At 37.5% G+C, this 288358-nt stretch overlaps 3 protein-coding genes and 1 pseudogene across 21 annotated transcripts in view; 1 reads left to right on the top strand and 3 right to left on the bottom strand.

The window, feature by feature from the left end:
* Positions 1 to 17765, bottom strand: part of COL24A1 (collagen type XXIV alpha 1 chain) — a 413859-nt gene extending 396094 nt beyond the window's left edge. For 2 of the 5 annotated variants that reach the window (XM_019414025.2, XM_019414026.2), the window contains exons 1-3: positions 17642 to 17765; positions 17033 to 17163; positions 7369 to 7433 (exon numbers count right to left, since the gene is read on the bottom strand). In XM_019414025.2, the coding sequence (XP_019269570.2) occupies positions 7369 to 7433; positions 17033 to 17088 (121 nt within the window). In that variant the 5' untranslated portion in view covers positions 17089 to 17163; positions 17642 to 17765. Of the gene's footprint in view, positions 1 to 7368; positions 7434 to 17032; positions 17164 to 17413; positions 17565 to 17641 lie in introns of those variants that run through there. The other 3 variants (XM_019414023.2, XM_019414024.2, XM_019414028.2) reach the window with 3 other exon arrangements.
* A 34504-nt stretch (positions 17766 to 52269) lies between these two features.
* ODF2L (outer dense fiber of sperm tails 2 like) lies at positions 52270 to 222252 on the bottom strand. Of its 12 annotated transcripts, XR_008418805.1 has the most exons (21): positions 222025 to 222252; positions 213988 to 214120; positions 213215 to 213340; positions 211487 to 211546; positions 211291 to 211362; positions 210431 to 210547; positions 206676 to 206861; positions 204085 to 204194; positions 202785 to 202920; positions 197810 to 197920; positions 195649 to 195753; positions 193203 to 193361; positions 191675 to 191760; positions 191430 to 191592; positions 162391 to 162545; positions 156840 to 156934; positions 155888 to 156065; positions 155625 to 155742; positions 61774 to 61832; positions 53313 to 53377; positions 52270 to 53226 (listed from the first exon to the last, which is right to left on the bottom strand). XR_008418805.1 is itself a non-coding variant. In XM_019414033.2 (18 exons), exons 3-18 carry the CDS (start codon positions 216324 to 216326, stop codon positions 185869 to 185871), a joined length of 1962 nt encoding a protein of 653 aa, XP_019269578.1. In that variant the 5' UTR covers positions 216327 to 216346; positions 220180 to 220280; positions 222025 to 222137; the 3' UTR covers positions 185782 to 185868. The 12 variants fall into 12 exon arrangements, 8 of the variants coding, with proteins under 8 accessions (XP_019269578.1, XP_019269577.1, XP_053748970.1 ...); XR_008418804.1 differs by lacking the exon at positions 156840 to 156934; XR_008418808.1 differs by lacking the exons at positions 52270 to 53226; positions 53313 to 53377; positions 61774 to 61832 and adding an exon at positions 123202 to 124000.
* On the bottom strand, positions 173549 to 176772 carry LOC128774260 (60S ribosomal protein L17-like; annotated as a pseudogene).
* A 27103-nt stretch (positions 222253 to 249355) lies between the features above and the next one.
* On the top strand, positions 249356 to 286243 carry CLCA2 (chloride channel accessory 2). 4 transcript variants are annotated; one of them, XM_019414040.2, is made up of 15 exons: positions 249356 to 249707; positions 250583 to 250720; positions 253664 to 253814; positions 256785 to 256893; positions 258008 to 258167; positions 260298 to 260525; positions 263273 to 263503; positions 264299 to 264476; positions 265342 to 265448; positions 267469 to 267693; positions 270485 to 270755; positions 274083 to 274253; positions 278033 to 278266; positions 282284 to 282362; positions 285705 to 285781. In XM_019414040.2, exons 1-15 carry the CDS (start codon positions 249522 to 249524, stop codon positions 285706 to 285708), a joined length of 2472 nt encoding a protein of 823 aa, XP_019269585.2. In that variant the 5' UTR covers positions 249356 to 249521; the 3' UTR covers positions 285709 to 285781. The 4 variants fall into 4 exon arrangements, with proteins under 4 accessions (XP_019269585.2, XP_019269583.2, XP_019269582.2 ...); XM_019414037.2 differs by lacking the exon at positions 282284 to 282362 and having other exon boundaries at positions 249362 to 249707; positions 285705 to 286243; XM_019414039.2 differs by lacking the exons at positions 250583 to 250720; positions 282284 to 282362 and adding an exon at positions 250429 to 250555 and having other exon boundaries at positions 249602 to 249707; positions 285705 to 286243.
* The last annotated feature ends 2115 nt before the right edge of the window (positions 286244 to 288358 follow it).

Genomic DNA, 288358 nt, shown 5'->3' with positions numbered 1-288358 from the left:
TTGACCCCGGGCAGCTTCTGTCCACCCCAGATCCTGTAGCACTTGTTTCGTACAAGGGCTAAAGGTGAAATATTTCAGGGTATGCTCTTCATCTTTAGGAAGTGGGGTTATGCTGGCACTTAGATGCTTTTGTCAGCATATTTTGAGTTTGCAAATATTATCAGTCCCCTAGTTTTGCTGAAAATGGAGTTTTCAGGGTTATTATTTCATTAATTTTTTTATGATATCTAGAAATGGAAGTAAGAAGATAATTTCTCATGGTTTCAAGTTTATACACTTCAAGTATATACCTATTTCACAGATGAAGAATCTGAGGCCCAGAAAGATTAAATAACCTGGTCAACATCACACAGCTGATAAATAGTAGAAATAGATATGAGTCCAGTCAGTGTAGCTTCAAAGTCTCTAATCTTTGCCTCATCACACTGCCTTACAGGCAATGTGTTCTCCACATCACCTCATATTTCCTTTGGCAAGCCTCAGGAATTAATCATTATTCCCACAGAATCTCACAGTGGGGAATATTCTGTAAGTGGCCACCAGAGTTGGTATCTGAGTGCATTTCTAAATGCTAATCCAGTTTTTCACTTTCAAATCTTAGTGTGAATATGTTTAACAAATGCTTTGAGCAGATATTGATGGGAGAACAGAGGACTCTTAAGGATAAAAGGCACAGATGAGAGGGGGTGGGGAGAATAGGAGAAAGACTTCTGTCAGAGAACAGACTCTTCATTGTTAATTTAGGTCTGGCCCTTGATATCACCAAATTGCAATTTGGAGGTTAAATTTAGGTAATTGGTACCAGTGAATATAGCAAAACAAATAAACAAAAAACGTACTTGTCTATAATAAATTACTTGTTTCATGAGTGGCCCTAACCGCATAATCAATCCAGTTTGTGTCATACAGGAAATCAGTTACTTTTTAAAGAATATTGATTACCAACCAGGCACTTTATTAAGTGCTTTGCATTTTTTTCATTAAGAATTTTTTTTAATTTTAATTTATTTTTTTTTATTTGAGTACAGTTGGCACACAACGTTCCATTAGTCTCCAGTGTTCAGCATAATGATTCAACAAGTCTGCATGTTATGCTGTGCTCACCATATGTGTAGGTACCATCTGTCACCATGCAATGCTGTTACAATACCATTATATTCCTTATGCTGTGCCTTTCATCCCCATGACTTCTTTTCCATAACGGGAAGCCTGTACCTGCCACTCCCCTTCATCCGTTTTACCCATCCCCCCACCCCCCTTCCCTCTGGCAACTATCAATTTGTTCTCTATATTTATCAGTCTGATTCTGAGTTTAGTTTGTTTATTCATTTGTTTTTTGTTTTTAGATTCCACATGAGTGAAATCATATGGTATTTGTCTTTCTCAGTCTGAATTATTTCACTTGTGCTTTGCATTTTTTTAAGGAATAAAAATAACAGCAGCATTTATTAATTCTACATACCAAGCACTGGTCTCACAACTTTATTAAGCCACATAATTCTCACAATAGCCCTACGAGGTAGGTACTATTGTTAACTCTGACAGTTATAAAAACTAGGTCACAGAGAATTTAAATAACTTTCCCAAGGTCACTCAAGTAGGATATAGAGGCAGAATTTGAAAGCAGACAGTCCTCTGGACCCAAATTCTCAGCATGGCAACTTTAAAGAATGCATATGTCCTCTAACAGCAGAACTGATTCTCAAACAGAGAATAAATCATGGTGTCACCAAGACAACACTTTACTCTTTTTACTGTAAACACCAAGCCTAATGACTTCATCCAAAACATGATTTCAATAACCACACATGCTGACTCACAAACTTCTCTTCTGGACTTGCATATCCAATTGCCTACTGAATTTATGCAATAGAGATTAGATGTCCTGCAAGCACTTCTAACTCAACATATTTTCCCCCAAATCTGTTCCTCTTACTTTAGTGCCTCTCTCACTGAAGAGCCCCACTATCAAACCACTAGCCAGAGTAATATTTTTATAGTGTGAATTATATCATGCCACTCTCCTGAACAAAATCCTCCAATGGCTTCCCGTTGCAGTAAAAATACAATCCAAACCCTTTCCATGGTGTTATGAAACCTATGCCATCCACTCCCTTCTTACCTTTCTTGATCTCCTCTCTTTTCATTTCATCCCACCTTACTTAGTAACAGCCACACTGGTCTTTTCTTATTCCTTAAAACCACTAACCTCATTTTGAATTCGTGGTATTTGTACTTATTATTCTTTGTGTTTAGAATGCTCCAAACCTTTAGTTCATTCAGATCTAGGCTCAGATGTGACCTCTTCAAAGAGGTCTTCCCTGACAATAATATCTAAAAGATAAAATAGTCATCCATCTGGCCCCAGTGATTCTCCAATATCTTACTTACTATGCTTTATTTTTTCTTCACAGCACTAAAAATTTAGGGAGACATAATTAACAAATATATTATATATATATATATATATATGTATATATATATATATATATATATATATATATATATATATAAAATCATATATATCACATTTCATATGCATATACATTATATACCACACTATATATGTATACATGGTCCATGAGGGTAGTACTTCATCTTGTTTTACTGTTATATTCCAACATATAGAATAATGACTAAAACAAAGTGGGTCCAAAGTATTGTTTGAAAGAATGAATGAATCAATCAACCATCTAATGCAGAAACCTGGCAACACCACTGATACTTCCTTTCCACCCATTCTCCATAGCTATTTAGTCATCAAGTCCAATACAAGCCTTAGTTAAGCTCTCTTTACTCTTAGATTATCATATTAGGCTCCTAATAGATTTCTCTGCCTCTTGTAAGACACCCTTATCCAATCTGTCATCCACACTGCTGCCAGAAAAACCTTTCTAAAATACAGAACAAAATGAACATTTAGTTCATGACACTGCTTCCTATAACACCTCGGTGGTTCTCACAGCTTTTAGTACAAAACTCAAATTTCTTATTTCAACCCTCAGACTCTTAGTGATCTAATCCCTGCCTGCATTTCTAGTCTCGCATCTCATGCCTTCCTAACAAGCTTTCTTTTTTTTAATTTCTGCTACATGTCAAAGGTGATCAAACCTAAAAGATCAAAACAGGAAAGTTTAGAATGTAGGAAAAAAGGATCACTCTCAGCAAGATAGTATACTAGAAATAAAAGGGAATCATTAAACAAGGAATGAAGTATCCATGGTCTTTCAGCCTTGTGGATATCCTGTTTAAAAAAACCTTTTTACCATTCTCCATCTCCTCAATCTTTCATTAAAGGATTATGGCTTCATTTTTTTTTAATGTTTGTTTAGTTTTGAGAGAGCAGGGGAGGGGCAGAGAGAGAGGGAAACACAGAATCTGAAACAGGCTCTAGGCTTTAAGCTGGAAGCTCAGAGCCCAATGCAGGGCTTGAACTCATGAACTGCGAGATCATGACCTGAGCCAAAGTCTGATGCTTAACCGACTGAGCCATCCAGGCACACCCCTTCTTTTGTTAATGTTTTAGGACTTCATTTTAAAATAAGTTTCTCACTGGTATTCATATGAAATGGTGAGTCTGTGACACAGTTGATGAGGCTGAGTAGATTGGCACATTTAAGAATATCCTTATAACTGTGAGTGGTATGGTGGTTTTATTGCAAACTGTCAAGTTATACAAGTGAATCATTGGGACCCCCATCTTGATTTCACTTTTTCAAGTCCTCCCACCCTTTCCACTATGGCACCCAAAGCCTATAGGCTACTTGTGTAGTAAAAAATTTAACCTTGCCCAAAGAACAGGCATGTTTGTTCTTCGCTCCTGGGAGGTACTCTCTTAAGCTCTTGAATATCTTGCCTGATAAAAATATTTTTGTTTATCTGAGGGTTGTGGACCACATAAGATAGTCCCATAATGTGATTTATAGTAAGAGATTTGGTCATGTGGCTCAAGAGGGCCTGGAGACTGAGGTCAGCTACATGGTCAGTCCACCACGTCTACATGACGGTGCCCCAATAAAGACTCTGGACATAAGGGCTCAGGTGAGCAATATCCTGGTTGGCAATATCCTGGGCAGATTGTCACATGTCATTGCTGGGAAAGTTGACACTGACTCCACTGAGAGAAGACAAACTGGAAGCTCCATATGCAGGACTTTCCTAGACCCTAACTCAAGTGTCACTTCCCTGGGTTGATTTTAATCTATATCCCTGGTGCAATAAACCATAACAGTGAGTATAACAGATTTCACTCGGTTCTATGAGTCTTCTAGAGCATTATTGAGACTGAAAGTCATCTTGAGGACCCTTAAACTTGATGTTGGTCCAATGCCCCCTCACATATTTTTCCTTTGATGATATCTGCTCACTCCATGGCATTCTTCAATCTCAATTTTTTTTAACCTCTCTTAAGTTTCTTGCCATATCAAGATGAATGTGTGTGTTTTTTTAAATCCCATTCTTTCAGACCCTTGCTAAGTATATCCCTGCATGCTAAATTTACTCTTTAAATTACCTCCTTTTTAAGCTTTCAGTATAATTTTGGTTTGTTGTTGTTTTGTTATATATTAATGACAAATACATCCTACTCAATTCTCTAATAAAATAAATAGAAAGAAAACACTAACACAAGAGAATTCCCAGAAAATTAAAGATGTTTCTACATTGAAAGGGCCTACTGAATGCCCAGCACATTAAGTTGAAAAAAGACCTGTACCAAGGCACATTATTGCAAAATTTCAAAACATCAAGGATAAACAGATGATCTGAAATATTTAAGAAAGAAAATAAAACAGTCACCTATAAAGAATTAGTATAAAAGATTTCTTGAACTGCAAGGCAGAAGGCAATGTCTTTAAAACAGAGAAAACTATTTACAGCCCAAAATTATGTACCCACCCAGATTACCCTCATGCTCATGTGTGAAATAAACACATTTTTGGAAATGTAATGTACACATTTTCAGGAGGCCACTGGATGATACACTACATTCAACTAAGGAAATGGATGATGAAAACGAAACACGAGTTCTAGGACACTGGATTTAACACAGATGCGAGGCATTAACTCTACAGGAAGCTTAGAGAATTACCAATCCACAGAAGAACAGGAGAATTTTAGCTCCTAGAAGGAATCATCCCCCACCCAAATCAAATGGTTGGAATATTTGGTATTTTTTTGGAAAATCTTTTTCAAAGAAGGTTTAAAATTCTTTTGGAGTATCTGAGAAGAATTAGTGATAGTGACAACTCCTGATTAAATGTTACATTATTGTGTCATGCCAATTTAACAAAAAATCTACTTTAGGAAAAAAGTACTTCTAAGTTTCTGATAACACACTACTGTTTTCATTTCATTTCATTTTTTCTTTAACTCAGAAGTATCCAATTTTTGGATGTTAAAGAGGTTTTAACAAGATTTTTCTTTTTATTAAGAACTCACAATAAAATGTTATGGTTATAGAGAGACTAAAAATTGTGAAGTACACCCTGAAATAAAGGAGCATTATTTTGTATTCTATAAATGAAATCTTAAGGTTGAAAGATATTTCTTTCATTGGTTCCGAATTTTTTAAAAAAATCTATTCAAAAATATTGTTTTCCTTATATCTTTCTTTGCCTCAGTTTTTAATATCTTGATAATGCTACCTTTTGTAAAGTATTAAACTCATGACTCCAGCAGATGGCAATTATGAAGCAAGAAGATGTGTAGTGAAAAAAGAGTTTTTTGTTGTTGTCAGAGATAGCCTAGATTCAAGTACTACTGCATGAGCCTGAGCAAGCCCCTTCTTTGAGCCTTAGTTTCTTTATCTATAATCTCTATCCTGCAGGTTCATTATGAAGATTAGAATAATGTATATAAGTGCCGGCAAAATATATACGTAACTAATAATGGCAATTTTCTTTCTTTCTGATCTTCTCTGTGGTCCTGGAGGCTTACTTGTAAAGAATTTGTAGACTTCACAATCAAAATACTTGAGTTCAAATCTTAGTTCTTCCATTTATTATCCTGTAACCCTTGGAGTCGTTACTTATTCTTCTTAACCTTATTTCCAGCAATTCTATCACAGGCATAATTACAAAAAACCCTGTGATGGGATAGTGGCGAATATATATTCTACAAGCATGGGATTGGTACATGATAAGTTCTCAGAAGGTTTAAGTAATAACAATGAACCAGAAGATATAGTTTCTCTCCTCTTCATGGTTAATTAAAGCAAAATAAAGTAACAGAAATGACTTGGTAAGAATAGCATTTCATGAAGTTATATGTGACATGTGACCTATTTTAACCATTTCCCCATAAAATAGAATTAGAAAATGCCTTCCAAGATACATTTTAATTCCTCTACATGCTACTTGGCCGAGAATACTTACCTACTTATCACTTTGGTCAATCAGATACAGCAGTGCCCCTTCCTTTGTGCAACCTCTTGCTACCTATACATATTTCCCTTTCTTGTCTCTTTCTTACTGATATTTAGTTGATTGAACAAATTGCCAAGTGGCTTGTTGAATTGGTCACTGAATTGAAATCTTGGTTTTGTAAGAATAAATAATTTGGCAGCCCTGCTAATGTAAGACAGAGGAGTAAAAAAAAAAAAAATAATAATAATGGGGACATGGTGATGTCTGTAGTATGTCTGTAGATCCAGCATAGTTTCATAGTTTTTCTCTTTGACTTTGGCGTTTTAGTTTTTAACCTTTGACAAGACACTTGTTTTTACATTTTGAGGCCAGAGACACTATCTTACTTAAATTTCAATCGCTGGCAATTAAGATATTATGTGTCAAATACAAGATACTTTTTAAAATGTTGCTTAATAAATAAATTAGAGTATACACAGATTCCTGAAACTCTATCACCATACTACCAGAACAACTAGCTAGCAAGCAAAAAGAAAACATTGAATTATTTTCTAAGCCTCTCCATTTAAATCATATCCCAAACCCACTGGTATGCAAATTTTATTTTGTTTCTTAATGATGTAAATCTAGATGGAACATTTAGTATATGCTTGTGTTGTTTCAAGAAGTGCAAAGGTAATTCAGTCACAGCTTACCACCCCCAAGAACTCCCACTTAAAATGAAGTCACAAGCAAAGCCTTTTCACTGTACACAACTTCCCTTTTATAGAGAGTTTGCTTAAAAATGTAAGCAATTTCACAGACGGAAGATCTGAGTAATTTCTTAAAGGTCATATTTCCCCCCAAAATTGGTTTCTTCACCCTTACATTCTCATTGTACTGGGTAGAATTTTTTATTGTTGCATGTTGAATTTAAGGTTACGACGATTTTACAGTCATATACTTTGCTGTTTGGAAGCAGAATTTTTATATAAGCAAATACGTAGCAAAGTAGCTTTCTTACCTTGTTCTTGTGCATGAACAGCACTGTCTGCCACACATAGCACAATAAAATGAAGAAGCAGTTTCCTAAAAACAAAGGGGGTGGATTTGAGAGGATATTTACAACCTATAAATCATATAAAATCCAAAATGAACTGTAGTGCATGATTAAGAAGTAAGCTATTATTTTAATTAACACAGTATTTTAATAGTCATATTGGTTAAGAGCAAGGGCTCCAAATTTAATTCCACCTTTGCCACTTACTGTATGACTCAGGAGTACTTTCTATTGCCTTGGTGTTTCTTCATCTGTTAGATCTATCTCATAAGGTTTTTGTAAATTAAAAATTTTCATGTAAAGCACACAAAACAGTACCTGGCACACAGGAAGCACTCCATAAATGTGAACAAGTATAAATAATATTATCAATTATTATTATCACATATTATGTCAAATTATCATACATGCAATTTTATACAAAGTAATATGTTTACACAAAGCCACATAACTTATAGTCACTTAACCACAGTGTTTACAAATTGATGGAAACAGTAATTTATTTTTGAGAATGAGAGAAAGAGCAGAGGATGAGTAGAGGTGGGGCAGAGGGAGGGAAAGAGAGAGGGGGGAGGGAGGGAAAGAGGGAAAGAGGAAGAGAGAAAGAGAAAGAGAAAGAGAAAGAGAGAGAGAAAGAGAGAGAGAGTGATCTCTCTCATCTACTCATCTCACTCAAGTAGGCTCCACACCCAGTGCAGAGCTGGAAGCAGGGATAGATCTCATGACCATGAGATCAAGACCAGAGCTAAAATCAAGAGCTGCATGCTCAATCCACTGAGCCACCCATGTGCCCCAACAGTGATATGTTTAAATAAATGTTTATATGTAAAATCCTTTTGGTTATCATATTGAAGCCATTTGAATGTCACTTGCACTAAATTCATGATACTCCATTCAGTTCTGAAAACAGCAATGGCCTGTAGATGTCAACATCAAACATTCTGATTTGCAGTAATTTTGAGCATTGTACTCAATCACCGCAGATCAAAATGTTCATTCATATTGATAGCTAAGAAAAAATATTTTGTGATTTTTTTTTTAGTATAACCAAACTTTTGATAGATTTTGTTAAGGGGTCTTCATAATTGGCTATATCCACCACCCAAGTGAAATTCATAGAGATAAATTCAAAAAGGAATGATAAGCTTGCTGAAAACAGTATTTTATTACCCGATTCTGTTTTCTATTCTAAACCAGGGACTCCTCAAATGACATTTATGCAAAATGTAGTTCTGTAAGGAGTGATTACAAAGCCATCTGAAAATCACTTTTTCTTAAAAGTTCCTGGTATACTAAGAGCAGTTGGTACATTTCCTACTTATTACCAATAATAAATGTTTTTATCTTTATCAACTCATATAAGGAGCATGTTAACATAACAAAGATAATCTTTTACAAAGTGGGCCAACAATATATAATTGTACTATTCTCTTTGGTATAATGGAACTATCATTTGTATTAAAATGGTCTTAACCATATCTTAGTGAAAAATGTACAGTCTACGGTCATGCTCAGTACAGAGCACAGCTTTGATAAGACAGTTTTGATAGAATACTTAAAACTGTCGCCAACTCTATAAACTAATTAACTGAATAATTACAGAAATCTCAACTGATATGGGCAAATGGCTGAACCATAACATTTTAATGAAGCATATAATAGACTCTTATGTATGGTGTCATCCATGTAAAACAATGCTTAGTTTGCTAAAAGAACCCCCTGAGGAACTTGTGAAAAATGTAAATTCTGGGCTTGTCTCAGAGATTATGAATCATAAATTTGGAGTGAATCCTCAGTTTGGATACATTTTTAAGTAGGAGATTCTAATATAGATTGTGCGTATACCAAACTCTGAGAAAAAAAAGAATTTAGAACATTTTCTATTTATAGTTACATTGTACTTAAAACACAACTATTATTTTGTTAAAATCACATATATCTAATTTTATGACACAACATTAGGTTATCCAACCCTTGTGTTTTGTTTTATCCTTTTCTCCTGTTCTAGATCAGTGGTTTCAAACTTTGCTATGCATCAGAATCACCTGAAGGGCTTGTTAAAGATTGCTGGGCTCCACCCAGAGAGCTTCTGACTCACTAGGTCTGGGGTGGGGGGTGAGAATTTGCATTTATAAAGAGTTCCTAGGCAATGCTGGTGCTGTATGTCTGGGGTTTACACTCTGAGGACCACTGTTCTGGAACAGATGATGTTCAAGAGATGATGAAAAGCCTGTTTGGGATCTGTTTTTTATCTTCACCGCACAGTGGAATCAGCTGGGGAGTTTTAAAAACTACTAATACTCGGGTCCTGCCCTCCCTACCTCCTGTCCCACAGATTCTGATTTTAATTTGTGTGTGGTACAGAGATTTTTAAACACTCCCCACCTGGTTCTACTGTGCAAACAAGTTGAGGACCTCTGTGTGAGATAAAAATGCTATCTCTAGGTTCTCCAGGATAGATCCCAGTGTGATCTAGACTTTGAGTAGAAAGAAGCTCTTTCCCTTTCAAATTTATATTTCAACAAAATAACTGACAGGATATATATCAGTGAGACTAAAAAGTAAGGATTAAAATCACCGAAGGAGAGTACATCAGAATTATGCTGTCTTAGCAGAAAATGGAATGTGAAAGGAAACACTCAGGTGCATCAGCTGTACTTCCCAAGGTAATCTGGCTCACTTAGAGTTTAGAAACAACCCAACGGGCACTTTTTCGTTCAGAGCAAGCTAACTAATGAAGAGTACAGCAACCGGCACTATTCATTTAGCAATTCAGCCAACTCATAGACTTCCCCAATGACCTCAGGGGAGAAAAATGAAAAATAAAGTTCTTTCTAGACATGCTAACAAGTCCATTCCTGGTGTAAGGCAGGAAAACCTGAACACATCAAACATCCCTTAGCCAGGTGATCTTAGGGGATTATGACAAATCAGTTGAGCCATACATTATGTAAGTGTACCTATGTATTAAAACTGATGACTAATAGAGAGGTAGAGATTGATGACTGAAATAGAGATTTTCTTTCTCTCTTTCTAAGTATGCCCCAAACTAACAGCCAACTAAGGAAGAACATATGGATATCCATATCCATAGCAATATGGATTCCATTATGCCTAACCACCACCCCCCACCCTCCCCTGAAGCTCCAGCCATATCGCATTATACTGTATTCCCTGGAGAGACCTTGTAAGTGTCTGAAATGCCCTCTCAGTCTTCACCTGTCAGAATCCTAAATATCATCAAAGCCTAATTTGAATAACATCTGCTCCGTGAAGTTTCCATCATCCCTAAAGAGGGCTGGATTCTGTACTCTTAATGCTATAATTGTAAATTTATTATATCCCATATATATTGTACCTTTTAGGATTAATTAGTAAGTAAATATCTGAACAAGCAACAAGTTTTCACCTTTTATCTATTTGTTACATGAAATTGACAATTAGTAAACATTTTTAAAAAGGAAAGGAGAAACAGTAACATCTCCCAATGAATGAGGAATTCAATTCTTCCCTATGGACCTAATTCTTTTAACACTTGAGAAAAGGAAAGTAAAATAAGGGTACTTTTAGTTGGTTGTCCAAAGAGAGAAAGAAGAGAAAAAAGAACTTAAAAATATCTGTTATGATAGGTTAAGTGGAAAGGCTTCCTCTTCTCCTTTTTTTCATTTTAACTGTTTTTCTCATCTTTGAAGTGGGAACACAGAGAAGACATCAAGCTTAATTGACACACTCAGTTAAAGAGCCAAACTCCATCACTGTATGAAATGGATGTCTAATAAATCCAAGCTTTCTGGAAAATGGTTGGGTTGGGCTTGTTTATTTCTTTGATTTTGCCCTCCTCCCCCATGATATCACACTTACTATACATTCGCTTAATTAAGAAAAAATACACATTTCCACATGAGCCGATAATAGAGTTCTCAGGGGCATCAGCTGTACTTTGTGCTTGTCCCATTGTACTATGCATGCATTTAGTGCTAAGTCTTGCTGGAGTCCTTGAATAAGTTAAAAATTAAACCCGTATTAAGCTGGAGAGAAAACCACATGGTTAATAAGAAAATAAAACTACACTGGAGTCAAAATACTAAACCTGCTTCTATTTGTAACTTACGCTGTGACCTTGGGTGGGTCATTTCAATTTCCCGAGTCTTGGCAACTTCTCTATTATGTGATGGTATAATATAAATTTCATATTTTACATTCCAAATATAAAACCTCAAAATCTCTGTGTGTGGTGGGCTCCTGTTAGTATACTAGCATTAGATGACAAAGATCAAATTATTTAGCAAGATATTCCATAAATCACCATATATAATAGACATGATATTTAACAAGTCTGGAAACGTCTTCCTACAGTTCCATGCAATACTCTCTTAATTATGTAACCTAAAATAGTCTACTAAGTTTGCTCATTTGTTCACATATTTACTTCAACAAAAACTCTAGTTGTTATATTAAATATGAATACTTTTCAAATATTTGAAGCATGTCTGTTTTTGTTCACTTTTCTGTATGTCTGGACTGTAAGTCACTAATATAAACTAACCAGAACATATACTCAGGCATTACACAAAAACAGACGGGATCTAAAAGAAGTCAACAATATGGTAACAGTCAATAAAAGTTCAGAAAATATAACCCATGATCTTAATATCTGAGGATTTCTAACAAAATATGAAATACTCTGTGTGTCTGGTCTGCTAGCCACATTTTCAGTGTGACAGAAGCCACAATCAAAACATAACCAGACATGTGAGAGGTAAAGGCCTGGAGGGGATCAGACAGGAAATAGATATCCAAAGACCATACTCAGAATATTTAAGGAACTAATATCCATCCCCGGCATCTTCCCTAAATAATTCTTAGAGCTATTCAACTTTCTCCTTTTCTGAAGGGTTTTAGTTACTTTAGGGGAATCCCAGGCATCTTTTTGTTTAGGCTGCCCATGAGACTCTCAGGTATTATGTCTTCAGGCTACTAAAGCTCATTCCTACATAGATTCAAGTTAGAATAGTAGGAAGGACTTGTGAAATCTCAGGAATAGGGAATTTGTTTTGTGAGTTGGTGATTTTAATTTAAACCAGTTGGAAAAGGCAAAATAATCTGAAAACGACTCACATGTGATATACATAGATAATTTCAACAATTTCCATTACACTACATTTACAAGTCAAAAACTTTGTTATGCGAACTTTACTTGTTGCAAAGATCCAGAAATAGTAAAATTTCTGTCCTTTATTCCTCAAATACCTGAAAATCATTTCTCATCCCAGCAGTGGGGATAAAGCTGGGTGATTCAGGGAGTAGTCACTAGCTTACATACAATGACTTTCTCAATCAGTTCAACTCAGTAGGTACTTGTATAACTAATGCAGTGTGAAGCATTAGAACTTTTGGTTAATTTCCAAGTGTAGAGGGAATTTATGAAGTACGGGGAAGATAAATGCCTAAGCACTTCAAGGGATCACAATGTCTAGGGTCCAATCAGTAGCAGGGAAGAAAAATACCTCAATTAGTCCGTCCTTGTAATACCAAAGAGATTGTTAAAATGATTGCTACCTAGCCTTAGTGAAGTTCCTGACACACAGCACTGTTAAATAAAGATTGTTAAATGAATGAGTCAATCTTCAGTTAGTAAGACTATCAGGTGGTCTTGAGTTTCAATAAACATACAACTTCTCTAGTGTCTTCTACATGCACACTGATTCCAAGACCAAGGAGTGAGGTCATCCTAACCTCCATATGTTTAGCTAAGAAAGTAACCTGGTTTAAAGGCCTGTCACAATCTGGTCTCTGGTCTCCAGATTCAGCTCTGGTCATTCCTTCTCAAGTATGTGTGCTTCAACCAACTTCATTTCTCCCAGGCCCTCAGATGAACTGTGCTGTCTCACCGTTCAGCCTTTTAATGTTCTGTCTGGAAAGTTCCATGCCTTTTCCAGTTAGGTCTCTGTGTGGATTTCATTTCCTTTGGTGAGCCTTTCTTTCCAGGATTACCCTTCCATATACACCCCACCTTCCCAGGACTGCTAGGTGTCCTCCTGCCTATACCTTTATCTCATTTTGTTATACTTGGTTGTTCATTTTCTTTTTCCAATACCAGATTGGGCACGTAGGGAGGACAGCAATTGTGTTTCTGTCTTGCTCCACCACTGTATCCCTTCTGCTTAGAACAATGCTGGGCACATAGCTGGAGCTCAGAAAACATTTGTTGAATATATGAGTGCATGATTGAGTGAATGAATGACAGAATAATGTTAGCCCTTTACGAGAATGAAAAGGAAATGGTCTTCACTTCTCATTCAGAGTTACAAGTTCTAAAATAAGTCACAGTTGCAAAGCATGGCAAGGAAAGTAGCACAGCTATTTTCACTCCCAGGATAAAACTTATTTTTCTCCTGTCACTTCACAGATTACCAAGCAGAATGTCTAAGCAACACTCAAAATTACTTTCCATAATTTACAATACCTGTCCTTGAGACATCAGTTTTATTTTAAACATCTACTTGATAGCAAAGATAACTTAGAAACTTTAAAGAATAGAATTTCATGCCAACTAGGAAATAGATGTTTATATTCAAAACTCCTCCCCGCCCCCCACCTTGGTTATGGAAACCCTGTGATTACAATAGTATCTAACCCTGACTTTTGGTTTTAATCTCCCTTTATTACTTCCACAAATTCACATTAAGCAACTCACCTAAAAGCAGGACCATGCGGGGCAGCTGGGTGGCTCAGTTGGTTAAGTGTCCAACTTGGGCTCAGGTCATGATCTCACAATTTGTGGGTTTGAGCCCCACATGGGGCTCTGTGCTGATAGCTCAGAGCCTGGAGCCTGCTTCAGATTCTGTGTCTCCCTCTCTCTACCCATCCCCCACTCATGCACTTGTGCCTGAGATCACTCTCTCTCTCTCTCTCAAAAATACATAAACATTAAAAAAAAAAAAAAGCAGCCCCATGAAACAAAGGATCCAGTTTTAAAACTGTAAATGTTTTTGGATGACTAATCAGAATTGTGATTTTTAAAAAACTGCTCCTGCTCTTACAAAAACTTCACCACAAGAGGATGGTGGAAAATTAAAACCTCAAGGATTTCATTAGAAACTCTAAGGTTTAATTCAGTGGCTTGACATTATCATCAGCTAATCAGCTGCTTCTGCCAAGTCCCCTCCCCTACAGGGTTGGTAGCAGTTTTTGTTTTTTCAAATTGAAGAACGCATAATTCTTTAAGGAAGTTGGATTTTTTTTTTTTTTTTTTTTTTGGAGAAACAGTTTTCTCAGATCAATCAGTAACTACCTTTTCCCTACTTGGCATGTGTATAGTTGGAGGTATAAGGGGCTGCAATCTGATGTAACTTTGAATTACTTCTTTTTTTTTTTTAATTTTTTAAATGTTTTTATTTATTTTTGAAGGAGAGATAGAGACAGAGCATGTGTGGGGGAGGAACAGAGAGAGAGGGAGACACAGAATTCAAGCAGGCTCCAGGCTCTAATCTGTCAGCACAGAGCCGGATGCGGGGCTCAAACTCATGCCACTGTGAGATCATGACCTGAGCCGGAGTCGGATGCTCAACCGACTGAGCCACCCAGGCGCCCCTCTTTGAATTACTTCTTAATTGTCTGCAGCCCACCCTCACTGACAACTGTAGTGGAATAAGCTGGATGTCAAGGAAGCTGCAAGGTACCCCCTGGCAGAGAGGCCTTCTAGCCCCGTGTGTTCTCCCACAATCCTCTATCAACCAACCCAGCGTCTCTCTGACAGGGTTCTTTTCCCATTCCACGTAGTCTAATTTTTCCTCAGTTCCTTGGTGTAATCCATTCTGTTTCATTTCTCTGCCTCCCTCCCCCCAATCATCTGGACCCAATTTACAAACCCCAAACTGCCCAAAAATTTATGCAGGGCCTTTTCTGGGAGCGTCTGGAAGGGAAGCGTAAACCAGACAAGACAGAGGCCAGGAGAAGATCTGCTTTAATCCTCGAGATGGAGCAAAGCTACCAACCCCGCGGATGGCTGGGCAGCGACGCAGGTCTTACTCAGTGTCCAAGGGAAAGCCCTCCGGTTGGGAGCTGGCCGGGAGCGCAAGAAGGGCACAGGGATGAACGCGGAGGCGTCGGCCGGACAGGAGGTGGAGGGCCTCACCCAGCTTCTCCCGTTGGAGCCTCCCCTCGGGGACCTGAAGCTCATTCCACCATTCCACCCGCCCGTATCAGCAGGAAGATGCGAGTGGTCCCGCAGGATCCGCGGCGCCTGGAGCCTGGCTTTCCAAGCGGGTCCATGCTGAGGGGCTCTTCAGAAATGTGGCGGGAAACCTGCCTGGGAAGCTGGTGCGACCCACGTGAGCCGCCCTGGGGAAGGTGACCAGCATTGCCTGACCTCTTCTGGGACCGGGACCTCCCTGGTCGCGGGCACCTGGGCCCACGCCCAGCGTTGCGAGCCTTCCTCCCCACTGATTCGTCCGGCTGCGGGAGCGTGGGAAGGTGCGTCCTCGGTAGCACGGAAGCCCAGCCGCCCAGGCTCCAAGGGGTCAGAGGAGAGTGAGGGCGAGCCCCAGCCACGCACGGCTGCACGCGGCTGGGAAGCACATGTGCACACAAACACTGCCACAAGGCGGTCTTTCTCCGCGCCCCGCCTCCCTCCGCCTGCCCTCAGCGGGCACGGTCAGTTCTGCCCCCTGCCCACCTCCCACCTACTCTCCCAAGGGGCAGCTTGGGGGAGGGAACGACCACAGCCACTTTGGTCCCGCCCGCCCCGGGGCCAGAAACAAACTTGCATAACCCACTGACCTCTTCCCGGGGAAGCAGGGTAGCCAGCCCAGGCACGCACCCCCCTCCACTCTCTGATCCCAGTGAGGGAGTAGGAGCAGGTACCAGCGCCCAAAGAGGAGGTGGGGTGCCAGTCGGGGCCTGCGCTAACCCTCCGCGGGAGGAGCAGCCCCGCCCCCGCGTCCAGCCCCTTCCCCAGTGACAGGCCGGTGGAGCAGGACGCAGCCTCGGCCCCAGATGGGCAGCACGTGTGTTGGCTTCCTAACAACAAGAGGAGATTGCCTCTGAGTGCAGTCGCGCCCTGATGCCCGAGGTTTTGCCGGTACCCTCTCCCCAGCTCCGGCCCCCCTGCCCCATGTCTGTTCCCCGTGGTCCAGGCTGCGGCCACAGAGCCCAGAGGACCGCCAGCACCCCATCAATCCCCAGGCTGAACGCCGGAACAAGCACCGCGAGAAAGCAGAACCTCAGCCAGGGCCCTGAGAAAGAAGGAAGGAGGGCGCGAGGGCGGCGGGAGCTGGAGCCCCGGCGGGCTTCCGAGCTCAGCTCGGGAGTCTCGGGAGTCGCGGGAGCCGCGGGAGCCGCGGGAGCCTCTGCCGCCGGAACCGGGACGCGCGCCAGCGAGCTTTTCCTTACCAGCCGCAGGACCTCTTTAGCATAAACTGAGAGATCCGCTGGCAGGAGGCTTCCTTTCAAACACGGCGTTTTACAAATTGAGGAGACAAGGGGAGGATGCCACGGCTGCTCGCCGGCTCCCAACTTTAAAAAGTGCCAAGGAGCGGGAGCACAGATCTCCGACCCGCCCAGTGGGTCCAGGGATTGGGGAGAGGGGTGAGTCTAGCCCTTGCATCCTGGCGATTGGGCTACTTACGTTTTTGCCGTGTGGGAGACCTTTCCACGCCTTGTCCTGTGGGCTCCTAAATGCATTTGTATGCATTTGTCCCTGCAGCGAAGCACTAACGGAAAACAGAAGGCAACTCCGAACTGCTAAGGGTGCAGGTACTGGCCATGAAAAAGGAAAAAAATAAAAACAAAAAACTCACATGTAAACGATGCTCCAAAAACCTCAACAACAACAACAACAACAACAACAACAACAACAACCAGGGAGGAGGGAAATAGGAAGGGGGGGGGGGCAGAAATAGCACGCAAAGGGTAGATCTACGCGAGCTAGGCTTTCTAGTTCCCTAGCTCGGTAACGGACAAGCCCGGGGGGGAGCGCTCCTCTGGGAGGGCGGGCGAGAGGCGAGACCTCACTGGCAGGCGGCGGGGCGCCGGCAGCAGCTGGAGATCGGCCGCGAGTGCAGCCCTCGAGTTCACTTGCGGTTCAAAGGCGACTCTGTGACTCCAGTGGAGCCCTCAGCTTTGGGCCTGGGAGGAGAGAAGGGTTGGGGGAGGGAAGGAGATGAAGGGGGTGAAGGGTGGGGGAAGTCCTTGGAAACAACCCGCGCTGGAACATTTGTCAGACAAGCTCACACACCCACTTCGGAGATCTAGTCGGTGCGAGGGGGCTGGCAGCAACTGCAGGCGCTCAGCTTTGACTGCCGCCGGCTGCTTCCCCTGGAAGAAGAGGAGCGCAGCAAATCCGGCCGGTGTTAAATTTCACCGCTCACTGACTTGCAATGACATCACCAAACACAGTGCACACCTCCCCCTCCGCCCCGCAACCTACCCCCGACCCGAGCCCGGCTCCCGCGCCCGGTCCGCAAGCCCCTGGGCCCGCAGCCGCCCCGGCCACGCCCCGACGCTCCAGCTTCCCACGCCACCCTCCCTCGTCGTCCCCGAAACTTGTAGGTGACTAGTATCCTTCCTTCGTCCTTTTTTTCCGGCAGTCCCCAGTTTGATGTTTTCCGCTTGCATGTCTCCCATCCCCAATTTTTCATCTCCGTCCTCTTCACACACACTGTCTGGAATTATACTCAGCGGGACCCTTCATTCTCCTCCGACTTTCTTGTGTTTTTGCAGTGATGCTTGTGGCCTAAGCCATATTATAAACGGACTGTGACGGTCTCCTTTCTATCTTTCCTCCCCTTCACTCTTGACTTTCAGTCTGCCCCCTGTACTACAATTTCTGCTTTCTGCCCTCCTCCAGCTTATGAGCATGGATTAATGATATGTGTTTATGCATCTAGAACAGGCTAAGAGACTACAGTCTTTCCAATTTGAATACCTTCTCCAATTTTTGTAACACATTTTTTTTTAACATAAGCTTCGATCCCCTCACAGCCCTTTCACAGCCTGAGAGAGAAGTCTACCTTCCAAATTTTGGGGGGGAAATTAACTTTCTGATTTTATCATTTTATTAATAAGACTGGAAATTACAGGAGGCCAGGGATCTATTATCTTACTCATCACTGTATTTTCAGCACCTAAAATACTACTTAGCATGTCTGTTTAATGAGTGACTGCTGTATACCATTGAATATCATTTCTCCAACAAGTTTTCCTTGTCTATTCTGGGTGCCGTCCACAGCTAATGATCCCTCCACATGCTGAAAACCATCCCACACTACACACATATTATAAAAGTTAAAGAGAGCATATTGATGAATGGAAATGATTGATGCAACCCTTGCAATTTTAGGAATTTTCTTTCCAGGAAAAATTTGGGGAGTTTTTGTTTGTTTGTTTGTTTTTGTCCAGGAATACAGAATTTAATTCATCTTTCTTTCCCTCAATTTTTCAACTTTTTATTTTGAAATAATTTTAGCTTTACATAAAAGTTACAAAAATAGTACAGAGAGTTCCTATATACCCTTCACCTAACTTCCTCTAATACTGATAACGTACATGCAGCAGTACAATGATCAAAACCAGGAAATTACCATTGATACAATGCCTTTAACTAATCTAGAGCTCTTATTCGAATTCTGTCAGTTTTCTAAGATCACCTTTGTCTGGCCTAGTATCTAATTTAGGAGCCTATACTGAATGTAGTTAATTAATAAACAAAGAGATTAATTAAAACTGTTATATCTCCTTAGTCTCCTCCCATTTGTGGAAGTTCCTGTCTTGTTTTTCATGACTTGGACATTTTGAGGAGCACTGGTCAGTCATTTGGTGGAAGATCTCTCAATTTGGATTTGTGTGATATATTCTCATGATTAGATTCAGGTTATGTATTTTCGGCATAAATGCTATCTGAGTGATGTTGTCTCTTTCTCAGGGCATCATATTGGGTATATATAATGTTGATATATCTTATTACTAGTAATGCTAACTTTGATCACTTAGTTAAGGTGCGACCTGCCAGGTCTAACCACCGTAAAATCCCTCCCACCCCTTGATTTCTGTAACAAATAGCCACAGCTTTCTGGAATCCTTCTAGAAATCCAGGGCTGAGGGATGATAGTCATTCTTAAATAGCCTTAAACTACATTTTTTCTATTTTTGGATTGCTAGTCAACTAAAGAATGGTAATTTGGTTTGGTGGAAAGAATAGATAAGAATTAAGCAGTAATTCACCTAATCTCTCCATTTTCCCATCAATCATTAAGGATTAAAAACATTTTTTTTCCGTTCATAATGTTGAGTGCGGATATTTGAATGCCGTGTGAGTGTTATTAAAATGTATCTCAGGTTCTTTGACTACAAGAAGAGAACAGTTGCTAGAGCTCTTATCAAGATGCCAAAGGGTACATACACATAGCTTCAAATAGAGTACATTTGTTTGTGGGAGCAGAGGCATTTGCCTAGTAAAAAATAAACAATGTAAAGCTTAAATGCTATAGATTTTTTAGGATGGTAGAGATTCGTATAGATCAAATTTATCAAGACAGATTAACCAAAGACCCTGGGACTTAGCTGGGCCTTGAAAAGTGAAGATGATTTTTATAGCTTGAACAGAGAAAGATAATGTGTTTGGAAATGGAGAACAGGGGACTCAGAAAAATGGGCAAGAGGAGGATATCTTAATTATATTCAGAGGAAAAGAAACAGATTCATCAGTTTGGATTAGAAGTTTGTGCATCATGGGGAGCCTGGGTGGCTCAGTGGGTTAAGCGTCCAACTTCAGCTGAGGTCATGATCTTGCAATTCGTGGGTTCGAGCCCCGTGTCGGGCTCTGTGCTGACAGCTCGGAGTCTGGAGCCTGCTTCAGATTCTGTGTCTCCCTCTCTCTCTGTCACTCTCCTGCTCATGCTCTCTCTCTCTCTCAAAAATAAATATTTAAAAAATTTTTTTAAAAAAAGTTTGTGCATCAGAAGGGAGATTGAGAGAAAAATATGGAAGTCTCTGAATGCCAGAATAAGGGTTCATTCAGTCATTCAATATACCTACTATGTGCCAGGAACTCTTCTAGGCACTGAGTTACACTGGTGAAAAAAATGTGTGAAAATTATTCCCTTCATGGAGTTTATATTCTACCATTTAATATTTGGTCTATGAGCAATAGGAAACTAATTAAAGAACTTCAAACTGATGAAAGATCATCTTCCAAATTACCATTTTAAGAAGACTGATCAGTACCAGATGTCAAGATTGAAAAGAGAGAAGGTTGGAGGATAAGTTAGATGTAAGTGTTGAAATATGCTAGTATCTTGAACTGTGGGAGAAATGATAGAAAAGCTAAATAAGAGAATCATTATTAAAAGAAATTAGGAAGGCCTGATAACTAGTTACATTGGGAAGGGAGAAAATAGAGATGAAATTTCAAGTCTGAATGACCAAAACATTATGCCATTGGCCAATAGTCAGAGAAGACAACTAATTCAGTTTGAGACATATTTAGCTTGACATCTGGGTAGGAAATTCTACTGGAACCATCCAAAGGTCTGTTGGAGTTGAAAGCTAGAGTTCAGGAGAGAGGCCAAAGCTACCGTTTTAGATATCTTCATTATCTGCAAGTGGTATTTGAGATTTTAACAGTGGAGTCTGTTTTCAAAGAAGTGAATATCAAAATGGAGAATAGAGAATCAAGGATATAAACTTAGGTTACAGAAAGTGGGGAGAAACAATGCAGAATTAAAAGACACAGAACCAAAAGTATGCAACATTATTAACTAATAGTACAGGAGTTCAAAAAATAATAATATAGTAAATACTTCATAATATTTACTATGCATGAGTATTATTTTAAGTACTTTTTAATCTTTTTAATATTTATTTATTTTTGAGAGAGAGAAACAGAGTGAGTGGGGGAGGGGCAGAGAGAGAGGGAGACACAGAATCTGAAGCAGGCTCCAGGCTCTGAGCTGTCAGCACAGAGCCCGACGTGGAGCTCGAACTCATGAACCATGAAATCATGACCTAAGCTGAAGTCAGTCGCTTAACTGACTGAACCACCAGGCACCCTTGTTTTAAGTATATTTTTAAAATATATTAACTCATCCTCTTAATGAATCCTATTAAGTAGACACTTTTTATTATCCTCATTATACAGAGGAGGAAATTAAGGCAGAAAAAGATTACAGTTGAGTCTTGATCAACTCAAGGGGTTAGTGTGAGGAAGGAAAGGAAGGAAAGAAGGAAGGAAGGGAGGGAGCAAGGGAAGGAAGGAAGGAAGGAAGGAAGGAAGGAAGGAAGGAAGGAAAGAAGGAAGGAAAAAAGGAAGGAAGGAAGGAAGGAAGGAAGGAAGGAAGGAAGGAAGGAAGGAAGGAAGGGAGGGAGGAAGGGAGGAAGGGAGGGAGGGAAGATGGAAGGAAGGGGAGAATTATTGACAGCATCAACTTTATCAAGAGTCAGTCTGCGTGGGTTTAAATCTTGATCACCAGTTTTTTGATCAGGCAAATTAACTATAATTGACCCTTTAAGAACATGGATTTGAACAGTGTGGGTCCTCCTATATATGGATTTTGTTCAGTAAAATACTATAAATGTATTTTGTCTTCTTAGGATTTTCTTAACATTTTCTTTCCTCCAGCTTAATTTATTGTAAGAATATTGCACATGAGTTGCTTTCTACAATTATGGATTCCTGAGTCTTATGCTTAGAGATTCTGATTGAGCATGTCTGAGGTAGGACTCAAGAATCCGCATTTTAAACAAGTAATTGTTAAAAGTACTATAAGTAATTGTGATACAGATTAACTAGTGATCATATGTTAACATGTCAATCCATTCTTGACTTAGTTATTGAACACAATGCTTATTGACTGCCTGTGCAATCTCTTAATGAGTAAGTACTCTCATTCATATGTACCTGGGAGGAATCACTGTGACTTAATTAAAATTCCATGCTTAAATATTTACTGAATTAATGAATAACTAAATAAAGAGTGTCATGCCTACTATGTATTAGGCAATGTCATAAGACGGGGTTATGAAGAGATGTGGCATAATTACTACTCTTAAGGAGCTTATAACCTGCTAGAGACAGAATCTAGTAAGAAAAATCAACTGGTATAAATGATTATAAGAAAAACCAACTAGTGATATAGGGCAGTTGGGGCACAAAGGAGATAATACTCAATTCTATTAAGAGTGAGTGGAAGCACTTGAAGCTTGGGTCTTTAAAAATGAGTAGGTGAAGGGGCGCCTTGGTGGCTCAGTCGACTGAGCGGCTGGCTTCGGCTCAGGTCATGATCTCAGAGTTTGTAGGTTTGAGCCCCGCATCGGGCTCTGTGTTGACAGGTCTGAGCCTGGAGCCTGCTTCGAACCCTGTGTCTCCCTCTCTCTCTGCCCCTGCCCCTGCCCCGTTTGTGCTCTGTCTCTCTCTCTCCTTCAAAAATGAATAAAAACATTAAAAAATTTTTAAAAATGAGTAGGTGTTATGGGGCACCTGGGTGGCTCAGTGGGTTGAGTGTCTGATTTCAGCTCAGGTCATGATCCCACAGTTTGTGAGTTCAAGCCCCACATCGGGCTCGCTGCTGTCAGCCTGTCAGTGCAGAGCCCACTTTGGATCCTCTGTCCTCCGCTACCCGCCTCTCCCCTGTTTGCACTCTCTCAAAACTAAATAAACATTAAAAATAATAAGAAGAAGAATGAGTAGGTGTTTGCCAAGTAGACAAGAAAATTTAAGCCAGTCTGGGTGAAGGTGATGGCACAGGAAATAGCATGGAGGTATTAAAGGTCCTAGCACCATTATTAGTGACCTGTGATTGGAATGGCTATAATATAGAGATGAGTATGGAAAGATCATGGAGTGCCTTCATTGACATCTGAGAGATATGTGTTTAAACATTACTCATTTTAAAATATGGGCCCTGGAAATTAAGATTTCATTTTGTGTTTAGTACATGATGCACCTAAGTTAGAGAAACAGAATTTGTCAAAGTGAAAAGGGATACTTATTCTGGCTACAATAATTAGGTGGGGGTCCCAGGCCAATAGTTGGAAGGATTCTTTAACTGGAGGCTTTGAGAAGATGACAAAAATGTTCATATAAAGGACTTATTCACTTTGGGAAGAGAACAAATACATTTGTCAAATAGCTAATGAAGGCATGTTTCTATACAATATATTACAAATGATAAAATATTGAGTACCTCATCACTGGAGAAATTGATGAAAATTCTTAGCTTGGATGTTGAGGACATTTTTCTAGGTCTGAACCAATGTGAATTTCTCATCTTTTATTACTCAAACTTTTTTTTATCTTTGCTGTCGCTATTTCCTTCCCAAGTCTGTTTATGCTGGGATCTTTCTTCCTTTCTTCTTTCCTTTCTTCTCAGTCTCATGAATTATTTCAAATGTACATCTAAAATGATGTTCCTTTTTTAGTTTGCTGGTCCAGGAGCTGGTGAGCACTACATAATGTGTTCTTCCATGTAGGTGCCCGTGTTCTTTGAGACGCTTTGGGCTATGTGGTGCTGGAAGTGTGTTTTATTCTGACTTTTAGTGGGAGGTGCAGCAAGTTTCTTGAGACTAGATCTGAAAACCAGACAGAAACACAGACAGTCTTGATACAGTTTGCATAATACAGAGTCCACCATTCCAGTCTGACCCAACTACATTCCCTTTGAGCAGGATCAGTTCCCTTAATTCACACAAGCTATAGCCTAGCTTACCTGTTCAAATAAAACCCGGAAGTACCAAGAACGAAGATGCACCCATTGACTACTAATTACTTATCTCTGACATCCCAGCTGCCTGTTTCTCATTCCTTCTGTGTAAAGTCTCACTGTTCTAGCCAGTTAGCACAGATTCTTTATCGTTCATTTGTGCAGTAAACTAAATGGAAGCTACCTATTTATTTGAAGGCAACTCGCTTTTCTCTGGCAAGGAAACTTAATCAGTTTTAGGGTCTTAACCAATGGACTAGGATAGTCTGAGTCCAAATATCAGACAAGATAAAAAAAAAAAAAGGGACACATATGTACAGTAGATTGTCCCTCTGATATTTTATCTTGGTCTGCCATTCAAACGTGTGTGTGTGTGTGTGTGCGTGTGTGTGTGTGTGGTGTATAAAGTTTGCACAAAATTAAAATATAGCTTCAGGGATGTTCGTTACAATGGGCATCATGCCAATGAAGCAAAGTGTTACAGTGACACCATTCATACCACTGAAGTTCATGATTGTTAGCATTTCCATTTTTTAATATATTCTGAATGTTTGTTTATTCATTTTGAAAGGGGGAGTACAAGCAGGGGAGGGACAGAGAGAGAGGGAGAGAGAGAATCCCAAGCAGGTTCCCAATGTCAGCACAGAGTCCGATGTGGGGCTTGAACTCACAAACCACAAGATCATGACCTGAGCCCAAATCAAGAGTTGGAAGCTTAATGGAATGAGCCACCAGGTGCCCTATGCCAGCATTTCTGTTTTAAACCCCTTCTGAATGAATTCCAAAAGCTACAGTATTACTAGAGAGCCTGTGAATTTTCAAATGTATATTTAAACTTAGGTTAAAACTAGTACTTTGGAGTGTGCCTTTGAAACCTTAAAGATTTCTCCCCTGACTCTCTCTTCCCATTAAAAATTACTTGCTGTAAACAATGTGCTCCTGATACCAGATACAGTAGCAATGTAGAGACAGGAAACAGACTGATTGAAAGAGAATTCTCTATAGAGATACATATTTTTCTAAACTTTTTAGTGTATCTCCACCCAAATTCCTTTACAGAATTGTTATAATGGAGCTATTTTATGGGAATAATAAGTATTTCAGGAGTGAGAGGAATTTCTACTCAGATTTACTTTTCCTGACTCTCCTCTGGCAATTCCCCTCAGTTTTCATAGTACAAAATTCTAGTCTAAAACTTGTGGAAAAAAAGTTTAATGTTAACATCTTTTATAATTAGAGTATGATATTTTTCTAGATGTACACAAATAAAATAGTTTTTAAAAAAATAGCTTGCAGCTATGTTAACAGGTAATTGTGGTGCATAGAATCATAATAGCATACTAAACATCATCTCGTAATATTAAAAAAAAATTTATCAAGAAATATATCATGGGAGGTGTCTGGCTGGCTCAGTCAGTAGAGCATGTGACTCTTATCTCAGGGTCGTGAGTTCAAGCCTCATGTTGAACATAGAGCCTGCTTAAAAAAAAGAAAAAGAAAAATGCCATTGAAAGGGTACATCACATGTGAATAGAAAATTTGGAGAAGAATAAAACACAATACCAAATGGGAGATGTCACAATATTAGTACCTTTACGCCTCTCTGTTCTTCACTCCCCTCCCTCTACCCCCACTGTCACCCCAGTCACATCTTCTAACATTTTAGAAAACATTTTATAAGAAGGTTTAGGTTGAAACAATTTTGTTTTCAAGTATATGAAGAATTACTATTTATACTCAATGGCTTTGTGAAAGATGATGCTCGGGGTTATAATATTTCTTTCTCCGCCGAAAATAAATCCTTTGGTTTTTAGCTTCAAACACTTCTACATTTGTCCAGCGTGTCCATGGCTATATCTATGAGACTCATCTAGACCTTTGGCTGGAAAGAGCTCTCCCATTTCTAATCTCTCTGCATGCCACAGTTGTTTCCCAGCAGCCCCGAAAAAAAGAAGAGTGTATGATTAATACCAGGACTCAATATAACTACTCTTGATTCTGTTGGCCCTCATCCAATGGAGAAAATGAATCCAAATGATTACTTGGGACCCTCTTGTACTGTAAAATAAGAATTCCAATATAGTCACACTTTTATTTATACCAAGGTCTCAAAGATTTCAGATTGGCAAGAATTCCAACATGAAGTTTTCTAAATTTGCCCTTTGAATTGCACATTCTAAAATTATTTTTTCTGACAAAATTCTTAGGCTTTAATATTTACTATGATATAGTACATGCCTCCCATTTTGTTCCAGCAAACACTAGAGCTTATACTAACCATATGAACTAATCACATAATTTTCCTTCTATTTTGTTTAGTGTTTGTACACAAATGTTAAATCAAAATTCTTTCCCTGTGCACATGTTGAGAGAGAGACAGAGAGACAGAGACAGAAAGAGACAGACAAGACTCAAGAACCGATTTCTTTCTCTTTAAGTCTATCTATTTAGCTCATATTTCCACATTTCAATTTAGGAAGTAAATTGACTAGGTTTTACTTGGATAACAGATTAATCATTTCTCTCCTCAAAGGAAATTTTAGTCATGTTTAAAGACTCTATAACAGTTCTAACAGTTCTTTAAATGAATAGTTTTGTTAATATTGAATAAAACTTAAAGAAATGCAAAACCACTTTGCTGTTTAGACTGTCTCAAAATTAGGGATTTAAGATAGTATCTGCCCACAATAATCACTGATCATTTTCTTCTCAGAGGAAGCATTTAGTTTAGTTTTTTTTTTCATTTACCCATCCATATAGCCACTATCCCCAAAGTGTGTTTTAACAAAATATTTGTAGCCTAGGACAAGAACAATGTATTTTGGAATATATATTCAAGGGGAAACTATTTAGAATTCCATTAGCGCCAGCCCAAAAGTATGGGGCATTACTTTGGTTAAAGAAATACTAAATGTGGATAAAAAATATTTAGGAAATATAAGAAATGGAAAGAATTAGAATGTGCCTTCAAGGGTAACCAGACTAATTCTAGGAGAGATGGATGTTCTTCCTAAAAATCTTTGGTTTAAATAAAATGCAAGAGAAATAGTGTTGGACTACATTAGCTAAGATGAATTTTTTCCCCTGGATCAGCATTTTATAAAAGAAGGAATATGAAAGGAAGGATTTTTAAATTCATGGATCAGATTGCATAAAGGATTGTTTCCATTATATGAAAGTTAAGTAGCTTTTGAATGTCATGAATGAATATCTGCTTTGTGTAGAATCCTTCTTTTAAATGCGCTGTGATATTAAGCACATTTATGTAAATAATGGGTGATGGTTTTAATATTATATAAACATCACCTTTGTTACGTGATACCTCTAAAAGATTCTGCTGACCCTGTTACTTTTGGCTTGAGAAATCAGTGAAATCATATAGGTTTTTAAGGAAATCCACAGGAATGTATAAAATTCCCCTCACTCTGGATGAGAAAATCAATGCTCTTCTTATGTACGTACATTTCTATAGGCAGGTCTGTAGCCTACAGCTGGAATAAGTCCATGTACATTTGTATGCGATAGGGTAGAGTAGACGTAACCCAGTATGGGATCAAATCCTAGCTTTGCCCCTTAAAAACCATGGGATCTAAGGTAGATTATTTAATTTCTCTCCTTTTCAGTTTCCCTGTTTGCAAAGTAAGGGTAATACTACTATTCATGTTCATGAGGGTGCTGTGAAAATTAAATGAAATAATCCATGTAAGGTGCCAAACAATCTCTGACACATAGCACATGCTCAATAAATGTTACGGCCTCCCAACCACCCTCTAAGGTCTGCAGTCTTGGTATTGTTTATCCCCACTTTACAAATCATAAAACAGACTTGAAGACAAAGCTGAAGTCACAGAGCTAATGAGTAGCAGAGTCACATTAGGGATACAGGTTTTTCTGATGATAATGAAAATGATAATAATAACAGAGGTAACACTTTCTGATGATAAGGATAATAACAGTAGTAACATTATTATTATTTTTACTATTGTTAATGACTTTCGTGCTGGTTGATTGATTGGCATTTTACTTCTTATTTGCGACTCCTACAAAGCTTTCATTATAGACAAGAAGTATCCTCTCACAGAGGGATAAGGTTGTCTTTCCTAGCTGCATGGTACAAGCCCAGCACGACCAGAAACAGTCCTGTTTCACTTGGAAACAAAACAAAACAAATGCTGAAATTACTTCAGCTATCAGTTCAAACTGGGATGCATCTGCCTCCAACCCTCTACAAATGGTAATGATTACTGTTGTTTTCTTTAAATTTTTTAAGTGTTTATTTATTTTTGAGAGAGAGACAGAATGTGAGTGGGTTAGGGGCAGAGACAGAGGGAGACACAGAATCCCAAGCAGGCTCCAAGCTCTGAGCTGTCAGCCCAGAGCCCAACGCGGGGCCCGAACTCACGAGCTGTGAGATCATGACCTGAGCCTAAGTCAGACGCTCAGCTGACTGAGCCACCAGGCGCCCCGCGGTTACTGGTTTTAATGTTGATGATTCGCCACCACTCAAGACCTACATTTATATCCCATAAAAGAGTGTGTATTCACAGCTAGTTTACATGTGACATAAACATCCCTATGAAGCCTAGAGTGTTTGCTTTAGACTCTTAGCCAGTTTGCTCACCAGATATTAGCAGGCCAGAGCCCATGTCAGTGCCACAAAAGATATGTTTCACTAACACAGACAGCTTAATACTGGCTAGTGAATCTAGTATAATCAGGAGAAGAAAATCCTTTTTTCCCCTTATTGGCTTCAATATCTCTGAAAACCTAGGAAATCTGTGGCCATGTGTGTATAGGGTAGAATATATATTTCCTTATAAGTGAATCAATGTTGATCCTAGATAAGGTTCCAAAGGGGTTAACTGAAAAAACTGCTCAGACGTATGTGTGTACGTGCGTTGCACACACACAAGCTGTGACCATGTGAAGCCAGTATGAATTCACAAACAACAAGATCTGACAGACTAATCTAATTTCCTTTTTGGATAGATTGGCAAAACTGAGGGATCAAAGGAATGCATATCAATACAGTGTATCTGAATCTTGGCAAGACATTTGACTAGATTTTTATGATACTCTTATGGAGAAAAAAAGAGAAATATGTTTTAGATGATAACAAGCCAAATAATATATAATTACTCAAGGGATGCTAATTAATAAATAGATATGAACTGGCATAAATATCTTCCAGTATATCATAAAGTTCTGATGTAAGCTCTTCCCAAGTTGAAGTTTTCAGTTCTTAAATAAGGACATTGAGGACATTTGAGGATACTGATCAAATATGGAAACCATTTATCACTGGGATTTGAGTGGGGTGACCAACTTTTCCCAATTTGCCTCAGACTTTCCTACTTTGAGCACTGAATGTCCCAAATCCTAGGAAACCCCTTAGTCCCAGGCAAACCAGTGTGATGGTTAGTCACCCTAGATTTGAGCAGTGACTATGAGTTAGAAATGACCAGGCAGCAAATGACCAGTTCTGTCTGATTCATGACAGAACCCTAGTATGTTTGAGGAGCGATAAGTGGTTCAGGGTTGGAAGCAAATACTGGTACACAAGAACAGATAACTAGGAATAAGCTTCTACAGGATTTTTTAAAATTGTGGGGAAATATGCATAAAATTGACAATCTTAAAAAAATTTTTTTAATGCTTATTTATTTTTCAGAGAGAGAGAGAGAGCACGGAAGCAGGGAGGAATAGAGGGAGAGGGTAAGGCATAGCATCCGAAGCAGGCTCCAGGCTCTGAGTATCAGCACAGAGCCTGATGTGGGGCTCGAACCCCACGAACCGCGAGATCATGACCTGAGCCAAAGTTGGACTCTTAACCAACTGAGCCACCCAGGTACCTCCATAAAATTGACCATTTTAACCATGTGTAAGTGCATAGTGGCTTTAAGGTCAGAATTTTGTTCCTTCTTAAGGCTAACTTATGTGTGTGCGTATATATATATATTTTTTGTTTATCCATTCATCCCATTCATTCATTGAGGGACATTTGGGTTGCTTCTACCTTTTGACTTGTGAAAAATGCCACTATAAACATGGGTATACAAATATGTTTGAGTCTCTATTTCAATTATTTTGGGTACATGCCTAGAAGTGGAATTGCTGGATCATATGATAATTCCATTTTTAATTTTTGGAGGAACCTCCATACTGTTTTCCATAGCAGTGACACTATTTTACATTTCCATCAGGAGTGCACAAGAGCCCCAGTTTCTCCACATCCCTGCCAAAAACATCCTTTCTGTTTCTTTATTTTTTCATATAGTAGCCATCTTAATGGATGTGAAATGGTACCTTATTGTGGTTTTTCATTTCCTTAATAATTAATGATGTTGGTCATCTTTTCATGTGTTTATTTGCTATTTGTATATTTTCTTTGGAGAAATGTCTATTCGAGTCTTTGCCCATTTTAAAAATTGGGTTGTTTGTTGAGTTTTAATTCTTTATATGTTATAAATAGCCATCCTATGGGGTGTGTCCACAGACTTTTAATGCCATCAAATACATTGAGGAATATCCTCTCACAAGATGAAATTATTTAAGAATTTTGAACAGACAGTATGAAGAGATTTAAATTTAGGCGGTTTAGTCTGGAGAAGAATGATGAAAGGGGAGGAAAGCCTGAAGCAGGGTGACAATACAGAAGCTCTTCTCGTTATCAGTCAAGCAATAGTGAAGACCTTTGGTAGTAGAGTTGAGGAGGAAGAGATATACAAGAGATTTTAACAGGGCAATATCAAAAGGGCTGGATGACTGATGAGTGGGAGAAATCTAAAATGATTTCCCAGTTTGTTACTTAGGAGATCAGGTGGATGGTAGCATCATTCACCAAGCTCAGGAGTCGAAGGAAAGGTAAAGTCAGTTTTAGATAAATTGAATATGAGGTGCCTGTGAGGCAGCTACATGGATATGCCTCATTGGAACTCAGCTCACAATCTGGGCTTGAGATAGACTTGTCACTGTGTAGGTGAACCCGGAAACCATATATTGTCCAAGGACAGTGTGTAAAGTAAGAAAAGCATATTGATTTCTGAGAAACACCAAAATTTATGGGCTGAGCAGAGCAAGAGAAGCCCACAGAGAAGAGCAAAAATAAATATCCATGAAGGTGAAATTTATATGGATACAACTTCAGTTCAGTGTAAGGATGTTCTAAAAGTTAGAGTTGCCCCCCAAATGGGGGAAAATCTTTTTGGTGAAAGTGAGTTCCCAACTACTAAGACTACTACTTGCCGGGATGTCACAGGAAGGATTCAGTCCCTGGTGAGGATTTGGTTTTCGCGTTAAGAATATACTTTTTAATGACTAGAAAAACATACTCTTTCATCAGAAAACAACGAATTAACAAAACCCTGAGAGATCTTTACTTGTTTAAGACTTGAAGTTCCCAGGACTGATTGAAAAAGAAGAAATACATGAGACTTTCTCAGTCTTCCAAATCAAGAGCTAGGCATATCCCACTCAGAAACTGCTACAAATATTCTTGGAATATAAGCCAAAATAATAACTGTGATTCTCTTATAAATAATGCTTGCTGAAAGACTCAGACATACTGGCCAAAACACTTTGGTTCCAGTAAGAGAGCTTGCCAGCTCTTCGGAAGACATCTCCCCCTGTGTCAAAAGAAGGCTCTGTGTGTGTTACAGTTTTATTTACAGTTTTTAATTATGAATATTGGAACATAATAAATAAAGGAAATATGAATAAGAAATAAACCAGAATTATGCTTGTTCTCTGTCCCAAATCACGCAGTTTACAAAATCCCTGGGAAATGGAAAGCAACAGAGTAAAACCTCTCCAAAGAGCCGCTTGATAAATATTCCATCTTCTGGCTGGAAGGAAAGAGCAGCAACCTTTGCTTCTGAGTCCTTCATTTCGTCCTGTAACTTACAACGAGGCCCACCTGCCTCGACATGCTGACTGACAGCACAGCTGCATTCTGTCAGGCAAGGTCTGCTCCCAGAACCCACCAGACCTGGATGAAGTTCAGATCACCAGTTAATGCAAACTCATTACTGGTCTCCGAGGAATGGTAACTGACTTTCCAAACAAATACGAACAGTCTGGGAATTATCTCTATAGTCTACACATAGGCAAAGCTATTTGGAAATGAAGGCAATAAGTCCTTTTTGTGTCAAAGCCTGAATTATTCATTTTTTTTTGTCAGCCCTGGCATTCCCACCTCTAAGAAAGTGAGATTTCTATAAAAACTGCACCATTCTAATATCCTTTCAGTGTCAGTGATGATTTGAACCCTGCCTCAATCATTTATTAGCTATGTAACCTCAGCTTTCTTGCCTCGGTTTCCTTATCTGTCAAATGAGTTATAATACATTAAGAGCTTATGGGGGCGCCTGAGTGGCTCAGTTGGTTAAGTGTCCAACTTCGGTAATGTCATGAACTCATGGTTTGTAGGTGTGAGCACCACATCGGGCTCTGTGCTGACAGCTCAGAGCCTGGAGCCTACTTCGGATTCCGTGCCTCCCTCTCTCTCTGACACTCCCCCACTTGTGCTCTCTCTCTCTCTCTCTCAAAAATGAATAAACATTATGGGCGCCTGGGTGGCTCAGTCGATTAAGCATCCGACTTTGGCTCAGGTCATGATCTCATGGTCCATGAGTTCGAGCCCTGCATCGGACTCTGTGCAGACAGCTCAGAGCCTGGAGCATGCTTTGGATTCTGTGTCTCCCTCTCTGCCCCTTCCCTGCTCATGCTGTGTCTCTCCTTCTCTCTCAAAAATAAATAAACATTTTTAAAAATTAAAAAAAAAATGAATAAACATTAAAACAAAAATTTTAAAAAGAGTTTATAACAGCATGGATACATAGTACTCAATACTCATGCAGGATATGCAGGGTTTCTGTACCCATCGATTTAGAGGACTCATCAAATCAACTGATGTTCCTCCTGAACGAGCAAGGGAGGAGGGCCAAGGATGGTTAGAAAATTAACCTTTGGTTCAAAGTCAATATAGATTGCTTCACTCGCTGAGCTATTGGTTTAAATCACCTTTTCACACCTATTCTTCAGGGTCTAGGGTCTCCAATCTCTTCCTGATGAGAAGTTATTTCTCGTATAATGACATCCTCCAAATCTTCAGCATTCTGACCTGTGTGGGGTCATTAGAGTTCTAGGTGAGAAGAGGTTTGGAGGCAGGAAAAAAACAATTGCTAAGAGCTGATATCATCTAGCTCATCGATTGAGTTTTTGAACTAAGGTACCTTTCTATTTTAAGCTATCACCATTATCACCAAATCACAGAACTTTACAGCCGGAAGGGACCTATGATTATTATTATCAGATCCAATCGTGTGTGTGTGTGTGTGTGTGTGTGTGTGTGAGAGAGAGAGAGAGAGAGAGAGAGAGAGAGAGAGAGAGAGAGAGAGAGACAGGCAGAAATGCTAAGTCATTTGCTCAATATTTTTTAACAAATTAGTGGTAAAGAACTAAAATTCACCCCTCCTGGTTCAGTTCCTTCATTCATACTTTTATCCAACAACTATTTCTTAGATTATACTGATGTGCAAGATATTGAGAGTAAGGAGGTAAACAGTCTCCCTCAAGCATCTTATAGTCTAGAGGAGATTTATACCAAGTAGATGGGTACTATGTTTTAATGGTAAAATATTAAGTGGTTGTTGGGTGGAAAGATACTAGAAGGGCATGTTAAAATCTCCTGAAAACAACTCATCATCATTGAGTAGGACTTACTTTGGGTAACATTGTCTAAGGCTTTAGGGATATAAATATACAACGGCACAACTATTACCTTCCAAAGGCTGTAAAGCTTATCACAAATATAGTAAAAACCATCATATTGCATGTTATATGAGTGCTGCAGACAGTACAGTACCAAGGGGTTTAAAAAGATGGAGAGCTTGCCAAGGGATGGGGCCACTGGGGGAGATGAAAATGACACTAGGCTTTGAAGGAAATAACATTGTGTGCTCAAAATTTATCCCAAGAAAGCAGAATTGCGATTCTTCCTTATGTCAAATCTGATTCCGTCCCTCAGTATGATGGGTGTTCCCATGACAGTCTTTTTCAGAACTTAGAAGGAAGAACTTAAATGTGATGGCCTTAGAGCCTCCCTTCCTCTGCCATATGTCTTATTTTCTCTATGCTTACTATTATCCTCTCATGGATTTTTTTTAAATATTCAAATGCATTTTAGAGATTATTCACCTATTCTCTTCTCAGTATCCCACTTTAGCTGTTCCCCAACAAAGCCTTTTCCTAATCCATCCTCTTAAGACATATTTCACAATAGGTTTTTTTTTTATGTTAAATTTTGACATTTTCCAAATATAGCTCAATATGTGACTTTTAAGTAAAAAGTTTTCCAAACAACAAAATTGTCACAATGTTACTATTAAATGTCTTTTAACCATACAAGTGTGAATTCGTGTGCGTGAATTTTAAAATAAGTATTAAAGTCTACCAAATGAATGATAAGAAAATAGATTAATATCAAACGCCTGGGCATTATTAACTAAACTTGGATAAACTGGGGAATTTTCAAATCAAATACAAAATCATCAGCCCAAAATGATTAGGAGAAAAATGATTAGGAAAAAAATATGTATGTTGCATTTCCTAGGAATCTTCAAATGTTTGTTTAAGAATAGCCAAAGCAGGGGCGCCTGGGTGGCTCAGTTGGTTAAACGTCCGACTTCAGCTCAGGTCACGATCTTGCGGTCCGTGAGTTCGAGCCCCGCATAGGGCTCTGGGCTGATGGCTCAGAGCCTGGAGCCTGCTTCAGATTCTGTGACTCCCTCTTTCTCTGCCCCTCCCCCATTGATGCTCTGTCTCTCACTGTCTCAAAAATAAATAAAACGTTTAAAAAAAAATTTTAAAAAAAAGAATAGCCAAAGCAGGGGTGCCCTGGTGATTCAGTTGGTTGAGTGACCAACTTTGGCTCAAGTCATGATCTCACAATTTGTGAGTTCGAGCCCCACATCTGGCTCTGTGCTGACAGCTCAGAGACTGGAGCCTGCTTCGGATTCTGTGTCTCTCTCTCCTCTTCGTGCTTTGTCTCTCTCTCTCAAAAATAAATAAACATAAAAAAAAATTAAGAATAGCCAAAACAATTGCATTAAAGATAAGGTACCTAGACAACACTTTGAAATCATATTTCTAAAAATGTATAAATTTCCCAAGTTCCCTACCTTATTTAAAGAATAAGTTATTTTCCCAGGAAGGAAGCTTCACTTTAAAAACAACCACTCCAGTATTTTCCTTGCAAAGAAATAAGTCAGATAATTCCAACACATGGAATTTTACTTGGGGAAAATGCAGAAATACAGGGAAACTTTAGTAACTCTTTGGTACTAACTACCACTATGAAATTCCTAGAAGTTTTCTTCTTGATGAAAGATGATGAGATAATAATCAATGTCTACTAAGAAACAAAATAAACAAAAAAACCTGGAAACCAGCAGCAAGTGGTTATATGAGATCCGTATGATATTCTAGAAAGAATCTGGACTGGGATCAAGATGCCTGGATTTGCCACTTACAAAGCAGAAGAGAGTGACAAATGTATATACTTGTGAAACCATCAGCCCAAACAAGACATGGCATGTTTCCTTCACCCTAGAAAGTTCTCTAGTTCTCAAATGCCATCAATCTCCTCCCCCATCCCTGCCCCAGACAGCTACTGATGTTATTTCTACCACTATAAATTAGTTTTACCTTTTCTAGAACTTCATGTAAATGGAACCATATTATATATATTCTCCTGTCTGACTTTTCCTGTCCAGTTGTTTTCAAGACTCATCTATGTTGTCATGTGTGTTAGTTTTCCTTTCTGCTGCAGAGTATATCTCATCGTATAAATGTACAATTTATTTATCCATTCCCTTATTGGTGGACATTTGGGTTGTTTCCAGCTTGGGATCATTTTAAATAAAACTGCTATGGGGGCACCTAGGTGGTTCAGTTGGTTAGGCGTACAAGTTAAGCTCAGGTTATAATCTCACATTTTGTTTGCTTGAGCCCCACATCAGGCTCTGCACCGATAGTATGGAGCCTGCTTGGGATTCTCTCTCTCTCTCCCTCTCTCTCTCTGCCTCTTCCCTCTCTTATGCTTTCTTTCTCAAAATAAATAAATAAACTTAAAAAAAAACTTCCATGGATAATCTATCATCATACTATTTGTTTTCCATTTGTCTCTTCAGAGTATTTGTTCCTCTGTTTCTTCTTTCCTGCCTTTATTTGGTTAACCAAATATATTTTTAGTTTTCATCTTATTTTCTCTATTGGCTTCTTTACTGTAACTTTTGTTTTTAATTTTTAAGTGGTTGCTCTAGCACTAATGATATGCATATTGAATTGATCAAAGGCTATTTATAGTCCAATATTTTACCACTTACTCCTTATACCAGACTCTTCACACTTCCTATATGCTACTCCCATGTTACAAATGCAATAATTTACAAGAATATAACCCCATTCACCTGCCCTACCTTTGTGTTGTCATATCTGTTACTCCTTCAGAGCTGTCAACCTCACTTTACAATGTTGTTATTTTCCATTTAAATGATAAATGACTTTTATATTTACCTATTTACTTATTTCCAGCACTCTCCATTCCTTGCTATAGATTGGAGTTCCATAAAGCATTACTTCCCTTTAGCCTGAAGAATATCCTTTACCATTTCTTATAATGCAAGTCTTTATTAGAAGAACTTTTGGAAACTGTTTCTGGAATTCTTCTAAAATTGAATTGATAGTTTTTTTTTTCTTTCAGCAATTTAAGGAAATTATTCCACTGTCTTCTGATAAGTTAGCTATTCATTTTATCATTACTATATTGTAATTAATATGTCTCTTTCCCTTCTGCCTTCCAGATTTTCTCTCTCTTGGGTTTTCACCAATTTAATGTTTTTTTTCTTTATTTATTACTGCTTATTTCTCAGATATAAATCAATATTTTTAATCAAATTTAGGAAATTGTAGTCATTATGTCTTCAAATATATTTTATTCTCTATACTCAGTCTCTTCACTTTGGGGACTCTGCTACATGTATGTTAATCTATTTGATATTGTTCCATGGGCCCTGAGGCACTGTTAATTTTTCAATTTTTCTCTCTGTTCTTCAGATTAGAAAATGCCTGATTCATTGATTCTTCTGCCATCTACACTTTGCTGTTAAGTTCATCTGGTGAATTTTTTATTTTAGTTAGAATTTTCCACTGTAGAATTTCCATTTCTTCTTTAAGTTTTTGTACTCTGCTGAGATGCTCTGTTTCCCCATCAAGATCACACATTCCTTTACTTACTTGAACACATTTTTTTCTTCGATTTTTTTAAACATATTTATAATGGTTACTTTAAAGCCTTTATTGCTAAAACTAATATGTGGGAACTCTTGAAATTGGTTAATATTTACTGCTTTTTTCTTGACTATGAGATTTGTTTGCATGGCTAATAATTTTTGTTTGTATATAAAACTGTGTAGATAATTCCATGCAGAGACACTGGATTTTGTTCCCTCATTTTGAAGAGGGTTGATTTTTGTTCTAGAAGTAGTTTAACTGCTGATCAGCTTGAACTTGGGTAACTGTGGTCTTACACTTTTCTAGCTTGGTTCTGTGGGAATTCCAATGTGTTTCCCCCATTCCTTTTACTAGGTTATGTTTATCTCTGGGGGTTGGGGAAGAGGTTGGAAGTTTGAATTTTGTTACAGTGGATCTAAAGTAGGTTTTATTCTATAGTGTGGTTCTTCCTCATAAAGTATTACCTTACTAATATTTCAGCTGAAGGGCTGGAATGTTGATGAGATACTAACTCAGTCTCTCTATTCTGACTGGGCTGGAGTTCTAATGTTTTCCCGCACTGCCTGGACTCCAGCTTTCTGTAGCAGGGTCAAGAAATTGTCCCCAGACAGAGGGCAACGGTGAGGCTCATCACATGAGCTTTCCTCCTCTCAGGGATTACTTTTCTGCTGCCTGTGATCAAATGCCTGCAAACAGTTGCTTTGTACATTCTACTTAGCTTATAATTATTTATGGAAGGAGGATAGTTCCATGCCAGTAGCAGAAGCCCTTCCCACATATAAAATGACTTTGCTTTCTTGTTTGAATGACTAGGTGGTGATGGCCCCATTAAATGCCATAGAAAATCTGGGATCAGGAGCAAGTTTAGGATGAATGGTGGTGACTTAGGTTTTGTTCCGTTGCATAGAAAGTGTGAGAGAGGCTGGTAGAGATAGAGTTCATTCATTAATACTTATACTTAAAGTTGATCACCATTTATGCATACACAAACTATTCTTTCCTATTATGTTACCTTTAAATATCTTCTTTAAACTTTAAGAAATAAAAATAACATTGATTTGGACTCTTCCTTGAGTGACTTTAAACTAGAACCAACGTCATAGTAAAGAAAAGGCTTGTTTCCAAAGTAACTTGTCAAAAACTTGAAGGTTTTTTTTAAGGTGGAAAGAGCATCTATTTAATCTTACTGATAAAACTATGCCTCTCTTTTTCTTCCATGTTGCATGAGTATTACCATTCAGCTCTTGTAGACTAGATATAACTCGATGCCACACACATGTGTTCTGAAGTAAAACTCCTCCAATGTACCAACCACAAATATGAAACAAAGGTGCTGACACAACTGGAAGAACATGAGCAATAGTGATGAATATATTTGGGTGTTCCTGTGGGCTAAGGCAGGAATGAAAGTAAAAAACACTCTCATACAACTCTGAGCCATCACTATTCCACTAGACATTTCAGTTTTACCAGTTGTAGTAATAAGGGCGATTGGGGATTAGACTGTAAAATTCTCTTGGCAGTCATTCAAGGGCAGCCACTGTTGAGTAGAATTTATACCACATCCATTTTTGCATAACTGTGCAGGTCAGCTTCCCACTTGCATCCAGTCTATGGCCTTCCTCATACATGCTCAACAGCTAAGGGGACTGCAACCTCGAACCAAAGGTCCACAGGGATTTGTATCCTCTGTCTTCCCTTCTAAACATGATAAATGCTGGGTCTCATCACAGGGAACATTTGGATGCTGCAAATTTATCAATTTTACTCCCCTTCTCCCTCCTCCCCCTCCCCTCTATGGCCTGTTTCTCACTATCTCAGGTTCTGCTCTTGGTGGTATATGGATGTGTATGAATTTGAACTAATTTTGGTTGCATGAAGACAAACAGAAAGTGTTACAGTTTGCTTTGAGTGTTATGGCAGAAGTCAAAATAATCCGTAATGATTTAGTATCCATTAGCTAGTTTGGTGATCATTCGAGGACAGGCTGTATTTTATTTACTTTGTTTAAATTCTTGGTGCCTAACTCAGTGCCTAACCCATGGAAAGTGTGCTTGACAAATCTTTGCTCTTGAATGAATGACAGGAAAAGACACCTGTTGCAGTTACTTTGGCATAGGACACTTTACAGAAAGGTAGTATATTGGTATTTCGTCATCTTCAGTCCAAACTGCCCTCAGGTGCTTTCCTGACATAGTGGAATAAATTGTTTTTCACCAAAAAACAAAACAAAACAAAAAAATAGATGCTGATCAACTTTGACATCTGAATCCTAGTCTCATTAATTACTGCTTAGCTGTGTGGCAATAGACAAGCTACTTTAACATCTCTGGGCCTCAGTTTTCCCATCTGTAAGATGCAGGTAATAATTGTACTGACTTCATAGCATTCTTGTAAAGATTAAAAAATAAATAGCATTATACATATATTGGTCACAATAAGATCTTAATATATGGTTATTATTATAATTGTTGTTATGAAATACTTTTAAGGAGATAAATTAATAAGAATGCTATAAATAAATGCCAACTAGTAGGTTCATAAATGCTAACCAGAAGTAACAAATACACATACTTTGGTAATCAACCAAAATATGACTACAGACCAAGTAGAAAATAATAAATTAGTTCTTGTACAAGCAAAGATTATTAAATACTTGTAGCCTATTCTCATGCCTGAAGTAATGTACAGGTATATTTATTTACCCAATAACTATAGTTGTCTGAATTGTGTGCCTCCAAAAGTTATGTTGAAGCCCTAGTTCCCAGAACCTGTGAATGTGATCTTCTTTGGAAATGGGGGTCTTTGCAGATATAATTGAGTTACAACCAAGCATATTAGAGGGGGCCCTAAATCCAATGACTGGTGCCTGTATATGAGAAAGGAGAGGGCTATCAGATACAGAGACACAGATACACAGGGAAGAAGGTCATGTGAAGACGCTGGCAGGGAACAGAGTGATGAAGCCATGAGCCAAGGAACACCGGCAACCACTAGAAGCCAGGAAGGGGCACTGAAGGATTCTTTCCTAGTCCTTCACAGAGAGCATGGTCCTGTTGACAACTTGATTGGGGACTTTAAGGCTGCAGAACTGTGAGAGAATAAATTTCTGTTGTTTAAAGCCACAAAGTTGTTGGTACTTTGTTATGGCAGCCCTAGGAAATCAATACAATAACTTACGGCAGAGCGGGGGCGGGGGGCAATTTTTTTCTCCATTTTTAGATTTCATTGTGAAACAAAGCTTTAAAAATATCTTTAGTTGAATTTTGTTTAAAATATATGGTTTGTAGGCAGGAACTTCACACTTCATTTTCCTTTTTAAATTTTTTGGAGGGGAATGATATAAACTATGGAAAGACAACCGCAGGAAGAGGTATTTTAAACATGGGGATATGTTTAAGTAATGTTACTGATCTTTAAGGAGTGTTAGTTACATTCTAATAATGTGGAAGTTCTTTATAATGTTTTCCAGGAGACGGGGTTTTGAACTCTATGTGCAGGAAACCATTACTTTGGGGGAAAATATTGCTTTATGGGTCTCCGGCTGGGATTTTTAAGTGTTATGTATGAGAAAACATTGAAACTGGGGGAAGAGAAAGATGTTATAACAAAGTGATCTTTATTATGTTTCAAAATACCAAATTCTGAGGAGTGTTAATAAGCATCTTTCAAATTCATCCTTAGTCAATTGCTTTTGTTCACATTTCTGGAGTTGATTTTACTTGTGTTAAAAAAAAAATCTCCTTTGGAAGTAAAATCAAAATTTAAACACAAAGCCTTTCAACCAAAACCACACAATACTTTCTGAGAAATCACAGTTCTAGTTAGATTAGAGAACACACCACAGCTATCTAAATTATCAACAAACAATTGAGGTCATTAAGTACTAGTGGGTATCCAGGATTTGGGCAGTGGGCAGCATGGGTGAGAAGAAAGAGCTTTGAAGTTACACAGAGTCCAGATAGTTGTAGGACAATGGTCATTTCAGTTATACTTATCTTACCTTTTAGTTTTCACACCTATATAATGGAATGATTCTTTTTTAAAAAATTTTTAAATGTTTATTTATTTTTGAGAAAGAGAGAGACAGAGCATGAATGGAGGAGGGGCAGAGACAGAGGGTGACAAAGAATCTGAAGCAGGCTCCAGGCTCTGAGCAGTCAGCACAGAGCCCGTTGCAGGGCTTGAACTCATGAACTGCAAGATCATGACCTGAGAGGAAGTAGTACGCTCATTCCCACTGAGCCACCCAGGCGCTCCTATAATGGAATAATTCTTATACACCATTGGTTCTTGAAGGATTAACTGAACTAATATACACAAAATGGATACAATAATTTCTAGCACTTACAGAAGAAGCTCAAATATATTTTCTCCTTCTTCTCCACTGAATCTTTAACATACCTTTGAGATGACCTCGCTGTCTTTACATCCGGGAATTGAAGAGAGGCTGGATGAAATGCCAACACTATTTTCATAGACCCAAGTGATAGTGCAATGACTAGAAAATTCCAGCATCTGCCTTGGCAGCATGGAACCTGTTAGATTTCCCCTGGAAAGAGCAAAAGCTTTCCATCATACCGGGCTATGCATGGAATTGCTCGTTCAGGTGTAATCACATTCTGTCTCAGAGCCTGATTTCTGCTTACTTCGCAATTCCAGTATGGCACAAGGAAAAGAATATACTGAATTGGGAGCAATGAGAAATAGGTTGGGGTACATATCTCTAATCTATTTAGTCCCTAATTCCTACAACTGTAAATTCAGCAGGTCAGAATAGATTTATCTCCAAGATTGTTTGGGGGATATATTAGCTAAGGTATATTTTGGACTCAGATGGCCATTGGTTTGAATCTTGGCTCAACTACTTAATTGTTCAATTTTTGCCAAGTCATTTAACCTCTTGGAGCCTTAGCTGCCCCTACTGTAAAATAGCCAATAATACATAACTGAAAGGATTGTTGTAAGGATTCAATGAGAAAAGTATTATAAGCACCTGGCACAAAGCAGATACTCAATAAACAGTAGCTCCCTTTTACCAGAGGAGTATTTCTCAAATATAGCATGAATCAGCATCACCCGGAAGGATGTGGAAAAAAAAAAAGAGGTAAAGCCTCCAGAATTTCTGAGTCAGTCCATCTGGAGTAGGAGTAGGAGCCCCAAACTTTGCATTTCTAGTGACTTCCCAGGTGATGCTCCTGATCAGGTGTTGAAAAACAATGCTCTGCATCAGGAGTTGGCAAAGTACAACCCTTGGGTTCAATTTGGCCCGTTGCTTCCTTTTGTAAATTAAGTTTTATTGGAACACATACATGCCCACTGGTTTACATATTGTCCCTAGCTGCTTTTCTCCTGTAACAGCAGAGTTGAGCACTTACAACGGAGACTGTATAGCCCACAAAGCCTAAAATATTTATTATCTGGCCCTTTACAGAAAAGTTAGCAGACCTGCTGTAGGCTATCATGTGGTATTCTTCCTAAGGAGTTTTAGGGCTCTGACAATTTGTTTACAATGTATTTCCTGTCAGGAGGCCTAGATATCTTCCCAAATATTAGAAAACATAATCTCTGTAAGCCTGAAGACTTATTTAACTGAATCCATGGAAATATAATTATATCCTTGCACAGTGTAGCTGCTAAGATGTTTCTTGGTTTTGAACCCAAACTTTGGATAAGTTATTTCACTTCTTATAGGTTAAATAGTAATATTAACAGTACTCATCACATAGGGTTATTATGAGGACTAAAGGGAGTTATACACTTGAAGTACTCAGAAAATTCCCTTACGTATAGAAAGCCATCAGTGTTAGGCATTACTATTATTATTATTAAGGGGAAAAGCACATTCAGAGTACTCTGTTCTCAGAACCACATTTTCCCTTTCCAGGTTCTTCAAGCTTTTTAACTGGTACGTGAAATCATAAAGTGTATTCATTGTATGTTTATAATAGCAATATAGCCACTTATTCTAGTTTAAAATATTTTATCACAAATATTGTTATCTCTAATAATTATCAAAAGCAAAGAGACAAAATTGCATTTTTATGGGGATGATTCATTAGAACTAATGACGAAATTAATAGGGCAGATTTAGACAAATCTGTTCTTTCCAGCACTCCTATGTGGAGCCTTAAAGTCTTTTCTGAAGTGGGAAGGAGATGAAAGGTCCTTTAAATTAAAAAAAAGTCCGGCATATCGTCCGAAGGAATCTTTGTGGTCAAGTTTAATTTTCTGTCCTGAGTTGTTTGTTCTGAGTCTGAGGCTTTCCAAAAAAGTCTTGGAAAATAAGTTCTCTTCGGGTTCTATCACAGGGCTGTTTTGTTTGTAGAACTTTGCCTTCTAATAATCTTTGAACTTGAAGCGCCGAGCACACAAATGATGAACTACAGACGCTTACTCGCGACATGAACACAGTATCAGTCAGCTCCACCCTCTTTTCCATCATCTTGACTGTCATCTGGCTCTTACTTAGCCACGAGTGTCTTTTAGCTCCTAACAGGGCAACAGTCTTAGAGTAGGGCAGATCTCTGTTAGGTTTGTACGTTTTGTTTTTTTTTTTTTAGAACTCGTAAGCCTGGGTCTCTATTTCCTCTTTGCCAAAATGGGATAATTGACTAATGTGGGTATTGCGAATATTAAATCTGAGAGCATACAGATACTTTGCATAACTCCTGATGCATGTGAGGACTCCGCAAATGTTACAATTTTGTCTCCCACCCCCATTACCCTTGCCATTTTTTTTGCAGTCAAATGCTCTTCCCCTGAGCTATACCCCGCCATTTTTTGAACTCTAATGAGACCTTGTAAAGTAATCTGTCTTTACTTAGTCCTTTAAAAATGGTTGCCTAAGAATCTCGGTCCTTTAAGCTGAACTGTAGCCCTCACTCAGGCGGGAAGAGCCATGTGTGAAAGAATTAAAAGCAGCTGGGCTAGATACAGGCTTTCCTTTTAAAAGGTGGTTCAGACAACACTGGACAGTACAATGGGGCCAGAGGAATCACTTAGGCCAGGATAAACTAGCTGCTGCTAGGGAGTAATGGATTGCTGTGGAAGAAGCCTTGTAGTGTTAATAAGACAATGAACACTAGGGTTAAAAAATAGTAGCTAAGTTCAAGTTGAAACAGATGGAGTTGAAAGCAATGAAAATGGCCTGAGGCAGTTATGGGTGCAAAAAAAGGTGAACACACATATATTTTAGGAAATTGGACTGCTAAATTAGTAAGGGTACAAACAAGAGTTTGAAAAGAAATGTCCTCTAACCATGGTATTGCATAGGTCGGACTATACAGCATAAAGACGGTATTATTTTGATTAAAAATATGAGTAGGTGGAGAGCTTTTCCCTACATCTGTAGGGCACTTCTCTACTCTGGAAGTAAGTCAGACCATCTTACCAATATTTCCCCAATTCCATATTTCCTGGTACAACCTTGGAATTGCTGGTGAAATCTCCATAGGCCTGCCCATCATTGCAATTAATCCAAAGTTGTGGAACAAAACTATGCAGCTTTCTCTTGAATCAAATCCCAACTCTGAATCTTTAACTTTGAAGATAAAGCTGCACAGTTCAACCTTCACTTCCCTCTACTTCTCTGCTTTCAACCCGATAAACTTTTTTTCCTATTCTCCAAGCAGTGACTCTCTATTTCTTAGCTCCTGGTTACAGAAGTTGGCTTCATCTGTCCATCTCAAACACATCCAGAGAGCAGTAGGAATCACTTGAGTTTCAGGATTCCTATTTATTATGGTAGATGATTGAAAGGCAACCTGCAGAAGTCTTTTTTTTTAAATTAAAGTATAATTGACAAACAATATTAGTTTCAGGTGTACATAATAGTGATTTGATATTTTTATACATTATGAAATGATCCCCATAAGTCTAGTTACCATCTGTCACCATATTGGTATAACAATATTAAGAACTTAATTATCATTGACTAGTCTTGAACTAGTATGTGTACTTTTGTAAATAACATCTATGGAAGTTTCTTGTAACATTAAGCAACCAGAACCTCATAAAGGTGGAGAACTGAATTAAAGATAAAGGGTTCAAATATATTTTATTTGCTACAGAATATGGCACTTACACAAATTCATCTGGTGTGCAGTTTAAATTTCCACCCTAATTCTAATTAATGAAGAATTCAAACTTCAAAGCAAGGAAAATTTGACTGGATTGGTTTGACCAAGGTTGATCTGACCGAAACTTTTTAAAATCCAATTATTCCTAATTTATTCCAGAATCTCTGTTCCCAAAAAGGGCTTATATTCAATTGGCTGTGAACAATAATCATAGCTTAGTATAAATAAGCTAGTTATTTATTGATTAGCTGTTATAGAAACATTTTAGAAACATAAACAATGACAACAACAAACAGTTTAGAATTTATCTAACATCCTCAGGAATCGAACTACGGTGTCAGGGGGCCCTGTTATGGGTTATGTGACACCACTGGATGAAAGAAGGGGGCGCTGAGAATCTACTGAACAGAACAGAGAGAGAGAAGTACCCCTTCCTCCACCACCAGTGCCTGCCTTGCACAGCTATTAATTTGTAAAACTCATTCAGTCTTTCAAGATTAAATTATGGACGTTTAATTTCTCCAAAGAACTGGCTCTGTGGCAGAGAATTTATCGAGAGGGTCAGACAATTACACAATGGTCTTAGGACAATGTGTAAAAAGCATGCTGATGATTACAATGATGTCTTTGTTTTATGCCTGAGCATCTTAATTTTATTTGGCCTTCTTGATGCTGGCGTTAGAACACACAAACAGCTGTTTTGCATCAATGCTCATTTGGTACATTCCACATAGTCCATCAATTCGAAGTGCAATCAATCAATTCCCCAATTTTTCAACAACCACAAGGCCAGATAAGATATGCTTTCTTAAGACAAAACGGTTTCAACTCTGAAACCAGCAGCATTTTACACTAGTCATGCACTTTCTTCCTCTTCCCCACGAATATATTATTTTCCTTTGCTCTTAGCACCCATGACTAATAATACCCTGCCTACTTTCAGGCTGTGTGCTGTCCTCATCTCAACTTTATTAGTTTATCCAAATCCATTTCTGTGAGTGACCATCACAGATGGCATCTTTTATAATTAGCACGTTGGTCATACAGATTTAGTATTGTTTAGTGGATGGGAGGATAAAATTTGCGTCCAATGGCCCAAGTCCTCTCTCTTCTATGCCCTTCACTCTGGGATCCCCACTCATCAAAAATTTGTTTCTATTATCAAACAAGCTGAAAAACATCTTCCATCATTTATATATGTGAGTGGATACATGGGAACAGGGGGGAAGAAATGTGACCATATAAATCCACAATATCAATATTCTCAAATGCATTTTATATCTCATCAACATGCAAAATGCATCAATTTGCAAAATGCATCTCCTAATGCAGAAAGGTAAAACATTGTGAGAAACTCTTAACAGTTTTTTTATAAACAAACCACCACCACCACCACCAACAACAAAACCCACTGCAGTTAGTGTATGGCTTACATAGTAAAAATACCTAATAAATATTTATCAGATACCATTTAAATTACAGTGAGCCAAATTCCCTTTAATACAAACTAAACTTAAGAAAAAGAAACTATTTTAGGTATTCATTTTCCTAATAGCAGTTAATATGGCATGGTTTGGGTAATTTCATCCTGCAACAGAAATTAATGGAATTCCAAATAAATGTATGATCTATGAATTTGGCAAGGAGGGAAGAATAAAGGTGACACTGACAAAGTTAGCATATATTAAAGTACAAAGAGAAACAACTGAGATGAAGCAATCTTCCAACACTGCAGAAATCATATGCAAGCTATATGTCAAATAAACTTAAGTGTGCCTCCTTGTGTCAGACTTGTAAGGTGGAAAATTCAGTACTGGAGAACTTAGAAAATGACCCAACTATGGCTAATGACCGCTGTTTAATGGGAGAATAATATTCATTAGCTATTACTCGTGATACTTGTGGACATGATATCTTTCTTCCATTACTCAGTTACTAGAAAAATGAGATAAATCTAAGCCAATTCCTCTGTAATAATGTGCATGGTGTTTCCCCAAATTTGTAACACCTGAAGATTCACTTTCACTGTGTTTTCTTGGAGTAACACTGCTGCTGACCGAGGTAATCTTAGAATCTTCCTCTGAATGAAAAACTCTAGTTCTACTAATTGGGCTCTGGTTTGGGCCCCTAAATGGCTCTATCTCCTGATCAAGTTCATGTGAACGGTCTCCATCAGTACCATACCAGATTGCTGTCTCGATGCCAGTCCTAATCTGATCATGGTGCCTAATGAGTTCTAGTCCCTCACCTGCATACCTGTACTTAAAAATGTTTATTGTTTTCAATTGCTCAGTCCAAACATGATTTTATTGTTCCTCTGATTGTTAGCATGTACAATCATGCTACTGAACTTAGTTACAGTCTGAACGTGGGGCAGCACGCCAATCCTGAGATAAGTTTCTGCAATCAAAATTACCTGTAATATCAACTGGAATGAAGAGAAAGCATGGAAGTAGAGGTTAACGTGTCATAAAAAGAACAGAAGAACCTAGGGGGAAAGTACATCTCCCCACTTATTTGTCTTAAGATGTGTTTCAAGGATCTTCTTGGACTAAGGATCAAGACCATTTCCTGGTTGCAAAGGCTCTATATTATTAAAGCAAAGGGCATGGATTTTCCACCCCAGGTTTTATTGGCAAATGCCCAGCTCTGATATTGTACATGTAGTATGTGTACGGGCAATTTGAAACAGACCTTGGAGTCTCCAATGCTATCAATGATTATACTTTTCTCTGAATGTAAGCATCAACTTTTAAACATGTTTTTTTTTTTTTTTTTCTACCATCCTACCCCCTGGACCATGTCAGATGATTGTCCCATCTGTTGGAATAAAAGTCCTTATTTGGCCTGGATTTGGACTTTATTTTTTCCCCACTTCAGTCTATCAGAGAACACCCTAACTAACCCATCAAACCACGAGAGCCCACCTATTTCTTCACAGAATGACCGAGCCTCCTCTGACCCCATTGGCCTACCTGGGCTCCCAGTCTAGGTCTTCCCTCAGGGTCTTGATTTCTTCCCTCTGGGTCTTGCTGCCTGACAAACTCTGCAAGACCTTGGGCTTCAAGTGCCAAGAATCCTGCTCCAGACTGAGTGGGCGTGCTGATTATCCTTCTAAGTGACAGATGCCCTCTTGGCTTCTGTGTCTGAGGAAACAATATACCACCTTCCAGTCGGACATACTAGCATCAGTGAAGTAAAAAAAGTTTGGACTAGGTAAGTTCTAAAATCTCTTTCAGATCTAAATTATGGATTTCACATTTCATAGATGAGAAAACTGAGACTTAGTGAGGTTGACTCTTCAATAAAAAGAGAAAAATACGAAGTTGCCTACTGATAAAGGTAGAGGGACCATCAGAGATGTGCTGGTAGAGGCTTAACAACCAGAGCTCAAGGGTGGGAAAGAAAAAAGTCCTGATTTATAGCATTTCTGTGGTGTAATTCTAGTGCTGATTTCTATGGTGTAATTACTCCCATGATGGTTGATTTCAAACTACCAACATGAGTCAACAAGCTACAAAATTACTTATAACTTAACAGTTAGCTCTTGAGATCTGGTACCAGTCAGTTCCAGTACATCCCCTGAAATGTTCTTATTTGATAGTGATAATGGAAGGACCACTTAGTTGCTTCTGTTTGCCCTGCATTTCTCTAATCTTTACAGGTAAGATCACTTAACCCCCAAGCTGAGGGCATAGCACCATTCCAGATTCTGACACTAATGCTGCCCCTAGACTCAGGGAACATAAGGCCCCCGAAGGCAGTAATTTGTTAAGCACTGACTTCTTCAGGTTCCTCACACCCCTGTTCCCTGCCTTGTTCTTTGGTTCTACTGTGAGGATATCCAGTCTCCTCAGGGACTGGCTGGGCTGCCAAAGAACCCACTCACCTCAAGACTTGGGTTTCCATAGACAGTAACTAAAATCCATCCCCAGACACATTCATGAGTTTATTTTACTCTACTTTAATATTTTATCTAGTTGTGTAGGTGAGAACTGAAACACTGAGAGCAGCAGCCACAGATAAATTGTGGAAAAGAGGCATCAAGGCGGTGTGAGAAATGCTCATAATGCATGAGCTTCCAGATCTATAGCCTGTTATTTCTAAAGACACCAGGCTCCTTTATTTTCTTTCGCTTTTGACTTGTAAAAGACCAAAAATTCACAAAAGCCTTTGCTGCTGAGTCAAAGAAACATCAGAATTATGTAACCCCCCCCACCCCAAACAAAAGACATTCCACTATGATATCATCAAAGATATACTGAATTCAAAACGTAGCCTCGGAAACTCTTCATGAATAGGTATCAGTTTGAAACCAGAAATTAAAAAAATATGGTCTCTGGTACAAAAATTAATGAACAGTATACACAGTCATGATCACAAATTGTAATTCACTGATCAACCTGTTAACAATTCAGAGAAAATCAGTCCAACGGCAGAGAAATAAACAAGAATGCATCTAACAAACTTTTAAACCTTTAAAATTATAGTTATGAAGACCAGGTAACCACATGAAGAATGTTTAAGATTTTTTAGGGTAAGAAGATAAAAAGTTGTCTATCATTAATAGTTTAACAATGTTTTAAAACATACATAGTAAAAAAGCCCTATGAGACACTCCTAAATTGTTACATTAAGGTGGGAATTATTTTTTTCCTTTTTTCTCACCTCCCAAAGTTTCTATAATGTGGTAATGTTATTCTTTTTTTTTTTTTTTAATTTTTTTTTCAACGTTTTTTTATTTATTTTTGGGACAGAGAGAGACAGAGCATGAACGGGGGAGGGGCAGAGAGAGAGGGAGACACAGAATCGGAAACAGGCTCCAGGCTCCGAGCCATCAGCCCAGAGCCTGACGCGGGGCTCGAACTCACGGACCGCGAGATCGTGACCTGGCTGAAGTCGGACGCTTAACTGACTGCGCCACCCAGGCGCCCCTGTGGTAATGTTATTCTTATACTAAAAGAATATCTAAGCTAAAAACAAACAAATAATAAATTCAAATGCTACCTGGATCCCTAACCAAGATCTTGACCACTCTTAACACGAGAACCCGCTTGCCCCAAATAAGACCCTTGCTGTGCATGTGCAAGACTCAAGGCAGCTGTCATCACAACTCTCAGACCAGAAATACCATCTCAAATACCAAAAGACTTGGGGCAAAGTGAGGACAACTGAGGCTCATGCTGTTTTCTCAGCTCCCCCAGGAAAAGGCCAGGCATCCTTCCTTGCCACATTGTTACTGCTATAGAATGTCTCACCTCAGCTACAATCTACTACTGATCATCCCTTCCTTTTACCAGGTTTCTAGATCCTTTACTCCATTGCTGACTCACTTCCTTATGTCTTCAACCTCTGTGAACCCTTGGATGGAGAGAAAAACTTGGCTTCCGTGTTTCTCTCAATTGCATCCAAAACTACTGATCCTCCCCACTCTGCTAAAATCTTATCCTTCTTGAGGCTCCTGTTATTCCATTGTCCCACTTCTATCCTTCTGTGGTAATGTTGTTTACTGTCTCTTGGTTACTTCCTGTCTTTCACTGAAGACTTTGGCATGTTGCTCACCATCCCCCTCTTTACCCCCACAAACAAAATGCAAGTCTGGATTAATCCTATATCTGCATTCTCTACTCTTATACTGGAGTGGCTAAAAACTGCTGAAAAGCAAATAACTCTGCTACAAATTTGTGATTTCTCAGCGGTGCTTCCTCAATCCTATCTCATTCATCTTTGTCACAGATGGAAAGAAAGGTCTTTGGTCAACAAAGTAGCAAGGTGCATGGAGTCTGTGCCACTATCAATTGTCTCGTAGTTCCAAATCCACCCTTCAAATATATACTCTGTGATAATGGATGGAATTGCTTTAAGCATTTCTCTGTTAAGTGAGCATGATGTTAAGCTTTCTTGGTAGAGCACGCTGGAGGGACACTGCAGGAGGAAGGGGCTCTCTTGAGGTTTCTGGCTGTAGAGCGGTGGATGAGCAGTGTGGGTGTGAGGACATCTGGTGGTATTTGGCCCTAGGTACTCACCCAGCAGGCACTGGCCCTCAGGGACATTGCAGCCCCAGCACAGCCCAATGATCATCTTCCTACTGCCCCCTCTATACAGATATCCTGTACAGGCTATACAGGAGGCTCCTGTTGGTATTGGCTCTCTGATTGTTTGCACTCAACCCCCTCCTTAGGTGTGACGCCCATTGTCCTCCCCATGCTGTGCTCCTCCCAACCTCACATTCCCCCCCACAGGGACATCAGGCCTCTACCTGGGCTGCAGGAGGCCTGGTGTCCCACTGCTACTGAACACCCATGCACTGGCCACCAGCTGTGGCTCACCAGCCATCACTGCATGCCAGAGGGTTCATTCCTGTTTCTCCTGTGACTGCAGATCAGCTCTGGCCAGCAAATCAGCAAATTTCTCTGCCATTCACTAGGTTCAAATACATATTTCTCCAATGAGATTTGAACCATGGCCTTGGGGAGAGGGCTGCCTTCCAAGTTTGTCCATCTCCTTCTGTCCTAGGATTCCATAAAGAGTAATCTTATACCCTAAAGTTACTCTCTTATTATAGTTTAATAATTCCTTGTATTAAACTTCCCCAGTTTAAATCTCGTGTGGTCTCAGTCTTATGATTGTATCCAGACTGCTAGAATCTAATAATCTCTCTCATTACCTACTCAGAAAAGATGAAAACAGTCAGTGCAAGATTTATCTTCACTTGCTGCTTCCACTTGAAGTCCTATCCAGTCTTCTTTTTTTTCTGAATTTCTTAAATGTTTATTTTTGAGACGGGGGGAAGGGAAAAGAAAGAGGGAGACACAGAATCAGAAGCAGGCTCCAGGCTCTGAGCTGTCAGCACAGAACCTGACGTGGGGCTTGAACCCACGAACCGTGAGATCATGACCTGAGCTGAAGTTGGATGCTTAACTGACTGAGCCACCCAGACTCTGGCTTCTACCCCATTTACTGAAAATATTCATTTCAGGATGACCAATGATCTTATTGTTAATGTCAATGGATGGCATTTTGAACCTCATCTTTTTTGACTTCTCTGCTCCATCTAATACTGACTGGTTGCTTTTATTTTGTGACACAACATTCTCCTGCTTCTCCTTCTAACTTCTTTGATAATTTATTCTCATCTCCTTCCGAGGAACTTCTCTCTGCCTCTTTCTTCAAATTATGATGTTTTTCCAGGATTCTGCCCCTGGTCTTCTCCATGTAATTCCATGTGACTCCTTCCATTCCCATGGCTTCAACTGTTGTTTACATAGGACGCATCCCAGATCTGTACACTTTGTTCAGATCTCTGTCCTGAGCACTATCTTTCCTGTATATATTTTCACCATGACTCATAGACAACTCAAACTCAGTGCGTCCAAACAGAAATGAACAGCTTCTCTGCCAGATCTATTAATCTATTGATCCCATTCATCTGTGAATAACTCCACCAGTCACCTTGTTCAAGGTAGGCACCTGGCTGTTGTTTCACATTGTCTTTCCCTTTCTCATTTTCAAAAGCCATCAGTCACAAAGTCCCATTGATCTCCCTCCTGAATAGCTCTTGAATCTTCCAATTTCTTTCAGTGCCATGACCCATGCCTTACTAAAAGGGTATAATCTAAGTGAATAGGAAACATATTCAAGGAAGAAGTGGACAACATGAGAGGGTGCATTGCAGAGGGTGGTTACAGCTTGTACAAGAGCATGGAGACATGAAGCAGTATGATCTGAGTTCATGTTGTTCTTTGCCATACCTGCAATATGGTAAAAAACATGTTTCTGTGAAGGCATTTTGCACATGTGGTTAACATATACAACTAGCTGACTTTAAGTGGATTACCTTTGGTTGTATAGGTGGGCCTTCTTCAATCAGTTGAGGGCCTGAAGAGCACAAACTGAGGTTTCCTGGAGAAAAAGAAATTCTTCCTCAAGACTACAACAGTAACTCATGCCTGAGTTTCCAACCTGCTGGCCTACCCTACAAATCTCAGGCTTGCGAGCCCCAATAACTGCATGAGCCAATTCCTTAAAAAAATATATGTACATGCATATATATCTTTATTTACTTATATTTATATATTATAAATATCATACATACATACACACATGCACATCTATCTCCTATTTCTTCTGTTTCTCTTGTGAACCCTGATACATCTGTAAAATTCCTTCACTTGGCCTACTTAAATACTTGATGGCCAAGACCACAGATGGGTTTATCTCAGAGTTTCAGACTCTGCAATTTCCCTACATTCAGCTAAATCACAAGATATGAAAACCAAAAATCATGTTTTTCATATTCCATGTATGAAGTCATGTGGCATTGTGATAAGAACTGTACTTTTTAGCAGTTAGAAATATACTTTGTTGGAATTTTTGGCTATGAGAGAAGACAAAAAAACAAAATATGTCAGGAGAAAACCAGTTTGATTATCAGTAAATTAACCGGCCTGACAGCTTTAGCAAAGATTAGTAATTAATTACTCCTTTGGATAGAAAAAGAAAAAACTAACTAGTTCAACACATAGATGCAAAGAAGTCAAGAACTAAATTCCATTTTTAGCTACTGTCTTAATAACTTCTCTGGTTTTTTGTTGTTTAAACAAAGAAGCTGTGGGAGCAAGGAGGCAGTGAGAAGTACCTTGTTGGCACATTTCACTTAATTTCTGGTGTTGAGAACTAGTACAACGAAAAGGTCAAGTTAGCATCTGCAGCAGGCAGGAGAACCCATTTGTAGTGTCCAAAGTATCTAGTGATCTGGAGGGGACATTCATTTTATTTTTCCCGTGACAATTGTTTATTATAAAGGTGAACCCTGATTATCATTATGGACAGTAGTGGGGATCAGCTACCAGCAGGGTACTTGATAAGATGTCTTTCTTTGATTTCTGAAGTGACATTCTTGAATCAAATTTCCCTCCAGAGATTATCTGAATGAGTTCAGTGATTATTAACATTTTTGCAAATGCAGTGAAGTCTCTTTTTATAACAACTCCCCATCCCGAGATGTTATGTCATATCTATACTGAGGAAGCATCCCCAAGTATGTGCTCTTTACTCAAGAAAAAATTTAGCAGAACCAATGATCCCTGCAAATGATGCTTTGACTCATGCTAACCTCACAGTGCCTGAAAAGAGCTCAGAAGATTCTCTTCTTTGTTCATTTGTCAAACAAATATTTTAGAGACTTTTTTTTTCTCTTCACTTTCAGGATAGAGATAAGGAAAAGAAGCACAGGGATTGTTTTAAAAGATCTATTGTCTTGAGTAGAGACATGTCAGTTCTAAATTAAACAAGTGGATTAAAAAAACTTCAAGAGTCTAATGTTGTATGACTTGGATTTTTAGCTTCATAACAGCTCCTTGCACTTAGAATGGGCATTAAAATAATTATAGAATGCATAACCTGAAATGTAGCCCAATTATCAACTGAACCGCATTGGGAAATCACAAAGTAAGCTCAAGAACACCATAATAATATAACAGTGGAGAACTGAAAATTTGGGGGTGGGATTTAAAGACATTAATAACACTGTCTCAAAAAGCGCCATACAAATTCAGGGTGTTTTTTTTTTTTAAGTTTTCAAGTAAGATTTGACTTGACCTTTTTCTTCAAGATCGAAATTTGCCAACTAACCCAGTTTGTAGGTCCCCTGTTAGTCTTTATGACAAATTTTAGTGGTGTATGATTATAAAAGTCAGAATCTACACAAAAGCCAGGAATTTGTCTTGTTTCTATTGTGGAAAGTTCCATTTCTGAGTCTCATCTTAACATTACCACCACAACACCACAATGTTAATGTTACAGACATTCTGGAAAGGCACAAGGGGCTAGGAAAATAAGTTGTCAATCACTGCCTTAGCACTCAAACATTTTTTTTAAGCTGAAAGAATAAGTAAGAATTAATGAAATTTGGATGGTGGTGGGAATTCTAAAGTGTTTTTGGTAGGGGCATTAGGTCATTACCCTAACCTAAAATTCAGTTATCATAAAGGTTATGGTGCTACATATAAAGAATAGGCTTATGTCAAGTCTCCAGTCATGGGATCGGATTCTCCTCCAGACAAAGCCATAAATAATGTTGCGTCAGTTTTTACAATTGTGGAAAATAAGTACTACGTGAGAAAAAACAAAAATAATGAAAAAGACTTAGTTATATTTTAAATATAAAAAATATTTTCATTTAATAGAATAACATATATTAATTAAGTCCCTAAGAAGAGCATCTTGACATATTGAAGATAGCATATGGATACATGATAAGCACTTGAATGTTTGCTAAAAAATACTAAAGAAGCATGTGACTGTTCTTATGTAATGGAGAAAACTTTCTCAGATTCCCTCATTATTCAGCAGTTGTTGGTGGCACTTAGCACAAAAATTGATATTTCAGTTCAGTTCCAACTGAAGTAACTGTCCAGTATTGGAGTCTCAGTCATACATTGGTTTTGCATTAGTTACGCAGTAATGGGGGATTGTTTGGCAATACTGTTGACTCTGGACCTTCAAATCATTTATACAGAGGCACTCTATTCATTCCTGAATTTACAATGCCACAGATGAATTTGCAACAGAGAGACCCTCCCTCTCTTTTTATGTAAGAAATGAGGAAACTGCAGGAGCAGGATTTGCAACTTAGTAGCGGCTGAAGCCTTGCCAAAAGCCTGTCTCAGGGGTAGCGGCTGTGAGGACTAATCATCACTCCCACTTGGGAAGTGGTGGGGGAGGTGGCTAAGAGTCTCAGCTTGGCCGACATCCCAGGAGGAGGAAGCATACTGGAAGCCGAAGGAGTGTCACTGGTGAAAATGAGAAAACCTGGCATGTAGCTGTGGCTGTCAGCTCCCCCAAAGTTGGGATCTTCTCAAGTGTCACCAAAGGAGAACCAAAGGCAAGGTCTGTGAACAACCACAGATATAATAAGAGGCTGGGAAACAAGACTCAGTCAAAAGGTTTAGAGAACTGGGATAATTTATTCTAAAGAAGGGAAGCTGAAAAAGATGTATCGTGGGCTACTTACGACTCAGTAGGAAGAAATAATTCTACAGTTGACTGAGTCATTATGCAACAAGCCAAGCATTTTCACATACTTGACTGCCATTTTATCTTAGTAGTAACCCAGTGAAAAATCATCTTATGGATGAGGAAACTGAGGCTCTCAAAAGTTAAGCAGTCTACTCAAATCACACAGCTGATATGGACAGAGCTGAGATTCTCTTCCAAGTCAGCCTGACTGCCACAGTGTTTCCCTACAGGGCAGTGACTTCTCTACAAAGTTTCCTATTCACAGATGGATTTGCTTACCAGCCAGAGATGAGGCTCTAACAGGGTAGGAGAATGGTCTGTATAAACATCTTAGGGCTCTAGTTGCCTTGTGTCTGATAATGGCAACACGAATTGCACCTCTCTCCCACACTGCCTACCCAATATGGTTGCACACTTGTTGCCAGACTATAGAAGGATTTTCTTTTCTTTTTTTTTTTTTTTTAATGTTTATTTATTTTTGAGAGAGGGAGAAAGAGCATGAGCAGGGGGAGGGGCAGAGAGAGAAGGAGACAGAATCCAAAGAAGGCTTCAGGCTCTGAGCTGTCAGCACAGAGCCTGACACGGGGCTCGAGCCCACAAACTGAGATCATGACCTGAGCCGAAGTCCAATGCTTAACTGACTGAGCCACCCAGACGTCCCCAGGACTTTCAGTTCAAATCTCTGAATGACTCCAAAGCATAATGGTAGTTTTATACACACCCATACACACATATATACACTCATGCCTCCCTCAAAGCATTTGGATTGAGGTCATATACTTCAATAAAACAGCCAGTGCTTTCTAGTAAAGAAGCCTAGGACTCTGACTTGGCCAATGTTGCCTAGAGAGTTAAAGACAATAAAGTAAGTCACTACTACAAAAGTGCTTCAGGCAGAGACTAATACCAATAACAGTCCCACTCACCACATCCTGGGGCCATGGGTAGGTGGCACCATTATAGCTGGTGTTATATTATATCTGACATTCCTAAAACAAGAGTAAGGCAAAGAGGAAACTGGAGTCACCTGGTCCAGTTGCTACATCATTCATGAGGAACCTGCCACCAAATAATCTTGGTTTAGACAAAAATAGAAGAGTTGGTATTTCCCAACTACTCCAAGATACTCCCACCAAGCTCCCATATAGTACTATGTGCTTCCCAAGTCCCAGAAGATGTCAAGACTCACTCCCATTTATTCTCATTTATTCAATTTCTTCAGGCCAAGTACACAGGTTCTACACTTAGTCATTCTACATTTCTGCTTCACCTCCCAACCTTATTCCTACATACCCTATTTTCCAGCCCCACCTTACTCCTTGCTGTTCTCTGAACACTCCGTGCATGATCACACCTGCAGACTGTTGCTCATACACTTTCCTGGGCATGGAATTTCCCTACTGCTTCAAATGGCAAATTCCTATTCATCCTTCAATAGCCCAGTTCAAAATAGTCACCTCTGTGAAAAACTTCCAAACCTTGTACTCAGTAGCAATTAATATGTAAACATAGTATGGCATTTATGATGATGTTATAATTTCCTTACTTCCAAACAAATCTTTATTACATACACTGATATGAGTAACTGTACTAGTTCCTCATCTCCGTGTTCTCTCCTTTTCTCTCTTGTTTGACATCAGGGTCACTTTCCTTTAGAAGGCACTTGCGAATCTGGAGCTCTAAGAGGGGCCATGTGGAGTCTGGAGGATGAGAAGCAGGAGGTTGATGTCTGGGGATTTGCTGTGGGTTTAAGGCAGAGAGAAGTAATGAAGACCTTGGGTTTCTTTTTTTTTTTTTTTTTTTAATTTTTTTAACGTTTATTTATTTTTTGAGACAGAGAGAGACAGAGCATGAACAGGGGAGGGGCAGAGAGAGAGGGAGACACAGAATCTGAAACAGGCTCCAGGCTCTGAGCTGTTAGCACAGAGCCCGATGCGCGGCTCGAACCCACGGACCGTGAGATCATGACCTGAGCCGAAGTCAGACGCTTAACCGACCAAGCCACCCAGGCGCCCCAGACCTTGGGTTTCTATTTAGATTATATTCCCCAGGTTACCAGACTTGGAAAAGAAGCAGCAGTTGAGTGCAGAAACCTTTCCCAGAAATGAATCCTATATTTGTTTGAACTGTCCTGAGAACTGAACTGGCACTTATAGGAGAGTGAAAAAAACTTCAACCTCTGTCATGGAGTCACATTTAATTAATATTTACTACATTGGCTTGAACTGAAGAAAACTCTGACATATGTCAAATTAAGTTCTTCATCCAGATCTGGTCTTAAATATAACTTTCTTACACAAACCCCAGAAGCTCCTTTACCTCTGGCCCCAACAGATTCTTGGGGTGAAGTCCCTGAAGGGTCCCTATTATATGAAAAAGATTAGGTTATTACTAACCATTATCCCCACGGCCCTGATTATTTTCTTTAACTGACTAGTTAACCAGCAGTGGGGGAATGATGCTTGGGGAATAGATTTGAAAATGCCTGAAAGTTCTGGGAAAGAAGACATCATAGAAAGGTGTTCTGAGAAACTCTAACGGGAAAATTCTGCAATGCACAGAGAAGTGTGAGAAAGGTATTAGGAGTCTGGAGGTGCCTAGGAAGAAGGCCAGACTAGAAAAGATAAAAACTGAACACTGAGAAATACCTAGATCAGCTTGGCTTGACTTGTCAGATTTTCTCTAGATGTGGCCTTGCTTACCATATGCCTATGCCCTCTAAACTGGTCACCAGTCAGAGAAGTGGGCATATGACTTTTAAAAGTCTGAGTGTGCCTACTCCCATTATGTCCTCCTTCCTAAAACTATTGGGAATCACGGCACCACAGGGAGTTAGGACTGCCTGCAACCTGAGCTGACAGCTAATCCAGTCCTTTTGGGAAAAGACAAGAAATCCAATGTCAAAGAATTTAAGAAATTACTCAAGGTCACATCGAAGCCCTAAATCTCATTCTAGGCTATCTATACACAATGCTGTCTCAATATTTTTACAAAACAAAGCTAAGAGGTTTATATAAAAAATTATTTTTCTATAAAGCACCACATTTATAAGGGCAATATTCTTCCTCTCAACTATATTTACAGGTTATAGCCACGCTTTTGCCCCAGACAAACCACCTCATCCTTAAATGCTCTAAGGAAGGTGTTTTGCTGGTTATCTCTACCAGTTCCATAATGGGCTAGTGAATACATTTTAGTGCATTCACATGCAGCATAATCTGGTGACCTGAGCTAAACTCTACAGTAGCTGCAACCTCTGAGTCTCAATTTCCTCTTTTGTAAAATGAGAGTAGTAATATTTACCTTGTGGAGGTTTGTGGCGGTTAAATGTAAGGCTCACAGAAAACTTTTAGTGTAGTGCCAGACATTAATTCTCATTAATGCTAATATTATTATTCACATGCTCTTTCTTTTGCTTACACTACTTAAAGTTTCCACACTATATTTGTTTTATATTAGATACTTAGTTTCCACCCCTTCTTGGTATGTCTTGCCTGGCTTGTTTGGATCTGTCATTCGTTTATAAGGGTCTAGGATGTGCCTGGCACTGCTCCTAATAATGAGGCTGCAATAAGAAGGCAGACGCAGATCTTTGCTTTAGAATCTTCTTTCATGTGACTGCTCACTGATGGAGGCTCTCTGATAACTCTACTCTGACAACATTCTGCTTTCAACATGACGGGTGTTACATCTACCTCATGTTCACATTTCAGTAAAAAAAAAAAAAAGGTATTTTGAATGCTATTATTTTGGAGTATTCACTATGTCTGATTTAACAAAATCAAAATAACACTAGCTTAAGCAAAACAGAATTTTGTTTGTTTTTTTTTTTCCCTCTCATGTGGAAGTCTAAGCTATTAGGTGGTTTGGCAGTGGGATGGGGTCATAATTCTGCTACTTGAGTTGTCTAGGGATCAAGGTTGCCTTTATTTTATTGCTTCCACATCCCCTAGGCTGTAGTCTTCATCTATTGGTCAAAGCTGGGTTTTATAACCACATCCACTACCAGAGAAAGTGGGGGACAAGCAGTGTCTTTTTAATGGCATGACTTAGGAATTGCATATATACCCTTCCTTCCCATCCTGTGAACCAGAACTCAATCATATGGTCATATAGCTGAAAAGGAGATTAGTCCCTAACTGGGAAACCACATGACCAGCTAAAACTCAAAGGGAAAGTGGATATTGAAGGTCAACTCTTGGTATCTTCTGCAAACAGAGAGGTGGCACTCTGGTGAAGGATACTAGCCAACCAGTGAGAACCTCAGAGATACAGGAGCCTCACTAGACCATGGATGAGAAGGACTCCACTGTTATATATGAACATGTTCCTGCATCATTCATACATGTGCTATTTGTATAAATGATATAATAGGGCATTTTCAGCTTTTATTAAAAGAAGAGTTACTTATGTTTGGAGGATATTTCAGCAAAACACATTGACCATTGTCAAACATTTATTTAGAACAATAACAAAAATTTATTTTGGCCACATGAAATCTAAAATGCACATTACTTCATTGCAAAACAAATGATTGCAACTTGTATTCTTATCAAAGGGCATTACTGATTAACTCCTAGATCCACTGGACCATGAGTAATTTCCACCAATCAGATTTCAGTCATGAATAGAATCCTTAGTTTACTTCATCTCTCAGAACAAAACCACAGTAATCAGCATTGTAGTATTTTATATGAGCAACATACATATTCACTGACACAAAGAAATTAGCTAATTATCAATTAATGAAAAACGTATGACCTTTACAAAATTATCTCCCAGCAGAGACAAAAGCCTAGAACAGTTGACTCTATATAAAAACAAAAATCAGGTGACTTTGGACAAACATGATATGGCCACATATAGAATTGGCTCTTAGGGCTTTGCTAGCTCCAGAGTTGCTTCTGTTTGGACACTACTATTTAGCTATCAATTTGAAGAGAAACTGTAGATGGCACAGAAATATTAAGTTTCCTATCATGGCAAACGAAGCCCCATAACATAATCAATAGTTAACATTTGTTGAACTCTTATTATTCTAAGCACTTTATATGGGCCATTTTATAGGCCATACCCTTGCCTGCAACACAATATTGCCTCTTAAACAACAAACGATCTCTGCTTACCTTTTTTATCTCATTCCTTGCCACTTCTAGCTCTGCAAAAGATCCAGCTATCCTGAGCCACTTGCATTCTCTGACACATGTTCTCTTTCCCCCCATTTCTCCTTGCTGAAATGCCCTTCTTCCAGCCTTCTCACCTGGTTAACTCCCACATACTTTTCAGATCTCTGCTCAGATAGTATCTCCAACTGGCAACAAGTCTTCCCTGCTATCACCTACGGCCAAAATAGAGAGACCACGATAAGTCTGTCTTTTATGCATTCCCATTCCCCTGTCCCTTTATTTATTTGCATATTCCCTGGGACAGAAAGCTCCTTGAATGCAAGAATGCTGTCATGATGGCCTATGTCCCATGTGCTAAGCATCATGGCTTATACATAGGAATGTACACAGGATGGAGCAGGAGACCTGACACTTAAAGGTGAGGTCTCCCCCCACTCCAGGGGATAGTTTCTATTTTCCTAAAAAGATTGTCACTAAAAGAATGTAAGTTTCACAAGAGCTGAGAAGTTTGTCAGATTTATTCACTGATGTACCTCTAGAGCCTACAATAGGGCCTGGTACCTTAGAAAAACCTCAATATATATTTGTTGAATGACACAACAAAACAAAACATCTACACTTGTTAATGATGTCATTTACTTTGAAAAATATTAGACTGAAAAGCTTTTTTATATTATTGTTTCTCTAAAGTTTCCCAATGCCCATCCTTTTATTAGATATATATTTCAATGTCAATTATTGATTTTATTTTTTACTGTGATTTATAAAGATGCATGCAAGCAGAGTTTGTAAAATACATATTATTTTATATTTTTGAAAAACTTCTTGAAACATATTCTAGGTTATCTATAATTCTGATTCAAAATAATACATGCAGGGGTGCCTGGGTCAGTTAAGTGTCCATCCTTGGCTCAGGTCATGATCTCATGGTTTGTGAGTTTGAGCCCCTGATCCAGGCTCTGTGCTGTCAGTGCTGAGCCTGCTTTGGATCCTCCGGCCCTGTCTTTCTCTGTCCCTCCCCACTCACGCACATATGCACATGTGCTCTCTGTTTCTCTCTCAAAAAATAAACACTAAACAAATAATAATAAAAATAAAATTAAAAATATATAATACATGCAGATAGGAAAAAGTGGGGCAATAAAAACCATCAATGATCATCTCACCAGAGTGATAACCACTTCTAACATTTTGGTGTCCTTCAAGACTTCACATTATTTTCATTTTCTCTCTCAGTTTGTACACATATGTGATATATGTGTGATATGTGTGATCTGTATATCAAACATACATGTACAGATTGAGAGAAAAAAATATATATTTACATATATGTACATATACATACACACATATTTGAACATATACACATATATATGGTTTTACGAATGTATAATACATGCTGCCTTATAATACTCTTATTCACTTAACAATTATTATAAACACATTTTTGTATCAGTAAACACTTTTCCACCTTGCGATTTAACCTACTTTATGGATTTATCCTCTACTAGACAATAAGCAACTCAATAAATCTGGTTCAATGGCTTATTCTGAGTGAGGATGAACATAGTAGCCCTCCATAAACACCCGTTGAATGGATGAGTGTTGTATCTAGATCTCTAAGCACACCCTTGGTGGTTCCCACTGGATACATTTTTTTCAGGTCTAAAGTCTCAGTGAGGGATTATTCACCTCTAAGTGGTCGCTAGCTACCTGAGCTACCTCAACCACAAAAAGAGGAGAATGGTGATAAGAAACAAGAGTCAGGAGCCACAGCTGGACCTCCTGAGGCACGAGAATTGGGAAGCCCCAGGTCTGTAATTCCACTGCTACCCTCGCCCACTCCTCTGCGTGCCCTGCTCTATTCTGGTCACTCCCTGTTAATCAGCTCTCTGCTCTGTGGACAAGCAGAGCTAACAGAACCAGACTTTCAGCTCACGTATTTCTGTTCAAGTAATGAACAGAGCACAAGTAGCGTCTCTGAGTCCCATCTTCACCCTCAAAAGATAGAGAATCTGGGTCAGCGGTCCACATTGTCTGTTGTTAACTGGGAGACAGAACGTGTAATAATGACTCATGTCAGCGGGAAGGGAAATGTCAAGAAGGAGGCTCCTGAGCCAGTGATGTTAGAGGTGATTCAATGTTAATTACATTGAGGTTAATTACCTGAGGTTAATTATCTGAGGTTAATTACCTCAGATGTATGTCTTGGAGAGCAGTAGAAATGAAAATGAAGAATAGATGTTACCAGAATAGAGGCATACAACAATTTTCCACAAACATTTCCAGCAATAACTTACCTGATGGCTCTATGTTTCTAAGGGCCTACCCTCTGCATCACCGTGAAACAGGTCAAATTTGTCATTTGTTCTGTTCCAGCTTCAATTTCAGAGTCCCCCTCCCTCTGCTAAGTTAGCCCCCTTTCTCCCTACTGAGCAGAAGCCCAAACTGTGTCCCCCTTCCGCTGGAAGCTTTTCTCAAACTTTCACAAAATAAGGTTCCATTCCCTCAAAACTATTTTCTCTCTCTGCAAATCTAATGAACAAGGTCTTTACTAAGTTAGCAACTGCAGTGACTTATTTATATATACCTCTTCTCGTTCCAAAAAGGATTAAGGGAAGCTTATGAGGATACTTAAAATAAAGCAAGATATCTTAAGTAAAAGTAGGAAAGAAAAACAATGGTAGGAACATAATATGAAGCCAGGAATAAGGTTAATTTTAAAAAGATTTCTTTCTACAACATAAAGGCCTATGAGTTTTCTACGAATATAATTTGGCTCAATGTTTAAGTAACAAGCACAAAAAGAGAAATCTAATTAGTTGCCCAATTCATAGTGTCCAAAAGGTAAAAAGAGACCAACTGCAAAGAACTAATTCTTGGAATTAAGACTAAAATAGAATTGCTCTTATGTCCCTATAAAGATGACACAGCCTAACATTATTTAAAAATGTCCTCACAAAGATAAGTTTATTCGGGCCTCAGTAGGGCTGATAATATCACACTCAGAGCTGAAGTAAGGGGTCAGCCTGCTAGGCATTTCCCAGGGTTGCTAGTTCACAAGAATCATTAAAATGTTATCTTCGATAAATCGGAAACCTAAGGCCAGTTGACTAAAATTTTCACACATGACTTTATATGTATCTGGTAAAACATAAATTGAACTTACCACATGGGATTCTGCTGAAGAAAATTGTGTCCTTGGATCAAAATGGGCACATCGCTAACTCAATTTAGTCTTTTGTGGTACCTATGAATAAGTTTTTTTGTGCAACTACAGCTAAGATCAGCCATGTCTCAGGCACCTGAAGCTGAAATTCTGAATATGCATAATTCATGGGCTTGATGCATTTACTGGGAAGGAATAATTTATTCACATTTTAAATAATTTAACATGTCTCCCAAGAAGTTGTCTAATTCCGAATATTGCAAGTAATAATTGCATGTAATAAACTCCTTATTTTATTTTATTTTATTTTATTTTATTTTATTTTATTTTATTTTATTATTTTTGAGACAGAGAGAGAGAGAGTGAGCATGAGCAGGGGAGGGGCAGAGGGAGAGAGAGAGAGAGAGAGAGAGAAATAGAGAGAGAATCTTAAGCTCCACTATGTGTGGAGCCTGACGTGGGACTCAATTTCACTACCACAAGATCATGATCTGAGCTGAAATCAAGAGTCAGATGCATAACCAACTAAGCCACCCAGACACCCCCATAAATTCATTATTTTACTTAATTTTTTTTTTTTGAGAGAGAGAGTGTGAGTCGGGGAGGGGCAGAGGGAGACAGAAAGAGAGAATCTTAAGCTCCACCCAGTGTGGAGCCCGACTTGGGGCTCGATCTCACAACCATGAGATCATGACCTGAGTTGAAATCAAGAGTCAGATGCTTAACCGACTGAGCCACTCAGGCACCCCCAATTAGCTCCTTATTTTAAACATGAAGGCATTTGTACTCTATTTCCATTATTAGAAACCATTTTTTCACCATCGCCACTAAGTAACTACTGAAAAAAATATTTTATTTTATTATTATTATTTTTAATGCTTATTTATTTTTGAGAGACAGAGTGTGAGCAGGGGAGGGGCAAAGAGAGAGGACGAGACACAGAATCCAAAGTGGGCTCCAGGCTCTGAGCTGTCAGCACAGGGCCCAGTGTGGGGCTCAAACTCACGAACCATGGGATCATGACCTGAGCTGAAGTCGGACACTTAACTGACTGATGCTCCCCTGGAACCCCTTGAAAAAATACTTTAAATAAAGATATTGGTTTGATGAGGTATCCCATTACTGTCTTGTCTAGGGCTTCCATCTGTCTCAGTCCAGACCTGATTACACCAATGCTCAATTCAATAAAAGCAGCCCTACATGAGTACTGATGACTTAATGTGCTGCTTCTACCAGAAGAAGCTAGTGGAGCAAAAAGAAAAGAGATTCCAACTCTGTGGGTAAGTGCCTCTGTACCCACTTATTTACTAGTGCTGAAATCTAGGTAGAATATAACTTGAGTATGATCAAATATTATCAACTAAATGGGAAGTTACTTTAGAAAGTTATTAACAGCTGGTTAGAGCTAATAAAAAAACGAAAAACAGAAATAAATCAGACAAAATAGATAAAACAGCAATGCAAAGAAAGCCTATAATACCAACAGTTTTTATTACTCCACATTTGGTTAAGTAATTGGGGTCAATATTTAATGCCTCACTCCATGAGGAAGAATCAGTCAACATTCATCAGCCCTTTATCCTTTGCAAACTTCACAAACACCTCATAAAGAAGGATGGTTATCATCTTAGAAAGAGTTATGACTTCTTTGAAGAAAGACTAGATGTTATACTTAAAAGTTCAAGGTGGTACAGTGAAAACTAACTGTCCACAGAAAGATTGGGAGTCCGGGAGACTAGCTTCATGGCCTCGCTAATAAAATTCTGCTGATAGGAAAATATGAACTATTTCTGAAAGAATATCTTTCCAAAATTTTTAAGAAAATTTAGCCAACTTGTTCTAGTTTGTACACAAAGGAGTACAAATAAATATATTTTAGAAAAGTAGCTGGGATCAAAATATCTGAGTAAATGTCTGCAAGAATTTTAGGGCCCCTCAAATCTTTAAAAAGTGCTACTGCTCTCCTGAGAAGTACTACCTACAATAACATGTCCTATGCTTTCATACACCAAAGGCTGAGAAGAAAAATAAAAACATATGTGGCTGGGATTTCTTTTTTTAAGAAAAGAAAACCATATTTAAGGTTTCCTGTCCAGATGCATCAGTCAGACACATCTTGCTTGTCTGCCTCTATAACATCCTAACATCCGGTCACAGTGCACAATTTTATGTGAACTGACAGATTCCTACCAGAGGAAAAGGGAACTCAAGCTTCTGAACTGTAAGTTAATTGATGCCACAGAAGTAGTTAGGATGGTATTTTCCCCCAGTTAACTCTTTTAATTTAACTTTATATCCATCACAGTTCTTGTTTGGATAAAAAAAAATAAATGTGTACCTTGGGTCCAAACTTGAAAGCTTATTTTTGGTCCTGTCAGAGTCATTTAAGCAATAAAGAAAATGTCTCTGTTCTTGTCTTCCCTTTCAAAATTGTCTTGATAGACTAATATCTAATACTCCCTCTATAGGGTGTTTTGTTTCTGGGTTATGAAGATTAATGGTAGGAAATAGCTCAGCTCCGTGTTTTAAATTTTAGGCTTTGGAGTCAGATAGACCTGAGTTGACCTCTATATATTGCTGTATGACCTTGGGCCAGCCGCTGAATACCACTAAGCTCTGGATTCCCAATTGTAAAATGGGATAATAATAGCATCTATCTCATAAGTAGTTGTAAAATTAAATGAGATAAAGCATATCTTCATACTTAAGCACTTCATACTTAAGTGGTGCTAAGAACATAGTAAATATTGACTATATGTTAGCTTAAAAATAAGAAGCCACCAAAAAATGGCATACCAGGTAACTTGGGACAATCTCCTAGTGATAATAACTAGTAGAATAGACAAAACATACTTTAAAAAATTGCTTGAATACACCAAAGAGCTAACAAGGTAGTAAGGAATTATGGGGGTAATATCTAGAAGAAATAGATTTAGATAGCATGGTATTAGAGCCCTTTTCTCCCTTGGGATTTCTTCCAATTCTGGAAAACATAGCTGAAAATCTGAGAAGCCAAGTAGACCTCTTATCAGCATCATGGAGTTAGGGGACAAAAACTGGAGTTCAAGGACTTCCAAAGGGAGAGGCTTTGCATTAGATAGTAGAAGTAAGGGTCAGCTTGAAACAGGTCCTGGTACCGATGAAAGTCTAGTTTCAAATCATCTCAATCACAAGTTTTTATTAAGGTGAATGGGCATTTATGGGGTCCCTAGTTGCCTACAACCATGTAAATATTCTCTGGGGGACAGAAAATCACCCTGAGCTTCACATTCTCTCTAGAATTTTTCATATACAATGTCTGGTGCTCAATCAAAAATAACTAGATCTCTTTCTTCTTAGATAACTCAGTTCATAATCCATTAGTAAAATAGGTGTTTTGAGGGTGATAGGGCACTAGTTCAACCAATTGGGTAATGGGGACTGAGCATGGTGATGAAGGCATCCAAGAAATGGAGGATGATAAAGATGATGGGAGACTGGTTACAGACATAAGAGGTTTATCCAATAAGGAAACATATTGAAGAAGATCAGAACCAGGTTTCTCCTGTCAGAGAAGGCAGTTACAAATAAGGAAGGAAAACTAGAATAAATCCTTTGGTACTAGATTAGAAGTGGGGTTTTGGTGTGAATTTGTGTGATTCAATATGTATAGATTGAACTAGGAATGAATATAAATATAAATGTGAATGTACCCACATCCACACACATTCCCTAGTTCTGTCCAATGGGAAGGCCTAAGAACAAGACACCCCAATAATATTGAGTACCCCTAGCATGAAGGTCTTGTTTTCTAAATTCCATTCTCTACTAAAAGAAATTAGAACTTCTTGGAAAAATGGTTAATTCCTGGTTTATTCAGAGAATGGATAAGCCAAGCCTGGAACATCTCGTTAGGTCATAAAATAAAGAAGTGTTCAAATAATGAAGGGACATGTCAAAAGAGACAGAAAGTGTATTAGTTTCCTATTGCTACATAAGAAATTACCACAGACTTAGAAGCTTAAAATAATACATGTTTATTATCTCATAGTTTCTGTGGGATAAATGTCTGGGGACCGTTTTAAATGAGTTCTCTCCCCAGAGCCTTAGAAGGCTACAATCAAGGTATCATCTGGCCTGTGTTTTCACCTGGATTTTTGACTGGGGAAAGATGCACTCACAAGCTCCTATAGTTTGTTAGAATTCATTTCTTTACACCTCAGTTTCTTGAGTGTGACATTATTCCTAGAGGCTTCCTGTCATTCCTTGATATTGGATCACTTACTTTTTCAAGTGAGAAAAAGCACGAGATGTGTCCACTAGGAGGTTAATATAAATTACCACCAAAACCTGACAGTGTATTACAAGAAAAAATTACAGGCCAATCCCCCTCATAACTTAGGAATAAAAATCCTAAGCAAAATGCTAGTAAACAGATCCAACAGTATATAAAAAGGATAATACGTCATGGTCAAGCTAGATTTACGCAACTGCAAAACTTCATTGACAGCATAGAGCCTCCTTGGGATCCTCTCTCTCTCTTTCTCTGCTCTTCCCCCACTTGTGCACATGCACATGCTCTCTCTCTGTCTCAAAATAAATAAATAAACTTAAAAAAAATAAAAGTAGGGGCACCTGGATGCCTCCGTTGGTTAAGCATTCAACTCTTGATTTCAGGTCAGGTCATGATCTCATGGTTCCTGAGATTAAGCCCCCCATCAGGCTCTGCACTGACAGCGTGGAGACTGCTTGCAATTCTCTCTCTCTCCCTCTCTCTCTCTCTCTCTGCTCCTCCCCTGCTCACACTCTCTGTCTCAAAATAAATAAGTAAACTTAAAAAAATACAAATAAATAAAAACCCTCAGATAAATTATTATAAATAATGAAGCTTAGCAATGTCATTGGATACAAAGTAAAAATATTTAAATTAATTGACTTTTACATTTCAGCAACAAATGGAAAATGGAAATTTTAAAATTTCTATGCACAATAGCAAACATAAAAAATCAAATACCCGGGAAGAAATCTAAGAAAAGTTGTGCATGACCTTTATATACACACATACACACGTGCACGTGCAGACCACACACACACACACACACACACACTACTGAAAATTTTTTTAAAAAGATCTAAATAAGTAGAGGAATTTACCATGTTCATGAATTAGAAGATTACCTACTTTAAAGATATTTAAAGACATTTTCCCATATGAAACTAATGGAATCAATACTATCTCTTACAAAATCTTAGGACTTTGTGTGTGTGTGTGTGTGTGTGTGTGTGTGTGTGTGTGCACGCGCGCGCCTGTGTGTGTATGTACAGTAGAAATAAGCAAGCTAATTCTAACATGTATATAGAGATGCAAATAACTAAGATTGGTTAAGACACTCTGGGAACATCACAAAGTGTGAAAAAAACTTATTCTTCCTGATATAAAGAGTTATTATAAAACTATAGCAATTTAGACAATGTAGTAATAGTAATAGCTCAAGGATAGAGAAACTACCAGTGGACAGGATAGAAAAAGGACAAACGGACCCACACATATATGGGCACTTGATTATGATGAAGCAGCACGAATGGAGCAGTGGTTAAACAATGATCTTATCAATAACATTTGTTGGGTCCATTGATATTAATATGAAAAATAGTGAAACTTAAGACCTTACACAATACAGTCAAAATATTCAATAGAATAATGGCAAGAGACTTGAACAGGCGCTTTACAAAAGAGGATATCCATATGGTTGATAAACAAATGAAAAAATACTCAATTTCATTATTCACCAGGAAAATGCAAATTAAAGCTATAATGAAATATCTCTACCCAGAAGAATCAGTAAAGTGTAAAAGATTGATACTACAAAGTTTGGGCATAATGTGGAACAATGGGAACACTTACCACCACTAGCGGAAGTAAAAATTGGTACGACCACTTAAAAAACTTACAACATTCTTTACTGAAGTTGAATGAATGCATACCTTATATACACCTGCAACTCTAGGTGTATACCAAACAGAAAGGCATGCACATGTATACCATGAAACATGTTTGTGAGTGTTCATTAGCAACACTCTTCATAATAACCAAAACTAAGAAACAACCCAAGTGTCCATCATTAGTAGAAAGAATAAATAAATTTGCTATATTCACACAGTAGAGTATGACATAGGAAGGGAAATGAACAAAATGCAAATACAGAAAACAGCATGGATGAATCTTATATCTTCAACTGAATGAAAAATCTTGTCACAAAATAGTATAGACTGTGTTTCCACTTACATAAAGTTTAAACACTATCATGCAAGTATTTGGGATAGTGGTTACCTTAGAGGAAGAAAGAAGGGCCAGTGGTTGGGAATGAGCACAAGATGGGTTTATGGGAAGCTGGATATACTGTTTCTTGAATGAAATGTTAATTACATGATTGTTTTGTGATCATCCTGAGGTCTACATTTACATTTTGCTCACTTCACTAGATGTAAACTAGAACATACTGTATTAGCTTCTAAACGTTTTCTTCGTTGGTTTCACGGGAGGGACCAAGTAAGACTCAGGAAGAATCTGGCTAATTAATGCTAATACCATTACCAATTAGTGCTTCTACCATTACTATGTTAACTTTTATATTTTTTGATGTGATGATATAGTTCTTTTCTTCCTAATTAGCACTGCCTAATTCTTCACATGCAAAACGTAATAGTGACCAAGAGAAATTAGAAAATTGACCCACGCAAATACAAATCTCCTGGAGAAAGGTAAGGGAAATGTAGCAGTAAAACTTGTGCTTTTATCATATTGATTGTTCCTGTTTGACTCTGGGGAATAGCACATCTTGTTGGAGCTGAGATAGTATTTACTTACCTTCTTCAGAGTGGAGTGGTAAGTGCTAACTCCTGAAAGGATGTAATATTTTAAAGGAAAGATGATAGATACTTAAAACCCAAATCTCTGTAGTATGATTTGCACACATTCACAATCCAATAGAAAATTTCTTCAAATTCTCTCTTTCAATTGTCGTTTTCCTTTATTTAAAGTGAACTCATGGGATGATGCCAACATCCTCAGGCTATCATGTACCACATTTCTTTTTTAGGCACTTCATTTCCCCAAACTTGCTTTTTTGTTGTAGTCAGGCAGATCTCCCAGGTGACGCTAGGGTTTAGCTCCACAAATTTCAGTTACGTAAGATGAATAAGTTCTAGAGATCTACTCTACAACATTGTGCCTATGGTTAACATTATTAAATCATGCACTTAAACATTTAAGAGGGTAGACCTCATATTAAATGTTCTTGCCACAAAAATATTTTTTTAATATTAAAAAACCATATATTGACCACTTACTGTATTCCAGGAATCCTGCTTTAGCCTCTCTGAAAAGGCCTGTGTCCCATTCATAGGCACAGATATTAGACTTTGTTCCATAGGAATTTCCTGATGACAACATTGCCAAAGCTTATTTTGGGATTTTGCTTCACTTTATGGTGAATTCTAGAGTGAATGTTTTCACTTAAGAATTCAAACAAATTGAAACAATGTTGTATTCTACATGTACGCATTTTGACTTTCATCTCTTACAAAGGGGGCTGGGGGAGAAAGGTCAATAGGAAACATGAGAAACTAAAGTGGAAAGAGCATGACTTTAGTTGGGAAAGTGTAATCGAAACCAAAATAATGAATACATCAAGTTACACAATGAAGCATCTGTCATTACACCACAGTGTATGTATAACAAGGCACCAAAGAAATAGCTGCCTAATTTAATGGGATTAGAGCTAATTGGACTAGATGCCTCTTCACATAAATAATCTCCTGTAGGGAATGAAAGTACTTCTGGAATTTTCTCCATTCTGTAAGTAATGGGTGTGAAAAGGAAATAGGAAAACAGATATGTTTGATCCCTTTGGAAAATATTTTAGCTTAATTAAAAGTGTATAGCTTTGTAAGTACCGAATAATGTATGCCAGTGATTAGGCCATTTTCATAATTTGATAAAGGCTTAGAATTTCTATAAATGATTGTCAAGTAAGCTTGTAAATATCCAGACATAATACAGCAAGTACACGTGATCACATTAAAGTTTGTGAATGTAAAGGCACACGAGGATTCCCAACAACACAGAGTAAATAGTAAAACCCCACCACAGATTGCTACAAGCCTGATGGCAGAAATGGCTTTTCCATTTCATTTCCTGATCTCACAATCCTGAGTTATATAACATGTTTAAAATGAATGAATTTGTCTCCTTGATGAGTTTCCCAGTCCTCAGTTTTAAAGAGGAAATGGAAAAGACTGTGGTTCCTGCACACACAAAAATGGTTATATGTGTTAGCTCACATGCCTCATTTTTATTCAATCCAAAATAAACTTTGACCCTCTGATACTGTAGGTGGCTCCTTGGGGAAGGGCTTCGGGAGCAAACCAGCACATAGCTGTGGCATGTAAACGAATGCTCCTGGCCAGGCCCTTTCAAAACCACAGTATCCCTACCCCTCCTGCACAGTGCAGGTCAAAAATAACTATCAGAAGAATCAAAATCTTTCCACTTTGTTTGGATCTCTTAATTAGGAAAAACCACGCAAAATAACTTATCCAGACTCCATCATAAACAATTAGCAACTGCCTTTTAAAAGGCCTATGGCCTTTTGACATTTCAGTTACACAATTCAAAATAATTTCAGAGGACAGTTAACTTGGATCCTCTTCCGTTTAGCTTTATCTTCCTTTAGGGTATACACATGTGACTTTTTTTTTTTAAGTGTATTTATTTATTCCGAGAGAGACAGAGACAGCGCAACTGAGGCAGGGAGAGTGGGGGAGAGAGAGAACCCCAAGCAGGCTCTGCCCTGCCAGCACAGAGCTTGACCTGGTGCTCAAACTCAAAAACCGTGAGATGATGACCTGAGCCAAAACCAAGAAATGGAGGCTTAACAGACTGAGCCACCCAGGAGCCGCACGCATGTGACTTGTTAAGCTACAGGTTCCTTGGAAGTCCACAAGCTGTGTTCACTGTCATTGCTGATGCTGTTGTTCAGCATCTCTGTTTAAGGTAGTGAGTCACTCACTCACAGTGCATGTCCTGGGAGAGAGATCCCGAAGCAGATGGAGGGTGAACTCCCTGCCTCAATCCCGACACTATCAAATCACAGGTCCCAGTTGAGGCAGATGGCAGCCTCTACCTCAGAATCCACTTATGTAGAAAGGTACTCAATTTCCAAATACCCAAACATGTAATTGCGCTGACACATCACTAGAGATGATTGCGACTTTAAAAGAAAATTAGCCTCATCGAGCAAAACTGTGGCTAATTTTAATTTTCTTACCTCCACTCTCCTTTCCTAAATGCTTCATGAGCAGTACCTTTCTGGGCAAATGTCTTTCCAAAGCAAAAAGGACCAAGGACAGGTCCTGGTTGAGAAACTCCGGGGTTGACTTTTAGTGTCCTCCAGAAGGCTCAGTCAGAGTTGCTTAAGATTTTATTTTCTTTAGTATAATTACACTTATAATGATGATAGCAATACTTAGAGCTACTATTTGTTGAATATTTACTATGTATGAAATAGGTATTAATATCATTCTTATTTCATAGGTGAACAAATGGAAGTTTACTAAATTCACCAACTTGCCCAAAGTGGATTCTTAACCACCGACTTATATCATCTCACATTTCCTTTTTTGCTTTTTTCTTTTAATTTTATTTCTTGCCTTGTTCTAAAAAGAGAGTTTGATGTAGAGATGTTATTTTCAGTGTCCAGTTGCAAGTTATTTATTAAAGTAGCATTTCCCCCTCTCTATCATAAACATTTATGAGAATATTGTTTTAGATTATTGCTATCAGCTTATTGGGCTTAAATAAATTGTAGCAAGAAAAACAGGAGAGAAAATTGTCAGAACCTTAGCTCTAGTCCTAGCTTTGTCACTTCTTTCCTTGCTGCCTGCCCTTGAGAGAGCCCTGTGACATATCTGAGCCTCAATTCTGTTATCAATAAAATGGGTAAGGCAATAGCATCTATCCTGATCACATTACAGAGGTTAGTTATTAGAATATTTACAAACTCTAAAGTGCCACACAGGTGTCAAATGGAGTTACCACTACCCATATGATCCTAGATGCTCCGCAATCCCAGGAGGTCTCGCTCCTGCCTCGCGAGGCTTAGCTGTTCATTTTGGAGGACTGAACATGGATCATATTCTCAGTTACATATGTTCAGGATTCAGTTTATCAAACAGCATGGGGACTGTGACTTTGCATGGTTGAACTGGCATATCTCGACTCAATGTCTGAAAGGCAATAAGCCCTGAGAATAAGGTTGATACTTTATTCAACTGAAATCCTTAGACCTAGCACACAGTAGGTGCTCAGTAACCATTAGTTAAATTAAACACACCAGACAAATGAAATCTGATCATAGATCCAGAGGTGGAAATTAACTTTCTTCCCAAATTCACAAGTGGAAAACCTGCCCATTCACTGCCATAGAATAGTTAAATTTGGCAGATTAACAGTGTTTTGAAGATTTGGGATTTTACTCCTGACCACTCTGTTGCTTTTCTCTCTAATTTGGGACAACTCCATGCCAGAACAAGTCTGATGTTTTAACTTAAGTGAATATCAAAAATAGAGAAAGCAACTGTGACAACATAGTTCCTAATGAATGTAACAGTGAGGCAGAAAAGAGAGCAGAGTAGCTTTAAGCTGTGGAAGAAAAAGAAAAAGTTACTGCCAGGAATGCTGGGAAACTGTCAAACCCACAGCTTCTATGAAAGCCAGAATTCTCCTTGTGAAAATAATGACAAGTGACATCCGAGCTGCCCTTTTACAGCTTACTATACAAAAGGCATCTGTGCCTCTAAGCACAAGGGCTGAAAATACAGGGCAGGCAGTACAGGAAGATGCAGGTTAGGAAGCCTGGAAGGCCAACACGGAGGCAGAGTCCAGAGGCTAAGAGGACTCTGCCGTATGGTTTATTATCATGATTCAGGGTGGGATTGTCTTGGTCCGCAGTTTCCTGAAGGGGTTCATCTCTACCTCACAGAAGGCACTCTGGGGTTTGAAAACTTCATTCCATTCCCTAAGTACCCTCTGAATGGACCAGGATGTGCTTCAGGTGAGGTGATCCTGGAACAGTCCCCCTAGTACCAGATCAGTCTTTATCCATCCCATGTTCTTCCACGCTGAGCTTGGGTTAGTCATGGAGTGGAGTGAAGTTGGGGTGAGCGAAGGAGAGGTGGAAGGACTGCTGATGTCTGATAAAGCATTTATTCCATGTTTGACATTTGGTTAGAGTCCAAAAAATCCTACCCAGGATACAGAGTTTAACAGACTCCAAATGTCATTATGCCCTCTCCGCCAAGGACATGCCCTGTATTCAAAATCTCTGGGACACAGGACAATGGAAACAAAAAGCAGAGAGGCAGAGAGAAAACAAACACCTATTCTCTCCCTGGAATGTAATGATTCTACAGCATGTTTCAAGCCGAGGAATAATTCTCTACTTAGAACAGCACACATGCCTCTACATGTATGAATGAAACAATATTCATATTTAGACCCATAGATATCACTCAGCCCAAAATCATTTCAATAAATTCATTTAGTTAATGCACAAATATCAACAAGAGGATGCTTTCTACTTTATAACTAAGAAAGGGTCTAAACTACCTTCTTTACCAATCTCTTCCACTCTACAGATAGATCCTATTATCCTCCCTCATTTTAAAGATGAAGGAACTGAGGCTCAGTGAGCTTAAGGAAAATGACTAGGGGATTTGAATTAGGAACTGTGGGATTTATGAGCACACTCCTCTGACAAGTCCACAGCACAGCCTTTGACGCCTGAGAAACTTGACTTACACATTTTACAAATATGGAAATTGAGACTTAGGAGTTGCCCAAGTTGACAACCAGAATTCAAGGGATCTGGATTCAAACATATGTCTTTCTGACTCCCGAATCTATGCTCTTGCCATTGCATTGCGTTGCTTGCCAAGCTTCAGGGAAGAAAGAAATCAGGGAAGAAATAAGGGCAGTTTTAACTTTGAAAGCTGCCTTAGAACAGCCAACATAATTGGAGTAGACATATGCAAATTAAGCTCTACTGTTATGTAAATATCCTCCTCTGCTGTCCCTAACAATTTCATACACAGCTGGCTATTTATTGCCCTTGAAGAAATCCAGGTTAAAAGCAGTGCTATAAATTGGATGTTTGTTTTTCAACTCATCAAATTTCAAATATTCACCAACAAGGAGGTGTGTGAGAGAGTTCTGGGAATAAACGCTCTTTCCTAAGAAAGATCTTAGTGGTCTTTTCTTCCAGACAGTCAGAAAAATAATATATCTGGCAGTTTCTCTCCCATCTCTCTTTCTAATAACCTCAGAGTCATAGTCAACTGGCTGGTATGTGAAGTGTGAATGGCTTCTATCACAGGGAGACGTGACCTTGGCAAACAAATTGGAAAGGCAGATAAAAAAAGATTACTTTCTCATTTCCACCGTTGGGCTCACTCAGAATAGTAGATTTTCATCCTGAAGCCTGAGTCCTTGGAAGTGGTAGAAAACATTAAGTCTGGGTCAATAACTCCCTATAAATATCAATACAGGCTTTCTTTCAGTCAAGAAAAGCTTTGCACTATCACCATTGGGTAGTATGTCTCCTTTGCAAATCATTAAACAGAGAGGGGTCAAATATGGGGAAAGGAGGAGGGAGCCCTGCAGAGAAAATGAGCTATGTTTCATGCAGACACATGTCTCTATCCCAGTGGAATGTTATTAATACAGAACTAGGTTCCATCACTAAGGAAATAGTTTCTTTCTTCTCATCTCTGGTTGCCCACATTAGGGTCATCATGGGTTGAATTGTGTCCCTCCAAAAAATATATGTTGAAGTCCTAACATATCTTTGAAGTACTTCAGAATGTGACCCTATTTGGAAATAGGGTCACTGCAGATGCAATTAGTTAAGATGAGGTCATTCTTTTGAGTCGGGTAGGCCCCTAATCCAATATGATTGATGTTCTTATAAGAGGATGGTCACAGGAATACAGGGAGAATGTCATGTGATGATAAAGCAAGATACTGGAATTATGCAGCTGCAAGCCAAAAAATGCAAAAGGTGCTGCCAAACTACCAGAAGCTAGGAGGAGGCAAGGAAGGATTCTCCCACAGGTTTCAGAAGGAACATGGACTTACCTACAACTTATGTAAGAATTCTACCCTCCAGAACTGATAGACTATACATTTCTGATGTCTTAAGCCACCCAGTTTATGGTACTTTGTTATGGTAGCCCTAGGAAACTAATACAAAGGTCTTTGGATTCAGTCAGAGGCAATGGATTCAGCCTGTCAGTATCATGGTTTCTCGAAGCTATAGCTCTCATTTTAATGACATATGCCCAATATAGATTACAGCCATGATGGAAGCCCTGAAGTGTCAGCACCATAAAAAGAGGAGGGTAATACAGAGCTGGTCATCCCTGGGCTTCAACCAGAAATCCCCTCCCTCCTTTCCCAAACCTCACCTCCCTCCAAGGACCCCAAGAAAACACATTTCCACATAAATTAATCCCACTGTTCATTTTACTAAATCCCTACATATACAGTTGAAATTTTAAAACTATCAGTTCTAGGCTACCTACCAGATGTCTTTACTCCTGTTTGTGACGTTTAACCTTTGAGCTATTGGTAATAAGCTCCACAAAGGGCTAGGCAGCCCCACCCTGACTTTTAAGATTGTTTTGCATGCATATGTTTGTGATCATAACAGACTAAAAATTTCAAGGAGGAAGAAGGAGGAGGATTTTATACTACAGAATAACTTAGAATAGTAAGTGCCACCAAGGCATTTCAGCACCTCACCTGTTACTAGTCACTCTGAGGTTCTGAAGCAACCTGAAAAAACCTCCAGCTGACAAATTGCAAGAGCCCAACACAAGATGTAAAAGTACATGGGGCTAGAGCAGGCCTCAGGTAGCATATATATGCTGTCCCTCTTTTTCTTATGTCAATGTCAATTCAAGTTGTAGGACCTACATTAAGAGCAGAATGCTGCCCCACCTTCTCTTAATCTCGTTAAGCTCTGAGATCCTGACTGCACATTTAGTTTAGTTTAGTTTAGTTGTTTAGTTTAGTTTTGACCATTTCAGCTGGCTTTGATTTGAGTTCACACTTTAGCAAATTCAAATGCTAAACCAGCTGGTTCCTCTAATCTGCATTTTTTCTAACTGCCAACCATGTTCTTGGACTTTGCTGACTCTTCTTAGCTCTAAAAGAAAAAAAAAAATCAGTCCAGCTACCTCCTTTCTTTCTCTAATTTTACTTTCACATAGGACACTTCACTTCTGACACTTCTGGTCACCAAATGTGTGCAGGTTTTTTCCCACACCGAGCCATTCTTCATGACATCAGATGGATTCCTATAATTTAACTCAATTCTAACCCTCTCTACGTGGAGACAGTGCCAGATCCCACAGATTAAGAGCCCAGTCCCACAAGACTGTACCCACCCCATCTCAGATGACAGTCCCCAGGTTACACACAACTTCCATCTGACCTGGCTACAAATTGGGGGTTCCCATGACCCCCTCCTCAGAATTGATTAATTTGCTAGAGGGGCTAATGGGACTCATGGAAATACTTACTTATGCCTTCTACCAGTTTATTCAAGGATGTGATAAAGGACAGAAATGACAGTTGGGTGAAGAGATGAATAGGGCTAGATCTGGGAGGATTTCAAGTGCAGGATCTTCCCTCCCCATGGACTAGGGTATGTTATTCTCCCCGATGGATGTGTTCATCCACCTGGAAACTCTCCAAACCCTCTATGGAGGCTTTATCACATAGGCCATCATTAACTCCATTTTAAGCCCTTCCCCCTTTTCAAGAGAAGGAGGATAGATCTGAAAGTTCCAAGCTTCAAATCATGGCCTGGTCTTTTGGTGACAAGCCCTGATTTCAGGAGCCTACCCAGAGTCACCTCATTAGAACTAAAGACACTCTTATCAACCAGGAAATGACAAGGATGTCAGACAAGGTCTGTGTCATGAACTGGGGTCAAAGACCAAATATTAGAACAAAAGATGCTCCTAGTGTTCTTATCACTTAGGAAATTACAAGGGTTTTAGGAGCTCTGCACCAGGAACTTCTAGTAGAAACCAAATACTTTCTAGTAGAAACCAACATATATTTTCTATTATTTCACATTAGCTAAAGCCACTTTTTTTGCAATGTCTCTCTGAGATCATTGGCCCACAGAAGTGAAATGTTTAACACTGACCTACACATTTTATGGCATCATTAAAAAGCCATCCTTCATACTCTGTTGACCTCAGTTCAGTTAGAGAAATACCCCAAGCTTAGACTTGTATAGAGAGATGAGACATTAAGTTACTTTTTATTTGGAGATATTTTTATGACTAGGCCATAGTCTGTTCAGTTTTTCCAAACCATTACACTTTGCCTTGTGTAGACTCCTCATTTGTCCTTAAAATGGAGCATTTCTTTGTGATAACTTTGTTTTAGAGTCTTCTCCCTTTATTTCTTGGTTAAAATACACATAAAATATTTAACCATTTTTTAAATGTATAGTTCAGTATATTATTTTTGTAATAGGCTTTATATTAATGTTTCTACTGTTTATTAGCCAACCCAACTGACTATGTGCCAGATAGTGTTCTAGATGATACAGATATAACAGTAAATAAGGCAGAGAAGTCCCTGGTGTTTGTGGAATATATAGGCCAAGGCAAACTGTTGCAAATTGTTAAATCTAAACACAACGTTAAACCATCATCCGTGGTTTTCAATCTTGGCTATACTTTAGAATCTCCTGGAAAGCTTTAAAACATCTTAATGCCAGGACTTCTGGTACCAGACATGATAGAGTAGCTTGAATTAAAGTGATCTTTCTACTGAAAATAACTTTAAAAGCTAAACAAAGTACACAACTGTGTGAAGTCATTGGAAAGAAACCAACTCTGGTAGGACTTGAGGGACTAATTCCTGAGAGAAGGGAAATACGGCTTCATATTCACATTGGCATTTTTTCTTGAAAGGCGAAATCCCAGAGAGGTAAGAACTGTAAAAAACCTTAAAGTGTTGTGCAATTCCCCCTTAAAGTATTGGATCATTGCTAAGCTGTGCATGTACAGGGCAAGGCTCCAAGACACTCAGCAAAAAGCAACAAATGAAGGCTATATTGCTGAGCAGACTTCAGTGTCCACGCAGTGCTAGGGAGATCCAGGTTGGAATCCCCCACCAAGGTGCTGAGTCCTAGATAAATACCTTGCAGTTTCATAAGCCAGAGAAGAACTACCCTTTAGGAAGAGGGGACACACTCAGGGATGAGGGCACAATTAAAATAGACCAGCCCCAACAAAGTCCAAAACCAGCCCTTAACAGGATCACTATGATCTTCTGACTGTATATATTGGCCAGAAGACGTATTAACTCTCTTCAGAGGAAATGACATCATTAAGAGACTGTAACTTTTAATGCAGTTTGCCTGCACTTAGTTTTAAAAACCAAATTAATAAAAATCAAAAGAAAATAAACCTATAGGTAATTCAGTTATTTTAAAGTACCCATCTAATACCTCTAATATCTATGATTAGTATGTTCAATACATAAAAAGATAGTGAAGAATTAAATGGAAATTCTAGGACTGAGATACTGTAACTGAAATTAAAATTTCAATACATAGATTCAACAGAGATTAGACACGGGTGAATAGAGAATTAATGAACTGAAAGATAGGGCAGTGTAAAATACCAAGATTAAAATTCAGAAGAACATCCTGATGCCCAATTATATCAGAATTTTAAGGAATGGGACCCAGGCATCAGTAATGCTCATATGGTTCCCTTACGAATCCTGCGCACAGCCTGTCAAGAATCTCTGTCCAAGAGAGTTTTAAACGGGGGGTGGGTGGGGGGGTGGTGATATGCTTTGGGCTTATGTTTTTAAATGACTATTGGAAAATAGTAAGGAAAATAAATCGAAGGAGATAATGTAGAAGCAGGGAGATCAAGTAGGGTGATCCAGCGCTTGATTGGGGTGGTCTAGACAAGAGATGATGCTGACCCTACAATGGCAAATCTCGTGGTACAAAATAAGATCCAAGACAAGCAAGGGTGAGATAATCTAGGACTTGCTGATAGATCAGTGGGAGGTGAGGATGAAAGAAGAGGGATTCTTGTATAGCTAAGTGATTCTCATCCAGGAGCAATTTTTTAGGAGACATATGGCAAGATCTGGAGACATGTTGATAAACCTCCTAAAAGGCACTGACACCTCTGAATATAAGGCATTTTCTGGCCCAAATGTCAACAAAGCTGCTGTTGAGAAAATTTTGTTTAACCTCTTAAAAAGGTAATCCTTGCCCCACAAACTAGCTTTCCCCTTTTTGTACAGGTGTTTTCAACTAAACTATAAAATTCTAGAGAACACAGACCATGTCTTTAACTTCTGTGTCTTCACTTATACTGCCTCATACATTAAAAAATATTAATAAGCTTTATTTTTTACAGCAGATTTAGGTTTACAGAAAAATTGAGTGGAAAGTACAAAGAGTTCCCATATACCTCTTCCCCTTACACACAATTTCTCTGATTATTGACATCTTGCATTAGTGGTGCATTTGTTATAACTGATAAACTAATATTAATATATTATCGTTAACTGAAGTCCATAGTTCATATTACATTTTTATACAAATATCTCTCAACAAATAATCACTTACCAACTAATGTGATCATTTGTCAAGAGACATGACAATGAAAAGAAAGGAAGAAGGGAACTACCAATAATTGAGCACCAATTATATAGCAAGCATTATGCAAGTCAATTTACATATATATAATTCATATATATTTATATGTAATATTATTATTATATGTAATCATGTCAATAACTGTGAGTTGGGTATTGTATTCTCAAACTTAAGGATGAGGCAATTTAGGCTCAGGAATTTTACATTATTTGTATAAAGGCATACATCTAGTAAGTGGAGAAGGTGGAATGAAACATCAAGGCCCATATTCATGTAGTTATACCAAATACTCCTTTTCTCCCTTTTTTTTCCCTCTCACATTTCCTATTTTAAAATGTTTTCACCTGCTTCTGGTGCACAGTCCCAAAAAGTGAGTGGTCCCACGAGTCCTTTCCCAGCCTTGTCTCTCCACTCCACAGTGGAGGTCCATGTGGCTCCAGTCTGTGCCAAGTGGCTGCCCCACCCCTGATACTTTAAAGCCAGGCTAACAGGCTAACACACCCACACAAAACCATAAAATCAGCTGCAAACACTAGCAGATGTTCAACAGTCTCTCAGCTCCCACTCTCACCTCCCTTCTTATCCTGGCCTAAACTGTGCTCATTCTCATCAACCCAGTGCTGAACTCTGAAGTCTTTCTTGTCTCGGTTCCCCAGCACACCTTCTGGCTTAGTTTGAATCTTTCGCTGGGGTACCTCTGCTTGTCTCAGATATGTCAGGGAAAGACACCTTTATTTGCTCTCAAACCTGGGTCTGGACTGGAATCTTAGTGGAGGGTGAACCCTGATTCTCAGAATGTTATGGATGTTAAGATTGGATGGTGTTGACTGATCAGATGAAATGTGGGATGGGGCTGGAAGGCCTGCTCTAGACCAGAAATAGTTCGTAAACATTCTTTCTACCCTCTGCCTCAGGAGCCTCAGGAGGTGCCGGAATTTAGAAACAACCCATACCAGAGCACCAGTGCTCCAATGCGAATGAACTGCTGGGGTAGTTCCGTATTCCCACCCACCTCCTTCACTTTGCTTTTGTATGAATTAGTCTTTTCCCTCTAAATGATAAATTCCTGTGGGAGCAAGAATCATTTTCAATTCTAACCATATTTCCTTTCCTCAAAATTCCAAGATCTACACAAATCTTTTGAACTTCTATAAAGCACATTGTTCTGCTTCTTTTGAATGATACTGAAAACCCCAATTATTTGCCTCTCTCTCTGATATAATTTCACTGTAAATGGATTCACCATTGTCATCAAAGCATTACTGAATTCACGGCAGGAACTTCATTATAGGGTCCCAGAAATGGATCTTGTTTTTGTTCCCTTTCCTGAGCTTCTTTTTTGTCCTTTAAGTAACGTTGGGAGAAATGAAATTTATCTAACAGAAAATTTCTTCTCATCAACTATAGATATTGTTTTCATGACATCTCCACAGGGCCAGGAGTCCTTTGGATTTTCCTTCTTTCCTTCTCTCCTTCCCTTTCTCTCTCCACACTTACCCTTTCTGCCACTTTCCTTCCCTTCCCTCCTTTTTTGTAGTGCTGTTGATGTCCCCTTACATGCAAATGGTTTCAAGAGAATGGTGGGTGAAAAAGATCACAATGCTTATGAAAGACTCTCTTCTTGATTCTTAAGCTTCCATTTATTCTAGACATTTTACTTCTTCCTCTCCTAGGTCAGTCTAGTCATTTTGTGCTATTTCTGGCAGTTCATATGCTTGGGGGAAAATGTACACAGAAGAGAAGGAAAACAGAATTTTCTGCTTAGTAAAATAGGATAAGAAAGTAAAATTTGGTTAGTCAGTCTCCTTAATAAAACACCAGACCTTTGATGGAACATGTTTTCTTAAAAAAAAAAAAAAAAAAAAAAAAAAGCAAAAAGACTGTTAAGTATAGCAGACACAAAAGTAGATAAAACACAATATACAATTTTAAAAATAATGTGCTACCACAAAGGGTATTTCTCTCCTTAAATGATGCTTAAGCCAAAAATTTTACATTCATCCTTGACTTTTCACTCACACACATATCCAATCAATTAGCAAATATAGTTACTTCTACTTTCAAAAGCAGAAAAATGGATACCTTCTCCTTACCTCAACTGTGCCATCAATTGAGATGTGCCACTATCATTTCTTGCCTGCGAGATAAGATATCCCTGCTTCCACCCTTGGCATTCTTTACAATCTATTTTTTTTAATTTTTTAAATGTTTATTTATTTTTGAGAGAGATAGAGAGACAGAGATAGAGCATGAGCTGGTAAAAGGCAGAGAGAGAAGGAGACACAGAATCCAAAGCAGGCTCCAGGCTCTGAGATGTCAGCACAGAACCCAAGGTGGGGTTTGAACCCACAAACTGTGCAATCATGACTTGAGCCAAAGTCAGATGCTTAACTGACTGAGACACCCAAGCACCCCTACAATCTATTTTCAAACACAATGACCAGAATGATCCTTGCATATGACTAAGTCAGAACTTGCTGCTAGCTATTCTGCTTAAAACCTACAATGGCTTCCCATATCACCTGGCATAGAGTTTGGCAAACCAGAACCTGGAGGTTAAATCTACTCACCATCAATTTCTTTAAAGTTTTATTGGAATATAACCATGTCTGTTCACTACATATTGTCTATGACTGCTTTCATGTTAAAACAGCAGAGTTGAGTATTTGCAATGGAGACCCTATGGTCGATAAAGCCTAAAATATTTACTATTTGACCTTTTATAGAAAGTTTGCCGATTCCTGACCTAGCACAAAATACTCTACACAGCACTACTGACAGCTCTACCTCTCTGACTATATTGTTTATTCTATTTCAGCTGCAATGTACTTCTCCCCAAAGATACCAGGCATATTGCCATATTAAGACCACTGCACTGTTGATTCCCTTTCCTTAATACGCAACTCCCCCAGATATTAACGTGGCTTATTCTCTTAACTCTTTTAAATCTTGGCTGAATCATCACCTTCTCAATGAAGTGTACCCTTACCACTCCACTTAATTTTCAACCTTCTTTACCCACTCTGATCTGTCTTAACCCCCACACGTTCTTATTTTTTCCATAGAACTTATCACCTTTTAACGTGATAATAATCTAATAATGTATTACATACACTATTTACTTTTTTGTCTCTCCTTATGGAATATATTCTCCATGAGGGGCTCTTGTACCCCATGTACTTGTAGCAGTGCTTGGCACATAGTAGGCATTTAATAAATACTGGTTGAATGAAATGATACTGAAGAAATAGAACATTACCATTCCTCCGAATCCCTCTATGTGTCCTTCTGTAATCACACTCCTACCTGCCCTCCTTTTATGTAAACACACTTTAAATAATTTTTTATTTATTTCTTTGCTTTTCTTTATAAGTGGACCAAACCTATATATATATCCCTATAAAACATATGTTTAGTCTAGCCAGCTTTGTAACTTTATAAATTGAGTAATTGTTGTATGTATCCTTTTGAAACTTCTTTTCTTCCCCTCAACATTGTTTATAACACATTCATATTAATGTATATAGTTATATTAATTTTCATTGCAGGATAGTATTGCAGTGTACAATACACTAGAATTCATCTATATTTTCTACAACATACGTATTTAGGTTGTTTCAGTTTTCTATTATGAACCATGCTGTCAGGAACATTCCATATACATCTTCTACATAGTGTAAGATTTTCTCTAGGATTTGTACCAAGGAGTGGAGTTCCTGGGTTGTAAAAATTGTACATATTCAGCTTTATTGGATAATAACAAATTGTCTTTTTATAGGGTTACACAAATTGATACGTCACCTAGCGGGATAAAAGAGTTCTATTCTATAGCTCCATATCCTTAGTAACATTTGGTTCTGTAAGATTTCTTATAGTGGTGATGGATAGTGGTAACTCATTGTGGTTTTAATCTGCATTTTTCTGATCACGAAGAAATTGAGAATCTTTTCATATGTTTATGAGCCATTTGTGATTCCTTTTCTGTGAAATGCCTGTTCATTTGTTTTGTTTTGTTTTGTTTTCCTACTGGATTGTTTTGCTTTTTCTTACTGGGTCATAGAAGCTTTTTTTTTTTTTTCAAAAAGCATAATTTTCTCAAAGTCTTAATTTTTTTTTTAAATCTTTATTCACTTTTTGAGAGACAGAGAGAGAGCGAGCATGAGTGGGGGAGGGGCAGAGAAAGAGCGGGACACAGAATCCAAAGCAGGCTTCAGGCTCTGAGCATTCAGCATGGAGCCTGACGTGGGGCTTGAACCCACGAACCATGAGATCATGACCTGGGCCAAAGTTGGACACTCAACCGACTGAGCCACCCTGGCGCCCCTCAGAGTCTTAAATTTAAGGACAACTGCACTATATATACAACTTAACAATGCCAGAAGGCAAAACTGTCTTAAAGACTAATATCATCAGTAATGTGGAATGATGATCCTGACTGACTGAGAACAATTTATATCATACCTGTTGGCTCAGCATTAAAGGAAGAAATAAATAAATATTCAACAGAATATATTAAAAGTGTGGTCCTGGGTTAAGTTAGCCAAATAAACAATATCTTTGAAGAAGATTTTAATTAGAAATAGGTAAAATGAAAATAAGGGTGTGTGCATAAATGAGGTTGTATTTCCATAGAAACACTGACCTCATCAACATAATTAGTGAGTATGTACTAGATATACTAATCTTTAACTCATTTTTTTACTGTTAGAAGGACTTTTTTCTTTTACAGTTCCACACAGAAACAATGATGAAAACTGGCATTAGTGATCTGTAAAGTAAATATCAACATTTTTTCCAAGGGTTATGTTAATGTACACCCCAGCCAAATTACATTTACCACAATTCCAAATGCAAATCTAATCATTCCTCTATCTTGGAGTGAATGATGCCTATTCATTGCTAAAATGGAATACTGTTCCAAGGAACTGAGAAATAAATCCCATGATACTCTGTGGCTGGACATACTGTTCTCATTTGGGAAACATTTCAGCTATTCATGCATGTCCTCCATTTTGTTTAGTTGAAAAGGGATTTCCTGTGTATGTATCTATGTTAGAAAATGGGATAGACCTTATTCATTACACAATCTAAACCAGGGAATTTTAGTTTCTTTATCTATTATACTTGGTTGACATTGTTTTATAACAGGTTAAAGAAACTTGTCACAGAAAATTCAGTGTCTCAATATTTATTGAGAAATGCCTTTCCTATTGTCCTAAATCCAGCCTCTTTATCTAAAGTGATATCAAACAGTAATTATAATAAGAAATAAAGTAAATTTGAGAGTGACTTGTGAACTTGTGGCTATAGAACATATTATTTATTTAAATAAAATTATTTTAACTATTTAGGAATAGAAAGATAAGTTTCCAGTTTGAAAGGTCCACTGAGAATCAAGCACAATAAACAAAACTAGACCTACATCAAAACATATAATTGTGAAATTTCAAGACAGTAGACTTAAGAAGAATGTGTTTAAAATATACAATGAGCACTGGGTGTTGTATGGAAACCAATTTGACAATAAATTTCATATATTAAAAAAAAAAAGAAACACACATACATGAATACACTTCATGTCTTAGATCTTTCAATTAGTTTTGACTTGAAATGTTTTCGCAGAAGAATTTTTCTTCTCAAAAATAAATATTACTCAAGTTTTTTATAAAAAAAAAAAGTAAAAATAAAATAAAATAAAATATACAATGGCCACAAACAAAAAACAGGTCACCTAGGAATTACTGAATAACACTTGACTATAACAGCATCACTGGAAGCTGGAAGATAATGGCATAATGTTTTAAAATCTCGGGAAAACATTTCTGACCTGTAATCTTACACAAGGTCAAACTATCAATCAATTGAAAGAGCAGAAGAAATATATTTTCAGATATGCAAGGTCTCAAAAACAAAAGCCATTCTTCTCTTTTCAGAAAACACTACTGGAGAACATATTTCAACAAAAAGAAGGAGTAAAACAAGTAGAGAAGAGATATGGAATCCAGAAAACAATCCATCATAAGTGTGAGGGGCAAAGTATCCCAGGATGGTGACAGGAGAGAAGATCCCAAGAGTTTGGTTACATAATCATTCGTACTTCTGTCTCTCCAGATTGAGGACCTTTGCCAGGACAGTCAGTGAGTCCTATTCATCTGTGAGGACTCAGCACCTAGCAAAGGGCCTTGCCATATAGTAAGTGCTCAAGAAATATGTAGTGAATGAACCTGTCAGGTTAAGGCTAAGGCATTAAAGGTATGTTCTTTCTGAACAAACTTGGCTACACCTAATTCTCCATCCTTAGTCAATTAGATGGTTGATGGTTTAATTAGAAGGCACTAAAGAGCATTATTAACCAAACATCAATATTTTCAAATCCTCTCTGAAGTAGTGATTTTTATAATTTTAGTGAATAATCAGCTTCTTTTATTTTTACCTGAAGTCAATAGTTTCATAGACTCCTCAATCTGCTCTACCTTCTCAATTTTGAATCACCCAGGCTGAAAGCTAGAGTTCACCCTTGATTCCACCCTCGTTTTTCCCTCCACATCCACTCAAAATTAAAACCCCTTCTCTCCATTCCCATAATCTTAGCTCAGATAATAGTATTTCACCTGGATGGAGACAGAGTCTCTTTTCAATCTCCCTTTCCCTACGTTATCACCACACCAAACAGGGGGAAACTTAATAGGAGAATGAAGGAGAACAATTAGTTCTGACTCGAGATGATTTATGTGAGAGAATCCAGCATCATCACTGGCACAAAACAGATTTCCAAAATATATTTGAGGATTTTTGCATTTTGGTTGTTTTGGTGGGGGGTAAGGGTCAGGGAATTGGTCTGGATAAGGTGAAATTTAAGCTGGCCTTGAAAGAGAAAATCCCTATGCCTAAGAAATTTTTTATATTTTTCTGTGATAAAACAGGTGCCATTTGCCAAAGGTTGAATTTTGCTTCTTTGCAAAATGAAATATGTAACCCCTCACAACACTGAACTTCCATGACCAACGCATTATATCACTTATGATAAACATGCCATGTTTTTCTGCGGAACAAACCTTTTCTCATGCATAACAGTCATAAATCATGAAGCAAGGATGTATTTCAAAAGAAAAGTGACTGCCTATAATTCAAAGGAAGTGGCTTCCCATTAAAAGTGAGGGAGAAGTTAGGGGGAAAGTTTCCATGCAGGAGGTTGCTATTTGTCCACACTTCCTTCCTGCTAAAACATCAGTTCTTCATTTATTCACTTCTTCTTCCTGAGTGAATTTGCCTGTTCTTTAAATAGTCCTCACAGTATCCTGAGGAACCCTGAGAGCCACCAGTGGACACTGAAAGCAAGACTTCTTTCTGATCCTAACAAAGGAATTAAATTATTGGTTCTTACTCCCTTGTTCTCATTCACCTCCCTACTTTTCCCCAGCCCCCCACCCACCGCCCCGCCACACACACACAAAGGACCATATAAAATGCTTCTGTATTGGTAAGGCTAACAGAAGCAAGTCAGATTCTATTTTGTTTCAATCTATAAAAGGGAGTGAGGAAGTTTAAAAGGTAAAGTTGAAGCTATGATTAGATAAAAGGGTTAGATAAGACAAAACTCTGTGGTGCTGTGCTGTGGAGGGTGTTGGTATTTCCAGGGCTTGGTTAGGCTCTGAGCTGGTGAACTCTTAGGCAGTTTTGGACCCGGGCTGTCTCTACTGATGCATACCTGTGCTTTCTGTGTTCTTAGAACATGAAGTTATCATCAGCCATAGAAGTATACTAGTAGTAACAGTTGTAGTAATAATTAACACTTATTGGGTGCTTACTCTGTGCCAGGAACTGTAGCTATGTCTTTATATACCTAATGTAATTCTTACAATAATCCTACGAAAATCTGTATTTCGCTAATGAACAAACCGAGGCTCAGAAAGAAGTTACTTGCCCAGGGTCACTGAACAATCAATAGCAGAGCCAGAATCTGAATCCTTAGGATATCCGTTCTCTGATCTACAGGTTACTTGAGTGAACTGAATGGAGCTGCTGAATGTTCAACTTGGCAGGTCATTGCTGCCACTCTCCCTGATGACATGACTCTAACTGGAAAAAATTTCAATTTGGATTTCAAAACAACATGGCTGCTGTCATTCTACTGTTTTACGCAACAGCAAATAGGGTTGAGAGGAATGACATTCAGGCTGGTGGGCTGGGACTGAGTAGAAGGAGAATTAGGTTCTACAAGTAAGGTTAAATTGGAGTTCAGAGGTACTTTGCTAAATATTGTGCTACAGGTAGTGTGACATTGGGCAGATTCTAAGATGGTTTTGAGAGTGAAAGTTGGCTAATGAGGTAGGATATTAGAAGGCAAAGACTATAGTCCAGGCACCAAATGCTGTAGTCCAGGCACCAAGGTTGAGTAAAGAAACAGAAGCATTTGTATCTTTAAATAACAGAAGTAGTTTTCACTTTAGAACAGCAGTTCTCCATTTTGACATCAGATTGGAATCACATTTATAGTTCACTCTCAGAGAACTATTTAAAAAGGCAGACGCCCGGGACCAGTGGTATGCTTAAGCCAGCTTTATATTCACTTGCAGGCTGAACACTAGCAAATCTTTCCAACTCAATTTTCAATGGCATCACGTTTGTTGCTTGTATTTATGTAAGTACTTACACCACGGAAATTGGCAAATGCTACAAATCAAGGTGTCTTTTCCTGGGAGAGCCTGTTGCTAACATTCACCAGTACACTACTGCCTGGGTCTAACCTCAAAGATTCTGATTTAATTGGTCTGGGGTACAGTCTGGGCATCAGGAGTTTTAAAACTCCTCCAGGTGATTCGAACATACAACTAAGCATAGCTGCTCTAGTCTAAAGACCAGCACTCACAGTGCAGACCTCAGTACTGGCATTGTTTGGAGCATGTTAGAAATGTAGAATCTCACCACACCCCATGACCCCTGGTCTATTAAATCGGAATTAGCACTTTAACAACATAGACACAATAAAGTTTGTGAAGTACTAGTATAAAACATTTGTAACAGGCAGGGCACCTGGGTGGCTCAGTCAGTTAAGCATCCGACTTCGGCTCAGGTCATGATCTCACAGTGTGAGTTCGAGCCTGTGTTGGGCTCTGTGCTGACAGCTTAGAGCCTGGAGCCTGCTTTGGATTCTGTGTCTCTCTGCCTCTCCCCCACTTGTGCTTTGTGCTTTTTTTAAACATTTGTAACTGGCAGGGGCAGTTGCTTCTAGTCCACTGACCTAATCATATAAAAATGAAAAGACAGAAACAGAGTAGCAATGAAGAGAGAAGGGCACATTGGTGAGCACGAAAGAAGCACAGCCAGCCCACAGAACAGATGTAGCTGGGAACCATTTGCAAGGCTAGGCTGAGATCTCAGGTTTTATTTCTCTGTTCTTATTATCTATAAATATCCTACTCATGTGACTTTTACAATATTCTGTGTCAATCGTCATCTTTGATGTTTCTTTAAAGAACTGTGGAAAGATGCAAAAGAAAAATTTGTGGCTTAATTAATTAATACTATCTTTCACAGCAGCACCTTTTTAAAGCATTCCCATTAAGCTCATAAAACCTGACAAGATGGAAGTCCCACTAGACAAAGCATCAAGGATAAAGTTAGGTGTACCGGTGATGAATAATGATTTCACATTGTCTTTATATAGTATTACATTATATTTCTTTTTTGGTTTCAGACAGTTGGCCTCTGCTAATGTTGAGATGAAGAGAGCCTAACATGTGAGAAGACCTCTATGTAACTTTCTGGATCTAGCTCATAAGCAGTTTAATGGAAAGGCGTAGAAATGTTCCAACCTACATCCAACAAAATATTGAACACCCAATGTTGAAAAGAATTATGGAATCATTCAAATCTGAGAAGGACCTTAGAAATCCAACCCGAATCACTGCTGAATCCCCAAAAGATCTGTTTCCCTCAAGAAGCATGCAAATAATTTCCCAAATTCTTTTGTCATCTTCCACCAAAGATGGAAAAGGAACATTTTCATCATTTATTCACACGATAAACTTTACTGAGTACTTGCTCTATGCAAAGAACTGAACTGAATACCTGGGATACAAAGATGAATGAAATATCTCTCTTTTATTGATTCACAGATGACCCAAGAGACACATTGCTGTAGCCATCCACTCCCTGAACTTAGTGTGCCTACCAAAACTTTCAAAACAGAAATCAGAAATCTGAAAGTATTTCTCACTGAGAAAAGACTGAGGTTGGGCCATAATTTCTAGTGGCTACTTAAAGAATTGTATCATTTCAGCAGAAAAGAAAAAAAATTAAAAATATTTATTTTGAGAGAGATCAAGTGTGCATTCACATGCAAGCACATGAGGAGGGGCAAAGAAGGCAAGAGAGACTATCAAGCAGCCTCCATGCTCAGCACAGAGCCCCATGTGGGGCTCAACCTCATGACCATGAGATCATGACCTGAGCTGAAATCCAGAGTTCAATGGTTAATCAACTGGGTCACCCAGGTGCCCTCCAAATTATTTATAAAATAGTGAAATGAATGAATGAAGATTATTTCAACAGAAACAGTTTTAGCTGGTTGGCCAACTGTGGCAGCACTGACCTCTTAATCTGCAGGCTGGCATTTTCTGGTTGAAAAATATAATTCAGCTTGCCTTATTTTTTTGTCCTGAGACAAATTCTTAGCATGAGACAGCTTGTAGGACCAGAAGTAAGTGGTGGATAGGAATCCATTCTATGCACAGGCTCTTCTGCCAGACAGGATTAGAAGTTTAAGGGAAAATCAACCTGAAAACAAACAGGTTCTCATTTCCAAAGTAAAAAAATAAATAACATTCCAGTTTGTCACTACAGTCTTTTTCAGAGGAGCAGAATTCAGAATTTCAGCAGCTTCCTACATAAAAACATTGGACATACAACATTGATTTGTGCCATCAGCAATTTGACCAGAGAACGTGCCCTTAAAGAGTAACCATCCTCTAAGACTTTTCTATTTGTTTACTCTCTATAAAGTCTTCTTTTCTCCCTCTAGTGACCCCAGCTGTGTCTTGGGCCACTGAAGGAGAAGTCTGAGATCCCTTTTTTAGAAACTGGAAAGTCAGCATTCTTGCATAGAGAGAAAGGAGTGAGCCAACTACCCCCTCCTCTTATTTGCACAGTTCATTCAACAACAGCAACAACAACAACACAACATACCTTTTCCATATGTAACCTCAGATGAGGATGCGGATTCCTAAATTGTTTACAACAAAATGTGAAATGGCCTGCAAGCCAGTCCAAATGTATGTCGGCTGGATTATGTCAAGTCATATCCTTTCCCCCGTGGAGCAGAGGCCCCCATTTGGCCTGAAGTTTGCTTGGCAGACAGAGTGGACTTGTTGCTCCAGCTGTGTCTGATAAGCAGATGACAAGATAAAACATTATATTCATTTGAGTCCTTTACTAACTAGCACAGTGGAGAAAATCAAAGGCCACAATGGACTGAGCCCTGTATCTGTGCAGTCTTTTTTTTTTTTTTTTTTTAATTTTTTTTTTCAACATTTTTTATTTATTTTTGGGACAGAGAGAGACAGAGCATGAACGGGGGAGGGGCAGAGAGAGAGGGAGACACAGAATCGGAAACAGGCTCCAGGCTCCGAGCCATTAGCCCAGAGCCTGACGCGGGGCTCAAACTCACGGACCACGAGATGGTGACCTGGCTGAAGTCGGACGCTTAACCGACTGCGCCACCCAGGCGCCCCAGTGCAGTCTTGATTCAAAGCAATAAGGGGAAATATTCTTCATTTTTTAGCAAATCTGTGAAGCAGCCTTCAAATTCATCTTGCTTATAACTCATCAGTTATAAACATGCTGAATAATAAACTATCACAAAGTCCTTGAAGCTGTCTTCTCAAAACTGGGAATACTGCTATGTTTTGTTTTGCTTTGCTTTGCTTTAGAGGTATATGTAGAAATAGTCAGAAATGAGATTAATTCATTGAGATTAATTCAATGATTAATTCCTTGACAGTGAATTATTATTAACAAATAGTTACTATTTCTCACTAAGTTTTACATTTAGTAAGTCGTGTTTGCATCCATTATCATTCATAATTTTCACAAACCTGTCAAGAGTGTGGCAGTATGAAATAGGTCGCGGATCTGTTTGAACCCTGCTACAGAACTTACCAGATGAGTTACCTGAGGCAAGATATCTAACTTTGCCAAAGGCTCAGTTTCCTCATTGTGAAATGTGGGTTAATAAAATTTAAGTCATAGGAATCTGTGAAGATTAAATTAGATGACCTCCTAAATTGTCTTATGAGTATTACATGAGATAATTATGCAAAGCTCTTAGCATAGTGCCTGTCATATAGCATCTGCTCATTAAATGGTAATTCTTACTATTATTAGACTGGGCAGGGTAGATGACCACATTCAGAGATGGTAAATGATTGCTCGAGGGCACATAATCTGTTATTCCAAACACAGGGGACCAAAACCCAGGCCTTCTGCCTCTGCCTCTTGTATATTTCATCTGTACACATGGAGTATTTCTTCATGCAAATGGAACTGTACTAGATGCAGCAAGGGATGAAAATAAATGTTAAAAAAGAAAAAAATATATACAGTCCAGACTTCTACTTCAAGACAAGATGAAGTCACAGGAACTAGACCTTCCCTCCTACCTAAAACATCCAGAAAACAGACAGAATGTATAAAATAACAGTTTTCAAGACACTAGGCATCAGGCAATGAAGTATAGTGGTCTCTGAAAGATGGAAGAAAAGAAAATGAACCCTATAATTATCCCAGATTTATACTTTGAGAGAATTTCCTGGGTGTGGTGCAGGAAGGGGAAAGTAGGAGGCACCCAAAGGACATCCTGAATTAAGGAGATGTAGCTAAAAGCCTGGGGAGAGCAAGGCAGTGATTTGATAGGGCAGAATATTAGAGAGGAGACAGCTACATAGAGAAAAATCTGGAAATCTGCATGGGGGGGTCTCCTTGAGTATTCAATTGAATAATGATCAGTGCTTGTGTGTAAAGATATCAATAACAAGAAGATAACTGGAAAATCCCCAAATATTTGAAAACTAAAAAACATACTTTGAAATAACCTAGGGGTCAAAGAATAACTCAAAAAAGAAATGAAAACATAGTTTGAACTGAATAAAACTAGAAATACTACATATCAAAATTTATAGGATGCTGTTAAGGGAGAAATTTATAGCATTAAATGCTTATATTAGAAAAAAAAAAAATATATATATATACTAAGGGAAAAATATATAAATATACTAAAGGGGAAATTTATAGTATTAAATTTATAGTATTATAGTATTAAATTTATAGTATTATAGTATAGTATAGTATTAATTAAATTTATAGCATTAAATTTATAGCATTAAATTTATAGTATTTATAGTATAGTATTAAATTTATAGTATAGTATTAAATTTATAGCATTAAATTTATAGTATTAAATTATAGTATAGTATAGTATTTATAGTATTTATAGTATTAAATTTATAGTAGTAAATTTATAGTATATTAGAAAAGAAGAAAAGTCTCAAATCAATGACCTTAGCTTCTACATAAGTAAACTAAGAAAAGAAGGACAAATGAAGCCCAGGGTAATTTCAGAAGAAAGAAAATAATACAAATAAATGCAGAAGTCATTAGAATAGAAAACAGCAAACAATGGCGAAAAATCAATTAAACCAAGCACTGGTTCTTTGAGATCAATAAAATGTGTAAGCTGCTAGCAAGGCTGATGAGGAAAAGAAGACAGAAAATACCAACTACCAACAGCAAGAAGTAGAGAAATGACATCATTACAGATTTCTCAGTGTTAAAACTGTAAGAGAGTGTTATGACAACTTCATGCCAATAAAGCTGCCAATTTAGATGAAATGGATACATTTCTTCAAAGATACAACCTACCAAAGCTTACTCAAGTTGATTCTGTAGTTAAAAACCATTCCCCAAAATAAACACCAAGCCCAGAGAGCTTCATTGGTAAATGTTTATGTAAGAAATAATACCAATTGTGTACCAACTCTTCCAGAAAATTGAAAAGGAAGGAATATATGCCAGCACATTATAAGATGTCAGTCATACTCTGATTAAAAAAAAGAGAGAGATGGGGCGCCTGGGTGGCTCAGTCGGTTAAGCGTCCGACTTCAGCTCAGGTCATGATCTCACGGTCCGTGAGTTCGAGCCCCGCGTCAGGCTCTGTGCTGACAGCTCGGAGCCTGGAGCCTGTCTCAGATTCTGTGTCTCCCTCTCTCTCTGACCCTCCCCGCTTCATGCTCTGTCTCTCTCTGTCTGAAAAATAAATAAACGTTAAAAAAATAAAAAATAAAAAAAAGAGAGATAAAGACATTATTAGAAAACTACATAAACAACAACAAAACTCAGCAAACTGAATCCAATAATATGTACAGGGAACAATACATATGTCCCAGGAATACAACACTGGTTTAATATTTTAAAAATCAATGTAAATAACCAGATTAACAAAATAAAAAGTAAAAACTATGTGATAATCTCAGTAGTTGCAAAAAAAAAAGCATTTTACAAAATCCAACATCAGTTATTGGCCCCAAACTCTCAGAAATCTAGGAATATAGGAACTTTTTCACTGGATAAAGGACATCTACAAATAAACCAAAAGTTTTAAGTAAAAATCTGCTATATAAAAACAGACAAAAGCAAAGCTATTTTGACTAGGGAAAGTTCAAATCCCCATCCCCATCCCACCTTTCCTGTGGAGCCTAGGGCAATGCCACTTGTCTCTCAGGGTCCAGAGTCATGATTTGAAAATCACTACTATGTGGTATGGGGACCCATGGAACCAGGTCATCAACAAACAGTTATTGACACCCTACTGCTCTATGTGACAGTTGTCTCATGAACATGGCTAGAAGTCAGCCTTAGGGTAGTGATGGTATCTAATGCCTTAGTTCAAGGTAGAGTCCGGCCATATATGCCTTGCTTATAGTAGGTTTTCTGTTGGCTGGATTATAAGAAATGGCTATATAAAGTGTAAGATCGTAGAGTAATGACTCATGCATCTCAACCTGAAGAACATCTGTCAACACCAGGGGTACATAAAGCCATTAAATAAACATACAGCATTTTTGAGTTTTAATTTGACTTAAAGATGGGTGCAAAAGTTATTCTGCCATACAAATACATATGTGGCAAAATACAGTGCTGTATTTTAAAGAACAAAATGTGAGATTTAAAGGAAAATTCAGGCTTGTAGCAGCTAGTCTCGAGATAAGGGAGTAGGTACTCATTTTCGTCTGTTATCAGCGGTTCCAAAGTGAAGAGGTTTGAGAAGCACTAAATGAATCTAAATGCGTCATCATGTTGCAGGTAAAGAAACTCAGACCCAGACTGTTTACCAGGTTTATTTGAGGTCAGAGTTAGATGGTGGGTAACTCTTTTCGAGGTATCCTAAAGGCCTACACCTTTGGAAGTATCTGGAAAAAATATGATCTGTTCAAGGAGTAAAAAATTAGATTTAAGAACTTTCCACAGATCAGCTGACCAAATGAAAGGGGTGAGGGGCACCAATGTGGCCAGAGTTAATGTACTTATATTTTCAAATTAATTAGGAGGACCATATATCCACATGTAAAATCCTATCATCAAGACCATATATAATAAATTCCAGGTAAGAATTAAATACACTGAACACAGCAGGCATAGAGTACAGAGAGAGACAGCACTTTTCACTGTTAGGATGGAAACCTGAAGTTTGGTAGTCTCCCAAGGAAAAGAAGAGGAGAAACTTACATTTTCCTTCCTTAAAACAAACAGCATATTTGAAACACCCCAAATCCTACAAAGCACATTTTCCTTATGAACTTAAACTGGAGGTAGTCTACCCAGGCAGAATGGGTTGCCATGGTGAGGGCTGGATTACATGGCCTACAAGGTCCCTTCCAGTTTCTAAAGGTGTATGGTTCTACAATGACACAGAACTGCCCATCCCTGTCTGTTGTGTGATGAAAATTTATAACATGCATTTGCTTAGTGTTTGCCTTGTGAAATGGGTAGAATTTGCTATTCACTTGTTTAATTTCAAATGAGCCCTTCATTAGTAGCTTAAAGTAATAAACTCTGAGAGGCACCATACCTGTCTCACACAACTGCATGTGAATGTAAACAAGAACAAAATACACAATAGCTCATGGAAGAATGAGCAGAGGGACAGCCTGTGTGAAAGGCAGGACAGGGCATATTTGCAATACCCGGACAGAAACTAGAAGAAAATGGCTTTTGGAATTCCACACCAAGAAAGTAAATTATCTTTAATGGAAGAGAACTGTTGGCTACATAGCTGAGTCTTTTACGACCATCAAATGAACCCTTTGTTAACCCACACATTCTTTAAATGGGCAAAAACACTTTCAACTATTAGCATTGCCTTGAGGGCCTCCACTGAGCATCTTGTTCAGTCTTCTGTCATGCAGATGTTCACTTGGTTAGCACTCAAGAAAGAAGCAGACAGATTCATTAAGAGACAGGCAGACACACAAATTCCTCTTCGGAAAATTCACCACAAATTTTTCTTAAGTGCTTGCCTTTTATGATTGCTGTCATGGACATTTCAGTTCAGACTGCCATGCCTCTCTCATTTTGAAAGCTACTGAGAGACTCTATCACATGCCAGGCTTCTGCAGTAAAGCACTGGACAGGGCAGGGTTGAAGAGCAGCAGGGAGGTAGGCATCCTGGCGCCTGATGCCCTGTTCCTACACTATATTCCAATCTTCCTGGCATTACCCCCTTCACCATGAGTTGTCATTAATTCCTTCCAGCTTCTACTCCAAGCAGATCCTGCTTCCCTGATTATATTCTGGGATTCATTTGCTGGGCCTGGGCCTAGCTTGGTTACACATGTGTAGCTACTATTGAAACCTAATACTGCACAACAGAATACTGGATGTTGAATTGGCTTTCTCTTCTATGGGCTGACTAGGCAAAGAAGATAACTGCCTCTCCACTAAAATCTTGTGTATTCTATTACAGCCTGAAGGGCTTCTCTGACTTGCTCCTAAAACCTGAAGGGAAAAAAACAAGGACTGCTGAACCCACTGACGTTCCCAAAACCCAGCAAATCTTGCTCCGCCCCCCCTCCAGAGTCAAAAGATCTCTGCTTTACAGTTTTTTGGGGTGTTTTTTGAGAGAAAGAGATGGAGAAAGAGAACACACACTCATGTAAGTGGGGGAGGGGCAGAGGGAGAGAGAGGAAGAGAGACAATCTCAAGCAGGCTCCACACCCAGCGAGGACCATGGGATCATAACCTGAGCCAAAATCGAGAGTTGGACACTTAACTGACTGAGCCATCCAGGCACCCCTGCTCTACAGCCTCTTAAAACTCTCTCCGGATGTAGTCATATTCTGTGTGGCCTCAGCAAGGAGTTCCACACTAAATTGTGGGCTGCTTAGGAAGATGGGAGGAACTACTGATAGTTAGGGGACAGAAATGGGACACTTGCAGTCCAGATCATATAAGGAGGTTGACCTATCTGATTCAGTCTGGTAATGATATCGCAGAGCTCTCTGCACTGGGGTGGGGCTCATCTTCATGTGAGGCTTGGCACGAAGCAGTGTGTCCAGCTTGAAGCCAGAAGCTTAAGCCAACTCCTAGGGGAGGGGGGCTGGAAGGAGTGAGGTAGGTAAGATGTGGAATGTAAAGCAGGAAGCTGAGTAGAAACCCAGGAACATGTGGATGATGGAGTACAGCTCAGCAGGCTCCCAGGAACCTGTGGATTCATACACTAATTCTAGAACCCTTCTTCAGGTCCAAAAATTGTTCCTTGTGACCTGCCACGCTTGGTTCACAGCATGCAGGTCTTTTATCACCAACATGGGATGGGATTGGGGCAGGCAGGGTTTGATCACTATTTCTGCATCATTGATAAAATTGCGAAATACATCAAGATCATTAAGAAATTCTTCTTAAGTCTAAAGAAGGATGGAGAAAGTAGCCAAAGTGGTCATCCAGCATTTCACTGGCTTGACTAAAATGTTTCAGTTTATAAGAAGCCATTTTTCCAGGGGGCAGTCTAGGTCTATTATGCTGAAACTTTCCTAAGTAATCTTGGTTTGCTCCCTTTCTTTGGTGTTTTCCTTGGAAAAACTTGACCATTTGGAGAGCTTCCTGAAAAAATTATGCTCATAACCTGCAGACATGTAATCACGCTATTTATCTTGCCACATTTCTGGTACCAGTTGTCAAGTTATTATGCTTTGAAAAGTACCAGTTCCTCTCTACCTTTTCCAACCTTAAGCGGAAGCCCTTGATGGAAACTGACTTCATTAGCAGCTCTCAAAAGACCCTCAAAATAGCAGTAAAAGAGCAAAACACTGGCTTTCTCCAGAAGTCTGTAAACTGAGGGATAAAATGACTTTCATCTAATCTTTTTCTGTTTTGAGCGTACTTATGAGGTGGTAGAAAAAGAAGCTGAAGATAAAATTTTTTTTTCACAGATTATATCTCATGTTTACTTTTGCCAATTATTATTTTTTTATATACTGTCTTGCTAAAGAAAGGACTTCCCCCCAAACAGAATTGTAAGAGGAGACATGAATGGGCTATTTATGAAAAATAGGTTTTGGAAAGGTTGTCTGAGGAACTGGATTGAATATAGAGGTTAAATAACTTGAAAGTTTTGCATATGGCAGGAGAGTGATTTGGAGGTTCAGGACTTAAAAAGCCCTTTGGAGAAAGCCTGAAGGCACTTTCATATCCTAAAAGACCAACACCATATTCCAAGATTTTCTTTGGTTTAATTTGGTTTAAAAATATCTTCTGGGGAACCTAGGTGGTTCAGTCTGTTAAGCGTTCGAGTTCAGCTCAGGTCATGATCTCCCAGGTTGTGAGTTCGAGCCCAGCATTGGGCTCTCTGCTGATAGCTCAGAGCCTGGAGCCTGCTTTGGATTCTGTGTCTCCCTCGCTCTCTGCCCCTCCCCTACTCAAGCCCTGTCTCTCTCTCCTTCAAAAATAAATAAATCTTAAAAATAATTTTTAAAAATCTTCTGAATGGATCTGAATTGCAGTTTATAAGTCTAAACGGAAAGGTGAGACTGTGGAATATTATGTTGGTTTCTGAGGGATTTAAGTATAAATGAATGAAACAGAAAACACAAAACCAAGAGAGACAATCAATGAAGCTGGCAGTTGGGTCTTTGAAAAGATCAACAAAATTGACAAGCCTTTAGCTGATGTGACCTAGTAAAAGAAAGAGAAGAAAGAAATTAACAGAATTAGGGATGAAAGAGGGTACATCACTACTAACTCTACAGAAATTAAAAATAATCACTTTGTGCCAACAAATTAGACAATTTAGATGAAATGGACAAATTCCCAGAAAGCCACACATTACGAAACTGACTCAAGAAAAACAGAAAATATGAATAGACCTATAATAAGAAAATAAATTAATTAGCAATTAATAATCCCCCCACAAATAAAATCCCTAGTCCCTCTGGCTACATTGGTGAATTGTATCAAATATTTAAAGAAAATATAATATCGATCACTTATAATGTCTCAGAAAATGGAAAGAATACTTCCCAATTAATTCTAGGAGGCTAGTATTACTTTAATACCAAAGCCAGAAAGAGACAGGTGAAGAAATTAAAACTACGGACAAATGTTCCACATGAACAATTTATCAAATGGAATCAGCAACATATAAAAAGGATTATACACCATGACCACACAGGATTAAAGCCAGAAATACAACACTGGTTTAATATATCAATGTAATGCGTCTGATTGATAGAATAAAGGAAAAAACAAAACAAAACATGAAAGTCTTAGCAGAATGTAAAAAAGAAAAAGCATTTGAAAAAATCCAATACACTATCATGATAAAAATTCTCAACAAACTAAGACTATAAGGACATATCCACAACTTGATAAAGGGCATCTACAAAAAAATTCACAGCTAACATCATACTTAATGTTGAAAGACAAAACACTTTCCCCCTAAGATCAGAAACAAGACAAGGTTCTCCTTTCACTACTTCTTCTCAACATTGTGTTGGAAGTTCTAGTGACTGAAATAAGGGGAAAAAATAAGTTTCTATGTTGAAGAAGAAGATATAGTATATAGTAGTGTCATTATTTGCAGAAAACATGTCCCTATATGTAGAAAATACCAAGGAATCAACCAAAAACCTATTAGAATTCATAAACTAGTTAGCAAGCTCATATAATGCAATATCAGTATATAAAAATTAGTTCTATATCTATACTATCAATCATCTAAAAATGAAACTAAAGGAACAATTATATTCACAATAGCATAAAAAAAGAATAAAGTACTTAGAATTAAGTTTAACAAAATGAATGATGAACTTGTGCACTGAAAACTACAAAACATTGTTAAGAGAAATTAAAGAAAATGACCTCACATGTATGGTCATTTGATTTTCGGCAAAGGTGCCATGATAATTCATTGGGGGAAAGGTAGTCTTTTCAACAAACAGTATAGGAAAAACTGGATGGTGACATACAAAACTATGAACTTAGATCATTACTTCAAACCTGATGCAAAAATTAACTCAAAATAGATCACAGAATAAATTTAAGAGCTAATACTAAAAAATTTCTGGGAAAAACAGTAGAAGAAAATCTTTGTAGTCTTGGATTAGACAGGGTTCTTAGATATGACACCAAAAGTATAATCCATTATCTACTAAAAAGTGATAAAATTATGAAAAGTTTAAATTTTTATTTCAAAATTTAAAACTTTTTATTTTCTTACTGGCATCTTTTTAAGTGCAAAAGGTAAGTCACAAACTGGGAGAAAATATTTGCAAGTCACACATCTGATAAAGAATGTATATTCTGGGGCACCTGGGTGGCTCAGTTGGTTGAGTGTCCAACTTCAGCTCAGGTCATGATCTCATGGTTTGTAAGTTCGAGCCCTGCGTCAGGCTCTGTGCTTACAGCTTGGAGCCTGGAGCCTGCTTTGGATTCTGTGTCTACCTCTCTCTCTCTGCCCCTCCCCTGCTCATACTCTGTCTCTCTCTCTCAAAAATGAATAAACTTAAAAAAAAATTTTTTTAAAAGGATGTATATTCAGCATATATAAAGAATTCTTACAACTCAATAATATGAACAATAAAATGGGCAAAGAAATGGGCAAAATAATTAAAAAGATATTTTACCAACAAAGATATAGACTGCTAAGAAATACATGAAAAGATGCTGTACACATTATTCATTAGAGAAATGCAATGTAAAACCACAATGAGATACTTTTACACACCTACCAGAATGAACATAATCAAAAAGAAAAAACAATTCCAAGCATTGGTGAGGATATAGAGAAACTAGAACCCTCTTACATAGTTGGTGGGAATGTAAAATGGTACAGAAACCTGGAAAACAGTTTGGCAGTTTGTGAAAATGTTAAATGTAAACTTATCATACAACCCCAAAATTCCACTTCTAAGAATCTATCCATAAGAAATGATACTGTATGTCAACACATGTATGTGAATGTATTTAGAAGCATTATTCATAACAGCCCAAAACTAGTAACAATCCAAAGTGACTGAAAACAACCCAACAACTGGTAAATGGATGAACAAAATGTGATATATCCATAGAATAGAATCCTTTTCAGCAACAAAAAGGAATGAGGAACTGATAAATGCTACAACATGAATGAATCTCAAATATATTATGCTAAATGAAAGAACCAGAGGCAAATGATGACATTTTATGACTGCATTTGTAGAGTATGTTCAGCAAAGGCAAATAAATATACAGAGATAGGAAGCAGATCAGTGGTTGCCTAGGCAGAGATCAACCTCAAAGAGATAGGAGGGAATTTTGGGGGGAGTGATGAAAATGTTCTAAAACTCAATTCAGATTGCAGTAATGGTTTGGCAACTCCATAAATTTACCAAAAAAATCATTCAGTGATATACTTTAACAGTAGGTGAATTTTATGGTATGTAAATAAGGTCTCAATAACACTGTTTAAAAAAAAGAGTAAAGGGTAAATTGTTCTATACTTCATAGCTATTTGAATAAAACTGAAATTTTCTGAGCTTCATCCTATTTATTGAGCACTAAACAAGTGTCAGGTATTGTTCAGAGTTTTATGAAGATTGTTTTTATTTAATTATCATAATTACTCTCTAAGGTCAAAATTATTTTCCCATTATACATAAGAGGATACGGCCACAGAGAAAATAAACAAAAATCAGGCCCATTTGGCTAGTAATCTGAAGAGCAGGGATTTGTTTTTTTAATTTTTTTATTTTTTTTAATTTTTTTTTCAGTGTATGAAATTTATTGTCAAATTGGTTTCCATACAACACCCAGTTAAAGAGTAGGGATTTGAACCTGTATTTCTCTGGTAGCAAGGCCCAGGCTATTAATCACTACACCTTAGTATCTGTCTGCAGACTTCTTAGCAAATTAATTTTGGCTTTGTCTGATATGTGAAATAGACTACCTAGTTTCCTACAATTTCTTCCTTAAATATCTTGACAGACATGTGAGCTTATTTTCCTCCTTCCTACCTGGGTCATTCACTTTCTCATCAATTACTGTGCTTCAGTGTTTTTTTAATCTTCAGCTGTGTTTCAGCTGTGTTTTAATCTTCACTTGCATCAGGTAACTGCTGCAGTGCTTGACATCTTGGATCAACAAAGCAGAGGACTCCAGGCTATGAAGGGAAATTCTTAGTGCTTGGAAAAGCAAGTTTTCCATAGCTTAAATTTTGCATTAACAGTAGGCCTTTTGAGTCCATTGAATCTGGCAACTCTTTGGAGAAGTATAAATTGATCACATAGTGCATATTATAAAAACCCACTTGTCTCTAAATGGTTTCACATGAGACACAGTTTATCCCACAGGTTAATTTTCTAAATTAAATCCTTGTCTAAAGTCACAACACTCAGAAGAACCAGGCTTCATAAATGGATAGTGGACTTTTTCATTAATAACAAAAAACAGCATAAAGCTGAAAGGTCCACTGGGTAGATCTGAAATGTGGGAACAATTCATAATTGAGGGCCTAATGTTCCATTTTTAAAAAATCTCTTTGAGGTATCATCAGACAAACTTAAAAATTCTCCACCACTGGCCATTTCCAAGTACAGATGCCAGTTTGACCACACATTTTAAACATGTGTCTGGAGAATTTTATGTAGCTCCTTTTACAAACTTAAAGAGAAATATATTCTCTGTTACCAAAGAAAATTGGTCTATTGGGAGGATTTAGAAATGGAAAAAATGTAGAAAATAATCCACAAGTAAATACTAGAGCAGTTTCTATTTGTCCCTATGCCTACGCTGGTTATAAGTTAGGCTCTGTTGAAGGCTACACACATATGTTATGCATAAATGTATTTTGGAAGAAAGGTAAGAAGAAAGAAGCTATGACCAGAGGATGGTATAAAAAATATAACCCATTTTACTGCACAGTTGTTGCTAAAGCATACTGTCAGCTAGGACCACCATGTGGTGAACCATGCCCCATAAAACAGCATATCTATGGCCACTTAATGGAACAATAAACCAATAAATCAACACACTGTTGCTGTAGCACAATTGCAACCAGAGACCCGGCTTCTATATTCAGACAGAAGACGTACCTGTTCAATCGTGCTTCAATTATCTTTCATTTATTAAATTTAAATTTAATTTTTTAAATTTAGCTTTATCAGAGAATTCCTTAATTATCAGGTGATTTTCCATTTATCCGTTTTGCCATTTATCTGTTTTTACCTAAAGCTCATTATAGCCAACTTTTGAACCCAGGTATTTGTCTACAGGTTCAAACCAATTTCCCTGTTTCAGAGAATGGGAAGCTAAAAAGGAACAAGCTCAACTGTTGTTAGAAAATAAAAGTAACCACTGAGACTGTGGGCCAGAGGAATAGGCGTTGGTCCATGACTAAGACCACAGGTTGTCAGCGGCAAAGGGCATTCAGCCTGCAGGCACAGGACCATGCCCCCAGCACCGCAGCTCCTGCACTAGCAGGGACAAGACTGAGCCAGTGACAGGCTTGTCTCGCTAGCATTGTCTGGTCAGTCCATCTGAAGGCAAGGATGGTGGGCACGGATCCCAGGAGAAGAGTTATGTTAGTGCCCACAATGCAAGATAGTTCTCCCTTACCTTGGACATGGCTCAGGGAAAGAGGAATACAGGATAGGTCATAATGTGGACTCCAAGACAAGTGTGTTCACTCCTCACCAGCACCCCAGAGTCTGAGGATACAGAAGGGCTAGTGTTGGATCTCTCCTTCTAGTCTCAAAAGTAATACTGTATACACTGCAGTGTGCCTTCTTCCCCATGATCTCTTAGGTGGGTACGAATGTGAATACCCACATTTACAGATGATGCCCCTAGTTAGAGAGAGAGCAATGGGCCTACTATAAAGTGTTTCGTGCATTGATGACAGAGCCAAGCTAGACCCCTGTCTTCCCACCCCCATCCTGACATTCCCTCCAGTGAAAAACACTGACTGTCTGAAATCAACACTGCAAGACAGGTTTACTGTTTCTTCTTTTCAATGTAGTCATGAGGGGAAGACTAGACTTGTTAAGATAATAAGAAGGACCCTGTTGTACCAGCAGCATATAAAACCCAACTCTGGACAGATGGTTTTAGCATTTCCCCCTCATGTTCCTTCCCTGTTCTTTTTCTTGGTTGGTATCCTGTGGCATGTGTCCTAGGAGACCAACTGCCAATTGCCATTCTGGCTAAGGGGCCCCATGGTTTCCATTCAGAGGTAGGGGTTACAATTCCACATTGAAATTTGGTTTGGATTGAACTTTGGGCCATGATTCTCATATTCAAATGGGGAAGAAAAATCTTCTCCACAAAGGATTTTTTAAGTTTCAAGTACAAAGAGAAAAAAGTGACAAGTCCAAATTATTAGAAGTTATTTCTGGTGACGATCATCAGCATCTCCACCCCCCCACCAAATATTGTTGTTCTACACAGCACAGATTGACTACTGGAATGTCATCAGGAACTGCTATTCTGGAAACTGTTGAAAATGTCATACAGACAAAAGAGAAGTTCACATTTCAGAACATCTGATGTTGTAGTTTTCCAAAATACCTTCTAGAGAGCAATCTTGTCCACCATCAGTCTCCTTAGTGGGATTTTTGTGTACAAAAGCCTCTTGGGAACATAGTGATAACAAACTAAAAGAAAATTAAATATTATTGCTTGTGTTGGAATATGGTTGGAAAAATGCTTTCCTACCTCTGACACATTTAAACTTCTTAGGCGGCTTCTACGTTCTGTTACACGTGAGAGGAGGGACTGAAAACCTTGTTCAGCTTCTCACCTAGTTATTGAGGGATGCAACGGACTCAGAAGCATGAGCTACAGTCAGGACATGTCAATGCTCCTCACAAACAATTCTTTAGAAAATAGGCACGCCTGAGTGGCTCACTCAGTTAAACGTCAGACTTTGGCTCGGGTCTTGATCTCATGGTTTGTGAGTTCGAGCCCCATGTCAGGTTCTGTGTTGACAGCTCGGAGTCTGGAGCCTACTTGCTACTTGGGATTCTGTGCCTCCCTGTCTCTCTGCCCCTCCCCAACTTGTGCTCGCTCTCTCTCAGAATAATAAACATTAAAAGAAGTTTACTAAAAAAAGAAAATAAAAAGACTTTAGGGGTGCCTGGGTGGCTCGGCCAGTCAAGCATCTGACTCTTGATTTCAGCTCAGGTCATGATCTCACGACTTGTGAGTTTGAGCCCCACGTGGGGCTCCATGCTGACGGCACAGAGCCTGAGATTCTCTCTCTCCCTTTCTCTCTTCCCCTCCCTTGCTTGTGCTCTCTCTCTCTCAAAATAAACAAGTGTTTTCTTTTAAAAAAGAGGGGCGCCTGGGTGGCTCAGTCGGTTAAGTGGCCGACTTGGGCCCAGGTCATGATCTCGCGGTCCGTGAGTTCGAGCCCCGCGTCGGGCTCTGTGCTGACAGCTCAGAGCCTGGAGCCTGTTTCAGATTCTGTGTCTCCCTCTCTCTCTGACTCTCCCCCGTTCATGCTTTGTCTCTCTCTATTTCAAAAATAAATAAACGCTAAAAAAAAAAAAAAAAAAATTAAAAAAAAAAAAAGAAAAAAGAAACTAAAAAGCCTCTAAGTAGTTATGTGAACTCCCAGTGCCATGTGGAAACAAAGCTTTTGAATTTGCTCAATGCTGCATTTGGTACCACCTTTAAGGTGAAATGCAGACATTTCCCTTTGTGCCACCACCCCTGGGAGGGACTCTCTGCCAGCTTAACATTCACTAAAATGCAAAAGGACACCTATTTCTCTGGTCTTTCAATATGACCCAGCCTGCTGCTAAGAATGAGAAATGAATCCGAAATTAGGAACCAAAGTTGTCTACCTCTTACTTCTCTGAGGCCTGCTGTTGGGCCAATAGGGAGAGGAGCCACCCTGATTATACCCTGTTGTCCCTGAATTAGAGGCAGTTACAGGCTTCCTTTCCTGCACAGCACTTTCTTCACCATTTTCTCATAGCATATTCCATGTTAGATTATGATTTTTTTGTTGTTTATACTACAATTCCCCACTATGCTGCGACCCTTTCTGAAGCTGGGACTGTTTGTCATCTAAAAAGCACAGCACCTGGCACAGAGGACAGGCTTAACAAACACTCATTGAATGAATGAGTGTGAGATAAGGAGGTCTGCCATATGAATGAAAGAGACTCATGGCACATTTGCACAAAAGCGTCCCCATGGCAGAGGTGTACTGGCTATATCAATTGCCTGATCCATTTCTGGCCAGAAGGAAATGTTGTAGAGTTAGAAAAATAATACTCCTGTTCATTTTAACTTTTCTTTTTCATGAAGAAGAAAATCACAGAGAGTCTCTGTTTATGGATATGGTGCTACCTTTCCATAAACTAGAGGGCAGGCACATATCCCCGTTCCAACAGTGGAGATGTGCTAGATCAAACCATTCACACTCTCTCACCTTTCCCCTGTTAACCAACTACATATGTACAGGTTGACAAGCCTGCAGTCAAAGTGTAATCTGGGGTCAGCTTGCAAGAAAAGACAAGCTGAAGGGAGATGTAGCTAAATCAGGGTCAAGGAAAGTGGAACGCCTGTTACAGATTAGCACTGAACAAAAAGGCTCTCACACCATGATGACCAAAGACAAACGGGTGTTTGGTCTTTGATCTTTGGTCTCCAACTTGCTTCTCCAGTGTTGTGAGCAAACTCACAAGTTGAAAAAACTTACCCTCAGAGCCATGAAGAGGTGGAATGGGGCTGCTCTTCTGACTCTAGAGCCTTTTACCAGCACTTCTATAGAAAGCATTGCTGCTTCTACGAAGCACATGTTTTCTTTATTAATCCTCATGGAGGAACTATCACATAGCTGTTAACAGTTTATTGTATAGGTTTTTCAGTCAGACTGACCTTGGTTAGAATCCTGGCTTCTGTTAGGACCTTGGGCAAAGTTTAACCTCTCTGAGCCCCAGTTACCATCTGTAATGAACAGATAATAACAGTAACTTTCTCAAGGATTAAGTTTAAACAAGGTAATGTACCTAAATGATTTGGCCAAGTGCATGGCCTATAGAAAGTGCTTTAAAAAGGTAGTTGTAAATGATGAAAATATCATTCTTACCCTTTTGAAGACACTTTCTGCTTCCCCACCCACAGAGAGCTGTTCTGATAGGCAAATGAAGGAAGACCTTTGAATCAAATGCTTACTCTGCACCAGGTCTCAAGGATGTGGGCTGAGAATCCTGACAGTCTCTATTTAGTCACAACACCTGCTGACTTGATTCAGCCCATGTCAGGACAGGACAGGACCAAGCCTGCAGTTTCTCCTCATCACACAACTCTTTTCTCTAACCTTCTCTAGCCCATACTACCTGGCCCTGGCCCCAGGGAAGACATGACAGGCCATTGGAACCAGATGTCTCATTAACTTGGCCAGGAAGATAGCTTTTCTTAGAGAGACTTTTTTTTTGGAAAAGAAATTTCTCCTTTCAAGTAAAATAACACTGACTGAAATCACCAGGCTATGCCAGCGACATCAGGGCATCGTTAAAAGAAAAGCCTTGACTAAGCAATGTTTATAATTTCAGAGTTGTTTGGAGTTTACAGTGTAATTTATGCCATGTGTTCTATCATTAACAGTTTTTAAGACCAACCTATTTTTTTTTATTCAACTGAGTACAAAACACCCACTTATGACACGGCATCTCCCATAATAAGGCAGACACACTCTTTCATTGAACTGGGAGGTTTCCTTTGTACACCATTATTTGTTGGGTAGCATTTCCCTTCAACTATCTAACTGGCTACAGACAATAAAAACAACTTAAAGAGCAAAGAGTTCAATTTCAAGGTCTACTTGCCCAGAATTTGTATTGCGAGCTGTCTGCTGTAGGGTAGTTTGGTTTGCTGGTAGGAGACTGCCTTGATTCGTGCTTAAGAACTGGGAACATCTCTGGGGCTGGGCAGAGACTCAGATGTATCTTTCGAGAATGCTTTGGGGGCAACAAGGCAGGGCTGCTTTATGTGGAGTGAAAGGGAGGCCACAGCTGTGAGGAGTTGAGCTCTGACTCCTATCATGCAGCTGCCAGAAGCACATTGTTGAGCCTACCACAACACAGACCCTTAGAAGGGCTCAGTTCCTTCTCAGAGGGCTGACTGTATGAAATATGGGCTGTGTAGAATAGTCCCTAAGGAACACTGAACTAGTGGAACATTTAGTGCAGCTTTTAAAAAATGTACCAAAAAAACTCTGAAAATAAAACAAGACACACACACAAACACGGATGCACAACACACCCCAAACCTAACCTCTGCCTTGGTTTAGGTTTTATAGAAGAGGAATAAGACTTGATATACTACTTCTGCAACATCAGTGAATACATGATGTTTACAAGGTAAAACTATAACGGAAGGAAGTTTACAAGGTAGAACTATAACGGAAGGAAGCTCTTTGTCCCTGATTTGTTTCTATGTTACTGCTTCCTATCCATGATCTTGGTAACTACCAACAGCCCAAACACTTTGTGCACTGATTCTCAGGCCTTTCCAGTTCACAGAGGAAATGAGGCATCGGTAACACGGCTTTGGAAACCCTATGACAGACATTGTGTTTGGGAGTATATGAAAGATACAAGATAACAGACATCTGAATCACCCTGAGTCATGCTGAGTGCCTTCCTCCTTTACACCCATGACCAATTGGATGCTGAATTCTATCTGCCTGTTAGGAAATCCTTTAAATATGACCCTGCTTGCCATCCTTGGAATTACTTCCCTGGCTCTTGCTAGCAGTATTTGACAGCCTCTTCACTGGGCTCCCTGACTTCCCCTTTGTCCTCTGCCATTCTATTTTCAATACTGCCTCACAATGATCCTCCCAAAACACAAATCAGCTCTGCCCAACAAATTCCAATGTTCTGTCATTGACCACAGAATACAGTTCAAACTCCTTCCAAGAGCCTTTGATGGTCTGGGAATCTATCTGGGTTCTGTCACTGACTGGTGTTTGCCCTTAATCTTTCTGAGTCTCAGCTTTCTCACCCATCAATGAGGATAATAATAGTACTGACCTCACAAGGTTGTCATAGGGGTTCAGTGAGATAAGTAAAAAGTCTTAGTGCCAGATATAGAAGAAGTGCTAAATGAAAGCTGTTACCAATGCCCATAGATCTCAGCCCACAACCCTTACACGGAATAACTTGCAGTTCCTGAAATATCCTATGACGTTTCATAGCTCAGCAACTCAGTGCCTGTTGTTTTTCATTAACTGATTTATTATTTGTTCATCATATATTTATTGAACACCTACACACGTCTGTGGTCTCAGCACCAACAATTTACTGACTGACAAAGACATAGCAATGAGCCAGACAGGGTAGGTACTAACTTTCCTGAAGTTTATATTCTAAAAGTGAAGACCCAGATAATAAAATTAGAAAGACTGATAATACTAAATGTTGGAGAAGATGTGGAGCACTTGGAATTCTCACACAATTGCTACTGGGAAGGTACATGGTTCAGCCACTTTGGATAATAGTTTGGTAGCTTTTTATAAAGTTAAACAGGCACTCACCACATAGCCCTAAAATTCCACTATTAGATTACTAAATAGAAGAAGAAAGCATATGTCCATATATGTAAAGATTTGTACATTAATTTACATTAATGTTCACGGTAGCTTTATTCATAACAGTGCAAAACTGGAAACAATCCACATGTCTGTCAAAAGGTGAATGGATAGATTTTGGTATCCCTACAAAAGAGTATTATTCAGTGATACAAAGGGATGAATCAGCTGATACATGTGTCAACATGGCTGAATGTTGAAAAATTATGTTGAGCCAAAAAAAGTCAGATTAGCAATAAATATATACTATCTAGTTCCATTTATCTATTCCAGACTAGGAAAAACTAATTTATAGGACTAGAAAGCAGACCAGTAGTTACCCAAGGTCAACTCTGCAAGGGAGGGAGGGAGCAGAATGGACTACAGAGAAGGAACTATTTGGAGCAATGAAAATATTCTATATCTTGACAGGGGTGATGGGTATGCATATTTTCACACTTAAAACGGGTACATTTTTTGTCCATCAACTGAGGAATGGATAAAGAAATTGCGGTTTATATACACAATGGAATACTATGTGGCAATGAGAAAGAATGAAATATGGCCTTTTGTAGCAATGTGGATGGAACTGGAGAGTATTATGCTAAGTGAAATAAGTCATACAGAGAAGGACTGATTCCATACGTTTTCACTCCCATATGGATCCTGAGAAACTTAACAGAAGACCATGGGGTAGGGGAAGGGAAAAAAAATGGTTAGAGAGGGAGGGAGCCAAAACACAAGAGAGTCCTAAAAACTGAGAACAAACTGAGGGTTTATGAGGGGTGGGAGGGTGGTGTGGGTGGGTGATGGGTATTGAGGAGGGCACCTGTTGGGATGAGCACTGGATGTTGTATGGAAACCAATTTGACAATAAATTTCATATTAAAAAAATAAAATAAAAAACAAAGGCAAAAAAGTCAATAAAATAAAATGTGTACATTTTTAAAAATGTTTTAATGTTTATTTATTGTTGAGAGAGAGAGAGAGTGCAAGCTGGTGAGAGGGGAAGAGAGAGAGGGAGACAGAAGATCCAAAGCAGGCTCTGCACTGTCAGCTCAGAGCCTGATGTGGGACTTGAACACACAAACTGCGATATCATGACCTGAGCCTAAGTCAGACGCCTGCCTGATCGACTGAGCCACCCAGGTGCCCAAAATGGGTACATTTTATTGGATTTAAATTGTACTTCAACAAAGTTGAATTTTTTTTTTTAACGTTTATTTATTTTTGAGACAGAGAGAGACAGAGCATGAACGGGGGAGGGGCAGAGAGAGGGAGACACAGAATCCGAAACAGGCTCCAGGCTCTGAGCTGTCAGCACAAAGCCCGATGCGGGGCTCAAACTCACCGACCGTGAATGAGATCATGACCTGAGCCGAAGTCGGACGCTTAACCGACCAAGCCACCCAGGCGCCCCAACAAAGTTGAATTTTTTAAGAAATAAAAATAGCCAATGTTTATTACTTAAGAGGCACCAAATACAAAGAAATCCATTACCCATGTGGAGACCTAAATCAGATAACTCAATCCTTAAAGTTACAATCATTAACTTAAATATTACCTTATACTTCAGGTGAGTATTTGTGGTATTTCAACTTAAACTGAATACAACCCAGGTAGTTTGGAACATTCTCCAGTATTCCTGTATTTTTAAGTCATTTAATGATTTCTTCTGTAATAAGCATTGTGCTTAATCTTAGGGAAACAATGATAAAAGACATGGGTAAGACAGATAAAAAAAACCCCACAATTACAATATAATTATAAGAAATGTTTTAATAGAGTTATATGCAAGGTGCTATGGGGTGTGGGCAACTGGGTGGAAGAGTGAACATGTAAACTTGAGGTGTCAAATGGAGATATTGAGTAAGAGTCTGAATGTAAAGATTTGGAGTTCTCCAGTTGCCAAAGAAACAGACTTGTGAATTATCAGCATGTGTGTGGTAGCTGAAGTCATGGAAATAGATGAGACTAAGAGAGAGAGAGTGCAGAATGGGGAGAGAGGTGACGACAGACATTTCAGGGTCAGGAGGAGAAGGAGGAACCTTTAAGGAAGTTTGAGAAGGAGCCATGTGCTGTCATGGAAACCAAGTCAGAAAGAGTTTCAAGCTGGAGGAGTATCCCCTGTGTAAACTGCTGCAAAGAGATCAAGGAAGATAAGGATTTGACAACTAGTTAGATACAGCACAAGGTCAAGGAGTGGAGCAGAGGCCAGACTGAATGGTGAGGAATGGAAACAATGAATGCTAGAGCCGTGGAAAACAGAAAAAGATTCAGAGAGGACCATTATGGGGGAAGTTTTAATAAATGCTGGGGAGACTGAAGCCCAGAAAGGTGAATGGCTGTTACTTCTGATAGACTTGATTGTGGAATCCAGGCAACTGCAAATTTTACCTCTATCCTTGAGAATTCAGTTAGTAAAATTAATTCTAGTATGAAGTGGAAAACCTTAGCTTGGCACCCAGTTTAGAGGACATTTCTACAGCTGACTTTTTCTCCCATGATTTAATGGCTACTATTATTGATCACCTCTATGTGATCAATAATCAAGCCTGGCACCAGGCTTGTGTCTTGTAGATCTGGTCTTTGTGGCTTGTCTGCCTCTGGGTACTATCGTAAGTACAAACTCCAGACACACTTAAAAAGATTCTTTGAAGTGAATGAAAGAGGCTGAAATCAGAAGCCAAACACTCATTAGAATATGTTGTTCTTAAAAGGTACTTTGATAGAAGGTATTTTCATGCAGAAACCCAGCTCCTTTTTGGTGTTGCCCACGAATGTGAGACATCACACCAGGACTGCAATTCCCAGGGCCAAGCCAACAGCTTTGATGAATTGCCCATTGCCAGCCTGAAACTGCCATAAAATGTTGTCTTTCTCCTGAGGGTGGCCATGAGGCTGCTTCCCCTTTGGTGGCACAACATGTAATAGCAGAGAGTGAGCATCGACCTGGACAGTGAAACGTGGCTCAGTTTGATTGCATTTTAGATCCTAAATAGAAGAGTAAATGTTCTGCATGTCTGCTATCAAGATCCTAATTCCAATATTTATCACTCCTGCCAGGTCTCAATTTCCAACTGTTAAATGAAAGGGCATTGAGTACCACCCTACATTTGTATATGGGTATTTGTAAGTGCCACTGTATATGCCATCAAAATTCTATTTATACTTCATAATCACATATGATACTGAGTGTAATTTATATGTAGAGATTGTTTACTTTGAAAAAAGAGAGCTAATAATTTTGACTAAATCATGCAGTTTAGAAAATGTTCCAATAGAGTCAGTAATCTAGTGTACTTTTAATTTAGTATAATGCCACCTGCCTTAATTCACATTTGTTCTTTCAATGTGGTTCAGTTAAAAATAAAACAAAAATTTTATTAGAAATTTATTAGATGCAAGGTCTTAATAATTCCATGAAAGAAAAATAAAATAAAACAAAACTCAATGACAACTCATTAAACATTTTAACCAAAAGATGAGAGAGAGAGAGAGAGAGAGAGAGAGAAAAGAAAGAAGAAAGAAAGAAAGAAAGAAAGAAAGAAAGAAAGAAAGAAAGAAAGAAAGAAAAGAGGTAGAGAGGAAGGGAGGAGGGAGGGACAAAGGAAGGAAGGAAGGAAGGAAGGAAGGAAGGAAGGAAGGAAGAAAAAAGGAAAGGAGAGAGAAATTGTATTCTATTTAAGGGATTGCAGGTTAGGGAAGATTCCTATTTTATCTCACGTGTATAAATGCAGAGTTATCCCTAAGCAAAAATTTTCTGTTGTTTTAGATATCATTAGGGGCGCCTGGGTAGCTCAGTTGCTTAAGCTTCAGACTTCGGCTCAGGTCATGATTTCACTGTTCGTGAGTTGGAGCCCAGATCAGGCTCTGAGCTGGTAGCTCAGAGGTTGGAGTCCGCTTTGGATTCTGTGTTTCCCTCTCTCTCTGCCCCTCTCCCGCTCATACTCTGTGTGTCTTCCTCTGTCTCAAAAATAAACATTAAAAAAAATTTAATAAAAAATAAAAAGATTATGGGGCACCTGGGTGGCTCAGTCAGTTGAGCATCCGACTTAGGCTCAGGTCATGATCTCACAGTTCGTGGGTTCGAGCCCCGCATCAGGCTCTGTGCTGACTGCTTGCTCAGAGCCTAAGCCTGCTTCAGATTCTGTGTCTCCTTCTCTCTCTGCCCCTCCCCCACTCACACTCTGTCTCACTCTGTTTCTCAAAAATAAATAAATGTAAAAAAATTTTTTTTAAATAAAATAAAATAAATAAAAAGATTAGATACAATTAAATAATGACGTTCAATAGAATAATTGTTAGAGAATGATTTTTATGAACTAAAATTCTGAGAGAACAAAGAAATTTTATTTTATAATATTTTTAAATGCTCGTTTTAACTAAATAACTACAGATAAGCCTTTTATGTGTTTATATCCAAAGAATCTATAGTGGGATCTAAGCACCAGTTGTATAGAGGGAAAGTAGTGAATAAATTAGAAACAGATATACAAAGAAACCCAAGAAAAAACAATTGCTGCTCTGCTTCTTCAAACGACTTTCATAAAATAATTCAGGTTTCTAGCATGTCTGAGGTCTGAAGTAATTGTCAGATGCGCAGGACTCAGGAGCTTGTGAAAGCGAATTCACCTCAAAGGAAAGACAAGAGCCACACCAGACTGACAAGACTTCAGGAAATAAGAAACCTCATAAGCCAGGCAGTCTGACCACCAGTAGTAACACCCTTTGGCTGGATGGCTATAGGCTTCTGAAAGTAATAATCTTTGCCATGTTTTCTTCCTTTTCAAGCCATTAGATAGTTTGTATAAACATTAGGGTATTATAGAGTATTCTAATACAGTATTAGAATGAACTTACACTATATTTCTGTGATTAGCTTCCTGATCTAGAAGACTTCTGAAGACCCTATTTCCCTAGAAAGAGGGTTCCTACCATTGTTTAATCAAATTTTCCTGAAGAGTGAAAAGAAAACAGTGGATGACTATTAAACTCTGGGCACCATTGTATGTATTATCTAAACCTCACAGCAACCTTGTGAAGTACCATTATCTCTTTTGCAGATGAGGAATCTCAATCTGAGAGACATTAATTAACCTGACCAAAGTTACACAGCTAGTTAAATTAGTGGCAGAGTCTCAATTTAAGTAAAGCCTGGCTCCTTACAAAACATCATGCAACTTTCCAAGATGAAACCTCCTTTATTTAATTTGGTAGATTTTTGTTTTTAGATTTTATTTTTAAGTAATCTCTATACCCAGTGTGGGGCTTGAACTCACAACCCCAAGATCAAGAGTTGCATGCTCTACCGACTGAACCAGCTGGGCATCCTGGTAGACATTTTTTATCATATACTTAAGAACCTACTATTAAAAAGAAGGTATACCTGAATGTGAATATTTATTAAATCTAGGAGAAGACACTGACCTTGACTCATATCTCATGACCCTACTTTGGTCCTTGTAGCAATGCATCAAAGAAAACCTCCAGAACCTTCTGGCATTTCCTGGAGAGTGGTTGTAAGACTTTGCATTTCCCAGGTATCTCCAGGAACTGAAGAGGTTCCATTTATTCTCTATAGATTCAGGTGAGAAAATAACAGGCCATAGGGAAGGCTTGCCCTTGCTTAAAGCCTAAGACTATGACTATCACTATGACTGTGATGGCTCAGTGCAAATACTAGGTACCAGTGGTCACTTGCAAGTTTCCCTGGAGAGCCAGACCTGCTCCCTAACTGCTAAATGTTATTAATAAGAAACACACCTAAAGGGAAAGGACAAAGAAAAGGCAAACATAAGTGATTATTAATAATATACCAGGAAAATACATATCAAAAAAACCCATACCTACAGTAATAGTAGACTAAACAAGAATTCAAGAATAAAAAACTGTACTATGAAATGACAAAAGGTATCCTTCACAAAGAGGATATAATATTTTTGTGCCAAGCAACATTAGTGCCACATAAACCAAGAGTGAATCCAATTATAATATTTAAAATAAACACTTTAGAAACACATAATGAATGATAGATATACACATAGCAATACGTAATTTACATCAAAGAATATACATTCTTCCAATTATGATATTTGATTGTATATTTGGCTATAAATAACCTTAATAAATTATAGAAAAAAGAAATTTTTCCAGGACTTATTTTCTGATTGTAATCCAATAAAATTAGAAATCAACAATAAAAAAAGAAACACCCTGTTTTTGTTTTTGTTTTTTTTTAGACAGAGAGAAAGAACCTTAAGCAGGCTCCACACTCAGCACAGAGCCAGACACAGGGCTCGATCCCATGACCCTGGGATCATGACCTCAGCCAAAATCAAGAATTGGACATTCAACTAACTGAGCCACCCAGGCACCCCAAGAAACACTCTAAATAAACCCTAAACCAAAGTAAAAGCAAACTATTTAGAAAGTAATAACATACCACTTCATATTAAAATATATGAAATATAGCTAAGGCTAAATTCAAATGAAAATGCACTCCTTCAATACTTCTATTACTAAAATATGAATATTCAAATTAAATGTTTTAATATTAAATGTAATATTTCTGATATTAAATATTAGAAAATAATACCAAAATAAATCAACACAAAGCAGGAGATATGAATTAATACAGATAAAAGATTAAAATAATAAAATAAAAACCAACAAAAAGAGTTACAAACTGAAAAGGCTCACTAAGTCTCATTAAAAGGAAAAGAAAGAGAAAACAAAACAGATGAGACTAGTAATGAGAAAGATATCATAGATAATGAATAGAATATTATGTGTGGTTATAAGACAAATCAGTTTGAAAGACTGAAAGGGGTGCTTGGGTGGGTCAGTCAGTTAAGCATCCAACTTTGGCTCAGGTCATGATCTCACGGTTCATGGGTTTGAGCCCTGGGTCCGGCTCTGTGTTGACAGCTCAGAGCCTGGAGCCTGCTTCAGATTCTGTGTCTCCCTCTCTCTTTGCCCCTTCCCTGCTCACACTCTGTCTCTGTCTCTCTCTCTCAAAAATAAGTAAACATTAAAAAAAAAAAAAAGAAGCCTGAAAGAACTATATGATTTTTATGTAAAAGTATAAATTAACAAAACTGATCCAAGAAAAGTTAGAAAAAAAAAAAACCCTCCTGAACAGACCCATAACTGTATCCTAGATTGGAAAGATAATTAAAGACCTCCATTAGAAAAAAAAAAGTTATGCCACAGAAGCATGTATCAAGACAAGATAGTTTTATAATTAGGTTCTATTTAATCCTTAAAAACAGGTAATACATACAGTTTTGTGTGCTATACCAAGCCACAAAAAAATGTACAAACTCCCTTAAACCTTAAAATCTGGTAAGTACAAACCATAGGTATAGTTATTGAAAAATAAACTTCACCTATAGAAAGGATTAATGGGAACTATTTCTTTGCAACAAATATATTAAAAATCAAGATTCTGGCTCTCTAATTGCTCCAAGGTACTGAGACAAATCAGGCAGGAGCACTCCACAGTGTCTGGGTAGGATATCCCTGGGTCCAACCCAGAGACCATTACCTGTATGAGTACTAGACCAAGTTTCTAAGATGAAATGAGGAAGCCAAATCTTGTTCAGAAGATGGCAGTTATCACTAGGTAAGTTCAACTCCTGTAAAGGCTTCTTGACCTATTATTTTCTTAGCTAAAACTTAAACAAAACTTCACTGTGTCAGGCACTGGACTAAGCATTTCTGCATTATTTTCTCATTTACTTTCAATATCCCCATAAGGTAGGTACTATTATTATTCACATTTTGAAGATGGAGAAATAGACTTTCCAGGTCATACAGCATGGAAGTGGCACAGCCAGGATTTGAATCCTGATGAGAACCCAATCTAGAACCACTCTGTGTATGCTTTTCCTAAACCTATTCTGCTGGGCCTTCTCATCCTATCACTGTATATGCTATTATTTTTGCCTAGAACACTTAACCAAAATAATAATAGTAGTGGTAACCACAATAAAAGTTATTTTTAAGGTAATGGCTGCCATACATTGAGTGATATGTTCCGAGCACTGTGCTAACAATGTTACATGCATTATCTCATTAAGTCCTATGAGGTAGATATTATAAGTCCATCTTTCAACAAAACATGATGGTCTGCACGTTCCAAAGGCACAGTGGAAGGATTTGGGAGGGGAGTAGTTGGTGAAAGAGTGTTTCATGACAGTATTCTCAAAGAAATGTCCTGGTAAGCAGCAACATTTTTTTATCACCTTAAAATATTTCCTAATGAGAGTAAAAAAAGAAAAAAATTTCCAAAGATTACATGTTTACATATAGTTTTACTATCATTGAAAGGTCATTAACCAGGTTAAAAGAAGCTGTTGAAAAGTCTTGATAGAGTACCATTAAAACATTCCACATCTAATCAGGAAGATAAAGGAATCAATTACTCATAAGGAAAATGCCACTTAACACAAGAGAGACACCAATCTTATCTGACCTCATCAGTTATACCCTCACATAATTTTAGCATCTTTAGGTAAAGTTAGAATCTATTAATACTAGAAATGACAACACTGTATATCAACTACTCTCTCTTCCAAATATGTAATTTTTTGTCTTCCCTGGGTCTGATAAACTGGCCCAAGGTAAGAATCCCTAAATAAATACCACTTGATCCTAGACAGTGTTACTACATCTTAACTGTGGTATTAGTTTTGATAAATTTGGGGAAAAGGCACAGAGATTTTAATTCCACAGAGCAAATGGAAGAAATACAACACTTTAAAAATTGTCAACTTTACATGGCCTATTGATATTTAACTAGTTTGAATAAAGAAACCTGTCCTTCCAACTAAATAAGAGCCTCTTTAAAAATCTGTCATTATAGAAAAGAGAATTTTAAAATATATTTTGGTATCAATAGGGAAAATTTGAATATGGCTTGTATATTTTTATTGTGATAATGTTATCATAGTTATTTAGGAGAATGTCTTTATTCTTAGACGACACATACTAAAGTATTTTGGGGTGAAGTCCATGAGTTCTACTACTTTTAAGTGGCTTAACAGTAACAAAGGGGGGTAAAATATAGCAAAATAAGAGTGGTGACTCTACATGAGGGGTGTATGGCTTCTATTATACTAATTTTCAACTTTTCTGAAGGATTATTATTTTTCAAAATAAAAATTTAAGAGAAGAAATGTGATTACAGACTTGTGTCTTAGTAGCTAACATACAAGTCATTGAAATGCTTCATTTTCATATGTTCCCACATTGCTATTTATCTCTAACATTAATTAAGACCTACCAATGTACCAGGAAGAAACCACTATAAATAGATATAATGGCCCTATATGGAAAACTCAGACAAATGCTATTTCTTTTAAGCTGTACTTCAGAAATACTTAGGGAACACCACAGAACCTTAGTCTATTGTGATTTGGAGAGATACCTGGAACACATTTATAGCAGCTGCAGTATGCTGATGACACATGGGTTCTTGTTTTTCATATTCTTTACTTTTCATCATGTTTATAGACAACATGTAAAACCCCCAAGCCCGGATAAGAGCAGTCTTACTGTAAGCATGTGGGGGCTCTCTTGACCCTGACTGACTGAAGTAAGGAAGGCTGAAGAGGGGTAAATCTCCCCAATTCATGTGGGAGGTGTGGTGGGGGAATTTCCCACCCATAGAAAAAGTCGGAAGCATCAAGAATTTTTAAAGCTCCCCAAATAATTCTCATATGTAACCAATGATTCTCATTTGTGAACCACTGGTCTAGAAAATTGTTTCTTGGTGTGTCTGTGGACCACCAGCATCCACATCACTGGAAAACTTGTTAGAAATTGAGAATCTGAGGCTTCCCCCAGACACACAGAATCAGAATCTGCTTTTTAACAAGATCCCTGGGGATTCGAATGCACATTCAAGTTTGAATACAACAATGGGTACAATGATCCAGCAGGTAGAGGCTGATCCAATACTTTAATGATATTTGACATCCTTGTCCTATAGCCAGACTGTGATAAAAAAGTTTTGTCCGTAAAGAACTCAGTCTTAAACTTATAGATGTCCCACTCTTCCAACTACTTAAGACTTTACAGGACAAGAAGAATTCCTCCAAGTTCCTCTTAGTAACTGCAGAGTACTTCATAGATCCTGAGTGTACTACAAATGTCTCTTGATCATGCCAGTAGAAATAAGAATGCTTTGAAATTAGAAGCTATATTTGATCAAAGGACTATAGATCTCATGGTGTAAACATGATACACCAGTCCTTCCTTGAAAGTTTAAGGAATATCAGTAAAGAGAATCATACTATTCCTGATAAGCTCTTTGCAATCTGTGGATTTTTAGGAAACTAAAATACAGTTCACTTTCCTCCCTTATCACCATGGCTACCAAGTGCCAAATTATTTCTTTTAACCAAATGCATCGAGAAGGCCTGTGGATTTTTACTATTTCATTCCTTTCTATTTACAGCTTAAAAATGTAAATTGAAACTGTACTTTAAAGAAAAAAAAACAATTTTCTGAAGGTGTTCTCTAGAGAAAGGCAATGAAAGGTGAAATAAATTATGGAAAGTGTTTATTGATAGCAAACATGTGATGTTTTTGCAGCACAGGTTACTCATTAATTCAACTAATAGGAAAAATATGCCACATGAGTAAAAGCTTTCCAAGGATGGTTATGGACATGATAATAAAATTTTGTGCATTTTGCTGCTTTGGGTTTGTTGTTGCTGTTGATGCACCAGTACAGCATTCTAAAACCTTTCCCCACAGCGCGTTTGACACATACCCAAACAAATAAATTACTATTCCCAGCTTGACTTCTAGAAAGAACAAGAATTTCACGTGCCAACCCATGGCTGAGCCATAGTATGTATTTGCTGAAAATAAAAAGAATAGTTGTCATTTAGTGAAGGCTTAACATATGTTAGGCACCGCATTAAGTATATTCATGCTTTGCTTTACTCAGCTCTCAAACAACCCTATGATACATCAGTCCCATTCTCCAAAAGTGGAACATGAGGATTAGAAAGCTTAATTTAGTTGCTTTAAACCAGCCAACAGAGACCAAGCTCTTCTCCTATAATACTTCTCATTGTCAGAAAGATTTTCCCAGCAATATCTCTTGACCAGAACTGGAATTCTGTGAAACATGCAGGATGGCAAAAGCCTGACGTATGGGTCTTCTGTGCTTTTAGCTCATCCTCATCTTGCCCAGGAGGAACATAGTGCTGGTAGGATCATCTCAACAGGAGGTGGCAGTATGTGGCACCGAGACTTCTTACAATGCCAGGGATTTCCAAGAAGGAGCCAGCTTCCTACTTACAGGTTTCCTACCTCCCCATACCTCTTGGTCCTCTGCGAAGGAGATGGAGGGAAGGGATAGTTGCAGAAATTAATTATTTATTAGGATAAGTCTCTTAACCCAGGCCATTCTAACAACAACAACAACAATCCTGATTTCATGTATTGCTTTGGTATATTTAAACCGTTGTATATTGTCAGAAATAGTATATGTTTTATCCAAGACTTAAAAATACTGTAACTTATTAAGTGTATAAGAGTTCAATTCTTTCTTCCTATTTTTTTCAATGGCAGAATCTCTTGCATTCCAAAGTCAGTTATGAGGGTAAGAGGACCTGCCTATCAAATGGATAACAAAAATATTATTCATCACAAATAGAAAACACCCACTGAAATACAATCATATTTTAATCATTAAAGGAATCTTGTGATCTCCATAGCTGGATACAGGTCTTATGAGCCTTATATTCAATACATACATGGTAATAGAACACAGAAATACCCTCTCATATCCACTTCAAGGAAGAAATCATCTGGCAGCATACACCATAGTTTATTGAGCCACTCAATATGTCTAACTTTCATATATTCTCAGCTTTAGGCAACAATATGTCTGCATACATCCGTGTGACTAGTGAACTTCAACAGATGTTTATTTTGAACTTAAAATACACAAATTAAATCAAATTAAATACCTACAGGAAATTAGATTTCAAGCCAATCAAATTACATGAAGGAACAGACAAACTCTGTAAGATTAAAAAGTTAATAAAATATTTTTAAATATTTTTAAAACTTTAAAACTGACATTAGTTTTTAAATTATAGTTACCCTCAATATACCAAGATAGTAAGTAGGTTAGCTCATAAATGAGTTGTGGGCAAATTGAGATTTCTATCTTCTAAGAGGCTAGTTGTGTGCAAATACAGGATTTTGAAATTCTTTTCACCTAAAAATCGATAACACTTCCAGAAGGAATGTGTTTGGTTGGATAGGACGACAATAAACAACTGCCTTGGATCAGCAAAAACTTGGGGTGGTCCTTTTTCCACGTTTTTAATCTTAGATATCATCCTGAGTCCAACACGTCTGCGTGTCAAATGAATGTTTGCAAAATGTCGTCATCCACTGGGAGCTAGGAAAATTCAACTTTGGCCCAATGCTAAATATATATGCATACATATACATACACACACATATATATCAGAAGAATTCTTTAAGTAAAATACCAATTCAAGGTCTGAAAGTCAACATTTGTTCTCCAAATGTCCATATTGTCCATATGTATGTACTCAGATCCTTAGTTTTCTTAAATTTTTGAATGAAAAGTGATGAAGTTCTGCCATGCCACAATATTACAAAGCCTAAATTAATAAAACAGACAGCATGCTTAAATTAAAGAATTTGGAGACATAATGATTGAAAACACAAGCTCTGTGGATAGACCTTAAGAGTCACTTCAGGTTGCTGTGTCTCTGGTTATCTGATCAGTAAAGTGAGGTAATTATAATTATCTCATAGTGTTGTTATGAGATTAAATAAAATACTATATGCCAAGAACTTAGCACACTGCCTGATTCACAGTGGTAAATGTAGTGTTATCGAACTATTCTTATTAGAGCACCTGGGTGGCTCAGTCAGTTAAGCATCTGACTCAGTCTCAGCTCCGGTCTTGATCTCAGAGTTATGAGTTCAAGCCTTCTGCTGTGCTCCACATTGGGCATGAAGCTTACTTTAAAAAAATTCTCAACAATAGTTTTAATTACAGAAATGAATGGCTGAATACTGCCTCAGTTGTGTTTGTCACCTTCATGGATAGTTCAAGGGAATTTCTGCAGATTGGCAGTTCAAAGTCTCTGAGACTCTTAGAAACTACGAGACTTCTTGCCCCACTCTCACCTCACCCCATGGATGATCTGAAGAGGTATTTAAAAGGCTATCACTCTGCAGGACTCCCAGTTTCTATTTGCAGTTCTAATCCAATGCTTATGACCTAGTTTGCATGTTAACCCCGTTTCTGAAATATGGGTGCGGATAGAGTGTGCACAGAGTGTGGGGAACAAACAGAGTGTGTTGTCCATTTTTTCTCAGAAACCTGGACATATAAAGCCAAGTCAATGTAGCCCAAGCCTGGTACAACAGAAAAAATGTTACCCAAGTTTAGGCCTAGTGGAATTATAATCTAGTCAGCTTTGAAAATCAGAGTCAAGATTTCAAAGACACATTAATTAGAGTCAAACTAACAAATCCACCAGATCAAAAAAAATCTACTTACAATCTTTTACACACCATTATGTTTAAAAATTTGTTAAAAAGTTTGCCTTGCTATCATGTGTTTCATTTGGCAATAGTTTTGTCAGGTCCAGTGAAAACCCTATTCATCAGATTTTAGAGCATTTAAATATGGCTGTTTTGAATGTTTTTGTAGCCACAGCTGGTGCCAACGTGTTGATAAAAAGTCATTCAGGAAAGCAATTCTAAGAATATGGTTGCCATTGATATTCTCTCCAGGCCAGGTGTGTAGATCAAATGTCAAGCTACATTGCCAGGTCTGATGCATAATTAACAGACACTAGGACATTTAGCACTTGGCAGCATGGAACTGAATAAAGAAAACTAAACACAATTTTAGAAGCTTACCATGTGAAACTTAGAATAAGTGGTTCTGCGCTATCTCCTCCCTTCTACCTGCTGCCAAATAAAATTAAATAATATTACTTTTCAATTAGTTAATATCATACAGTTTACAAAGTACTTTCACATGCATTACTCATTTAACCCTCAGATCCACATGAAATGGAGTTTGTGAAACTCTGGAAGAAAGCATTATTATTCATATTTTAAAAGCTAAGATAGGTGAAGTGGTCTATGCAAAAATAGAGAGATAAACAATAAATCTAGAACTTCCTCTTAAAGTGCCCTAATGATCAGAGCACCAACAAAAAACTAAGACTCTGAGATGCATCAAACATTTGGAAACCTATGGCTCACACCACTGGTGGCCAGACCAGCTCCAAAGATGACAAGAGACTGATGTGGCATAGAATGGGTTCCAGAAGCCTACTCTTCCTATTATGACCAGTGGACTGTGGGCTGGCTCTTGAGATCTGAAAGGAAGAGAGGATATAGATTCTAGGGTATAATGTTAAATTACAATGGTATATTCTAGTGGGTGGAACTGAGAATATTTCTAATATCATCCAACAGAGTTAATAATTCTGATACTGTCAACTAAAAAAAAAAAAAAGTCCAGCATCTGCCTTTGCTTATATGTGGCTAGATTTCAAATATTTCCAAACCATATGTGGATTTAACATGGATTTGATGATACCGTATAGCTGCTTTTTGATTTCTTGGTTGACTTTTTTTTTCATGTTGGAAAGAGAACACAAAAGATCAAATGAAAAGAACTGTTGCCAGAAAAATGTTTAGTCCATCTTTCTTTGCACAACTTTGGATTCATAAATTCAATCTTGTTTTATTGAGCTTATAATTTCCTGATGTTTTTACTTAATTTTTCTTAATCCATATATATATCTACAAATTATTCTCATAGCCTCATCCATAAATGACTTAATACATGACAGGAATGTAGTTTTATATATAAAATATCCAATCAATGTCAGAATTCGTAGATACCTGAACAACAGAAAAAGAATCCTAAAATTCTGTAGGAAGAGGGTTGTATACGATCAATAGTTCCATTTTATTTCCATAACATATCCAAAGGCAGCAGGCAAAATAAAAAATAAAAATTCAAAGTTATATTTGGTTGGCCAGGAGATCAGATTCCAAAATTTTTGTAAATGCTGCCCAAAGCAACCGAGTTAGCATAGAAGCCCCATGGGAGGAAGTAGAGTGAAGCCCAGCAGAGAAACAGTCCAGCAGTGGCAGATATCAGAAATTAAGAAACAAACAAGCAAGCAAAACCACTTCCCAAGCTCAGAGACACATTCTGAAGAAGCTATATTCCTTTTCTGAACCAGGTGTAAGAACGGAGTTGAGCTGAGTATCAGAACAAGCCTCACTGAACCTGGTTCATTCAGAGAAATAGAGGAACCAGTGACAGCTAAAAAAAAATAAAAATAAAAATAAAATAAACTAGATTTGCAGGAAGCTTAGTGTCATCTAAGAAGATGACAGTCTTTCTTTTGTGAAAACCATCTAGTTTTCATGTGTATGTATAGAAGATCGCCTGACCTCTTCCCACTTTTGCAAAGGGCTGATATAGGAAATTCAATACATTCCATAAGGAATATATCTTTGTATGCTACAAAACTTTGAATGTATCTTTGTACAAATCAAAATTCAATACATTCAACGAGGAAAATTCAAAAAATTCAATAAATAACACAGCACCAATACAAAGAGGCTATAAAAATGAGGAGTAAAGCAACAAACTTTATATTCAGATAAAAAACACTCAGCAGAGCAACACTGCTACAGAACATATAAAATTATGAATGAAAAGGTTTTCCACAAAATAATAAAAACAATCTCCTCTATAAGAAAAAGTCACAAAGTAAAAATGCCAGATCTTAAGAAGAAAATGTTGAAACAGAGGAGATGAAGCATAAGCTATGAGAACTGAGGAAAGAAGCAGAAGAATAAAATAAAACTGTCACAGAAATTAAAATGAAATTGGAAAAAGATTAAGGGCAACACATTACGGAAAACATACAAGGGACATAGAAGATAAAATGAGAACAACAAATATAATAAAAAAATAAAGAACTAAAAGGGATTGCAGAAAAAATGAGAGCTGTAGATAGGTATAGAAGATCCAACATATACATAACTGGAATCCCTAAGAAGAAAATCTAAACAACAGAACATAACTATTGAAAGACGTAATTCAAGTACACTATCTATAGCACACAGAGTGTACTAGGATGAATTTAACCAAGATAGTCAACATGGAGACATAATCTAGTATATCTACTTATCTCCAAAGATAAGAAAAAACCTTTTGAGCAATCCAGCAAAAAGATCAAGTATGTTATAAGGAAGGAAATAATCACAGTGAACTTGGACTTCTCCAGAGTAACATTTATCACCAGGAAAATATAATATAAACAAAATATAATCTATTATGCAAGGAATTAGGAAAGAAAGCAAGAGTTAAGGATTTAACATCAAACCAAAAGAGACTTTAAATTTACAGGCTAGAGATTACAACATGCAACGATTCCAAGACTATTGTTCCCATCCTTTCTTCACTAAACTTCTAGAGACAAAGGACTGTCAGTGAGCTTTAATACACTTAACTATAGAACCAAAACACATTTGGAGATTAGAGGGACATAAGACAATGCAAATATTTTATTTCTTGCCAAGGTAGAAATTATACCATGAACAGAAACTGGAAGAAAAAATCGGAAGGAAAGTGGGAAAATAAGAACACAGATTCCCTCTTGTGTAGTATCTGGAGTAGAAGTATAGCATTTAAAGGTGACACATTAAGTAATACCCACATAAACATTTAACGATACAAAGGTAAATTCTAAAGCTAAGTGATGGAGAAGAGACAGGGAAACAAGGAAAAATAGGAAACATTTTAATCTCATCATTACTCATATAAGGGAACTCACAGACAATGCCTAAAGAACTAAGACTATTAAATAAAGCTATAATTGTAAAAGTAATAGGATAAAACTGCAAACCTTTCTTAATATCAATAGAATCACACAGAGAAAGAAAAATGAAGAAAACAAAAAATATACCTACACTTCCTTCTCTGTCCCAGCCTGCACCTATGCTTCCCTATAATCAATAGATGAAGAGAAGACTCAGGCCTTGTTTACAGATAGTTCTGCACAATATGCAGGAACCACCCAAAAGTAGACAGTTGAAGTACTACAGCCCCCTTGTAAGACAGCCTTGAAGAACAGTGGTGCAGAGAAATCCTCCTGGTGAGCAGAACTTTGAGAAGTGTACTTGGTTGTTCACTTTGGAAAGAGAAATGGCCAGATGTGTACTGATATACAAACGCATGGGCTATGGCCAATGGTTTGGCTAGCTGGTCAGGAACTTGGATGGAATTGGCGGACATGATTAGAAAGTTGGTGACAAGGAAATTTGGGGAAGAGGTATGGATAAAATTCTCTAAATGGGTAAAGATCTCCATAAGGATAGTTGTGTCCCATGTGAATGCTCATCAAAGGATGACCTCAGCAGAGGAAGATTTTAATAATCGAGTGGGCGAGGCAAAATGACCCATTCTATGGATGCCACTTAGTCTCCTTCTCTAGCCACCCCTGTTATTGTCCAATGAGCTCATGAACAAAGTGGCCACAATGGCAAAGATGGAAGTTATGCATAAGCTCAGCATCATGGATTTCCATTCACGAAGGCTGACCTGGCCATGGCCACTGTTGAGTAGCCAATCTGACAGCAGCAGAGACTAACACTGAATACCCAAAATGGCACCAGTCCCTGGGGTGATCAGCCAACTATCTGGTGACAAGTAGATTACAGTGTATGGCATCCATTATGGAAGGGGCATTGATTTATTCTTACTGAAACAGACATTTACTCTTGATACGGATCTGCCTTTCCTGTACACAATGCTTCTGCCAAAACTACAATGCATGGATTTACAGAATGCCATATCCACCAGCATGGTATTGCACACAGAATTGTTTCTAATCAAGGAACTCACATCACAGCAAAAGATGAGAGTCAATGGACTTATACTCATGGAATTCACTAGTCTTACCATGCATGCTCCCCACCACCCTAAAGCAACTGGCATGACAGAATGGTAGAATGGCTTTTGAAGATTTAGTTATAGCACCAGGTAGGTATCAATACATGGCAGAGCTGAAGTAAAGGAGAACTTGTATGTGTTCTGAATCAGCATCCAATATGGTGCTGTGTTTCTCCCATATCTAGGATTCAAGGGACTGGGAGTGGCACCAGTCACTATTAACCCTAATGACCTAAGTAAAATCTTCCTATTCCCACAATCTTATGCTCTACTGGCTTACAGATCTTAGTTCCAAAGGAAAGAATGTTTTTACCAGGAGACACAACAATAATTTCTAGAAATTAAAACTCTCATTCAGCCACTGTGGACTCCTTATGCCTCTAAAACAACAGAACAAAATGGGAGTTATCATGCTGAGTGATTGATCCTGACAACTAAGGGAAAATTGGACTGCTACTCCACAGTGAAATAAGGAAGAGTATTGAAATACAAGAGATCCCTTCAGATGTCTGTTAGTATTACCATGCTGTATGATTAAAGTCAATGGAAAACTGTAAGAACCCAATCCAGGCATAACTACTAATGACCCAGGCCTTTTAGGAATGAAAGTCTGAGTCACTCCACCAGGTAAAGAACCATGACCAGCTAGGTGCTTTCTAGAGGCAAAGGGACTATAGAATAATAGTAGGAGAAGGTAGTTACAAATACAAACTCTGATCACGTGACCAGTTACAGAAGGAGAACTGTAGCTGTCATGAGTATTTCATGAATATTTCATGTTTGTGTGTGTGTGTGTGTGTGTGTGCATGTATGCAGCAAATATCTTTGTTTTCTTTCCTCTCTTATTTCCTTATCATGTAACATAAGATGTAATAACTTTGCTTTATAGTATTTAAATATAGTTAATTTTACATCACAGTATTTAGGTTACAGGATATCAAGGAAATGGGTAAACATCATTAAGAGAATCTGTCCCTCTTCTGGGTAAGGAGTTAATGCATTTTTACTTGTACTCAGGGTAGTCATATCATGTTAGTACAATTATGATGCTGTTAGTATCTGTATTTGGAGATTAAGAATGGTTTAAGAGATTCACATGGGTGCCAAATTGACAACGGGTGGACTTGTGATAGTTAACTTTATGGGTCAACTTGATTAGGCCATGGCATGTCTAGATACTTGGTTAAACAATATTCTGAGTATGTCTGTTGGTGCATTTCTGGAAGATACTAACATCTGAATTAATAGACTGAGTAAAGCAGATTGCCTCTCTAGCGTGAATTGGCCTCATCTAATCTGTTCAAGGCCTGAACAAAAGGATGAATAAGGGTGAATTTACTTTCTCTCTCTCTAGCTCACTGTCTTCAAATTAGGACGTTGGTCTTCTCTTGCCTTTGGACTCAGCCTCAGACGGAAAACATACACCATCAAGTCTCCTTGTTTTCAGGACTTCAGACTCAGACTTCAAGTTATACCATCAATTCTCTTATTCTCAGGCCTGTGGACCCAGATTACAACTATACCATCAGCTCTCCTGGGTCTCCAGCTTGCCAAAAGCAGATCTTAGAACTTGTCAGCCTCCATAATCACATGAGCTAATTCTTCATTATATTTAGAGAGAGAGGAGAGACAGAGAGAGAGAGAATTTCCATCCTATTGGTTCTGTTTCTCTGGAGAACCCTGGCTGGTTCAGATTTATGAAGTACTAAGAATATTAATAAAGTTATAATTACAAAAGTAACAGTGAGAACAAAAAAGCATTCCTTTTTGTTGTTCAAGTTTAGTTGACATACAATGTTATATTAGTTTCAGGTATACAACATAGTGATTTGATAAGTCTGTTCATATAGATGCTGGAGAGGATGTGGAGAAATGGGAACCCTCTTGCACTGTTGGTGGGAATGCAAACTGGTGCAGCCACTCTGGAAAACAGTGTGGAAGTTCCTCAAAAAATTAAAAATAGACCTACCCTATGACCCAGCAGTAGCACTGCTAGGAATTTACCCAAGGGATACAGGAGTACTGATGCATAGGGGCACTTGTACCCCAATGTTTATAGCAGCACTGTCAACAATAGCCAAATTATGGAAAGAGCCTAAATGTCCATCAACTGATGAATGGATAAAGAAATTGTGGTTTATATACACAATGGAATGCTACGTGGCAATGAGAAAGAATGAAATATGGCCTTTTGTAGCAACGTGGATGGAACTGGAGAGTGTGATGCTAAGTGAAATAAGCCATACAGGGAAAGACAGATACCATATGGTTTCACTTTTATGTGGATCCTGAGAAACTTAACAGAAACCCATGGGGGAGGGGAAGGAAAAAAAAATAAGTCTATTCATTACACAATGCTTACTATGATAAATGTAGTTACCATCTGCCACCATAAAAAATTATTATAATTTTATTAACTGTATTCTTTACACTGTACTTTTCATCTTCATAACTTATTTATTTTATAACTGTAGGTCTGTATCTCTTAATCCCCTTCACCTACTTCATCCATCCCTCACTCACCTCCTTTCTGGCAATCACCAGTTTCTTCTCTGTATTTATGAGTCTGGTAAACCTTTCTTAATATCAGTGGAATTACACCCAGACATTAAAGAAAAGAAAACCAAAAACAGGCCTTATATTCAAAGACCTGAAAACTATAAATTTAGAAAATATAAAATAACGAAATACAAAACTATCTGTTACATTGATAAATGTAAGAAGGCTACAAGATTAGATTAGTAAACCCACTCTATACTGTCTTCAAAAGCACCTAAAATAAAATAATCCAGAACAGCTAATCAGAGAAGAATGGCATACCAGGTAAATAAAAGAAAGAAAGAAAGAAAGAAAGAAAGAAAGAAAGAAAGAAAGAAAAGCAAAAGTTACAATATAATATCAGAGAAGGCAGAACTCAAGTTAAAAAGCACTAAATAAGGCAAAAAAAGAACTTTATAATACCAAAGGTAATTATATAATGGTAAACATATAACATTTATGACTATATATGCCTCAAGTAACTAAAGAATATATAATAAGAAATAAAACCTTACTAAAAATGGGAAACTTTAATTCACCTCTCTAGGCTAAGACAGATCAAGAGAGAAAAACATTAAGGATATGATACAGATGACCTATGTAACAAAATTAATTAGACTTATTTAGTTATAAATGTCACACTCTATATTCCAAAAAAAGAGATAACATCTTCTATTTAAGTGCCTATGAAAGAGTACAGAAATTGGTAATGTACTAAGATCCAAAGAAAACCTCAATGCATTACAAAAACTAGAAATGGTACGGACAAAATTCTCTGATAACTATTCAATGCTACTAGTGAACAGTAAAATCAGAAAATAAAAAGTCAATATCTCTTGGAATTAAGAAAAATTCAGTTAAATGATTCTTAAATCAAAGAGGAAAATTCAAAACCAAAATTGTAGAACATCTAAAAATCAATAAGAAAATAACACATTGCTAAAGCAATGCTAAGAGGAAAACCAGAGCCTTAAATACTTCTATTACAAACATGAAAGAATGAAAATAAATAACTGGAGCATTCAACTTAAGAAACCAAAAAAGAAACAAAACAGAATGAAGGAAAGACAAAGGAAGAAATCAATAAAGATGAAAGCAGAACTTAAGAAGTTAGAAAACATATGATGTATTCAAGGTGCTGAAAGAAAAAAGCCTGCAACTAAGAATACTCTTTCCAACAAGGCTATCATTCAGAATAGAAGGAGAGATAAAGAGCTTCCAAGACAAACAAAAGTTAAAGAAATTCATGACTACTAAACCAGCCCTACAAGAAATATTAAAGAGGAATTTTTAAATGAAAAGGAAAGGACATAAGTAAAAGTAAGAAAAATAGAAAGTGCAAAAGCAGTAATGTTAAGTATAGCTATAAAAATCAGTCAAGGAATTCACAACATAAAAAGATGTAAAATATGACACTACACACCTAACATGTGGCAGGGAGAGTAGTAAAGAAGGGATTCAAACTCAAATGCCCATCAACTTAATACAGATCATTATATACATAAGATATTACATATAAACCTAATGGTAACCACAAATTTAAAAAAATAGCAATAGATAAGCAAAAAATAAAGACAAAAGAATACACAAATACACACAGAAAACTGTGTAAGGAAAGAGCAAGAGAAGAAACAGAGAAGAAGTACAAAAAGAACCATAAAACAAGTAACAAAATGGCAGTAAGTACAATCTATCAATAATTACTTTGAATGTAAATGGAGAAAATGTTCTAATCAAAAGACAGGGTGATAGAATGAATACAAAAGCAAGATCCATCTGTATGCTACCAACAACAGACTCATTTCAGACCTAAAGACATGCAGATTGAAAGTGAAGGGATGGAAAAGCATTTATGATGTAAATGGAAGTGAAAAGAAAGTAAGTGTAGCAATATTTACATCAGACAAAATAGATTTTAAAACAAAGACTGTAACAAGAGACAAAGACACTATATAATCATAAAGGGAACAATCCAACAAGAAGATATAATGATTATAAATATTAATGCACCCAACATGAAAGCATCCAAATACATAAAGCAGCTAATAACAAACATAAAGAAAGTAATCGATAATAATACGACAATAGTAGAGAACTTTAACATCCCACTTACATCAATGGATAGAGCATCCAAACAGAAAATCAACCAGGAAACAATGCCTTTGAATTACACATTGGACCAGATGTATCTAACAGATATATTTAGAACATTCCATCTTAAAATACCAGAATACACATTCTTCCCAAGTGTACATGGAACATTCTCCAGAATAGATCACATATTAGGCCATAAACAAGTCTCAACAAATTTAAAAATATTGAAGTCATACCGTGCATCTTTTCCAACCACAATGCTATGAAACTAGAAATCAACTACAAGAAAAAATCTGGAAAAAACACAGATACATGGAGGTTACATTAACATGCCAGATAGATAGATAGATAGATAGATATCACGTATATAAATAACATGTTAAATAACAATGAATGGGTGAAGAAATCAAAGAAGAAATCAAAAAATGCATGGAGACAAATGAAAATGAAAACACAATGTTCCAAAAAGGGATGCAGCAAAAGTTGTTCTAAGAGGGAAGTATATAGCAATACAGGCTTACGTCAAGAAGCAAGAGACATCTCAAATAAACAATTTAACTTTACACCTAAAGGAGCTAGGAAAAGAAGAACAAACAAAACCCAAAAAGTAGTAAAAGGAACAAAATAATAAAGATGAAAACACAAATAAAATAGAACTTCAAAAAACAATAGAACAGATCAATGAAATCAGGAGCTGGTTCTTTGAAAAGATCAACAAAGTTGATAAACCTCTAGCCAGACACATCAAATAAATAAACAAATAAGTAAATAAATAAGAGAAAGAACTCAAATAAACAAAAACAAAAATAAGAGAAATAACATGTAGAAATACAAAGGATTATAAAATATGATGAAAAATTATATGCCAACAAATTAGACAACCTAAAAGAAATGGATAAATTCCTAGAAACATATAACCTTCCAAAACCAAATCAAGAAGAAATACAAAATTTGAATAGACTGATTACCAATAATGAAATTGAGTCAGTAATCAAAAACTCCCTAGGGGTGCCTGGGTGGCTCAGTCCATTGAGTATCTGACTTCGGCTCAGGTCATGATCTCATGGTTCATGGGTTTGAGGCCCACGTCGGGCTCTGTGCTAACAGCTCAGAGCCTGGGGCCTGCTTCAGATTCTGTCTCAGTGTCTCTCTGCCCCTCCCCTGCTCATGCTCTGTGTTTCTCTCTCTCTCTCAAAAATAAATAAACAATAAAAAAAAATTTTTTTAAACTACCAACAAACGAAAATCCAGGACCAGATGGCTTCACAGATGAATCCTACCAAACATTAAAAAAAAATTAATACCAATATCCTGGTTTCTCTTCAGATCATGTAAATCTTTCACCTTTTACTAAAGAACAGTTAATACCTATTCTTCTCAAACTATTCCAAAAAATAAGACAGAAAGCTTCTAAATTCATTCTATGAGGCCAGCATGACTCTGATACCAAAAATGTAAAAAGACAGTACAGAAAAAGAGAACAATAGGCTAATATCTCTGATGAATATGGAACGCATATATCAAAACAGAAAAAAAAAACATGACAGCAAAAGAGAACTATAGGCCAATATCTGTTGAACATATTTGCAAAGTATTAGCAAATCAAATCCAATAGTACATTTAAAAAATCATTGAACACAATCAAATGAGATTTATTCCTGGGCTGCAAGGGTGGTTCAATATTCACAAGTCAATCAACATGATACATCACATCAATAAGAAAAAGATAAAAACCATATGATCATTTCAATAGATGCAGAAAAAGGATTTGACAAAGTACAACATCCATTCATGATAAAAAGTAGTTTCATTCATTCATAAACAAAGTAGGTTTAGAGGGAATATACCTCAACATAACAAAGGCCATATATGAAAACCCCACAGTTAACATCATACTCAATGGTGAAAACCTGAGAACTCTTCCCCTAAAATCAGGAACAAGACAAGGATCTCCACTCTCACCACTTTCAATCAACACAGGACCAGAAGTCCTAGCCACAGCAATCAGACAACAAAAAGAAAGAAAAGGCATCCACTTTGGTAATGAAGAAATACAACTGTCACTATTTGCAGATGACATGATACTATATAGTAAACCTGAAAGACTCCACCAAAAAAACTACTAGAATTGATAATTGAATTCCGTAAGGTTGCAAGATACAAAATCAATATACAATATCCATTGCATTTCTATACACTAATAATGAAGAAGCAGAAAAAGAAATTAAGAAAAAAATTCAATTTACAATGGCACAAAAAAATAATAAAATTCCTAGGAATAAATGTAACCAAGGAAGTAAAAGACCTGTATTATGAAAATTATAAAAACATGGATGAAAGAAACTGAAGACAACACAAACAAATGAAAGATATTCCATGCTCATGGACTGGAAGAACAAATGTTACTAAAATTTCCATACTACCCAAATCAATCTATAGATTTAATGCAATACCTATCAAAATACCAACTGCGTTTTTCACGGAAATAGAAAAAATAATCCTAAAAAGTGTGTGGAATCACAAAATACCGTGGATAGCCAAAGCAATCTTGAAAAAGAAAAACAAAACTGCAGATATCATAATCCCAGATTTCAAGATACACTACAGAGCTGTGGTAATCAAAACAGGATGGTACTGGCACAAAAATAGAAGACACATAGATCAATAGGTCAGAATAGAAAACCCAGAACTGTTATTATTATATAGTCTTTTAATTATTATCATAAATCATATGGTAGATTAATCTTTGACAAAGGAAGTAAGAATATGCAGTGTGAAAAAGAAAGTATCTTCAACAAATGGTGTTGAGAAAACTGGACAACTATATGCAAAGAATGAAACTGGACCACTTTCTTATACCATACACCAAAATAAACTCAAAATGAATTAAGGACATAAATGGGAGACCTGAAACCATGAAAACCCGAGAAAACAGCACAGGCTACAGAAACATCTTCTACATATGTCTTCTGAATCAAGGGAAACAAAAGCAAAAATAAACTATTGGAACTACATCAAAATAAAAAGCTTCTGCACAGCAAAGGAAACAATCAATAAAACTAAAAGGTAACCTCTTCAGCAAATGGTGCTGGGAAAACTGGACAGCGACATGCAGAAGAATGAACCTGGACCACTTTCTTACACCATACACAAAAATAAACTCAAAATGGATGAAAGACCTAAATGTAAGACAGGAAGACATCAAAATCCTCGAGGAGAAAGCGGGCAAAAACCTCTTTGATCTTGGCTGCAGCAATTTCTTACTCAACACATCTCCAGAGGCAAGGGAAACAAAAGCAAAAATGAACTACTGGGACCTCATCAAAATAAAAAGCTTCTGCACAGCAAAGGAAACAATCAGAAAAACTAAAAGGCAACCGACAGAATGGGAGAAGAGATTTGCAAATGACGTATCAGATAAAGGGTTAGTATCCAAAATCTATAAAGAACTTCTCAAACTCAACACCCCAAAAAACAAATAATCCAGTGAAGAAATGGGCAAAAGACATGAATATACACTTCTCCAAAGAAGACATCCAGATGGCCAACCAACACATGGAAAAATGCTCAACATCACTCATCATCAGGGAAATACAAATCAAAACCACAATGAGATACCACCTTACACCTGTCAGAATGGCTAACATTAACAACTCAGGCAACAACAGATGTTGGCTAGCATGTGGAAAAAAAGGATCTCTTTTGCACTGTTGGTGGGAATGCAAGCTGGTACAGCCACTCTGGAAAACAGTATGGAGGTTCCTCAAAAAACTAAAAATAGAACTACCCTATGACCCAGCATGGCACTACTAGGCATTTATCCAAGGGATACAGGTGTGCTGTTTCAAAGGGACACATGCACCCCCCATGTTTATAGCAGCACTATCAACAGTAGACAAAGTATGGAAAGAGCCCAAATGTCCATCAATGGATGAATGGATAAAGAAGATGTGGTGTATATATACAATGGAGTATTACTTGGCAATCAAAAAGAATGAAAGCCTACCATTTGCAGCTACGTGGTTGGAACTGGAGGGTATTATGCTAAGTGAAATTAGTCAGTCACAGAAAGAAAAAAAATCATATGACTTCATTCATATGAGGACTTTAAGCTACAAAACAGATGAACATAAGGGAAGGGAAAAAAATAATATAAAAACAGGAAGGGGGATAAAACAGAAGAAACTCATAAATATGGAGAACAAACTGAAGTTTACTGGAGGGGTTGTGGGAGGTGGGATGTGCTAAATGGGTAGGGGGAACTAAGGAATCTACTCCTGAAATCATTGTTGCACTATATGCTAACTAATTTGTATGTAAATTAAAAAAATAAAATTTAAATTTAAAAAAATACTATAAGGTAACCTACTGAATGCGAGAAGATATTTGCAAATGACATATCAATAAAGGCCAAGTCTCTAAAATATATAAAGAACTTATATAACTCAAAAGCAAAAATAATAATAATCCAATTAAAAATGGGCAGAAGACATGAACAGACATTTCTCCAAAGAAGACATATACATGGTCAACAGACACATGAAAAGATGTTCAACATCACTCATCATCAGGGAAATGCAAATCAAAACCACAATGAGATATCACCTCATACCTGTCAGAATGGCTAAAATCAATAACACAAGAAACAACAGTGTTGACAAGGATGTGGAAGAAAATAAACTTTCATGCACTATTGGTGGGAATGCAAACCGGTACAGCCACTGTGGAAACCAGTATGGAGGTTTCTCAAAAAATTAAAAATAGAATTACCATATGATCCAGTAATTCCACTACTGAATTTACCCGAAGAATAGGAAAACACTAATGTGAAAAGACACATGCACCCCTATGTTCACTGCAGCATTATTTACAATAGCCAAATTATGGAAGCAGCCCAAGTATCTATCAATAGATGAGCAGATAGAGAAGATGTGGTATATATATGCAATGGAATATTACTCAGCCATAAAAAAGAATGAAGTTTTGTCACCTGCAACAACATGGATGGAGCTAGAGAGTATAGTGTTAACTGAAATGAGTCAGTCAGAGAAAGACCAATACCATATGATTTCACTCATATGTGGAATTTAAGAAACAAAATAAATGAACAAAGACAAAGAGGGACAAAACCAATAAAGAGACTCTTAGCTATTGACAACAAACTGATGATTACCAGAGTGGAGGTGGATGGGGTGATGGTTGCAATAGGTGAAGGTGATTAAGAGTACCCTTCATATTATGAGCACTGAGTGAGTACAGAATTGCTGAATCCCTATACATTACACCTGAAACAAATATAACACTATAGGTTAACTATACTGGAATTAAAACTAAAAAATAAAATAAAAATTTTTTAAATTAACAAAAAAACAAGTTAGAAAACAAAAACTGAAACCTGGTGCTTTGAAAAAAGTCAACTAAGCAGATAAACTACTGGCTAATTTAGTCAAGAAAAGAAATGAAAAATTGTGCTAATAAAGTCAGTATTGAGGGAGAAATTACCACAAAAGTGAAAAAAAAAAAAAGACCAAATCTTAGTAAATTGGACTATTTTCTCAGGAACAAAAATATCAAAACTGACCCTACAAAAGATATAAAACAGCACATGAACAGCTCAATTTCCATAGAAGAAACAGAGAAATTCATCAAAGAGCTACTGCTGCCTCCTGCCCATTTTCCCTAGCTAAAACACCAGGTAGAAATAATCTCTCAGGGGAATTCCATAAAGCTTTCAAAAAACAGATATTTCCAATGCTATTTAAAATGTTTTAGAGTATAGAGAACGAATTTCAGTTTCTGTTTTTGAAGTAAGCAAAACACTGATGATAAAATCTAATAAAGCCCATAAAAAAGAAAACTATCTCTAATCTCATGTATGAATATTGAAGAAAATTTCTAAATAAGTCCAGCAGCACATTTAAAAACAATGCATCTTTTCCAGGTAGAATTTATTACAAGTCTGCAAAGGAGGTTCAGTATTAGAAAATTTATTAATCTATAGATATTATCTCTCAATTAGTAGGCATAAGAATCATGTTATCTTCATATACATTAAAAAGATATTTGACCAAACTCAAGACCCATTCTTCATGAAATTCTTAAGAACATATTTATCAATGGATAATTCTTTAAATATTAGAAAATTTTTATTCTAGCCCCCAATCAGTATTATATTTCAGGGGAAAACACAAGAGCATACCTACTCAGGAAGAAGGCAAGAATGGTGCTATCACCGCTATTATTTAACATCGTACCAGAAGTACTAACCAATGCAATTATGAAAGAGAAAGAAATTAGAGATGGGAAAATTAAAAAGCAAAGTTATCACTATATGCATATCATATGATAACATACTTAGAAGACCTAAGGAAGTCAACTGAAACACTACTACAAGCAAAAAACTCAGTAAATTAGAAGGTGCAAAATTAATATACAAAAATTTTCATATAAACAATAAATATTAATTGAAAATATAATGGAAGAAAAGACCCCCATTTATAGGTAAAATGTCTAAAAGTAATGTTCAAGATCTTATAATCTAAAGAAAAAGAATATTAAAGTATTCTTTGAAAGAAAAAAGGAAGTCTTGAACAAATGGAAACGCATTTTGGATAGGAAGACTCACTATCAGAAAGACGTTGATCCTCCCTAAGTTAATTGTTAAATTTAGCGTAATTTCAATAAAAGTAAAATTCAAGTTTTTTTTTCAGAACTAGAGTTTAAAATTTATTGATTTTAAAATCTATATGAAGATATCAACACAAAGTCAGGAAATCTCACAAAAGGAGAGTACTAATGGTGGAGAGGGTTTGGTTTTGTCAGATAAGGCCTGAGTAATTAATAAAGTATACTGCTGACACACAAGTAGGCAAAAAGACAAATGCAACAGAATATACAGTCAGAAACAGACCTAAATACATATGGAGCTTTAGTTTTAATAATGTGATATCTCAAATCACTGACAAAAGGAAGTAGTATCAATGAATTATCTGGGAACGACCAGGAAGCCATGTGGAGAAAAAATATAGCTTGATCTATACTTTACATCATAACCCAAGATAAATCCCAAATGGGTTAGAAATTTATCCTACACATAAGAATAAAATGACATCTTAAAAGTATTCATTGAAGCACTAAAGCAACATATTGGCAATATCTATATGCTCACCAATAGGGGACTGGCTAAATGCATTAATAATATATCTATACAATGGAATATGATGATTTTGTGTTTTAAAAAAAGATATTTCACATCAACGTATTATATCAAAAGACCTCCAAGCTATAATAAGTGAAAAGAGCAGGGAGAACTAAAATGTGCAAAGTATGTTGTTAACCTGTACTTTAAAAAGAGAAGAAATATATTTGCATTGACTTGTATATGAATAAAAATTCTTATGAAGTATAACTAAGAAACCAACAAAACTTGTCAACCATTAGGGATCTACATGTGGCTAAGATCAAGGATGTGAGGGAAATTTTTGGCTGTATACATTTTTATACTTCCTCATGTTAAACCAGGTAAGTACTTATTCAAAAAGTAAAGTTAGTACATAGTGTCATTATTACTTTTAAATGACAAAAGTCCTAATTTAATTATAACCAAAAAACCTTATAGGAAGGTCTATAAACAATTTTCCAACTAGCAGAGATATACTTATTTTACCAATAAATGTGTCCATATTTTTTTTTGTAAATAAATATCTCTTTAAAAAGAAAATGAATCCCTGAACTCTACAACCTAGGCCAAATGCCTGTGTTTTCTATTTCTATTTGTATTTACACACACACTTATATATCCCCTGTACTGCCTTAAAACACTTATCATAATTAATAATCAACTCATAATAAATTGTTCAGTGTATGTTTTGCATGCTAGGATTGTAAACATGACAAGGGCAGCAAACAGGACTGTCTTGTTTACTTCTGTATTTTATAGTGTTGACACATAGCAGGTACTCTCCATGTTAAATGAAAGAGTTATGTTTTAAAATCTAGATGTTTTATTTCTATTTTATTCAGAGTGTCAAAATAATTATTGATATCTTCCTGTCTCACTGCTACTTAGATGGAAGGGCTGAGCAAGATGCTTTCTGACATTCTCCCTGCTATGCTGCTTCATTCAGGTAACCTTGCTTTGGGAGAAAGGGTTAGAGTGATACCCTGTTTGCAGGGACCTCTGAGGTTTCAAAGCTTGATATGCTCTCAAAAGGAATCCTGGAATTTTCTCCACATCCATTCTACTCTTCTTTTACTAAGAGAACTCTCCATATCTATCATGTTTGGGTGAGGCTAATGGCCACTACAGTTAGAGATGACATTTTCCAGCTTCCCTTGAAACTTGGTGAAGCTTCAAGTCTTGGTTGTAGCTATTAGGTTTTAGCAACAATTTTTGCTTCGTGTCCTTCAAAATGGAGTTGCTTTCTCTTTTTCCTTCCTACGGCCTGGAACGTGGATATGGTACAGTGCAGGTGAAGGCAACTGAAGCCTTGGAACCAGCGAGAAAAGCCAGTGGAGCAGATGGCAGAGTCACCCCACCAGCCTGGGTCCCTAGATGACTTTGTAGGGCGTAGCACAATTACCCATCTTGAGCTATGATATGAGACAGAAAGAAGCTTCTAAAATATTTAAAACACTGTACTTGGAGTCACTTTTTTAAAATGGCTGTTTCCCTAATAATGGCAATATTTAACTCATGGGGTTCTTAGTTGCAGGATCTGTTTTGCAGAGAACAAAATCCATTCTACCTAGTTAAAGAAAAAAAGGACTTACTATATAGTTCATTAGGTACTTTATGGAATTTTTTGGAAGGCCAAGGAAATAATCTTGGATTACACACTGTCAAGAGCAACGTAACCAGAAAAAAAATGTTCAACTCACGACAGATTTATTCCAAAGAAAATCCCACTGGTGAGAGCACCCTAAGCAGAACCCCCACCAGTATCGTCCCATTTCCCTGTGTTCCACGCTGACTTGTTGAACTGTAAGAAATGAGCACAGGAGCTACTCACAGAGCTCAACTGAGTCCTGTCTCTCTGGGCCATGCCAGGGTGGGCTCTGGATGTAATGTATCCATCTACATAGCTCCTGGCATTAATGTCTCCTGTAAAGAAACTTTTGTTTCAGTCTGTTGGGGTGTTTGGTGCTTTCATTTGCTCCAAGCAATATCACTTAATGGCCCATTTCCTCTTTAACGGTTCCTAAAAATGTGATCTTTCAAAATTTTTCCTTATAAGTTTAGCATAATAAAATGCTTTAAACCGTGGATGTAATTTTCAGCAACAGAAGAGTCATCCTGCCACAATTCTAAGCCTAATTCCAAAACCGTCCCTGAAAGGACACGATTTATGGACAAAGAATGAGTTTAAGTCATAAAGTGGGAAAGCAGTCAAAAGAGATCAACTTTCAATTATTAACATTCTGAGCCATATGTGAATTGACTGGAAACCAGAACTTGGAGCCATAAACATGAAGACTTGTTCTTTCCTTTCTGTCAACTTAAACACCAAAAGTACTTTAGGAAACCAAAGAAACATGAAAATTTGTAAAGGAAAAAGACTAGAGTGAACCTGTCTATTTTACTTTTAATGCCAGGATACCCTTGCACATTCTTTACAATGTTTTATTTAGTTCAAATTCAGTATTTTCTGTAATTTTTACAACTTTCCTCAAAAGTACTTCATTGTGACTCAGCATGGTATGCCACCTTCATATATTTTCGCAGAACTTAAAATTGTCTCTTTGGTATTTACAACATTTTTCATCTTAGTTTTGCCAGAAATCTTTCTACATTCTCACCTTGCTTATGAAACAGAAAAGTACTGGCTTCCATTACCTTAATGAATGCTCACCATTATTTAATGCTTCAGAGAGTCAGATTCTAACCAGTTTCAAAGTTCTTTTCTCTTTCTATTGTATTGGCAGCCACTTTTCACTAGGAAATATCAAATATTTCACCATCAAATATGTGTGCACCGCCTCCTCTTTCCAAATGTATTTTTCATAATTTTTCAAGCTTCATTGAAGTGGTGTCTTAAGTAAAACCAAGAGGCTCTGAATGAAGGTTTCTAAGTTCACCCAGAAAGTAAAGAACTTAAGTATCTGAGTAAGCCACACTGCTTCAGCCTTGTCAAAGCCACTCCAGTATGCTTTTCAAAAATGTTCTGGGTATGTATCTATGCACCAGAGACTTGAGGATTACCGAAATCTGACCTCCAAGAGAGTGGCTTCACTATGTTTTTAGATTCAATCTTTTTAAAAACAGTTGTATTGAGGTATAATTGACATATAATAAGCGACATATATTTAAAGTGCACACTTGCAAGATTTGATATGATATACACACCCATGAAACCATTATCACAATAAAGGTGAGGAGTATGTCCATCACCCCCAAAATTCCTTAGTCCCCTGTGTGTGATCCTAAAACTCAGAACCCCAGGAAACCACTGATCTCTTTTATGCCCTTACAGAGTGGTTTGCATTTTCTAGAATTTTAAATGAATGTAATCATGTAATACGTATTCTTTTGGGGGGAGGGCTATTTCTCCCCATTTTGCATAACTGAGATTCATCCATGCTGTAGCATATATCAATAATCATATTCATTCCTTTTTATTGCCGAGTAGTAGTCTACTATATAGCTATACCATAGTTCGTTTATCTATTCATCTGTTCATAAACTTTTGGGTTGTTTGGGTTGTTTTTAAGCTATTACTAATAAAGTTGCTGTGAACTTTTATGTACATACAAGTGTTTGTATAGAGTTAGGGCTAAATTGTGTTCCCCTAAAATTCATGTTGAAGTCCTAACTCCCATTACCTCAGACTATAGCATCATATTTGGAGACATGAGCTTTTATAGAAATGGTTAAGTTAAAAATGGGCCATTAGGGCAGGCCCTAATCCAATGTGGCTCATGCCCCTGTAAGAAAAGGAGATTAGGATACAGAGAGACACCAGGGAGGGACATGCACAGAGAAAAGACCATGTGAGGACACAAGAAGGTGGCCAGAGAGGCCTCAGAGAAAACCAACCATGCTGGTACCTTAATTTTGGATTTCTAGCCTCCAAAATTGTGAGAAACTAGATTCGTTGTTTAAACTACCTAGTCTGTGGTATTTTGTTATGGCAGCCCCAGCAAATTAATACATACAGACATATATTCCCATTTCTCTTGAGTAAATACCTAGGAGTGAAATGATGGGTCATATGGTAAGTATAAGTTTAGTTAGTTTTAAGTAAAAATTAAAAGTATTTTTAATAAACTGAGAAACTGTTTTTCAAGGTACTTATACCATATTACATGCTTACCAGCAGGACATGGGAATCCCAGTTCCTTCATATTGGTAAGGTCAGTCTTGTTAATATTAGTGATTCTAATAACATGTATTGCTAGCTCATTGTGGTTTAAATTGCATGTTCCTAATGACTAATGATGTGTATCTTTCCATGGACTTATTTTTCATTCATATTATCTTCTTTGGTGAAGTGTCTGACCAACTCTTTTGCCCATTTTTAGTTAGGTCATCTGCTTTCTTATTATTGAAGTTTGAAAGTTCATTATCTATGTCAGCTACAAATTTATCCAAATATATCAGATCTATGATACACCAGATATGATTTGCAAGTATTTTTTCTGTGATTTGCATTTTTTTTCTTTCTTTTAGGAACATAAGTTTTTAAATTTGACAGAGTCCAGTATGTCATTTTTTTTTTCTTTTATAAATCTTGCTCTCGGTGACATATCTTAAGAAATCTTTGTTTAATTCAAGGCAGCAAAGATTTTCTCTCCCATTTCTTTCTAGAAGTTCTATGGTGTTGGGTTTTTCACATAGATCTCTGACCCATTTTGAGTGATTTTTTTGTAAATGGTGTATAGATGAAGTTCTTTTTCCCCCCTCACCATTTGTTTAAGTTTATTTATTTTTGACAGAGACAGAGTGTGAGCATGAGCGGGGGAGGGGCAGAGAGAGAGGGAGACACAGAATCCGAAGCAGGCTCCAGGCTCCAAGCGGTCAGCACAGAGCCCGAAGCGGGGCTCGAACTCACAAACTGCGAGATCATGACCTGGGCCGAAGTCGGATGCCTAACCAACTGAGCCACCCAGGCGCCCCATCCTCACCATTGTTTAAAAGACTATCGTAAATCAGTGGTCCATAAATTTGTGGGTCTGCTTCTGGATTCTATTTTATTCCAGTGATCTATTTCTCTATCTTTACATGAGTGCCATGCTGTCTTGATTACAGTTACATTTTATTAACCTTGAAATCAAGTAATGTTGGCTCTTCAATTCCAAGCTTTTCAAAGTTGTCGTGACTACTTTATGTCCTTGGCATTTCAATATGAATTTTAGAGGTTTATCAATATCAACAAAAGACCTGCTGGGATTATGACTGAGATTATATTAAATCTTTAGAGTCAGTTTCAACTAATTGATTTGTTTTCCTAGTATGGTTCGTATTTTCCTGCTTCTTTGCATGACTTGTAATTTTTAATGACTAGCAGATATTGTGAGTTTTATCTTGTTGGGTGCTGATATTTTTGTGCTCCTGTAAATATTCTAGAGCTGTGTCCTGGGATGCAGTTAAGTCACTCGGGAACAGTTTTATCCTTTCACACTTTATTGGACTGGCCCAAAGCAACATTTAGTCTAGAGTTACTTATATTCTACCACTAAGGCAAGATCCTTCTGTGCACCAAACCCAATGTCCTGTCAATCATGGGATTTTCCAGTCTGGCTGGTAGGAGGGGATACTATTCTCTTCGAGCATTGGGCACTGCTGCCTCTAACATATTTAGGCATTTCTTCAGGTAGTGTCCTCACAGGTAAGTGCTAATCAGTACTCAGATGATTAAGGAGAACCCTTTGCAGATCTCTGTCCTCTTCTCTCTGTGCAGCTCTTTCCTTTCCAGTACTTTCCTGTGAACTCTAGCCATCTTAGTTTCCTGGATCTCAGCTTCACCTCTTCACCTCACAGAGTCCACTGCTAGCTTGTGTTCCTCCTCCCAGCACTATGGCATGGAAACTCTCCAAGGTGGTAAGCAGGGGGTAATCATAGAGCTCATCTTGTTTCCTGTCTTTCAGAGATCACTATCTTTTGTTGCCTGATGTCCAGTATTTTGAAAACTACTCTTCCCTATATTTTGTCCTTTTTTTTTTTTTTTTGGTTTTACTGGCAGGGAGAACAATATGGTTCCTGTTACTCCATCTTGGTCAGAAGTCAAAGTTCCTCACAATCTTTTTTCTTTCTTTTTTTTTTTTTTTTTTTTTTTTACCATTGTTTTGTAACCTCAAGATAATACAGGTAATGCAATTTTTAGACAATTATGTCATTGATTAAAACTTTTTAATAAAAAGTTAGCTATTCTAATTCATTTATTTTTCTTTTGTTGTGTCATTCAGGAACTACGAACTCTGATTTGTTATGGCCGCCAGACTGTGTTGGCTCATAAATAATAGCCTATTTGCCAGACCTTCATCAATAACTAAAAATGAGTGAAAAGAAAAAGTTTTAAATTAAGAAGCTATTTCAAATTTTGGTTAGAGTGCTAAAATATTCTCCAAGAAGCATAAGGCTTACTGTGTACCAGACACTGTGCTAAGTGTTTTACATACCTTATCTCACTTTATTCTCTCTCACACCCTATGAAGTAGATAATATTTTTAATATACAATACTTAGAGGAGGAAACTGAGGCCTAGAAAATATATATTTTCTAAAATTAACAGCTAGTAAATAACATAAATGGAATTCTAGGCTAGAGAGTCTAATTCCAAAGCCACCTTCATAATCACAATCAATGTAGTTCTGGCATACATAAAAATGGAAGAGCAGAACAGAGGAGAGCTCAAAAATAAAACAACCACATCTATGGGATTTTACTGTATGATAAACATGACATAAATTAATTTAATAATTATTGCTGGACACCTGGCTCTGCATTAAGAAAAAAATTACTATATCTCACACAAGAAAAAAATGCAATTCACAATTTTTTTAATTAAGGTAAAAAATAGAAATAGTACTAATGAGAATATAGAGCTTAGGAGTCATAGGTTGCTATGTCAGTCAGAGTGGGCTAAGTGTGCTGCAGTAATACAGACAACTGCAGTGCCTCAGTGCCTTGACACAACAAAGGTTAATTTCTCCATCATTTACATGTTCAACACAGATTAATGGGCACTCTGCTCATCATGGTCACTCAGGGACCCACGCTCCATTTGAACATATGTTTCCATAATCACCACAGCAGGGAGAAGCAGAGGTTTCCAGATGGAAATAATTAGTCTGACCTTGAAGAAGCCACATGACCTGTGGCAGCAACCCATTGGCTAAAATGAGCCACATCAAATGTTAATGTCAAAGGGGTTGAGAATAGTGCAATTCAATCAGATACCTGGAAGGAAAAGAAACGAAATATTCTGAACAGCCTTAATAACTGTTCCCCTGTCTTATTCCTCAATTTCATGAGAATGCTGCTACATTTTAGTAGTAGGCATGATTTTTGTTTTTGTAGTTGGTGTTGATTTGTGAAAAATTATTTTTGTTATATCTTAATTTTATCATATTTATGTGATGTATTTATGATTTTTATATGTATATTTTATCATATCTTTAAAAATTCTTTTTAGCAATTTTTCTTTATTATAAGTTTGTCATGAGTTTTTATCAGGAAGCAATGAGAAATTTTATCTTTTAATATCTATAGAAATAAGCACTTAGTTTTTTTCTCCTTCATCCAATTATTATAGTTTACTGTATTTTTCTAAATTTTTTTAAACATTTATTTGAGAGACAGAGCATGAAGAGGGGAGGGGCAGAGAGAGAGGGAGACACAGAATCTGAAACAGGCTCCAGGCTCTGAGCTGTCAGCACAGAGCCCGACGCGGGGCTCAAACTCATGGACCGTGAGATCATGACCTGAGCCAAAGTCGGATGCTTAAGCGACCAAGCCACCCAGGCACCCCTAGTTTACTGTATTAATGAATTTCCTACTCTGAATCATTTTTGAGCTGCAGAGGGAAAACCTTACTAAATCACAGTTTATTATTATAAACTAATATTTTGCATAAATGCTTCTGGTTTGATATATTTCAATAGTTTATTTTGAATGTTTTCATTATCATATCTGAAATTGGGTTACACAGTTTGATGTTTTTGATTACCTATATAATTCACCAGTAAAAACTAACTCTAGTGTCTCTAAGAAAGTATATTTTAAAACATTTTAAATTTCTTCTATGGTTGTTAGTTTGTTCATATTTTTTACCTTTTCTTATGTTGATTTTGGTTAGCTTAAACAATTCATTCTATCTAGATTTTTTTTACAGACAAAGTTGTAGATGGTAATTTTAATTACATTTTTAATCTCTATCTATGGTTATATATCCTTCTCGTTCATAATATTTACATTTGTATCTGTTATGGTTTTTTTCTTCATCAGAACATGCCATTTATCTGTTTTACCAACTTTTATAAAATTGGCTCTTGATGTTACTTATTAATTTTTACTTTACTACTGTCTTATTCATTAAACTTCTGCTTTTTATTCTCTTATTGTAACTTTGTTCAATTTCTTGGATCTTTTCTAGCTTCTTCACACAAAAGCTTAGTATGTTTCATTTCAATTATGATCATTCTATGCTCTGTGTCTACTGTCTCCTTAACTGTCACAACTTCTATCCAACAGCTAAAAGGTTTCTCTCTGGAGTGTGTGTGTGTGTGTGTGTGTGTGTGTGTGTGTGTGTATTTTAAAACCAATAATTTGACAGACATTTGTACAAAAGAAACAACATAAGCTTCATGAGGGTAGGACTATTCACTTCACAAAGCCAAGTGCTGTGCTGTAAAGTATTTGGTGAATAAATACATGTACCTGTTCCTGCCAAACATTTCTCTGGTTCTTGTCTCTGTACCTGGAATGCCCTTTCTCATTTTTGCTAGGTAAATGTGGGTTAATTCTTCAAGATTGGTTCTGGGTCAATTTGCCAAAAAATCAACTGCAGAAAGCCCAACTTTCCACCAGGCCAAATTGTGAAATTTTCTTATTCCTTTGAACTCTTTATAAAACTTACAACAATTCACATTCAATGGGACAGTTTTAACAGCTTTTAAACATTTATGTAAACTTTCAGTTGACCAGTTTTCATTTTGTTTTCATAACAGCATTTTAAGAAATGTTTAATTTGTCTCTACAAAGATTCCTGCTGCTGCAGTTGGAAAAAGCTGGGACAGAGAAAAGGGATTTCTACTGGGGATAGATGAAAAGAAGGGTCAGCACACATTGTTTCTCAACGAGAAGCAAGATGTCAGCACAAGAAAAAGGAAAAATTCATGGAGTATACATTCATAAAGAATATATTCTCAATTGTAATTTTATAAATACATTCTTCTTATAAATTAGAAGATGCATCCAGCTTCCTCCTCTGTTCCCCACACATTTTGCCCCATTTGGCCTCACCTGTGTAACCTCCTTCCTTCTGGTAGGGCTGTGCTGTGTGCTGACTGCTTCCTGTCTCTTCCCAAGTAGTCATTCCATCCCTGTTCCTTCTAGTGTGAGCAGCAAGGAGCTAGGGCAGAGACAAACTCAACATTCCTTCAAACGCTGCTATGGAGACAAAATGAAAACTAGCCCATCAAAACTAAATTAGTGAAAACAAACAAGTAAATTCATAGAAGCGATTATTTGGTGAATTGGACTCATTTCCTCCAGAACCTCACGCCTTCTCTACAAAGCCTTCTCTGACTCTCCTTGGCTGAATTGGTGGGTCCCAATACACCCTGTTCACGCTTCCAGCACATCACTTTGAAGTGATTTGAAGATAGAAGCATTCTATCTTAGTTATCTGATTTCTTAAGTAGCTCAATCTCTATACAGTTTATCCATTCAACATCTACTTAAATAAAAAAGTTTCCTCGTTGAACAGATATTTACGGAGGTGGGCACAAAATGGGTGAAGGGGTCAAAAGCCACAAACTTGCAGTCATAAAATAAATAAGTAATGGGGATATAATGTACAGCAGTGGCTGTAGTTAATAATACTGTATTTCATATCTGAAAGTTGCTAAGATGGCAAATCTCAAAAGTTCTCACCACAAGAAAAAAAATTTTTTTGGAATGGTGTATAGTGATAGATGGTAACTAGACTTTTTGTGGGGATGGATCATTTTTGTTATATATACGAATATCGAATCATTATATTGTACACTTGTAACTAATATGTTATCTGTCAATTATACCTCAATTAAACTTTTTTTTTTTTAACCAAACAAAACACAGACATTTACCATGAGCTGACTATGTGCTAGAGATTATAATAGATACTAAAGACTAAGGTCCAGGTTCCAGTCCAGAGATCATGCTCTGGAGAAGGCAGACCAAATTTCAGATATCCTTATATTCACCCTTCTGCTTTGCATTGTGGTTGGCAGAGTCTGTGCTCAGTAGAAGTGCTAAGCAGATTATAGGCATGTTGCCACTAAAATAACCAGAACTACAAGTTCCAAGTACACTCACAAGTGTTACAGCTAACATTTAAAATAGAAGCAGAAAACATTTCAAGTCCAAGAAAGTTTATGAGGTGGTTCTGAAAGCTACATTTTCCAATTCACCAAAATATTCAACAACGGCAAAAGAAAAAGACAAAGAAAATTGTATAATGAGATACACAGTATTCAGAATGTCCCATGAAGCAAGAAAAGATGGCATAGCCCTGTATTTAAAGTTTGGATACTGGGGCACCTGGGTGGCTCAGATGGTTAAGCATCCAACTTCAGCTCAGGTTATGATCTAACAGTTCATGAGTTTGAGCCCCGTGTTGGGCTCTGTGCTAACAGCTCAGAGCCTGAAGCCTGCTTCAAATTCTTTGTCCCCCTCTCTTTCTGCCCCTCCCCCACTCATATTCTCTCTCTCTCTCTCTCTCTCTCTCTCTCTCTCTTTCTCTCTCTCTCTCAAAAACAAATAATAAACATTAAAAAGATAGTCAAAAAAATAAAGTTTGGATTCTGAAACAATCCATTTCATTTAAGCTTCAACAATAATAATCCAGTAACTATGTTTAAAGTCATTTAAAATGTCTTAAATGATCTGTTAGGTGTAAACTCATTGAAAAATATATTAATTCAGCCCTAATCTGATTCAAAACATAACCCATCAGTCCCAAGATGTTAAAAATCAAACAGTGTTGAAACATTCCCAGAATCAATGTCTTATAGCTTCCACATGGCTGATCAAAAACATGCAGAAACACATAATAACTTAGGAAGTTCAATAACATAAAAAAAATGACCACAATAAAATTTAATTCAAGTCTAACACTCAGGATCTTTGAAAACTATCTAAATTAGTCTGGATACTTAAAAACAGAAATTATCTTGTCAGATATTCCCCCAAACAACTGTCTTAAAATAAACTTCATCAGAAATCTAGGTTTATTGGTAGTCAGAAAGGTCGTTGGAATCTCCATCCTTCAATATTCTGTTCAGGAGTAGTAGGTAGTAAATAGGTTTGAGTCTCAGCACATTTTCAAATAGAGTGCATGTTAGGCTGACTAATGTCACCTTCCCCCCCCCCCCCCCCAAATACATAAGTCCTAATCCCTTGGAACCTATGAATGTTACTTTATAGGGTCAAAAAGGACTTCACACATATAATTAAATTAAGGGTTTGAGATAGGAAGATTACCCTGGATTACCTGGGTAGATAACATTTATTGCAGTTATAAATTATAGTTGTATCATAGTTACACTTTGTCAATGTAACTATTTAATTTGGAGGCACAATAGATTAGGATAAATCCTGTAGTCAAACTGATATGATAGACAAAATTATCAGGATAATTAAAGTCAACATTCTCTGTTCCACCTTTCCTGAATGAACCAGAATTCCCTTATTTCCTATTTAGGCCCAAGGGCCAGACTGTGCCTGTAGGCTATCACAACCAGATACTCACACAATTGCCTCATTGATTCCCATTAAGTAACTCATATGCTCTGAGTTATAACTAGATCTAATTCAGGACCTGTCAGGCTGTCAGGCCAGATTTCCATGATGCAGCCCCTGAACAAAACATCTAAGGCCAGAGATTCCAACAACCTCTTTGATCCTATAAATTTAAAGAATCTTTGGAGTAAGCCCTCTGCCCCATACCACTTCTTGGAGAGCCAGATAAGTTCTGGGAGGTGTAGTTTTGCTTCCTGAATTGCTCTGGATGATCTGATCATCCGACAATTTCCCAGCCATCCTCACCATCATTTAATCCATAGCTACACAATTGAGACTATTAATTAAATCTCAGGTAAAAGTTTTAACTTTACATCTTTGTAATTAAGAGATATTTTTATACACACACACATGCCAAAATCCTTTTTAATTAAAACCTTTTGGTAGAAATACTCTTACTTTCCATTTTGGAGATGGTGAGAAGTATATGAAAAGTCTGATTCTGCTCAGGGCATTCCTGTTTTAAATAAAACTAATTTTTCCATAGAATTTTCAGTGATTTTTCCCCACTCTTAATACACTTCAGCCAGGCATGGTCCCTTTGAAATTAATTCCAGTTTGTGAAATTCAAAAGATGAAGACTAGTAGGAATTTAATTTCATATTGGTGGTTTCTGTGGCTGGGTAAACATTATTAATGTTTTCATAATGGCATAATAAGTGATTTAATTCACTAAACACAATGGACATATGGTACCATATTTGTATTAGCTCTGCCCAGTACATGAAATCACTGAGTATAATTCATATACCTATTTTTTCCAACTAACCCACTGTATTTGAATATGAATTTGTCACCATTAGTGAAGATCTCCAGTTAATATGAACTATGGCGGGAGAAAATACACCGTTAGATATACAGGTTAATAACCTGAACATATAAAAAATGGATGATTAACAATTTAATTCTGCAAATATTGGGATCTTACTATGTGACAGGTTCCTGTATCCTGAACTGGGGATAAGAGTGTTGAGCCAGATCCAGCCCTGCTCCATGGAGTCTAGTGTACAAACGGGGTACAACTCTTGCCAGAGTCACGATGTAGGTAATCGGGGCAGAGAAAGCAGGCTGTCTTTCTCACTATCCATTCCAACCTCCTTGCTGTAAATGAAAATGCGTGGGCCTTTTACAAAAGGCAGGAAAAAAATTTTCCTTCCTTCTGTGGTCTTTCCCACAACTTGTCAAGGTGGATTTTTTTTTTTCCTTCTTTGTCATTTAATGTCACACTCCCAGAATGGCGGGGGCACTCGGGTTATGAGTGCAGACACTCCTCTCCCGCGCGCAGGGGCCCTGCCCACAATTCTGCACACTGGCTGCTGGGTTTCCTTTCTCACCTGCTGCAGGACCGAAACCTCCCGGAGTCCAGTCAGGCATCTCTCTTTCCCAAGACCTGCCACCCCAGTCCAGAGGATGGGCCACCTGTCAGTGCTGTCACTTCCACGGCCAGACGTCCTAAGCACCAGGACAGAGGCAGGTAAGAGACTCGCCCCCCACCGTGTCACCTAAAGCTTGGTGGTGTCATCAGCTTGACAGGAGGACTTCCTAGAACTTCGCGGCCCGCTCTTCCCACAGATCCCCCAGGGCGCATGCGCCTGACCTGAACCAATCTCCGTCTTCTGCATTCTCACTCCCACGCCCGGGAGGCTAATGTAGCTGGACCGTGGAGGTTTGCGGTGCCAGGCGATGAGGTACAGACTGGCCAAGAACTTGTCACAGGGAGGTGGCGGGAGGAAGGAGCTGAGAGGTTCCAAGCTCCCAGTGCCAAATCCACTGTCCTAAACGAAAACACAAATTTGAAGATACAGTAGGAATTTCAAGATGGCAACCTCAGAGTGTTGAAGTCTCAAGAATGGTATCTTTCTCAGCGTGGGATCTTGAACAACTGCATAAGTTACATGCTCATGAAGCAGCTCCTGAGTGGAGGGAAAGGGTGGGAGGCTTTCATCTCATGCCTTTGGTTAGTAGCAAAGGTTTCTCGTCATCAGTTTCCCGAAAAAATGTCAGGAAAAGACTGTGAGGTTCTTAGCCATGCAGAAGCTGTGTGATTTTTGGAAACTAGTAGGAGCTGTTCCTAGAAGCTCAGTACAGAGTCTGTTCTTAAAGCTTTTCCCATAATTCTGTAAAGCATCTAATAGCTGGCAATAATTCCCATAGCCCAACCAGAAGGGTTCAGTTGCAAACAACAGAAAGCACAACGGATACAGTATTATAATTCTGTCTGGAGAGGCATGAAATAGGAACATTCCAGGAATAAATTGACTGTGGTGGGTCATGTTTAGACACAGAAGAAAGCATTTTATGTTGCAAATGTCATTCAGTGCTAGAAGAAGAACCAGTTATACTAAAGGAGAAACATCACAAAAAATGAAACGGCTGTGTCATTCTTCACTGCTCTTTATAGCATGAGTTGGAGGGGTTGTCGAGGCAGAGCAGTGATTAAGTTTGAAAGTGGCAAATAGACATAAATTGTGTCCTTGCTTAGAAAAAAGTAGGAATTGTCCTCCTGATACATGAGCTTTAGATTTAAGTAGATTTACTTGCTGTGTTACCTTGGGTGGTAAATTAATTCTCCGAGTCTCAGGTTCTTCATACTATCCTTCCAGGGTAGCTAGAGATGATTTATAAAAAGAACCTAGAACAATATCTAATACAGAGTAGATACTCAATAATCACTGTTATTATAATAAAATACAATTTTGTGTACAGGAACAGGCTTAGGAACATGTGGATTGCTACCATGTTGGCACCCCTACATCTGGGTACATCACTCAAAGCAACACCACCCCAATTCTCTACTGGATTCCTTGGCATCCATCTCCTGTCCTCCCATCTATCCATCTACCGATCCAGTCAACTCACTTATCCACCCATCTATCCTTTCTCCCTTCTAAAACTGGAACTGTCATAAAAGTTGGAATTCAGTATTCAGAAGCCTCAAGACTGCCTCGTAGCCATCTCTCACAGCAAGCCCTGAATTAGAGGAGGGATTTACTCCAAAATAAAATGAATTTAAAATGCATATACAACTTTATCCTCAAAAAGTCACATCACCTTTATAACAATCACAGGGATACTAAAAATTTCCATATGTTTTGTAGGAGGTGGGTCTTCATGTCAGCTCCATCCTCCATATTAAATATTGATGAGAAATCTTTCTGTATTTTTGTATGTACCATTTCCTCAGCTTAGAATTTCTCTCCCCAGTTGATGTGATAAATTTAAGGCCCATTTCATATTTCTGCTCCTCTTGAATCTTGCAGCTCTCCCAGCAATGATCACCCTCTCCTCATTACCAACATTGTATCTTGCTCACACCTTTACAAAGCACTTCTATAGTAAATTACAAGAATTTGTTTATGCAGCTATATATTTGAGATCTTCGTTTATATTTTAAAAAATCTAACACCTAGCTCGGTTGGACACCTAGGGGTGCTTGATATATGCTGAATCAATTAAGAGCCTTAACAGCAAGCCCAAGCCCTTCACTCTTGACACCATCCCATGCCGGCTCAGTTTAGGTTTCCCTCTTCAGTTATGCCCAGCAGCTCCACCCATTCTTCCCTCCTCTTGCCAGAGCTGTGAACCCAGCTCATTGTGTGGGGCAGCAGCATCTCCCCAGATCTCATCCACCCATTTCCATGCCCCTGTTCTGTCCTGTACCCTCTCAGACACATCCTGGAATTTAAAGGTATGAGCAGAGGAAGACAAGGAGGCAAAAACAAAACAAAACAAACCACAAAAGGGTTTCAGGAAGAATAGCATGATCGACAATGACAAATGCAGCACAAGGTAAGAGAGAGGTTGAAGTGCCAAATGTATTGAGCCTTACCACGCTCCACTTTCAAGCAAGTTGTAAAGAGTAGACAAACCAACAAGGCAGATGAATCTTTTGTCCTTTTGGACCTTGCATCCTACCATGCTAACACAATAAGCGAACAAATAATGTACTCATAGCTCAGAAGTGCGACAAAGGGGAAGAAGAGGGAGATAACATGAAGAAGTTACCTATAATAGTAAACAGTTACTTATAATTAATCTTAAATTACTGCTGTATATCAAGTCTTGTTCTAAATACTACATGTGTATAATATCAGTTAATCCTTACAGCAATCCTAGGAGATAGGTACAGTTATTTCCTCAATTATAGATGAGAAACTGAACCACGGAGGGGTTAAATGGTGTTTCCAAGGTCACAGCCCATGCGTGTTCTGGGGAAAGCCTCTCTGAGAATGGATATCTGAGCCAAGACCTGAGGGATGCTAATGACCCAGCCAGGGAGAGAATCCTGGGCTACGGGGAGAACAAGTGCAAAAGCCTGGAAGTGGGCAAGGGTTTGGGGGACTCGAAGATTGGAGAGGAGGCTGGTGGGGATGGATGATCAGGAGTGTGGGGGCAAGTGCAGGAGATGAGGCTGACAGGAAGCAGGAGCTGATCAGTTGGCCGGCACGTTGCATGAGGAGGTGGCTGGTGAATCTGGAGTGACTTGAACAGCTGCAAAATGGAGCTATGGGGGCAGAAGTTAGGCTTAGTGGGTTGAGGAGAGAATGGGAGGTACAGAAGTAGAGACAAACATTCAGAACTGCTTAAAGAAGCCCTGCCTTAGAAAGGGGAGAATGGGTGGTAAAGAGAACCAAGATGTGGGGTTGAGAAACCTTAAATATGTGTAAGTGCTGTAGAAAATGAGAAGTTTAAAACATAAAAGAAAGGAGAGATGATTTTCTGAGCCAGTTCTGAATGTGCACTGAGGGGCTGTGATTTAGGGCACAGCGGAGGATTTAGGGTCAGACAGGGGAGGGTCAGCAATTCCAGTGTGACTGGAGTGATGGAAGGAAGGAGGAGCTGGATGCATATAAGCTTATAACGGAAATGGAAAAAAGCTGGAGAGCTAGCATCTCCTTCTTCTATTCTGTCTACTTCACAGCTGTGTCCCACTCATCTGATTGAATACTCATGTCCAAACTTTGCTAGAATTAAGGCTGACTCTTACTCCTCTTGGACCTTGTCCTGGTCCTGTGTGCACACTCCCAAGTCAGGCTCTTTCTGTAGATTACTGCTCCTGGCTCCTTCCCTGCTGACCAAAATGTGTTCAGTACAACAAAGTGCCTTGTGTCTATTTTCCTGAGACCTTGGAATACCTAAAGTCTTAGAATGGCAGTAATATACACTCAAAAATTAAAAATAACACATGAGAATGTATCTCTTCATCAATGAACTTTGTGACAAATGGCTTACTATGTATGTAAACCTCACACCATGAGATGACACCAAAGAAATTCCATAGCTCCATTATCAAGGAAAACATTTCTGTATTGGGTGGAGTGAAATCCTATGAACAATCCTTTCAGGCAGCATTGATATCGTCAACCTAGACCGAATGGGATCATAGATTCTGACAGAAAATTCCACTGGTGCAAGACATCAGTGCAATGTGTTCTATAAAGCGCTTCTGATGAAATGACACGTTCATTCTAAAACACCTCCCACAGCTTATTCATCTCTTTTGAGAAAACTGTAATGGTTGTGTCTCTCCATTACTAATAAAGAGAATAAGGACAATCCATATAGAAAAGGATGGGTTACTTGCACTACTCAGAATGAGTTTTCCATAACAATTTACGCAGTTTTGAGAAGTAAATTCTTTCTTCCTATGAAAAGGCTGAAGTTGTTGACATAACAATTATTTAAGAAAATTTTCTCAAACTTTCAGGTGTGAGATCAGTAACATCTGAGCATCTAACATATTAAATGGTGATTACAGTTGATAACATTGTATTATATAACTGAAATGTGCTAAGAGAATAGAACTTAAATATTCTCATGCACACAAAAAAAGATAAATATGTGAAGTGACGGATGTGTTACCTAGACAGGAGGACTCCTTTCACAATGTATTTGTATATCAAATCATGCAGTACACTTTAAATACCTTACAATTCTATTTGCTAATTGTAGCTCAATAAAACTAAAAAAAAAAAAAAAATAGTAGAATGATTTATATGCATCTTTCCTTCTCCCCCATCCCACCCTCAATTTTTTTCCCCTCAAAAAGTAAGCTCTGTTGGGCAGGAAAGAGTATGCACTCTGAATTATTTTTTTTTTTTAAAGATTGTATGTACAGAAAAATTTTAGAGTTAAGTACATTGTACTATACTGTCTAAACATCATATAGGTCAATCATAGTATTTTTCTATCTAAAAACTCACTATTTTAAACTAAATATCCTAGATTTAATCTAAATGTTTAAATTATTCTTCAGTCACAAGAAATAAGAGACTTTACCATATTAGTAGTCTGAAATATGAACAAACAGACTATCTGAGGATTGAGTGGAACACTCACGAAGGAAGAATATGAAAAGTTAAAAAAAAAAAAAAAGGCAGTCAGGAGCTCCAACAAAATGGCACATTTTTCTAACAATGCCATTGTGAGTTTGATCAATGTTTCTCATGATAAGACGTGTAAAGCCCTAAGTTACCTGACAGTTTTATGTTATCAGACATCAAATTGATTCTGTTTCCAGATTTTTGCGTTACAATTGAATCTAAGAAAAGAAAGCTGGTAACTACTAACTGTTAGGTTTTGTAATGTTTTACTATTAAAGAGAAAGAAATAGGAGTTGTATTTAGTTGTATTGGGTATTGTTAAACATAAACTGAGGTATATTAAATATTTTAAGAACTTATTTGAGCAAATATTGTTTCTAATTGGGTAGCACCAAACAGGAAGTGATTAGGAGTGCTCCACTGACAGGAGCTACCTGCGAGACTTTTATAGTGAAGAGGTAGAAGAAAGCAAGGAAATTGCCTGACTGGCTATAGGTGAAGCATTTGCTTTATTTGGAAAAGCCTAGTTGGTTGGTTGTGATTGGTTGTCTTCAGGTTTTGACTTCTTAACCCGGGAGGCATTTAAAGGCTTTCGTTTTACTTTGTCTACACTAGGCTGCTAAGGTATTAGAACCACCTCTAATTGCCGCCTTGTTTAATAAATGTAACATTATATATTTTTAGTTACAACTTACCAGTTAATTTGAGATAAGAATGAAAACTAGGGTATGGAGACATCACCATACATGGCTGATTTAAAAAACCAAAAAAGAAACATCTGACTTAGGAGATCATGTGTAGATTCCCTACTGGATTTAATTCAACTGACTGAACATTACTTTGCTTTCATACACTTTTGGTTGCCTATGGTTTTTCAAATAAAATGACCAAACAATGCGTTATTACATCCATGTTTTGGCAATTATTAGTTAGGACACTAACTTTAGCTGTAAGCACAACACCTGAAATGGCTTGAGTAATTAAGAGAGCTAACTCTTTTAGGTAATAAAGTGTCTTATGTGAGGCTGTCAAGGACTGCAGCTCCAGATCATTGACAAACCAGGGTCAGTCCTATCTTTCTGCTCCCCCATGCCTGGCATGTGGCTTTTCTCCACATGGTCGTGAGATGGCTGCTATACTGCCTCATGCCTCATCTCCCATCAGGGTCAGGGGACCTTAATTTATCCCTTTAAAAGAGCAGTTTCAAAGTTTCATACAATGACTTACATACTACCAGCTAGAATTCGGTCACATGGTCACCTCCAGTGGGTAGTCTCTTAGAAAGTTGAGTATCCTAGCTTTCAAGCCATTATGCAGAAAAAGGCAAGAATGAAAGATTGCTAATGGCTTTTAAGCCACCCTGTCTGCCTCTGTGGTCAAGGGGGATGAGGAAGTTTGTAGAAAATACGAATGGGGGGCGCCTGGGTGGCTCAGTCGGTTAAGCGGCCGACTTCGGCTCAGGTCATGATCTCACAGTTCGTGAGTTCGAGCCCCACGTCGGGCTCTGTGCTGACGGCTCAGAGCCTGGAGCCTGCTTCGGATTCTGTGTCTCCCTCTCTCTGACTCTCCCCTGTTCATGCTCTGTCTCTACCTGTCTCAAAAATAAATAAAAATGTTTAAAAAAAAAATTAGAAAATACGAATAGGGCATCCAAATAATTTTCTAAATCACAGAGAACATTTCCTTAAAAAATGCTGACGTTTATAAGTATTATTGGTTGGTACTACAAGGCTGATCTTATTGATTTGGGGAGTCAATGTAAAAATCATTTACTTACCAGTGAGATGGTTTCTCAATGTGCTATGCTCCTGTCATGATTTGACTTCGGGCTGACCTGAAATTTTCCAAATGCTTCTATTTAAACTCTGGCCACTCCTAGACACTCAAGCTTCAGAATAACATAGATCTCAGCCCCATTATTCCTTTTCCAAGCTGTATCAGGAAAAAAAAACCAAAAACGGGCACTGCAGGTTTGTATAAATCTCTTAAGTATCAGCTAGTTAGGGAAGCAAGGTGTTATATAATGATTCTATATATTAGAATCAGCTAGGAATCCTTTAAGAAATTCTGATAAACTGATTTTTAAGAGCTCTGTAGGTAATTCTTACATGCAACTAATGCTGAAAACTACTGCATTAGAAGACGGAAAAAACTAGAAATAGCATGGAAAACCTTGATCAAGTTATTGAGCCTCTTTAAAAAAAATTTTTTTTAACTTTTATTTATTTTTGAGACAGAGAGAGACAGAGCATGAACGGGGGAGGGGCAGAGAGAGAGGGAGACACAGAATCTGAAGCAGGCTCCAGGCTCTGAGCTGTCAGCACAGAGCCCAACGCGGGGCTGGAACTCACGGACCGCGAGATTGTGACCTGAGCCGAAGTCCGCCGCTTAACCGACTGAGCCACCCAGGCGCCTCTATTGAGCCTCTTTAAGCTCAGTTTTCTCATCTATTAAATGAGTTAAACCATATAAACAGTTTCATGCATAACACATAGTAAACACTTAATAAATATTAGTTATTGTTTTGATGATGCTAACATATTTTTTAATATGAAATTTATTGTCAAATTGGTTTCCATACAACACCCAGTGCTCATCCCAACAGGTGCCCTCCTCATTGCACATCACCCACCTTCCCCTCCCTCCCACCCAATATATTTTTGAAAAAAAAAACAAAAAACATTCTGAGCAAATGGAGTTTTTCCAAGGCAAACAATAAACTATAAGAGCAGAGATCTTGAAGATAGCTTGGCCACTTACTAGTTAATTTGACATTGAGCAGGTAAACCATGTGATCTGCCTCAGTTTTTTCATCTACTAAATATGAATAACAGCTATTTCTCAGGTTTTGAAGATTAGAAGATATCATGTCTGCTAAAGTTGAATTTTCAAAAAAGTAAGATCACAACTCTTACACAAATATAAAACAGACATGTACCAAAGATTTTATTCAACTCTTCAATTACTGAAGGAACAGATATGATGGCAAGACCTGTTCAATGAGAATTTTACTTACAAAGATCTACAATCTACCAGTCAAAATTCATTTGCATTGATGTGAACAGAATTATTTGCATTGCAATTTGTTTTCACAATCTGACAGCTACCCCTGGAAAAGACAGCAGGAATCTTGCCCATTTCCAAGTCCTAACATGTAGTTGAAGCACACAGCAGAGTGTACCCACCATGTATTAAGTACTGATTAAATGGTGGTTCCAGTTCTTGTTATTGTTGGGTAATATGATCATTTACCTAAAGAAACCAAAGCAAATCAACTAAATGTATTAAGACAGATTAGTCATTACTATGACACTAAGTATTCATGCTTTACATTCCTCCCACTACTATAAACATACCAATGATAGATGTTTTTATGTAAAGAAAAGTCATGGACATATTCAAAAGTAGGGCAATAGATAATCTGCAGCAATAAGCAGGAGCTGAGGCCTCAGGCAGCCCAGAGTTGGACTTCTGTGGAATGACAGAGTCAGGTGTCCTTACTAAAGCTGGAAGCCAGCACAGTGTTACTCTTCGCCAGCTTAATGACTGGATCTCTCTGATATCTCCAATCACCAAGGGACAGAAGCCAGAACTACCGACTAAGATCATGCCTTGGGCTAGAGGTGGTAGAGGCAACCAAAAAACTGATAGACTGGGGAGGCTTGGAGAAGAGGAAGATGTAAACTCCCACATAAAATAAGTCATACAACTAAAATTTCAAAGAAAATGAGGAAAATTAACACTAAGAAAGGCAGCAAATAATCTTAATCAGAGTGTTAATAATAGAGAATATGATACGGCCATTAATTGTGGAATATTTAACATGGCAAAGCATGTTAAAGGAAGGAAAACATGTCAAGGGGAAGTCAATGTTTGTTTGCTTTTTTTAATGTTTATGTATTCTGCAAGAGAGAGAGAGAAGGGGAGGGGCAGAGAGAGAGAATCCCAAGCAGGCTCCTTGCTGTCAGCTCAGAGCCCAATGTGGGTCTCAATCATGGGTCCCTAGTCTCACAAATCATGAGATCATGACCTGAGCCAAAATCGATCCAGATGCTTAACCAACTGAGCCACTCAGGCGCCCCAGGAGGTCAACATTTTTAAGACCAGTCTGCTCCTTGGCCACTAGCCCTCAGCTCCGTTTCTATCCTAAGTTTTTCTTCCATTGCAGGGAACTGGAAGTCTGCATACTCCAGTCTCTTCCATACTCTCTTTCCAGCTGTATCTCAGAGAGAATCGCCGATGGGAGACACTGGCAGAGACTGGGAATGAGGAGGACTTCCTGTTGGAGGTAGCTCCGACAAACACGGCAGGGCACCAGGCAACCTTGAGCCCCTTGACCGGCAACATGGTTTGGACAGCAGGATTCCTGGACTTGTGTAACATCAGTAGGATTTTTTTTTAAATTTATTTTAATTATCGTTTTCTTTCCAGTCAAGCCAAGAACCTTAGAAGAGGTTCTATATTAAGAACATAGCCAAGGAAGTGTAGGATTGTCAATGTGGTTGTTTTAAACTTAGCCTCTCAGGCATTGTGATTGAAACATAACCCTGATGACTTCCACAGTGTAATAGAATGCTTCACAAAAGGTTGCTGAATCGTGGGATGTAATAAAGTCTGCCTAGCTTCATTTCCAGTGCTGCAGAACTCCCCGCTTCCTGTAAGTCAGCTGCAGTTAGGTTCCAGCAGTGTCAGGAGCACAGTGGCTCCTGAGGTCTAGGCAACAACATCTGCCTTTCTGCTGCTCCTGTCTTGGGCATGGTAGCAGCCTCCAGCCTCCAGCCTCCAGCCAATCTTTAGGTGAACACGCCTTCCCTTTTTTGGTCCTTCATTTCCTTGGACATACTCGTAACTACTTTTCTGTAGTATGTTCGCTCTGGGTGGACACTGACTGATAGAGCTGGCTTCACCAGCGGAAAGCAGGTAACATTCAGCATTTTTATATATGCTGAAAACTCTGAGGAACAATGATACTTAAGGAACTGTGAATGCCAGTAGGAACTGACTTGTTATGCTAAATAAAGTAAATAACTTACACACTGCAAATGTAGATACATATCTATAGAAGGAAGGCCAGTTTTCTTTGGTTACTAGAACCGCAGGTGATTTTTATGTGGTGAGAGGACTACAAATGCTGGAACCAGCTTCATTGGGCTCAAATCCCAGGTCTTCTACCTCCTACGTGTGTGGCCTTGGGCAGGATTTTTAACCTCTCTGCCTCAATTTCTCCAAATGCCAAGTGGTTGAAATAACCTCTCAAAAAGTCACTTGAAGAAAAAAGCCAGTAAATGAAGTTAAAGAACACAGGAAAGAGCCTGGTGTATAGTATTATATAAGTGGTTTTCCCAGAAATCAATTTTGAAAATGATTTAAATTTTCTCATTCTACTAAAGGATATATATTATAATCGACCAGAAAATAGGTCATACAAAAAGAAAGATGTGACATTCCATAAAAAGAAAGTATAAGTCATTTTAGAGATACTGTTAAATTTTTAATTTAATTTTTACAGTGTCACAGGGCTTTAGAAGCCATATCCTATTAGAAGCCTATCCTAAACCAACACTCGGAGATTGTGGGAGGGGACTACATGAGGGTGTGAAGGAGATGGGAGTTGTTGTAGACCACCTTGGAGACTGGCTAGCACAATCTGGAACGGGAAGGCCACTGTCATGCTTATTGCCAAACTAATTTTTTCACTGAGCCAGTTAGTAATGCATGCAACTAAGAGTAAAAGGAACCCCAGCAAAAAGGTGATTAAAACAAGAAGAGGTTTATTTCATGCCACAAGAAGTCCCAGAGTAGGGAGTCCATACCTAGTATGGTGGTCAAGGATGCCATTGACCTGGGTCAACAACCAGGCTCCTCCTGGCATTGAGCTGTAGCACTCTTAGTGATGACAACAGCTCTAGCAGATTCCCTGGCAGAAAGACACCATGTGGCACCAGTGACCTTCCCTTTACGCCTCATTGGTCAGAATCTCAGCATGCAACTTTTAGCTGCAAAGCAAAATGGGGAATTGGGTTTTTAGATAGTCCAGTCTCTAGTGTAGATGAAGGCAAGGAAAAACAAGGAAAACTGTGTTGATTGAGCCCACATTTCCTAAGTTCAGATTTTGAACAGTGTGTTTACCTAAGGTAGATCATGAGGCAGTAAATATTGGAGCTACATTATAACCTAAAAAAAGTATAGGGCTTTACATGTAAGAGGTTCTTATGAACTGTTTCTTGAGTTAATATATAGTATTAGGTATTTAGCATCTCTTATAAGCATTAACCTTATACAAGCATTTCCTAGAATGACTTTGTATCGTATTTGCATTCATTGAACAAAACAGATTTTCCATTACTAGGAAGCAAAAAGAGTAAACCAATACAATAATTTTATGTAGTTTACTTTCTCTTAATTTCAGGGTTTGCATTACAGGTTTTAATCTGTGCATGAAATGCCAAACCCAGCTCCACTCAGCTCAGTGTTTCTCCTGCCACCCACTGTGCCTCAAACCTTTTCCCCTACCCTATAGATCTGTCCTCACATGTAAGTTCTTTTTCTATCACTGTTCTTCTTTGTTCAGAATTTTCTTCTTTAAATAACATAAAAATAAAAAGCGATAGGGCAAATGATTAAACACATTCCCTTTAGGAAAAAAAAAAATCGATGTTATAAGAAACTTTGTAAAGGAAACAACCCAAAAAACGAACTGCATTCTGAAAACACCATGAAATGCCAACATAGCATTTTTGTACTTCAAAAAAATGTCTTCAACTTTTATGCCAAACTTGACTTGAAAATTGAAGCTGTTAAAAATACACACTTAATTTAGTAGCTTTTAATTCACAGGGCTTTTTCATGGGTGGGGTTGCAAAGTGGTAAGTTGAATTTTGCCACAGAGGAATATACTGCCTCTGTACAAGTCAGACTTTTTACTAAGAATAGACTTGTGGGATGCAGGATAATTAAAAAGTGCTTGGCATAATTGAAGTTCTGGTGAGGAAATGATTAAAGTCATGGCCTTGCATGTTGGGTGTATACAAACTACTTTAAAACTTGGATACTGGAATGTATGGCCTTAAAAGGATTGCATTAAGACGAAAAACATAAAATGCCACTGATAAACCATACTTTCATTTTTAAATAGAACTGAAATCACTAAAATTATATATTGATTTTTACATGAATAGTGAAACTTGCTATACCTATTAGAATATGGAAAAAAATGTCTTTTTTTTTTTAAAGGGCAGCTTATGCTTTTACTTAAAATAGACAATGGAAAATAAATTACAGAAAAATGTTTACTTGGCCGTTTCAGCATTAACTAACATTTTCAATGTTATTCAGTATCTCTAGCTTTGTGGGTCACTAAAATTTAAAAGTATTTAAAATTAATTCCTGTTATTTATGAAAGAACCAGATACTGTTTCTTTCTTGGACTAAATTACTTAAAGAATCAGGCTTTTTTTTTTTTTTTTTTTTTTTTTTTTTTTTTTTTTTTAATGGTTGAGCATTATGAATAGGCAACTATTAGCAGTGGCTACTTTGGGGAGTGGAATCCAGAGTAAGAAGCAGCTGAAGCAATACTTGTTAACATCATATTCCTTAGTACCATTGGAATCTGCTTTTAAATAAACACTATTACCACCATAATTAAGTTATTAATGATAAAATTAAGTTGAAAACCTTATTGAATCAAAATCACTTAAGAAACTGAAAAATAAGGCATGAAAAAAGAATTGCCTTGACTGAAACTTAAAAAATACCTTCACATATGATATGAACAAGTTTCAAAACAGACCGGACCTAGATCGAGAATTATCATCTTAAGATCATACAGGAAAACTAAAATGATAACATTTTGTTTTGTGTTATAGTATTTTCTAAAATCTATCCTAAAAATCAAGAAACCTCATATTCCTTATCAAATATCAGTTGACCTGTTAACAAAAAGAAAGACCATCTTTTTCATAGTAACTTTGAGGTCTCAAAACATGCTTTAATTACCAGTTTCAGGGTTCCCAGGTTAGGTGTGAACCCCACAAAATAAGTTAAAAATAAAAAAATATAAATTTAAATGATTATTTTACATATGTTTTTATTTTAAAGTAATATTTATAGTGCACTATTATAAGACCAACAAGTGGTTTTATTATCAGACTAAATTATCCTATACTAAATTATTAAGGACTGGGAAGGGGAGAGGACAGAAAAAGTAGCAAACTCCTATCTCCATGAAAGGCATTGAAACAAAAATAGTGAAAAAGGCACAAATTATCAGGCAAATATGAAGAAAAGGTGTGTAAAGGTAGCAATACTTACACTATCCAATTATAATTCAAGACAAAAAGGCATAGAAAATGAAGCCTATTTAAGTAGTATAATTTATAATACATCAGCTTTGTGACTACCCACAGAAGATTAAAAAGTGAATGGCCTAAGACCATCACTCCTTTTAAAAGGAGTAGATAATAATATGCAAATAATAGCATCAAATTTTGTAGAATAAAAATAATACAGGTAGGAGGACAAATGATCAGAAACCCGCATGCAGTGGGAGACTTTAACATACATCAGCAATAATATATGACAGATAGAACAGACAAAATAAGGAAAATTTACAAAATTTAGAAAAGTCATAATGAATAAATGCAGAAGAATAACAGAATTAGAAAATCACCATTTTAAGATTCCCTAGTGAAAATAATGGATCTTGGCAATGATTATCAATGGCTGCCTAAAAGCATTTGGTAAAAGTTGACATAATTCTTTTTAATGAATGAATCAGTTTGATATCACTTGAATCCACAGATCCATTTTAATGGTAATAATGGTAGGAAAACCAGACATTACATTACTCTTAATGTGATGCAATTGAAAGAGTATACAGTATCCACCTAGGACGTATTCTTGCCAAAAAGATTTAAAACTGAATTCAGTCAAGATTTTAGACTTAACTACTGGTTTACAGAAAATATAGAAGATGCAGAAACATATTAAATAATGCCATCAGGATGTAATCAGCCAAATAGACTATAAGAAACTGTGGGGCAAATGATCCAATTTATTCTGTAAATAAATATCATGAAAGGGGAACTATTAGATATTCAAGAGACATGTCTACCAAATGCAGTGTGTCAATTCTGTTTGGATCCTGATATGAATAAGTCATTTGTAAAAAGACATTTTAAACACAAATTATACTCAATAAAAGTACAGTGTTAGCTATTAATATTGTTAATTACAATCTTACACTGCCTATTTAAAAAGGCAAGAGTATCGTTTGGAATACTAACAGAATTAATTAGCAATATAACTAGAAGATAAAAATGATACTTTTCATATATACTATTAATCACTAATAAGAAGGTAACAATTCTTGATCTATACAAAAAAAATCCAAAATTCTTAGAAATAATTTTACAATGAAATACGTGTAAGCAGTTGGAAAACTGTAAAACTTATACTGATAGATACAAATGCCTAAATTAATTGAGAAATGGGGTTATTTATACCTTCTCCCATTGCCTTAATAATCATTAAACATTAAATGTGCTTTAACTCATCTTACAGTATACCTTGGTTCCTTATACTCTTATTAATCTACTAATTACTAACGTATGCCAGTTAACTTTATTGTTTATTTTAGTAAAAATGTCTCTTTTTACTTAGGAATCCCAAAATCATGAACTGAAGTATATAGTTACAGAATGATCTCATTATTAGCAGTTAAACAGAGAATCGTAATTGGATCCTTTGCCTTTAACAATTTGGGGTTTGCTAATTCATTTGTAAACTTTGTAGGACTGGGAAGTTACTGTAGCCCATAAAGTTTCATTATTTTTCTGCTATGTTCCATTTATAAGGCTTCTACCACCAGCAGCAACCTGATAACTCTAAACCAGTTTAGGGAATATTGCTGTCCTCACCATTCCAGTATTCTTAGTATTTACAGTGATTACATTGTCCATATAATGTAATTGTGGCAGGAATTAATGCCATCACCATAGGCCATTGTTCTCTCTACATATTTACCATACCATAAAAGGACATCACATTGAACCAATCAAACTTTAATGTGGGAATACATTCTAATAAGGCATCATTCCTCAGCTAAGTATCACAGTAAATTCTCAACATATTCCTGGTTCAACTATTTATAAATTAAATAAAACATTTGTTTGTGAAGTAGACCTAAGTTTACATTTTTATAAACCAAAAGATTTTCTAAGAACTGCAGAGGATCTTTATTTATCAACTGTAAAATACTAAGCTATCCAAAGACTCAGAATTTAAAGAGTTAATAAAATAACAAATAAACATAAACTCAACCATACATGTCATTTTATTTCAGTCATTTTCCCATTGCAAATAATAACTTTATCTCAGCTATTACAAAACCAACTATACTGCACTCCTTACAATGGAAATTCTGTGTTCTTCTGGATGAGGAAAATCTGTAATACAGAGAAAGAACAGAAGGGAAACAGGTGGCAAACAGGCGAATAAGTTGCTAGTTTATATTTCCAATTAAAGGCTATAAGTAGTCTAGATGAGCCATGGAATAGAGACACAGAATGAGGAAGGGTACAGGGATTCTGGCACACCTACATATCATCCCAGATCCAAAAGGCATCTAGAGTTAGTACTAGTTCTCTGACAAGGGGTGTGAGAAAGTATTCACAGAGTCTTTCATAAGAGAAAGACCAGAAAAGATGAATGAATTTATTAAGGCAAAGGGTCTCAACCAGTGCCACACATAGGTTGCAAATGTGAAAGTATTGATCTCAACTTGTAAAGTGGAGTGATCTGGCCAAGACCTATACTGGCAAGAGCTCTGGGCCAGAAATTTCTAGCTATTAACATCCTCCTCTATTTACTATAGTTTGACGTTTAAAAAATATTATTTTCCATATGTGTCATGGTTTGGAAAAGGTTAGGAAGCTCTGTTGTGTAGGAAGAAAATAGATCTTAATCATCTTTGTATGTTCAGTATTTGGTAGCTATGTTTTGTGAGGGGGCAGTTACCAATGCTGGACATGGCTAGAAACTGGGAGTTCAGCCTTGGCCCCTGGGAGAAGACTGCTTCTGGGGGTCATAGAAAGCAGCAGAGCTTTAGTGGTTTGTGGAAAATGGGGGGCAAAGGGGTGGAGACTGAAGGGTGGCAAATAGCATGTTTCTTCATCAAGCAATTTCTTGAATTCTGAAGCCTGTGTGGGGTAACTGGCTAAACTCTTAACCTGAAAACCTGTGAACAGAGCAGAATTACCTGCAGTCATCAGTGCTTAAGAGGAAAAGACCCTCACAGTCTCAGTTCAAATTCCAAAACAGACATGCCACTGGAAAAGGGATGACCAGAGGTCATTACCTGATTGGATTAAAGTAACCAGCCCATCCTCACTTAATCTGCTTAAAGAAAAAAGGTAGACCCTCTCTGGCAAAAAAATTAGTCATCTTTAATGTCTACAGCTCTTTAATAGAAAGAAATTTGGAATAAAACATATTTTCTATAGAAGAAAAATCAAAGGAGAGAAAAAGGATAAAACAAGTAGTCCTAAGAGGGAAGTATATAGCAACACAGGCCTACCTTAAGAGACAAGAAAAATCTCAAATAAACAACCTAACCTTACAACTAAAGAAACTATAAAAAAAAAAAAAAAAAAAAAAAAAAAAAAATGAAGACTAAAGCCAACACAAGGAAGGATATAGTAAAGATTAGAGCAGAAATAAATGATAAAGAAACTAAAAATAAATCCAAACAATAGACCAGATCAATGAACCAGAAGCTGGCTCTTTAAATAAAAAATAATAAAGTTGATAAACCTCTACCTAAACTCATAAAAACAGAAAGAAAGAAAGAAAGAAAGAAAGAAAGAAAGAAAGAAAGAAAGAAAGAAAGAAAGAAAAGAAAGAAAAAGACTCAAATAAAATCCGAAATAAAAGAGAACAGAGAACTGAAACCATAGAAACACAAACAACCAAAACCAAAGAGATAAAATTGTAAGAGAATATGATGAAAAACTATATGTGAACAAATTAGACAACCTGGAAGAAATGGATAAATTCCTAGAAACATATAAACTACCAAAAGTGAAACAGGAAGAAATAGAAAACTCGAACAGACCAATAACCAGCAAAGGAATTGAATTAATAATCAAAAAACTCCCAACAGACAAAAGTCCAGGGCCAGATGGCTTCACGGGTGAATCCTACCAAACATTTAAAGAGTTAATACCTATTCTTTCTTTCTTTCTTTCTTTCTTTCTTTCTTTCTTTCTTTCTTTCTTTCTTTATTTTTATTGAGAGAGAGAGAGAGAGAGAGAGAGAGAAAGAGAGAGCATGCAAGCATGTTGGGGGGCAGGGAGGCAGAGAGAGAGAGAGAGAGGGAGAGAGAGAATCCCAAGCAGGCTCCACACTGTCAGTACAGAGCCTGATGTGGGGCTTGATCTCACTAACCATGAGATCATGATATAAGCCAAAGTCGAGGGTCGGATGCTTAACCGACTGAGCCCCCCAGGTGTCCCACCCCATACCAAACTATTCCAAAAACTAGAAGAGGAAGGAGAACTTTCAAACTCATTCTGTGAGGCCAGCATTACCCTGATATGAAAACCAGATAAAAACTCCACTAAAAAAGAGAACTATAGACCAATATCCCTGATAAACATAGATGCAAAAATTCTCAATAAAATACTACCTAACCAAATGCAACAATATATTTTAAAAAATCATTCACCGCAATCAAGTGGGATTTATTCCTGTGTTGCAAATGTGGTTCAATATTCACAAATCAATCAATGTGATATATCACATCAATAAAGAATAAGAACCATATGATTATCTCAATTGATAATCATTTTCTGTTATGCAGAAAAAGCACTTGGCAAAGTACAACATCCAATCATGATAAAAACCCTTAACAAAGTAGGTTTAGAAGGAACTACCTCAACATAATAAAGGTCACTTTGAAAAACCCACAGCTAATATCATACTCAATGGGGAAAAACTGAGACCTGTTCTTTTATGGTCAGGAACAAGACAGGGATGTCCACTCTCACCACTATTTTTTTGCTTTGTTTTGTTTTCTGTTTTTACTTTTATTTGCATGTATTTTATGCAGAATTTACTCCCAGGCCATCAGTTTTTGTTTCTTCAGTTTCTTCTGGGATATCTTTTTCTTCTGTGCAACCTCCTCTTCTGGTTTAGGAACAATCTGCTCTTTTTCAGTTAAGATCATCTCAATGTGGCAGGGAGAACTCATGTATGGGTTAATCTGACCTTGAGCCCTATAGGTTCTACGCCGCATTTTTGGGGCTTTGTTCACCTGGATGTGCTCAATGACCGGAGAATCTACATCTAAACCCTTAAGTTCAGCATTACTCTCTCCATTTTTAAACATGTGCAGTAAATATTCAGCACTTCTTTTTGGGCCACGGACCCTGTGTCCTGCCCCACTGTTTGGCCTGGGCACACCTACCAACTCCACCATTGTAGCATCAGAATGGCACACATTGCTTCTGCGAAGTGACATTTTCAGATACTTGGTGGCTTTTTGGATATGCATACCCTTGATGGCCTGGGCAGTTTCCCATGTGTTCTTAAAGTGAACACAAAGATTTGAACCTCTTGATTTGCATGATTTTGTCAGTTTTCTGGGTCAAGTGAATAGCGAACCATTTTCAGAGATCACCTCAGGCTGCTTAACGAAAGAGCTCTCACTACTATTTTTTAACATAGTACTGGAAGTCCTAGCTGCAGCATATCAGAAAACAAAAAGAAATAAAAGGCATCCAAAATGGCAAGGAAAAAATGAGACTTTCACTGTTTTCAGATGACATCATACTCTATACAGAAAATCTGAAAGAGTCCATCAAAAAATTGTTTGAACTGATGCATGAATTCAGTAAGTCACAGGATATAAAATCAATGTACAGAAATCTGCATTTCTACACACCAATAATGAAGCAGCAGAAAGAGCAATTAAGGACTCAATCCCATTTACAATTGTATCAAAAACAATAATATACCTAGGAATAAAACTAACCAGAGGTGAAAGATCTGTATTCTGAAAACTATGATACACTGATGAAAAAAATTTAAAATGACATGAAGAAATGGAGAGACATTCCATGGTCATGGAATGGAAGAACAAACATTGTTAATGTCAAAACTACCCAAAGCAACATACACATTTTGTTAATTTTTTGTTTTAATTTATTTATTTTGGAGAGAGAGAGAGAGAAAGACAGAGTATGAGTCAGGGAGGGGAAGACAGAGAGGGAGACACAGAATCTGAAGCAGGCTCCAGGCTCTGAGCTGTCAGCACAGAGCCCAATGCAGGGCTCAAACTCACAAACTGTGAGATCATGACCTGAGCCAAAGTCAGACGCCCAACCGACTGAGCCATCCAGGCACCCCAAGCAACATACACATTTAATGCAACCCCTATCAAAATACCAACAGTTTTTTTCACAAAGCTATAGCAAACAATCCTCAAATTTGTATGGCACCACAAAAGACACTGAATAGCCAAAGCAATCTTGAAAAAGAAAAGCAAAGCTGAAAGCATCACAATTCCAGACTTCAAGTTATATCACAAAGAAATCTGTAGTGATCAAAACAGTATGGTACTGGCACAAAAATAGACCTATAGGTCAATGGAACAGAATAGAAAACCCAGAAAGGAGCCCACAAGTACATGGTCAATTAATCTTCAACAAAGCAGGAAAAAATGTCCAATTGGAAAAAGATAGTCTCTTCAACAAATAGTACTGGGAAAATTGGACAGCTACATGAAAAAGAATGAAACTGGACCACTTTCTTATAGTATACACAAAAATAAACTCAAAATGGATTAAGGACATAAATCTGAGACCTGAAGCCATGAAACTCCTAGAAGTCAGCACAGGCAATAATTTCTCTGACATCAGCTATAACAACATCTCTCGATATGTCTTTTGAATCAAGACAAACAAAAGCAAAAATAAACTATTGGGACTACACCAAAATTAAAAGCTTCTGCACAGCAAAGGAAACAATCAATAAAACTAAAAGATAACCTACTAAATGGGAGAAGATACTTGCAAATGACCTACCCAATAAAGGCTAAGCCCCCAAAATATATAAGTAAGTTCTCCAACTCAACACCAAGAAAACCCAAATAATCCAATTAAGAAAGTGCAGAAGACATTAACAGACATTTCTTCAATGAAGAAATATAGATGACCAACAGACACATGAAAGGATGCTCAACATCACTGATCATCAGGGAAATACAAATCAAAACTACAATGAGATATCACCTCACACCTGTCAGAATGGCTAAAATCAACAACACAAGAAACAACAGGTGTTGGCGAAAATGTAGAGAAAGGGGAACCCTCTTGCACCATTGGTGGGAATGCAAACTGGTGCAGCCACTCTGGAAAACAGTATGGAGGTTTCTCAAAAAATTAAAAATAGAATTACTATATGATACAGTAATTCCATTACTGGATTTACCCAAAGAATAGGAAAACACTAATTCAAAGGGAAACACACACCCCTATGTTTACAGTAGCATTATTTACAATGGCCAAAATATGGAAGCAGCCCAAGTGTCCATCAGTTGATGAATGGATAAAGAAGATGTGATGTACACATACAATGGAATATTATTCAGCCATAAAAAAGAAAGAAATCTTGCCATTTGCAATGACATGGATAGAACTAGCGAGTATAGTGCTAAGTGAAGTTAGTCAGAGGAAGAATTATGTTATACCATATAATTTCACTCATAAATCAAATTTAAGAAACAAAACAAATGAGCAAAGGGGAAAAAAAACAGAGAGGGAGGCAAACCAAGGAATAGATTCTTAACTATAGACAACAAATTGAAGGAAGTGGGTGGGGGAATGGTGAAATAGGTGATGGGGATTAAGGAATGCATTTGTTGAGATGAACACTGGGTGTTGTATGGAAGTGTTCAATAACTATTATTGTACGACTGAAACTGGTATTACACTGTATGTTAACTAACTAGAATCTAAATAAAACCTTGAAAAAAGGAGAGAGAAAATGTCATAGAAATATTAGGGAAAAAATGGATCAAATAGAAAAAGAAAAAAGACTACTAAATCTAATTATGTTAAAAATTAAATATAAATAGGCTAAAATATATAAATGAGGATTGTCAAACTGAAAAGGCTGCAAGCAAACAAAGCTATACAAAGCTATAGAAAGGTTGGGAATAATAGGATGGAAAAAGATATACAGTTGACCCTTGAATAACATGCAGGTTAGGGGCACTGACCCCCTGCACAGTCCAAAATTCATGTATAATTTTTGACTCCCCCAAATCTTAACTACAGCCTACTGTTGACTGAAAGCCTTACCAATAATGTAAATAGTCAACACATATTTTGTATGTCATATGTATTATGTATAATATAATGTATTTGTACAATAAAATAGACAAAATATTAAGAAAATCATAAGGAAGAGAAAATACATTTACAGTACTTTATTCAAAAAAAAAAAAAATACCTGTGGACCCACGCAGTTCAAGCTTATGTTGTTCAAGGGTCAACTGTCTATGCAAACACTAAACAATGAAAGCTGGCATACCTATACTAATATCAGACAACATACTTTAAGGCAAGAAGCATTATTAGAGATAAAGACATTTAATAATGATAAAAGGAGTCAACTCATAGGAAAACATCCCAATTCTAAATCTGTATGCAACAAACATAGGTCAAAATAGATACAGGAAACACTGACAGAATTAAAATGAGGAATAGAAAAATATACAATAATGATGGGAGATTTTTATATACCTTTACTCTTCACAAATTTAATATTATTCAGGGAGATAGAGAAAATTGCCCGCCTGCCGTAGGACACTGCCCCCATAACTAAAACTGACAAGAATGTTTTTAAGAAAAAAAAAAAAAATAACAGACCAAGCTCTCACATGAACAGAGAGGTAAAAATCATGAAGAAAATATTAGCAAATTAGTTTAATCCAGCAATATACAAAAAAGATAATATAAGAAGAACAAATGGGTTTTTTTTCAGAAGTGCAAAGATGGTTTAATATTTGAAATCAATTAATCTAATTAACACTATTAACCAAAAAGAGGAAATCATATATTTTGAAAAATATATTAAAATAGCAATTCATAAAATCCAATATTCATTCACATAATTAAAACCCTTAGCAAACTACGAATAGAAAGGCATTTCTTAATCTGATAATCTATCTACAATAACCCACAGAAAACAGCATACTTAATGAATTATTGAAAGCTATTCCCTAAGATTTCAAAGAAGAAAATAGTATCTGCTGTCATTATCTCTATTTAAAATTGTGTAGGAAGTCCTATCCAGTGTACTAAGGAAGAAAGACAAGAGAAAGGCATATGATTAGAAAGGAGAAATATGAGTCTTTATTTGTAAATGATACGATTGTATACAAAAAAAAAATCCAAAAGAACATATAAACTATTAGAATTAAATTTCATCAATATAACTGAATATAAGGTAAGCATATAAAAATGAACTCTGTTGCTATGTCACAACATATATATAAAAATAAAATTTAAAAAATAATACTATGGATAGGAAGATCAAAAAATCAAATACCTAGGCCTAAAAAAATACAGGCAAGGCATTTAATTGAAACTGTAAAACATTACTGAGAGATTTTTCTAAAAATTCAAAGTAAGGGAAAGGATATACAATATTCTCAAATAGTAAAGATGGGGGCGCTGGGTGACTCACTTGGTTAAGGATCCAATTCTTGATTTCAGCTCAGGTCAGGATCTCACGTTTCAGATCAATGCCCCACCTTGGGGTCCATGCTGAGCATGGAGCCTGCTTGGGATTATCTCTCTCCCTCACTCTCTGCCCCTCCCCCGCCTCTCTCTCCCTCTCTCTCAAAATAAATAAACAAACACTACAAAAACTCAGAATGAAGAAAGTAAAAAAACAACTCACTAAGAAGTCAAAAATATTTTATATGTCTATCTCCAACAAAGATTTGTATCCAGAATTCATTGTATACTAACTACAACCTAACTTGACTTTTTTTTTAAAGAATGGGTGACATCTACTCATTTTTTTTTAAGTTTATTATTTATTTTGAGAGAGAGACAGAGAGAGACAGAGAGAGAGCATGCATGTGTGAGTGTGGGAGGCCTCGTCAGAGAGAGAGGGAGAGAAGGAAACCCTGGTTTCACACTGTTAGCGCAGAGCCCCATGCAAGGTCGATGCCACAAACCATGAGATGACGACCTGAGCCAAAATCAAGAGTTGGATGCTTAACTGACTGAGCCACCCAGATGCCTCCTAACTTGACTTTTAACAAGATAAAAAAATTTAAAATCGGGCCACCTGGCTGGCTCAGTTGGAAAAGCATGTGACTCTTAATCTCAGAGATGTGAGTTCAAGCCCCACTTGGGTGTAGAGATTATTTAAACTAAAAAAAAAAAAAAAAAAAAGTAATGCAAATGAATATCAAATAAATAGACATGTAGGAAAATAAACAGCTTTAGGTATTACTTGAACTGACATCAACTAAATATTAGAAACAAAAGTATAGCACTTCTAAAATTATGAACAAATATTAATATTTACAATTTCAAAACTCCTTGTAATTTTCAGAGCATGTTCACATTCCCACTTTACAGTTTTAACTAAAATTGAAAGATGGCTTGACAACATTGCTGTTCATTTGAATGTCAAATGACAAGATTTAAGTGTTCTTACTAGGTGCCAGGCATTGGCTAAGCAATAGAATGGCACAACAGAAATAGTTCCCGCCAGCATCTAATTATTACCTTAGAATAAATGCCTAAGTTGCAAATTACTGTAGCAAATGGCATAAATAATTGTGTTTCAAGAACTTGGAAATTTTTCATGGCATTTGATACTATAATTCATATCTAGGCATTTATCCTAAAGTAAGAATTAGATGCATGATGAAATTCACTGCATAAGAGTTTGTAACAAAGAAAACATGCAAACAACATAACTATCTAACAGTGGAGCAATAATTAATATATTATGGTATCTCCAGAGATAAACGGAACAGTAAGTCCCATGAGTACCATGTGAGAATTCTCATTTTACCCCATCTTTTCAAAACTAGGAATAACCTCTTTAAAATTACTGTAGGGAAAGATAAGATTTGTTTTCATTTACATTTCTTTGTGACTAAATCTGAACATCCTGTAAACATATTTGTTGGCCATTGGTATTTCTTATGACTTGTCTGTTTTTATCCTTTGGCCATTTTATCTGATGGACATTTGTATTTTATTAATTTGTAAGACCTGTTTATATGTTGAGCAGAAAAAAAGAAAAGTATAGAAATCTTTGTGTCTACTATATTCTCAAGGGTTAGGCTTGGTGTTTTAATAGAAGTCAACTCATTTAAAATTAAAATTCTTATCTCTTATTTTAACTTTATGAACACTATCAGAAAGGCTAAAATAGAATTCTCAATAAGCCAAGTTCAAAATACTAAAACTCAAGTTAGGCTCTTGCATGGAAATGAAAATGTATGAAGTTTTAAAGAATTAACTGTGCTCATCTGTAGAAATAAAACAAAATATTTTAAATATAAAAAAGTTTTAGATAGTATTCAGGTGACATTCAAGAAGTTTTAGTTACCATTAATTACACAAATGAAATTATCATTCTAATATGCCTTACCATATTAGATTCAGATGCCCTTTCTATTCTGTTCTTTTAAAAAAATGGATTTTTTTTTAAGTGATAAAGCTTTAAGTGACTTTAAGCTTAAGTGATAAAGCTTAAAGTGACTTTAACCTTGCAAAAAGTGGTCACAGTTTGTAATTAAAATATTTATTTAAAATAACATATGACAGCAAGAGGCACCTGGGTGGCTCAGTCAGTTGAGCGTCTCACTCTTGGTTTCAGCTCAAGTCATATCCCAGGGTCATGGGATTAACCCTGCTCCAGGCTCCACGTTAAACTTGGGAGTCTGCGTAAGACTCACTCTCTCTCCCTCTGCCCCTCTCCCTGGCTTGCACACACTGTCTCTCTAAAATAAAAATAAAATAAAATAAAGTATGACAGCTAATCAGAGTTTTAATTTTTCTGGTTTAAAGCTTAGTGTGTTGTCAATATTAACTCTAATAACAACAAACGATATGGAGCACTTATAACAGTCCTTCTTCCCTCTAACCCCACCCCAAGCCATGCCAAAGAAAGAAGCAAGATACCTAATTTTTTAATATGCCTGAACTTTCCAATTTTAAGAAAATCTTAAATTTTAAGGAAAATATTTTTTATTTATTTTTAATATTTTCTTCTCTTGTGGAAGTGTTATTGAAAAGCACCACAACAGTTGTAATGTTAAATAAATCAAAAACAGTAAGTTATACCTAGCACTTAAGCAACTATCCAAATTCAGTAGTATCAGAAGAAAAGAAGACAACATATGGGATTTTTATTAATTTTTATTAAAAAAAAAACATTCCTCTTCAAACTACCTGAAGCAACCTATTCCACCTCCCTGACTTACTCCCAACTCCCTCCCATTCGCCACTGTAGCCTATGGGACACACATGTGATTATAAACAAGGTCTGCATCCTGAGTCTCTTCAGACTCCACCTGCACATGAAAGGAAACCTGCCGCCTCACCCAGGAAACTGCTTCCCCTGCAGACTGCAGGAGAGAATGCTATTCATTCTTCTGGACTCTGTAATATCCATACCTTTCCATACCCCTCCTCCTACCTTGAAGTTCAGAAGTAATGGCAGTATCACCATCCCTCCACCTACCTATCCATCCAACAAATATGTACTTAGTGTACAAATATGTACTTAGATTTAACCACCTTTAAAATCCAGTGAGACAAATGCAAAATGACCAAACAAAAAAATTGCCAGTTATGAAAGAAAAGAGTAGGAAGCTATATGAGAAAATGAAGGGGATCTAGTCAGGCCAAAGTAGAAGAAAGAGTATTTCAAAAGAAAAAAAAGGAGTGAAGTTGGTCTTGGGGAAACCAAGTGCAACTGGGCATAGAAGGTGAGGAGGAGAGTGCTGGAGAGGGTGAGGAAGTGGGTAGAGCCTTGAGGCCATGGACATGAGGGCCAGAACATGCAAGACCTTAAGGGTCATGTTGAGGACTTTGGATTTTATTCTAAATGCAACCAAAACCACCAGGAGAGTCTTAAAACATCCACTCCTCATCACAGTGACCTACTCATCTGCCCACATTTAACCGGGATGCTTGCTCTTCAGTTCCACCCCAATCCCTTCCGCGTTCTAGATGGCTTCAACGTCTATGCCTTCTCAGTTACACAGCATCCTGTGCTCCGGTGACCTCCACTCCACCTCAAGCAAACTTCTCTCTTTTTCCTTGTCCCAAACTATTCCACCTATGAAAATCCAATTCCAGTATTTCATTCTCAGACCAGTCCTACTCTTCAACCTCCTACCAGTCCTACTCTTCCACTCCCTAGCATGCCTGTCCTCCAACCTTCAAAATTTTTTATTTGATTAGCCAAAAATTGAAAGTAGTTCAATCTCATTGGAATAGTGAAAACTTATTACTATTTCCTCCATCCCTACCAAGGCACGTAGGCTTGTCTACACCTTCCTCCATGCTCATACCAACATATGTGAACTCATTCACAAATAGAGATGCTTGATTATGGAAAGTGAATCATACCAAATACATAATTCTGTCACTCTTAAGGTTAAACATTTTATAAAAATAAAAACTATGAACAAATCTCAAGCCGGCAGATACAGATCGAATTCATTCTTCCAAGTTGCCTTACATTACTCTAGGTGCACACACCGCCAGTGGTTCCCCTCCAAAGGGAACTTTCGCTTGTTGTCTGGTGCAACTTGCTAACCCCTGAACACCCTGAAGTGGGCTCTTCTGTGGAGCAAAGTGCTTCCAATGTTGGTAGTTGAGGAGAACCGATGCTCGTGACTGAAAACATCTGGGAGAAGAATGGTTTTTCACAGCCCTTCAGCAGAGGGTAGCAGGTCTCAGGCCATAAGAACTGAAGCCATCCACCTTTCACCACCTGGTTTGCCACTGCCCAAGAAATGTGCATGGTGGCCTGCTGGCAGGTATTGAGGGAACCACCACCATGAGTAGGTGAGGAAAATTAAAACTCACTTATGGGGTTTGGAAAGAAAGATGGCCAGCAGGACAGAAACTTGAGATTCCTTCTGTAGTAGAACCAATGGAAGAAACAGATGAGAATTTTAATGAAAATATAATGGAATTACAGCACAAAAAACAAAAAAACAAAACCCAGTACTTTCAGGAACTAAAAAACATGATTTATTAATTAGAAATTCAATATCCAACAGAAAGAGAATGACTGCCCTTGAGAACCACATTAGTGGTCAGAAAAGTCAGGTGGAAATACCTCACAAGAAACCCTGTGACAGACCCCGAGGGAAAAGGCAAGTTGTGCGGAGATCAGATCCAGGAGACAAAACAAGGAGGAGGAAAGGAACATGTGGAAAGGTAATAATCACATAAATAACAGAAAACAACTTTTAGCATTCAAGAAAGTCTTGAGTCCCTGAATATCAAGGATAAAGAGGAAACCCTGCCAGGCTGTCAGCACTGTGGGACAAGGACTTTGTGGGATGGTGGAAAGCTGGAAGTAGAGGTGCTGCTTAGGGACACCAGGGCACTGACTCCAGGCCTCCCTAATGCTGAGTTTGGTTCACACACCAGTAGAGCCCAACGTCTATACTTAATGCATCACATGGAAACATTAAGTACAAAGACTGCTAATGCTCTTCTAGGGTCTGGCAAGCTTCCTGTTGTCTTTTGTCACTCGCATCTTAGGACCAGCCTCAGAGACTCCACGGTAGTCATTTTCTTCCACAGTCTATCTGAAACATTGCAAGTGCTATTTTTTTTTTTTTTTTTTTTTTACTTATTTTTGAGAGAGCGAGAGAGAGAGCGTGCAAGAGCATTAGCGGGGAGGGACAGAAGGGGGAGAAAGAAGATCCCAAGCAGGCTCCGCACTGTCAGCACAGAGCCTGATGCAGGGCTCAAACTCACAAACTCTGAGATCATGACCTGAGCTGAAATCAAGAGTTGGACGCTTACTTGACTGAGCCACCCAGGCACCCCTGTAGGTACTAATTTTTAAATGTTATATGCCCAAACTACTTTGGTAAAAATTAGAAGTATAATAAAAAGAAAATATTCATAGATAAGGTAAGTGCATGATTGTTAAAAGAAACCCTTACTTTTATTTATGACATGTATATGAAGGTAGTATGGTCATAGTTAAGAGCAGAGACTCTGGATGCCTGCCACTTACTAGCTCTGTGATCTTGGGCAAGAAACCTTTTTGTGTTTTGGTTTCCTGAAAAATAAATGGAGTCAATAGCACCTACGTGTTAAATGTAAAGATTCAATGAGCTAGTACATGCTCGGCACCGGGAGCTTTGTCTGGCACATAGCCAACACTCGGTGAATAATAGCCGTGCTGCTGCTGCCACCATTGCTTGTGACAGGAAAACAGCACCGTATGTAGAACTTTAACTTCAGAATCAGAAGAGTTGAGCTCAGCTGCCAACTTTAAAAGTGAAGAGTTTTATACCACAGCCACAGTAGTTAATCCTTCTATGCTTACACTTTTTTCAAATGTAAAACAGGAATATGAATACTTTTCTCTTTCAACATCCATCTGTCTATCCACAAACATCGCCTGAGCATTTACTATACACCAGCTATTGTCTAGTGGCTGGAATAAAAATCTGAATAAGAGCTCACAGTCTAGTGAGCTCATAGTCTAGTGAACAATACTCAGGAACCTTAGTTTCCTTTCATGTGAGCATTTCTTAAAGCTCCCTTTGCTTTAGGAGGTGAAGAAAGGACCACAAGGGTAAGTATGCATTTTAGCAAAAGTACTATGATTAAAAAAAAAAAAAAAAAAAAAGATAAAAAAAGGCAACATTAATGTTGTTAGCAATTGTTGGGCAAAAAATGCGGCCAGGTCCTGAAATTACTGTGTTGTGGTATTTTAAGAAAAATACTATCGAGCAGTCGGGTCATTGGCAAGTAACTCCTGTAGACCGTATGGCAGTCTTAGGACTGAGGGAGACTGGAAAAAAGCAGAATCGCACTTCTGATCAGAGAAGAGGATAAAACATCTCGGGGAGACTCCTCTGTCCAGAGGCTGGACCATGTAGTAGACAATTTGCCTCTCTGAATGATCTTTTGAGACATGAGTGTCCTTTGAATAAACAGCTCTCAAGCCATTGTCTGAGAGGAGCTACTATTACTGGATTCCTTGTTGACTACATCGGTCCCCTTTGAGAGTGTCCTGCCTTGGCATATAGAGTGGGGGATTAAAGCGGGAACAAGCTCTTGGTATCTCTTCCATGTCGTCACAATAATAAAGACCTTATCCTAAAGCTTCCTGGCATTAAGAGTGCTTGTTTTGATCAACCCAAGGAAGCTGTCTATAGGAAGGGGTGGGACAAGTTGTTCCCCTGTAATCTTTTAGTAAACTCAGGGGGCTTTAGAATGTTTACACTGATAACACCAGACAATCACTAATAAAAAATTAAACACAAAAGAGACTGAATTCACAGGAGAGCCCAAATGCCCATTCTTTATAAAGAAACAGTGCGGGACAACATGTTTTCATCTGTCACCATCAGTTGGCATTTAATAGCTATAATTTAAAATTCTATATTAAAAGCCTCACAGAAATTAGCATCGCATCATACTTGAAACGGTATTAAGTACATTGAGACATTTGGAATCTTTAGAAAGTATGTACTTATACCATTATTAAAAATTAATATCCAGAATATTTTCCTTGATTTTATATATATATATATATATATATATATATATATATATATATATATATATATATAGCGCCACAATGTAAAACAAATTATATGGGTTATTCAAAATCATGTATTTGGCTCATAATCGGCCTAGCTTTATTACAAATTCACTTAAATGGTGGCTATAAACAAGATTCTGGTTTCTTTTGTGTACGTGAAAAACATTCTAAAAACCAGTATCATTTAAATAAGTATTAAATTAAACTAGAGCTAAGTGGAAATTATCTGGCAAAAAGGAATACTGACATCTATATCTTAAAGCTGCAAATGGATAATAAATTATATTTTAAAAATGTACATAAAAACTCTACTACTCCCACCCGTAAATTAAAGTTTATTTATTACCCAATCATGTTTTAGACTTAAAGTAAAATCCTATCACTTATAGAAAATAAATCCAACAATTTATCCAAACATTGTTACATAAGAAGTTTTAAGAAACTGTAAATAATTCTTAATACTCTCATTTTGATTCTCCGACTTTTCAAGACTATGTTGTATTTCTTTCAAACATACTTCCTGGTGTTGTGCTTTCTAAATAAAAAAAGAAACAAACATAATCAATTATGGCATTCATATCAAAGGATCAATTAATAATGACATTCATATCAAAGGAGAGTCACAATGTAAAATTTATATATACAGTAATTAAATACACAATTTTAATTTTGAAGAGAGAATTCTAACATCTGATATGTTCATTATTTACTTATTTTAGAGCTCACTTTTCTTTAAAATTCAGCATGACTAAAGTACATACATGGTTGATCTTTACTGTGATACTATTTTATTGAAACTATCATAATTAATTTTCACTACCTTTAACATGACCTATTTTAATACTAGTTTTTGCCATTTTCTCTGCCTAAAAATTTCTATTTTATACCATAAGACTTCTGCTGCCTTAAAAATTCCAGTTTTTTTAATATGAACATTTTTAGAAATCTTTAAAAATAAAAAGAATTCTAAATATTATAGGTGTTCTTTATTTGAGGAAAAAATTCAAAGCCCAATATATATATATATATATATATATATATATATATATATATATATATATTTTTTTTTTTTTTTTAACGTTTATTTTTTTTTGAGACAGAGAGAGACAGAGCATGAACAGGGGAGGGTCAGAGAGAGAGCAGGAGGCACAGAATCTGAAACAGGCTCCAGGCTCTGAGCTGTTAGCACAGAGCCCGATGCAGGGCTTGATCAAACTCACGAACCGCGAGATCATGACCTGAGCCGAAGTCGGACGCTTAACCGACTGAGCCACCCAGGCGCCCCTCAAAGCCCAATATATTTTTAAAAATATTCAGCTGCACACAAATTCCCAAATCGATCTGTTCACTGAAAATACTTCAGATAGATAAGTTGCAGATACCATCTAGCTTCCAACTAAAATGTACACACCTTCAAAAGAGAAAGAAATCTTCGCATTCCTTCCTATCAGGTATTCAATGATACCTGACACCTTCTGAAACTGAGTAATGCCCCTTGGGAGAGGGAAGTGGCATGGGATGAAACAATGTGTGAGGATGGGCTACACAAAATCATAGAATGAATATAGTGAATCTTTGCGGAACATCAGTTTTACCCAACAGTTTGGAGGGAAAAATATTAACATGAACACACTTATATTGTAGGGTAGAATGTGAAATGTTTGTGGATTATAGGATAATGCATTAGACTCCAGAGACATTCAGGCTTCAGGAAGGATGGCCTGGGTTAAGGGGGTGGGGCCATGCCTGGGTCTGCATATCCACTCTGCCCCAGGTGAAGCACTTGGGCAGGAAATCTGAAGAAGCCTGCTACCCTGGGCGGGGTGCTGTGGAAGACACCAGGATATAATCAACTATGGGACAGGCTCTCAGGGTGCTTCCAATTCAACTGGAGCTAAGATATGTATATAAAATAAATACTGACCTGCCCACAGAACTGTCCCCTGAAAGGACAAAATACATAGACTCGTTTTTCAGTAATGTCTAAACCAATGTTTAGAATTCTAGATTTTTATCCTGTAAAAATTATCAGATTTAACAGAACCTCAGATCTTAAACTTCTTTCTTTTGGAAGCTTTAACCAAGTACTGGGAAATTGTAGAGAAACCCAACTTATCTTACTATTTTTTTTAGAACTTTAATTACACATATTTTATAGTATCAAAAATTCTGATGGTGGGAAAAACATTAAAAAAATCAATCTATAAATAAAAGAGATTTAGAATAAAGGGAAGGCCCATGCTACATTAAAACTGAGAAACGTTTGTTCTGATTAAATTGCCATGGCACTTTTGATGGTGATAAAATGAAACCAAAATTGGATGCCAAAAATCATTTAACTTTTGAATCTTTCACGTTTTCAACTTTTAGACACTTGGGAATACAAAAATAGTTTTCGTGGTGTCTCCGGCTCCCAGAAAAGATAAAGTATCATCATTTTCTATGTCACCAAGTAGATAGTTTTCAAGTAATTTAGTCACGACTAGTGCTAGCTCTCATAGTGCCTTATGCCAATTGACTACTTTCATGAATATTTAGGAAAAGACATTAGAAGATTAATTAAACACGGCCAATTTGGTATTCTCATTTCATGGCTGAGTGGCTCAAAGCACCCGTCTCATATGCAGATATAACAATATGAATATTTACTTAACACAAACTCATCACCTTCTAAAATATAATATTCATTACTCAAGACAGATATCAAAATCTAACTCATAATAGTTTAAATTGTGTATCTTAAAAAAATGAAAAATTCATACCAGAAATTCCTAAGTAGATTATATCTGTAACTTTCATTAAACAGTCGTCATGCAAAAGTAATATGCAGGAAAGGGCCTGATGAGACTTGGGGAAATGTAATAGAAGCTACCAAGGATGCAGTATAATAATTCTTTGGCATAATCATGACATCTTAAATTTTTATGATTTATATAATTTGTTATTTTTAATATTACCAGTAAAGCAATCCCCTCACTTCATACTTTAACTAAACTATACAGTAAGAATGTTAAATGCTAATTTACTTCTTATGAAAATATATTAAGCCCTACAAATACTTACACTGTTCATTTTGCAAACAAGTTGACTTTGTTCTTCATTTTTCTTTCTAAGCTCAGTTTCCAGATCTAATATTTTAATCTGTAAAGCCCTCTCTTTAGATGACATTTTCTCTATTTCTTCAGAAACCTATAATTTTCATTAAGAGAGTAAAATAACTAAATATGCTTTCTTTAAAGTATGACTTAAAGACTTGACATAGTTATACTATACCTCTTTTTTCTGAACAGATATTAACTGTATACTAGCTTAATTAGAAAATGTCTAAAGATGTTCTATCTTGAAAAAATACATATAGCATAAGTATGCTTATTTCTCTTTGCAGTTAAAAATATCTGCAAAATTAGCTTGAGATGGAAGAAGTACACACATTTGCACTCCTCTGTGACTTGGGTAGGTGTTTTTCCCAATACTGTATTTTTTTAACCTACTGAGGCCAACTTGCCAGTTGCCATCCTACTGTATGGATATTCACCGTGGGGTCTAGAGTGCTGACAGAGCATAGAAGGTTCTCATCCAGTGCTGCTCACAGATTGGATGGATGAGATTGGGACAGAGCAGGAGATGTATACACGTCACTCACACACAAGAAACTGTTTTTCATTCATTCACTTACAAAGTGGTCTGAATTTGAGTTTTCTATTTCTACGATGGTTTATTTTAGCAGAAAGTCTAGCTGGGCTATGTTCATCCAATGATTCAGATATGTGGGAGCCTTTCTGCAAGAATTCTGAGTTGGAGCCAGAAGAGTAAGAGTGGAGGCAGGGCTAGTTCAGGAGTAAGGAGCTAGTGGGAAGGACTGTCCTCTAACTATATTCCTACTGTAAATTTAGTTCTAAGTTATTGTAAAGTAATTTACAAAAATTTCTTCTGCACAAATTCCAAAGGTGATTGTGAGTGAGGGATGCTCACAGGATGTAAAGCTGTAGGAGAAAGAGCCCTTGACAATGTCCTCAGTTGTGGACAACGGTGACAGGGCAGTGCTGGCACCCTCACCTGGCAGGAACTAGAGACAGCCCCATGTTCCAGTGCAGCAGGAGAGAAAGGAGAACGTAGACACATCTCTGGGGAACTCTCAACGCTTCTGAGAAGGAATCTGAGAACACCTACCATTTCTGAAGTCTACCTAGGCTGAACCCAGGATAAAGGCATTTATTTTCCTCTCAAAGGTTGATGGGGCTGAGAAATCTGGATTACATTCCTACCGTTGGCAATACATTTTGCTACCTAGTTTTTATTCAATGTTGTGCCTTTCAAAGTCAATTTAAATTGGTTTCCCACAATTAAAACAAATCTAGATAGATAGATAGATGACACTTGCAATGTATGAGCCACACTTCAAGGACATCAGATTTTATCTAACTTATGTGGAATTGCCATTCACAAGTTCGTGAAAGACATGGGTGGAAAAGAGTTTAGAGGGAAAGATTCAGAATTTGGTAGTGGACATGTTAAGGTTGAGATGTTAAGTAGAGATGTCAAGTAAGTAGCAGAAAATCTGAGTCTAGATTTCAGGGGAGAGAGAAACCTGGGGAAGAGATACACATTTGAGAGTCATCATGGTAAAGAGGATCTCTTTTTAGCACCATTTAATCTGATGAGGAAACACATCATCCCCATTTTACTAATTAGGAAACTAAAAGTTTAGAGAAGTGACTCACTCTGGGTCAGGGTGTAACGTCACCCTGAATTCAAACCCAGTCAGAGCCAGAATTCAAACCTAGTGCCTGTTGGAATCCAAAGACCACTTTATGCCCTTTCAAGATTACATTTTCAAATCATTTGATAAATGTATTTTTTCCTTAAGACCCTCCTGAATCATTTCCCAACGCCCCCAGTTAAACTAACGACATCCTCTGGTGTACCTTGCACCCTCCCTCTGTTGTAGCACCTACATGCTGGATGACGTTTGTCTGCTTGCCTATTATCTCCCTATTGGACTATGAGTGTCCTGAGAGCTGGGGCGAGGTCTGTTGGAGATGGTAAAAAAGACATGACCTCCAGGTAACCCATTAGCTGGACCTGGGCAATTGGAGGTTCCCCACCTTCTCCCCTGTCCTTGAGGTATGTGTTTTGCTTTCCTTCCCTGCTCCCAGTAGCTGCTCCAGGTAAAGAGCCTTGAGAATGAAATGTGACGTTGAGATTTTCTGGTCTGGGTACATGACTGAACCTAGTTAAACGGCTTCTTTATAAACTTAAGAGTCTGTCAGGTGGCTGTGGAAATCTACTCATCTTGTGGCTGTCCAAGACAACTCTCATGTTCCCTTGCTTACTAAACCTGCCATTTTCCAACCAGGAATGGTGCATCTCTTTCTACGGTCTCTCTCTGCCCTCCACATGTGGGTTTCTGATTACACCAGGGAAACTGCCGATGAGCTTGGGAACGAACAAGGTCTTATTCATCTTTGCATCTCGAATACTAGCAGAGTGCCCAACACACAGTAAGATATTTATTAAATGCGAAACAAATGGATTTAACTGGAATTCAATTTTTCTTTAATTCTTGTATGTATTTATGCAATAATATTAGGCGAAAAGAAAAGGGACTGGAGCTTTACACCTCACCAGATCCTAACCAAAATGTTCGATAATTTGCACAACTGCTTTTTATTCAAAAAAACAAAACAAAAACAAAAAGGAGGGGGGAAGTCTTTCCATGTTTTCCATCTCTGCCCTCTACCCTGCCACATCATCATTCACCTAGTGAAGTAATTCTGTACCAGTAATACAGCTGTTTAGCTCCAAAAGGGAAAAGTAGGTAAAAAACAAAAATGTAATTGCTCTCTTCACCCTGTCATCAGGATAAAAACAATAACTGTAGGTTTGGTAAGATGAGATATTGTCTGTTTAAAAAGACGACTCTTCGGTAAACTAATTAAAAAGTTTCTAAATAAAGGCCATCTGTACCTTTTGTCTTCCTTCTTCTAAAGCAGCTTCCAGCTGTCTGGCCAATGCTGTATGTTCTGCAGATTTCTCTTCAAACTTAAGATTGCTGTGCTTAAGACATTCTTCTTGGTTTGCCAGTTTCTTTTCAAGCTCTTTATTTTCTGCATCCATCTGTTCTAATTTTCTTTTTTCAGAAAACATATATTTTAAAATTACAGTGTATAGAAAAAAATGTAACACCAATTTTAAGTCAATTTAATACTTACTGTTTAAGGTTTTCACACTTCAACTGAATAAGATAATTTTCCTCTTCCAAAGAAAGCTTTTTTAGAAGATTATGATTTCCATCAACCTAAAAGAAGGGGGGAAAAATTTTTCTTGGTTATTTTCTTTATAAGCAACTTCCAAAGAAATCTATGTACTTTAGTGTTAGAATAATCATTAAAGAAACAAGAAGGCCTAAATATTATTATTACTCCTACACAGAGAGACTCAAAGAAATAATTACATTTTTAAAACATAAGTTCTTAAATTCCTGATTAAGTTTTTTTTTAAAAAAAAAACTGCTGTCTCATAGGAAATCATCTACTAGAAGGTTTTTTCTGAAAGATGGCAATTAAAACATTCTGAACAATGCTTTGTTGAAAAAGGGTGTTTATTTTATTAAGTAAATTTGAAGACTAAAAATCATTAATCTCCTATTGTTGCATATTTAGAGTTACTCTTACAGTTTCCTGCTTCATCTCAAGATAGTGAATGATAATTGAACATCTATGAAGTTAACTATGAGTGAAAACTGTATTTGTGAGAAGCAAAATAAAATGAACAAATCAACCAAAGACAACTTGTTCATGCCAAAACCAAATACTCTTCCCATTGCTTCAAAAGCTATACTTATTTTAAGAAGCCTTGAAAATAATTTTTTTCTCATAATTTAATTTATAATTTGGGTTATCTATGTAGATTTGGCATTCTCCTACAAAAATCTCTTTTCGGGAATTTAAATTTAGCAAAGTTTTATTTGCATGTTTTTTTCAAAAACAGGATGCATTTCAAAATTAAAATCCCGGTTACATTTGGAAGATAGACAGGGAGTTGTTTTTGCAAATAAACAAAAAGACTTGCTCCCTCCTTGCATATACTTCTTTGAAAGAGTAATTAATTAAAAAAATATTTGTAAGAGCTTACTCTGTACTAGGTATTGAATTAGAAGATGGTATGTGGATTCTCTCTCTCCCTCTCTCTCTTCCCCTGCCCTGCTCATGAGTATACTGTCTCTCAAAATAAATTAATTAAAAAAAAAAAAAAAAAAAAAAGGAGATGGCTATGTGGTGACTAACAGGGCATCGATGATGCCTGTTCTGATGGGAGTAAAAAAAATAAAAATAATTGAGAATAATCCAAATGAATTTGATGCACAATTCTAATGAAAATAAATTCTAATTTTTGTATAGTAAATTATAATAATTTAGCTTATCATGATATCAAAAAGCTATATGTAAACATAGTATTGCTCTTCTCATGCTATTACTGTGTTCTCAAATGTCTAAATACAGATTTATACAAATAAAATGAGCTATTTTAGTTACCAATTTTCCACGATAAAATACTATAAGAATAGGTTGCAAAATATTACAGCATCTGCAATAAACTGATAAATTGACTTAAATGGGAGTTAAAAAAAACAAAAAAGCAAAACACATCAACCCCTGACATGAGTGCCCTCAACTGGTGAAATCACTCCAGAGTATTCCTTTAACGTATCTAGAAGACAGCAAAATGACAGCCGGACACCTGGCCCTGAAGCTCCCTAACGGTGTGCACCTTGTCCGCACATCTCTCCCTGTAGTGCTGCACACTCTCCTGACACTCGTGAAGCCTCCGTTCCGCCGCCGTCACCGAATCGCGGACGTGCTCTAACTCCTTCAGATGAGACTCCGTCTGGCCTCTCATCTGAGTTGGAGCATTAGGGAAATAAGTGCAAGGTCACACATTCAGCATTAATGTCTTCACTACCTTACATACTACATATGCTCGTAATACAATGAGTATTTTAGGTATAATGGTTATAAACAAAATGATTCAACCAAATAAATACGAATAAACATGAACTTGGACTCTGCCAACTAAGAACATATAACTCAAAAGCGGGCTGCAATTTAGTTTGCAAAAAGTCTGTTGAGTAACTAATATAACACTGTATGTTAATTATACTGGGATTAAAATTTAAAAAGTAGTTGAAAATAAGTTTGTTGAGTAAATGCATATAATATTAGCCTGCAGGGAGAATGTTTAACGTACCGAGGAAAGCAAACTTCCTGAATCCTGTAATTTATACTCAGGCATAGTTATTACTAGTAAAGCTAGTGTGGTAGTTTTCTACTACCCAGCCATCAGTCTAAAGTAATCGTCACTCTCTGTCATTCAGTCTTGTAACTCAGATCTTTTAGTCAGAACAGCCTTGCTGCACTCATCTTCGTTCAGGTTGGTGGGGTTTACTATATATTATTTCTAGTTAGCTAATGTCATCAGTACTCAGTAGACTGTAACTTCATCCTTAGTGTTACTATGAGCAAGTCTCCCTAATTTTATCTACATTCATCCCTTTGGCTAGTGCGGTACCTCACTGTGGCATTTTTGTGGAAATGTGACAAGAAGCAAACCTAAGAAATGCTTACATGGCTAATTAAGAAAAAATAACAAGACATATGGCATTTAGGATGTTTATAGGAAGGAAAAAACAAGAGCCAGACTCTGTCCCTGAGACAGGGAACACCTAGAGCTACCGTGCATCACCTGGCACTCTTGATCACAAAAGGTCAAGCAAGAACAAAGTGTACCTCTGGGTCCCCAAACATCTAAGAGCCCATGAGAAAACCATGAGAGTCAACAGTGGAAAAGGAAAAATCTCATCGTAAAAAATGACTTTTCTAGGGGCACCTGGGTGGCTCAGGCAGTTAGTGTCTGACTCTTGATTTTGGCTCAGGTCATGATCTCACATTTCATGGGTTCAAGCCCCATGTCAGGCTCTGTGCTGACAGTGCACATCCTGCTTGGGATTCTCGCTCTGTCTCTCTCTCTCTGTCCCTCCCCTCCTTGTGTTCCCTCTCTCTCTCAAAAGTAAATAAACTTAAAAAAAAAATGAATGGAAATTTCTTAAAAAAAAAAAAAAAAGACTTCTGGTTTAATACCAGTTAGAAGACATTGTGACCTCGTGGTATCTGAAAATTACAGGCTTCTGCCCCATCAGCGTTTTGAACAGGTTTTTTTAATAGGATTTTTATTTACAGTGCTGCTTAGCAAAAGAGACCTTTGCAGTGGTATGTCTCATGAGAAAAAGAGACCAGAACACATGAAATGCTAGACATGCTGCTAAAAATAGGTGAAAAGTAATCCCAAGAAAGTAGTCAGTTGCATGTTAGGTGGGCTATCTTTATCTCTGTTTAACCAGCAGAATGCCCACTCTGGCTGACCTCTTCTTCACACTCATGCCTCACTCAGACATCTCGATCCCAAATGTGGGGGCAACCCAGAGATAGTCACCTTATTAAACTCAGTTGGAAGTGACTGGTAACATCCCATGATCTCTCCAGCTAGGAGTCAGTGTCCTAGGACTTCCACTGCTTCCTTACCAAAACAACATGACAAGACCCAAAGAGGGATGAGGTTTCACTTAAAAAGTTAAAAATATTCGCAAAAACATCCTAACTTGCCAACACTGGCCTTCCCCTCATTCTGTTGCAATGGAGTGACAACGGGAAATGATGCTGTTTTTTTAATATTATTTTTCCTCCAAATATTCTCTGCATTTAGCAGAGAATATTTACTTTGCTTTTTAGACACAAAAGATTTAGTACCAGAAACAAAAAGGTAGGATTAAAAATGAGAGATATTCAAGTTTGCATATTTATGGTTGAGGAAGCTCAGGGATTACGTGATAACCATTTTTTTTTTTTTTGAGCTATGTTAAGTCTGCTCTTATATCAGAAAAATTAAACATTTATGCTGTTTTCAAAATATTAAGGAAAAAGTAAAAAAATAAAAAAAAATTCATACAAACATTTCAAGCCTGGAAGAAACATTATCTCTTTAGAAAACAAACTCCTACAGAGATTTAAGACAGATAATTCCTAGGTCTAAACTAGAGAAAACAACCACAATGAAAGAATAGGTATAGTACTCATAAAGTACAAAACATATAAATAAAATATTATTTTATTGCTTAAAACATCAAACTCACCTTCTCTAACTTTTTATTTTTGTTTTTTGTTATTAGGTTATTTTCATGTAGCAAATTTTCACATCTGCTTTTCACCATTTCAGCTGCTTCTTGCAACTTTTGTATCTGAAAATAGAGTAACATATTTTATTATTAAGACCACAATGTAAGGGCACCTGGGTGGCTCAGTCTGACTCTTTGTTTCCGGATCAGGTCATGATCTCAAGGTTCGTGAGTTTGAGCCCTGCATCAGGCTTTATGTTCATTGCATGGAGCCTACTTTGGATCTTCTGTCTCCCTCTTTCTGGCCCTCCCCTGATCATGATCTGTCTCTCAAAAATAAATAAATGTTAAAAAAAAAAAAAAAGACTATAATGTAAAATAAAAAGCAAATCATTATTTCCCTATCAATACCCTCAGTATCTTTATCTAATGTTATTCCTGCTTTAATATAAGAATAGATCAGTGCTCTATTCCAAACTACAATCCTTTTATGACTTATCTGTCTTTTCCCATCAATACTTCTAGTCTCTCCCCTTAAGACTGAATATTAGAGAGATCTATACTTGCAGGTAAATGAACTTTAAGGAGAACTAAAAAAAAAATAAAAAAAAATCTGAAGACTAAGGAGTAATTGAAATATGCTGACATGTATGTCCACATGCATATTTATTTGGGAAGAGTCAGATTTATTACAACAAAATAAAATACGTTTTTGTTTTTTTTTTTAAAAAAAGAACATTTGATCCAAACTATACCAATTATTTTACCAATTCCATACCAATTATTTTACACTCCAAAATTTAAAAATTCTCAAAAAAAAAAAAAAAAAAAGAAAGAAAATCTAAGCACTTCATACAAAGCCCAGAGCATAGAACATGCACAGTATTCTTCAGTATTCTTGCTGAGGGATTAAAGCCAAACACACAGCTGGAGGATCCAGATGTCATTCTCCATAATGTGTCCCGCAGTCCACTATGGCCTCCATCTTACCTCTGGTCTGGTAAGCTCCACATGACTGCAATATATATTCTTTAAGTTTATTTTTATTTATTTTGAGAGAGAGAGAGTGCAGGGGAGGGGTAGACAGAGAGGGAGAGGGAGAGAATCCTAAGGAGGCTCCATGCTATCACCGTGCAGCTCAATGCAGGACTTGAACTCATGAACTCTGAGATCATGATTTGAGCTGAAACCAAGAGTCAGAAACTCAACCAACTGAATCACCCAGGAGCCCCATGACTACAAGATTCTAACTGGATGTCTCAACTTCATTTTCCCATCTAAACCATCCAGATGTACTTCCTTCCTACCTATCTACACAATGCCCTGCTTAAGCTTTTACCTTTAGTTCATTATTCTTTAATTAAAATGCTCTCTCATCCAGTAAAATCAAGCTCTTTATTGACTAGTCTGTTACCATTGTTCAAGGACCTGCATAAGTCCCATCTTCTCATACATATTTTCTTGAATACTACATTTCCAAAACATAAGGTTTTCTATAAATTGCCACTGAACACATGCTGTATTCCATATATATTTTCATATGTTCTTTTCCAGGTCTTTCATGTGAGTAAATCAGAATTTTACTTTTTTTATTGGGAAAGAGGGAGTGTTGAGCTTTAATGACCCTAGAAGGGAGTCATTATTCTACATCAGTACCATTACATATATAAGATGACAAATAAATATAACTAAGTGAAAAAGATTGTACCTAAGGTTTACATTACACCAACGTAATTAATTTTAGATTGACTTTTAATTTTTTTTAATGTTTATTTATTTTTGAGAGAGACAGAGCGTGAGCATGGGAGGGGCAGAGAGAGAGAGGGAGACACAGAATCCAAAGCAGGCTCCAGGCTTTGAGCTGTCAGCACAGAGCCCGACACAGGGCTCGAGCTCACAAACTATGAGATCATGACCTGAGCCAAAGTCGGGTGCTTAACCGACTGAGTAACCCAGGTGCCCCTAGATCTACTTTTAGGAATACCCAGTATATACACAGTCAATGTATGAATCAGGAATCAGCAGAATCATCTACTTATAAAAATATACGAGGCGTTAAGAAATAGATGGGACATATATTCTATCACAAAATAATAGCTCCACCTTAATTTAGATCATTAAAAATGCAGTGTTTTAAACTGTCTACAAAATTTAACATTAAAACGAATGCAATAGTCACCTGAGTTTTATATACTTCAATAAGGGCTTTCTGTTGTTTTTCTACTTCTTGCAATTCTAAGAGTTCATTTTCAACAGAAACAACCTCATCCTTCAAAGCAGCAAGTGTACTCTAGCAAGGAATATATAAATAGATTTTATAAATCATTAGAATTCACTTATACTCTGGTGCTACAGGGTTATAAAAACATAACTCATTTATCAACAAAGTTAATAACATAATTATCTTTATTGCATAAAATTACCATTTAAATTTAAGAAGTTTAAAAAGTTAGTAATAATGAATAACTATAACAAGACTTATGTAAGACATATATTTTTAAAACTTTTAAAATTTCCTGACAAAGAAAGACTTGGAAAATACAAAGACCATGTTCTTTGATGGGAAGACTCAATACTAGTGACATATCAGTTTTTTCAAAACAATAACACTTTAAGTGCAATTTCAACCAAAAATACAACAGTTGGGAGGAGGGGGAATATAACAAAATTAATTTTAAGATTCATATGGAAAAATAAATGGGAAAGACTAATACAATTCTGAAAGAAATACTAAGGTAGAGAATCTCAGTACTTACTAGATATTAGGATGTATAAAGAACTAAAATTTTTAAGTTTACTGTGTGTGTATGTGTATGTAAATATACATATACATATATATATATATATAATATATATATAATTTTAGAATTTAAAAGTCAATGGAAAAGACAAAGAAAAATACACCAAACTTATATTTAGTATATGATAAAGGTTGAATTTTTAAGTCAATGAGAAAAATGTGGATCACTAAATAATGGTAATAAGACAACTGTTTAATTATTAGAAAGAAAATAGATTAACTATTTAGCTCCAACCAATATTATTTTTTGTATTTATTTTTACAAAATATATTTGTATACTTACTTAAAACAAAGCTTTAAAATTTTTCACAGAAGATACAGCTAAAATTTTGATTTTAGGATAGCAAAACCCCTACTAAGCATAGAATCAAAAAAAGATATCAAGCATTCTAAGGGTTTGGGATTTTACCTTCCAAGTTTACAGGTTAGCCTGGAACAGTTTCATGGATGCTAGCAAAGGATGTGAGACTCCTGGGTCAGAGACACAAAACTTCATTGCAGCAATAGCAGTAGCCAGATGCCAGATTTGTGGTAGCTTCCTAAGCCCCAGCTCCCACAGGGCAACGCAGTGAGGGTCAGATGACACTCACACCTTTCAGGGGAGGCACTACAGAGGCGCAACCCTGAGTTTAGGGAACCCAGATCTCTCATAACAGGCAGTAAGCATGTCTGCCCTTTGGTAAGGAAAACATTGCTATCTCCAAGGATGTCCATTATACAAACATCCTTCAAAAGATAGTCTGGATCTCAAGCAGTCAGTCCTTTTTACTTGTAAGATATGCAGAAATGTGGCAGACTCAACAGAAGCCATAAAAGAAAAAAAATATGTATACATACATATGTGTAAATGCATCTCCCCGAACTTCATTGCCCCCTCGAAAAATTTAAGAGGCAAACAAAATGTAAAAGAGAATAACTAATTATGACAAAAGATTAATACCTGAGTTCTTACATGTTAATTAGAAAAAAGACCTAAAGGATAGTGAGTAGGTAATTCATAAAGGCAGAAATGTAAATCATCAATAAATACATGAAAAAATATATTTACTGGTCATTAAAACCTACTCTGGGCACTGGATATTCTTCTATTAATGAAGAAAAGAAACAAAAAATCCCTTCCTTCATGGGGCTCACATACCCCATGTATAGAAAGACAAAAACAAGGGATAGACGAACGCAAAACAAGAACATGAAGTAAAATACACCATACACGAACTGTGGATGGGCCAGGGAGGTCTCCAGAAGGGACTTTTGAGCAAACACTGAAAGTGTGGGTCTTTGAGGGGAGGGAATTCCCATAGAGCAAGGAAACGGTGGGAGAAGCCCTGGCCAGTCAGGGAAAAACTGTAAGAAGGTCAATGTGGCAGGAAGGGAGAAACCAAAAGGGATAGTGGAAAGATGAGGCCCGAGAAGTAATGGATAGCCAGGTGGAATAATGCTTTGCAGGTATTTATTAACCAGGTATCACTGGAGGGTTTGGGTGGAGCAGTGACATGGTGTGACTTACATTTTTATGGGAACGACTCTACTGCTGCACTGTAATCTGAGTGCAGGTGCAAGGGTGGAAATAAAGAGGCGTTGGGAAGTCACTGTAACTGTGAGACATGCTGGTGGCTTAAACCAGGACAGTAGCAGTGGTGCTGGGGAGAGATGGTCAAATCCTAGATCTATCTGTAGTAGATCTGCTGACAGACCGGGAGCAGATGGGAGAGAAAGGAGTCAAGGATGACACCAGGTAAAAGAAGGGTGATTGCTGTTACCTGAGATGAGGACAACTGTAGGATGAGCTATTTGGGGGAATACAGAAGCTCCATTTTTGTTGTTGTTGTTGTTGTTGTTGTTGTTGTTGTTGTTGTTGATTTTCCAGAGGGGTGGGGGGGATGGGCAGAGAGAAAGGGAAAGAGGATCTGAAGCAGGTCCTGCACTGAAAGCAGACAGCCCGATGCAGGGCTCAAACTCACGAACTGTGAGATCATGACCAGAGTGGAAGTCTGACACGTAAGGGCTGAGCCACCCAGGTGCCCCTACAGGAAGTCTATTTTAAACATGCTAACTTTGAGACACCTATTAAATACCCAAGTGGAAATTTCAAGTAGGCAGTAGAATACTTGTCTGGAATTCGGGGGCAAGGTCTAGGCTAGAGATATAAATTTGAGAGCCCCCAGGATATACCTGGTACTTAAAGCCCCAGCACTAGATGAGATCATCTATCAAATTTGGAGAGATCTCTTTTAAAATTGTCTAGTACTGGAAGAAATATAGGGACCCAATTATGATGGGTAATTTGGAAATATATAACACCAACACTAAAAATGAGCCTTCCTTTTGACCATATAATTACAATTCTATCCTAAATGTATCCTAAGAAAACAGATATGCAAAAAGACTCAAGGAAACTGTCCACATTTTTATTTATAGCAGCAAAACACTGGAAGTGGTCCAAAATCCCCAAAACTATATGCTAAAATAGTAACTTTAGTTTCAGTTATGAGATCACAAGAGATTTTTAAATGTTTCCCTTTATGTGTTTCTGTTTTTCCAACTCTTTATAATGAACAAATAGAACTTATAACCATCCAAATAAACTCTTGCAATTTCAAGAGAAGAGGTCACTGGGTCTTGAAAGCAATATCAGCTCAATTTTTTTTTTCATTTGAAACATTAAAATCTAAAATTATTCTGGTCACTAAAAGTAACAAAATACATCTAGGCAATTTTGCATTGCAAATAACATATGCCAAACACACCTAAACTTCTTTCCTTAAACAAAACCCAGAGAATAATCAATTAAAAATACATGTTTGCAAATTATTCATAGGATGTAAGATGTGAATTTTAACCCAATGATTTTTATACCAGGTAATTTAAAATTAATTCCATTTACCACGTGATTAAAAATTAGATTCATAATGGATGAAATATTGATTATGCTAATCCTTTCTCTCTGAAGACTATCAAGGAAATCAAGGAAATAAACATAATAAATAAAATTGTTTCCTCTTCCAAGAAAAAACATTTTAAACATTCATTCAATAAACATTGAGACCTCAGTGTATGTCACACCTTCCCTGGGCATTCTGGGCACACAAAGATGGGAGCTGAAAAAAGAGATATTCATCCTAATTGAAAAGACTGTGGGGGAAGTAGCATTTGAGCTGAACTAAGGCAGTTCTGAGATATCACCAGGAAAAATAATTGCAAACTGGAAATACAGTAAAACTATATGAACAGATAGAGGAAAACATGAATAAATTGCAGAAAATAATGAGTATTCATATTTGGCTAGAGCCCAGGATAACCAGAAGACTATATATTCCCCAGTCTCCCCTGCACCTAGTTGGGGCCATGTACCTGAATAAGTAGAAGGTAGAGTGGTACGGAACTTACAGGAATTCTCCCTGAGAGGAAGTGAAACAGGAGATGAAAAAAAAGGGGGGGAAATAATTCATCTTTTTCCCCTTGCATCCTTCTGCTCGAAACTTGGCTATAATGACTGGCGCTTCAGCAGTCATTTTGGATCATGAGGGTCATAACCTAGGAATGGCAATGGGGAGAGCTAAAAAGAGGCTAGGTTCCCTGATGCCATATCAGCTTTGAGCTGCCAACTCTGGCCTTCTTTTACATAAAGAGATTCTTTTCTGTGTTCTATTTACTATCCTCCAAAAATTGTATTAAAAAACTGAAAAGGATGCCGTCATCTTTAATCAAGTCTCATCTGGTTACATGTATCTCTAATTGAGAACTCAAACATTTTTTTCTCAGAAAGTATAAAAAAACTTCTCCATTTTTCTCTGGTACACATACAAACCAATCACCCCTTGGATTTGATTAAGTTGGAAAATTCTTTCTGGTTATGAAGCAGCCAAGAACATACTTTCTGGTTTCAAACAAACCAGGCCTGAGGTTACATCCTATCGTAACCATGACACCTAGAAAAAAATCTTACACATTAAAGTTAATGTAATTTTGGATGATTCAACAGATAAAATTGGAGAACAAACAGTTTTTTAAAAAGTTGAAACAGTTGTTCAACTTCACAAGTCTTATTTAATATTGCTGAAAACAACTTTAGCACATATCTGTGTATACAACTATAAATACAAATCTATACACAAGTACGTGTCTACATGTGTATGTACAGATATATAGAATATGTATATATCTATGATATATATCTATGATATGAATATATAGTTTTATAAGTTGCATATTATAATGATACTCTAATACCCTGACAAACATAAAGGACAAAATGACACAACAGCACTATCCTAAGCATGCTGTTATTTCCAGCTACTTCTACTATGTTGTCATTAGACAATATATACACATACACACAGGAACACATATTACCTTTAATTTTGTATTCTCAAGATTCAGAGTTTCATTTTCATATTCAACTGAGTGAAGTTTTCTAAGAATTTCTTCACATGAATTTTTACCAACGTCTTCTACTTTCTTCAGGTCTTCCAAAAGATTAGTAATTTGCCTTTGTGAGATAAATGATATATTTCATAAAAGTAACAGAAACTTTCATTTAAATAATGCTTTTTAAGTGTGCTTATGAAATTATTTTCGTAGGGTGCACTGTTTCAAAAGTTAATACAAGCCATGGACCAAGGTAAACAGGAAGCAGTTACCTATCAGGTTACTACCTGAGTAACACTGATTAGCAATTATTACCCATCGATGAAGCCAATAAGAAATTACACAGCGTTCTCTTCACTATTCAATAAAATGTCTAAACTGTCATCCAAAGGTAGTCTGTCTCTCATTCACACACATGCACATACATATACACAATCTCAGGGACAAAGTTAAATAAAAGGCTCAAGTGAGGCAATACTTCACCTTTAGAAGCAAATGACACATGCTAGTTTACAATGATAAAACTGAAGAGAACATACAGAAGATAAAACATTTAAAAACAGATATTCAGGGTTCATTATTGTTAATCAGTAATAAATTTGAATAAAAGATATGCATTTTGAATCACTGATTTTTCTTTGTTACATAATTCAGGCACTTAAAGGAACAATAACTTTTACGACTTTGAAACCATTTATGTTTTTATTGTAAACTCCATTATATATTTTTATACATTCTTGCTCAGTAGAGAAATATTACTTCCATTTTAAGACAAAGCAGTGTTAACATTTACTGCAAATAATAGATGACACATACTCAAATACTAAATATTAACCTACAAAGTTCAAAATGTGAACACCAATGCATTTTTTTTTATTTTATTTATTTTTGAGAGACAGAGAGCGTGCACAAGCGGAAAAGGGGCAGAGAGAGAAGGAGACAGAGAATCCTAAACAAGCTCTGCACTATCAGTACAGAGCCAGATGTGGAGCTCAAACTCCCAAACCATGAGATCATGACCTGAGCCAAAATCAAGTGTCAGACGCTTAACCGACTGAGCCACCCAGGCCCCCTAGCCAATGCACTTTTTAATGGGTAATCATTTTATTGCATTTTTGTAATAGAATAAGAAAAGTTTACAGAGTTATAAATAGCAAGAATATCAAATCATACGGACAACCTTTACCACATGTAACCCAGAAGAACCAAAATGCAAACCCCTTAAAAGAAGAAAGAACTAAAAACACTTATTAAACACTAAAGAGTTTCTAAACTTTTTTCTTACTTTTTCATTGTTTCAATCTGAACTTCCAATTCAGTTTTTTCTATCACAATTTTCTCATAATGACTTTTCCAGGCATTGGAAGCTGAAATTGTTTCGGACAGCTTGGCTTCCTAAAAAAATACATCAAGTACTCATCTTGTAATTAAATAACACTTTGGTTTTGTGCAGAGCCCTAAACACAAATACAACATAAACAAGGAAATGCTCATCTTATAAAGGATGGAACTCTTGATACAGAAAATTTTAGAGTACAACTCTGAACATAGGAAGCTTTTAAAGTAAACGTTGATAGTATCTTTAATTAGTATTGCTTTATATGCGCACAGTGGTAGTTCTAACACATTTTAAGGATGTTAATATAACTATTTTCAAACAATGTTTCATAATTAATGAGGATAATTTCCTTCCTATTTCCTGAACTTTCATTTTGCATTCTATGTATAGAAGATGTTGACAACCACATAAGCATCAGAGGAGAAAGAAGTCCTCAATGGTAAATACAGAAACTCTCTGCAATTCCACAATTCCACAGCATTTAGTAATGCTTATTATGGATAAATAAATGCCCTATTTCTCATTGCTATGATGATGTCAAGCTGTTTGGTAGAGGTCACTCCCATTGGCCTTCAGATACTGTTACTGTTAGCAAAGAGATGAAAATTATAGTGATGGCTTTATCCATTTTGAATGTGAGCTCCCAGACGTAGATTTTTGTCTGTTCCATTCATTGCTAGGGCCTTGAATAGTGCCTGCCATAAAGAAGACTCTCAATAAATAGCTGTCAAATGAATCTACCCTTTACAAACCCACCTAGTGAGCTACAGTCTTTGTGCCCCCTGCCCACATTCTATAGAACAACAAACTCACTAGGAAGACAACAGCGCCAATAATTATTAATCAGAAGATCCAGAAGAAGCAATGATAGCCACTGATATTTATTGGGGGCTTTTTTTCTTTACTTCCATCATTCAACTACTTTTTTGGCTTACACTTTTTTTATAGTAATATTGTTGATACACTGAATAAAGCCTAGTATTCTGCTTTCATATTTTGTGTAAAAAGAATTTTAGGTTGCACTATGAAGTTTAAGTTGGACTGTGTGTGTGTGTGTGTGTGTGTGTGTGTGTGTGAAGTGTAAGTTGGATAATATACTATAACATAAAGATTCTTAGAAATTGTATCCGTAAAATAAATGCTATGAAGAAAATTTAAGACATGATACGATAGTTGGGGGACTACTTTAAACAGAGTGGTCAAGGAAGGCCCCTCTGAAGAGATGTCAATTACAAAGATAACTGAATGATTAAAAAAAGAACCAGCTATTGTGAACCCGAGAAGAACATTACAGCCAGAGATAACAGCAAACAACAAATCTCTATGCATTAGAGGAATAGAAAGTAGGCCAATATGGCAAAAAATGTAGGACCACCAGGCAGTGTGCTTTGACATGTATTTTCTCACTTATTCCTCCCTACGGTGATATGAGATAATGATATTGCCCACCTCCTATTTTATAGTTAAGGAAACGGAAGGTTAGAGAGGTTGGGTGCCTTACCCAAAGTCACAAGGTTCACAAGTGGAAGAGCCCTCCTATACCGTGATCTGGAGCAGGAGCGACATGATGCTATTTAAATAGGAAAACCCCGAGGATGTGAAGGGCTTGATTGGCTTTCACCACTCAATAACACTTCAGGTATTCAACTAAGTCTTATAACCTTCTGGATTTTGAACTTATTCCTCAATTCTTTTTGTCTAGATAAATTCTTCTGAATGTAGATCATCCTTAAATGTTAACACCTGAGCTTATAAAATATTAAGCTGCTTTGTTTACACAGAGTTTATACAAGTCTGCTTTCAATTCTAAAAGATCCTAAGCTATAAGCCTTAACATAAGTTCTTACGAGGTCCAATACCAGTGAGACATTAAAAAGAGTAAATATTTTATTAACTGCTAATTGAAGAAATATAATAATTCATCAAAAACAACAAAGTACTAAGTCCAATTTTCAACTTTGTACTACACCCAAAGATAACTTTCACATGGTGTGTTTACGTCAGCAAATGGTTTTAAGTGCATTACAGAGTTCAAATGAAGTGAATTACTGAATAAAGTCATATGGTTTAATAACATAAATCAGCATTTCTCAAACTGGTGTTCCTTAGAACCCATTCCAAGAGTTGTTTTGTGAGTAAAACAAGAGTTCTGTGGTTAATAAGTGGTGAGAAACTATGAGTTCAATACTCCTCATTATTGTTTTACTTTACTGAAGGCCTACTCAGGGCCTTTAATATGCTAATGTATACTGTCCGCTTCCAAGGGGGAATATGTATGAAGCATTACCCTTAGTTTGCATTAGATGCTTTGGGACACATTTAATATATCCTTTAATAAAGTTCCCAAGGAAAGACTGATAAATTTCAATATGCAAATGTGACATTTTATATAATCTTTCAAAATAAAGACTAAAGCAACAAAGTTTTTCTACTGTCAGTAGCATTAAGAGAAGAATAAGATTTATATTAAGCATTATGACATTAACTACATAAACTAAGTACATAGGACAGTAAACAAAGAATGTATATATACTTACCCGATCTCTAATTTGGGAAGTAAGGTTTTCCATGTCTCCAGTAAAGTGTTTAAGCCTTTGTTTGTAAATTTTAGATGCCTTTTTTAGAGCTATAGTTTTTTGCCTACTTGATTCTTTCATTGCTACAGCTTCATGTTTAGTCTTTCTCAGTTCTAAGTTCCATTCAGTTATCTTGGTTTCTAAGCTCTAAAAAAATATATATTAGTAATATTTAAATTATTTTGGAACTTGATCTTTATGTAACATTATAAACATATGTAATCTTCCATGGATTTTATCAAAAGGATTAATCATAGGATTAATAACAAGCATAACAGTAAAGAAAGGTAGTTTTACCATTGTTTATTTGTAACCAGTTGTAGAATGAAAATTTAAAATATATAAGCCTACAGAAAACTAATCCTATTCTTATTAAAGGTACTAATATTGGTGATTATGGCACAAGCATTTTCTTAAAACTTTCATAATTAACTAGAACTTTTAAAAATTTCACATCTAGAATATTATACATAGTACTAGTTATGAAAATCAAAAAAACATAATTGAGCTGGAGACAATTCAAACAAGATACACAAAGCTTAAAGGAATCAGTAGCTCCCTACACACATTAGGACTCTTTAGTTGCAATGATAAAGGCTTAAAGGACATATGATCAAAATCTATAGACCACAAAAGATACAGATGAGATAAACACAGGCTTACTTAGCAAATTTTAATTTACTAGAATTAGGGGGAATGCCTTGACACTTCAAAGAATTACATCAAGGGCAATAAAAGTGTTCCTTTATCTAGTAACTTTGTGGGAGTTATTAATCCAAGACTAAAGAGGCTTAGAAAGGTAAATAACTATCAGATCCATAAGAATTAGTAAGAGTAAAAAGACATCTGAGGGGCTGAGGGATGTGTTTCTGTCCATTGACTTTAATGGTGTTAATTGGCATCACAGTTTCCTTACATATCTCTTGGTGGCATAACTAGAGACAGAATATTAGGATGGATGGATGATGGATACGATTTAGTATAACTCTCATGCTTTTATTTCAAATTATTTTAAGACTTTGTATTTAAAGTAATTGAATACTAAATATCTAAGAATTTAGAGACAAGATTTTAATGCTTTTACATTTTTTCAAAGTTGTATAATACTGAAAAATAGTTAAATTATTACAGAATTTAGGTTTCAGTGTAACATGTTTTGGACAATCATTTTAATAAAAAAAATCAAAGGAGTCACAGTAAAAGACTGGGTTTTCTATTCAACTCCATGATCAATAAAAACTATGCTTCTTAACTTCCACTAAAATTGAGATTAAGAAGTACAACTTGGGGTGCCTGTGTGGCTCAGTCATTTAAGCATCTGACTTCGGCTCAGGTCATGATCTCACGGTTCGTGGGTTTGAGCCTCACGTCGGGCTCTGTGCTGCCAGCTCGGAGCCTGGAGCCTGCTTCGGATTCTGTGTGTGTGTGTCTCTCTCTCTGCCCCTCTCCCCCAGCTCACGATCTGTCTCTCTCTTTCTCAAAAATAAATTAAAAATTAAAACAAAATAATAATAAATAAATAAATACATCTTAAATAAGATTTAAAGACTTGTTTTCTTTGAAAAGTGAACTAGGTAGATTATGAAAAGTAGCAAAACACTCTTAAATAGTCTTTAGAAATGTATTTAAACTAAAAACAAAAAAATCCCATGAAATGTTTTCATAAGTAGTTGGAGGAAAACAAGAATAAAAGCAGTCCAACTCTACTGAAGACTCCACAGGAAATACAGCTGTCTTCCTCTAAGAAACCACAGGGTGTCACCATCACACCATAAATAATTGCTACACTTTCAGCAGTAAACCATTTTCAACACCAAAGGTGAAATAATTTTTTTTTTTTGGAATAAGGTTCTAGCCAGGACATTCTCACTAGACTTATCCTATCTCACATTTGATCACTATTAGGGAGTATACCAAACTACCAAATTATTTTTATAGTTTCAAAATAAATAACTCCTCACAGTCTTTTGACAAATGGACAGAAACATAAAGTCAACTACTTGTCTTTCCCTATTTCCAAAGTACTATACATGCTGCCCATTATAAAGATACTTATTCTGTGTCTTCTAAATTGTGAAAATATTCTATATCTAATTGTTATATAAAGATCCAGAAAGAACTGGGTTCAAAGGATCTTTGGGATAGTTCTCACAGAACTAAAATACAATTAAAAAATTTTTAAAGACCTACATAACAAACTGACTCAACTGAGTCAAAACTAAAATACTAAATAACTGAAATTTATGTTAACAAAGTGAGTTCATTATCTTTGAATTCAAAAAAGAACCTTGTGAAACCTAATGGAAGAATTCAACTCTGATCCCCCAATTAATGCCTTAAATTCCAAAACCGTGTTGGAGGAAATGTAGAAAAATCAGTAACCTAATGCAACCTCTTTTAATTATTTCTAAACAGCGGTATTTTTGTAAAGGAATTTAAACTCAAAGTATTGAGAGAATGTCACAGCAAAATCTTAAGATTTTGTCTTATATTCGCTCTCTAAATTATCATATAAAAATTGCTAAAATTAACTTTAAAAAATCATTTAATATTCCATTTTTAAATTGAAGAAACATATTTTCAAAAACTTCCCCAACTGCTCTTTGAGGACCGAATTAAAACTTGTGAGATAAAGTGTGATAGATGCTTATCTGAGGTGTCAGACCACATGCATGCTATTGTAAATACCATAACAGAGGAAGGCAATATCAACTGCCGCTCATCTGGGATGCCCTAGAACACCACGCAAAGGACAAACGGGATCCATGTGGGAAAGTGCTCAAAAGAACATGTAGGAGGACAAAGGACAAAATTCGCATTCCACATAAGCCTGCTTAATGTCCCTTTACTGGGCAAAAGCTCTTCCTCCTTGAAGAAAAAAACCCAAAACATCCCAAGTGAAGTCTTGAAACATGCCACAAGTTGCAAACACCTGCAAAAGCAAACAAATTTAACACAGATGTGCTCACATTCAATAGGGGCTATCTTTGCACACTTTCCTGAAAATGAGAACAGTGTCTTTTCCTTCAGCAAAAAAATAATGACAATAGATCCAGTTAGCTTGTGTCATATCACAGAACCTCAAATTCTCCTTTCAAAATGCCTGTGAGGTTTCCAAAAGAATATTTAAACCAGAAACCGAGTTTAAACCAAAAAGTTCCCCTTGATTACACTGCTAAAAAAACTGCATAACAAGAATGCTACTCAGTTTTCTAAATACCAAAGCTGGGTCAACTGATTTTAAAGTTGTTTACCATTAATGACAAAAACAAAATAATAAACGTTTACTGACTGCCTACTAATGTGAAAGTATATATTTATGTGTGGATGTAGAAAATAGATAGAATTCTATATACCAAAACATTAACAATGGTTTGGGTATTTTTAAGTTATTTTAATTTTCTCCTTTGTATGTTACAAATTTTCCACAATAAACATAAATTAACTATATAATGGGAAAGATTTTTAAAGATATTCAAGCTCTAGAAATCCTTCCTAGACTGGTACTAAAGAGAGAGAGCATTTTTATATTGGGATTTGGAATCAAATCTTTGGATGAGCCATAAATCTTAAGATTTGCCTCAAATATGTATTTCCCATGGCAACACTTAGATTGAATTTTTCCCAAACCACCAAATTCCAGAACTAAGGAAAGGCTTTATAGTTGTTCATTAATTTTATCACTTAAACTATAAAAGTGAATGAATATTTATAACCTTTATATATTCTTTTAATTTATCATTCTCTGCTTCCTTTTTACGAATTTGGAGCTGTAGTCGTTCATGTACTACTTTTACTGATTGTGAAAAACGGTTTGCTTTCAAAGCATTTGCCTATAACAGAGAAAACAAACAAAAAAAATGTGTTACTTCTCAAAAATCTTTAACTTTATCCATACTTAGACATGATCTACAAAGTTAATAAAAAGTACCACTGTAAATTAACCCTGATCTCCCCCATTATAAATATATTTTATATAAACTATGGGGCTATTTAATCCTCCCCCCTCTTATTTAATGGTTCCTGATAATCTCCTTTTGAAAAGTCCTATCTATCCTAAGTAAATTATACCTAAAATGCTTCTACAGGGGCACCTGGGTGGCTCGGTTGGTTAAGCGTCCGACTCTTGATTTCGGCTCAGGTCATGATCTTATAGTTGTGAGATCAAGCCCCATATTGAGATCAAGCTTCATGTTGAGAGTTGAGAGTGGAGCTTCCTTTAGATTCTCTCTCTCTCAAAATAAACAAACATTTAAAACTAAATAAATAAAATGCTCCTACAAACACCAAAATTCCTCAGTTTATACTAAAATTGAAATGCAATACAAATTTATGCATAGTTCCTAATATATAGTGATTTATGCCAATTAATCTGACCTAAGTATCATAAAAATCTTTAAAAAAGAAACTGAAAAAAAAAGATATTTCATAAAAACTTGTAAAATATCCAAATAATCTAAAAACATTTCTGGGTCTATTTTTGAGGATATGGGCGCCAGAATGTAAAGAGGGAAAAGAGGGAGTCGAGGGAGTCAATATTGAGAAAAATGATAAATTAAGCTCAGAATCTGCTTACCTTTTCATTCTGAAACAAACAAGAAAGTTCTTGAATATAGGTCTCCTTTTCAAGTAGCTTCTTCTTAAGATTCTTCAGCAAATATAATGTAAGAGTTAGAAATATCACAATTTGGATAATGTTGACTAATTTTATAAATACAAGCAGCACATACATAAAAAATGTCAGAGTAGACACAAAGTGTAAAAAGACTTACAGTATTTTCATTTTCATTATCAGTTAGCTTCTCTAACATGCTGGATAAACTGTCCTCTACCTATAAAAAAAAAATATTATAAATCAGTGCTCACAAACATATTTCTCTACGTATAAAAGTACAAAGAAGAATAAGCATCACTAAAGAAATTAATATGGACAACTTTTATGCACAGTTTAGATTTTTTAAAAGGTCATCAGATGGATTTTTGCCTGAGTGTTCCAAATCATTTTGTGTCCACAATTTATGAAGTTAATTATATACCTAATTTCTAAATAACACCTCAGACAGTAGAAGCCATTGGCATAAAAACCACAAAAATCTGGGGTGCCTGGGTGGTTCAGTCAGTTAAGTCTCCAACTGCAGCTCAGGTTATGATCTCACTGTGGGTACAAGCCCCGTGTCAGGCTCTGTGCTGACAGCTCAGAGCCTGGAGCCTGCTTCGGATTCTGTGTCTCCCTCTCTCTCTCTGCCCCTCCCCTGCTCACACTCTGTCTCTCTCTCTCAAAGAAATAAACATTTTTTTAAAATCTTATACACAAAGACACTCATGGTGCTGTTTACAAATAGGTTAAAAAATATCAGCAAACTTAATTCTATCAAGAATTTTTTTTAAAGAATTACAGCACATCAGTAAAAGAATTCTAAGTAGACATTTTAAATGAGAACATAGGAAAATGTTTATTTATTTTAAGGGTCATATTCCTGCTTGAGAAGGTGAAAAAGCTTTGAATTTCTTTCACCCAAAGGCATTTATGCCATGTACAAATAATGCAAAATTGTACACATACTTTCAGAGGGTTCATGGACTGCATAGAGCCCACTCTTGGATTCTGTAAAGGTACACAGTGGATTGCCTGGCATACAAATATTTTCATTTCTGTTGGGTATATACCACTTGTAAGTGAATGTTCACAGCAGTTTTATGCATTATAGCCAAAAAGCAGAAGCAACTCAAACGTCCATTAATTGAGAAACAGACAAATAAAAATGGTATAGCCATACAATGAAATATTATTCAGCAATAAAAAGGAAGCGCTGACATGTGCTACCACATGGGTGAACCTTGAAGACTATATTAAATGAAAGGCAGTTATGAACAACCACATATTATAGGATTCTATTTATGTGAAATGTCCAGAATCAGTAAATTCATAAAAACAGAAGTAGCTATTAGGGTAAGGAGGGGCTGGTGGGGGTGGGAAATAGACGTGGTGATGAAAACGCTCACAGTGTGGTGACTGCTACACAATTCTGTGAATACACTACAAATCACTGAATTGTACACTTTAAAAGGGTGAACTGTATGGTATGTGAATTATCTCTCAGCAAACTGTTACCCTCAAAAAATAAAAGAATATATAAACACAGTGGTACAAAGTAGCTTAAATTCTAAGAAAATTTTACTGTAATCAGCTGAAATGAAATATAACAAATAAAAAATTTTGAGATAGAAGATACATTTTGTATAAAAACATGCTGCTTTCATGTAGAACAATTTGTGAAATACTAAGAGTCAGGGTTAGTTTAATGATTGCCATTTCAAACAAAAATTCAGGAATTCTTTCCATTTCAAATATACCAAATTTCAAGTTTCAAATCCTAAAACAAGTATTTAGGATATAGGCCAATGAAAAGTATGCTCATAATTTAATTTCTACAGTTTCAGAAATAGTAAACCCATCAAGTGAGAAACAAATCTATTAAATTAGTGCTTAGGGTCCTTACTTGTTGGTATTCTGTCTTTCTAAGAAGATGTTCTAAAGCTTGTTTTACATGTTTAAAAGTGTCTAATTCTTTTGTTAATTTTTCTTTCTGTTTAGCAATCATCAAATTGAATGCAAAAAGATTAGCCTGACAAAATATAAGAACCACATACACATTTTAAGATACAGTATTAAGACACTCTAAAATACAATGTTGCTATTATCAAATAATAGTTTTTTCTAGTAACAAAATCATTTTTGCACATAGTAAATTTTGCCAAGTTTATTAATAGTAAATAGGATTGTATATCATACATTAGAGTAATGAAATCAAAATAGGGCTTAAGCCCTAAAGTATTTCAGGCATTTATTTTAATAAAACTAATAGAATACAGTCTATTTTGTCTCTAATTCAAAATTTAGTACACTGAAATTAGAGAATACAGGTTTCTATTCCCTATAACACTATAGAAAACAGATCTGTTCATCTCTCAGAATATTTTAGTTTACATTTACTCTTGGAAAAGTTGACTCTCTAGTTCAAATTCAGGTAAGTCAAGCACCAAGGTATACATTTTCTAGCTTAGCTTCTTATCAAGGGCATGCCTGAATTATCTTTGAAGGAAAGAATTGCAGTTAATGACACAGGAATAAAGAAGAATCATAAACCTGCAATTTTTTATATCAAATACCAGCATATGAGCATAACTACGTTAATAAGAGGCCACAGGTAATGCATTCTGAGTATTATGCTAGCTTTCCATTTTATAAGATGTTCACAAGTCAAGTACTCACATTTTCAAAACTAATCTCTTCAACGGTATCCTTAAATAATGGCAAAAATAATTCTACAGAACAGGTTGCCAATTCAGCTTCCTTAAATGTTGCTTCCAGTTCAGTCTTTTCATTTAGGATGTCGTGCTTTCCACTAGATGTGTACAAATAAAATTTAAGTTAAATCTGTCACATATTTATGCAAATATAGCACAGCTTGACTAAATATTACAGTTCTACAAACTGCTCTCCAAAATGTAACAGTAAATTGTCACTGAAAATGTATGGAATTTTTCCTATACTCCCCTATTTTTCTATACCTAATATACACAGACAGTTTTTAAAACACTGAGATATGTGAAACACAAAACCACCAACAGCAATGTTTCACTGTGCTACCTGATAATTATTGAACATCTCTTTTCTAGTTTGTAAAATGACTTGTGAGAATGTGTATGTCTTTTTTACTTCCCTTCCTTCTCCCTACTCTAAACCCAAAAGATTTGCCTTACTCCCAAACTGTTTCTTTTAATTTACTGTTCAAAAAAAAAAAAAAAAAAAAAAAAAAAAAAAACTCCAAAGAATAAATAAGCTAACCAAATGAAACACAAAAAAACTGAGCTCTCCAGATCTCAAAAACTCCTTCACACTTGACTTTATAATGATCACCATTCAAAACAAAACTGTTAACATTTGCCTTCTTGATTGCATAGGCATTACTGTGCATCACTGTAAGAAACGTTTCTTTGGTCACATTTTACACCCTGAAATCAGGATGCTTCTTGTAATCTTTGTTAGTCGAGAGGCAGTCCTGAGCAGTCTTTCCTGCACATGCCCAGAACTTACAGAATAGATGGCCAGTGCTTTCAAGAACACATGCCAGAGATGGGATGCACACTTTTTAACCCCTAAGAATGCAGGGTCATAGAGGGATTGAAGGAGCTGGTGAAGCAAGAATGCTTAGCAACATTCCAGAAGCAAGACTCTAATACAGGCTTACTAGATAGCATAATTAAGAGCCCAACACCAATAAATTTTATTTCAGTTAAAGATGCTCCTAAGAAATGCCATATGACCAATACTCTCAATAGCAAGGAAAACTCTGAGTCAAAAAGTGACCCAGAAGAGTTGGATTTTGAGTATAAAAAAAAATTTTAAGAATACCATACATTTCATTTTTATATAAGCACAGAGTTACTTGAAGTTAAAAAAAAAAAATCTAAGTTTGAAGGAGTTTTTTCACGATCTACAAATAAAATTCCATGTGATAAGAAAACATTGTGTCTTTCTTTAATAGGCAGCTTTTTTCTTTCTTTACAAAACATAACATAATGGCTCATCAACAACTGATGGCATCTTAGAGGCTATGTCAGAAAGCAGATTGCGTTCTTAAGCACTGGGCCTAAGAGGTTAGTTATAAATGACAACTGTCCATTATTAAAACCCATGGGCAGAAGAAAGTCAAGAATGGTTATATATGACCAAAGATCATCGTCATTGAAACAAGCTAAACTAGAGGCTGGATTATACTAGCAATAGTCACAATAATGGTGTTTTAAGACTGTCATTTTGGTGAGCAATGAATCATACAAATAACAAGTATATTCCTGCTCTAAAGAAGACAGCAAAATATGACAGCTATTTGTTATATGGCAATGTTCCAAATGACAGTGAATTGATACTCATCAACTACATTTCCAGTGTTCCACAGTATTTATACTTTCATTTACCTTAGCTATAATAATTCTCAATAGGTAAGGTTTTCATTTTCATTTGCTTTCATTAAGATCCCAAAAAACCAGCCAAATTCTGCCAAATGAGTACATTTGTGATGAGGTTAAATAAATACATGAATTACTAGATTTGAAGAAGATACTCTTGGAAGAACGCTGTATTTGATTCAAATAATTTACCCTACAGACAAAACATGAAACCCTGAAATCAGAAAATTAGATATCCCCTGCTAGCATGGAGAATACCAGCTGAGGGGCACCTGGGTGGCTCAGTCAGTTAAGCGTCCGACTTTGGCTCAGGTCATTATCTCGCGGTCCGTGAATTCGAGCCCCGTGTTGGGCTCTGTGCTGACAGCTCAGGGCCTGGAGCCTGTTCCAATTCTGTGTCTCCCTCTCTCTCTCTGCCCCTCCCCTGCTTGCGCTCTGTCTCTCTCAAAAATAAACAAACCTTAAAAAAATTAAAAAGAAAAAAAAAAAAGAATACCAGCTGAGATGACTTTCACTGGCAGGCTGCAATAAACGTTCATTCTCTGGGGTACTTTTAAAATGAGGACATAGTTTTTCTGAATGACTTCCATCAATTGCAGATTTCTCCATAAATCTGGTAAATGGATTTATAAGTGGCATCCACAACAACTTCTCATAAGCTGAAAGTTATGAAATATTTTAGTCATTAAACTTATCATTTCAGTAGACTCTTTTTTCTGTCATTACCCTGTAAAATAAAAATCCTAAACAAGTATAAAGAGTAATATTTCACAGACAAAATAGAAATTATAACTGCTACTCATTGTGATACTAATTCAAAAAGTATCAAAATTGCATTGCACAAAAAAAAAAAAAAAAAAAATTGCATTGCACAACCATTCAACAATTGCCAGTCCCCACACACGTTTTCCAAAAGGCCTGTTATTTTCTACATAACAAGAATGTAGAAATTTTTATTAATCTATTTCTTGAGTATTATAATATTTTAATTCAGTCAAACTAGAAAACAAATATAAAAACTATGGTTAACTCTGGTCCTCAGTTTCATTGTATCTACCCAATAGGAAATGTAGGTCATTTACACCTAGAATAGCAGAAATTTAATATACTTTTAAAGTATTTGGCAACAATAGCCACAAGGAAGATTAAGTTATTCTTTTGAAAGTAGATCTTTCAAAATTAAATTTATTCCTATCTCCCAGCTCAATCTAGGATATTCTTTAGTGATAATAGATGACAATACTTCTAAGTTTTACTAAACAACTGTTTTCACTCAAACTTAGAGATGTCATTTTTAAAAAATTTTTAAGTTTATTTATTTATTTTGAGAGAGAGAGAGAACAAGTGGAGGAGGGGCAGGGAGAAAGAGAGGGAGAGACAGAATCCCAAGTAGGCTCTGTGCTGTCAGTGCAGAGCCCAATATGGGGCTCAATCTCATAAACCCTCAGATCATAACCTGAGCCAAAATCAAGAGTTGGACCCTTAACCAACTGAGCCACCCAAGCACCCCAGATGTCATGTTTTTAAATATGAATACTCATGAATATCTTCAGAACTGTTCCATTTTAAGTAATGTTAGTGCTTTAGCAATCATTAAAGCTGTGTTTTCATAACTCCATTATATGATCATGTGTCTCCCTGACTTCATCTGTCTCCCTGATCATGTGACTCCCTGACTTAAATCAAATGTTATATTTAAGATTTTCTGCATGTTTTCAGAAATATGTTACCTCTTTGTAATTTATTTTTATAAATCTGCATTATACAATACATATGTTCAAGAAATTTCAATACTTTGGGTAGATGTGAAGAAATTATAGGTTGAAAATTACTCATAATAAAAAAAAAAGAAAATTACTCATAATATTTCCAAATTACAGGCACTTCTAAAGTGTTTGTAAAAATGCATCTACTTTTGTCTGAAGTTTCTATTTATCACCGAGACAAATATTTAGGATATAGGCCAATGAAAAGCATGCTCGTATTCTTGAAATACCAGCAACTCATGTACGAGTGGAACTGCTAACTAACCTACCGATAGTCCCAGACGATCTACTTAAATGCTGCAAACATGAAACATCTGTTAGTAGGCATAATGATATTGTAAGCTATCTGAAGTCTAGAAGAATTTAAAAATATACAGATACACAAAATCAAATGAAAAGCCAAACCTAACAGTGAAGAAGACTATGATCTGGATAAGGCACTGCAACCAGTAGTACGATCATGTACTGAGTTGTTTGGTTCCAATAGCTACCCCACTCACAGAGGAACTGGTCTTTACTCTCAGCCATTCGCTTGTTTAGAATTTGTCTCTCTGCACATTGGCATCTCAAGAAAGAATACCTTATTTATATTTGAATCCTCAGCACCTACAAGCCTTATAACAGCAAAGCAATAATTGAAGGAGAGAAGACTCAAGGTTTAGAGCAGTTAATGTGATGAATCAAGACAGTTGCTTTTTAGTTATTCACCTCACTGATCCATCTTTTTAGGGATCATTAAAAGAAAAATGTTTCCTATATTTGGAATAAAAGTTTGAAAATTAATGTAAGAGGATTAGGGGTCTTCAATTTGTAGACATATTTTAAAAGATTCAGTTTGGCATCAGTATTTTAAAAGTAAGTTCTCACTTGGCTTTGTGGGTTATTGGTAGCTACTTATACATTTTTTCTAAAGTTTTATCATAAGATGAAATCATACAACATTTTTCTGCTTCACCTATTAAAAAAAAGTAACCATGTCTTACCTTAAAGAATAAACAAAGTTAACACATTGTAAAAAAAGAGATTTTAGAATGACATTTAGCCCAACATTCAAAAAAAATGTTACCTTCATTACTGATTCTTCAAAACATAAAGAACTGTGTAAGTCTCAGACATTTCCATAGAAATGATCAACAATGATATTCTTACAACGTAGAAGTATTTTCTAGGATAAAAATTGTTCAAAGGTTCCAAGGCATTCTGCTATTTTTGTGTTGTGACAGTATTATAATAACCAAAACCATATGAGTGCCGAAAAACAATGTAATAATTTTCTTTAGCATAGAAAGTCCCACCTTTATAAAAAGTGCTATCATTTTAGTGGACCAAACGTATTCTTGTATGGAAAAGCAGAGGTTTCACAAGAAAATGCTTTCAATTACGTGGAATGTACTGCCAAATGACAAATACATTATACTTCTGTACAACTTGGTGGTGAGACAAAGACATACTCTGCACACATATTTAATAATCAAAGCCCTAAAGATTACCAATTTAAATATATTTTAATGTTTAAAGAATTGAATTTCCTATACAAGGATGACTTTACCAGCCCCCTCTCAAAAGGGCATGTACTTAAAGCTTTTTCCAGGCGTGGTCATGGTTTATGCTGACCCAGCCACACTCATTAAACTATGTTCCATTTTGGCCAACAACCAGCATTTGAGGAATGGCTGTTCAGGGACTGTAATGCTGGCCACGGTCAGGGAAAAGAAAGATCCCAGTTCATGACCTTCCTTAGCATCTAGATTGCTCTAAGTAAGCAAACCAGCTGCAGACAAATATGTATTTAAAACTAATCTCTCTGGAGAAAAGCATAAGAATCTCACAGATTTGAATTTGTTTTGCCAAACATTAATTCTTGGAAAACCAGCTCCCATTGGCTTCAAACAAAAGCACACAGCTCCTATTGAAAAATTCACTGAAATAGTCAGCAAAGAACACAAAGTAGATATAGGAATGCTGCTCGTTTCTCTCACTATATCTACACACTAGTCAAAGTTCACTAGAGAAGAAATTGTAGAGTCCCGCAGAACAAATGTGAGTGTGGCAAAAAGGAAGAGAAAAAGGCATTCTAGGTAGAAGGTGAAGCACAAGCAAGAGGAAGGAATCATGAGGGGACATGATTTGTAAGCACAAGTGACAAAGGATGAGACTGGACACACTGACAGTGGTCACTATATGCCAAGCTCAAGAGCTTGAATTTTTTCCTAAGTGTTAAGACAGACCATGAAATCAGTTTAAGCAGGGTAATAACAGACCAGAAGTACCTCTTTAAAAGGTAAATCCAGTGGTATTTTGGAGAATGGGCTAGGTATATGGAGGGGGAGAAACGTAGAAGCAATGAAACTGGTTACTAGGGTCTCAGAGAGATGAAATTCCAACATTCATTTCCTAGAAAAAATTTTGAAGAAATCAAAAGTTGTTTCCACTGGTGATAAGAACATGAAAAACAATGAAGGAATTAGAATAGCAAGAGGTCAGCACAGACCAAATATAACACCTCATTTACCCACAACCATCTGAATGGATTGTTCCACATATCTGTTCCAGAAAATGACAGCTTATCCCTTTAAATACCACAATTAACCTACTATTTAAAGAAAATCTTCTGGAAGTATTACTTCTTTTTCAAACAGAGTACAAGTAGCCTAAATGCAATTTAACCACTCCTTAATGACTCAGAGGCGGCATATTAAAATGAAAGAATACTGGGCCAGACTCACCCGTTCTTAGTCTTGGGAGCCACCCAACATGGACACCTCTTAGCCACAGTGAGCATTAGTTTTCTCTTCTACAAAATGAGAATAACCTTTGCCAGCCAAAGCTGTGGGGAAGTTTGAACAGATGAAGTAGCACTTACAGGTGGGGGTTTTGTTTGTTTGAATGTTTTTTTAAATGTAAGGTCCCTTTGGCTCACTATTGTGGCTGCTTTTCCCACCAGGTCTTCTTTTTAATTTTTTTTCATCTTGGGGCGCCTGGGTGGCTCAGTCGGTTAAGCGTCCGACTTCAGCTCAGGTCATGATCTCACAGTTCGTGGGTTCGAGCCCCACATCGGGCTCTGTTCTGACAGCTCGGAGCCTGGAGCCTGTTTCAGATTCTGTGTCTCCCTCTCTCTCTCTGCCCCTACCCTGTTCATGCTCTGTCTCTGTCTCAAAAATAAAAAATAAACAGTAAAAAAAAAAAAAATTTTTTTTAAATAAATTTTTTTCATCTTAAAAAAAATCATCCTGACTCAATCACCATTCCTTATATCACTTGTAGGCCTGAGTTATCTGTATAAAACCAACTTTTCAAAACAATTCAAGATCTATTCTTTACAGAACCATTACAACTCTTCAAGGTAGTCATAATTTGAGTACTACTAAACCAGATCCCAAGGGGGAACAATGGACTTGCAAAAGAACTGAGCCCAGGGGGTAGATGTTACATCAACCTCATTGTTGTGCTCAGTTCCTTGGGTCTCATTCATTTGTACAATATAAACAAAGCCATTTTCTCATACCTTTGGGGTTTTGGTGATACAAAAACTATATTATTTATACACATAAACTGTGAAAGTAGAAGAAAAAGAGAAGCAGAAAATGGTCCCTAGCTGTTAAAGAATTACAAACATGAACATGACATGCTTATTGTAAGCGTAAGGAAATCAAACTAATTTTAAGACAGGTTTTCTGCAATTTGTTCCTTTAACTAACCAAGTGGTGTTTAAAAGGACTCCAAGAACCTCATTCATTCCAAAACACCTGAAGCCTTACTATGAGTGACAGGGAAACTTTGTCTCCGAAATAGACTTTATCCCAAATACCAGCCCCACTGTGGCTTGGTTTTCTCAATCAACAACAAGCACTCCTTACTGACTATACTCAAAACCTGGCATTGGTTTAATCTCCTTTATTACAACCACTCCAAAGTGATTATTATTACCCTCATTTTCCAGATAAGGAAACTGAACCTAGGAACGTTAAGTGGTCGGTCCCAAGGCCACACATTTTAAGGGGTTTCCTATGGAGTCTGGAAACCTAGAAGGAACATGGAGGCCTTAATTTCCGAGGCTTCCTGGAGTATTCTTCACTTAGGTGCCCCAGGGCCTACTACAGTCTGGTATATTATATAGTGGTCGCTTAAAAGCCAGCCAAAAGAGTAAGAGAGCCGGCCGGGTATGGGCTTAGTTCTGGATAAAACCATCGACTAAAACTTGCCCCTGTGTCCCAAGGATCACACCCTCCCTAGTAGTACGAGCCTCGATGCCTTTTTCCCAGCCCAGGCAGTCAAGTCTGGGGCAAGTGGCAGGTATGGGCAGAAAGGAGCTAAAGTCTAGCGAGAGACTTTCACTTCCGGGACCCACCACAGCCACGGCCACCAGAAACCCGAAGGGTGCCCGCGGTAACCACAAAGAAGCGGTCCAAGCCCAAGCTTCCCCCTCCCCAAAGCGTGCCTACGCCCCCACCCTTGCGTCAGCACGCCCCCGTGACGTCAGCCCGCCGCCGCTCCGCCATGGAAGGAAGGGGCCCGAAGGAGCTGGCAAGATGAAGCTCAGGGAACGTTAGTGGAAATCACGGCCAGCGTACCTGTGCTCTCCAGCCCTGGGTCGGCTAGGAGAGAGCGGGACGCAGGGGGAAGTGCAGTAGGTGAAAGCTAGAAAAGAAGTCAAAGGACGCGAGGTGGCAAGCAGGCGAATTCCTAGAACCGCTTGCGTGGAAGAGTGCCCATCCAGGTGCAACTGGACGAAAACGGAGCTAGTAACCATCAAGTAGCTTCTCTGGCAACGGCTGCCCCGCCCCTTCCGCCGAGCCGCAGCCGGCGCAGCCAATTGGCTGGGCTCGGGAAAGCAAGTGCCGGCGTCTGTTGCTATTGGTGGGAGTGAGGGAGGGGGGATGGGGAGAGGCGCTTTGTCATTCAGTTGCTGCCCTGGGTTAGATTTTCCCGCCCGCCGCCCAAGCCTTTTGTTTTACGAAAAGGCAGCACTTGTGTGTAGTTACCAAAAATCTTAACTGAGTTCAACCTAGAAAGGGAAATAAGGCCGACTGGTTCCGAATTTTTCTGACACTCGGCCTGGAAGTGCTCTGCTTTTGCTTTTTTAAAGAGATTTGAAGAAGCCAAAGCAACCGCGACTATAAGAAACTTAGTTTTAAATTAAATATATGGTACTGCCGTTTAGCTGAGATCCTTCCCCAGGGCTCTTTTATTCTCCTGTTAAATGTGGGAGCCGGACCGTGATCTCCAAGGCGCCTTTCAGATCTCCGATCTCTGACCTACAGCCAACTGGTATGATTTATAAACTCCTGAAGAAGCAAGGCGAGATTTAAATTGAAAAGTAAAAACTCTCCACCTCAACTTAATGCTCATGTTAAGTATTACACACCATCATATGAAGTACACAAATAGAGCAACTATCAACTGAGCAATTTAACCATGACAAGGCATACCTCGTTATTGGTTTTACTGAAGAATCTTTTCCATTGATTCCAGCAAAGCTTTTTTTCCCCCAGTGCTGAACGTCCAGCAAAAAGTTAATGATAGTTAAAAGTTCATAACTGTTCCATATGTGCAAATGCTAAAAAGCACTGAGGACTGGATCCATCTCTTACTGATGGGTCATGATCTCTGTCAAGTCATCTACTCTAGTCTGGGCCAGTTTCCCATTCTTTAAAAAAAGGAGGTAGTTGGACATGTGGAATTGGGGCAAGGAACGTAATTTTGAGGGTCTTTCCAGCACTTACCTAGGATTCTAGCTAACCTTGCTAGCCTGTCATAATAAGAAAAATAATTGTACACAGAAGTTAGACTTCTTTTATTAAAAATACTTAATTAAATTGCATTGGTATTAGACGTGACCACCTTTATTAGCCATTCAAAGGGAGAAACATTCACAAAAATCTCAAGATGATTACATTAGACTCAAATTGACTATTTTAACCAAACTGTCCAGGTAAATATGGTATCCTTCATCCTCTAAATCTAATCTGTTCTAATCTAAGTTTGAAATCTGTTGGATAGTGAATTTTGGGGTAGAAAGCTCCCTTATTTTATATAATTTAAATGGAAAAAAAATTTCATTCCAGCGCAACCTAAACTGCCAATCAATTTCCCCAAATATCATTAAATACCGACTACCTATGAAATAATCCATCAAGGATTTCTTCATAATTTAAAGTAGAGGCCAGCATACTTTCTCTGTAAAAGGCCACATAGTAAATATTTTAGGTTTTGTGAATTATACAGTCTCTGTCATACTTTACTCTGCCAATGATGCATAAAAGATGTCATTGGGGATATATAAATACATGGTTTCTCTGTGTTGCAGTAAAACTTTATTTACAAAAATAGATACCAGGATAGATTTGGCCCAAAGGACGTTGTGTTCAGACCTCTAATATAAAGCATTTAAAACATCAAGTATGTCATAAACATTAAACTCATTAGTGTGTGCAGGATGCAACAATGCAATATTGGAGAAGTAATTTTGTTTTCCTTCCTCTTGGGAAGAAATATATAACGTAAAAATAGCAAATAGTGAAATATTAAAGATACTTGATAAATACAAATAAAACTTAGCAAAATAAAAAAGCCATTTAAAACACAGTTTGGTTGTGTAATAAATTATTTTCATAGGGTTTATCCTCCACTCTGAATCACATTCTTTCCAACACGTTTTGGCTTTCTTTTGCTATTTTAATGAACTTAGTGGTTTAAAATAACAACCATGTGGCAACAGCTGGTGTCTCTCATCCAGTTGCAACCAGACTGCTGCTGAGGCTGGAATATCCAAGATTATTTATGTTTGGTGACTTGGTGGGTTCAATTGGGAGGCTAAGGCCTCTTGTATTGTATCCCTGTGGCTCTGCATGTGGCCAACTTGAGCTTTTATTCATGGCAGGTGCATCCCAAGAGTGAGTGTCCTAGGCAACAAAGGAAGAAGCTGCAGATCTAAGGCCACACAAGTTACACAGAACCACTTCTGCTGCAGTTTTCTATCTAAAATATATCAGAGAACCAGCCAAAATACAAGGGAAAGAGTAAAAGATTCTGCCTCTTTTAGGACAGTGTCAAAGTCACATCAATGGAAAGAATTTACTGCACACGGCATCTAAGGTATGTGCTATTTCCTGATCATCAAGTTCTATCAGCACGGTATCCTAAATGTAGTAGACTAAAGTGATATCCATAAGTTGATGAAATGATCATGGTCCCTGTACACTAAAGTAGGACAGAGAACTAGAGAACTAACATAGCCCTTATGTAAGGCAATAAATTCTCTGACATTCTCTCACTTCCAGATAAAATCAAACAACTTCCTCTGTTCTGTGCATACTAGGATGAGTAAAAGACATTTGCCAGAGTGATACCTGCATGCTAGGTGTTAAAAATTGTGTTTATTCCGGGCACCTAGGTGGCTCAGTCAGTTAAGCGTCCAATTTGGCTTAGGTGATGATCTCATGGTTCATGAGTTCAAGGCCCGGGTCAAGCTCTGTGCTGACAGCTCAGAGCCTGGAGCCTGCTTCAGATTCTGTGTCTCACTTTCTCTCTCTGCCCCTCCCCTGCGTGCGCTCTCTCTCTCTCTCTCTCTCTCTCTTACAAATAAATATTGGGGCATCTGGGTGGCTCAGTCAGTTAAGCATCCAACTTCAGTTCAGGTCATGATCTTACAGTTTGTGGGTTCGAGCCCTGCGACCAGCTCTGTGCTGACAGCTCCAAACCTGGAGCCTGGTTCAGACTCTGTGTCTCCCTCTCTCTCTGCTTCTCTCTCTCTCTCTCTCTCTCTCAAAAATAAACATTAGAAAAAGAATTTAAAAAAATAAACATTAAAAAAATTAAAAAATAAAAAAGAAGTTGTGGTTAGTCACCTGATAAAAAGACTGCATATGGATCCACATTTTAGATGACCCATTCATCTTCTACCCAGACTGAATAGAAGGTTAAATGGGAATGTGGTGAGAATCACCACTCAAGCATCTTTAAAGTCTTTGATGGTGGCAATAATCACTAGAATTCCCCTAGAAATATGGTATGGATTTTGGTTTACTTTCTCGGTAGAAAAGGGCCATTCGAGGGCCTACTAATTGGCCTTCTGATTATAATAGCTATGAATGAAGAAGCAATGCCAAGATGTTGTAAATATGAAGTTCAGGTCTCTTTTCATCAGATCTAGCAATTTTTCATTTCAAGTATAGGGACACCATAATCAATCACCCACTGCTAAAGATCCCTCCTAGTCTAACAACTATGGTTACTGTTCTGGCCCTGCTTCCTATAATGGTAACCATAGCTATCTCATCCCTGATGGTTAAGTGCTCTCACTTGGCGTCTGCCACTTTGAGAGCCTATTATTTCCCTTAGGGAATTAGGGATCCTATTTAATTGCAGCGTGTCCTAACTTCATCCCTGGGCTCAGAGGACAGCAATATTTTCTCTCCCTTACAATATTTTCTCAATGCATTATTGAAGAGAAGTTCCTCCAGGCCTTTTTAGGACACAATTGGCAATAGGTGACTGGGTCACACATGATAAATCCATTCCAATCATTCTATCTCCTTAAGTCTTCTAACTCAATCTTCTAAAATATATCATGAGATTTCTAGCATCTCAACTGGATTTAATGCAGGCCACCATTGGACCCACGTTTCAACCAACCAAGCAAACCTTTAACCACTCCCAGATGCTTAGGCAAGCATGGTGAATCCATGGTCTTTGGTAAGTATATCCATACTGATAATTTCGATCTCTTCGAAAATTAAATTCCTTCATCACTAGTCTAACACTCTTGAGATTCATTATCATATTCCATAGGTTTCTGCCAATATAAATAAGCAAAATCTTGCACATTTTTTTTGTATGAAAGACTTCTCCCAGGTCAGACTTTTTACTTGTGCCCTGGAATATATTGAGATCTAACTCTGTAGATCTATGGATCTAATAATACTGGCATCTAGTAGGTAGAGGTCAGGGATGCTGCTAAACATTCTACAATGCACAGAACAGCCCCTACAACAAAAACTTATTCAGTCCAAATGTTAACAGTGCTAACATTAATCAATCCTGCCCCCACATAGAGGCCACTAGCAACTTATGGCTACTGAACATTTAAAATGTGAGTAGTCTTGAGACATGTTGTAAGTGCAAAACATGATTTTGCATATGAAAAAAGAATAAAATATCTTCATTTTTATAATAATCATTTGTTGAAATGATAATATTTTGGGTATGTTGAGTTAAATAAGATATATTATTAAAATTTAAATTTTGTTCTTTTTTACAGCTTTTAAGTTTGCTACTAAAAAATTAAAAATTATGTATATGGCTCACATTGTATTTTTACTAGATGGTACTGGTCTAGAGATGTAAAGAAGTGATAGCAGTGAATTATGGGGAGAATCAGGTACTCTTCACAAGGTTAATTCCTCAGATGAAGTAATTTCTGAATTTTCAAAGAAGACAAGACCAGCTTTATAAGATAGAGAAGGAAGACTTCTTCAGACAGCAAAGAGCTCTTTAGGGTCTATCAAGGTGATAGAATTATCTAAGTACACTCTAACGGGTTATTACAATTCTCAAGATCCAACTTCTCAATCAGTGTCTTAATTTTTTACCTAAAAGACCTAGTGAGTCTGTTTATTCAACTTACCTTGGAGTTCAGTCTTTGACAGCATTAATAATTGATTCGGATGTGTCATCCTAGCAACCCATAGAGATATATTTCTAAGGAAATCATAGAAGCTCTCTGGACCTCTGAGCTTCTAACATTTTTAAGCATCTTAGTGCATTATAAACAGCAAAACCACCGCTCAATCTTTGTATTCTTCATTTCTGCCATTCCCATGAAAGACTTCCATCAGTAGCTACTTAATTCCCGAAGCCTACAGGCCACTTTTAAATTCATGTATAATTTAAATTCAATAAAGTGTGCAGATATTAAGTGTTCAGAATATGAGTTTTGACAATTATACACACCCATGAAGCCACTACCTAAAACAAAATCTAGAACATTTACATGAACCCAGTAAGTTTATTTGCATTTCTTTCCAGTCCATTAACCAAAACTACCTTCACCCCCATCACACATGCATACTCTAAGACAACCACTTTCTAACTTCTGCCATTAGATGTTAATTTGCTCATTCTTGATTTTCATATACATGCAATCATACAATACATATTCCTTTGCATCTGCCTCCTTTCACTCAATACATATGTTTTTTTAGATTCATTTATGTTGTTGCCTATTTTGGTAGTTTGTTCTTTTTTATTACGAAGTAGTAGTATTCAGTTATCTGAATATATCACAATTTGTTTATCAACTCTGTTGACAGGTATTTAGTTATTTGCAGTTTGGGATTATCATGATTAAGGCTGCTATAGATATTCTTATGAAAGGTAGTTTATGAATATACACTTTCATTTTCTTATCTACAGTAGATAGATTTTCTTATCTTATCTACATTTTCTTATCTACCCAGCCAGTAGAATTGCTGGGTCATGTACCTTTACACATATAACTTTACATACACATGTAACTTTACAAAAAACTTTACAAAAAAATGCTATATCTATCTCAAAAATCATTGTACCAGCAGTGTATGAGGGGTTCAAATGCTTTAATCCTTGCCAACATTTATTATAGCCACTTTTTCTGGTTAATTTTAGCTGTTCTAGTAGGTGTGAAGTGACATTCATTATACATTATTTGCATTTCCCTGATAACTAATGATGTTGAGCACCATTTTAATAGTTATGAACCATATGTATATGTTTTATGAAGTGTTATTTTCCCCAATTTTTTATTGGGCTGTCCTTTTATTATTGATTTGTAGGTGTTCTTTATGTTTTCTGAAAAAAATCTTTCGTGAAATATATATGATAATATTTTCTCCCACTTTGTACCCTGACTATTCATTTTATTAATGATACCTTTTAGTGAGCAAAAATTTTCAATTTTGATACAATCTAATATATCAACATTTTTCCTTTTATATTTTTGTGCTTTACAACTCTATATTTGTGAATATATTATATTTTTTCTAGACCTTTTATGATTCTAAGCTTTTATATTTAAATGTATGATCCATTCTGCATCACTTTTTTATAAGGAATGAAGCAGGTGTCAAGGTTTACTTGATTTTATATAGATATCCAGTAGTTCTACCATGATTTATTTGAAAGCCTTTCTCTTCCACATTGAATTAACTTATTGCTTTTCCTGAAAATGATTAGACCATTCATGTGTGGGTCTACTTCTGGACCTTCCATCCTATCCATCCAGTAATGGATAATCAAAACATATGCCAACATCATATTCTCTTGACTACTGTGGTTTTATTTAAGTTTTACAATTAGGTTGACTTCATTTACCGTAAGGTAGGTTGTCCACAGGGTAAGTTAAACAAGGACTGAGCAAAGTCTTGGGGAACAAAAGGCATCACTTTTACTAAAGAGAAAGTGGATGTCTTAGTTCAGGCAGCTATGACGAAAGAACTACTAACTGGGTGGCTTAAACAACAGAAGGCTATTGCTCATGGTTGTGGAGTCAGAGAAGTCCAAGATCAAGATGCCAGCCAATTCAATTCCTGGTGACCTCCTCCTGGTTTTCAAATGGATACCTTTTTGCTGTATGCTCACATATGAGAGAGGGAGGGAGAAAGCGAGAGAGAGAAAGAGAGAAAAAGAGTGCTCTCACGTCTCTTCTTGTAAGGGCACTACTCCCAAGAGAAAAGCTCTACCTTCATGACCTTAATTACCTCTCAGAGGCCCCACCTTCAAATATCATCACAATGGGGATACAAATTTGGGGAGAATATAAACATTTAGTCTATAGGAGTGGGCAACATATTACCTGTTGTTGAAAGAGGTCCTTACCAGAAACCACTGAGACAGGCAACTACTCCAGTTCTGCACTAACTAAGCCATTGTAGTTTGGGCTGGACATAAATGTGGGGTGAGGTTGATATGAGTTGTTATATTAACAGTGGCTACAGCAAGGGCTTTGAAAACAAACCAACCTGTATTAATGTTTTCTAGCTACAAGTCTTGGGCAAGTTACTTTACTTCTCTAAGCTGTGTTTTTCTTAAAAAAAAAAAAAAAAAAAAAAAGAATAGTTCTCCCTGATAGGATTGTTGTGATGATTGAGGTCATATTTGTAGAGCACATAGCCCTGTCTCATTAAATCATAGGTGTCCTATAGGTGGTAGATATTAGTAAACAATGGTTGTTTTAAGGTGTAAAGCACATGATATAAAACCAAGAATTCTATCTCTCTTTTTTTAAGACATTTTTTTAAAAAGAAGTTTTAGGTTCATAGCTAAATTGAAAGGAACACTCAAAGATATGATATATATATTACCTGTCCACACACATACATAACCTCCTCCATTATCAACATCTCTCACCAGATGGAAAATTTTTTACAATTGATGAAGCTAAATTGACACATCATTATCACCCAGAGTATATAGTTTACATTAGGATTCATTCTTGGTGTTGAATATTCTATGAGTTTGGACAAATGCATAATGACATTATAATGCATAATTACAGTATCATAAGAGTATTCTCACTGCCCTAAAAATTTCCTGTGCTCTGCCTTTTCATCTCTCCCTTCCTGCAAATCCTTAGCAACCACTGATCTTACTGTCTCCATAGTTTTGCCTTTTCCAGCATGTCCTATAATTGAAATCGTACAGTATGTGTTCTTTTCATATAGGTTTCTTTTAGTTTGTAATATGCATTTAAATTTTCTCCATGTTTTTCATGGTTTGACATCTCATTCCATTGCCTGGATGCACCATAGTTTATTTTTTCATTTACCTACTGAAGAACATCCCAGTTGCTTCCAAGTTTTGGCAATTATGAATAAAGCTGCTATAAACATCCACATAGAGGTTTTAATGTAAACATATGTTTTCAATTCCTTTAGGTAAATACCAAGGAGTGAGACTGCTAGATCTGATTATCTCTTTTCATCCAGATATTTTCCACAGAGTTTGAGGCCTCAGACATGAGTCTTTTTAAAAAAACTGTAGTAGCATAAGTGAATCTACTTTTCCTTCTCAACTATAAATGATTCCCGTAATTACCATAATTTGCAAAAATCCAGGATGTTTGACTAGTTAAATAAGGACTTTCAAATTCAGCCCAAGTTGTAGCATATGTTCAATATTTACTATCACTATAACTATTTCATGTATGGAACATTTAATATATCATATAGACAATTTTTAAATCAAAATAACTTGTTTTAATATCATACAGAAAATAACATTGCTTATCCTTATATTGTAAGCTCAGTATTCTATCCTACAGACATTATCATTTCTTTGGCTGACTAAGGGAAAATGATGCATGAGTGCGAAATTTCCTTCTTAAAATATATTATTATTTGGCTCTGATTAGGTTTTAAAAGCTTTAAGAATAAATCTAAGCAATTTAGTTCTCATGGCATAAAGATGTTATGTGGTCATAGAGAGTAGAGACACTATTTTATTATTCTTGTATTGTTTGAAAATCTATGAATATAACTAAAAGTTTATTTAAGAATTAGTTAACTATTTAAAGAACACACATAATTGCATAGCAAAGGAGAGCATCAATAACAGAAAAATGCAGCCTAGTGAATGAGAAAAGATATTTGTAAACGATATAGCCAATAAGGGGTTAGTATTCAAAATATTCAAAAAATTCAAATAATGTATAACTTGACACCAAAAACCAAACAATCTGATTTTAAAATGGGCAAAATAACGGACTAGACATATTTTTAAAGAAGACATATGGATGGCCAATAGACACATGAAGAAATGTTCAACACCACTAATCATCAGGGAAATGCAAATCAAAACCATGATGAGGTATCACCTCACACTAGTCAGAATGTCTAATATCAAAAGACAAGAAATAACAAGTGTTGGAAAGGATGTGGAAAAAAGAGAGCCCTCATACACTTTTGGTGGAAATGTATATTGGTGCAACCACTGTGTAAAACATTACGGAAGTTTCTCAAAAAATTAAAAATGGAAACACCATATGATCCAGTAATTCTACTACTGGGCATTTACCCAGAGAAAATGAAAACACTAATTCAAAAAGAAACATGCATGCCTATATTTATTGTAGCATTCTTTGCAATTGCCAAGATATGGAAGCAGCCCAAATGTTCATCAATAGATGAAGGTACAAAGAAGGACACACACACACACACACACACACACACACACACACACAAAATGGAATATCATACAGCCATAAAAATAATGAAATCTTGCCATTGGTGACAATATGGATGGACTTAGAGAGTATTATCTTAATGAAATAAGTCAGAGAAAGACAAATACCATATGATTTCACTTATGTGCAAAATCTAAAAAAACAAAACAAACAAAGGCAAAACAGAATAAACTTGTGGTTGCCTGAGAGGTAGTGGGTGGGGGATCAGTGAAATAGGTAAAGGGGATAAAATGGTTCAAATTTTCAGTTATAAAATAAATAAGCCACAGGGATTAAAAGTACAGCATAGGGAATATAGTCAATAATATTATAATAATGTATGGTGACCGTTACAACACTTAGGAACGTTGAGTAACTTATAGAACTGTCAAATAAATATGTTGTACACCTGAAACTGACATAATATTGTATGTGAGTTATACTTCAACAATAAAACAGGAAAACAAAAACAAAAAAATAAACAACACTCTGAAAATGATGAACTCCTAGGTGTCAAATATGAAGAAAAACATTCATAAGGAAATAAAATGTGGTCCTTTGGAAACAGAAGATTAATAATGCAGGGATACGATATGAAATTGGCATAGTTAGCACATTTGGTCTAGTATACATTTTAAGAAAAACTTAAGAAAGCTGAAGGATTAGTCCTGTTGTTTGCTTTTTTAAAAATCGTTTTCTTTTAGACCCGTTTACTTTGGATGGGCTTTTGTCAGTAGGTCTTTTCCCCCTAGTTTATTGAAGTTCAGCGTGATCCTTTTGTATGGAAGAGAAAATTGCTTGGTCAAAATTCTACCTAGAAGATGAAAGTAATATTAATTTTTTATCAAAATATCATATAGTCCACATATTAAACCACTTATATACATGTTTCCAAACACTGATTGGCACTTTTTAGAAATATCAATGCTATTTTTTTAAGTGCCTTTATCAGTTGTAACAGTTTGGGTTGGAAGTAACAGAATACCTGACTAATGTTGGCTTAAAGAACCGGAGCGTTTGTTACCTCACACAATAAGATGTCTGGAGTTAGGCACTCTCCAGATTGGCACAGCTGTCACCAGTGTCATCAGAGACACAGGCTCTTTCTAAAACCTTTCCGCTCTACTACCCTTTACTTTTTGGTTGCCCTCTTCACCTTCCACCTAAGGGCCACAGAGTCTCCCTCAGCTAAGTGCCTTCTTTGGAAAGAAAGGTGGGATTTTCCTAGACATTTTTCATTTATTTCAGGGAAGAAAATATTATCTATAAATGATCTCAACATCACCATCTCCTTCTCCTCCACCTCCCTCCTGCTAGCAGACTAATCCTTAGATTACCGGCTTGAGTCGGGTCACAGAGTTGTGCCCCAATATGAGGGAGGCTTGGAAAAATGAGCCTCAGACATTTTTGACCTCCATCTTGGAAGACAGCTTCTGCCAGCAAGAAAGTGAAGGAGGCAAGCTATTGTCCAGGCAACTAATAGTGCCCATAAAGGTGCCACACACACCAGAGAAAGGCCATAAATTAATATAGTTTAATATTTATTTTCTTAAGTTTATCTGTTTTGAGAGAGAGAGAGCAAGAGAGAGAGCAGAGAAGAGGCAGAGAGAGAGAGGGAGAGAGAGAGAGAGAGTGAGAGAGAGAGAGAGAGAGAGAGAATCCTAAGCAGGCTCTGCACTATCAGCACAGAGCCCCATTCAGGGCTCGATCCCATGAACCATAAGATCACGACCTAAGCCAAAATCAAGAGTAGAGGCTTAACCAAGTGAGCCAACCAGGTGCCCCTGTATTAATATTTATTAAACTTTTATTGTGACCTAAATACAGTTTTAATCACTACATGTACTCTTTTTTTTAATGTTTATTTATTTTTGAGAGAGAGAGAAACAGAGCACGAGTGGGGTAGGGGCAGAGAGAGAGGGAGATACAATATCTGAAGCAGGCTCCAGACTCTCAGCTGTCAGCACAGAGCCTGACATGGGGCTCAAACTCGTGAACTGCAAGATCATAACCTGAGCTGAAATCAGAGGCTTAACTGACTGAGCCACTCAGGCGCCCCACTCCATGTACTATTTAAATTTTACAACAATTTTACAAATGTGGAAAGTGAGGCATGGCAATATTGAATAACTTACCTAAGGCCACACAGTCAGTAAAAGCCAGAGCTGGAATTTCAATCCAGTTAGTCTAATGTCAAAGCCAAACTCTTAACCATTTAATTGCTGTTTCCACATGATCATTGCAAACAGGATTAAAGGTGAATGCCAATAAAAATTTATGTAATTGAAAACAGAAGTGGCAGACATTTTTAACATATTCTTAGACTCTGGAATTTTACTATTTTACTATTTTGCTTTATCCCCTGCTTAGTAAGTAATTTACAAAGTATGACTCATTCCTATTATCTATATTATAACTCATCCAAGTGGAGATAAAACATGTATATGATATAATGACATTTAGGATAAATTATGACACTAAAAAATTCATTCCTTTATTCTTCATTGAAAAATACAAAATGCTTCCCAAAAAGTTTCTTTTAAAAATCTGTCACTTGCTCACAACCATTGCTTTTTTTTTTTTTTTTAACGTTTATTTATTTTTTGAGACAGAGAGAGAGCATGAATGGGGAGGGTCAGAGAGAGGGAGACACAGAATCTGAAACAGGCTCCGGGCTCTGAGCTGTCAGCACAGGGGCCCGATGCGGGGCTCGAACTCACGGACCGCGAGATTATGACCTGAGCCGAAGTCGGCGCTCAACCGACTGAGCCACCCAGGCGCCCCCAACCATTGCTTTTAAAATACCCTCGGGGAGAGGGAGGTAAGATGGCAGAGCAGCCTGGAGACCCTGAGCTTGTCTTGTCTGTGAAACACAGTCAGCACCAAACCATTTTGCACACCTAGAAAACTGATCTGAGGATAAACACAATAATCTGCATAATTTGAGCTACAGAGCTCGGCAGTTAGGCAGTTACGTGCTGTGGAGAGATGAACTGGGGGAGAGAAAAGCCACAGAGGGTAGGGAGCTGTTTTTGTGGATGGAGGACAGAGAAAGGGGAAGAATGCAACACATCGGGAGAATGCAAGAAAAACACTCCCCTAAAAGTAGCTGGAGTGAAAACACGCAGGGGACTGAATAAGAAATCTGTTCCCCAAAACCACTGACGGGAAGAAAGGAGAGGGTTTCAATACTACCAGGATTCAATAAACAGTGGAGTGCAGAATCTGAAGTTCTGGAGCTCAGTGCCTGGTGGTGCTCTGGTGAGGAAGTAGGATGAATCCCCAGAGCAGGCAGCAGGGTCCGTGTGCCACACGGAGAGAAGTGGTTCCCCTGCTTAGAGAGAGTTTGGTAGAGGCCATACGGCCTCCCCACAGGCAAAGGTCACAGTGGACCTGGAGAGCAGCCACGTTTGCTGGTATTGGGACAAAGACAGCAGAGTGCAGTGAAACCTGGCACTGGCTATGTTGTGATTTGCCATAATCTCTGACCCTCTGCCACTGTGCGATTGCGCAAGCGTTTTCTGGGGCAAGCCAGCACCCAGACATTGCTCAGCGAGACCCTCCCCCAGAGACTCGAGGCTGGACCAAGCCACAGGGGTCCCTGAAATGCAAGATTTTGAAACATAACCCCATCTGAAATAAAACTCTGGAGGGAGGTGCTGCCTGGTAGGTGGGACGGCTTAGACATGAACAGGGCAGAGGCCAGGGGTGGACAGAGGGCTGAAACAAAGGAGAGGTGCTTGATAGTGGGTCGGTGAGAGCAGAAGCTCCTGTGCCAGAGACTAGGGACCTAAGTGAAGCCATTTCCACCTCTCCCACGCATGCGCATATGTGCCACCTTGATTCACCCCAATAAGCTAAGCAGCGCCCCATAGTGGAGAACGGAGCCATTACACCAAGCCCTACTCAACTGTGCCCTCCAAGCACATTCCGCAAGACCAGCACAAGTCCCTCCACCTGCTTAGTGTATGGACTATAGAGGGCTCCATAGTCTCAGTTCTAGGGGAAATGATGTAACTTCATTTGGTTTTTATTTGGTTTGCTGGTTCATTTATTAGTCTGGGGTTTTTTTGGTTTGTTTTTTTGTTTCTGCTTTTGTTTAAGTTGGTTTTTTTTTTCCTTTCTTGGATACAGAAAGAAAATTTTATTTTTGTTTTTTAATTTTAATTTTATTTTTATTAATTTTTTACTTTATTTTTAATGTTTTATTTTTTATTCTATTTAATTTTCTTTATTTCATTTTATTCTATTTTATTTTATAATTTTTAAATTTTTTTAACATTTTCTTACCTTTTTTCTTTTCTTTCCCTTTTTTCTCTATCCTATCAAGCTTCTTGCAATGAGCAGACCAAAACACGCCTAGAATCTAGCTTCCTTTATTTGAGTTTTTGTTTTGTTTTTAATTTTTTAATTTTAATTTTTTTCCTCCAAAATGACAAACTGAAGCAATTCACCCCAAAAGAAAGAACAGGAAGAAAAGACAGCCAGGGGCTTAATCAATACAGATACAAGCAAGATGTCTGAACTAGAATGTAGAGCCATAATATTAAGAATACTAGCTGGGGTTGAAAAAAGCACAGAATCCTCTTCTGTGGAGATAAAAGTAAAAATCTAGCCAGGACAAAATTAAAAATGCTATAACCGGGGCGCCTGGATGGCTCAGTCGGTTAAGCGGCCGACTTCGGCTCAGGTCATGATCTCACGGTCTGTGAGTTCGAGCCCGCATCAGGCTCTGTGCTGACAGCTCAGAGCCTGGAGCCTGTTTCAGATTCTGTGTCTCCCTCTCTCTCTGCCCCTCCCCTGTTCATACTCTGTCTCTCTCTGTCTCAAAAATAAATAAACGTTAAAAAAAATTTAAAAAAAAATGCTATAACCAAGATGCAGTTTCAAGTGGATGCCATGACAGCGAGGATGGATAAAGCAGAGCAGACAATTGGCAATATAGAAGATAAAATTATGGAGAATAATAAAGCAGGAAAAAAGAGGGAAACAAGGCAAAAGAGTGCGATACAAGACTTAGAGAACTCAGTGACTTATTAAAAAGGAATAACATCCAAATCATAGGAGTCCCAGAATATGAAGAAAGAGAAAAAGGGCAGAAGGTTTATGTGAGCAAATTATAGCAGAAAACTTTCCTAATCTGGGGAAGGACGCAGACATCAAAATCCAAGAAGCAGAGAGAGCTCCCATTAGATTCAACAAAACCAACCATCACCAAGGCATATCATAGTCAAATTCACAAAATACACAGACAAGGAAAGAATTACGAAAGCAACCAGGGGAAAAAAAAGTCCTTAACCTATAAGGATTACATTCGCAGCAGACAGAAACTTTGCAGGCCAGAAAGGAGTGGCAGTATATATTCAACGTGCTGAATCAGAAAAATATGCAGCAAGTATTCTTCATCCAGCAAGGCTATCATTCAAAATAGAAAAAGAGGGCCACCTGCGTGGCTCAGTTGATTAAGCGTCCAACTTAAGCTGAGGTCATGATCTTGTGGTTTGTGAGTTTGAGCCTCATATTGGGCTCTGCCCTGACAGTTCAGAGCTTGGAGGCTGCTTCGTATTCTGTATTTCTGTCTCTTTCTGCTCCTCCCCCACTCGTATTGTCTCTCTCTCTCTTTCTCTCTCTCTCTCAAATAAGAAAAAATTAAAAAAATTAAAAAAAAATAGAAGGAGAGATAGAGTTTCCCAGACAAACAAAAACTAAAGGAGTTCATGACCACTAAACCAGCCCTACAAGAAATTCTAAGGGGGACTCTTTGAGTGGAGAAAAGATGAAATAAAACAAAAAAGACCAAAAGCAACAAAGACTAGAAAGGACAAGAGAATATCACCAGCAACAACTCTACAGGCAACACAGTGGCACTAAATTCATATCTTTCAGTACTGACTCTAAATGTCAATGGACTAAACACTGCAGTATCAGAACAGATTAGAAAACAAGACCCATCTATATGCTGCTTACAAGAGACCATTTTAGACTAAAGACACCTGTAGATTGAAAGTAAAAGGATGGAGGGGCATGTGGGTGGCTCAGTCGGTTGAGCATCCGACTTCAGCTAAGGTCATGATCTCGCGGTTTGTGAGTTCGAGCCCCGCATCGGGCTCTGTGCTGACAGCTCAGAGCCTGGAGCCTGCTTCAGATTCTGTGTCTCCCTCTCTCTCTGCCCATCCCCTGCTTGTGCTCTGTCTCTCAAAAGTAAATAAATAAATGTAAAAAAAAAAACCTTAAAAATAAAAAATAGAAAGTAACGGAATGGAGAACAATCTATCATGCTAATAGTCATCAAAAGAAAGCTGGAGTAGCTGTACTTATATCAGACAAACTATATTTTAAAATAAAGACTGTAACAAGAGATGAAGAGCATTATATCATAATTAAGTGTCTATCCACCAAGAAGCTCTAACAATTATAAATATTTATGCCCCAAACATGAGAGTATACAATTATATAAATAAGTTCATCACAAACATACAGAAACTCATTGATAATAACACCATAAGAGTAGTGGACTTCAACACTCCACTTACAGAAATGGACAGATCATCTAAGCAGAAAATCAACAAGGAAATAATGGCTTTGAATGACACACTGGACTAGATGGACTAAACAGATATATTCAGAACATTTCATCCTAAAGCACAATACACATTCTTCACAAGTGCACATGGAACATTCTCCAGAATAGATCACATGCTGGGACACAAATCAGCCCTCAACAAGTACAAAAAGATTGAGATCATGGTTTGCATATCTTCACACCACAATGCTATGAAACTCAAAATCAACCACAAGAAAAAATTTGGAAACACCATGAATACTTGGAGACTAAAGGACACCCTATTAAAGAATGAATGGGTTAACCAAGAAATTAAAGAGGAAATTAAAAAGAACATGGAAACCAATGAAAATGAAAACATGACAACCCAAAACCTCTGGGATGAAGCAAAGGCAATCATAAGAGGGAAGTAAATAGCAATCCAGGCTTTCCTAAAGAAGGAAGAAAGGTCTCAAATATACAACCTGAACTTACCCTAAAAGAGCTGGGGAAAATAAAACCTAAAACTAAAACTAAAACTAAAGCCAAAAACTAGCAGAAGAAGGTAAATAATAAGATTAGGACAGAAATCGATGATATCGAAATCAAACAGTAGAACAGATCAATGAAACCAGGAGCTGACTCTTTGAAAGAATTAACAAAATTGATAAACCCCTAGCCAGATTGATCAAAAAGAAAAGGACCCAAATAAATAAAATCAAGAATGAAAGAGGAGAGATCACAACCAATACCGCAGAAATGCAAACAATAATAAGAGAATATTATGAGCAATTATATGCCAACAAATTGTGCAATCTGGAATAAATGGTCAAATTCCAAGAAACACATAAACTACTAAAACTGAAACAGGAAGAAATATGAAATTTGAACAGACCCATAGCCAGTGAAGAAATTGAATCAGTAATCAAAAATCTCCCAACAGGAGCCCAGCGCCAGATGGCTCTCCAGGGGGAATTATACCAAACATTTAAAGAAGAGTTAACACCTATTCTTTTGAAGATGATCCAAAAAATAGAAGTAGAAGGAAAACTTCCAAACTCATTTTCCAAGGTTAGCATTATCTTGATTCCAAAACCAGGCAAAGACCCTACTAAAGAGGACAACTACAGACCAATTTCACTGGTGAACATGGATGCAAAAATTCTCGACAAGATACTAGCAAACCGGACCCAACAATACATTAAAAGAATTATTCACCATGATCAAGTAGGATTTATTCCTGGGATGCAGGGCTGGTTCAATATCTGCAAATCAATCAATGTGATACATCACATTACTAAAAGAAAGGATAAGAACCACATGATCCTCTCGGTAGATGCAGAGAAAGCACTTGACAAAACACAGCATCTTTTCTTGTTAAAAATCCTCAAGAAAGTAGGGATAGAAGGATCATACCTTAAGATCATAAAAGCCATCTTTCATAAAAGATATGATAGAGAAAAGATATGAAAGATCCACCGCTAATATCATCCTCAATAGGGAAAAATTGAGAGCTTTCCCCCTAAGGTCAGGAACATGACAAGTATGTCCACTCTCACCACTGTTTTTCAACATAGTGTTGGAAGTCCTAGCCTCAGCAATCAGACAACACAAAGAAATAAAAGGCATCCAAATCAGCCAGGAGGAAGTCAAACTTTCACTCTTCACAGATGACATGATACTCTATGTGGAAAACCCAAAAGGCTCCACCAAAAAAGTGCTAGAATTGATCCATGAATTCAGCAAAGTCACAGGATATAAAATCAATATATAGAAATCAGTTGCATTTCTATACACCAGTACTGAAGCAGGAGAAAGAGAAATCAAGGAACTGATCCCATTTACAATTGCACCAAAACCCACAAAATACCTAGGAATAAACCTAACTAAAGAGATGAAAAATCTATGTACTTGTAAACTATCGGAAGCTTATGAAAGAAACTGAAGAAGACACAAAGAAATGGAAAAATATTCCATGCTCATGGATTGGAAGAATAAATATTGTTAAAATGTCGATACTACCCAAAACAATCTACATATTCAATGCAATCCCTACCAAAATAACACCAGCAGTATTCACAGAGCTAGAACAAATAATCCTAAAATGTGTATGGAATCAGAAAAGACCCTGAATAGTCAAAGAAATCCTGAAAAAGAAAACCAAAGCGGAAGGCATCACAATTCTGGACTTCAAGCTGTATTACAAAGCTGTAATCATCAAGACAGTATGGTACTGGCACAAAAACAGACACAGAGATCAGTGGAACAGCATAGAGAATCCAGAAATGGACCCACAAACATACGGCCAACCAATCTTTGACAAAGAAGGAAAGATTATCTAATGGAATAAAGACACTCTCTTCAGTAAATGATGTTGGGAAAACTGGATAGCCACATGCAGAAGAATGAACTTAGACCACTTTCTTCACCATACATGAAAATAAACTCAAAATGGATGAAAGACCTAAATGTAAGACAGGAAGCCATCAAAATCTTAGAAGAGAAAACAGGCAACAATTTCTTTGACTTTGGCCACAGCAACTTCTTTCTTGACATATCTCCAGAGGCAAGGGGAACGAAAACAAAAATGAACTATTGGGACTTCATCAAGATAAAAAGCTTCTGCACTGCAGAGGAAACTATCAGCAAAACTAAAAGGCAATCGACGGAATGGGAAAAGATATTTGCAAATGACACATTAGATAAAGGGTTAGTATCCAAAATCTATACAGAATTTATCAAACTTAAGACCCATGAGACAAATAATCCAGTGAAGAAATGGGCAAAAGACACAAACAGACATTTTTCCAAAGAAGACATCCAGATGGCTAACAGACACATGACAAAATGCTCAAAATCACTCATCATCAGGGAAATGCAAATCAAAACCACACTGAGATATCTATCACTTCACACCTGTCAGAATGGCTAAAATTAACAACTCAGGCAACAACAGATGTTGGCGAGGACATGGAGAAAGAGGAACCCTTTTGCACCGCTGGTGGGAATATAAACCGGTGCAGACACTCTTGAAAACAGTACAGAGTTTCCTCAAAAAATTAAAAACAGAACTACCCTATGACCCAGCAATTGCACTACTAGGTATTTGCCCAAGGGATACAGGTGTGCTGTTTCAAAAGGGCACATGCACCCCAATGTTTATAGCGGCACTATCAACAATAGCCAAAGTATGGAAAGAGCCCAATTTCCATCAACTGATGAATGGATAAAGAAGACGTACACGTATACACACATATACATACAACGGAATATTACTCAGCAATCAAGAAGAATGAAACCTTGCCATTTGCAACAATGTGGATGAAACTAGAGTGTATTATGCTAAGTGAAATAAGACAAATATATGATTTCACTCAGATGTGGAATTTAATATACAAAACAGATGAATATAAGGAAAGGGAACCAAAATAATAAAAAACAGGGAGACAAACCATAAGAGACTCTTAAATACAGAGAACACCCTTACTGGAAGGGTATTGGGCTAAATGGGGAAGTGGCATTAAGGAGGACCCTTATTAGGATGAGCACTGGGTGTTATATGTAAGTGATGAATCACTAAATTCTTTTCCTGAAATCGTTATTACACTATATTGTAACTAACTTGGATTTAAATTTAAAATAAAATAAAATACTGTTAATATTTTTATATTGTGAACATCTGATCTTAGCTAAAATGTATCATCCATTGTACATTTTTAGTTTGTAAGATGACTCTATTTCTAGTAACCAATTATATTAAATTTATGTTTAATTATATTAAGGAACTGATAGATTTTTCCTTTTTCCTAGTTACGTGCCTCTAAAGAGACCCTACTCAAAAAAATTCCTATTACTTTCTAATGGAGAAAAAAAATAAAAACAGCTGTGTAGTGAAAGACATACACTGTACTAACCACGTTTTTAAGTTTCTCCCTATTTTTTTTTTGTAGGAGAATAGAAAAAAGCAGAAGAGAAAATACTCATATGGGAGACACAAAAAGAATTGATGAGTAGTAACCGAAAAGAAAGGAAATCCAAGATGCTCTCAGTTTAAGCAGAGCATTTATTGGAATTTTCAAGCAAGTCACAGTCAAATGTGGAGGTTATTCAAGAAAACTGGGATCAAAGTAAGGGGCTAGGTACTGCAGATAGGGGAAGAGCTCGGAGACCATAGCTATGCCCAAGCTAGTCAAATGGAACATAGCAACTTTAGGGAATAGAAGTGACATATCACAAGAAAAAGAATGTTAGCAGAATAAATACTTTAACATCTAATTTAGAGGAGAAGAAATAGAAATGAGTTGAAGTGGCTTTTGAAGCCATTCAGGAAGATCAGTGACTAAGCCAGAAGAGTCTTTAAAAACCCTCCTTGGCCAGAATCCCTCCTGGGCACTATATAACCTTCTGAGGTTGAAAGGGATCCCTTCTAGCCCTCCCAGGCTGCCTGGTTTCTAAGTGGTGCTAAGGACTCTGAGGGGCAGGGCATTGGCTCTGCATGAGACCAGGCAGGGGTTTTGTGGGTGGTGGTTAGTTAGTTGTTAGCTTTTGCTGTTGAAAGTAAGGAAAAGAGAGAAAGGAGGAGAGATTAGATCCCTTGGGATAGAAAGAGACGGAGGCGAATGGGGGGCCAAGGGCACTCCACATTTGTGGAAAATTACTTAAGGAATGCCGATGCCCTCAGTGATTGGGAAGTGTTTTATTTTATTTTTCTGTGACATAAATACCTCTCTAGGTCCACCTATAAACTAATAAAGTCTCAATTGTTCACCACCTATGTACATGTTTCTTTGGAAAACTCAAAACATTATATTTGGAACAAAATAGCAAAGCACAGGGACAGCTCCTGTGGCTCCAGGAAACAGGAATTTTAAGAAGTTGTGGAAATCTAGGAGGGGGACCTGTCGTCCTCAGGTATTGAATTGACATGGATAAAAACCAATTACCCATAAGTCTCTGAGGAACAGGGGACCCCAGCTGACAACAGCAGATAATTAAATTAATAATAACTGTATCTACCACTTACCAAACACCTATGGACAAAGCATCAAGAACCACAGCTTTATGTTATAAACTTGGACTATATTTTTTATTTAATTCGACTATAGATAAACTCATATCATTTTCATGTCATTTCTCCTCATTTTATCTCTTCTGTTGTCAGTCAGCATTATGTGAGGCATTTCTGGGCAAAGTATTCTTTGATTCCTCTCTTAATAATCCTACAAACTGAACGACTTTTATTTCACCTTAACAGCAAAAAGTATTCCCTGTAGAGAAGAAAGGAAACTCCTAGAAAGCTGAAAGAAGCCTAAAGAACGACAACCAAGACCATTGTCTGAGGTCCGTCCACTCCATTGCCTCACATGTGGTCAGCGATAAACCCCTCACTGGCCCCTGCTACCACCCTTGGCTTCCTCACAGAACGGAAATCTGGAAGGAAGATTGTGTCACTGGTCCACATCCATCACTGATGGCCCATTTCACAGGTAAACTCCAGTCTTTCCCATGAGCTGCCAGCCTATGTGGTATGTGCACTGGACCCGGCCTCCGTGTCACAGCCCCTCCAAGCTCGGGGCCCCGTTCATGGCCTCTTGTGCCTGGCTCCACTCCAGGCAGCTTCTGGCCCCAGGGGCTTCCCACTCGCCCTTCTCTTTGCCTGTGCCACTTCTCGCTCAGATATTTGCCTGTTTCCTTCCTCACTCCCGATAATCTTATCTGTGAGGCCTCCTGCTCCACCTGATACGAAACAGCAGATTTCAACTTCTACCCTCTCATTTTTTCCTCCCCTTACCTGATTTCTTATTTTCCATAACACTTTCACTAGATATCCCATCACATTTGTGTGTTGTCTCTCTCCCTTTTCCATTAGGACAGAACGTAAACTCTATTTTGTTCACACACATCCAGCAGTTAGAATGGTTCCTGGCACCTAAAACATGATTTTATGTTTTTAGCACCTTTATTGAGGTGTATTTGACACAATTTTGTTTTTGAATGAATAACTGACTGAGGGAGGAGAAATAACAGTGAAGGAAACAGTCCCCTGTTTAAATAAGGTACATCCTTGGCAATTACTTGTTTGAAACTACATTTTGGAGATCGTTGAAACAATCTTATCATGGCTCATATAATGATCAATAAGAAAACAGACTAAATTTGAGGCAGAGGCTCTAATCATAGAAAGGTGATTGTGACTTTCAAGAATCTAAATTCTGTGCTGTTGGTTTATTTTTAAACTTTAACTCTGTACTCTATAGCTGTTTCTTTACAAAGAATATTTAAACAATGGTGTCACCATAAAAAATGCATAATTAATGCAATGTTTTTCTCCTGAGGTCTGAAGAAAGCACAGGCTTTTCCCATAAGAAAGTAAAAAATATTTTTAAAGACTACATAGACTGCTACAATCACAAAGCAAATCCCTGGATATCCCCCAAGAGCTTTTCTGAGGCCAGCTACTCCAGGTGTGGCCCAAGGACCAGCAGCCTCAGTATCATCTGGGAGGTGGCCTCACCTTGCAGAATGTTGGTCTCACCTTGACCTACAGAGTCGGAATTGAATTTGAACAGGTGATTGTTAGGTACATTAAAGTTTGAAAAGTACTACTCTGATAGCTTTTGGTGTACTCTGGGAGGGAGGTCTGTGCAGGTCGATTCTGTTTGCCGCAAGTTTTGTCTGGAGATTCAGAGCCCCAGGTAGCTGCCCCCTGAGAACAGAAGGGGGAGCCCTACTCCCCCAATTGCCAGATCTTTCAGCTGGTTGGAACTGTTCTTTGCAGGGCTGGTGGGGTGAAGTGGAGTAATAGAAACAGCAAAAGGAGAGGAAGGAAAACGCAAGGACGTGCTGCTCCATGGTGGGATTGGGGGCAGCAGGGGAATCCGGCAGAGCCTTGGAGCTTCACCGATGGACAGAATCAGAGCAGAAAGAAAACAGGACCGGAGGCTCGGGAAGAACTATGTAGCGTTTGTGCTTCTCATTTCATTTATTGTTCTCTGAGTCTCCATGTTTATGTTTCATCTCTTTAAACACTTTCCTTTACATGTCTGCTTTCTCTTCGTGTTCTTCCCTGGAAAATAATGATAATAATGAAGATAATATCTTATATCCACATGATGCCATATGCAATCTGGTACATAATACACATGAGTGTTTTATAGAAGGCGCTTTTGTGCCTATTTTGCAAATGAGAAATATTCCATACCCTTTTCTCCATGTTTTTTTTAACTGAGTTATCAGTAAAAGTAGTTGCTGTTTCCCATTCATTTTGGCAAATTTTAGTGGTGTTTTTTTTTCATGCACAAACTCATCTGCAGAGTTCTTGTCACAGTGAGGGTGGGGAGGAGGCTTAATAGCAAAAGTCTGGGGGTGAAAGACCACATAGGGAGAATGAAAACAATGAGAAGTATAAGAGTCTCATGCTCTGACATGGTGGTAACTCAACAAAACACAAATGACTTCCCAGACCCTATCTGTACCATCCACTTCACTCCTTTACTTGAAAATGAGTCTAAGTTTGAAGAAAATGGGATAAGGGAGGTATGAAACGTGCCATCCGAGTCGCTAGCAAACTATGTTTTATTCAAAGTCTTACTTCTCTTTTGATTTATTGCACGAATGTTGCAAAACCAAAGTGGTCCATAAGCTTTGTAGCCCTGCCACATAGTGAACTTTCCTGCTTTAAATGCAATTGCTAAAGAGTTGAAACAAAAGCCTGAGAGGAAATAATCCAAAACTTCCTTGGACTCCTCACGATGCCAGATGTCCTGACTTCTCTGACACCAATTGGATGTTCTAGTCACTTTGACTGTGGGTCTCTACCTGCAGACTCCATGAAAATGGATAGAGAGGCCTTCCAGGGCCAGGATGAACTGCAAATTCAGACAACGAACAAAGATGTGCTTTAGATTCTTCAGTTACTGAAAGTGAATAACTCTTATTTTCTTGAAAGCAGATAAAAGCAGAGCAGGTTCTTAGAATTTATTTATAGCTTGAAATAAATGTCTGAACCTTGTATTCCCACTTTTCTTCACTTTAGGTATATTTCATTTTTCAGAAATCATAAAATCTATAGACATGTGAAATCAATATTTCTTGGATGCAAGGATAAATTGTGGGTTTTTTTTTTTGTTGCTGACAAAGTCACACTTTATCAGAAGTGGACACTCCGCTCAGGAATGACGTTTAAGTCATTTAGACGTTTAAGATGTTCAGAAGACAGTTTTTGAGAGCTTTTTACTTTTGTTTCCTGTGCGGTCAGCCTGGTCAGAGCAGAAGGCGGTAAGAAGAGACCTTTAGTTGGCCTGGCCCCAGGCCTAGTTGCTGACAGCAAAAGGGTGTCGAGAGTACGATGGAACAGAAGTGGGGGAAAGGCCTTCAAGAGTGAATGTGACACTCTGACATGGTCAGAGAATGGGTCAATGACCGGGAATCTTGTAGGGTCAGATGATGAAAGTAGATGCCAGTCGAGTGGCCAGACCTGGTAATCAGGTTCCAAAAGCAATGGAGCAAAAAACAGGTAGACAAGAATGGATGTCATATCTAGGCCCTCAACCCAGGAAGAGCAAAGCCTGAGTGTCCTTGTTCAGGTGAACTGGACAAGACCGTTCACATACTGCTGTTCTTTATAAAGCTACCCACAGTCGCTAGCCAGCATTCCACCTCACATGCTGTGGCAGCTATTGTAGCTGTTGTTAAGGACAGACAGAGAGAGAGCCCTCACTGGTCCCCTCAGCCAGAGAACAATTCACACAAGTGTGGACAGTAGCGAGAAGAAACTCTTATCTGATTGTTGGTGGAAAGCTACTCTTAGTATGGCTTACGATTTTAATTTTTGAGCATATTGGGTTTTTGTGTTTTAGTATTTTTGTTGGTGTTTGTTTATTTTTAAGAGTGAGAGAGACACAGTGTGAGCAGGGGAGGGGCAGAGAGGGAGGGTGACACAGAATCCAAAGCAGGCTCCAGGCTCTGAGCTATCAGCACAGACTCGGGGCTCGAACTCACAGACCGTGAGATCATGACCTCAGTCAAAGTTGGACGGTTCACCGACTGAGCCACCCAGGTTCCCCAAGCATATTGTTTTACTGATGCCAATAATCTCAGCACAAGAGATTGGCACAAGAAAATAAACTGCCAAGAAAAGTTGAAAATAAATTTCACTGTTTATCGATGAGTCACAGTTACAGGCAAATCCTTCAGAGTCACCACACCTCTGGGCTTCCACTCTGTAACACAGGGAGAGGTGTGGGGGAAAAATCCACAGCTGGGCATTAGCCTGGGAAGACAAGACAGCCAAGCTGACCTCTAGCTGTACAGTGAGCAACTCTGACAGCTGTGTGGTTACCAGAGACATTCCCTTCTCCTACATACCCTGGGGAGCACCAATACCCAAGCCCCTTCTGACAAGAGGGAGCAAGAGGAAAACTGCTTCAGAGAAGAGGTACCTTCTAGAAGAGATACTTATAGAAGAGATACTTCTAGAAGAGATAAAGTTGCAGGGGGGAGCATTTCCACACTATAATCCAGGGCTCTTTTGCAATCAAGCTTTTATTTTCTTCTCCTGACTCCATCTATTCCTTCATTCAACAAATATTTATTGAGAGTTTACTGAGGTAGGTGCTCAGGAGGTAGTGATAATAACAGAGCACGATACCTTCTCTCATATGCCTTTCATGGAAAGCAGACAACTATGCAAATTACACAAAATGAATGTGACACTGTAACTATAATCACACTTCAAAGGAGAGGCATTTGATGCTGTGAAAGCATGAAAGAGGGGATTTGACTTAGGAAGCTCAGCTCAGGCTTCCAGGGCAGGACTGGAAACAAGAGTTTCCAAATAGAGAGATAGCAGGAGAAAAATTTCCTTTACTATCCCTCAATGTCACAGCTCTGGTCGCTTTATTTCCAGTTCCTTGAGAATGCAAGAAAACATAATATAGTGAAAAACAATGAAATTTGGAGCCAGTCAGTCTCATTCTAGCACTATGACAATGCTTGTACAATCTTGAACAAATTAGATTTTCTAAGCTTTAGCTTTTGTCACCTATAAAATAGACATGATAGGGGCACCTGAGTGGCTCAGTCAGTTAAGCGTCTGACTTCGGCTCAGGTCATGATCTCACAGTTCGTGGGTTCGAGCCCCACATTGGGCTCTGTGCTGACAGCTCGGAGCCTGGAGCCTGCTTCAGATTCCGTGTCTCCCTCTCTCCCTGCCCCTCCCCTGCTTGCGCTTTATCTCTTTCTCTCTCAAAAATAAATAAACATTAAGAAAAATTTTTTTTGAAAAAATAGGCATCGTAAAACCTATCACACAATAAAAGTTAGTTCCTTCCCCCATTGGCTAATTTTCAATCCTTCTGAGACTCAGTGTCTTCACCAAAAAAAAAAAAAAAAAAAAAAAGAAAAATAGAAATAAGAATCATGCTTGCATCAGGGAATAGATATTTAAATGGGTTCATTTGTAAACTCTAAAGCATTATTTGGTAGTTATCAGGTACTATTAATCACTTGCAAAATAGGTATGATGCTTACTATGTGCAGACCCTGTGATAGGTCCTGGAAAAATGGAAGATTAGACTGATTCACAGCCTTGTCCTCAGGAGAGGGTTGCTGAAGGAAAAATTTATTCTCTTCCCTGGTCCAAAGAGAAAAGGCAGCAAGGGCGGAGGAAAAGGCTTCTGTGGTCCACACAGGCATTCAGGTTCCTGGCACTTGGCCCTGCCTGGGGGATATCTGATACCTTCCCCTCAGCCATCAGCTGAGAGATTGCCCAGACGACCTATTCCAAGGGCCCCAGGGACAGGGCTGCAGGATGAATTTCTAAATATTCAAAATAAGCAGACAAGGGAATCTTACAACAATCAAAAAATGACTTGAGTGCAATAGAAAAGTTGTGCTGATGGAAGGGATTGTCAAGGATGAGGAGAGAAAAGTCACTACGGATTTCTGTGTTTCTGCTGAAAATGGACTGAACAATCCAATTCTCTGATTTTCAGCCCAACCAGGCCTCCCTCTTTCAAGCACCTTTTGTCCTATTTCCCCTCTTCCTTCTGAGAAGATCTACAATGAATAAGGAGTAATTTCTTGCCCAACCATGATTCAAAAGGAAGTTCAGCCACAGAACAGGTAAGTGTGACTTTGCCTAGAGAAAAAAGACATGCAGAGGCAGGTCTCAGGGAGATCCACCCAGGTTTTGCAAAAAAAGGCACCTCCTTCATTGCAAGTTCTGGGACCTTCCAAGTTCAGGAAGAAACTATCCGCTTCCCCACTGACAACCTGGTGCAATGAACCCAGGAAGACCAGTGTGAGTAAACTGGACACTTCTCTACAACATGACCCGTCGGGACAATGTGGGTCCTGTTTGCAGCCTGAAGTTTGTGACTCTCCTGGTGGCCCTAGTTCCAGACCTCCTATTCCTGGGAGCTGGAGTGCAGCTTCAAGACAATGGGTATGACGGATTACTCATTGCAATCAATCCTCAGGTATCTGAAGATCAGAACCTCATCCCAAATATTAAGGTGAGTGGCAAGCGTGAAGTCAATACCATTATCCTATTAGAACAGGACTGTAGCCTTCTTTAAAAAGCTAACAACCTTCCCTGATTTGTATTTGAGTAGTAAAGAGACCAGCATTTCTTTTAAGTACCCAAAATTATAATTACGGCCAAACCAGTCTGTTCATCTAATTCTGCACAGTCTCGGCTCAGAGTGTTGATCTAGCCCTTCTTGATTTGTTCTTGTTGGTTACTACTAATTTTAGCCTTTTTGTTTTCCTAACATGACTGCTTTTGGGGTAGCAGCTTAAAAAATAACCCATTGTGGTAACAAAGACCAGATGTTTAACTGATGAATAAGCATGATTGTGCTTATTAAAATCAAATTATTGGATTTCATCCTGAGATGGAGAATTCTCAGACAAAAAGGGAATCTGAGAGCAAAATTCTTTTCACCTGAATGTTCTGTAAAGTAATTGACTATTTTCACCTTAATGTGGTGCAGAAGGATCATAGCTCCATTACTTTAGAGCTTCCGTTGGTATTGCTTAAGAGAAATTGGTATCATCATAAGGTGTGGTCTTGAACATGCCCATAGGAGTGACATGAAAGGGATTTGTCTGGTAAAAGCTTGAAAGCCTTTCACAAAACTGAGAAAAATTATTTAGGCAAGCCCAGACTCACTATTAGTGTCCTAAAAATCTCTTCCAGTTAACTATTTGAGGTTTATTTATTTTGCTCCCAAGGTTTCCCAAAGTCTAAAGGCTGTCTCTAAAAGAAATGGGCTCCTTTAAAATCTTTTCATTATGCTTTACTATTACTCACTCAAGTATAATCAGGAAACCAAAACATGAAAGATTTACATGTGCCAAGGTAAGCTTTTCTTTTCTTTGGTTATAGGAAATGATAACTGAAGCTTCTTTTTATCTATTCAATGCTACCAAGAGAAGAGTGTTTTTCAGAAAGATAAAGATTTTAATACCCACCACGTGGAAAGCTAATAATTACAGCAAAGTAAAACAAGAATTATATGAAAAGGTAAGAATTCAGGATTTTCTTAAATGAACTTAACTTGGGAAAAAGCAATGAATATACATGGTGTTCAAATGTTAAAAGTGAGAACTTAAGCAAAAAACAAATAACTGATGTTAATATACAAGTAATATTATTAGGAAGATTGTTGTTCACAAAATACATGGAAGTACAACAAATGAGTGCAAATTATGGAACAAAAAATAAGCAAAATACCATTGCCCAAGTAGCTTCTCAGAAGGTCTCTGCTTTGTAACTTACAGGTTCCTTTCTGAAATTTCTGCTTAAGGCCCAAAAGCAGGTTTTATCGTCCTGACTATGAGCTGTGCAGGGAACAGTTCCAGTTACGACTACCTTCTTTTCCCATCCTGTCTGGGGCAGTAGACACGCATGTCCAGACAGAAACATAAGCCATAAAAATATGACTGACTTCTCCTGCCCTGGAGAAGGATTGATTGCAGCAAGTAATCCGTCACATCCATTGTCTTGAAGCTGCACTCCAGCTCCCAGGAATAGGAGCTCTGGAAATTCACAGAATTTCACATGAGCCCAAGTCCAGGACACTTTTTAGGAGTATGGTGATAAGGAGGAAGGAAGAAAGGGGGGAGGCGAGGAGTGGCTACCTTTTCTTTTCCAACCTAAAAGAACTTAACCTTCGAAGGACTCTCACAGGCTGTCGATCAGAGTCAGGCATCCATGATTATGTCTGCACACTGTAAACAAATGTTAAACACATTTGGCAACTGGCCGAAGTTACTGTGAACAGCAGCCCTGGCAGCCACGAGAAGGGGCAGGAACAGAGGCAGTGTGCACTTATTTAGCTCAGGTCTTCAGCAACGGAGTGGATTCCAGATCCACAACCACAGCTCAGACAGAAGGGCTGGGACATGTGGTGTAGCTTTGCCTTTTCTTCATGTGTGCCATTTGGCATGAAATTTCCTGAGATTATTTTAATTCTCCATTCTTCTTTGAAGTCACTCAGTAACCAAATGGACTAGCAATCTAGATAGCATGCTGGTGTCCTGAAGAAGTTAAAGAGGCTCTTCAGACACTCGATTTATGGCCAGGTGAAAGCTTTTGACAATTTGCTTGGCCATGGAGCTAGGAGAAAGAGAGGAACTGGGATAAACTGGAAAGAAAGCTAGTGTTTTGAAGCTTCAACTAAGCTCCAGGCATGCTATGTATATTGTTTTGTCCTCACACACCCTAAAATTAGTTGCTATCCCAAATTATTATCACAAGTTAGGAAACAGACACTCAAATAAGGGAAGGATTTTATCCCAAGTCAAACAGTAAATTACAAAGCCAGAATTTTGATCCACGTCTATTTGCTTCCCAAACCCGTGCTCTCTGCACCAAGCTATGCTGTCTCCAGCTATCTATACAGATGGCATTAATCAATTTGACTTTCCGTGAAACAAAGAAGCATTGGAGACAACTAACATCAAAACCAGGTCATACTCCTGATCCTAATGGAGGGCTGAGAAATAAAGAATTAAAATGAGAATAATACTGGGCCAAAACATTAAAGGAAAGAATAATCATTGAATGCTGTTCATATGTCTATTGGATGCCAATTCCTTTAGCCTCATAATGTCAATTAAGCAAACAGTGAATGATCATCATATACAGGGCCATGCTACGCCCTGTATATAGAGGACACAAGGACAAGCAAGGTAGTTCCTGTCCCTGTGAATCCACAGTCTAATATAGATGGGGGGGGGCAGTTAGAAAAAGGTAGGCAAGAACTGTATTACTATGATCTATAGTAGAATGGACCCCCAAACAGCCTCTGAGTATTTCATCCCTAGTGGAGCACCCCTTCCTTTTAGATTCAGGACAAATTTTGAGACACAGGAATGAGGTTTTGTCCATATGAAAACTATCCAAGGGCATAAGGGCATGACATCTGTGGCCCTTTTTGCAGGTTCTGCCTTACAAAGGCCCTGGCTTTAATTCTTATCTTTCTAAAAATAAATGTTGATTATTATAAAAATAATTCATGCTCGTTGCAAAAAAAAAACTCAAACACTGTAGAAATAATGCAAAATAAAACTGAAAATATTACCTTCTTCTACTCAGTGGCATGCACACACACACATAAAACATTACACATATGGTACACATAGTGACAAAGTGATTTATATTTATAGGATCATATTAGATCTATAGTTCTAAAATCAGCTTTTAAAAAAAAAGTTAACAACATACTTCTAAAGGAAAGTCTTGAGACAACATGTTATCTTTCTTCCTAAAAATAAAAGAAACAATTTTGTCTGTAAAATTATATTCTCTAGATGGTTATTTGAATAGATATTCACTTTAGTTTTGGACTTAAAATACTGTGTTTTAGCAATAATAACTGAAATTGTCAGGGTACAAGATGAAATGCAACCTCATGACAGTGACTGTTTTGCTGATCTAATGGGAATGGGAATGAAAGGGAAAGGCTTAAAACAAACACATCTTATTGTCTCCTACTGATGAAGTAACCCACAGAAAGCTGTTCACAAAAGGCTATAATACTTTACAGTGCAATTATGAATGACATTTGTTGTTTCTAAACATTTGTGCAACTTTTTGTTACATTTTATAGTGTCTTATAATGTCAGAATTTTACAGTGTTGACTTTTCAGAAAATTTTAATTTGGAAAATGGGAAGGTCAAATGGAAATAATAAAGCTCCATGGGCATTTGCAAAGCTTTGAAAATAAGGATGTTTTTGAAAGTGCCAAGTAATTTTATTGATATTTAGTTGTGCATGCATTTTAAACTCCATCTAATAAGACACAATTTTCTAAATCTGTTATCAAATTAGAACACAATTCATACAATAAAATGCACAGATCATAGGAGTGCAGTTCAAAGTGTTTTAACAAATGTATATGTTCATGTCACCAACATCACTGTTAGGATACAGAGTACTATAAAACATTTCTTTTAATATAGGCAAATGTCATCGTGACTGACTGGTATGGGGCACATGGAGATGACCCCTACACACTGCAATACAGAGGGTGTGGAAAAGAGGGAAAATACATTCATTTCACATCTAACTTTCTATTAAACGATGACTTAACAGCTGGCTATGGACCACGAGGTAAGTAAGTGCGACCTATCCAGCAACAGACATTGGGCAGTACTGTTTGCAATATTTTGTGATTGAGGCTGAAAAGCAACTCAGAGAACCTGAAGCCTTCTAAGGCCTTACCATTTGGATGGGGAGATAGGCAACATGCCCATGAAAAGATAAGAGACAAAGTGAGCCAGAAACACTTGGACACCCAGACAGTGAGTGCTATGAGAATTCAGTGAAAGGAGAGAATAGTTTGCACTAAGGGCCCTCAGGAAAGGCCTCACAATGGAGGGGATCTTCAAGGTTAATATCATGTTGACAAATGGAAAGATGGCAGAGAACAGTGCCAAGAGTATGAATAAAAACAGTGGCAGCAGAAGAATCTAGAGCATATTTGAGAGATGGGAGCAGTCATGGCCCTGATAGTGCAGAAACCGTGGGGAGTGAAGCAGTGGAAGAAAATGCTGAAATGCACATGGGGATAGGTGACGCGGAGCCTCAAACGCCCAAATTAGCAAGTCACTGCTGAAGGTTTAAGAGCACAGGAGTGAAATCAGTAAAAAAGTGTTTGTATAAGATGAACCTGGCTGTATGGATGATCTGACTCCTTCAAATCAGTGAGAGGGAAAGTGAGTATCAGGAGAATAACTAGAAGTCCAGGCAAAAAGCAATAAGACTTGAAAAGAGTGGGGGCAGTGAGATGAGGACACGAAAGAGTATTAAGAATGAAAAACATATACAGATATATAATAAATGATAAATATATGATATATATAATGGAATATTACTCAGCGATCAAAAAGAATGAAATCTTGCCATTTGCAACAGCGTGGAATGGAACTAGAATGTGTATCGTGATAAGCAAAATAGTCAGAGAAAGATAAATATATTATTTCAATCATATAGAATTTAAGAAACACAACAGATGAACATAGGGAAAGTGAAGGAAAAATAGTAATAAAAACAGAGAGGGAGGCAAACCATAAGAGACTCTTAAATACAGAGAACAAACTGAGGGTTGCTGGAGGGTGTTATGTAGCGGGGGGGGGGGGGGCACTAAATGGGTGTGGGCATTAAGGAAGGCACTTACTGGGATGAGAACTGGGTGTTATATGTAAGTGATGAATCACTAAATTCTACTCCAGAAACAATTATTACACTATATGTTAACTAACTTGGGTTAAAATAAAAAATTAAAAAAAAAAAAGAACAATGAGAATTTTCTATGTGCCAGGTGCTGTGCTGTTTGCTTCTCTTGTTATTTAATCCTAACAGCTCTAAGTGATGGGAGATATTCCAGGGCGGGGGGGGGGGGGGGGAGCGGAAAAAAATAGAGGTCTGACTGCTACAGAGTGAAAGGCCAGGGATGGGGTGGGGGGGGGGGGTGTATAGCAGCATTAAGGAACATACCAGGTTTATGACAGAAGTAGGAGGGACCTGTTTAAAGGGGAAATTCACAACTCTGGATCTAGGAAAGTTGATTGTGGGGAGCAGTGGACTGTTGTGATAGGCTCAACCTGTGGTGATTGTAGACGGCTGGAGTTTGGGAGAGAAGTCAGGGTCATAGCTTTGGAAACTGGCATTTAGTGGATGAGATCTAAGGGAGAAACTGTACAGAGAACAGATCAGCAAGTCAAGGGCTAACTATCCCATGCTTGTTTTTTGTTTTTGATTTTAACATACAGTAGTGCCTTTCAAATTATGTTTTCACTTTACCCCCATTTAAATATATATAGATTTTATTATCCTCTGTATAGCGAACAGGAGCTGGAGCGACACACTGTATAAAATACACTTTGTAAAACACTTTATAAAAATGTCTTTTCCCCAGTAACTATGAGGTGCTGATAATCTCTGCACAAATAGATGATGACTTCATCAACACTTCTAAATTCCATGACTAGGCACAAACTTTTCCCTAATACTTTCAGCTTAGATGGTTCCCCTCCCTTCCTTTGTCCCACAGTCCAGAAATTGCACAATATGCTGCAGCCTCAGTCAACTCTGTAAACAATTCCTGGGTTCCCAGAACTTAAAAGAATTCAGAATAAAAGAAAGGGCTTTGGGAGGGAGTTAATCTGGAAAGCTTTTATTGGGGAGTGCTGGAGAGGACATTTAGGATCTTTTTTACTCCTTCATCCCTCCCTGGCCCCAGAGTTTCAATCACTGCTCTAGAGAGGAGAATTACTTACAAGAAAAAAATAGGCATGCTTGGCTAACCCAGACTAAAGAATAGGAAATCTTTATTTGCTTGTTTGGTATCTTAGTCTGTTTGGGCTGCTCTAACAGAATACCCAAAACTGAGGGCCTTCTACACAACAGAGACTTATTTCTCACAGTTCTGGGGGCTGGGAAGTCCAGAATCAAGGCCCTGGCAGATTTAGTGTCTGGTACCCACTTCCTGATACATAGACAACCATCTCCTCTCTGTGTCCTAACATGGAAGGCAGAGGAGGGAGCTCTCTGGGGTCTCTTTTATAAGGGCACTAATCCCATTCATGAGGGCTCCACCCTTGTGATCTAATCACCTCCCAAAGGCCCCACTTTCTAATACCATCACATGAGGCAGTAGTGTTTCAACATATGAATTTTAGGGGGATATAAACATTCAATCCACTGTACTTACATATGCTTCTTTCCCTCTCCCCTAAATCCTGAAACTGTAGGCCTGTATGAAGCTAAATATAAACATGTTAGGCAGCTTCACTTGGGGAAATGAGAGAATGTGGGACTCATCACAAGTATCATATAGATGTGCACAAAGTAAATCACTGGTTTGCATCTACAAAGACTAAGCATAATTTCAGACTGCCTCTTTTATGACAGGGGTAAAGTAGGGGATGGAAATAGGTGAGGAAGAGAAAAGCGGGAGGCAATTGCACTTTAACCTTTTGTAGTAAGTGTATATGGTCAAGTGATGTTACATGTTCACTAGTTAGCAAAGCCCACTGCTGAGATTTTAGGAACTTAAAACAAAAGCTCTCTCTTCCACAGGTAGGGTGTTTGTCCACGAATGGGCCCATCTCCGTTGGGGTGTGTTTGATGAATACAACAGTGAGAAACCTTTCTATATAAATGGGCAAAATCAAATTAAAGTAACAAGGTTGGTACTTTTTCTCATGTTTAAAATTCATTGTTTATTTTTTTTTACTCTAAAATGAAGTTGATAATGGCAGCTAAAACCTAACTGACAAGAAAGAGATCCTTTTATTTTTAAATTTTATTTCATTTTTGAAAAGTTGGTAAATACTTATGTGGTTCAGATATGAAAACAATATAAAAAGTTATACTCTAAGGTATCTTGTTACCACCACTGTCTTCACCCGGCTCCCTCTCATCCCCTCCAGTAACCATTTTTATTAGTTTCTGGTTTATTTTTTAGTATTTCTTTAAGCAAATCCAAATAAATATGAATATATATTTCTCTTCATTAATTTTTTAATTAAAAATAAGTGCTTAATGTTCCATTGTATGGATATACTATATCTTTTCAACCAGTCTCCTATTGCTGGACAAGTGGGTTGCTCCCAATTTTTTGTTGTTACCAACAGTACTGCAGGTCATAATGTCACATATATATATATATATATATATATATATATATATATATATATATATATATTATTTCTCATGTATGCAGGCAGATCTATATGTCTGTTGAGTAGCTTCCAAGAATTACTGGGTCAAAATGTACCCTCTGCTGTAATTTTGGTAGATATTGACCAATTATCATTTGATCATCAATTGGAAGATATTCCTCTTTTGAAGGTTGTGCTGTTTTTCATTCCCTTTGGTAGAATTTGAGATTGCTCATTTAGGAAAGAATCCTTTTTAAATATCCTCATCCCATGTTCATTCTCTTCTGCTCTCTTGTCCAATGGCAATGAGCTCAAAGACACTGTGATTCAGGATACTATTGGTCATGCTGTCTCCTGGGCCTCTAAAAGTTCACGACCATTTCCTGGTATCTTTTCCTTTGACCCTGTTTAGTTGGTTAAAGCCTTTGGTGATACAGAATTTCTTACGCAGCTCAAATGCTTTAAAACAAACTGGAGTGTATTTCTAAATTAATGAGCTTTCTTAACAGAATAGTTTTTAAAATGTTTTATGTGTAGCTTGTTGCAAGCTACAAGCCTTGCAACAAATTATTATATGAACCAAATGAAGAAGAAACAGAAGTATTTCTAAAATAGACCAATTTCTCTTTCTATTTTCAGGTGTTCATCAGACATCACAGGCATTTTTGTGTGTGAAAAAGGCCCTTGCCCCCAAGAAAACTGTATTATTAGTAAACTTTTTAAAGAAGGATGTATGTTTATATACAATAGCACCCAAAATGCAACTGCATCGATAATGTTCATGCAAAGTTTATCTTCTGTAAGTATGGCCTTGGAATGAAAATCTCCTACAGCATTCATCTCTTCCCAAGATGGCCTGAAATGTTTAAAGTGTTTAAACAAAAAGACATTAAGATTCACTATGTTTTAGAGCTTGAGGGCCTTAGAGTTCATCTAGTTTTTATTTCACAGATAAAACAAAAAACACTGAGGCCCCAAAGATGTTTGCCAAAAAATATATTCCTTTAGAAAAGTGATTATTTGCTTTCTGGGGAAGGTGATTTAACAAGGGTACTCTGGAAACCTCAAAATAAGCTGCTCATATGGTGGTGCTTTCACAGGAAGGTGTATGAGTAAGAGTAATAAAACACACAATTATATTTCTCTCACTTGAAGTAGCAAATGACTCTTATTTTGTTTCCTAGTTCTTTCCCTTGTTTTGCATAGTACAGAAATTAAAAAAGGACTCTCTCGCCCTCTCTCTCTGCCCCTCCTCCACTCATGTGCACTCTCTCTTTCAAAATAAGTAAATAAACATCTAAAAAAAAAGAAATTAAAAAGGAAAACCAGGTATTACCAAGTCAACTAACCCTTAGTTTTGCAGGTTCAGAAACTTACCTTGTCAGTATTCCGCACTGATAAGAGCCTAGTGTATGAATCCAGAACACTATTTTTAAATAATAATTTATTATTTATTATTAATAATTTATTATTGATAATTTATTATTATTAAATAATTTATTGTTTAAAAATAGTACTCTGTCATGGGGATCCAATCCTTGCATCCTCTAGCCAATTCATTCTCTCTCTAGAGGAAGCAGCATGAAACAGCCAAATTGTCCCCAGAAGCCTCTCTGAGAGAATGGAATCAGAAAGGAGGAAGACCGGTGGTACAGAGGTTTAATGGCATCAGCCTTCATGACTGGATATATCCATCCATCTTCACAAAGACCTGAAACTCACGTCTGTGTGTCATCTCCCTTCCATGGTACTGGGAGCACATGGGCACATGCCCCTGTGAAGTTTTCTGTTTCCACGGCTGACCAGTGTCCCTTAGATGGACACATTCTTTTCTTTAGAAAACTTTTTTTTTTCTTCAGTCTGGTTTTGGTCAAGGCTAGGAGTCCTTCTGTAACTTTAAGGTGATTTTTCACTTTTCTTGTCTGATCCATTATATTTTTAATTTATAGCCTTAATATCTGAACCCAACTTGATTCCATGTATTCATCCACAATGTTTGTGACTAGGCATTATCTTTGTGAACCTTTGAAAGACCTAATCATTACTATCCAATCCAAGAAGTTTCATAGTCATGAAATAAACAGAAAGGAGTTAAAAACAAAGAAATTATGACAGCAAAAATGGGTTCTACTCCTGTCTCCCCATGCTACTGAGAATATCTTTAAGCAATTATTAACCTTCTGAAACTTCACCTTCCTCTTCTATGAAAATAGAGATAGAACTGGAAAGTCTATTAGGTGTCTGCTAGTTCTAAGCTCCCATGTTTCTGTTAGCACGAAGTAGCTACTCTACAGGAATATAGCCACTGGGAGGAGGTGGTAACACATCATTTTGCAATGTGAAACATACCTTTAAAAGGGGTGACATATGTTCAGTATTATTAAATAGACCATATCTATATTTAAAAATGGGGAGAAAGACCAGGAAGTAAGTTTAAGTTGTTTTTTTTTTCCTCATCCTATTGTTACCGAGATCAATATTTGAACTAGATCGATTTATGTTGACTGATCAATAGATAAAGGTGCAGGTGGGTCATTAAATACAATTTCAAGGAATAGGCTGACCAAGACAATATCTTCTGGGGTGTTTTCTTTAACACGTTATCGTACTAAAAAAAGGCGGGAGATTGTTTTGTTTTCCTAAGACTGAGATATATATACACGGTCTGCTCTCTGTTATCCAAGTGCAAATAGACGATAATAGAGACTGATTGCAAGTACCACAAGGTGCCAGTGTTTCAAGCAAAGGATGCCAACGTTTATTTGTAAACTCAAAGTCATTCTTGAAGTAATAAAGGACTGCTATGGCACTTCTAATTTCTCATCTTTCAGCTCACCTTTCCTTTTACCTTTAGTTGCTTGAGAATGAGAAGTATGTCTAATATGGGAAGAGTCCCTTCATTTTCTGATAGGCATTGTTCTATTTATAGGTGGTTGAATTCTGTGATGCACGTACCCACAATCAAGAAGCTCCAAACCTACAGAACCAAATGTGCAGCCTCAGAAGTGCATGGGATGTAATCACAGACTCTGCTGACTTCAATCATAGCTTTCCCATGAATGGGACTGGGCTTCCACCTCCTCCTGTATTCTCCCTTATTCAGGCTGGTGACAAAGTGGTCTGTTTAGTGCTGGATGTGTCCAGTAAAATGGAAGAGGTAACATTTTGGTAATTAATGGCTGTAAACCATTCACCATTTTTCTATCAGTTTTTAATTCTTTTTATTTCCAGAGGGTAAGGGCAGAGGAGGGGAGGCCAAAGGTTTGGAATCTTCATGCATTTCATTTTTTCTTAGGGACTAGAAGAACAAATTCACAATGTAGGCCAGAAATTGAGATAAAGCAGATAAATGAAAGCCACAGGTAATTCCTAGCCCTGAGTTTTGCTACTAATTGCAACTTTTTTCCAACCAAGACCTTTTTATAAAACTCTGACATGTAACAAAATTTCCTTTGGCCACATTTCACTCACTGGTACATATCCCTAGCGGAGGCAAGAGACTATGGGTTTGCAGAGAGTGTGCATATCCATTGTGTTTATGTTTCCCATGTCACCATGGATGGAAAACCATACCTCAGTCATGTAGTAATCGAGGAGCCTTGCAGAAATCCTCTTTTGAAAATCTCATAGCTCTCAGATAGTGGTTAAAAGCTTAATCTCTGGAACCAGGCAGATGTGCTTTAATTCCTGGCTTCTTCACTTACTGTCTCTATAGTCAAGACCAAAATAACTTTCTTGAACTATTTTATCATCTGTAAAATAGGGATTACAATAGCTACTTTTAGTGTGGTGACAGGAGCAGCTGATACTGGTTTCTTAAAGTCAATAGTTAAATTTTTAGGAAATTTGCAAGCAGTAGTTAAATACAGCCATTATTAAAAATTAAACCATGTAGATTTATAATTAAATAAAATTGTTAACATATAATAAATGCTCAAAAGTCATCACTTCCTAAATATTCTTCTCCTATTTTTTACTATTATCTATGCCCAGAGTCAGTAAACAACAGCTCATGGGCCAAATTTGGCTCACTACCTGTTTTTGCATAGCCCACAAGCTAAAAATGGATTTTATGATTTAAATGGTTTAGAAAAGGTCAAGAGAGTAATATTTCATGATATGTGAAAGTTACATGAAATTCAAATTTCAGTCTCCATAAAGTTTATTGGAACACAGCAACACTCATTTATTTATATCTTGTCTATGGCCACTTTAGTGCTAAAACAGCAGAATCGAGTGCTTGCAACAGAGAATATATGGCCCATCAAGCCTGAAATAACTTAACTTCTAGCCCTTTTCTGAAAATGTCTGCTGACCCCCAATCTGTGCTCTTAAGATTACCTCCGGTCACCTGTGTCTGGTCAACATCTCTTCCCAATTCTGCATTTAGTGACATCACATTGACAACTTGAAATCAACCATGGTGGGAGTAGTTAATCCCACAGAGATTTTCAGTTGCAACAGATCAGGGTGTCTCTCCCTCTTTTGCCAGAAAGCCAGTTTTTGAAAAACATTTACCAGCACACCACCATCTATTTCATAAAGTTGTTGAGGGGGAATAAGTGAAAAAATGAATATGAAGCTTTTGGTTCAAAAGTGGCAGTATTATTTAATCATAGAACTTGTCCTAAGGAAGAGTCTATCCTCTTATATTCTCTGGATCAGTAGTCCTGGAAAATTTGCCTTTTTCAATTTGTCTCTGAAATATTAGGAACACCACTAATACCTTCAGCATCTGGATAATTGTGTAATCTTGCCCACCTACAGTTGACTAGGCCATGATCTTCTAAAGATGGTCTCAGGGTTATTTATATTGGCTAGCTACCTCTATTGAGCAAGAATAGGTAGAATGAAAGGGATAGTTGTACTTGAGAGAAGATGTGAAGTTAGTAGAAGGGAAATAAACCTAAAGTAACACACTCACAGCAAAGCAAACTCCCTTTCCTTTTCTTGCCAATATTGTCCTTGAACCACCATAGCCATTCTTTCATTAGGTGCCTGGACTGTGCTTGCTTGGTGGACACAGAGATGACAGAACATAGTCTCTACTTCACAATGCTCACAATCTAATGATGCTGGGGGAGCAGCAAGCTGAGCTTCAATGACCCCCTGTTCAGTGATGACTGTGGTCTCTTTCTCCAACTCAGACATCTCCCTTGATATCTGGACCTACATTCCGCATTGCTTCGGAAGCATCATTTCCCATTTGGAAAGGGAGCCAATGAACTCAAAGTGTGTAGAGTTTGAGATACCTGTGGGACATGAAATTTGTGATGCTTCTGAAGCAATGTGAAATGTAGATCCAGATATTAAGGGAGATGTCTAAGTTGGAGAAAGAGACCACAGTCCTCACTGAACGCAGGGTCATTGAAGCTGAGCTTGCTGCTCCCACAGCCTAGTGAACCTAGTGAACATCAGTAACATCACATGCCCAAACCTGGTCACTAATATTACTTTTCAACTGGTTAACACTCAGGTTTATCTCTACTGCCATGTATGTATCTCATACAATCCTATTTTAATAAGTAGGAAAAATATTACGTTTCCTCTTACCCAGACTGGATTTTAAAAGAAGCAGTTACAAATCTAGTTTAAACTGGTTTCATAGATCTCGAATTCTGAGTTGGAGAGAAATAGTGGGAATATGTGTTCTTAGAGAGCGGTAAATATGAACAGCTTGTTGGAGGTAGGGTTCTCAACCCCTCTGTCCTCCTTGACAAACATTTATTTTTGAGCCTGCAATTAATAAAACAAGATTCCAGCATAGTGTCATTCTATAAAACTCAAAAAGTTACAATGTGACACTGCTAAATGATTGGCAGAGATATTTGCCAGGTTGCTGAATCATATTTTTGTCTACCAACCAAAGGTTGTTATTTTTATTTTTTCCTTTTTGGGACACAGGCTGACAGACTCCTTCGACTGCAACAGGCAGCAGAATTTTACTTGATGCAGATTGTTGAAATTCATACCTTTGTGGGCATTGTCAGTTTCAACAGCAAAGGGGAGATCAGAGCCCAACTACACCAAATTAACAGTGATGATGACCGAAAGCTGTTGGTTTCACATCTGCCTTCGACTGTGTCAGCAGAAGCACAAACCAGCGTCTGCTCAGGGCTTAAGAAGGGATTTGAGGTACAGTTGGGTACGCGATGCCCAAATCACCATCACTTTCCTTTCCTTCATTTTATAGCTAAGGTTCCTTCTGATATGGGGCAATCTGTTACAGTGTGGTCATCACACTGATAGGAAAGTAACAATGGGTTATTTTTAAGGTCAGGAACCATGTCTTGTTTACCATTAAACCCCATGTGCCTAGCAAAGTACCTGGCACATATTAGCTGTTCGATAAATGCTAGTTGAAGGAATGACTAAATAAATAAATACGCTGGCCAAGGCTGGGGAACTTCAGCATCATCTGGACAATTTCTAACACTGACCCTCTGCATTCGGTGATTGGCCCAACTGTAGCCATTTTTATGCTTGGGTTTTCCAGTCAAAATCAGTAATGTCTGGCTTTTGCGTATAGTAATTCTAGACCCATCTAACTCTAATGTGTAGCCAAGGTTGAGAACCACTTCTCTAAGGCCTCTTATTGGTCTTTCACCGGATGTCAGAGGCAGAGATAACATACAAGAATGTGCCCCATTTCCTCTATCATGGACCCTCTTCTAAACTAGGGGCATATTGTGATGATTCAAACAGAAAGAGTCTCTCTGTACAAGCAATCCAGCAATGGCATGTACAGTGACAAGTCCTTTGATGAGGTGAGTTGAGGATGGAATGGGGATGGGCTTGGAGTGCAGCAAGCCACAGAGGATCTCAAAGAGGCATATGCCTTACTGATGGGAATTTGGAATGAGTGAATTCTTCCATTCAATGGCAACTTGAATTACATTTCCTTCCAAATGACTGATACTCTACGTTCAGGTGGTTGAAAAACTGAATGGAAAAGCCCATGGCTCTGTGATGATATTAGTGACCAGTGGAGGTGATGAGCACATTGGCAATTGCTTACTTACTGTGCTCAGCAGTGGTTCAACCATTCATTCCATTGCCCTGGGCTCATCTGTGGTCAAAAACCTGGAGGAATTATCACATCATACAGGTAAATATATTTGTAAACACTTATGTTTTAGAGCATTTCCTTTTAAATTGAATATTCAAAGCCTTTTAACTTGAATACTCCCAACCATGAAGCTCATATTATGACAATAGAATGTGTGGCTTAATTGGAAAAAGACAAATAGAAACAGCTATCTTAAGGAAAACAACACAAAAATCATTGCTAAAATCTGCCAAAATTTTGTTGACCTTTAAAGATTTTTCTTAGAAGGTGCCAATCATATACAACCAATGAAAATATAATTTTTATAATTTTTTGTTAAACTAATCTGAGCATGTATAATCACAGAGCTAAAAATATATTTAAGAGTAAACACACTAACTTTCATGATAAGGACACATACCAAATTGTAAGATCCATATCTTTTTTTTGTTCTAAATGAGGCATGGAATAATTTTATCTTATAGTCCTTATAGCCAATAAAAATGAGTATTGCTGACTTACAAATTAAAAGTTAGGTTTTTATTGAATTATTTTTGAAAACAATGTTTTCAGAATGTAAGCATAAGTGTAAACGTATAGCACTGCAGATAGCAATGAACCTAGAGTGTCTAGGAATCACCTTCATTATAAGACTATTCAAATAATATTCATTGAGTTTCTATCAAGTACCAGACAGAGGTGTAGACCTTGACATTACAGCCGTGAACAGAACACACAAAACTACTCACCTCTGCTGCTCACCATGTGGCTGGCAGGATGCCATGCAATGCCAGCCAAGTGCTAACACCTCCTTCCCCAAAACTAAGCCTCTTACACAGGAAAGGTTGTTGCAAAAGACCTCACATATTATTCTTTGTTTTATTTTACACATTTTAATGGTTAACATCCCAATCATGTATTTCAGGAGGTGTAAAGTTCTTTGTTCCAGATAAATCAAACTCCAATAGCATGATTGATGCTTTCAGTAGAATCCCCTCTGGAACCGGAGACATTTTTCAACAACGTATTCAGGTCAGAATTTCCTCAATGGGGCTGGGGGGCAGGGAGAAGGAAGCAAGGAAAACAAATGAACTGTGTTAACTCACTCATTAACCTTATTGGAATATGTAACAATTCTTGCACAGAAGGCTTTTAAAAGAGCTTCTTGGTGTCACCAGAGCCAGGATTCATCCTTACCTGATGCCTGTTTTTCTCAACCCTAGTAGTAATTTCCTGAAAATTGCTACCTCGGGCTTTTAAAGTCTGTAAGCAGAACTTGCTCCTTCCTAGTGGCTCAAAATGGGGATGGGGTGGGGTTGGGGGTGGTGTAGAGCTAAGACCAAGATGACAAATAAGAAACTGTTTCTTAGGTTTAGTTCTATAATAACTTTCCATCAATCAAAATCCATTTTACTTTTTTTTTTTTTTGCTTTTTTAAAAACTTCTTTGAACCTCCTCCCTTGTGTTAAAAACATCAACTATTTCATTAAATTCTAAACAAATTTAAATATTTCTTCGACTTCTGCAATTTACTTGACTTTGCTCACAAAGGCTTCCTCTAATCAAGCCATTTAAAAGGGCCAAGTTTTTTCTAAGTACTTTAAAGATATTTTGAACATAACTGAGGGTTTGAACAAAATTTCATCTGCTGTTTCCTCACAGATGGTAAGTTAACCTGCCAAGTTAATGACTTGATGTGAGCAATGAAGTCAGTTAAATTATTCTTAGAAAATATTTAACATGAAGATTATATGTACACAGCAAAGACAATAAGCACAAGTTTATCATTAGAAGTGAAAAAAAGGGGAATCATAAATGAGAACATGTATTTAGAAATTAGATTACATTTGGCTCTTCTGAATAATCTTCCTACCCTGTGATTTCTTCTTTAATGCTATGACATAAAAACAAGCGTTTAAAAATGTTTTCAAAAATTTAACAAAATATTATTCATATGGCTCAAATTTGCCTTATGTTCTCAAACGTGGCCACCTCTCCCCAGCGTATGTCATTAGCCCCATTAGACTATGGACAGAAACTATATCCCCTTCAGCAGCTCAGGCCCAGGGCACAGAATGTGCCCCAGTAGTCAGCAGTCTACAAATACTTATAAGATGGATTTGAACAAATAATCCACAGTGTCTTTGCTGTCATCCAAATGACACCAGTGAATTTTTTATGCTTTCTGAGTTTGAGCAATATTGCAGCGCATTACTTAGTGTATTTATTTAATAAATAAAAATGTCCAAAGTTATTTTTACGCTTGTGTGTGTTGTGGATACACAGTGATTCAACGTAGGGTCTCTTGGTGTCTGCCGGCCTGGGCTCTATTCCCGTGTCACCTCCTTGTATGTGACACTGCACATGTTACTTCTCTAAGGCTCTGTCTCCTCATCTCTGAAATGTGGCTAACAGCAGTAGTCACCTTAAAGCGTTTTCAAAAGGATTAAGTGAAGTAATATATGTAAAGCATTTAGCTCAGTGCCATCACTTGTATGTACTCTGTAAGTGTTGCATGCGTGCACCTACATGCGTGCGCACACACACACACACACACACACACACGTGTTCACGTGGCTTATTGCAGATGGCTAAATAATTCTTCTAATGTACCCAAGCTCCCTGAAACTCAGTGTTTTATTTCTTATTAAAATATATAAAAGTATCTGGAGAGATAATATATAAATTAAACCACTGAAGCACATTCACAAACAAAAATTTTTAAAGCCTGTTAATTGCTGATCTGAAGCTAATGTTGATTTGGATAACAGACAGTCTGGGAACAGCTAAAATCAATTGGTAAAAAATAATGAAGAGACATTTGTATTAACTATGACAATACTTTATATCTTCTGTACTTCTATAATATGCAATATTTTGCACTGGCAAGGTATTTTGTGAAAAGTGATTTATGTAAATACAGTACCTGTCAGAATTTAGTAATTTTTATTTTTGCCAATGTATTTTTGTTTGTCCTGGAAGTAAAGAAAAAGATGGGATGTTTACGCCTACCACTAGAAACTTTCATGTATATTTGTATTCTCTTGAACAGCTTGAAAGTACGGGTGAAAATGTTAAACCTCACCATCAACTGAAAAACACCGTGACTGTGGATAACAGTGTGGGCAATGACACTACCTTTCTTGTCACATGGCAGACCAGTGGTCCCCCTGAAATTGCATTAGTTGATCCTAATGGAAGAAAATACTACACAAGTGATTTTATCACTAACCCAGCTCTGCGGACTGCTCGCCTCTGCATTCCTGGAACTGCTGAGGTAGATGCTGTGAGCTTTGTTCACAATGACAACATTTGGTCAAGCACATGACTTTCAACTGAATCACATAATTAATTAAATGCATTATGTAAAGAAATGCTATTCTGATACATCACAATTTTACTTTATACAAAGGCATTTTGTGAATGTTAAAAATTTAAGAGAAAAAGGGGTGCCTGGGTGGCTCAGTCGGTTAAGCGTCCAACTTCAGTTCAGGTCATGATCTTATGGTTTGTGAATTTGAGCCCCGCATCGGGCTCTGTGCTGACAGCTCAGAGCCTGGAGCCTATTCTGTGTCTCCCCCTCTCTGCCCCTCCCCTTCTTGCACTCTGTCTCTCTCTCTCTCTCTCAAAAATAAAAATATCAAAAAAAATTTTTTTTAATTTAAGAGAAAAAAACAAGGTTTGTTCAAAACTTTAAATAATGGAGGGGTGCCTGGGTGGCTCAGTCAATTAAGTGTCTGACTTTGGCTGAGGTCCCTGAGTTCACAGACTCGGGTTTGGCTCAGGTTTGATCTCACTGTCTGTGAGTTTAAGCCCTGCATCGGGCTCAGTGCTGACAGCTCAGAGCCTGGAGCCTGCTTCAGATTCTGTGTCTCCCTCTTTCTCTGCCCCTCCCCCACTCGTGCTCACCCTCTCTGTCTCTCTCTCTCTCTCCCTTTTTCTCTCTCTCAAAGATGAATAAACATTAAAATTTTTTAAAAATTTAAATAATGGATACCAAAGTCTTCTCTCTTCAACAGTAGATATTAATATGTATGCAGTATAAATAATTTCTTTTTGCTTACTTTCTTCTTTATAAAGTTCACATAGACATAGTTATCTATAGGCTTGGGGAAAAATCTAGCTAGAATTTATAATATGAATATATGCAATACATACATTTTTGAATATCTGCTGTGTGATGGATCTTGTTCTAGGTGCTTTACAATAAAACACCATGATAGGAATAAGAACAGGGTACTCAGAGCATCCAGGAGGGATGCACAGACTTCTGGGGAAGGTAACAGCCTCCTGGAAGTAAAAACATCAAAACGGAAATATGGAGAATAAAGGGGCCAGAGGTGTCAACGACATTCTGGGCAGAGGAAAGAGCACATAGAAAGGCTCAGAAAAAATAATTCTATTTTATTATAATTAAATTATAATTAAAGAGTTATAATTCTATAACTCTTCATAGAAGAGTAGGTCAACATGGATGAACTACACAGCAGCATGTAGGGTGGAGATTTAGGGGCAGGAAAGAGAGGCAGTGATGAGGCTAAACACATAAACAGAAGCTATGTCAGCAAGGGCTCTGTATGCCAGGAAAGGTAAGAAGAGCCTGAACCCTAAAGGTAAAGGGAACCACTAAAGGGTCCAAGTAGGCTGGGGGATTGCTCAGGCCCACTCTTGCGCTGCCTGAGTGCAGTCCTTAGCATCCTTGGCCCTTCCTGCTCCCAGGTCACCGTGGAAACCTGTGCTGTGGCTTCCCTGCCTCTGGGTTTCACCTCTACCCCGGTGATTGTTCTGAAGCATACATCTGACCAAACCTTGTCTCCTGTTCAAAACTCATTGGTGGTCTCAGGATAAAATCCATGTGGTTACTATTACATATCAGGCCATTGACATTCTGATTGTTGCCCAAGCTTATTTCTTAACCCTCTTGCCAAACATCCTCTGCTCTGCTCCTCCTTACTTTTCTCCCGACTCATCGCATTCTTTTTACATCATATTCTTTGTACAAGGGCCAAGAACACTTTACCTACTTTTTGCTCCCTTTGCCTGACCTCTTAGGGGCCCTGTAGCAAAACACATATTACACCCAAAGAGAAGTTTTTGATACAGAGATCTGTGCTAGATGTCTATTACTAATGTTATGATTACAAAAAAAAAAATTATTGCGAATCATGACTTCACAAGAAAATGGCCACGCACATGAATTCCAGTGAAGAAGGCTGGGTAGGGTGTGGTGATACCTTAACTTTCCACACTGAGTCACAAGTTAACCCCTTGCTTTCTCTCTTTTCCCTCAAGCTCTACTTCATTACTCCTGTTATGTCCAGGGTTTAATAAGATGTAACAGCAAGAATGAGGAAAAAGAAAACATTCATGTATAATCTCATCCAAAGAATAAATTTCTTAGCAATGGTATTTAGAATGGTATTTAGAATTTCTTAGAATGGTATTTAGCAATATTTCTATAAATTAACACAGACATTGTAGGATCCTGACTTATTAAAAATATTGCTCTTTTTCTTGGTCTCTAATAGGGTATGTGGGTTTTGTTGCTTAAGATTTCTGTATATTGGGGGTGGGCGTTGAGGGACATGGAGGGAAGGAAGGATGCTATCGCTTTTTAAACCCAGGTATTCACATAAATCATAATTGTTTACTTAATTTGCTGTAATTTTCTCAATTGTAGAAAAGGAATAAAAACATTGAAATTTCTTTTGGGTAAAGGGGCTCAAATTAATATTTGCAAAATACTTCAGGCTGGACACTCATCATTATCTTCTAAAAGTATGAATCAAAATGTGTCCTCCCAACAAATAAGTTCATGGTAAAATTCCCTGAAGAGTTACCTAACGATAAAAGTGGGTTGTGCTGTGAAAGCCATGTAAATGGTGAATTGTAATACCCTCACCGATATCATTTTTCCTACATTTGTTTGTAATTCCTTTAAAAAATGCAACATCAACAAAACAAGGAGTAAAACCCTAGAAGCTTAGGCTCATGCTTTAAAACTGAGGGATGCTTTTTTTTTTTTTTTTTCTTCACACTTGACAAAACAAAAAAGCTTTGTTTTGCAGCCTGGGCTCTGGACCTACACACTGAACAATACCCACCATTCTCTTCAAGCCTTGAAGGTGACGGTGACCTCTCGCGCCTCCAGCTCAGCCATGCCCCCTGCCACTGTGGAAGTCTTTGTGGAAAGAGACAGCCCCCAGTTTCCCCACCCTGTGATGATTTACGCAAATGTAAGAAAGGGGATTTATCCCATTCTTAATGCCACTGTAACGGCTACAATTGAGCCAGAGACTGCAGATCCTGTTGTGCTGAAACTTTTTGACGATGGAGCAGGTAACAGGCAATGTCTTGTCATTTTTCATGTTCTCAAGAGGTGTTGTGCCAGGGTGCTGCAGTATCGATCTTAAGCTTATCTGTAAAATTCCTTCAATTATTTTTCCCATCCAATCTTTTAAATTTTTTTAATGTTTATTTACTTTTGAGAGAGAGAGAGGGAGAGAGACAAAGTGTGAGAGAGGGTGAGGGGCAGAGAGAAAGAGACACAGGATCTGAAGCAGGCTGACAGCACAGAGCACGACATGGGGCTCGAGCCCACAAACGACGAGATCATGACCTGAGCTAAAGTTGGATGCTTAACCGACTGAGCCAGCCAGGCGCCCCTCATCCAATCTTTTGAGGGTCTCAAGTCCTCAGAGAATCACTGACATACTGAGTAGCTGCAGGTCACATCTGCACAAGGAAAGAGAATGTGAACTTGGGAAGAGTCCCCTTGAGGGTCCTTGGTGTGGCTGTGGGGTGAGCAAAAGGGTGGGAGGAAGTAGCTTGACACCTAGGTCTTGGCTTTTGGTTGGCCAGTGACACTGGTAACACAATGAGGTCACACAGAACAGGCTTATACGTCCTTGTGGCAATTCCCGTATTCCTCTAAGATTCACCAGCTGTATTAGTCACTGAAATAATAGGATCAGAAAATTAAAATAACAAATGAAAACCCACGAAGTGAGATGCAGTAGTAGTCTCCTCAGACCCAGCTATAAAGAGAAAATTGGAAGTTGGAACTTGTGACCCAGGAGATAACCCTAGACTATTCTTTAGCCAAATAGCAGGGTTGATAGGAGGGCAGAGCCAGTGTGTTTGCATGTGCGATTTGCTCATGAGACCACCAGGCCAGCAAGCGTAGTGGAATCACACCACAGATTCTCCTACCAACCACTGGGAAAACAAAGTAAAAGAAAACAAAACCCGACTTCAAGCACTCATTCTGCACATGGCGTTCAGAGCCTCATCATCATACATCACAGACAGCACAGCATCAGGCCAGGAAAGAGCAGCACCTGGACTCTTTTTGACTTTTAAAAACAAACTCCTTTGTTGTTTTATCTTTCCTGTTCTGTTCTTTCCCTAAAGAATAAGAATTTTCCTCAGAATGAGAATTTACCTCGAAGTCTATGTTGACAGCTCCAAGTGTTTGATCTACTAATAAAACCATACTCCTGCTCTCCGGTGTTTCAAAGATACATTCTTTTTCAAGAATCTTAGGTTTGGCAACACATTAGCATCCTGCCATGGCAAACTTGTATGACATTTGAAACAAAAGTTCCTTTGAAAGATTTCAATTCAAGCCTATCTCAGAGGGACACCAGAGAAGTCCTCTCATTTTGCCTGTTGGAATGGATCCAAATGAGCTTCTCATGCTCTGATTGCTTATCCATGGCCACACCTTTTAGCTTTTGTATATAGTCCAAAAATGCACTTTGCAGAACACTTCTCCTTTGCTTCAGTCTGTGGGCTGGCCTGGAGAATAGTTCCTGTACTCTTTGGAAAGATCACCTACGTCAGCTCAACAACTTTTGTATTTATTCCCTGGAACCATTTCATTTATTTGTTGTCTACATTTATGCTCTAATGAAAGAAACAATGGAGAGTATTTCTTAGGCATTTTAGGTAAATTTAGGTTTTTTTTTTTTAAACCCAATACTTAAAACACACGTACATAGCTAACACTTCTTTTTATAATGGAAGCAGTATTTACCTGCTTCCAAATTAATGAACAATAATAAAAATGTATACTGATGAAATGCTTTACAATTTAAAATGTACTTTCTCATGAATACTCTGAAATACTCAACACAACAGCCCTGTGAGATGAGTTGTCCCTGTTTTACAGATGAGAAAATTGAGGCTCAGAGAGGTTGTTTTATAGCTACTGAGTGGCAGATCCAGACCTCAAAATCAAGTCCCATGACACCTGAGCTAGTGTTCTTTCCCATTTCTTTCTGACTCAGGGATTAAGGGAGGTGGGGGTGGTAACTGTGGCAGAAAGATTTTCCTTTATCATTTCTTAACAAAGGTAGACCTGATTCCTCAGTAAACCACTAAATACCAAGATTTCATTTCTTCCCAATAGACAAAAAAAATTTCCAGGATGCCTGAGTGGCTCGGTCAGTTGAATGTCCAACTCCTGATTTTGGCTCAGGTCATGATACCATGGTCATTGGATCAAGCCCCGCATAGGGCTCCACACTACACATGGAGACTGCTTTAAGATTCTCTCTCTCTCTCTCTCTCTCTCTCTCTCTCTCTCTCTCTCTCTCCATCTGCCCCTCTGCTCCACTTGTGCTCCCTCTCCCTCTCTCTCTAAAATAAAAAGAAAATTTTCTAAACCTACTATGATAATAAGTTGCTTAGCACTTTGTATTTTAATTAAATATACTCCTACTTTTCTCATGCTAAGGAGCAGCCCTGCCTCCACAGTGGGGATTCAGGAACACTGCAGGGGTGATACAGGGCTAGGGTCCAAAGTGGAGTATGTGGTATGAACTGACTCTAGGATAGGACAAGCCATTTGCCCAGGGTGGTCATCTGCACGTGAAGAGTGAATGTGTTTTGCACTTGGGCTGAGCTCTGCCGTCCACTGCTACCCTGTAGTCTAACTCTCCCAGGCTTCCTGCCTCCCCCATTCAGTCACGGACTTGGTTTGGACATGAACTGCTCTCTAAGGATCAGCGTAAAAGGAAAGAAACCTAGCACTGGCCAAGCTTTCAGAATGCCTCCTAAAGCAAAGCACAGTGGACAGAAACAAAGCCTGTCAACCTCCAAGTCAGCAAGCCCCTTAGAATCTAGAACAGTTCCATGTACCCTGTAATGAGAAAATTAAATAATTTCACACAACTTAATCAACTACCAGAATTTTTTTCCCCAATGAGGGCTGCAGGATGTTCATAAACCCCTTGCAATTTTATGAAATGTGTATATGAGCATCTCTATTTATTTCCTAGGAACAGAATAGCTTTTATCTCAAAAGGGTCTCTCTCATAAACAAAAAGAATATGCTTGGTTTCCATGAAAAACTAGTATTATTTATAATGATAAGGAGAGCTCTAAAGTTGATAATTAAATGTTTTATTAGCACTGAAATAGGGTCCATTCACCTTTAGAGAATAATTTTTCAGAGGTTTAGGAATCACAGGGAGAAATTAAGGAGCCACTGGATTTTAATATTAAAAGTAACTAGAACCACGACAGTATAAGCTAAAATGGGAAGAACCAGGGGAGTAAAGCCTATTTTTTATTTTAAAGCATATTTATTTTAATTAAATATTAGTAATCAACTATGATGACAGTGTTGACATTGAGCTTTTTTTTTATATATATATGCAGGTGCTGATATTATAAAAAATGATGGAATTTACTCGAGGTACTTTTTCTCCTTTGCTGTAAATGGTAGCTACAGCTTGAAAGTGCATGTCAGTTACTCCTCCAGCAAAAGTGGCCTAGCCCACTCTGTTCCCGGGAATCGTGCTATATACGTACCAGGTTACATAGCAAATGGTAAGAATCATCAGCACTGGTGTTTGAATAAACCTCGTTTAATGTATACATCTCTGGTGTGTGTGTGTGTGTGTGTGTGTGTGTGTGTGTGTGTGTGTGTGTATTAGAGAGAGAGAGAGGGGAGTGACGGAAAGAGAGAGTTGGAATTTCAAAACTCTTTATGCGTACGTCAATGCATAATTTGTTGGCCATCTCTTCACTTCTCAGTGATTCTTGATAGTGGATAACAGGAAGGCAATAGATAATTCCTACAGATATTTTTATGTCTTCATTGCAGCCATTAGTTTGGCCTCTTTCTTGTGGCTGTTTCACCAGAATTACTAACAGATAGAGATTTATTGTGTTTTATCTCAGTTACAGCTCCTGTATCTCCTTTATAGAGGTTTCAGGAAAAAAAAAAAGGCAAAAGTTATTAGCAGTTGAAAGAAAAAAAAAAATGGCCCAGACGATCCACACCAAAAATGAATTCCTGAATAAATATGGATTTGGATGTTACAGACAACTGAGTTATTCCTGAAAATGTCCTGTCTTCCTTCAAGATAAAAGCACCAAATAAGTAAAAGATACACATCCTTTCTTAACACCATTATTATAGTTCCTGAAGGGAAGCAGTGGTTAAAGTACAACAGACAGGGGCGCCTGGGTGTCTCAGTCGGTTGAGCGTCCGACTTCGGCTCAGGTCACGATCTCGCGTTCCGCGAGCTCGAGCCCCGCGTGGGGCTCTGGGCTGATGGCTCGGAGCCTGGAGCTTGCTTCCAATTCTGTGTCTCCCTCTCTCTCTGCCCCTCCCCCGTTCATGCTGTGTCTCTCTCTGTCTCAAAAATAAATAAACGTTAAAGTATAACAGACAAACAAAAATATGCTATAATCATCTTAAACAATCTCAGAAAACATTTTTAAACATTCTTATTTCCAAAACTGCAGAATCTTTTTGCTTAATTTTAATGTATTTTATCAGCAATAATTAATCATTTGGACACATGATTCTATATTTTTGTTCTTTAAGTAGAAAATAATCAAGGTGCTCCAGTGAATTTGCATCTCCTGATAATTTTAGTGATGTCTAAAATATAATTTACTCTCTCATATATTTATTTTGGGTTACTTTGAAACCAATGTAAATCAAATTGCAAGGTAATGTGGTTTTACTTCATAGATATGATTTCATATGTAGCTATAATACCTTACTTGTAAATAAATATTCCCTCTTTCATTTATACATTAAAGATTTTTGAAGGCTTACTAGGTGACAGGAACTAGGAACTTGGGAGAACAGGTAGAATAAGGCCGCATTCCTACTGAGGAGCTTGAAGGCTACTGTCTGGTCTGCTATCTTTCTGAAACCTGTGAGTTTAAAGGATATACACACATATTAGCATCTAGTGTATAGAGATTAGAAAAGTAATATACAACTGTGCTTCTATCTGTGTATCTTGGAGATGCCCTTAGCAGCATAGAAAGAAAAAGGTAGGTTTCCCTAAGCATTCCTACCAAACATAACATTTATCACATCACTTTTAGATGATCACCTGGAGCACACACCTCGTTAAAAAATGGGAGCTGCTCACGCCGCCTGGGTGGCTCAGTTGGTTAAACATCTGACTCTTAATTTCTGCTCAGGTCATGATCTCACGGTTCGTGAGTTCGAGCCCTGCATTGGGCTCCGTGTTGATGCCGTGTGGAGCCTGCTTCTAATTCCCTCTCTCTCCCTCTCTCTCTCTCTGCCCCTTCAGCCCCCTCTGTCCCTCAAAGTAAATAAATAAACTTAAAAAAAGGGAGCTGCTCTATTTTCACACCACTAAATCTCCAGACACAGTAATGTCTGCATCCTTCTTCTCCTCTCCAAAGACCAGTGTCTCTGCTGGCTTCTGCTCTGGATCCCATCTAGCCTGCCCATCCAGAGGCCTTGTGAGCTCACTTTTGCACGGTCCCACTCTTCTGGCCCCTCTGAACCACATTCAAGCATGATTTATTACATCTATTTTAACTGGTCTCCCTTCAGATTCTGTCTACCTCCCTGTCATCTACATCCTTGACATTAGTCTAATCCTGCCATCTGCACTTTCTCACCTTTAATTTACCACTTTCTATTCATCGCAGTCTGACTTCCACCCAAATCACTCCACTGGAAGTGCTCTGGCCCCAGCCACCAACGGCCGCACTGCTGTTAAAGCCAACGAACGCATTTCAGTCCTCATTTTATCTGACCTTAGCAGTGTCTGCCACAGCTGACTGATTTCTCCTTCATCATATACTGGTTTCTATGATCACCTCTTATTCTCTGGAATTTTTTTGTTGGGCTCCTTTCCCAGTTCCTCCTTTTCTACCAAGCCTCTAACTGTTGGCAATTTTCAGAGCTCAGGCCTAACCTTCTTACCCTATCACCTGTAGCCACACTGCCTGGGTTTGGAACCTCGCTCCTCCATTTACTAGCTTTGTGATTTGGGGCAAGTTACTTAGTTTCTGTGTACTTCTGTTTCATCATCTTGAAAAAGAGGGGTAATAATTGTACCCTCCTTGTAATGGTGATAGGAAAATTTAATAGTCGATCCACACAAGGTACTTAAATAAGTACTTGGCACGTAGTGAGCCAGGCAGTCAATAAATGCTAATTAACACTATAGTTGACATTTTTATTAGGTAACTTCATTAATCCATATGGCTTTAATAATACCTATATGCCTATATCTTCCAAATTCACAAGTTTAAAATTATTAAATCTAGATAAAACCTCTTTTTTGAGCTTAAAATACATATCTAACTGGCTCCTTGTCATCTTTAATTAGATGTTTTAGAGGAATCACAAACCTTGTAACTTACATGTTTAATCTCCTTCTCTTTAGCCTGCTTTTCCTCTGAAGTTGCATATTTTAGAAACCTGGGAGCTGTTTCTTTTTCTTTTTCTTTTTTTCACCAACTTTCTTTCCTGTACTCCATATTCAAATCCAGCACCAGCTTTTATTGATTTATCTCCAAATTACATCTCAAACTGCCTACTTCTGCCCTCCTCCCCACTGCTGTCACCCAGCCCAACCTGCCATCCTCCCCATCTGGACTATTGTAGTGGCTATCTAAAGGGCCCGCTGATTGTTGCATTAGAACCCATTCTCCAATGAAGGCAGCTAGAGTAACCTGTTAGAGAGTAAATGTGACCATGTCACTGCCTTGCTTCCCCATAGTTAAACTCTAAAATCATTACAGTGGCCTGCCTACATGAGCTTCTCTCTCCTGTCTTATCTCAAACTATTCTCCTCCTTGCTTTAATTTTTTCTTATTTGCAAAGCTCTTTAGTACCTCAGAGTTTTACACAACCTGTTCCCTTTGCCTAAGATATTATTACCTCCGCTCTTTGCCTGACTGACTCCTACTCACCCTTTATGATACTTTTAAATGTTACTTCCTTGATAACACTATAAATTACGTACCTGTGTTATTTTTCTTCACAGCACCCTGCCTTTTTTCCTTCCTACATTTATCACAAGTCATAAACATGGTTGTATTAGTATGACTATAAATTCTGTTTTATAGTTTTGAGATACTGTTTTGTCTGTGATTACTGGCAGAGCATATACCCTCAATATACTTATTTAGTGAATGGAAGGATGGATGGATGGATGGATGGATGGATGGATGAATGAATTATAGAATAAATAAACTCAGTTATTCTAAAGATGTATTAAAGAAAAAAAGGTTTTAAAATGTCTCTCAATAATCTCTCAAAACCAAGCTATTCAGGAGATTCTAATTTGTTGTTTTGGCCATTCTTTTCATGGTCACAGGTAACATTCAGATGAATGCCCCAAGAAAATCAGTGGGCAGGCATGAGGAGGAGCAAAAGTGGGGCTTTAGCCGAGTAAGTTCAGGGGGCTCCTTTTCCGTGCTAGGAGTTCCGGCTGACCCCCCTCCTGACGTGTTTCCACCATGCAAAATTATTGACCTGGAAGCTGTAAAAGTGGAAGAGGAGGTGACTTTATCATGGACAGCACCTGGAGAAGACTATGATCAGGGCCAGGGTAGGCTTCTTGGTTTCACTATCTGTTTCTCTACGAGGTAGAATTTCTAATAACTATGCCAGGGGTTAGTTGGGTAAAAATGCTTTGGGGGCTTAGAGCTGACAGAACTGCAGAGAGTTGTTATGAAAAGCTCTGAGTTGTTCATAAGGCATTACATGGAACGAGAGTCTAGGGACAAGAGCTTGTCAGCTCCCCAGAATTGAGAAGGCTCTGGTAAACTAACTGACACTCATCATCTAGAACTCTTGATTGGAAACATAAATACCATATGCAAGAGTAGTCTAGTCAACAGAAATGGGTCCTGCATTACAGAGCATGGACTTCCAAATACTGGAGTTATTTAGTTTTCTGAAGATTAGATAGTGAATAATGAATTCAAAGATTTACAAGTCAAGGTTAGGGGAATAATTCCCATAAGTTATGCAAAACTTGGTGCATTTTCTGCCCCCATTTCTGAACCTCACTTTCATCAGGGAAACTAGAACCAGGTCCCTTATTTGGCCTTTCCTAGCCTTGTTTGGATGGACATTGATGAACTTCTTTCTTAACTTTCCTTTTTCTAAGGCCTAAGCCAGCCTTCAGGCTTCCATCATCATTCCTTGACCCTCATAGCAACTCAACATAATAACTTTTCTGCAAGAATTGCCTTTCTAAACATCTTTGCCATCACCAAAACATGGTTATCATTGATTACACATTAAATGGTTTATTTCCTGTTGCCTCTGATTGAGATTCCTATAGGAACCAACATTCTCTATTGAAAGGTTTTTGTCATTATCAGTCAATAACAGTAAACACCTTGGGCCTTTGCCAGTCTTGCTTCCAACTTGGGCCATTGTTTTTTGGCTTAAAATTTTCTGTCCATTTACTACATTCACCAGAAAGCATCTCAATTACAAATAATTCTGTGCTACTGAGGAACATCAATATTGTAGCTTTGTCTTCTAATTCTTTTATCAAACTCTGTCTCTTCTTGCCAGAGGAGAAGGAAGTAAAATATATTCTGAATTAAGAATTCACTTAATTTAAAGATTGGAGATATGAAATGATTGAAACTCTGGGATGGATATGCCCCTTGTATAAAGGAAAAAGCTGTAACTCACATCTCAGGAAAAAAATTCTTCCTTCTGTGGCTTTAAGTCTAGCTGTTTGATCTTTGGCAAGTTGCTTAACCTCTATTGGCCTCAGTTTCCTTATATGGAAAATAGGACTACAAATATTTATTTCATAAGTTATCATAAAGAATAAATGAAGTGACATATAAAAATCAGAAAGGGAAGAGAAAGTATGCCAAGTTTCCTGGGCTCCTCGTTTGCATTGCTGTTGTCTTCTGTAGCCATAAACACTCCCATCTGTATTTAAAGGTAAGAGTGGTGCCTGCCACCTAGTGTTCTCACTCTTTCCTCACTGCCTCAGACATGCAGTGTGCTACATGAGGCAAAAGCTCAAATTCCCATCCCTACTGGGAACTGTTCTTTCGGTGCCCCAGGAGTTTCAACTACACCACTAAATTAAAAGAGTAGAGAGAGGGGTGCCTGGGTGGCTCAGTCGGTTGAGCATCCCACTTTGGCTCAGGTCATGGTCTTGCAGTTCACGAGTTCAAGCCTTGCATTGAGCTCTGTGATATCTCAGAGCCTGAAGCCTGCTTCAGATTCTGTGTGTATCTCTCTCTGCCTGTCCCCTTCTTGTGCTCTGTCTCTCTCTCAAAAATAAATTTTAAAAAACATTTAAACGTTTTTTTTAAAAGAATGGAAAGAAAGTGTGTGGTATTGGTGGTTATTAATGGCTTGGAAAGAAGAAATACAACCATATGGGGTGTTAGAATTGGTATCACAAAGGGCATTAATCAAGGGAATAGAGAGATCTCCACATAACCTCACTGATGAGAGGGATGACTGAAGCAGATCTGGCTATTATGATGTCAAAACCATAAACCACAAAAGATATGTTGGGAGATGGCTGGATGTGTATTAAGTTGCTGAAATCACTCAGTCATAACGGATTCGGTGGCTCAGCAATGGCAAAATTGACCAATTAGTACTGAATAGACCAACTAGCAAGTAGATTCCTATTTAATTCATAAACATGTGCTTTTATTGACTCCCCCCCCCCAAATTATTGTCTGGAAAGGTGTTGTCTTCACGTCTATGACCAGAGTTAGAAATAATGGGGGTATGTCTCTGGTTAGCAATGATAAAAAATGTGAATATTCTTAAAAACGTTGTTAGCAGTAAAGGAATATCTAATATATGCACAAGCATATCAGTGTATATCCAGGTGCCCATTCTTCACCATACACAATGTCCTAAAAACGATGACCAATTACATGTTATAAATAAAACATTAGCAGATCACCATTATGTCTGGGAATGTATACAGGCTAAGCATTATGGAAACGGGTTACTTCCTTGGGTTTTCATTATAAGTCTGGGGTAAAATACTTGTTAAAATTCAGCACCAAGCATGTGACATATCTCTGCTATAAAGTTAATTTCTTTTGTATATCTTTCCAGAAATTGAAGTGAAAATATATTTACTAAGTAACTATTAATACTCAGCACAGTGCTAAACATTATATAAACATAATTTAAGATGGTCATTGCACTCCCAAGAATTTATAATCCTATATTAAGGGGAAAAAATAGTCAAAAACACAGTTTAACACCATGCCATCTGTACGGTTTGGAGAGGCCAGGTTCTTATCCCAGGAGCCTGGGCAGAGCCTTTGGACAACAAAAAAAGCACCAATCTTGTGCCTACTTCCCTGCACTATATTCCCTACATGCCTAACAGCCTGACCTGCACACTCTTCCTCAGACATCTTTTCATCATGTTCTTATATAACCATTGTTGAACACATTGTCTTTAAAAATTGTTAAAAATGTGCTGTTTCTGAGGAAGCTGCAGTGACAGCAACTGTTCTTCCCATTATACCCTCCCCTAACCCTCAGTTATGCTTCCGAGCTGGAAGAACACTTAGTAGAAGAAACCTAAAACAATCCTTAGGGGATAGCTTGGATGTCAAATGAAGAGAGGTAGTAGGAATTGTTCTCACTAGTGAAGAGAGAGCTCCCTAAAGATGGGACCAAGTCTTCAACTTCCTCTGTCCTCAGTCTAAGCCCAGAGCTTTCCATACTAAGAATTTATTGGTAAAGGTGCTAATGAAGATGTAAGCCTCAGTAACTGGAAAAGAACAATTACTGGGAAATAAGAAATAGGAAGGAGTGTAGTCTAGTGGGAGGCTGCGTAGCATAGTGTTAAGGTACTGGGTTCTAGAATCAGACACAGCATGTTTTACCTGTGTAACCTGAGACAAGTTACTTAATTTCTCTCACTTTCTGATTTTTAATCTGCAAAAGTAGATAGTAAGAATAGCTACCTCAGAGCATTGCTGAGAATTGAATGAGGTAAAACACAAAGAGGGATTAAAATAGTGCCTTGTCCATATTAATTGCTTAGGAAATACCAGCTTTTGTAACATTTTGGAGACAGAAGGGACCTTAAAGACAAGCTAATCTGACCTTCTTGTTTCAAACGTAAGGGAATGAACGTGAGAGTTTAAGTGTCTTGCCCAAGGCCATAGAACTACTTTCATTGGCTAAAATATACTGTTAAAGCAGAGTTAGAGATGAAACCCAGAGAGATACATACCTAAGAGGTCAAAGATGCAGAAAAGGCCTGATTTCTCTTTCTCACAGCGACAGGGGCAACACAACTACCGTAAACAGAAGGAGCCTCTCCATGAATGTATGGGCTGAGTTTGTTTTCAGTCTTTGCAGTTTCACAGCTGTCCTGCATAAAGTTTAGTAGGTGCTCATGGTAGAAAGTGCATGGGATTTGGAGTTAGAAGAAAGAATTTGGTTCCAGCGATACAACTTTCTAACTGTTGACCATGTCACCACATTTAACCTCCGACTCCCCATCTTTTTATTTTAAATTTCACAGAGGGGGGCTGTACATGTGGACAATCTTTGTAAATGCTAAGGCTTATGAAATATTACTTGTTTCATTATCCAGGAGAAGACTCTGGGAGAACCTCATGGAGAGCTTTCTCCATAGAGAACCACAGACATAGGAAAAATGGACATGTTCCACTGTGAGTGTGGAGTAGATGGTCAGCCTCGCTTCTTATCCATGTCTGTCCCCCTGTATTTGAACTGCAGCAGGGAGCAACTCAGCTCCAGTGCTCCAACTCAGCTCCCAGAGGGAATTGGCTGATTGATAAATTTGAATATAGAGGCTATTTTCTTTTAACAACCTTCTCTAAGGGTGCTTTCCTTTAATTACTATCCAGGAAATAGAAATAGTCTCATTATTAAAAAGTAGTATAGATTTGGAAACTGTTCAAAACACAGCCATCAGAAAATTTTCATTTTTTAATTAAAACTTGGAATGTCCTATGGTTTTCATTCCTTAGAACAAAATCTTTGTTTGGAGCTGCTTTGTCCATTGTTAAATGTATTTTTAGCCATTTCAGATAAGAATTATGATCTTATTAGAGTGTTAGTACTATAGGTGGTTTCCTTTTTTGCATCTAGTGATTCTTTGTTATTAATTTTATTTTTGAATTGGTAATACATTCACGTGGGTTGAAAATCAAAACAGCACAGCAATGTGAATGTAACACATAAAAACGTACTGACCTGTACACATAAAAAAATGGTTAAGATGATAAATTTTATGTTATGTGTATCTTACTCCAGTTTGAAAACTCAAAATAATATAAGGAACATCAAAACAATTAAATTTCTGCCCTCAGCTACTCCAAATTTGGCTGTTCTATAACATGCAGTTTTCTTAACTTAGCACAGTTTGCCTTGAATTAATGTTTACCATTTCACATATAATGTGAGAATCTTTCAAAAATATAATTCCGTGTACCCTTCTGTCATCTTTTGCGGTCTCGCTGGCATTTATCGTATGTCTACGTTTTTATAAAGCCCACAATGCATTGGTATGGTTTTTGTTATAAACAATCACTTGTACTTTTAAGAAATTTTAAAGAGAGAAATTGACCCTTTTTAGTCACCCAGACTGTCAGCATTTCTAGTCGTCTTCCTTGCTGTAGGTCTGAATTTTTATCCAGCATCATTTCCCTTGTTGCTCAGGTCTTTGAGTGAAATTCTCTCAGGACTCATTTATATGAAAATGTGTTTATTTCACCTTAATTTTTTAAAGTACATTTTCACTAGATATAGGATTCTTGGGCAATAGATTTTTCTTTCAGTACTTAAATAGGTCATTTCATTGTCTTGTTTTCAATTTTTTTCTTATGAGAAGGCAACTATCATTCTTACTATTATGTTCCTAAGTGTAAAGTCTTTTTTCCCTTTGACTATTTTAAATTATTTTTATCTTTGGTGTTCAATAGACTGACCATGATGTGTCTCAGTGTGTTTTTCCCATATATATTCTTTTTGGGGATTGCTGAGTTTCCTGGATCTGTGTAATATTCTTTCTGACCAGATTTAGAATATTTTCAGCTATTATATCTTCAAAAAAATTTTGTTCTATTCTTTTTCTTCTTTCTTTCTTGGATAATATTAACATAACATAACATAACATAACATAACATAACATAACAAACAATACCGACACTAAATGGATAGGACAGTAGGTCACAAAGATCATTGAGATTATGTTTGGTTTTTCTCTTTTTTTCCTGAGTGCTACAATTTGATTTCTATGCACTTGTCTTCAAGCTTACTGATTATTTTCTGTTGCGTCCAATCCACTCTTAATCTCCTATTTTTTTTAATGTTTATTTCTAAGAGAAATAGACAGAGGGTGAGTGGAGAAGGAGGCAGAGAGAGGGAGACACAGAATCTGAAACAGGATCCAGGCTCAGAGCCCAATGCGGGGCTTGAACTTGGGAATGGCGAAATCGTGACATAGGCCAGTGGGATGCTTAAAACTGAGCCACAGGCACCCCCCCCACACACACACACACAGTCTCTATTCTTAAAGCATGGCTCTTCCAGTGTATGGATATTTAAGGGCTAATAACCTCCTCTAACTTGGCAACACTCACACTCCAAAATCTATATCTATACCTATATATCTATATAAAACTCTGCTCAGTTTTTCAGCCTTCTAGCTATTATTTGTCTCTTGAGTTCTTAATGTTTCACCCATACATGAATAATTGGACGTCTCCCGATGACTTGAAAAAAGTATATAGAGTTGGGGCTGGTCCTTCTCCAGCTCCTTCAATTTTTAGCCCTTCTGGTAATCTCTTCCTCTGTCCTCTGATTTCCAGATCCAGAAGGTAGCTTTCAGATCCAGCTATCTGTACAGGAGAGGGAAGTGCCTTCAGAGGAAAAGCTGCATAAACATGGATCATTCCTACTCTGGTTTCCTTTTTTTTCTTTTTTACGGATTGTAACTCCTCTTGTTTCTGCCTATTTTTATCTGAATCCAGTGCTTCAATGGCTTTGTGTCGTTGTTCTGTTTTTTGCTTTCTTCAGAGTTCATACCCACTATCTGCTGGAGAGTTAGTCTAATAGAAGCCACTTAGCCATTACCAGAACTCAGAATTAAACTTTTACTGTTGACTTAAGTAACATATACTTTTGTCACTTAACATTTATGCTTATATTTTTCTTAAGAGGATATTCCCCATGTAGAAGTTTTTCATTTTATGTATTCAAATTTATCAATTTCTTGTTTATGGATACTGAATTTTGAGTTTTAATTATAAAGGCCTTTCCTACTTCGAGACCATACTGGAATTTACCTATTGTTTCCTACTAAATACTTAATATTTTTATTTTTTACTCCAAACTTTTTGATAATTATGGAGTTTATCCTGAAAAAAAGGTTTGTGATATGGATCCAATTTTATTTTTTTTACAAAATTGTACCCAACTGTCACAACACCATTTATCAAGAAATTTGTATTCCCCCGCCCCATAAATTTGAATTTTGTGTCTATCATATGCTAAATTCCTGGTTGTATTTTGGCCTACTTTTAGATATTAGTTTATTCATGTACCAGAACTGTAGGCTTTAGTTATAGAAATATTATAGTGTTTTTATATCATATAGGTTTAGTCCTTCCACACTGCTATTTTTTAGACTTTATATGGCCAACCCAGATTATTTATTTTCTGTTCAAGTTTTACAATAAGCTTGTTAAAATGGAAACTAGAAGCAATTTCAATAGAATCATGTAAAATTTACAAAATAACTTAGGGAAAAATAACATCTTTATTATGTTGAATCTTCCTATTCAAAAAACATAATAAGCTTTTCCTCTTGCTTAGGTTTCAATATGAGTTCTTATATAGTGTTTTAAAGTTTTGTTCATACGCAATTTTTTGTTACGTTTATTTCTAGGTATTTTGACTTTTTGTTGCTATTCTCGTTAGTCATTTATAATAAGCTAGATAACTTACCCAAGTGACTTAACCTTTCTATTTATATTTTTTAATTTCAGCTAACAGCTATGAAATAAGAATGAGTCAAAGCTTACAGAAAATTCAAGATGACTTTAACAATGCCATTCTAGTGAATATATCAAAGCTACTAAGTCCTCAGCAAGCTGGCACCAAGGAGATATTTACATTCTCACCAAAGCTTTTCACAAATGGACCTGACCATCAACCTGATGGAGAGACACAAGAAAGCCACAGAATTTATGTGGCAATACGAGCAATAGATAAGAACTCCTTAAAGTCTGCTGTATCTAACATTGCCCAGGTATCTCTGTTTATTCCCCCCAATTCTGCTCCTGTACTTGCCAGAGACCATCTTATATTGAAAGGAGTTTTGACAGCAGTGAGTTCAATAGGAATCATTTGCCTCACTATAGCTGTAACAGATTATATTTTAAACAGGAAAAAGAGAGCAGACAAGAAAGAGAATGGAACAAAATTAATATAAACAAATGTATAGAGTGCCTTCCTTCTTAGATATAAGATCCATGGCCTTTGCACTTTATAAAAACATACCAATAAAGTCAAATTGACATCAGAACTATTAAAAATGCTTTGAGTTTTTGTATAATACAGGTCAGATTTTTATATGCTAAACAGACACCAAAAAATATTTTATAACACTCATTTTTGAAGGAAATTAGGAAACCCTTAAGCTTTGGCGATGGACAAAATAATAAAAATTAGTCACCAAGGTAATGTCTTTAAAAGCAAAGGCAAGGGCAAAGTTGAACTAAAGAATCAAGAAAAGCTTGTTTTATTGTAGAGGAAAAATAGCCCTAAGTAGAGAAAAGGAGTTTGGTATAACTGTCTATATGAAGCAATTGTTCAGTTACTTTGATTAATTTTTCATTCCTTATCTTTTCAGAACAGGTTGCTTATTTATGACTAAAGATCACGCTGCATTTTATATATGAAGCCCCTGTTGTAAAGTTCTTCACTTCTTGCCATTTGGTTAACTATACTAAGATCAAATCCCACTGCTAATGCTCAGATATATCTTTGTTCACTGTAAGAGTTAACATTAACATGTGGATATTATCCTTGTCCCCTGACAGAGATTTGATAACAGAGGTCTATTGAATTTATTGCGTATAAGTTTCTATTCTCATCAAAGCAGCTTTCCAAGTTATTGCCTTGGGTGTTATTTAATAAAAAAAAAATGGTTATAGCTCTCATAAGGCTTTAAGTAAAGAAGGAGACATAGTTCTGAGCTTATTTTAACACATACATGGTCTACACAGTTTTATCTGAGTTCAACCAAAGAAGAAGCCATGGGGCGGGGGGGGGGGGGGGGGGGGACATACTGACCTTTAGAAATGATTAACTGATTCTATCTTTTGTTTAAAGAAGACTCTACAGGGGCACCTGGGTAGCTCACTTGTTTAAGCACCTGACTACAGCTCAAGCCATAATTTCACGGTTTGTGAGTTCGAGCCCCACATCAGGCTCTACACTGAGAGTACAGCCTGCTTCAGATTCTCTCTCTCCTTCTCTCTCTGCCCCTCTCTTACTCTCTCTCTTTCTCTCAAAATAAGTAAACATTTAAAAATAAATAAATAAAGAAGACTCTAGGAATCCTTTCTCCATCAAAGGTTATTTACCTATGGGGGTCAGAGGTGAATAGAAACACAGGTCACAAGGAAATAAAAATCTTCTTTCATCTAATTTTAATATCCTTATGGTTTTAAGATTATTGAGCAGTAGAATCATTTGCTTTGTATATTAAAGAACTTTAAAAATTTATTGAATAAATACAAACAATAAAGTGGAATAGATCTATTTTATAACCAGGTCCAATTAAGAGTGAAAATTAGATTAAGTTCTGGAGAAGGGGGGAGAAAACTGGGTAACTGGGACAAGAAGAAAGAGAAAGAACACATAAAGCCTGAGTCGGAGACTCAAAGCAGTGCTGAGGGGTAAAATGGCCAGAAAATCTCTCACCCAGGCTGCCTCCTTGCAGTTCATACTACATCCCACGTGTGACCTGTTAATGTTCTAAATCTCGTAGTGCCTAAAGTTTTCCAGATGCAGACTTCAAGTCCCCACTTGGCAGTCAGTCCCTTCTTCCTCTATTGCCATCATGCTTGCTAGTCTGGGATTTTCTTCTCCGTAGCTTCCATGAGCTGGAAATATAGAATGCTGAGATAGGGCATGGTGGGTTTTAAGTCTTTAAGTGTTTTCCTCATTTTACAGATAGGAAAATAAAGGGTTAAGAGAGCACTGTGCAGATTAGCAGCAGAAGTATATAGGAGTAGAGCCCCATTCTTATACTACTCCTTTACTCTGTATTTAAGAAGGTGTGGGAAGATCGTGAGGATTATGCCTAGAAATATTTAACTCTTTTAAGAGCAGTTAACAAGAGAACAAGTCTGGTTTTGAGGAACCGGATTTGTTTATTTTTCCATCTTGTGTGTACAGGAGTCAATAAATGGACTTTATTCCCAAAATTAGTGAATTGAAAGAGGCAAAACAAAATAGATTAAAGGTGTTAACATGAGTAGCTGAAATGCATTGTAGCAGGGTAGAAAGGGTGATCTCATAAAGCAGGTAAAGCAAAAATGTTCAGTAATGAGGAAATGAGGCATTAGACAACAAGAAAGATATAATAAATGTGGTAAAATATTGATTTAGAGATCGCAGCAATCATCAATAG

Source organism: Panthera pardus, unplaced genomic scaffold (assembly GCF_024362965.1).
Source record: "Panthera pardus isolate Hobbes unplaced genomic scaffold, ASM2436296v1 HiC_scaffold_11, whole genome shotgun sequence".
Classification (NCBI taxonomy): Eukaryota; Metazoa; Chordata; class Mammalia; order Carnivora; family Felidae; genus Panthera; species Panthera pardus.
The sequence above is the reverse complement of the archived record's forward strand: the minus strand, read 5'-3'. Positions and strand labels throughout refer to the sequence as shown.

Excerpts from the sequence above, each read along its gene's own strand:
- ODF2L (XM_053892963.1), bottom strand. The coding sequence starts at position 222,203 with ATGGTTACTAGCTCCGTTTTCGTCCAGTTGCACCTGGATGGGCACTCT. Across the intron at positions 210,548-211,290 it reads GTTTGTTTCAGAATGAAAAG|GCAAATGCTTTGAAAGCAAA; the intron begins GTAAGCAGATTC and ends TCTCTGTTATAG. Across the intron at positions 204,195-206,675 it reads CTTCCCAAATTAGAGATCGG|GAAGCCAAGCTGTCCGAAAC; the intron begins GTAAGTATATAT and ends GTATTTTTTTAG.
- CLCA2 (XM_019414037.2), top strand. The coding sequence starts at position 249,522 with ATGACCCGTCGGGACAATGTGGGTCCTGTTTGCAGCCTGAAGTTTGTG. Across the intron at positions 249,708-250,582 it reads ACCTCATCCCAAATATTAAG|GAAATGATAACTGAAGCTTC; the intron begins GTGAGTGGCAAG and ends CTTTGGTTATAG. Across the intron at positions 265,449-267,468 it reads TTTTTCAACAACGTATTCAG|CTTGAAAGTACGGGTGAAAA; the intron begins GTCAGAATTTCC and ends TCTCTTGAACAG.